Source organism: Apus apus, chromosome 1, assembly GCF_020740795.1.
Source record: "Apus apus isolate bApuApu2 chromosome 1, bApuApu2.pri.cur, whole genome shotgun sequence".
Lineage (NCBI taxonomy): Eukaryota > Metazoa > Chordata > Aves > Apodiformes > Apodidae > Apus > Apus apus.
The window spans coordinates 70,714,655-70,935,902 of record NC_067282.1 but is presented as its reverse complement, the minus strand read 5'-3'; the positions used below and the strand labels follow the sequence as shown (position 1 = coordinate 70,935,902).

Genomic DNA, 221,248 nt, shown 5'->3' with positions numbered 1-221,248 from the left:
GTTTCACCAAGCTGCATTGTTACTTGTGCAAGGGAATGTAACAGGCCAGGAGCGTTACAAGGTCCTCACCTGTGCTGTGACACAGACAATGATGAAGTGGTAAGTTGGGAGGGCAGACGAACCCTTCATCTGGATGATAGTTTCAGTGGGGGCAGGGGTTCACAAGCTGAACCCCAGCAGGTCAGCATGTCAGCCTTCGCATCAGCAAGGGCATGAATGTCTGCTGCTGTGAAAGGGCCTGTATGAAGGGTATGGGATTGTTTTGTTTGGAGGTTGTCCCTGAAAGAGTGTATTTCAGCTTTAGGGCTTTGAAAATTGATAGGAAAATGCCATTGAGGAAGAATAATTTTCCATCATTCCAGGGCATCCTAGCATCCATAGTGAAGGTGAATTTGTACCAAATGTGAGGAATATTGAGTAAATATTGTCCTTTATGCCAGACAACGTTATGTGGTTGATCTCCAATGCCTTGCGTTAAAAACGCTGTTTTATTAACTCTGGGGAGGGCAGCCCTGTTGTTCCTTGGGAACAACAACCACATGGCTGGTGTAGGTGACTTAATGGTTCTGCTTGTGACCAGACTGAATGAGTCTTTCCCAAGCTGGCAGATCATGAGGATGAGAAGAGTGAGGGTGCAGATCTGGATGCTAGAAGTAAGTGATCTGATCTTTCCCTTAACACTAGCCCTCTGCTTCAAACATGCTGGGTACTTTTTTGGAGGTGGGAGAAGTCTGGCCTTTGGAGAACATCCTTTGCATCAGGTAACCAGGTAACTCTCATGCCTCCTTGGCAGAGGATCCCTCTCAGCTGCTCGGGGCAGTGCTCTGTTTCCCCGTGTGTTGTCCTGCTCTCCTGAACTCAGCCCCCTGCTCAGTAAAACCTCCCTGCAGGCAGAGGGGGCTGGTGGAAGCACTGGCTGAACCCGGCGCTTTGTTTCTGCTGTGTAGCGCTGCTGAAAGGGACTTGCTGGGAGATTTTAAAACATCCCTTGCAGTTCTATAACCAAACACCCTTTATAATCTAAATCAGACCGGAGTGGTTTGCAGCAGTGGTTTTTATCTTCAAATAAGCACTTTGGTTTGTTTTCCAAAGTTGGCCTCCCTAGTTAACTCTCTTCAGATATTTGGAGTTAAATTGCATCTTCATGTTTGTTTTTCTTTCTTTCTTTAAAGCACTTGTGAGTCTTCTACTGAGAGATATAATCATAAAAGGCTTTGCAAAAACCCCCATGTGACTGGGCTCGTTGAAACACGTTTTGAAACGGTCCAGGAATGTCTGAAACTTTGTGTTGGTCTTTCACAACTTGCAACCCCATCTGGCTGCCTTGCCCTTTGAAAACCTGTTCGGAGATGACCCTTTGCCATGGTTCATAGGGAAAGCCCACCACAAAAGCCTGGACACCTGCCCACAGCTTGTCCCTGATCCCAAGCACAGCCTTCCAAGCATCCTGCCTGGAAAGAGTTCATGGTCCTTATAGGAAAGCAAAACTTGGTTTGGTGTGTGTGTGGAGGGGAGAAGTATGGCCTTAGGAGGCAAAAACTTTTCTTGATCAAATGCTGCCAGCTGGCATACTCTGGGCTTGTCGTGGAAGCAGGTATTTTCACCCCTGCAGTGGGTATTTTCACCCCTGCACTCTGAGGTCTCTACAACTGCAGGCCACAAGGAAGAAAACTGCTGTGGGGCATGTCCAGAAGCATCTCTTTTGCTTCTGTTGATAAAGGGCTGTGGGCATCTTATCCTATTCATGTGGAATTTAAAAGTATTTGTCTGCCCTGGTTTATTGCTATAAATTTGGTCTGCATTAATAGTGGCTGACAAAGCCCTGGTGGGTGTATTCCTGCTCCTGTGTTCCCCACTTCAAGCAGGGGATTGTGGCTAGTGAATTTCCCCCAAGAAAGAGGGCAAAGGCAGGCAGGGTGTCTCCCAGGGCCAGCATGTTCCCTTGACAAGGAGGAGCCTGAGCTTGTCCTTGTTTACCTGCAGCAGTTGCACATAAATGCCCCTGTGCAATGGCGTTTGCACAGCAGGGGATTAGTGGGGTTTGTCTTCCATCAACAGCATGGAAAAATGCATGTGCAAGGGGAGGAGGGGGATTTGCTGTAATTACTGCTGACGGTGTGGGTGGCTGTCCCAAAAACAAGCTCTCTTGAGAGCTGGCCCAGCTGCTAGTGAGGATGTTTCAAAGCTCACATACCTACGTGGTCCCAGGGAGGCACAGTCCTGGCTGAGCTGTGCACACTGAGACAGCAGAGACACCCATGAGAGGTGCCTCCTGAGCTTGGGAAGCAGCAGGTGCCTTTGCCATTATGCAGTTGAACTTCTGCATCCAAAAGGTCATTTCTCTTGATGAAAGAGATTCCCTGGTGGCTGCATCCTCCTGCTCCCACAGTTGTGGATCTGCCCCTCCAAGGCGACTGCCTACTGCGAATGGGTGGGGAAAGGGTCACTGCTCTATCACACTACCAGTTACCTAAGTGTTGGGGGGTTCCTCTTATGGTTGAAGGATCATAGAACCCAGGATAATTCCTCAAAACCAATACCAGCTTCTGAACCAAGGGTCTCCCAACAGAGAACACCTTCCAACACCCTTCATGGTCTCCTGGCCAAAGCACAGTGTAAGGTGGTGTTCTGTGCCATTTGTCACAGGGTCTGAAGGTGGCTTCTATAACAGGTGAGTGAGGAAGGAACATCCTCTTTGATAAGATTTTCTGAATTCTTGCCTCTCTTCAGACAAGCTGGAACTTTTCACCAAATATACGGAATTTGCCTCCTACACCACCCAATACATCACAAGTGTCTAGTGAGGGTAAGTCTCACCTAGTGCTTTTTTAAAAAACTGTAACAGTGTTGTCCTCCAGAAAGCTGGGGTGAAGCCTTGAGGTTACTTTGACATGACAAAATGAGGCGCATCTGCTCTGACATTGCTTAAATAGCTATAGTTGTGTGATATAGGGCCTACAGATAGAGGCAGAATATACTTCTTTGAGTGAAAAGGTAACAGATGTTGCTTTGTCCACGGCTAAGGATGTAACAAGTTAGAAATATTGAAAAACAGCTCATTTTTTTTATTTCACATTGATCATATTAATGCACTGACAGATTAATCCTTCTGTAATAAATATCTGGGATGATGTGAAAGGTTCATGGTTATCATGACCCAGCAATTCCTTCAGATGATGGCTGGTTTGTCACCAATGGAAAACCTTTTCATCTGTCCAAAGGCTCTCCAGACAACTCTAACAGTTGTAGTCCTGGTGCAGGCAACCACAGAAGGTGGGCAAGGGTCCATGGTAACTTTGTTCGTGCAGCGCCTAAACTCCTGAAGTCCAGAGTACTTGCCTGGCAACAGAAAGGCTGAAATGGCATTTGAAAAGACATCCAGTCACCTTTTGCTGCTTCTCCAGGTGCCAGGATAATGTATTTTCCCAAGCCTACTTCCCAGAAACTTGGTACACCCTTGGTTTTAACTAACCATTGCAGAAGCTGAGTAGATGTTTTACAAGAAGACGTCAAAGCTGGCACTCCTGCTAAAGTGATAAAAACATTCTCCGTCACCCATGTCTTCTCCTCGTTGTAACTTGCCTGAACATCCCAGGTCTGAGAGGTTTCCACCTGACTTGAATTTTATGTGGCAGCCCAACCATTTCAGTAATGACTCTCTCTTCTGCTCTCCCCTTTCCTTTTAAAAAGCAACCTTTTCAAACTTGAAAGTTGTGAATGTTTTTCATAATTCTCCAGGGTGAAAAAAGCTGACAAATGTCTTTGTGCTCTTTATTCAGTAATAAATGTCTTCTCTATGCAAATGTCATTGGTAAACATCTAGTCATAAACTTTTTCAAAGGCAGCCTTTTTTGTTTTGGTTTGGTTTTTTTTCTTAAGAGAAGAAAGGTGTGTTTCTTTCGTTTTTAAAGCAGCCACGATGAATGGCTTTCAAAGCCTTCAGAGAGACTGAGGAGTTCACAACATCAGGGCTGGTGCGTGTCGCTCTATGAAGTCTGTGATTATAATGCTTTTAAATGACAGCAAGCAAGAAGTGGTGTGGGTTGTAAAATATTTTCCCATCTCGGTTTCTAAATGTTGGGGAAAAGCAATCACTGCTTTGAGTTTCTTAGTGGCAACAAAGCATTGAGCTTTTTTATCAAAGTGCTTCAAAGCTCAGTTAAAAATTCTGTGCTAGAGATGTGTGATTTTTGAGGTACATGTCCTTGACTCAAAATAACTTTAAAGGCCCTCAAAAACCTATCATATGACTTGTATTTTAGGTGTAAAATGTGGGCATGTTTAGATTAGTCCCCATGAAGGAAAAGATGTACTTAAGCAGCTGTTAAATCGGGTGCCGTGTATCCACCAAGAGCTGCTGCTGCAAAGACACATTTTAAACAGTAGTTCTGCTTTTGAAATTTGTTTGTGCCAGCTTTTGCAAAGAGTAAGGAACAATTGTTTCCTTGCTTGCCAGGCTTGCTTATGCCTTGCTGTTTCTCAGTCAGCTCTCCTCCTCCTGCTCCCACTCCGCTTTCCCTGCTACCTTCAGCTGACAACCTCCTGGCTTACAGCAGCCTTGTGGCCTATCTGAAAGTACACACCTTAAAACTGGTGGCGTTCAATGTCGTTCAGCCACCGTTGCTCAAGTCCTAAAGCTCAGCCTATTCTTTCTGCAGAGTGGTGTTCTCCTCCCCACCATGTAAGTTTATTGTCCAAAACCTCAGGTTGATGCCATAAATTAATATTATATCCCAGGTGTGGAGGAACTCCACATCAACCCTCCCTTCAGCTGCCTTTTACTCTCCATGCTACACAACTTGCTGCTCTTTGGAGATACTGGTCTTTTCCTGACTTGGCAGATGTCTCAGGGATGTTTGCCGTCCAGGGCATATGTCAGTTCCTTCAGAGATATTGGTTCTCTTTTTTTATCTTCCCAGCTGCCCTGGTTCTTTCTTGAACTCAAGTTCACCAAACTATTGTTGATACTACAGGTAGTGGTTGGTAGTGACTTCCACTTCCTGACCCTGTTCATTACAATCCATTTTGCCTTTGTTTCTTAAGTCAACAGTGGTGTCCTGGTGAAAGTCGAGGCTTTGCCTTGATTTAGGAGACTGATTCAGTTTTTCAGCCTTACTGGCCTATCTTCACTCCCATTTGTCTCCACACAGCACCCCTTCCTTCTCTTGTTGGTCTCCCTTTTGCATAAGGATTTTTCCATGACCCGTCAGACTCCTTTTCCCTTCCATTCCTCATGCTGCAGTCCATTCTCTGGCAGCCAGCACACAGGTCCACTCTGCCAGCAATCTCCACTCACGTGGATGTGCTTTTCCTCAGTGTTTGTGCAAGTGGTCAATGGCCTTTCTTCCTTCTGTCCTCACTTCTTTTTGCCTCCTCTTCTTCTTCCTAGTGAGCCCAGAAACAGCAGCCAGCTGGTCTCTGCTCCGGGATGGCCCTTTCAGGGTGGATGTGGGAACCTTCTCATTCAACATGCTCCCACCAGCCTCAGGAACAAACATTGAGTGATTGACATCTCCCACCAACACCCTCTGCTCCATGTGGTTATTTGCCTCAGGCTCAGACTGAAGTCTTTGTCTCTAAGGTCTGTCAAGGAGCAAGAGGGTCTGGAAATAGGGATGTGTGGTCCTTGCTTGGGCAGCAGAGCCAGGGAGATGAGTCCCAGGCCCCTGCTGTGACAAGGGACAACATTACAAGGAAGATGGTGGCCTGTCTTTCTAAGTCTTGCAAGGAAAAATGCTTCAGTTGTGGCAGCTAGAGCCAGAAATAAGATAATTCTACTGTGCACTGCATGTGTGTTGGATCTGCATTAATAGAAAGGGATTTGTTGTTGTTTTTATCCTCTATTGTTAGAAAGAAACATCTTCACTGTGCCAAGCCAGGTAGAAGAAAGAACATGGTGAATAACTGAGGTGAGATCATTACATGACCTCATGAGTAGTCACGAACTGCTACAATTGAAGGAAACTATCATTTACCACCTGTTATTTAGCAGACGGGCACAGCTGAAACTCGGCTCCACTGCAGATTCACTTTATTGTTTCCCTGTCAAATCCTAAGAGGCTGAGATACCTCCCAGGAGACCTCTAATAACTGGTGGGGTTGGGTGTTACAGGCAACACTAAGTGAACCTTAAAAGGTTTGGTCGTTCAGATTAGCATCAAAGAGGCTGAATGCTTCCCCTGGGTTCCAGGTCGTGCTAAACCTTTAATAAAAATCCTACACAAAGACTCAATATGAAAGGGAAGAGCAGGGAGGCTTATTGACAGCATCTGGCATGACCAGTCCCTTGCCTAAAATTAGCTAAACTCCTGGTATCCTGTGTCAGCATGCACTTGGGCTTGGGCAAAACCCCAGCTGGTCCCTCTAGAGCTCAGTCCTCTGCTGTGTTTTCTGCAGGGTGGCACCCAGGCATGGTCTTTCTCTGAAGCACCATCTGACCTTGGAGGACATTACTCATTCACTCTCCAAAAACAGGGACCAATGAAACCCAACTTTTCAGTGGAAAATACAAGTAGAAAAAAAAACAAAGAGCAGAAAACTGCTTACTGCCTGGTTCTTTGGTTGTTTTGTGTTTTTTTTTCCACCCATTTTCTAAGTTATGGTAAAGAAAATATGTTGGTCTGCAGCTACCTCAGTCAAGGACACCCTGTCTTCCCAGCAGGAAACCCTCTGGCTTGCCACAAAGTGGGATTCTGTCTGGTCTCATCCCCATGAGAGGGACTCACCAGTGTCTAGTAAAAGCTGTGCACGTACTCCTTCCTGTGCTAGAGTGGGACAGGGAACAGTTCACCAGGTTTCTCTCTCCCCATCCAGCCACTGGAGTGTATAGAAACTGAATAGCTAGGAGAGTCCCAGTTCATTGTTACATTTGTTGCCATTCGCCAGGTGGTTTAAAAATTGTTGGTGAAGAGACAATGCTGGACAGACAAACAGGTGCACTGAATAAGCCTCATTCCCTTAGGATATCACTCTGAAAAAGGGTTGGAGTGGATTTCATCAAAGATGAGGCAACCGTTTTTCTCAGAGTCCTGGGAGCAGATCTGTATGAACAACCTTGGTTTACCAAAGCCAGAGAGGTTCCACCAGAAAGTTTGGTCACATCTACCAAGAAGCTTGGTCACAGCCTCCCCCAGTTCCCTTACAAATGGGTTACACATCATCATGTAGGGCTAGTCTGATGCTTTCTCAGGAACCCTGCCAGGGCTCTCTTTTCCTTGACAAGGTACCTAATTAATAACCTTGCGTTTTCCTCTTGATGCCATCCCCTCAAAATAATAATTATTAGAAAAAGTGTGGGAAACCATCTTACAAAAAGTTGGCAACCTTTTTCCCACATCCAGCCGAGGATTTTCTCCATCCAGTTCCCTTGCTCTTGCAGCAGATCCAGCCCCCCTGCCCCATCTACAGGCAGGCTGATCCAGCAGTGCTGCTCTCAGGGTGCAGAAAGGCTTCACAGGGAGTTTTTTAACACCCCATCGTTCTGCTAAACAGGTGGTGGAGAAAGGGAGAGTTGAAGTACAGCAGCTTTTGTACTGGCAGCAAGCACCAGCTCATTTCTCACAGCTATCAAGGCAAACAGTGGCTGGAAGGATGTCACATCTCAGGCCCAAGCCTTCTGTGACTTTCTGACCCCCTGTCAGGTGGATCTTGGATTAGCCTTATTTTTGCATAAAAGACAGGCAGAGTGAGTAGGGTGTTGCTGGCAAACCAGTTTTTGCTGGTGGGAGTGAGCTTCAATTCCAAGCAAGTTGGAAACCACGCTGGAGTTGATGTTCTGCCTTAGACATGTTTTAAGTGCCATAGTTTTTGCTTACAAGGGAATGTGGGTCTTCTGCCATTAGAAAGTGTTTTTTTTCAACCCTTTTCTTAAAGTTTTCCCTTGGATTCCTCTGGTTCTCCCCACTTTTTCCTATTACTGCCCTTACCTGAGTCACTCCTAAGTTCTTGGCTTGTCAAGCACCAAGCAATTGTGGGGTCCACATCAACCATACAAAGATTGTAAGATCACCTTTCCAAGACATTATTTCAAATGCAGCAAGATGCACAGACCTGTGTGTTACAAAGACAGTTGAGTTTTTTGCTCTTTGCCCTGGATGCAGCAGCACCAGCTGGCCTCATCATTTGCTGTGCAGGAGTGAGTTTCAGAGCCATCCTGAAGCAGTTCAGGGAAGCATAGAATATAGGTTTGAAAGGGAGTGTGACAGGGCCCATGCGTCTTTCCTCAGCTGAACCTAACTTCTCCTGGCAGAGATTTGGCCATCTGAATGGACAGCCTTCCAGCATGTGTTGGGAGGAATGGAATAAGCAGTGGGTAACCTTCCCAAGTACAGCTCTTTGGCTCAATTTGCAAGAGTGGCCCACACATGCCCCCAGTTAGTTGCCTTAACAAGGCAAGCTTCTTAACAAAGGGCAGCTTCTGTTAAGGAGAATGAAGAGGAGTTAAAAAGGGATCTTTTAGGAAGGCTGTGGGAATAACAAGAGATGATTTGAAACTTCAGGAACCTCAGAAAAGGGTGAGACAATCCAAGTGGTCACCTCAAAGGTCCTGTTCCTGTGAGCTGTAGGAGAGGCCTGGAGGTCCATCCAGTGGCTGGTGTTTGCTGAGAGGCTGCATTGTGTGGGACACTCAGCCCTGGTCTGTGGGGATGGAATGGTGCTATGGGATGGCCTGTCCAAAGCCCAAAGCCCAGCTCCACAGCCTGGAAACCAGCTGGAAGACGCAGGAGGTTTCCAACAAGCCTTACAAAGAGAGTCTTCAAATGGGCAAAAGCTTTGACAATTTGAACTCAAAGGGACCATGGACTAAGTGGAGATGTGAAATGAAGACAATAACCAGTTATTTGAAGTACAGAATAATAAACTTTGCCACTAAAAGGAAAAAGGGGAAAAAAGTCTTGTAAGTATAAATCGGATAAAACTGTTACTGCCTAAGTGTGGCCAGCTGCTTTCTTCAAAGGAGATGTTAACTGTCAGCTACCACATGCTGGGAAAGGAGATGCTGAGTGAAAGAGATAAGGGTGGTGCATTGTGCTAATGGCAACATTACCTGTTTGAGAGAATGAGAGGTAACTCAAAGCAGACTGTATGTAGATCAACCTGCTAATTAGTAAAGCCCAAGAGGGAGTACTCTGTGCACGTCTGTGTGTATAACTGACTACCTCATCAAACGGGGCTCAGGACAGATGTCTCTCTACAGGCTTATTTGCAATGTGTGAAAAAAACCCAGCATATTTGCATAGAGAATTTAATTCTAGGACACATCTGTGGAGATTGCCTGCAGGCCACAGCCAAGTCTCATGAGAGCTTCTAAGCATGCTGGATGGTGATTTCACAGCAGAGGATCCAGCACGTGCTGCCTCCCTTTCAGATTTCATAGTGATGGGTGAGGAAGAATTTGCTGCTGAGCTGTTAGTTGCATCACTACAATTGATATGAGCAAAGTCAGGACAACTGTAGGTAGTCATGTAGGAATTTGGATTTTCAAAGAGGCCTATTTTTCCCCCAAACTGAATAAAATACAAATGGCAGTTTATCCTGAAGAAAATTTAGACAAATTTAGTGAAAATTGACTGAATAGTGTGTTGTTTAAGAAGAGTTTAGTGACCACCAGAAGCTGTAGTTAAAATAGAAGCCAGTTTTTATGTTGCTCTGTGTAATACTCTGGTTGAATGTGAACTCTTGAGGATGTACAAAGTGTTTATGTGGTGTGAAGCCCTGCTACTTGCCAGACCTCAGAAGAGAGCTGTTACTGCTAATGGTGGGCAAGTACTGGGTCTCATTTCACAAAAATCAGCTTGAGGCCCATGTTTTTTGACAGTAAACTTGAATTAATTATAAAATCATTGCTGTATGCATCTTGGAGCAAATGACATGGGCCATACCTCCCAAAGGACATGCTGTGTCTTGGGTGACCTAACAGCCTGGCTGTAGCTTTGTACAATTCAACAATGTCAAGTGACAACCAGAGGGACAGAGTGACAACCCAAGCCCTCAAAGGGCTGCAGGGCTTGCCAGGATGAGGTCACAGTCCCAATTCTGCTGGGTCAAGTGCACACACTGTAGCAGTTGCCACAGAAATATCAACCCCCCAAGGGCTTTTAAATTTTTGAGGATCAAACCCAAAGCACTGATAAAGGGGTGATTTCTTGTTATCATTGTTTGCATGGAGCTTAGTAATAAGCATGAGTCAGTGGGGCAACTTGAGTGCTTTCTGTTAGCACTGGGAGGAACCAGAAATAAGGCAGCCAGCTCCTGCTTCTGTACGAACAGTCAGATTCCCACCCCTCTCCCCTCCCTCCTGCCTGTGAGACATTTTGTTTTATGATCCTGGTTTTACAGAGTTGGAGACCAGATTGGTAAATTCAGCCTAAAAGAGATCAGATTTCCTGAGACATTGAGATATGGGTGACCTTCATCTCAGCCACTGGGAGCTGCAGGAGTTCTGTGTCTCTACAGATGAAAGTCCTGCTTCCAATGCCAAAATACAGAATTAATCCATGTTAGGGCCTCCAGCTTTCAGAACCCTGGCTACTAGGGCTGGACCTTGGTCCCTTAAAGCTTTCCCAAGGGGCTTTTTCATTCTTCTTTCAACATGGTAGTAAGAAGGCTCCTAGTTCCTTCACTTGCTCCCAACACGACCCTCCACCCCATGAGCAGCTGCAGGTCCAGGACTGACCCTCAACACATCTGCCTTCATTACCCGTCAGTCCCCAGGCTAGAAAATGCATTCCAGAGGGTGGTGTGTTTAGACTTCCCAGAGAAGGGCACATCCCTCCGTTTTCCCTTTGGGTAGAATGGTCCTACTGCATCTTTCCCGCTTTGCCATCTGGGAAGTCAGTCAAAGCTCGTGTAAGGGGGTGGGAGCTGCTGCTAGAACCAGTGGCCACAAACTGTATGATTTTACCAGACTGGGGAACTGGGTTGGTGTATTCACATGTACGTGTTTGGCACAGCATCCCTAACAGGGCTGTGCAAACCTCTCCACGCCCGTTTTGACCAAGGCTGTGTCCAGTCCCATGGCTCTGCAGGTTTGGGAGTGGGCAGGAGTGAAAAATTTGCACTGTTGGTGCCGAGACCTGGCAGAGTCAGATAATAAGGTAAACAGAAGTGTACAAAGAGAGAAAATCTGCGTGGCCATACACCTTTCTGCAAACAACCCTTTCCAGTGGCACCTGGCACTTTGCTGTGGGCTGAGGGAGAAGCTGTGGTGCTGGTGGGACAGCTTTTGGCTCTCTTCTTTGGAGCTGGGGAAGAAAATCCAGTAAAGCTGAGTGGATGTCATGCAGGGAGAGAGCAAGAAGTTAATGAGGGCATCAGGGTTGTGGGAGGCAAGAGAAGGAAATGGGTGGCATGGGGATGCTGAGAGAGGTGGTGGGTCTATCCACATGACAGGAGTGTTGCTCACACAGGCATACCTGTTGCAGTAGTCACGTTGGCTACCACTAGCCATACGGCTGCACAAGCAGGTCACGGAGCACGAGGCTGGCCGCCCTCGTGTTTACTCACCTTCTCTGGCCGGTTTTGCCACAAAAGTGGGGGTTTTGTGCTGCCTCAGCTGCCGGCAGCGCCCGAGCGAGACGGCTCATTATTACCGGCCGGGCCGCGTCCCCACCCACCCGCGGCAGCGCTGCGGGGACAGGAGGTGGGCACCGTCCTGGGGCGGGGGGACCGGCCGCGGTGCTAACGGGGTGCGGCGTCGGGGTCAGGTCAGACGGGCCCGGAGGGGCGGCGGCCGGTGCCGGTGGGGTCCCGGCTCCGGCACGGGGGATGTGTTTTGGGGAGGGGGCGGCACTGCTGTTCTATGAAGCAGGCGCGATGAGAACCCCGCAGGCAGAAGGCCGCCGGCGATGAAGCGGGGTCCAATCCCCGCGTTTTATCCCGTGGCTGACAAGTTGTGTCCTGGGTCAGACGGAGCGGGAGCTGCAAACGGAGCCCCGCCGACCTGGGCGGGAGGAGCGCGGCTGCCCCGGCCCCTCCCCGCCGCCCGCCTCCGCCGTGCCGAGCCGAGCCGAGCCGAGCCGGGGCTCCCTCCGCGTCCCCGGGCGGCGGGGGCTGCTCCGCTCCCCGCCCCGGCCCCCCGAGGCCGCCGCTCGCAGGTTTCTGCACCCCGCAGGTTTGCACCCCGCGGCCGGATGCCGTCCCCGCAGGTGGGTCGGGACCTCCGGGGTTGGTTTGGGAGAGGGGTCGGGGAGAGGGAGGCCGGCAGCGGTGGAGGAGGCTGCCCCGCACCGCCTCTGCCCCGCACCGCCTCTGCCCCGCACCGCCTCTGCCCCGCTGACAGAGCCGGGGAGGCTAAAGACGAGAGGAGCCGGTTACCTCCCGAGTGGCTTTTCTGCCCCGCTGCTTTCGGCTTTGGAGCCTTTTGCTCCCCCCGTGTCCACTTCCCCGCGGTAAGAGGGTGCCGGGGGGGCGGCCCTGCGGGATTCGCCCCCAGCAGGCAGGCCGGGGGGCTGCTGGCGGTGCGTGGCGGTGCGTGGCAGCACCCCTGCTCCCCGCAGGGGGTGGGTGGCGGCGGGCAGGCCGGGGCTGGGGTCACGTTTTGGGGATGGAGCGCTCCTCCTTTGCCCTTGGCTGGTTCGGCGGCGCCCCGAGTGCAGCCCTGAGCCGGGAAGGGGTGGCCGAGTTGTGCCGGGGTTTTGTGGCCCGCTGGAAAACTCCGTCCCAAACGCTCCAAGCGGCGCCGTAGAAGGAGCCCGTGGGAGCGGGAGCCTGCCGGCACTTAGCCATGGAAAAGGGCCGCCTTGCAGGATGCAAAGATGTGAAGTTTCAGAGCCGGTTGACTTGTTCCAAAGAAGCTGCTGCTACCGGGGCAAGCTGTATGCGTTGCAGAGTTTAATTTGGGGGAAAGAAAGGTTGCAACCTGCTCCCTTGGGGCAAAGGGAGAGAGAGACCCGAGTGCCCCAGTGCGGGATTCATGCTCCTGCCCTTCCTTGCTAGGGATGGGAGCCCCCGGGAAGTACTCCCGGACCCAGGACGTTTGCTTCTCACCTGCTGGAGTTGAGCACCTTGTAGCACCCCGGGGTTCGGGCACGTCTTGGGGAGGGCGACTCATGGAGCCCTCCCCAAGACCTGGATTTTCCGCCGCCCCACAGGTGCTCTGCAGCCTGAGAGGGGCAGGGAGGAGGCCAAGGAAACCGGATCCCTGGTAACCAGGAGCTGTCAGTGTTGAGTTGCAGCTGGCCTTTCGTACGCATCCTTGATGCATCTGCCGCAGCACCTCACCCGCCCGGTGCTGGAGCATTGCCTGCCCCTCTCTTGCTGCAGACCCCACAGTTTACAAGTAATGCTTTCCACCCAGGTTGAGTCGTGCCTCCAGTTCTGGAGCTGAGCCTCTCAGCCCCTGAGCGAGCCTCTCTGCTGTCTGCAGGGAGCCCTGCCCGGCCAACCTCCTGGAAACCTTGCTGTGGCCCTGTCCCTTGACAGGGAGGTTGCTTTGCCCAGCAAAGGGAGGAGAAGCCTGAGCAGGGGACCCGCTGGGTGCAGTTTGGCAGCCTGCAGGACCCGGGAGGTGAGTTAGATGAGCCGTGGACACCTCCAGCTTTCAGAGCCTTGAATTAAGTCCATCTTCTAAGGGGAAATATTCCCTGCTGCTGGGTCAGCAAGGTGAAAGAGCTGCAACGCTCGGTTCTGCCTCCTCATTTGGGGACACAATGTGTCACTTGGTTTCCAGAATCTATCCTGATTTAAATAAACAAAAAAGGAAGGGGAAAAAAATTTAAAAAGAGGGAAAATACAAAAGATGCTGGCATTGTTAGGGTTAGCAGCTGTCCCCATGCTTGTGGGTTTGCAGCCTGGCCATCCTAGCCCTGCCTGTGAAAACACAGGTGTGCTGGTGCTGCGAGGGCTGTGAGGGGCTGGTGTCTGATTGCATGAAGGAGCAGCTGTAGTTTTCTGCCAGCTCTGGAAAGAGAGAGCTCTTGAGGGCATAGGCTCCATCTGAAGTGTAACTTTATGAAAATACTCCCTTTGTGGCCTCGTCCTCCTCTGATAGCTCAGCAGCAAACAACTTCAGCAGAGGGGTGGGCCTCTGCTTTTTAATTAAGCCATACACACCTCAACCACAAGGTAGATCTGTCTTGTAAATCAAAATACTAAATCATCAGGCCTTTTAACCTCTTGTTCATGGAGACTCTCTAAAGATGGTACAGTTAAGAGAGGAAAAAACTGTGGGCTACACCTTCCTGTAAAGCTGTTTAGCCTGTTGCAGTTGTCAGGCTGGTGCAAACAGCCTCAAGGCAGAAGGAGCTTGAGGGTACAAGGGATGATGGAGCTGCCAGCAGTGCTTGGGGCTGAGCCATGCCTCAGAGCAGTGCATCAGGGCACACAGATGGAGCAGGAAGCAGTGACATTTGATAGTAATGTCCTGGGAAAAGGCAGTTTTTTGAAGGAGGTTGTGTCTGTTGGCCAGACTGAAACAGAAGAGGGCCATATAGGCACCACGGATGGGCAGGGATCCTGTGCTCCGAGCACTGAGACCTGTCAATGCTGTGCTGAAACACTTGTCATGGTGCCTAGGGTCAGTGTCCCAGGGGACAAGTGTTAGCATCACACAGCCACAGCGCGGTGTCCTGCAGCATCCTGTCCTGTGACAAGGTGCTTGTCCTGTGCCTCTGCAGGGCGGGATACAGGAGTGATCCCTGGTGGGGATCCAGGACTGACCAGCCCTGCAGATGAGGGCTCACCACTCACCCCACAGCAGCTGCCTGGGAGGCAGGGATGACAAAATGCAAAGCAGATGCCAGTCAGTGTGGTGGGCAGGAGTTGTGTTTCTGTGGGCACAGGGTATGATGGCCACACTGTCTCGGCCCTAGTTTCCGATGAAGGTGTCATTCAGCACAGGAATGGCTGTGGTGTTTTGGAGGGATAGCCTGTGCCACCCCACTTTCAGGTCATCCACCACATGCCTGGCACCTGAGAGGGGGATCCTCCTGGCTTGGGGCTTCGGGACAAATGGAGAGGAGGCAGAACAGCACCTACAGCTGCGGTCTCCCAGTAATAAATTAAATATTTTATGACGTTGTTGTGGAATAATAAAACCCCAAGATTTTGCCCGAAGTGGTGAAAAACCTCTGCTCGGCCTCATTTTTAATGCAGTGTGGTTGCTGGGGCATTGGGCATTGCAGACTCCAGCTGAGGGGTGGAAGCTTGGGCATGGAAAGGAGCTGAGCTCAGCATGATGGGTGGTGGGATCCCAAGCCCTGGGCTCCCAGCTGCTTTGAGGAGAGAGAAAACTGGAGGTTTACACTCATTTTGTCAATGTGTGGCTTGGTTGCTGCTACCATCAGGCATGTGAGAAGACTCCGATCTTTGGACAACAAAGGGTGGCTCAGTGGCAGCTCCAGGGATTCAGCTCATCTCCCCATCAGCTCTGGTTATCTCGGTCTCATTTGCATCAAGCTTCTCCCGGGCTCTTGGTATTTCCTCCCAGTTTTCCTTCCTTTGAGCATCTCCAGTCTAGTCTAATTCTCACATGCCTATTATTGAATAGCAATTAACATTAAAGTTTTAAAATCCTTATCAGCTCCTTAGTGGGAGATTGGTGAGTCATTTCCTTGGAGGACATGTAGTAGTCCAAAAAAGACATGACTTTTTTTGCACGGAGGTTTCTTTAAATTCAAAACATAAACCACAGGCCTGAGAAGAGTTAGGTGGGTATTGAACTGGCATTTAAAAAGACTAGACACAGAGCTAAATATGCTCGCCTGGTACTTTCCTCTTGAGTTCAGGAACCTACAGTGGACAGACCAGCAGCCCTGGGGTGGTCTGTGAGACTGGCGTTCAGAAACCATTGCCTTCATGATCTTGGGAAATGCCATCCAAAATGGGTAGGAGGATTCAAAATTGCAGCTAACTTCAGTCAACAGGAAATGTCAGGTTTCAGAGTCACCTGGTGAGCTCCCTGTGTGCTGGGAGACAGAAGCACCTTGTCCTGCATCTCCTGCCTCTCCATGCAGCAAGGGCCTGCAGCTCCTGGTGTTTATCACCCAGACCCTGGGTGTGGGTCACAGCGTGGGAGCACAGCCAGGGACACTGCCTGGGTGGGAAGATGACTCCATTTGGGCCCTGTGATGTGACCCATTGCGTGGCTGTGCAGTGAGCTAGCTGTCTCTCTACCAGGGATAAAGAGGTCTGGAGGTGGCTCTGGAAATGCCAGGGACAGGAGCAGGATGGAGTAAGAGTGCAGCACAGTCCCTAGAAGAAGAGGGACAGCTTTGCAGCTCCCCACTGTTCCCAGGGATCGAGCCTTTGGAAGCCAGGTTTTAAGATGCTGTGATGAGCGGAGTTTCTGGGTTTTCTTTCTTTTTTTCTTTTGCGTTTGCAGGGGAAAGTGAAAACGTAGATGCTGAAGTTTTAAATATAAATTAAAAATAAGCTTCAGATATGCTATGTGTTTTAACTCGTGATTTTTAAGTAGCTCCATTGCGGGGCCGGGGTGGGGGGCGTTGCAGTAAGTCTAGCTTGTGATTTTATTATTTTTTTTTTTATTGCTTTGAGGTTGGCAATATTGCAGGTTTCTCAGGTCAAACGGGAAGGGATCTTGTTGGACAAGATGAGTAGAGGAGAAAAGGAGGAACCTGTCTCGGAAGCACCAGTGTTTTCTGAATTGCAAAACCCCACCTCGTGTCGTTCATCTTGCTGGAACAGTTATCCAACTTGCCGTTTTCAGCGTGCAGCTTGGTGTCCTGTCCTAGCTAGGGCTGGTCCCCACCAGCAGACCTCTGCCTTCCATTGGCAGTGGTGGCAGCAGCACAGACCTGCTACGGATGAGCCAAGGCCTCCTGCTTCACTCCTGAGGTGGCAGCACTGGCTCTGCTCCCTCCACGTCTGTCCTTTCCCCTGCAGAGAGATGCTCTTCTCCATCTCTCTGGCATGCAGCAAAGCTGTGGATTATAGCTGGCCACATAGCCATCTTCTCAAGAGGTTCTTCCAACAGATGTGCTCCTCTAGGTGTGCTCTGCTCTTTCTTTGCAGAGCTGTCCATATGCCATTTTTCGTTGAGGCTGATATGACCAGACATGGTTGCAGGAGTCATGAAAACTGGAATATTTCTGGATGCAATTGTTCTGTTGCTTGTGATTTGATGTGTTCAGTTTTCCACCTTTTGTATTACTGAGCCATGACATGTCCTAGTTCTTTGGGAAGAAGGCTCTCACTCAACACTAGATCAAAAGGAATTGTTAGGGGTGAAATGTTCATTTTGCCTGCTCTGGGCCTATATGTGCTGCATCAGTTTTGCAGCTTCTTTAAGGTTGTTTTGTTGTGGGGTTTTTTTCTCTGCTTTTTCAAAAATCAAAAAGAAAAAAAGGTTTTGAAAGTAAGAAGAAACTTTGAGACAGTCAAGATGTGCAGTTAGATGCCATCAGCTGCATCTTTTTAGCAGGATATTTATGCATTAGTCTACAGTCATTCTGTTTTGGTAGATAAGTAATTGTGGGTCTTGAAGGATCTAAAGAAACAGATTTTCCAGCCCTGAAAATCAGCCATTGAGATGACCACAAATTGCTTTTATCCAACTATAGTTTTCAACAATCAGGGCTTCCTTTTTTACATTAGATGAGGGTGCTAATATTTTTCATGTGGTTCAGTTGCTTGTTTCTTATCATCTTCAGGCTTGTTGGGTCACATCCCTGTGCATGCCCATGCTCAGACCATGGCCAAATGCTAGCCACTGTGACCCCATCAGCTGGCAGATGTAATACTGCAGAGACAGGGTGTCGAGAGGAGAGCAAGGCAAGCTGAGCTGGTGGACTGAGCAAGTGCTGTATTTCACCTGATGCTATGACTGATTACATGGGGCATGCAAGCTGTCAGAAATTGCTCTTATGGTGTTCCTTCATGTCTGTTGTTTGAAAATCAAATGGCAGGAAATTCCACTTGCAGCCAGCATCACTCTCTCTGACTTCATTTTCTCTCTGTGATGTTCAGGTGAATAGGAGTGCAAGGAGGTGTTGATGTCCTCAGCCTTTCCCTTCCTCTTTTCTAGGAGCTGGGTTTTCTTCTGACATTCCTCAAGTGGGAGCCTAATGTTTTTGGAGTGAGAGGCACAGAAAATGAGGAGTCATTCCTCCTGGGTGATGAAGGGATTCAGAGCAGCCCTGTGGAAAAGAACTTGGGGATTCTGGTGGATGAAAAACTGCACGTGAGCCTGCAATGTGCACTTGCAGCCCAGAAAGCCAGTTGTATCCTGGGCTGTATTGAAAAAAGCATGGCCAGTAGGTCAAGGGAGGTGATTCTCCTCCTTAATTCCACTCTGGTGAGACCCTACCTGGAGTAGTGTGTCCCATTCTGGAGCACCCAACACAAGGACATAGAGCTGTTGGAGTGAGTCCAGAGGAGGACCACAAAAATTAACAGAGCTGGAGCACCTCTCCTATGAAAACAGGCTGAGAGAGCTGGGCTTATAAGAAAGATTTGTGTATTTATTTATTATTTTACCAAGTGGCCAATAGTGACAAGACAAGAGGCAATGGTTTTAAACTGAAAGAGCATAGATTTGGATTGGACATCAGGAAGACATTTTTTATTATATGAGGATGGTGAGACGTTGGAACAGATTGCCCAGAGAAATTGTGGATGCCCCATCCCTGAGAGTGTTCAAGGCCAGCTTAGATGGGGCTTTGGGCAACCTGGTCTAGTGAAAGATGTCCCAGTCTATGGCAGGGGGGGATTTGGGCTAGATGGTCTTTGAAGGTCCCTTCAAAATGTTCAGTTATTTTGCTCCTGAAGTAATCCACCAGAATACTTAAAAAAAAACCCCCAAACACCAAAAACGCCACAAGTCTGTGTTCTCAAGAGACTCTCATATTTTAAGGATGTTTTTTCTTATTCATGTTGCTTTCTGCCCCCCCAGCCATCGCCCAACATCACCCTGAAGGGCAGTGACCCCCCGCAGCACAGGTCCCCCTTGAATGCTCTCCAGGCCATGGAGCAGCGCTCCTGCCAGCTCTCTTGAGAGGCAGGAGCCAGGCTGAAAATGCTTGTTGCCTTTCAGCAACAACCACACTAGTGCTTGCTTTGTTGCATACTAATGAGCACTAATTGGCCTCAGCTTGTTATCAATGTTGCGCACGAGCTCTTTGTGGAATAGTGAGGTAAGGGCTGGGGAGGTCCCAAGGGGCTCCTGCCCTGCACTGAGGGGTGGCTTCCCAGGCAGGACGGGGGCTGAACTGATGCTTCCTGTGGAAACATCTCCATTTGTGAGTGAGGGAAGGGTCATGCCTGCTGGCCTCATCCTTGATAGTGATCCACGTAGCAGGTGGGCTCCCCCTCTGACGTGGCAGAAGGTTACAGGGTTACAGGGAGACCCCTTGTCCTTAAACACAGCTGGGAGCTTGGAGAGGAGCTGAGCCCTTTGGGAGGCTGGGCAGCACTTGCCTGCAGGTCTTCTCTGCATCAAAGGTTCAGTGCCTTTCTCCTACCCCCATCCCCAGGCGTTGCATGCAGCCCCTCCACACACTGTCTCATTTACTGGAACCGTATAATGGTTTGGGTTGGAAGGGGCCTTAAAAATCATCTAGTTTTAACTCCCCTGCCACAAGCAGGGACACCTCCCACTAGACCAGGCTGCTCCAAGCCCCAGCCAGCCTGGCCTTGAACACTTCCAGGGAGGGGGCATCCACACTTTCCCTGGGCAACCTGTTCATCATCCCTGAACCATTCACCTGGAGCCTGTCTCCTCCTCTCCACTGTCCTTCTGCTGTTGTTGCAGCACCTGACATTTGATGCAGCAGCTGGATATCTCCTGCAGGCATACCCCTTGTCCAATTGCTCCGCCTGAGTGATGAAGGGCATGGAAACCTCCAGAGGGTGGTCCTGCTGTGGAGGAAATGCCACCATGGTTTGCTACAAGCTAGAGAAAGACTGAGGTTTGATGGAGGTGGCTTGCACCAGTGCACTTGAAAAAAGCCTTGATCCTACATACGCAAATTCCTAAGTCTGGGTAACATGACAATTGTGTGCGTAGGACGCAGTGAGCCGGTCTTGTGCTGGGGTCAGTCCTGCTGTAGACAGGATGGTGCCCAGGCCCATGGTACACTGGGGCTTCCACCAGCAAGAGAGTTGCAGTTTTCACTTCAGAGGTTACTCCACTAGCTTAGGAAGAGTGTCCTGCTGACCCTGATGTTTTTCAAGCTGGTACTTGTAAGCAACTTTGCTAAAGCTGAAAATCAGTTTACATGAGCTGAAAAATACACATGTAGCTTTTCTGGCATTTTAATCCTGATTATCCCCTGTGAAGAACAGCGAGTTTCAGACCAGGTCCTGCTGACTGTGCTTTGTTTTAATTTACTCTTTCTGTGCTCATGTAATGACAGGAGGTTTTGCAAAGAAAGGACCTGTGAGGGCAGGGGACCAAAGTGCTGGGAGAAGTGGCAGGGAAGGACGGAGCACCAGCGTGGCACAGGGTGCGAGCATGGGGGATGCTCAGCTGAGGAGGAGCCTTGAGGAGCACGATACAGGTAGTATTTTTTCCCTCGCACCTGTGATTAGGAGCAAACGGGGTGAGCTGTGGTGCTTCCTCCCCAGCTGCTAACGACGGGAGAGTTGCTTACGGTCGTGCGCTGGAAGCTAATTAAAACCGGTGACAATGGTAATTGAGTAAGGATGCTTGAGGATAACTATGACCTCATGTCTAAAATGGTAATGAGGCCTATTAAAATCCCCACTAAAAAGAGAAAAGAAGGAGGGAACAGAGGCAAAGGTGGTGCAAGGGGAGCCGGTGCAGACAGGCACAATACCTGGCAGCCAGAGCCCTGGGAGGGATGAGGAGCATGGAGGTGCTGGGCTTTGAAATCTCCTTAATAAACAGCCCACTCCTCAGCTCGCCTGGGTGCTACTCTGGCCAAGCCAGCCAGAACATTTTAGTACGTGCGTCACTCAAGTGTGTTCCTTCCTTGCTCACCCAGGATGGGGTGAAGGTCCCATTAAGCGATGGCAACATTTGTTGTTGTTTGTTGTTGTCTTCACTTTGCTGGAAGAAGGGACCATGCCAGGAAACTGGCAGCAGCTGTTGGTATGGGGGGGGGAGGGGTCCTGCGAAGATACGCCCTGAAATTGAACCATTGCAGGAAAAGGTGTTGGCAGAGGGAAGTTGTGGCAAGCTTGGGGAGACCTGGTTTTGTCTCTGCAACTGGGGCGTCGGAGCTGGGGGCCAGCGTCACCTTGGTGTGTGTTGGTCTGCAGGGTGCCGTAGCTGGGCTTGGGATGCCACTGTGCTCTGCTGAGACCTGCACCCCGTGCTGACTTGCCTCACCACAGAAGACACCCTGAGGGACACTGGGAGGTGGGTGCTCCCCTGTTCTGTCCCTGGATGTGCACCACATCGCTTTGGGTAAGCTCAGCCCCAGGCTGCTGGACCCCTCCCCTGTGCTCTGCTGGTGGGGGCAGATATGGGATATGCCAAAGGCTTTTTTCTCGCTGGAGAAAGCCGACCCTTGTCCTTCAGGCAGGGGTGAAGGTACTGCTGGATGACGGCTGAGGATGTGCTATGGAGCTGGGATTCAACTGCTCTGAGCTCTGCGATGGCAGCTCCAGTTTCGGCAGCCAGGCGCAGCAGCAGCGGGCGCTGCAGGAGCTCTGCACCCTCGCTGTGGTACGTACCGAGCTGGGGGGGCACTCTGGGGCGTGAGGTTTGCTCCCCAGAAGTGGAGGGATGGAGAGGGGGGGCACAGGGGTGCAGCTGCCAAGCAATCCCAGTCCAGCAAGAGCCTGGGCACTATCAACTCCTGAAATGGGCTCCAAGACAAGCCCAGCCCAGATGCCACCCAGCAGTCAGGCAGAAGGTGAGGAAGCAGCCACGACAGCCAAGTGGTGTCAAGCAGCCTTCCCGTGTGTCGGCCAGCGTGACAGCCATTAAGGAGTGGCCTGGGATAGCCTCTTCTGCCCTTGACCTTACCCATCCCCTGGAACTTCAGAGTGCTTTTTGAATATGAATAGAGCCAGATTTAATTAAAAGTCACCATCTGTAATAAATGGTACCTCCCCCCCCCGACCACTAAGCCAGTGGAAATGACACCGGGGTGCACTTAGTTGCAGTTAGCTTCACTTGAGGCTGCTGGATGGATCAGCGAGGCTTGGCCTGCTTGGCTCTCCACCATGTCCTGCACGACCACAGGCCTTTAATTAGAAGACCATGAGCTGTTTGGCTCCTCCGACTCTGGCAGCTGTGTCACAATTAATGTTCCCCCTGCTAGGGCCAAGATTTACTCCACTCAGCAGCAAATGGAATGCTCCATCAACTTCAAGTATCATCAATATCCAGGGAAACGGGGGGGGGGGGGGGGGGGGGGGGTGTGTGGTGAGGGAATGTGTGTTTGGAAAGGAAAAGAGGGGCCACAGGGGTATTTCTGATCACTGGATGGTTGCTGGGAAGAGGGTGCAGTAACCCTTTTGGCAGCAGTCAAAGGTGGAAAGATGCTGCTGGTGGGTGCAGCTGGGAGTCAAGTGTGGGAGCCCCAGGATGCTGAATCCACCCTGGTCACTTTACTGGCAAAAGCCAGGTATTACCCTCAGGCTTGACCAGGCAGGATGCAGAAACAGGCTGGCATTGCAGCCTCAGCCCAGCTCCACCAGCCCCTCTGAGCTCCAGATAGGTGGAAAGATAGCCCTGATTTGTGCCAAACGATGGGGTTTTTTTCACAGCAAGTCCTGGTGTAAGGAGAGGGGGGCTGACCTGGCTGGCCATCTCCACTGTCTGCTGCGGTCTTTGTATCTCAGAGAGCCAGAAGACCTCACCTGGGGTTAGGGAGAGGGAAGAGGAGGTGGGAAGCATCTGTAGGAGGAAGATTAATATCTCCCAAGAGTTGCCTCCAGCCTGCTGGAAAGCAGGGCTGAGCTGTGCATGCAGCTGTATCCTGGAATAATGCAGCAGCATCAGCTCTTGGCTGGTTCTCTCTTCCAGCCAGGGGTTTGCCTTACCCAGCAGCCCTGTGGCCAGTGAGGCACCAGCATGGGAGCTGCCAGGAGCCCCCAGATCAGCTGTGCTGGCATGTTGGTGACACATCTTTGTTTTAAGAGTTACATCTTGGCTTTAATTCCCCAAGCTGTGCCTCAGTGTTTTGTTCATCTGGAGGAGTTAGAGCCCACCTGGGGAAGAGGGAGCGGAGCCATCAACTCAAAAGGGCTGCCTTCCTCCTCCCTGCAGATTTATTTCTAGCAAGGCTGGAAGCAAAAAGCAGCTCAGACCTTGAAGGAAGAACTGGGACTCTGGAGCAGTGGCAGCTGTCAGGAAGATAAGTCTTCTGCTGTAGAAATTGTGTGCAGGTGAACTGGAATACCTGAGAAAGGACCTTTTTTCATTAAAAAAGTATTTATCAGTAACATGCACACATGGTATATGTGAATGAAGCTCCACATGTCCACCCCGGTAAAAGCGCTGGGGTATTTTACATCTGCAATGGAAATAGGTTTCTTGTTTCATGTAGGATCATTTCATCCACCCTGTGTTAATGAGGTAGCAGAGAATATTTTTAAATGCTGATTTAAAACCATAAAGTCACTTGTGTGCAAGGAGAGAAGTCCCTCCATGATACTCACTTGGGAGTGTCCCTCAAAAGCCAGTTCTCAGCTGCTGTGTACCCAGGACCAAGTTAGTTTCCAGCTGGCTGGGTGACGGGTGGAGCCCAGCTTGGTGTGTGGCTGTGTAAGGCGTCTGAAAAACGCTGTCCCACTCCCTTTTCTGTGTCTTCTGCACTGACTGGCAGCTCTGCTGCTGGCTCCCAGTCACGTCAAGCAGCTGGTTGGTATCTGCTGCATCTGTGGGTAAGGGTGGGAGGGGATCACCAAGCATGTCCTACCCAACTTGTCAAAGAAGTGTGCTGCAATCTAGGGTACCATCAGGTCTTTCTCCAAAGGCTTTTTTTTCCAGAGGAGGACAGTGAGGAACTGTCACCCATTTTTCCCTCTCCCACAACCAAGGCTGCCTGAGGTTTGTGAGTCACTTGTATGGCTTAATTAAGCATTTGGCTTCTTGGCCATAAGAAGAGGGCTCCTGGACTGCCCTCTCCTCCTGCACGCTCAGCAAGTGGCAGAGTGTGTCCTGTCTACACACACATCTTGCTGGCCCTGCCTGCATGTCTTGGTCTGGTGCCGAGGTGTCTGCTCACGAGGAGTGGTTAGGGATATGTGGTTTCTGGCTGAGCAGGAGCGATCATGCCAGAGCAGGGACCTCATTTGGTGGGAGCTCCTGATACATCTTCTTCCTCCTCACTACTTTTACCTCCCACAGACATCTTCTGACCGCAGTGGTAAGAGCTCCCCATCCTTCTCTGCTGCTCTCCTGGGAGTTGTGTGGACATTTGTGACTGGTGGAGTCCTGCTAGCACTCTTCTTTCTTGTCTTCACTATTCGCTTCAGGAAAAACAGGTAAGGGCTTCCCTTTTCTGTCGTGAGAGCTGCCCTGATCTGGAGCAGTGGGGTTTGCCTCCTTCAGGGCCAGGCTCTGAGCTGATGGCCAGCTAAAGGTGGTCAGGAGGGTACAAGCCTGAAGGGACAGCATGGGAAAGCCATGGCAGTGCTGGGGATATTGCAGCCTTCTCCATTGTACCCAGTGTTGATCCCTGGTGGACACAGTCCTGCTTGGACTGCTTGCTTCCTCCCCAAGTCAAGGAGCTGTGAACAAGACAGAGCATGGATGCCCTCCAGTGTGATAGAACCAGCAGTGCATGGTCTCATTCCAAAGGTGCTACTCAATAAAACTATCAGCAGAGGTGAGCAGAAAGAGAGCTCATCTCCTCCTCCACTCCATAATCTTGAGAGCATCACTTTATGCAGCATAGCTCCAGATCATGGCTTTGAGCAGCATAGCTGCATGAGCAAAGCCACCATGCTCTCCACAACACTCACATCATCCTTCCTGCTGTTAGACCACTCATATTTTGAAGATACTGCTAACTTTTTTTGATCTTGGTGGTTGTCCATATTGGTAGGGAATGTGATCTACATCAACAGGAGAAACTGGTAGTGAAGTGCAGGCTTTCCTTGGTGTCCTCCTCCTCTGAATGCAGCACAAATGAAGCAGAAGGCTCAGGGATTCCTCAGAGGTCAGACTGTCTCAGGCAGCACTGAGCCTGAAAGCTCACTTTCTTAGCCTTTCTCAGCAATCCTGGATGTCTCACCTGCCTCCTTGCCACCTTCTCCTCAGCTTCATTGGTCTCTTGGTCCCTCAGCTGCTTCCTCAGTAGTGACACATCCCTCTTGCAAGCTTTGCCTGGCAAAGCCTTTGTGCTCCATGTGCTGCTGTTTTGCAGAGAGGAGCGTTTGTACACAGCCTGTGCTGCTGCTGTTCCAGTGGTCTGGTTGTGTTAAGGAGCATAAAGCTTCTTATAACCAGCGTGTAGGCAGGAAGACCCTGCTCATGAGGGTTTGTCTTGGGCCCTGCTGAGGTACAGTAGCTGCATGACCTATGTCCTGGTCTCAATCAATTTACTGGAGTGGTAGTGAGTTCAGTGGCCACCTTAATTGATCACCAAATTATTTAGGCCCCTGAAGATATTCTCAGAGCGAAGCTGTAATGAGTGTGAGTTATTGGCACTGCAGCAAATAAATATGGGTCTGCCTCCCAAAGCTGGGAGGGCAAAGGAGACCTTTTTCAGCGTGCACCTGAGAGGGTGAGCTGACTAACACCTTCCCCCATGGGCTGAGGCATGGGGAGGAAGGCAGGCAGGGAGCTGGGTTGAAGCCCAGACTCTGCATTGCTTCAGGGGCAGCAAGAAGGAGGAAGGAGCTCAAGGGTAGGAAATGCAATGACTTAGCAGCAGATCGAAGGGTTGGAGCTACGCAGGCGGATGGTTGGAGCTACGCAGGGGGTTGGTAGGAGCTACAGCTTTCACTTGATGGGCACGCTGGAGAAGGGTGACAGGTCGGAAGCGATCAGTGGGTTGATTCACCCCTCCCTGAATACAGTTACCAGTTTATGAGTGATGGGGTGAAATAACAGAAGGGAAGCTGTAACCTGAACACTGTTGGCAGCTTCCTGCAGTCCAGGCAGTGCTGAGGGTGGAAGTGTCTCCTCAAAGGAAGGAGCAGGGGGAAGAGCCTGTTCCTGGAGGTATTTATAGCTGCCCTACCCAAAGCTTACTGCTGGGGACAATCACCCTGGGCCATGTTGGTGAGGTTTTCCACTTTTGCCCCTTTACAGCAGAGGGCAGTGAAGGAAGATGTTGGCCTTCAACCCAGGGGGCTGAGCTGGGCCCTGTGCTGTGTTACACCTCTGCACTGCTGCGGGGACACACGGCATGGCACCTGCTGGCAGTGCCAGAGCAACTTTATGTGCCTGACACGGGCATTGGTAGTAGCAGAGACAGACAGCTGTGGTGGCCCTTTCTGCCTCGCCACCAAAACCCCACGGCTTGCCACAGTTTTGTCCATAAAGACACTAGTTGAAGCTGCCTCAGGGATGCTTTTCTGTGCCACAGATACCTTGCAAGGGGTAAAGGTGCTGTGATGTAAGCCTGGTACCCATGTGTTTTGGGAAGAAAGGATCTTGAGGGATCTTGCTGTCCTACAGGATTGTCGGGGTAGGGCAAACTTAATACTTTTAAGGATAGAAAAGTAGTTCAGCAATACAGGGAAGTGGGTGGTGTAAGCACCAGGGAGCAATGGCTGAGCTTTTGAAGGAGCTGTGAACAGCAGGAACTGGGGGTGGGGGAGAGGGGTCACAGGGCAGTGTCTCAGCAACCCTTATGTCCACCAACATCCCTGTAAGGGGCCCCAACTTGCCCCTGTGCTGCCAGGTCATGATGGTCAGTAACTGTCACAGTCTTCCCTGCTTTGTTTCCTGGAGGATCGTAAAGATGTCCAGCCCCAATCTGAACATTGTGACCCTGCTGGGCAGTGGCTTGACTTACGCTAGTGCATACCTCTTTGGGATTCAGGAGCAGAGCCTGCCCTCTGGAGACTCGGTGGAAAAGCTTATTCAAGTGAGTGTGGGGTGGGGGGGGGGGCAGTTTCTGGGACAGGTGCCTGCACACGCAGACATGTGCATGTACACACGTGCACAGGTGCTGCGAGGCTGTAGGCGAGTTTTTTAGCTGCAAAGCAAATTTTCATCCAAATGCCAACCTGTGTGATGAAGCCCTGTGTCCTGTTCAGGAGCAACTACCCTGCAAGACCCGGGGGGTGGGAGGTGGACAATGACACAACTGGGCACAGAGGCAGGAGGAGGAGTGGGATGTGGGAGACAGCACACCCTGCTGTCCTGCTCAATTGCTGGACTGAGGGTAATTAACAGAGGTACCAGCAAGTGATTTATTGGTGCTGAGCCCCTCCATGCCCCTGCTGCTCACAAGCTGCATGGATGCCCCTTCCTGCTCCTCCGATGAGAGCCTCTTGAGGAGAGGAGGAAAAGACAGGCAGCAGGCATTCCTGTTAATTTATGTTGCCCTGCAGCCAGCTTTCTAGTATCTGATATAACCCTCCAGAAGACTGTAGGCACATTCCCACGCATCTTTATTGTATCCCTGGCTGGGCATGGGGTGTCCCTGTGAGCCCCATGGCTGCCCCTTCAGCCTCCTTGCTCTGCCCTCTCCCCCAGCAGGTGCGGCTCTGCTTGCTGTGCGTGGGGACCTCCCTGGTGTTTGGCCCCATCCTGGGGAAAAGCTGGAGGCTGTACAAGGTGTTCACCCAGAGAGTGCCAGACAAGCGGGTGGTGAGTACCTAGCAAATTCCCCAAGGGGTACAAACACCAGCAAGTCCCAAACTCTTGCAGGATGGCAGATAAAATGGTCACATGACAGGGAAGGGTGCCATAATCATAGGTCTAGTTTCACACCTAAACAGGCATCTGTTCTTCATTTATTCCTGCACAATGAGACAGGAGCTTTTCTGTTCTGCAGGCAAGCAGATGCCCTGCGAGGCTGCCTGTTCCTGATGGAGTCCCAGCTCCATCACTGAGTGAGGCCTTGTTCTCATTTTACATTGGCCACATACCTTCCTTATACTGCATGCCAGTGTGTATGTCTAGGTCTGGGCTGAGTACTTTTGTGGGGTGAAATAACCTAGGTATTCTTAAGGGCACTCAGATGCATCTGATCTCCTCCTGAAGGGATGGGACTCCTCTGCAGCACTGAAGGAAGGGGATACAGCAGCTGGGAGGAAAATGGGAGCCACCTATAAAAATTAGTGCATGTAATGCTGCAGTTGCAGTTTTCAGCATCTGCTTTCCAACAGCAAAAAAAGTAGATCCCAAAAGAAAAGTGAGAGACAAGAGGGTTTGTAGAGGAACAAGCAAGTACTCCCATTCATGAGGCACTGGGCTCCATGTTAAATTTGCACTGCTGGGGAGATTTTATACCTGGCTCCAAGCCCAAATTAAATCTCCTAAAAGTTTGGAAGATGAAGACAAAGATACTGTGGCCAACTTGGATGCAGGTGAGCTGCTTAACTCTGCTCTGGAGGTATTAAGATGAACACATCTCTTGGAAGAAACTACTGACCTGGTAGAGAGAAAGAGAGACCTGGGCAACAGAGGTTATTGTTGTCCATTTGCTTACCATGTTGTCCATGGTAATCATAGAATCATAGGGGTTGGAAGGGACCTCAAAAGATCATCCAGTCCAACCCCCCCGCCAGAGCAGGGTCACCTAGAGTGCATCACACAGGAAGGCATCCAGGCGGGTTTTGAATGTCTCCAGAGAAGGAGACTCCACATCCTCTCTGGGCAGCCTGTTCCAGTGCTCTGTCACTCTCACAGTAAAAAATTTTTTTCTGATATTCACCTTAAACCTCCTATGCTCCAATTTGTATCCATTACTCCTTGTCCTATCACTGGTCATCACTGAAAAAAGCTTAACTCCATCTTCTTGACACTCACCCTTTACGTATTTGTAAACATTGATGAGATCACCCCTCAGTCTCCTTTTCTCCAAACTAAAGAGACCCAGCTCCCTCAGCCTTTCCTCATAAGGGAGATGTTCCACTCCCTTAATCATCTTTGTGGCTCTGCGCTGGACTCTTTCAAGCACTTCCCTGTCCTTCTTGAACTGAGGGGCCCAGAACTGGACACAATACTCCAGATGCGGCCTCACCAATGCAGAATAGAGGGGGAGGAGAACCTCTCTTGACCTACTAACCACACCCTTTCTAATACACCCCAGGATGCCATTGGCCTTCTTAGCCACAAGGGCACATTGCTGACTCATGGTCATCCTCCTGTCTACCAGGACCCCCAGATCCCTTTCTCCTACACTGCTCTCCAGCAGGTCAGCCCCCAACCTGTACTGGTGCATGACATTTTTCTTCCCCAAATGCAAAACTCTACACTTGCCCTTGTTAAACTTCATCAGGTTTTTCCCCGCCCAAGTCTCCAGCCTGTCTAAGTCTCTCTGAATGGCAGCACAGCCTTCTGGTGTGTTAGCCACTCCTCCCAGCTTTGTGTCATCAGCAAACTTGCTGAGGGTACATTCTGTACCCTCATCCAGGTCGTTGATGAAGATGAACAACACCGGTCCCAGTACCGACCCCTGAGGGACTCCACTAGTCACAGGCCTCCAACTAGATTCTGCCCCATTGACTACAACTCTCTGACTTCTTCCTTTCAACCAGTTCTTGATCCACCTCACTGCCTGATCATCAAACCCATACTTGATCAACTTATCTACAAGGATGCTGTGGGAGACCGTGTCAGATGCTTTACTGAAATCAAGATAGACCACATCCACCGCTCTACCATCATCTATCCACCTAGTAATTTCCTCATAGAAGGCTATGAGGTTAGTCAAACATGACTTACCCTTGGTAAAACCATGTTGACTGCTCTTGATGACCCCCATCTCCTTGATATGTCTAGAGATAGTGCCAAGAACAAGTTGTTCCATTACCTTTCCAGGGACGGAGGTGAGGCTGACCGGTCTATAGTTACCCGGGTCCTCCTTCTTGCCCTTCTTGTAGACTGGAGTGACATTTGCTATCCTCCAGTCCTCAGGCACCTCTCCTGTTACCCACGACTTGCCAAAGATGATGGAGAGTGGCCTAGCAATCACCTCCGCCAGCTCCCTCAGCACCCTTGGATGCATTTCATCTGGACCCATTGATTTATGGATGTCCAGATTACGCAACTGATCCCTAACCCAATCCTCATCTACCTGGGCAAACTCCTCCTTTATCTTGACTTCTACTGGGGCTATATGAAACTGGGGCTCATGGGGAAAGCCTGCAGGAGTAAAGACAGAGGCAAAGAAGGCATTCAGCACCTCTGCCTTCTTTAAATCCTCTGTCACCAGGGCACCCACCTCATTCAGCAGTGGGCGTATATTGCCTCTGGTATTAGTTTTGTTGGCTATGTATTTGAAAAAGCCCTTTCTATTGTCCTTAACCCGACTCGCAAGGTTAAGTTCCAAGGAGGCCTTAGCTTTCCTAGTTGCCTCCCTACATTCTCTGACAACAGACCTATATTCCTCCCAAGTAACCAGCCCCTCCTTCCATGATCTATAGATTTTCCTTTTCCACTTAAGTTTGCCCAGCAGTTCCTTTTTTAACCATGCTGGTCTCCTAGCTCCCTTACTAGATTTTCTACCCATTAGGACACACTGATCCTGTGCTTGCAAGAAGTGGTCCTTGAATGTTGACCAGCTATCTTGAGCCCCTTTACCTTCTAGCACTCTGTCCCATGGGACTTCCCTTAACAATTGATTGAGGAGGCCGAAGTTTGCTCTGTGGAAGTCCAGGGTTCTGGTCCTGCTGGGTATTCTGTTCCTCCCACACAGGATCCTGAACTCCACCATCTCGTGGTCACTGCAGCCAAGGCTGCCATTGACCACCACTGCTTCAACAAGGCCCTCCTTGTTGGTGAGCACAAGATCCAGCAGCGCTCCTCTTCTAGTCGGCTTATCCACCATTTGCATTAAGAAGTTGTCATCAATGCACTGGAGGAACCTCCTAGACTGTGAAAGGCTGGCTGTGTAAGTCTTCCAGCAGATATCGGGGTAGTTAAAATCTCCCATGAGGACCAAGGACTGTAATTGTGAGGCTGCTTTCAGCTGCCTGTAGAAAGCCTCATCAACTTCCTCATCTTGATCAGGAGGTCTGTAGTAGACCCCCACAACTGTATCACCCATACCACCCTGCCCTTTAATTCTTACCCACAGACTTTAATGCTTGCTTCTTATGTGTTTGCAGATTATCAAGGACCTCCAGTTGCTGGCGATGGTGGCAGCACTGGTGCTGGCAGACACTGTGTTACTCTTAACATGGGCATTCTCTGATCCAGTCCAGTGTTTCCGAAGCCTCAGCGTCTCACTGCGGGTAAAGGGATGAGAAGGGGTGGTGAAGGGTTGTGCCATGTCCTGTCTGATCTCTGTGGACAAAGTTGGCGGGTGTTCAGTTGTTCTGAAGTGCTGTTTAAAGAAATAGAAATAAAAACAAACCAGAAAACTTTCTGGTCGCTTTGGATTGGGTTTATGCCTAGCCTATTAAAGACATGAGGTTCCACTGCCAAATTTCCAGGTCTATGCACCCAAACTTGGCAAGGAAGAGCTGGTTGCAGGGTTTTGGTTTGCCAAGCAGTGGAGTCTGGTAGATGACCTTGACCAGCCTGTGCAGGTCACCTGGGTGACACAGGAAGGGCCCGTGGCATCTGCAGGTACTTTAGAGAAAAGTTTAACCGGCCCTGTTGGCAGTGGAGTGCCAAAGTCTTCCTTGCTTTAACCCTCAGCCCCTGGCAGCACCAGTTTTGGCCTTTCCTTTCAGGAATTTGCAGAGGAGACCAGCTCTAATACATAGACCTGTCTGCCCACTGGTCTGTGCCTGCTCCCAGGCAGCAGCCTTCACTTCTGCCTTCCCCTTGCCTCCTAGGCGACAGAGAAAGGCATGACCTGCTCAGTGAACCGCGTGCAGTCCTGTGCATCTCTTTATTCCGATCTTTGGCTCGTTCTCATTTTAGGGTTTAAGGTACGTAACCTCTTTATAGATTCTTGCCTTCGATCTTGCCTTCTCCCAGTCTCCCAGCCTAAACTGTTTAGCAGCATTTCTCTCCCGAGCTACATGCCTGTGGCAGATTCCAGCTACTCCTGTTCATCTTGAAAGCACTCCCATCTCCAGTCCTTCCTATCTTGATATTTTTCTTGCATTCCCATGTAAAAGCCTTCTTAGACACTTTCTGCCTGCCTCAGCATCTCTTTTTACATACACTGTGCACATAAAGTCTCTCTAGTCCTCTCCCTGCAACCTGCTGTGCCTTGTCTACCTCCCTTCTTACAACTTGTGTCTTACTGTTTTCTAAAGCACGTTTTTTCCAGAAAGCCTCAGGTGACCATCCACCACAGTGATGCACTTTGCAACTCAGCCTCTGAGTCCTCTGACTCCAAATCAAGGAGGTGCCGCTGACAAGTGCTTGGTGCCTACATTTACAGGATGTGTATCTGCTTAATTATACCACTGCGTTGCACTTTCACTGGCCTAGCTTCACACGTGGCTGTTCTTATTCCAGCGAAGTTAGTTATACTGATGTAACTATGTATGTATAATTATTGCTGTAATTATCTGTGGTCTCATGTGTCTCTGGGTTGGCGGAGGCTGGACGTATTTCAGAAAGCTGATGTTGATGAAGCTTGTGAGATCACAGCCTTACTTTGGGAATGGCTCCATCTCTGCGTGCAGGACAGGCAGTCCCTTTCTGACTCACTGCAATGTGATACTCATTGACCATCTACCCAAAATCATAGGAAAAATAGCAGGGAGAGACCTCACAACACTGCCAAGTCCTTCTCCCCCTTGCACTTCATTTTAAAGACATTAGTCTAGCCTGTCCTTAAAAGACCTTTGGTGCTAGGGACTGCAGGCATTCCCTGGGCTTTCAGTGGTGTGTTTCCACCTCTGGTTTTGTCTGCAGTTTGTAATCCTTTTGCTTATAGCTCCTGCAAACTGCTTTCTGGAGTAAAACATCCCCATTCCCATTGCCAGGTACTCTTTGTTAGGGTTGCGTTGAACCTGACCCAGATCCTGTCTACCTACTAGAGGGTCGTGGAGTTATTTCTTTAGTGGCTTTTCTGGGGCTAATCTGGATTTACACTAATGTGAGAGCACACTCTCTCTGTGCACGTAGCACTTCTTATCTTCCGCGGCATTAATGTGCTCAGCCCTTTGTGAAGCCGCTCAGTGTATTATCCTGGTTTTACTGGCACAGAGCAATGAGCAGAAATTGCTTGCCAAGGACATGCCTGAAATTAGGAGCAAAGTCCTCCACTGAAGATTAAAACAAAAAAAGAAACCAGCAAACAAAAAACTTAGTCCTGTACTTACCGAAAATTTATCTTTTTAGTAATATAATACTGAAATATTCAGTATTAAAATACTGAAAATAAACTTACTAGTTTACCAGACACTAGTGCTATTGTCTGTGTCCCAGATAGAGTAGATGAATTTTAATAAAGTGAAAGGGACTTTGGTGCTGTTTTTTTTTTCTTGTTCAGGGCTTAGGAGTTGGCTTGCGGGCAATGTATTTGGAGGTGCCCCATTATGATCCAGTACAGAACCTACAAAGCAGGGTTAGGTGTCAGTCTAGTTCCCAGTGAGGCTGCTTTCACTATTACAATACCCTCTTGAGAATTCATGGTGCTCTGAAGTTGGGAGTCTCACCAAAGACCATGGACACGAGCCTGTCTTGCCTGTAAGAATGTCCCTCCAGACCCTAACCCTGGCAGCGGCCATTGCGGTCATCAAGCAGCCACAGCATGGAGGGGTCCAAAAGGGTCTGCAGAACATGTGCATCACAGGTCACAAAACACTTACTGATGCCCTAATAATAATTTAATGTCTCATAGTAAAAGATGAACAGTTGCATTTACTGGGTAGCACAGCAATCATGTAGGAGTTGTGTTCCCAGAATTCTGAGTCCTTGCAGGAGCAGGGATTTTGTTAGATGGTATTTTGAAATAATCCTGAAGGCCCTGTGCTACAGAGCAAAAGTACTCTGTGTTTCCTGCCAGTGTGCCCTAGAGCAGGAGGGACTCAGCCTGCTAGATAGCTTAATCCTGAGTGCACTGGAAAGATGAAGGCATGGGACACTTGAGGGACAGGGCAATGAGGAAGCCTGCTCTGAAACAGCCAGCCTGCTCCGGGGAGAGGGCCTCTGTGTACAGAGCACTTTCTAGCCCCCTTCAGCCTGCTGGTCAGGCAGGAAACAGCAAAGGGAGGGAGAAGAATTGTACCTGGTAGTTTCCTGGATTTCTATTTAAAGAGGCACCCAGTATGTTGTCTTCTGTCCAGTCTAAACCTCCACTTCCTCTGCCTTGTTTGCTCCTGAATGCCCTTTTGAATCTCCTTCCTGCTCGTTTAGAAGACTGTGTTTGCTCCTTGATACCACCCCTCTGCTGCATCCCCACAGGGACCTCTGTCTCTTTATCTGTCCATCTTCTCTGCTCCTGCTCCAGGCTGCCCGAGGGAGGTTTTCACATCTTGCCTCTCCTAGCCATGCCCTGCTCTGTGGCATGCCCTGCTGACCTGACCCTCAGCTCCCTGCAGCCCTTGCCTGGGACCCCCATGGCCCACCAGCACCCTGGCTCCTGCCTGCTCTCCCCAGCCCCACTCCTGACCCATGGCAGCGTGCTGGGCGTTTGCTGCAGCACCACCACCAAGGTCTGCATTATAGATCAAAGAGCATTAATTAGGATTGTGCTGAGTGTATCTGAGCTCATCGGGCTCCGTTCGAGGTGGGGGTTGACACCATCAGGCTGTAATTTTCCACACTCTGGAAACCTCTTTTTTCTGCTTCCAGAGTATCCTCCTGCTGTATGGGACCTACTTGGCCGGTCTGACGGACAATGTCAGCTCCCCGCCAGTCAACCAGTCCTTGACGCTCATTGTTGGGGTCAACCTTGTTTTCCTGGCTGCCAGCACAGTCTGCTTAGTTCATCGTTTCTTCCGCACTTGGCACAACTTGGTGTTTGGTTTTACCTCTGGAGGCATCTTTGTGTGTACAACCACAATCAACTGCTTCATCTTCATCCCACAGGTATGTGGCCACCTCTGTCCCACCACCTGGCTGGAAACGGGCACATTTTCAGAGTTTAACAACAGCAGCTGTGTGGGTCAGACTAGTTACTTTCCTGCTTCTTTTCCCAAATGTTTGGGCTCACCCGCAGAGCTCATCCTCCAAGCCCCCAATGGCTCTGCTTCCCCCAGCAAGTTCCCTGAGTGTCCAAGGAGTGCAGGCATGCTGCAGAGCTGCTGCTCAGAACCTTCCTGGAAGAGCATGCTACGGGTGGCAGCCACACAGAGAGCATGCACATATGGCCACACCGAGGGTTTCTGGCCCTGGCAGGGATGGAGCTGGGCCCTGGCCATCCAAATGGCCTTGCCAGGCTTGGAGGCTTTGTGTCTGCTGGTGGTCCCCAGGGAAAGCTGTCCACTGTGGTGTTGGGGAAGGAAGCTGGGCTTTGCCTCGATTGAGAAGGAGGACGTGGAGATGTTTGAAGGAAGCCTTTTGTGGTGAGGCAAGGCGCTTCTGCTTCCTGTGTCCTCCAGGAGTAGTGTGGTGTGCCTGGCCATGAAGTTAGTGGGAAGAATGCTCCCATTGTTACAAGGAGAGGAAACAGTTGTTTACTCAGCGTAGTGTTTGGAGGGGTGGTTGGGTTCAAGGAAGTGAGGTGAGAAAGGGAGGAAGAGATGAAGCTGAAGAAAGAGCACATCTGTGCAAGGGAGGGCTCGAGGGATCTGACCAATGTGTATAAATACCAATGGGGGTGGAGTAGGGATGAGGGAGCCAGGCTCTTCTCAGTGATGTCCACTGACAGGGGACAATGGGCACAAACTAAAACACAGGAAATTCTATTTAAGCATCAGGTGGGTTCATTTTTTTTCTGTAATTCACTTGAGCAGGTTGCCCAGAGAGGCTGTGGAGTCTCCATCCTTGGAGATATTCAAGACACAGTCCTGGGTAGCCTGCTCCAGCTGACTTTGCAGGGTGGTTGGATTAGATTATTTCCAGAGGTCCCCTCCTACCTCTGTTGATGCAGTCCAGCTACAGAGTCCCAACCCACTAGATAAGCAGCCCTTGGGAGCAGGAGCCAAACCTCCTCTGACAAGCACCAAGTCTGCTAACAGTGCCGTGCCAAGTGCAAGGTCTCGTAGTGAGGGCGGAGGAGCTGATGAGCTGTTCTTGCACTCTGCCTGTACCATTTTTCTGCTGCAGCCTGGGGGCCTTGAACATTTTATTTAACTTACATCTTTTAATTCATCAGCTTGTTTTTCCTAATGGGTTTGCACTTCTATTGCTCATCTGAGATCAATAAGCAGCTGGAGCTTGGCTTCTAGATGAGAAAATGGATACTATGCGTTGCTAGTTTTCAGCTTGTCACCAGTGATTCGGGGATAAGGAGGCGTGCGTGACACTGTCTTTGTCTGTCAGGGAGTCAGGGAGGGGGGAGAAGAGGGAGGGGGCTCTCACAGCACGCTTAGAGGTTGCAGCACAGGCAGGCACCGACCCTCTCTGCATTAAAAGCTGGAGCCAGGGACACAGTAGGGCTCAGATGGGTGGGAGGCTCCCAGTGACACTGCAGCCCCTTGCCCAGCCGTCTCTCGCCACCCGTCTCTGCTCCTCCGTCACACCCTGCCTTTGTTTCCCCTTCTCCATCCATCCCTTTGTCTCCTTTGCGCTGGAGCTGCGCCTGCCGCCTCGGCGGGGGCTGTGCCTGCCGGGCGGGTAACACCCTCTCCTATTCCCCAGCTCAAGCAGTGGAAAGCCTTTGAAGAAGAAAGCCCAACCGTGAGCCACATGGCAAAATATTTCACCAGCCCGAGCAGGAGCTGCCGCTCAGTGTACAGCGAGGAGCAGCTCTACCAGCTGATAGGGGAGAAAAACTCCATGAAGCGGCTGCTCACTGAGGTACGGGGCTCTGCCCGCCCCCTCGGCTCTGCCAGCTTTCCTCCCCCTTTGTGCGCTGAAGGTTTGCCCAGGGCGAGAAGCCTTTCCTTACGTTCCATACTGGTATTCTTCCTCCAGCCTCTTCTCTCTGGAGGGGAAGAGCTGCTTTGTGTTGTCACATCGCTCTGCACCCCAAAGTGCAAAAATCTAGGCACGATCCAGAGGGATTAAAAAAAAAACCCAAAACAACCCTTGGAGGGAAAAAAGCAGGAGACTGTGGTTTCCACAGCTCGGTCAAACAGTTCATTTAGAGAATACAGGCTCTGTCTCAGCAAAGCCCCCAGCCTTCTGCTCTGTCACCCATGCTTAGGGGCTGGGGTGCCCCAGCTTAGAGAGCTGCCTGCCTCAGTTTTCCCCTTTCCACACCCACATCTGAGGGGCTCCAGGAGGCTTCAAGGGAGGAAGAGGTCACACACACACACAGTGCCACTCATGCTCTCACAAGCCTGCCACTGCACTGCCTCAGAGCCCCTCTCCCTGCAGAGAGGGGTAATTCATTTTCTGCCAGCCCCTGCTTCCAGGTTGGTGGCTGTTTGGTACCCTCCACCGGTGCTTGACAAGCATATTTGTTTGACACAGAAAAATGCTGTGATCGAAAGCCTGCAGGAGCAAGTAAGCAGTGCCAAGGAGAAGCTGATGAGGCTGATGTCTGCGGAGAGCGGCTGCGACCCCCACATGCCATCAGCAGCTCCCTGTGCCCGGAGCGTGGGGATGCACGGGGATGTGCCGGGGGACTGCTCCCCTCCAGAGCTGGAGCAGGATGGGTGGCAGTCTCCCCTCTTGCTGAGTGCACCACCTTCCTGCAGCAATGCTCAGGACCTCCGGAAACATGCGAGCCACGAGCCTGTTTGCCCTCAGATGCTGCTTTTTGACACAGAGGGTGGCCTTGAACGTGGCCTGAAAGACACCAGGGAGCACGGGACAACTGCAGGGCACGGGCAGCCTCTGGAACAGCTTCCCAGCCAGGACATATCAGCTGGTGTGGCCTGGGAGTTGTCCCCCAAAGTCAGCTATGTGAGCCGTGAGAAGTTGTGGGAAATCTTGCAAGAGCTGAGCCTGGATGGCAAAACCTACAGCCCAGCCTTACTGGAGGGACCCTCATGTGGCAGCCAGGGCCTCCCAGCTGAGCAGGGAGGAACATGGGGAACCCAAGGGAGCTACCCAGGCATCCACAGGTCCCTAAGCCCCTACCTGGCAAGGCGACGGCGGAGAATCCTGCTGCCCACCACCTCTACCCACTTCTCTGGACACGTGTCCCCTCGTGCCAGCCACGGGGTGAAGGAGGTGGGTGGCTGGGGCCATGGGGAGTTGGCACATATCTCCCTGGGGAGGGAAGGGGAAATGGCTGGTGGGGAGCTGGTTCAACCACCAGCACCATCTCCTCCAACCATCCCCATTTCCAGCGAGGTCTCCTTCCAGCCAGAGGGATGGCCAGGCTGGCCAGAGTCCCAAGTGGCTTCTCCATGCCTCCCACGGGAGCAGCGGCGGTGGCAGGGCACCCTGAGGGGACCCGGTGAACCCTCCCTGCGCTCTCTGTACTATTACCCGGACTCTGACTCCAGCAGCAGCAGCTCTGAGGAAATGTTTCATGGCTGCCACCGGCCCTGCTGTGAGGTTTGCTTCCAGAGCCCGCGAGGCTCCCTGGACAGCAGCAGCACGGACACAGACACAGAGCCCAGTAGCTGTGCAGTCCACCAGACAGAACACCACAGTGGGCCCCAACCCGTGGTGAATTTCAAAGAAGATCTGAAACCCACCTTTGTGTGACTGCAAGCACCTCTGCCCCAAAGGCAAGTGCCCTCCTGCCCCTGAAACACTGTGTGTTTTCAGCTATGCTAAAGCTACATGTCACTCCAAGGGATGCATCTTGTTCTAGCATCTGGGGGTAAACCTTGTCCTGGTCCAGGTTGCAGTGTCAGCCCCAGCCTGGTCAGTGGTGACTGCAGACCATGTTTGGCTGAGAGGTTGTTGGCAGGACTTGGGGGAGGTGAGGGTGGTTTTGTCTGCAGCCGTGCACCCCACAGATACCTGGCACGTCTGTATGTCTGTCCTGGTGCTGGCAGTGGAGAGACTGGAGATGAGTGCTCTGTGTGAGCCCAAACTTCTTAATCTCAGAGGGGCTTTCCCTGTGACAGCTGGGTGATCACGCCAGCAGGGAGTGTCTCAGAAACACATGGCTTCTTGCATAGAGCAGATATACAGGTGGAGGACTCCTTCCCCTGAGGATGCTGATGCTGAGCCTCCCACGAGCACCAGAAGCAGTTGCAGGCTGCATTCGCCTGGGGAGCACTGCTCCCTGGCAAAGCCAGGACCTCAGAGTGGGATGGGTGCTGCAGGCCTTCAGGTTTGGGGGTTTTTTTGGTAGCACCTGAGTGAGAAAATGGAGCCCAAAGGTGACATCCCTGGAGGTGTCTGCATATTATGTAGTTCAGTTGAGTGGTTGTTGGTGAGGCTCGGGTCAGGGCTGCAGGGAAAGAAAACCAGCAACGGCAGAAGAGAATTGGAAAAGGTTTTTCTTTAATTTTTTTTTTTTTTTTTGCCCTGTTTTCCTGGGACTTGTGCCCTTCTTTGTATGGATGATGTAGTCTGGAATGAGGTTTGTTTAAATTTATATGGTCTGTCTTTTTTATCTTAGAAATATCAAGAACAGTAAATCCAGTGTGCCTACTTTGGTTTCAGGTATTTGTAAATGCATTTTAGCCTGTCGTTGCCTCCACAGGAGACGTTCAGGATGCTGAGACCTGATGCCCAGTGCATAAAAAGGCCTCTGCAGAAAAGCTTTGTTAAAAGGGCACGTGACAAGAATCCCAAGCCCAGTTTTGAACCATGTGTGTTAGCACTGCCCTCTCCGTTATCCCTGAGGGTGGTGAAATCCCTCATTGCCACCTCCTAACGATATTCCCATAGCCCCTCTTTGCTCCTAAAATGAAAACACCCCAGAGAGCGATCCCAGTTTGGTTTTTGTCACCTTTAACTAACAGAAACCGGTTTTATTTCTGTCAGAGATGCCTGAGCACTTAGGGCTGGGGGGGAGCTGCCTGGTTGGCTCTGGCCTGGGTGAAATGCATCGACTGGGTGTCTCCTGCTGCTGGGGGGGCAAATCTGCAGCGGTGGCCAGAGATGGAGAAGCCCAGGTAGGGTGGGAGTGTGGAAAGGCTCCTGCAGTCCCAGCGAGGGAAAGGCTGGCATGGAGGGATGCTGAACAAGCCAGAGGCAGGAAGGAGTAGGGCAGGGAGGGGGTTAGAAAGGCAGGGAGGGGGTTAGAAAGGCAGGGAGGGGGTTAGAAAGGCAGGCCACAGCGTGCCCCTCCGGCACCCCCAAAAAGTGATTTTTACCACCCGAGTGCACCCTGCGCCACGCCGAAGCCGCAGGGAGCTCCTGGAGAGCCAGAACGTGCCGTCTGGCCTGGTGCCTCATTTATAATAATTATTTATTCGACAGGCCGGAGCGTGTCTTCCGCGCTGCGGTGGCGGCGGGGAGACCCCCGGGCCGCGCAGCTCCGGGCTCTGGCTGCCCTCTCCAGCCGGGGGGCTCCCGCAGAGCCCTCGTCCCCGGGCTGGGGACGAGCCGCCTGCAGTTTTGCAGCGCCCGCAGCAGGGGCTGCTGCTGTCCCGTCGGGTGCGACAGCCAGGCTCCAGTGCCCCAGGCAGCTCATCTCACGGTGTCCCCCCCCGCCGGGACAAGGAGGTGGGACGGGGAGGTAGCTGGGATGCTCTAGGCTCCTTGTTAGATTTGAGTATGCGCTGGCAAAGCCCCTTTTTCCACACTAGGGGTGGTTTCTCCCACCCCTAAGCACGGTTAGAGTAGCACTTTGCTCTTGGGCTAGGAAATATTGCAGCACAGTCATAGAAAATTATCAACCATGAAGTCACCTGGGAGCAGCTGCTATAAAAATTAACTTAAAATCCACTAGCGAATGCAGAAAAATCCTCCAGAGGACTTTGAACCTAGGGTTTGTTTGGAAACTCATCACTGGAGTTTGGGGCAATCACTTTTCTGTCTGGTGACCAGAAGCCACCAACTGAAAACTGTGTCTCTTGCAAATGCACCTCCTGAGAAGGTCAACAGCATCCTGGCTTGTATCAGAAATAGTGTGGCTAGCAGGAGTAGGGAAGGGATTGTCCCCCTGTACTCAGCACTGGTGAGGCTGCATCCCCCAATTATTGTGTTCAGTTTTGGGCCCCTCACTACAAGAAGGATGTTGAGGAGCTGGAGCATGTCCAAAGAAGGCCAACAAAGCTGCTGAAGGGGCTGGAGAACAAGTCCTGTGAGGAGCAGCGGGGGGAACCGGGGTTGTTTAGTCTGGAGAAAAGGAGGCTGAAGGGAGACCTTATCCCTCTCTACAACTATGTGAAAGGAGGGTGTAGTGAGGTAGGTGTTGATCTCTTCTCCCAGGTAACAAGCAATAGAACAAGAGGAAATGGCCTCAAGTTGTGGCAGGGGAGATTTAGCCTGGATATTAGGAAAAATTTCTTCACTGAAAGGGTTGTCAGGCCCTGGACTAGGCTTCCCAGGGAAGTGATGGAGTGACCATCCTGGAGGTATTTGAAAAAAGTGTTGATGTGATGCTTAGGGACATGGTTTATTGGTGGACTTGGCTGTGTTTGGTTTATGGCTGGACTCGATGATCTTTAGGGTCTTTTCCAACCTAAATGATTTTATGATTCTACTTTTTCTACAAGAACAGAAAGCTTGTGCACACACAGAAACTCACCAGGGTGCTTTTGATGACCTCCGCCTCTGGCCTCCCCCCACATCTAGCAAGGAACACGCATTTGATTCAGGTAGGGAAGAGTCAAAGCACCGTGTGATGGGTTGGGCTGTCTGCAAGTGAGAAGAAAGGACAGAGTGAGACAATGGGCTGCCTTTCATTGCCTTTGCTGTCACAGGATCTTTCCATCACAGGCACACAGAGGAGCCTTCATGCTACTTAAATTTAGGCACCTGGCTTAGGCACTGAACTCTTTCTTCATTTGGTTCCCCCATGGCTCTTTGCTCAGTCTTTGGAGCAGCCTATCTCTCCCCACTAAGCCATTCAAAGCATCTTAATTAGGGCTTTGCCCTGAATCCAAGGTTTCTGGGCAGCTGTAGGGGCAGTGGTGCATGTTCTGTGAAGGTGGAGAGGTATACCAGAAGTGCTAAGAAGGCTTGTGGCAGCATGTCCAGGACTGCTCTGATTTATGACTGGTTTTCTTGCCACTGATGATGGATATAGGCAGAAGAGAGCCATCTCTCACCCAGGGGGCCTGTAGAATTCCCCTCCAACATATCTGCTGTCTAAATCTGTTCCCCTTAGGAAAGGCTGTTCCTCTTTGCAGTTCAAGGCAAAAACTTTCATCTTACAGAAATCAAAAAGAAAGGTAAGTTACTGAAAGGAGGTCCTCCACCTGCTCCCAGGAGAGTGCTAGGTGCTAGACTCACCATCCCTACAGATGTCCTCATAGTACTTCAGAGTGAGAAACTGCTGTTACCCAGAAGCTACAGAGCAGCTTTTGGCATCAATCCTGTACACCTTATGCCAACACCCTGTCGCCATCCAAGCTCTCTCTGCCAGCAGAGAGGTTGCCTCTTCCTGTGATGCACAGAGCAGCCACAGCAGTTAACACTGATGAGGTCCTTGGAATGTTTTTAGCCTCCTGAGACATGTTTCCAAGTCATACTTCCTCTCCTAGCAGTGCACCTCTGCAGGCTCCAGCTCCGTGACTCCTGTTGCTGTCTGCAAACCATATGGAGAGATGACGAGTTCACCTCAGCCAGCATCCCTGAGTCCTGCCATGCACAGTGGGAGAGGAGATGCTCCACAGTGTGGAGCCTTTCCCCACCCACGGGCCTATTTACAGATGCTGCTTCTTGCTTTAAAATCTCTGTGGCCTGTGCCTGCTCCCCCTGACCCCAACCACGCACCTGTACCTCTCTGCCCTTTCCTCACTGACAGCTGTTTTGGAAGAAGGGTCACGTCACAGTTGGTGTGAGATTTCTCTGTACTTCTGCTTATTGAGCCCTGGCAAGAGCCAGGAAGGCAGGAGGCCTGGAGGCTTTTGTTCACAACCGCCTGCCATCGCTCAGCCTGCCTCTGCTACCCTGTCAGCTTGCAGCTCTTTATAGGAAATAACAAAATTGATCTCGATTGTGATTCACCTGCCTGGTTCAAAAAAAAAAAAAAAAAAGGGGAAAAGAAAAGAAAAAAAAGGAAAAATAAAAGCTTTGTTAGTCTGACTGTTGGCATGGAAGTTTCCCACTGCCTTGTGTTGGCGTTAGCAGCTGGGCTCTGTGGGGGACCTCTTGCTCTGAGCTTTGGTACCAGGGGCAGTTACTAGAAATAATGGGTATTTGAAAGTACTTCAAGAAGGAAAACCCACACCTGTCCTTGGCCCAGAATAACCAAACTGTGTGATCCATGAAGATGGTGGCTGTACAGTGGTGCCACATATGTGCAGGGACAGTTCTGTGGCAAGGTGGGGAGCAGCAGTGTGGGGCCTCAGGTCTCCAAGTATCTTGGGATACAAGTTTTGAGGAGGTTAGGGAGCACCCACATCTGTATGTAACCTTCCATAGGTCCAGAAGATGCTCCAGAAAAATCTACCTCAAGTCCAACAGCCACAAGAGCAGTGGAGAAGTGCTCTCCTCCTGGGCAATGTTACTGTCCTGAGTCCAGAAACCAGGCCTGTCTCTTATCTACTTTTTCACAGGTGCCTTCTACTTGGCCTCTACCTCTGTACTACTGAACCTGCAGCTGCTGCTGTTACCCCAAGGTCTACTCTTAGAGCCAGAGCAGCAGAACTGTAGATGTCCAGTTGCAAGGCATCAAACACGTCAGTGTATGCTGCATCCTGACTGCTGGCCTTGTGCTGCAGAAAGTGCTCTTGTCCTTGAATCCCTTCTAGGAGACAGGAAAAAACACTATCAAAAGACGTGTGGATCTTGGAGTGGCAGGAGAATCGTGGGTGTTTTAGCAGTTGATGTTAATTGCAGGAACTTTCTGCTACATTATATGAACATGCCCAGTGGAAATTATCCCTGCTGCCACCTGGCTGAGCAGCTGAATGGGATACCTCCACATGGTTCCAAGCACTGAGTTTCCTTCCTGCATTAAAATTGTGTATCGAAGCTGCCGGAGCGCATTCGCCTCAGAGTATGTACCTCAGTGTTTACAGTGAGGTCTCTTGCTTTTGTGCCCACACCATCACCTTTCCTCTGTGTAAAGGAGCCTGTAGCTCAGCTGGTTTTCTTCTAGCTCAGGCACCCATAGCTTTGTGCTTTGTGCTGCCAGAGCACAATCATTTACATAAGGTTTATTTATTTATTTGTTTGTGTCCAGAGGTTCTTGCAGACAGGATGGGTGCAAGGGACTTTGCCCTGCCAGGCAGCTGTATAAAACACTCAGTGATTCAGCATTTACTGTGCCCTACACAGATTCCTCTGTTATCATATCAACAGGAATGTAGGGCTAGAAGGGATCTCCTAGTCATCATATTGCTCAGTTATGACAAGCACTGAGTCATGAAGTCTCACTTGTTAATTTATCACAGTCCACCTTACGGTCATCGGGAATCTTCTTAGCAGGTTATTCCAGAACCTCAGTCTGACAGAAGGAAACTAATTTCTGATTTGCAGCCCACATTTTTTCATAGCCTATTTTTACCTACTTGTTCTCATGCCAATGCTGTCTTCTAGTTAGTAGCTGTTCTTCTCATTTTCTAGCCTACTATCTTACATGCCGATAAAGAATGTGGCCTTTTCTTCCCAGGATCCCTGCTCTACTCAAAGAAGAGACGGTCTATTTTTAGTTCCCTCTAGCAGCTCATACCTGCCCTTCCTTCAGTCTGCAGGGAGGCATTAAGGGAGAGCCCCGGTTTCATTGCTACAGGTCATACTCTTCCCATGGCAGCAGGGTGAGGATGGCCCCCTGCCTCCAGCTGCAGAGGAGACTGTAAAGAGTCCAGAACAGGATCGCTCTCACCTTTTGAAAAGCGCATGAGAAAAAAGGCTCATTGATAGTTGGGACATCAGAAATTCAGGCCAGAAGCAGGAAAGTTTCCTGTGACTCAGCAGGAACTTGATCTTTTCTCTCCAAGTCTGCAATGGACATGGGGTTCCCAGCACCCATCAGGTGCTAGGTTTACCAGCAGTATTTTAATATACTTGCAGAGTAAGGCCTGTCCATCCACGTTTCCTCCCAACACACCTCCTGCAAGTGCCAAGAGGTGCATCTAGATGCGTCTGGTAGGTGCAGAAACACTGAAGAGCCTTTGTTTCTTGGGGCTTCCCATGGCTTAGGAAATCCGTAAGAACCTGAGCTCCTTATGAAGCCCCTGTTACCTTGCAAGGGGCCCAAGGGAAGGGAAAATGAAGGTACACCCCGAGCAATGTCCTGGTGATATTATCCAACACAGGAATAGCATGGACATTTTATTGGACAATGTGAATATCATTAACAGGGCACCTTCTGGAGTTGTGTGCTGGTTTCCAGGCAATTACATCTTGTATCTAACCCAAATGAGTTGGGCGATATTTCAAACCAAAGAGAACTGCAGGAATACTAGTAGCTGATGCAATCACACCTCGAATTTACAGCAGTGCTGGGCAGATCCATGAACAGTGGGCTGCCCTGGACATGATTACAGCAAATTCAAGCCCTCTGTTTGAAAGCAGCTGGGGTTGGGTTTTTTTTTAACAGTCCCTCAAACACAGGTGCTGGATAAAGACTTGCTTTTACTCTGACAGGTGAATCTTTCATTTGATGGTGGATTACACTCTTGCAAATATCAGCTCATTTTTGTTGCCATTACAGCCTTTTTCAAACCAGTAATAAAAACACATTTAGTGCTCTCCTGCTTCTGTAATCCATTCTTCCCAACTCTCCAATGGCAAGGTCTTTTTTCTAGTTCTCCTAATGCCTGATATCAGCTTGCTGCAGTCAATGGGGGAGGCAGGCTCTCCTGCTTCTGGAAGCCTGGCATTACTGGGTACCTACTGTGCCACAGTGCAACACATTTGGGCTACATTCTACACTCTGATGGAGGAAAGGTCTCAGCCCCCTCTGCCTTCAGCAACAGCTGCTTGAGGGCATCTGAATTTAGCCTTTAAAGCAGACAAAACCACCACCACCAAAGAGTACCTGAGGATGATGTAGGGTCTAATTTACTCAAGGACAAGATTTTGGGGTCAAGAGCATTGTCTCTCCTACTGACCATTGTGTTCATCTGAGAGGGAAACCCCAGAGCCTCTTTTCTGTCCCACTGGTACATGTCATTCAAGTGAACACAAGGCCACCTCCTTGAGATGCAATCAAGGTTTCTCCACTATGCTTCCAAAAAAGGGTTGGGTGCTTCACCAGGAAGGCCTGAGAGACAGGTTGACCCATCAAAAACCGGAAAAGGAGATCTAATGCTCCCAGCTGGGCCCTGCTTAACTTCCTCAGCCAGCAAGTTTTGGACCTCAGTGAGAAGCCCAAACGTCCCCTGGAAAAAGTGAGTGAGAGACTGGAGAAGGTGGGGAGGGAGGTCAAGCAACAAACTGGGGTATTGACCAATGTTTTTGCTGTTCAGTAACCCATAGTTGCTCTATGTGGATGGTTTGTTCACAACAGCTAGTTTTAGTGAATCAAGTAATATTTCTGTGCATGTTCATGCATATATTTGTGTCCTTACACAAAGGGGAAACATACCAATTCCTCAGGATCACCTCACCATCTGGAATAATGGGAATCGACAATCATAGATTAGAAAGAGCCAAGAACTCTGTCCCCAACAGCAATCCACACATCTGCTGAAGCAAGCATGAGATTCCTACCACTAAGTGGAGATTTTTCTAGATAATAACAGCATTAGAAACTAACACAAAAGCATGTGAGATACAGCTGGTAAAGTGCTTTAAAAAAAATATCTTCTTGCAGCTTTCCCCTGGGAAAAATGAGTGCCCTGCTATGCGATCAGACCCCCAGGCTGCAGGGGAGGCACAGTCCTACAAGGAGAGAGGACGCCTCTACACTGCACACAGCAGGGGCCTATTTATTTTGCAGAGTTGGGCTATCTTCCCCCTGATCCATACAGCATCAATCTTGCAGCAGAAGCAGGAGGTAAGGTAGGTTTTGCACTGACCACCTACCTTCCAGTACAGCTGGAAATCTAGGAAGAATATAATTTCAAGCATTATTCATTGGGTTTCAGGATTGGTGCCAGCCTCTGTGCAGCTAACAACTGAGCAACCGAGACTTTGTCTCTCCTTTTACAGGATTATTATAAAATGATTTCCCTTTGTGACCAGTTTAGGCACTTCTAATGCACAGTAATAAATGAGACACCAGCTTAAAAATCTTCCTACCCTGAGGGTGGCAGATGAAAGAATAGGTCACCACTTTGTTCTGCCGCAACATGTCTGGAAGTGTTGAGAGACGTGCTTTCATTACACGGAAATTTCCACTGTCTCATTGGTTTTTGCAATTTGCTACCTACCTGTAGAGTATAAAGGGAATGCTGAGCTGACCAAAACAGATACAAGACATTGATTTGCTCATGCCATTTCAGCAGCAACAGCTGTTCTACTGATTGCTGTATCTGTTGGAAAGAGCACAGTGATTTCCACCTGTAACATAAACCTTGTGGCATTTTCAGCAACTCGGCAAGTATGCCCAACATCACTTCATTTAGTAAACCTGCATATTTGCAAAACAAAGTGATTGGTGTAAAAAAAGTCCATGACACTGTGATGGGAAGGATGTTGCTCTGACTAATTCAGCTGATCAAGCAGATTGTTCCTTTAACACTGCCTATCATAGAATCATAGAATCATAGAATCATAGGGGTTGGAAGGGACCTCGAAAGATCATCTAGTCCAACCCCCCCTGCCAGAGCAGGGTCACCTAGAGTACATCACACAGGAAGGCATCCAGGTGGGTTTTGAATGTCTCCAGTGAAGGAGACTCCACAACCTCCCTGGGCAGCCTGTTCCAGTGCTCTGTCTTAGGTTCACAGTTTAATACCATTATTTTAATGACTCTGCAGTAACCAATGAAATAAATTCAGGGGTAATTCAAGAGTTTGTCTTGCAGCAAAAAGATCTCCAATAAAGAGTAATATGCAGCAATTAGCAGATTTTGATAATTGTTGAGAATGGAAAGGAGAAAAACAAAAGTGAAAGAAAGTGAAATACTTCAATTGCATTATTTAACTATGATTGCATTATCTAACCAATCCATATTTCTATGAAAAAAATCATGCTGAGTGTTCTGGAAAGTGAAAGTGATTCAGGTAATTTCCAAGAACAAGGCTGACAAAAATGCATTTTTCCTCATTTCAAACATGCCTATTATTTTGTCTGAGACACTTCATCTCCCTCGCACCATACAAATTGGATCTCTAGCTTTTATCTGTCTTGACAAAACCTATCCGAACTGGACCACACTTTATGACTTTGAAAAATCACAGGTCACACAGATCTGTGGGGGTTTCTTAGTATACAGTGGACAAAAAGCCATTCCCAAATCAATGCTGGCAACTCCACCCTTGCTGAGCTGTTCCTTGCTAGGGAACCCTGCACCTGGGCTGTCCACAGGTGGTGGCCAAGCCCACCCCACCTGCGAGTCATAACCTGCAGTTACCATTGGGGGATGGTGCACTGAGCTGAGAGCAAAGTCTGGTTTCTCTCATAGAGGTGATGACCACCATGCTGTGAATGAAGCAGCATGGCAAAAGAAGTGCTTGTGAAAGCCCATTGTGGGAGGAAAGTGGTAGAACTGGTTGAAAAACCTGTTGTGTCCTGGGCTGGAATAGCTGGGGGAGGAGGCGGTAGAAGTGGGAAAGATGGTGTGGCTGGGGCAGAGGATGGAAAATGGAGAGCTTCACTTTCTGAATCAACAAAAAGTAGGATTGAGGACACAGAGAAGGATTAAACCACCAAGGATTCAGGGTCTGGGAGCAACTGTTGGGTAAAATATAAGGAAAGGCAGTAGGGGAGGGAGCAGAGGGGAAAAATAGGAATGGAGAGAGCATAGATGGAAATGAGCAAAAGGCTCCTGGTAGGACATACTGCTCTCCAGAGTCTGGGAGGGAACCCAGGTGTCCTGAGGCTCTCATCTCATCTATTGCCAGCATGAGGATTTGAAATGCAAGCCTCTGATGCGGGCTAGCAGCACTGCAATCTTTTTCTACTGCCACCCTTCATTAGTTGGAGAGGGCACAGTCTACTGGGTTGTCTCTGCCAGTCCCTGGAAGAGGTCCCTGTTGGAGATCTCTTACAGGGTTGTTAATCAGCCTCGTGGATGTGAATACCATGGCACACTTGCTAGGTGGAGTTGGCTTTAAAACAAACCAACCAGGACCCTAAAAAGCAGCGCACTGTAATCTGTGCCAAAAAGGCTCTGAAATCAAGCATTCAGAAGTTAGAGGAGACTGGAATTAAAATAACTTGTGGAAACTTAATTTGGCTTAATTCTGGCATGTATGATTTTGTGAAAAACAGGCCTGGAAGGGACCTCAAGGAGCACACCTGGGGACTCCAGTTCATCTCTTTTCCCCAAGGTAGGACCAATTATTCCTAGACCATCCTTGACAAATGTTTCTCTAATCTTCTCTTGTGAGACAGATGTTAATGACATGATTGCAGACTTTTTTCTTAATGGCATCCTGCCACAGTGCATAAAATACACCAGGACCATGCTGTGGAGGAAACTGGGAACACAGCTGAAGACAAAACAGGCTCATGGTTCAGCTTGCAGACGGCTGCCCTGGAGAGCTGCCTCTGCTTCAGAGTTCCTGGGTGGTCTTTTAAATCAGATTTCTCTCAGGCAGTCATTAATTATGTTTGCTCTATTTTCTGGAGGTTCAGCTTGAAAATACTGCCTCTCATTTAATTGTCCATGCTTGGTGTCCTGTTCTGATACAGTGTTAAGGCTTTAGTTTTACCACCACCACACAAAGAGCCCAGCCCATGTTGTATTGGTTGCCATAGGCTGGGAAAGAAAACTGAAATTCTTATGCACTGTGCTCAGCACTGGCTGTCATAAGACACTCATCTCCCACTTCTGACCTGACCCTGCCCTGTCTGCTCTGTCAGCCTCCATCTCCCCACACCTTGCTTATTCTGCTGAAAGCATATGTATGGAACCTCACAGTCACAAATGATGATTCTCAGTTCCTGTATTTTGTTTGTGGACAGTTCCTCTGAGTATTTTAGTTCAGGTTTCTCCACAACCACCTCATCCTCAGAGGTATATGCATTTAGTGCAATTAATTACACCAGTAAAGTCTGTAATTACCTCAGGGAAAAATCAGCTAAATGTGTAAGAACTGACAGCATACAGGACACCAGGAGCTGCTGTCAGGGATCATAGAACTGTCACAGGATTGTAGGGGCTGGAAAGGACCACTGGAGATCATCTAATCCAACCTGCCGTGCTCAAGCAGAGTCAGCTACAGCTGGTTACCCAGGACTGTGTCCAGTCAAGTTTTGTAAATTTCTGGAGATGGAGAGTCCATAACCTCTCTGGCCAACTCACTCTGGTTTTTGACCACAAACACAGTAAAAAGTGTTTTCTTGTGTTCAGGTGGAGTTTCATGTGTTTAAATAGTGTCTACTGCTTCTTGTCCTGTCAGTGGGCACCCATCTCCTCCTGTATCATACCCTCCTGCCAGGTATTTATACACATTGATTAGAGTCCTTCTGAATCCTTTCTTCTCTAGGCTGAACAGTCACAGCTCTCTGTGTCTTCACTCACATGGTTCATGGCCAGCTTGCTGTCAACCAGAACCCCTCAGCTCCTTCTCCGAGGCCCCAGCATGTAATGGTGCATAGGGTTGTTCCTCCTCTGGTACAGGTCTTTGCATTTCCCTTTGTTGAACTTAATGAGATTTCTCTCTGGCCAATTCCCCAGCTTGTCCAAGTTGCTCTGGATGGCAACACACCATCTGGTGTATCAGCTCCTCCCAGCTTTGTATAATCTGTACATTTGCCAAAGGTGTACTCTGCCCCATCATCCAGATCATTAATGAAGATGTTAAACAGTGTAAGACCTAGTAACAGGACCTACTGCTAGCAGCTGGACTTTGTGCCACAGACCACGGCGCTCTGGGTCCAGCCATTCAGACATTTTTTTGATCCACTTCACTGTCCACTTATCTAACACATACTTCTTCAGCTTATCTATGGGCATGTTATGGGAGAAGTGTCAAAAGCCTTATTAAATTCAAGGCAAACAACATCTACTGCTCTCCTTTCATTCACCAGGCCAGTTATCTTATTGTGGAAGGTTGTTCAAGCCTGGTTTCCTCTTTGTAAATCCATGCAGAATGCACTTGGCCACCTCCTTGTTCTTCATGTGTCTGGAAATGCTTTCCATTATTTCTTTGCCTTTTTGGGGACTGAGGTGGGGTTGATGGAATATGGTTTCCCAGATGCTCCTTCTTGCCATTCTTGAATACAGGAGTGACATTTACTTTCTTCCAGGCCTCAGGAACCTCTCCTGATCACTGTGATCTTTCAAAAAGTGGCCTTGCAATTACATTAGCCAGCTCCCTCAGCACTTTTGGGCCCCTCACTCAGAGGCCTGGGATTGCTGAAGGACACTATCACCAGTGAGGCTTCTTCCTGGGTCACCTACCCCTGCTTCCATATTTTGTACATTTCCTTTTTATGTCAGAGTTTAGTCAGGAGTTCCTTGTCTATCCACGCATGACTCCTGCCATCTTTGCTTGATTTTCTTCTCATCAGGATGAACCACTCTTGAGCTTGGAGGATATGATCCTTGAATATCAGGCAGCTCAGCCCCTGGTTTCTAGTCCAGTGTCTTGCTCCTGATAGTGGTCAGGGCAAGATGTCTGAGTGTTTTATAAACCCTTTCATACTTGGCAGGTGGCTGTATATCCATTTCTATAGAGAAAGAGATTTTAATTCAAGCAGCATGCTTCATTTGAAAAAATGAGGGGTTTAATACTATCTATTTCAGTGGTCAGTGTTATCCAAGTATTTGCTCATCAGTGATCTCCTGCACCAGTGACTTCCAGATTCCAGTCAGAAATATAACTATCCTCCTATCACCTAGGGGGAGGCTTCTTATCCCAGGGCCCCCTTACTAGGCAGGTATTTCTAGAGTCCTTCACAGGTATGGAGAAAAGAGGGGCTCTTCTAGCTGAAGTTTAAGAGGAACCCCACTTGAGGACTAGAATAATCTCCTGAAGATGTCTCTCATCTTCCAGTGAAGTACCTGACATGCGCAATAATTGCTTAATTTTAAAACACCTTATTATACTGCTTTTCAAAGTGCCACCCTTCCTGTTAATTGCACTGTCCCCTTGCTCCCATGCTATAAGGCAAAAAGAACGTCCCTTTGAACCCAGAATAAGCTTGATATGGCTTAAATCCAGTCCAATTAAAAATAAATAAATGTAGCACTTCCTGTCAGGCAGATGTCCTGAAATGACTCCTTTATATAAAGGTGTTGTTAATCCTACCAGGCTTTTTCGGCTCGCTGGCTCTTTTCCAAGGGGTCTTCTGGAGTGAGTGCCGCTCCAGTCACACCACCCTTGTTTAAGCTCACCCATTTCCTCTCTGCATCCTTACGTGCCCGCTCGTTGCTGCCTGTTGAGTCCAGCTTTGCTGCAGCCATTCGATGGGTCTGAGAGGAATGCTCATCCAAATCTTGCAGAACAGCATGTGAGCTGATAGCGGCTGGGTGAGATCAGGAGATAAGCTTTGTTGACCATTAGCAAAACAATGGACTGTACGCTCAGTGCTGTTAAATACAAAAAATAAACAGGGAGGGGAAAAAAAATAGGTTGCTTGTAACAATCACGGTCACAAAATGTTCAGGAGGAAATGAGATTCTGGAAAAGATTTATTTTATATATATTTTTTTAAGGACTGCAATTGTTTCAATTGATTTCTAGGGCTTTTTGGTGCTTCATGCTGCTGGTTTCTTATCTCCAGCCAGTGAGATCTTGCTGCCTGATCCTGAATTCTGCCTTGTAGAAAGGCTTTTGAAATATGCCTAACAGGCTGAAGCAAAAGCAATGTGAGTTGTCAGTCTGATCAAATTAGGAGGTGGGCTCTGTTGTGCAGAGTGTAAAAGATTTTTCCATGTCAAGCAGTCAACAGGGAATTAGTGGAAACAGGCATTTTTTAATGGGAAACACCCAGGACTCATGTTTTAAAGGCACAGCAGTGAGTGTTTTCTGTTCTGATTCTACTTTTAAGCTTTGTGTTTGCAGACCCTCTAGCCTGCCTACATATTTGCTTTTGTTTTATATTTGATAACTCAGTTTCGATGCCACATTTTCCCAGATGTTTTAGAGATTTGGAAGAGAGCTTTCCTTTTAAAAACAGCTGTTTCTCCATCTCAGGGCAAGGACAGCTGTCAACACCAGATGTACAATGAAAGATGCAGCAACAATTAGTAACCATGTGCAAGCCAAAGATGAAGGAAATAGTGTGCAGTGGTGATTAGTGAGCAGTCAGAGACAGGATCATTAAATCAATTAGAGCTTGGCAACTCAATTAACAAAATGAAAATACCATTACATTTTTGGCCACTTCAGAATTAACTGTGCATTTCTCCCAGAGTCTGAGAAGAATTGCCACCTTTAATTCCAGGCTGCAAACTAAAGACCCCCAGTTCATGCATAAGACATACAACAACAACTGAAGTTCACTACTGTATGTATGTAGAATGACATTTTCATAGCTCCATTCCACCATTTTCCTATATGTTATACAATGCAGGGCAGTTGTTCCTCTCTGCAGACATGAAGGTATTACACTCCCCTCGTTTGCCTCGTAGATATCAAGAATGGCTGTAACCTACCAAGCACTATCATCCTCTTTCACCCCCAGGGAGCTGGCTGACCTGGGGAGACCCATACCCATGCAGTTATTTTCAATCAAGGTAAAAGCAGCTGCGCCAGCAAGAGCTGGACGTGCATTTCATTGCAGCGAAGGACGATAATTTTGGTCTGCAAGGAGCCCTCGTGTGAGGGCAGCATCCCAGGCAGGCTCCCCCAGGCACATCACTGCTTTCTTCGCTTATTTGACAATGCAGAGGTCTATTCCCAAGGCCCTTTCTCCTTCTGTTGACACCTTGCACTGTATGTAATGCCTTATTTCCAAAAACTATTTCAGTGGGAACTAGTAAATCCTCTTCCTGTGTTCATGAGGTCACAGTAAACCCCATCACCTTGATGCAATTGCCATCCGCCCCACTGTCTGAAGGAGGAAGTGGTTAAAAATCTCCCCTGTTGGCTGCTGGTCTTGGCTCCCTGAACAACTTCTAGGGCAGTGTGACAGTCTGGGAACCCAGCCTGGGTCTTCTTCCCTGCCCATGCCCGTATAATTACCAACCTAAAGAGTGATCCTAATCCCCTGGCTCCAGTTAAGGCTTCCTAGCCCTACATGATTTTCTTGAAAGGACTGAAGGCCTCAGGGATCAAGCTGACTTTAACTCTCTTTGTTTAGAAAGTCTCTTCAACAGCCAGTTTGGAAGTTAAATGGGGAGGCATGGAATTCGTTAGCATGGGACATTTATGGGCCCTTCCACCAATACTCCAGTACAGAGAGCTCCAGTAAACTTTGTGGAATGGGGTAATTTTAACTTCCTGCTGTAAGAATCACCCATCTTCTCCACGGCATCCCCTTTTCAGAAACAGAGAGACCTGCTGACAGCATGGGAAAATACAAGTAGAAAGGAAATGGATATCAGTCTTGAGCTGCTTGACCGCATCTCATGTGAGGAAGATGATACCCACACAAGAGCCCAATAACTTTCTAGATCTGAACCCTTTCAAACTCCTGAGGAAACAGGCATAATTTTTGCTTTCCAGAAAACAAATGTCTGGAAGACTTGTTAAAGGCTCATTAGACTGACAGAGCTTCTCTGTCTCGGGACAATGTGGTTTTTCCAGGGTTATTTATGAAGACAGTGTGAGCAGACATGCTGGAGCAGGGGAAACTGTCCAACTGAACAAGGTGCGCTCCAGGCACAGTGGGAAACCTGATGCCTCTTTCAAGAGCCAGTGGATCAGACCAACCATAAACCTGTGCAGAACATCAGTGCAGATGACTTGCACAGAAGGATGAATGTGCCTGCTTAGTGAGTCACTGATGTTTTCCATGTGTTGCAACGTCACCGTGATCCTGTACTTGGTGTCTGTGCTTGTTCAACTGCTCTGCAATATCGGGAAATGGAAGTTGTCCAGAGCTCCTGTTACATTAAACTGTTTGGACCACTCGGCTCCATTGGTTTTGGCAAACCTACCTGGAGTCTTGCAAGGCCTAGGTGCACCCACGCACATCGAGATCAGCAAAACATCAGCTGTTCTCTGAAGCAATTGTTGGTGATGACATATTTTGTGACAGGAAATCATTGCAAAATGCCAGGTTCTCAGGATTAAAAACTTCTGTCCTGCGCAGAAAAAGAAATGCAACTGCTGTGTTCTAAATATAGAGTCCTTTGGATTTTGTTCTGGGGAAAAAAATCAAAACCACTTGTCAGGATTTATTGTCTAATCATTAACGCCTGGGCAGCCAGTAAGTTTGTTACTGTTACAATCTCTGATTTTCTACTGAGAAGTTAAAGTTCAACCATAACCATTGAGTTTGCCCATGCCAATCAAACAAAAGACCAGCCATTACAGTATCTCACTAAATTGTTCTGTGGATAATTCCCTTGGCAATAATAAGGCATCAGATGTGAGACTGGTAAGTCCATTAATATAATTTTGATTCACCAGCATATCAAAGTTCAAACCAGCCTTGAATGATTTTTACCCTTATCAGGTGAGTGGAGGTATAAAACACTACCTGCTCACTGTGGCTTCTGGTGGAATGACCCTGTAAGAGCTGCAAGGTAAGCAAACAGGCAACAGAAAAGCTTCCTGCTGATCACCTGAAAAGGAAGCAATGGAGAAAGAAAAAGCAGGAGTTCCTCATGGAGCAACATGTCTACTGGCACATTTGGGAGCAGACCTATTCATCACTTGGTAAAGATGATTGGATTTGAAGTTTATTGTGATATGTGAAATGTAAACAGGCAAATTAAAAACCCTAAGCAAACAAAAAAAAACCTCCTCCCACCCCCTTGCCCCAAGCTTCTTTAAGCTTTGTTGTACCTAGAAATAGCACCAGTTTTCCAATTCACCGCCACCTTATGGCATTTCAGAGAGATAACACGTCAGTAATTTCTATGGGATGCTTCATGTTTTCAAGCAGCCTCTCTGGGAACTTGGATGTTACAGAAGCACAGTAGCTGTAAAACTGCACCTTGCATCCAGATTTGGAACAATATTAATGCTTGAGAAGCTGGGTTATGCTTGCTTGTGAAAACCCATCATTAAAACGTCAATTCTATTTCTATTCTCAGACTCTAAAGGAAGGTAACTTCATCAGCCAAGGGGCCAAAAATAAATATGAACTTTGCAATGTTGTCCAAAGAGACTCTTTCAGGCTAAAAAAGCAACTAATTCACTCATGATTCTCCAAAATTATTTTACTTGTCCATCCATTATTTAAATTGAGAATGAAAGCTTCACAGATGCTTTTATCACCTGTTCACGGTTTTTCTGAACAGTCTTAGCTAAGGAAAGAATCTAAAGAATAACAGAAATTTGAGATGCTTTATAGCTTCCTGTTCCTTCAAATACATAACAATCCTCCTTTAAGTCATGCAACTTCCTGGTAGATGAGAAGACGCTACAACTTGAATGGACAGGCTTTGGAAAGTCAGTTGGTTAATTATTACTTGGAAATGTGGGCAGGATTGCCTAGAAGGAAATAGAGCAGCAGGGATTTTTGTAGAGTGCATTCCCTGAGTGGATGGATAGGCTTGGTATTCAGAAAAGCGAGATGAGAAGCAGCTGAGAGTTTGGGGTTGGATACGGATTGTTTTTGTACTGAAGAGGAAACTGGGTGATTTTAGGGAAGGGGCTATATCATATACAGAAGCAGGAAGCATGAAGCTGTTTTCCTGAGGTAGCCTTGCTCTCTGTCAGTGAATGAAGCTTATTTCCCATTTGTATTATCCAATAAAATGTTATAAAGCTTTAGGGGACATTTTTCAAACCAACACCGTCAGTATAAATTATGCATTGGTCTGATTTTTACTCACTACTATTATGAGTAACAACAAATGCTAAAGCAAAGAGATCACCCTCCTCCACCTGATATTTTTCAGACTGCCAACTTTTTCAAGTAACAAAACACGGCTGTCTGTCTTACGTTGGTTCTCCTGCTTAGTCTTTTGAAAGAACATTGTCAGAAAATAAGGGAAATGTGATTTGCGTTGGCAATTTGGGGCTGAAGGCCAAAAAAGAAAAAAATCAGGCTCATGACTGGAATGTCTGGTGGTGCATTTCAGGTAGAGTGGAGCTGGACACCACATAGTTGCGTATTTACCTTGTCTTTTTATGTCAGGTTGCTTTTTAGAGAACTAATCCAATCTGTAACTCTAATTGTTGACAAATAGTCATGACTGGGGTCAAGAATTTTGCCAAAACAGGAGAGAAAATGTCATTTTCATGGTGGGTGGCTTATTGAGACTGTGTCTCAGCCCCCACGTGATACAGTGTCTCAAAGAGGGGCTGGAGTGATGAGAACAGTAGGGTGGTTTGAAGATGCTGCAGTACCACTCTGATCCAGGGATTTTGGACTGTCTCTCTTAGTCCATGTTAGGGCATATCAACTCTCAGCTGCAGGCTTGTAGCTGGACAGAGCTGCACAGGTAACTCATGAAGAATCAAACCTTCAACAATCCCATGTCCTTTGTAGTAGGTAAAACCATTCATCATTTCTCAGGCAGGAAAAAAATGTTTCCAGCAAATCATGCACCCTGGGGAAAGCCAAGTCCTGAACAGAGCCATTTTGAGAGACTGGATTTGTTTTCTGCTTTGGAAAACAGCTCTTGCAAAGGATAAAGTTTAGCTGCCTTTGGCCAGGTCTTTGTTTGCTCACATAGCAATATCATTCAGAATGGGACTGAAAAAAAAGAAAAAAAAAAAAAAAAAGGCAAATCTGGAAAAATACTGATGCCTTGAAAAGAAAGCAGCAGCTCTTAGTTAGACTCTGGCAAAAAATGCTTCTGCTAGTCCAAGTTATTTTGTTTGTGGTATAAACTGTTCTGGCAAGAACATGGTGGTTGTTTTTTTCTTTTTTTTTAATAGCATAAGAAAGCAGTGCTCAATTTTTGCTGAGGTCTGCCGAGTGATTTTACTGAGGTCACAGCAGGGAGCAGCACTCCAGCGCCTGCTTTGCCAGGGCTGGGAACTGATGCCCCCAGGGATGTTTCAGAGCCCTGAAGAAGTACGGGCTCTTCCAGAACAGTTCCTGGGACTCTGGCCAGGGCCAAGCAAAATCCACTTGTGATAGCACCGGGATGTGGAGAGCGGGGCCATTTTAGTGGCTTCAATACAAATTTGTGTCTCTTCTAAGGTCTTGCTGGTAACAGCTGAGTTGGGAGAGTTTTTTCTAAGAGTCTCATGCCCCTTCCCTGGAAATGTTCGAGAACAGACTGGATGTGGCTTTAAGTAAACTGGTCTAGCGGGAGGTGTCCCTGCCCAGGCAGGGGGGCTGGATCTAGGCGCTCTTGAAGGTCCCTTCCGACACCCACCACTCCGTGCGCCTGTTATTCTATCCGCACTGCTTGGCCTAGCACCTGCACGGCGGGCCTGCCACCCCTCCACACGCCACCTCTGTGACTTCCGGCACCTGGCGCTCCTCTTATCTTAACAAGTCGCCCCACGTCGCCACCCCCTTTCCCACGGCAGCCGAGCTTCACCCCCCCAACCCACCCTCCCCACCCCCCTCCCCCCAGAGGCCTGGGGCACGACACCGTAGCCAGTAGCAACGGCTCCTCTGCTCCAGACGCCCCCACGAGGGAGCGAGGACAGGCCCGCAGGAACCGCACTCACAGACTCCCTGACCTCCGGGGCTTCCTCTGTGCCACTCCGCGGCTGCCCCACGGGCCGGGCCGGGCCGGGCCGGGCCAGCCTCCCGGGGGGTCCCGGGGGGGGCCCGGGGGGCGGTGGCCGCCACCCCCCCCCCCCCCCCCCCGGGCCTGACGGGCGGGCCCCGCGCACCGCCCCCCGCGCGCGCTCCCCTCCCCCGCCCGCCCCGTGACGTCGCAGGGCGCGCGGCCCCGCCCCGGCGGCCTCGGGCTCCGTGATTGGAGGAGCTGGGCCGGCGTCCTCGGGCCGCCTCATCGCCGCCAGCCAATGGGAGCGCCCGGCCGCGGCGGCCAATGGCAGCTCGCCCCGCCCCGCGGGTTGCGGCCCGGCAGCGTCCCAGGGGCTGAAGGGAGGGGCGGCCGCGCCCCCTGATTGGCTGTGGCGCTTCGGCTCTCTTCGGGTTGGCCCGGCAGCAGCCGGAAGGGAGGCCCGCTTCCCATTGGCTGCCAGGCCGCGCTGCCAGGGCGGCGGCAGCGGGCTTCCATTGGGCCGCCCCGCCGCTTCGGGCGGACTCGGCGGCGCCGCTGATTGGTTCCGATCCGTCACAGGCATCTCTGAAACGGCCTCGGGATTGGTCCCGAGGAGGCTCGGGTGTTTCCGTCAGGGCCTCGGGGCCGGGGGCTAGAGAGTGCGTCGGGCTCTTCGGCTGAGTATTCACGGAAGGCCCTTACGGCCGTTCCGCAGCGCAGGGCGGCGACGGGCATAGGCGGCTGCGCGGGGTTGGCGCACACACGGAGCGCAGCGGCAGGAGCCCAGCACGCCGCGGAGGCAGCAGCGGGGACAAAGGAACTGATCGGCAGAAACGGGGAGGGGGACCCGGCGGGAGGCGGCCGGCGCCGGGAGGGAGCGGCAGGAGGCGTGAGCCGGGCGGACGAGAGTCCCATGTGCCTTGGGTGCCCGGGGAAGCAGCGGCAACAAGCGCCAGCGTTCTGAAGCCGCCTAAGGACCATCCGCCGAGCCGCCGCCGCCGCCGCCGTCATGGCTTGCGCCGCCGCCGCCGGCCGCCGCCTGCAGTGCAGCCTCCCCGCGCTGAGCCGCCGCCAGCTGCCCCTGCGGGCGCAATGAGGAGCGGGGCCGGAGCCGCCGCCTCAGCCCAGCCCTGAGACGCCGGAGCGAGCGAGCGAGCCAGGCCGCCCGCGCCGCTTCACCCTCCTCCGCCCGCCGCGGATCCCGCCGCCCCTGCCGGATCCCGTTGCGCGCGGTCGCATCACCTCCTGTCGGCGGATCCGGGAGCCCCGAGATCCCTCCGCCGGCGAAAAAAATAGTTTCGTTCCCTGCCGCCTCCCTCAGAGGCAAAGGGGAGAGCGAGGAGCGGGGAGGGGGCAGGAAGAGGAGGAAGAAAAAGAAGAAAAAAGGAGGAGAAGGCGAAAGAGAAGCGAGCCCGCGGCGGGAGCAGAGGAGCCGGGCTGCGAGCCTCCGCCCCATGTGACTGGCGCCCAGGGTGGGGGCAGCGAGGCCTAGCAAACCCCCCTCGCTCGCGGGCGGGAGCGGCGCCGGGGGGGCTGCGCGCCGGGCGGAGGCGGCTCTCGGACCCACCGGCGCTGCTGCCGGGGAGGATGGTGGTGTGAGGCGCGGGCAGCGCCAGGAGGGAGGAGAAGGAGGAGAAGGAGCCGGGCGAAGAGCGCGACAGAGACCGAGAGGGGAGGGGGCTTCCCCGGGGGGGGGAAGGGGGGGTCCCGGCGTTTCATGTGGCGCGTCCCGCCCGTCTCCTCCGGCTGAAGTAGCGAGGGAGCGGCAGGCGGGCCCGCCGAGCCGCTGGGGCGAGGCGGAGGAGGAGGGCGAAGGCAGGAAGAGAGAGGTGATCGGGGCAGAGCAGGCACGGGAGACCATGTCCGGGCGGCCCAGGACCACCTCCTTCGCGGAGAGCTGCAAGCCGGTGCAGCAGCCCTCGGCCTTCGGCAGCATGAAAGTTAGCCGTGAGTATCCCTGCCGCGGCGGGGGGGGGGGGGGGGGGGGCTGTCCGTCGGTCTGTCTGTCGGTCTGTCTGGCCCTGCCGGAGTTCTTCCCCCCCCCGCCCTTCCCCGCCGGGGCCTGATCGAGCGGCCTGAAGCCCCGGCTGAGGCAGCTCCCGTTCTCCCCTTCCTCCCCCACCCTGGTAACCTTGAATCGGCGCACGCCGCCGCCGCTTCGGTTGAGGCCTGTTGGGCACAAACCGCCGCTCGGTTTGTCCTCTTCCTTCGCCTCTGGTCGCTGCCAGCGTTGCAGGCGGCCTCTCTCTGGCTAATTAAAAACCCTTCCCTCTCCCAACCCCCCCCCCCCCGCCTCCCCCCCGGCTTTGTGAAACGGATTGGGAGCTCCATAGCCCTGTCTTTCCTTTTTATTTCTTCCTCGGAAGGAGGAAACGAATTGCGGGCACGCAGGTATGGCCGTGACGTTCACGTTCATTATATGTTGGGGGTTTTTTTTGTTGCTTTTTTTTGTTTTGTTTTGTTTTTTTAAGCACTCCTGGATCTCAAGGAGAGAGCTTGGAAGATTTTTTTCCATGCACCCGTAGATCGGGTGTGAGCACCTTTCAGTCCAGCCCATTAAAAGAAAAAAAAAAAAAAAAAGAAAAAGAAAAAAGAGGGGGAGGGCGGAGGGGAGGAGAGCTTACAAAAGGTGTCTGTCTAATACGCCCCAGGCTCTGGTAAAATGCTTAATAGAGGGGATAAGAAAATGGTTATTTTGACATGTGAGCCTATGGACTAGTTACTTCAAGCTTGTCATGCCTTTTCCAGTTTTCTCATCAGAGGAATTATTCTTGAGAATGAGGCCTGTGCTTTATTCTGCACAGGCATGTTGGAAATTGTGTTTAATGTGTGCCCATCCTTCATATTTTGGCTTGTGGGATTAGCTGGTTTGTGTGAATTAAAAATACGTATTAAATCTGAACAGATGCACAATGTGAATGGAGAAAGACCCTGTTCTGAGCTGCTGAAGACAGGCTAGATGTTTATTATAGGGAATTTCTTAACTCTTGGTTTGAATATGTTTATGCTAACAGCTACATTGTTCCTCCAGATTAACATTAATAACGTATTTTTGAGAGATATTTTCCTTTTTCTTATGGAAATGCAAAGTGGCATCTTTATGGGACCTGGAATGCTAGATTTACCATTCAGCATGATCCACATGCCACACCTGACATGGCTCTGTGTGTGAATGTGTGCCTGTATCATGCTGTTTCATCTGCATCAGGCCGAAGCGCCTGAAGATTGTGAGCTTTTTGACAGATGGGAAATTCTGGCGTTTTTCTGCACTGAAATGTCTTCCACTGCGGTTGAAGCCTTGAAAAGAGCGTTGGGCTCGGGGTCTGTAGTCCACCTTGCATCTGCATGATCAGTATGCCTGCAACACTTCAAAAAAAACATGGATGCAGTTAAGCCATACGAGCAGCGAGAGAGTGTGGGTTTTATGGGGTCCAGCATTAGCATTTAATAAAGCTTCTTGATGTGTATGGAGAAAAACTGTGGGTGACTCCATTTTAATTTATTGATTTACTTTATGCGCGCATGGAAAAAGAAACGGGTCTTGTTGGCCAGGGTTTCTGCAGGTGGCTGTCGAAACCAAGTGAGACCTAAACCTGTCATGCTCAGCAGCTAGATTTGTCTTATACAACCTCTACAGCTTGATTCTTGAAAGGTCATTGATGCTCCTTTCCCATTTATTTAAGGTCAAAGACTAGGCAGATGCTTGCTTGTGAAGAGGGTGCTAACTCATGCCACTAACAAGTTTGCAAACAGGATTCAATCCCAAGTGTATAGCACTGAGGGAGAAACAAAGGCCGTAGCATAAAGCACACGCCACTTGTGATAACCCCCACAGTCGCTGTAGTCATGTGCTCCTGGTCCTTCTGCTGTCTGGAAAAAATGTCAGAACAAAGCAAGAGAACCACATACAAGGACTCTGGGAAATGCAGTTTGTGTTTTCAGTTAGTCCATCCATGTAAGACAGTCCAGGAGGTTAGTTTTGTTTTTTGGTGTTTTTTGTTTGTTTGTTTTGGTTTTTTGTTTTTTTTCTTTGTAAGAGAGAAGAATTCCTGATTATAAAAAATGGCTATTTTTCTGGTTCTGAAGAGTTTTGGTAGCATCTTAATGGCATGATGTAGCAAGTTTCTATTACCACTGTTGAGTGCCTAAAAAAACCCTGAAAATCGCTAGTGTGGTGGAGAGAGAGCTTGCAGGGGTCTTTAATGTTGCTATATCTATTTACATACTGATACTTAGTTACGTGCTGAGCACATTTGAGTGAAAGTTGGAACAAAAGAGTCCTTGTGAGGCAAGTGAAAATTGATGGATAGGTATCTTCTGAGTCTCTTGATATCTTTAGTGCTTCTGTCTTGGTGCAGGTCTTTTCCAAGTCATCAGGGAGCAAAACCTGTCATATTTGGTGGTAACCTTTTTGCTTTTATTTGTAACCCAGAGTAGTGGCAGAATTAAATGATCAAGTCACTCCTGTTCTGATGTCTCTGCAGCTATTGCTGCTTCTGGCTGAGCACTGCAATGGTTATCTAGGAAGGACAGATGAGGAAAGGATTGATAAAGGAGGGCTCACCAATCCTATGTTACCTGGGAGGAGCAGTAGTAGTACTAGGCCTATATGGTGATTGCCCTTCAACCCAAGATATGCTGGGGAGAAAATGAGCTAGGATTTTTCATCTCTTCCCTCTGAAATTTATTAGACTTATGAGACTTTGTTCCCTGAAGTTGGTAAGAAAGCCCAAACCTTGAATGAAAGGATAGTCAATTACCAACAGCTGCTTCTCCTCCGGCTATTGGGAAAGATGACTTCTCAAGCATGATACTGTCATTGCTCTGTAATAGACGTTATCTCTGCAAGAGTAGGAACCTTGTGGACTTGGTATCTCCTTTAAGCAATATGAGCATCAAGAGTACCTTTTGAAATGCTACCTTTTTTCCTGTTTATGTTTTGGGATTTTTGAGGTTGCTTCACCATTCTTTCCACCCCACCCTATGGATTTCTGTATTGAAGTAATTCTCAAGTAGGTTATTCTCCATGCAGTTCTGTATTTATGGGTTTGTAGACTTGCCCTACAAACAAAAAAAGTATGTGTGCTCCTTGTGTTGAGCCTGTCCCTCAACAGAAGGGAGCTGAGCTTCCAGTTTCCCATTTGCCGATATTATCAACCTGCTGATTATGTTATAAGATGTATGAGCTTGAAGCTTTCTTTTGTTCTTCACCTAGTTGTTCTTGCATTGCTCCCAGATGTACATTGTTTCCCAAATGGGACAAAAATAATGCTGAAATATAAAGGGTAGTCATGCAACACATGACCAAAAATATCTGTATAAAAATAGAAGTCTTGAAGTTTGCAGTTTGAGAATTTTCATCTAATGACTGTGTAATTGATTTTTTTTTTTCCTCCTTCCCTGAGCTTCTAGAAAATAAGTGTTTCAAGTAACACCAAGTCCTTGTAGACAGCAGTACTTATTGTAGCTGTAGCCAATTATCTTGTTGGTCTGCAGTAAAGAATGTCATGGCTAAGGCTTGCCTTGAGTTTTTTTTGCTCCATGTGCTGGTGTCATGGCTCTGTAATTGGTTATACAGAATTTGTTAGCTTGGAGGGTAAGGAAGACAATTTTATTTGCTTTAGCTAATTCTAATGTTGTACACATACTCTTGGTTGCAAAATCTAATGGACAATCTTGTAATAATTCACTTTGGACTCTCTGGAAGAATGTTGAGAGTGGTGCCAAACTTGTTTTTTGATGAGGTTTTTATCTTCTTAGATTCACTGGTTTTTGTACTGTTTAATCTCCTAAAAGCACAATAGCTCGATAACCTTATATTGCTGTGTACTGCTGGTGGCATTTGAGTGTGATGCATCTTTTGTTAGTGCAACTTTAAAAAAATGGTTTATGAAGGAATAAAGTCTGGGAGTTTGTTGCTTTGTTAGTAGCCACTTCATAAACCAGGACAGAAAAGTTAGTGCTTTTTAGGTAGCATGTGGCACTAGGTGACAGTTTAATTCTACATGAAGTCCAGGTAGATGTGTATGAAGAGCCGTGGAAAAGAGCACCCTGGGCAACTTCAGCGAGAAGGAATGAGTGGGGCTGTTGAAGCTGATGAAACGATAGAGATAATGCCACCTTCTGTTTCTCAACCCAGTTAGGGTAGGGCTGTCTCTATTGCTTCGATAGCAGTTTCTCCCTAATTGGTGTCTGAAACTGGAAGCCGCCCATCCTGCTCTCCTTGCTGGAGTGAGGAAGAGCACTCCCTTCCAGAAGCCTGCTGAGCGTTATGAGTCTGGCCGTTGCTGATCCTAGCCCTGTCCAGCTTTCTAACTGCTGCTTTCCTCATGCCTGAACTTGAAAAACATTGTGCTAGTGGGGTCAGCTAATCACCACGTGCACTACAGTGAAAGGTGTTTCATGCTATAGTGCCCCGAAGTCATGCCTTGCAGTCTGAGAAGGAATAAACCAGCAATCTTCTATTCTTAGTTCTAACACTGCCAAACTGTTCTCTCTTTGTTCATGTCATTAGAAGTAGTTGAGTAGAAAAATAACTAATAAGAAAGTGAGGCCTGCCAATGGAACCTATGATATGATAATTTGAGTAATTATTCTTCTCTGTCCCCCATGTCTTATTTTTTGTCAGTTGGTTATTTATTTGGGTTTTTTTATTGTAAGACATACAGGGGTTTATCCTGAACCTTTTCTTCTCTTGCTGTCACTGTTACACGTTTCCTCTTCGCTACACTGCTTCCTGGAGGTGATCCTGTATTCCTTTATCACTTGATTCAGCTTTTGAATTTCTTAGGAATATTTTCACCATCTTGGTCACCGTTTTACACAGCTGTGAAAACCTGTGTGACTTACGGAGTATGTTCCTGTATGCATCCTGGCTTTGGGAGTTGCTGTGTCACTTCATTCCTTCACTACGTAGGGCCTTATAGGTATCACAAAGCAGTGATGCTTTATGTACTCTGATCTTTCGCTTGGCATAAGAAAAGTAGTACTTCTCTGGCATATCTTGCTGAAGACCACCCACAGACTGAAGGGTTTGCCTCTACTGACCCAAGATTTCCTTAGTTTTCATAGATTGTCTTCAAGTGCTGTTTTAGATAGAACATAAAGTGGATTTTCCAGTATTTGTGTCCAGTTTACTCACTGCAGGTCTTAATGATAGAAATTAATGGGATGTTACTGTGCCCTCACTCCATGCTTTTTCTTGAATTGTATGAATGAATGGTGTGAAGAAGAGTCTGAAAGCCTACAGGTCTCTGCAAAAGGCCTGCAGTTAAAGCTTTGTTCTGTGACCAGGTCTACCATTTTCTGAAATAAATTAATGCTAAACCCCTTAGTTACTGGAACATACTAGCTAATAATATGCAAGGTGGTTGGAGAGTACTTGCAAACTCTTGATTCTTTTGTTTTGAATGACTTGATGAATCCCATTTAAAATTGGAAGGTCTGTTATCTTTGAGTTTCCAGAAATTTCTATAGACTTAAGATTTGAACATTTTTGTGGAGTTCTTTCCCTTTTGTTTTTGTTAAAATAATAAAATAAAAAAAAATCTTAACTTTACTCTAAGGCCTTTTAGTCACCCATAGCTAGTGTGGGAAGTGCTAAAGTGGCTGTCTTCTGCAGAAGCTCTATGGCTTGTGGAGTTACTTGGCTGCTTTCTGAATTTAATGAGCATCAGCCCAGTGCAGCCTTGAAAGATGAAAAAAAACCTTGAAAATTCAAGCAACTATAAAAAAAGGAGCTTATTGAAAGTTTAAATGCCTGATGAAATGTCTCTCCTCATTTTTCTTTGACCCAAGTCCATAGAAAATCCAAAATTTTGTCTTGTCAGCACTTTCTTCATCAAGCTGCACAAATAGATGCTCCTTTATTTATGTATGTTGAAAATAATTGCTAATTACAATTTTTACAATGTGACAAGAAAATAAACTCCTTCAGACCGAAAGGCTCAAGCCCAGAGTGCTGTACAGGTCAAACCCCCTCTGTTTAGGTGCAAAACAAGGAACCACTTGGCACTTCTCCTCTGATAGTGATTGTTGGTGAAGTGCTGCATACTGCTGTTGGGGAAGATGTAAATTTGGAGGCATGATGGTCTGTCTCTCTTGCATTGATCTAAAGCATAGACATATATTAAGTGCATTGCAGCAGTCTGGTCCTAAGGTGAGAAAGGAGCGAGATCGAGTAGCAAAATACACCTTTGTAAGAAATGTCTACAGCATCACAGTCACACTTAGATGAGGTGTTGCTGGTTAGCACTGCTGTTTCTCGTTGAACAGAAGCCTAAAATGAAGCTCTACCTGAAGCTTTTGCAGATGAGATTTGGGTAACTGCTGTAGGTAGAAGTGCATTCACCAAATCTTCAACATCCTTCCTGTGCCCATTGCTGCTGGCTTCCCATGCCATAGAGAGAGGGTCAGTTGCCTACGGGTAGTCCATGAGACTGTGCATATTCTGCTCCATCCTTTATGCTCTAAAAAGTGCTGCTGTGTGAAGTTCTGGCTGTGCATGCAGTAGAATATGAGATTACTTCAACAAAAATCCATGTTGGACGCCTTACTGAAAGTATTTCTGTATTGCCCTCTAAGAATTATAAAAAACATGGGTGCCCAGAAGTCACAGTCATGTGCCTCCAAAAGAAGTGGACAGTGATTTTTCTTGTATAATCAATGCTATCAAAGAATTTCATTAGGTGCTCTTGCCACAGATGACTTGTGTGTTGTTTGGAAAGTGAAATAAAGCAAAGCAGTTCATTCTGTACATTTATCTCTTGCAGACGGTAAATAGATCTAAGCGTTTAAGGCAATTTGTGTTCTCACCCGTGTCCGTCTTATAATGGAAGAAAGGAAAGTGGTAAGACAGCTTGTCAGTGTCAAGCACTGGGAGCATGTTTTTAAACAAAAGATGTACAGCTCCTTCAGAAGGGATGGCACCTGTCCTTGTCCAAGAGTATTTCCACTTCTCCATAGCAGCAGACTCATTATTTTCTGGCTTAGTCTCATCAGTGGAGGGGCTCTAACCTTAGTTTCAGTACCAGTGCATCCTACACATGCACTTGGCTAGCGAGTTGGCATTAACTGAGCAAGAGTGAGTTGCCAAGTATCTTCCGTGTGATTAATTTCTTGATGATAAGGTTTCTGCGTTGGTGTTCTGGAGTTGATTTAGCTGAAGGAATAGAGCTCTGGGATTGCAGAGGGCATTGGTACCTGCCATAGGACATTCACATTAGGTTGCTTGTAAACAAGAACTTACAGCTAAGAAAAATACAGTTTCTTAACTTTGAAATAGGTCTGAATATGTCTGAATGTCTCTTGCTTTGTAGGTTGTAATGAACAGGTCATGCTGAGAGTAGTGAAGGACTGTTATGTTGATGCTATGGTAAGGTTGAGTTGAATTATTTAGAGATAGTGGCTAGCATTTTTCCTTTGTTTAGGTAGCTTCTGATTTTATTTTTTAGTCTGGAAAGCAGCTCTTAAACATAAAAATATGTAGTGGTATAGTTATACTGCTCAATGTGTCTCTTCTGTCAATTGGGTGGATTTGAAGAAACCTGTTAGTAGTCCAAGTGCCTAACATAGATGATTATAATGATGACCTGCTGATCAAAAGAGAAAGGGAAGATGCTATTGATTGATACCACTGGGTAAGTAATGTCATAGAGGTGGTTTGTGGCTTAGGAACATTGTGCCTCTGTGTGCATAAAGATAAGTGTTTGAGTGTAGCTGCAAAAGTTGCCACAGGCTTTTGGATCAGAGCACTTAAAATGAGAGAATTTGGGTGTTGGCTCTGAACTTAGAAGCAGAAGGGAGGCAGCCGCTGAATTTTCCAACCAAGGCAGTCTTCTTACAGCTGCAACTGTAGAACATAGTCTGTTTTGACTTTTTTAGTAGAAATATAATTCTTGTCAGCTACAAGCTCTGTAGTTCAAAGAAGTATCATTTGCCAGGAATGCAGGCAATTGTTTAGTTTTCAGACAGGCCAAGAATATGTTTTGCAGAAAGATAAACTGAAATGTGACTGTGGCTGCAAAGAAGAATTTTATTTTTCTTGCAGTGTAGAAAGAGGAAAAACTATTTAGTCACAGTTAATAGTGCCAGTCTGTTTGGTTTTCTTGATTCCCACCCTGCTGAAAACAGTTACATAGAACCTACATAATTTGTATCCCATCTCTGGTGCTTCATTTATTTTAAGTATCTAGGTAAAAAAAGTAACACAATGAATTGACCTGTATAATTTGGTTTCCTTGAGAGAGGAAGGGGACACAGTTTCATCATCCTAAATATACAGAATATTTGGTTGTTGGCCAAGTAAACATGAATCACTTGGCACAGATCTGTATCCCTGTGAATGAAGTCCATAGCCATAAATGAATATCCCCACATTTGAGAGAGGTTGAGTGTCAGCATCAGAAAGAATGTTTTGTGCCTTGCTGAGAGAATAAAAGCTTTCTGGCAAGGCATGCTTCTTAGAGGTGAGTAGATGTAAGGCTTTTGGAATGGTTTTTCTTTATATATATATACAATTGCTCAGTTGAAACCTAAAGAAGCAGAAAATAATGTTGTCCTTGAGAAGATCGTATCTGTTGACTGTTTTGCTTCTAATCTTGCAATCTTTTTCATAATTGTATGTACTGGCTTGGGAGCCATGGGTATGTATAGTGTAATGCAGTGTAGCAGTTGAAAGTGGATGTGTTTTGTTTTTGTTTATTTCTGTGTTCCTCAGAGAACAGACAAACCTTACTAATGAAATATCAATTTCAGAGACCCTGAAATACGTTTAGAAAAATTGTTAATCTTGGGTTGCATGTTTTAGTAACGACAGTGGACTGCAGAGTTTATTTGAGTCTTGGGGAAATGCTTTAATGCTCATGGAAGCTAAGTGGTTTTGTTGTTGTGTTTGGTTTTTTTTTCTGTCTGGTTTTGTTTTCTAGTGGGTCAACTAGCGAATGTACTAGAGACAAAAGCATGAGGCTTGTGCAGGTGGGGAAACTTACTCTTCTCAAAACTTTGGATCTGAATTTCCGATGATATTCCTCAGTGGGAGAGCAGAGAGCACTTTGGTTGCAGCTCCCAGAGGGAAGGTACTGCTATTTTTAGATGGAGCTTAACTTTGAGCTTGCTGTCCCTTGATCGGTGCAGTAGTCATGAGTTAGTTGGGGTTATGTATAGATTTTTATTGTGCAAGTAACGTGGGGATGGTGGTTGAGTATGTTTGTTGGACACTTTCTATGGCTCAAGTAATAAATTTCATCAGCAAGTTTGCTGCCATTCAGTTGGAGTGTGTTTTAGAAATGTAGATGGCTTGTTGGAAGATCTTTGTAGGACAATGAATATTACCAAATATGCAAGTCTCTTTTTCATTATGGACTCCACTCTTCAATAGGCTGAAGCTTCTCTTCAGTTAGAGTTGTTGACTTTCAGTGCCCATGGAAGCTGACAAGGGCATTGCTGGCATCTGTGGCAGCAAAGAACGGTGCCTGTTTTCCCAGGTGGCACATTTGAAATACCTGTGGGATTTTGCAGACAGGTATAGATGCTCATGAGGCAACAAACAATATTTTCTGTGTGGTGTCAGTTTTTTGGTGTTATGCAATAGCTTGTAGATTATTATTTTGTTTTAAGTACTACACTAGATTTATTTTTTCATTGGTAATGTCTGAACAGTTGATGATTGACTAAATCTTTATTCTAGTGGTCCAGCTGAAAGGGAGTGGTACACAGGTGTTTGTTTCTACAACTTTTCATAATTACGGTATTTCAGAAAGACTCACATTGAGACAAGGACACTTCCCACATTTCAAAATACGAGGTGAAAACCTTATTTTTATTCTGATGAGGTGGCATAACTACAAAATACATTTTTCTTCTAGTGTTACTTTAGAGTCTGTAGTAGCTACATATGCCTGTTAGTTTATTTGGACATGCTGGGGCTGCTGTTTTGCGTGGGGTTTTAGTTTTTTGTGGTGTTTTTTGAAGAGCATTTGAAATCCAGGAAGGGGTTCCTGGCAGACCAGGTCAAAATCAGTATGTTCCGAATGATAGCAGATGATATATTATCCTCTAGCAACTCTTTCTAATCTATTACTTTTTAAAATTGTCTTTGAGTGGAGAGAGAGAGACAGACATACATGTTGTGAGAAATACAATACGGAGAGGAGATGATCTATGTTTCTGAGATCTGGAATTTAAACCTAGATGATGTGTGAAGGTTTTGTTTTAGAGATTCTGCTTTAAAGCATTTACAGACTGCTTTAAAATGTTCTGCCAAATCTGGGTTGACTGATTACATTTCTGCGGACCAAACTTGGGAGTAGTGTTTTAATACTTGAACAATAATTGTTTTGTCAGAAACAGCAGACCTGTTTCTCATTTGACTTCACATGATACGTTCTGTGACTTGGTAATGTCCTATCCTGCTAGAATTAACATTTAATTTTGGTGCTGCCAAAGGAGCTCTGAAAAAAGCTGCGTTGCAACCTAATGTGCTGTTTTCTATCGCTCTAAGTGCCTTTTTTTCACTATTTAGTGAAGCTATAACAATCTGTAGTGAATGCTGGGATTCAATGCCCCCGGGTTATTATAAAAGCAAAAAAAAAAAAACCACACACCAAAATCCCAGACCAGTTGTAACCATTCACTTTTAGTAGGTGTACATCTGGCTTTTTTAAAAGGAAATTATAGTCTTGCTGTCACTTTTTATGACTAGGTGATTGAAGTATTACACGGAACTGCTCTTGCCATAGCATTGCTGTGACACATGTATGTAAAAGTATGGAGATTTGACCATGCTGTGGATATTTCAAGCTAGGTCTCTGCTAATGTACTATATACTGGCCCATAAATGCTGCAAATCTGTGACTTTTTCTTGTCCTACATTTTGGGTAGGTTGATTTTGCATCTTCATAACATATGAGCACAAAAGTTTGTATTTACTTTCAAAGCTGCTCATGGCATTTTTGCTTGAGTATCTGGGAGGACTGGTAACGTGTAGGTTATAACTTGCTTATTTTGACTACTGGCATTTCCTCTGCAGCCTGGTGTATTCTGTATTGTGGTGCTTTCACCTCTCCCAGCATTCTTGTGTACTGCTGTGCTTCTAGTGAAGTCCCAGACTCAGTGGTGCACCAGGTTATGTTGGTGTATGGATTCACCTGAGTGCATGAGCAGCCCTCACCTGGTCCTTCTCAGGTGTGCCGTGAGTCTCAATGGAGTAAGCAATTCCGACAGGGAAAGAATAAAAAAGGCTACTAGGAGTGGCATCAATGTATAGTATGCCAAATATTTTTTTTTTAAAATATGAGGAAGAAGCATATGAAAAATACATCAGTAGTCCATTAAATTGTAGAACCGATGCACGACACTTAGGCAGTAAGGAAAACAAAATTTCAGTGCTGAGGACTAGAATTTCTAGAGTCTACAGATGCAGTATTTTATTACTGTAGTATACTTGAAAGACCTGTTATTTCTAAGTATAGTAGAGAGCAAAGGCAGTTTTTTCTAAAAATTCTGATAATGTCCCAGATTTTTTCAGGAGAAATACTTAATAAAGGGGTGGGGAACTCGTCTGCAGATAAAGAGGAGTAATGAACTTTCATCTGACACTGAAGAGAGCAGATATAGCTGAATTAATGGAGATTTGTTTGTTGAAATCCCTTGACTTGCTCTGAGCATCTCTTTTGCTGTTTTACTTTGATTTCTAAGTCTGTGTTGGTATGAAAGCCACTCAAAAAAACATGGGGAGAGTCAGGTGGTGATTATTCAACCATTATTGCTTCTTACCACATTCTTCAACTCTACTGTATGGAGTTATTCTGTGTATGAAATCAGCTCTACCATATTTATTACTAGTTTTTGTGCTTGTGTGAAAAATAAATAAATATAATTTACTTATTAAATATTAAAGATACAACTACCTCATAGTACTCTTTCCTGGTTTTTAACTGACAAAGAGTTAAAGCAATCATACTAGTATTCTACAGTATTGTTACATTATATATTAAATACTCTTCTTTGTAAAGTATACCTCCTTGGATGTCTTTAGATAGACTATATAATGTGTAACTTCTCAAATGCTGTGAAAAATGGAGCTGAATTATGGTGACATTGGAAGCTGGATGATCTGACTTGAGAGTTGGTGATGCTCCTGAAAGGTGAAGGTATTTTATGCTGTAGAATGCAAGAAGGTAGACTGGTGCAGTTGTGAATCACTTTTGCTTCATCTTGGCATAATATTTAAAAAAAATATATTTCTTTGTACTACTAAAAGAGAAATAGCTGGAATCCTCTAGAAGTTATTCAGAACTACCCTTTTAAAAAATACGGTACTTTTCGGATTCTTGCAAAGTGACCCACCCTTTGTCTTTTCCTTGAAGAAAAGAATATGTAGACCACATAACTGAGACTTCTTAAAAGGGGGTCAGCCATGGAACATGCTGGTATATGGAGTCAACTCTGTGGCATAAAAGTGCATGTTAAAAAAACACATAGTACACAAAAAACTTCAAATATGTACTTTTATGGAGTACTGTTAATTTTTTCCTCCAGTAATTCAGTTACAGCATCATTTTAATTTTTTTGGCTTTATGCAGCTGGGAACTCTTTGTTCTTATGAACTGATGTTGGACACAGGCTAAAAGATGCCATGCTGGAGAGCAATGTAATTTATTATTAGGTAAAGCTACCAAATGTGCTTAAAATACATGCCGTGTGTGTATATATAGTTTAAGGTGTGAATGCGTACCTCCTGTTAATTGTTGTGGTGTTATTCTTTGGCTATTTGCTTATGCCTGCTCTCGAAGACAGGAAAGTAGATTAGGCAATACCTTGATCTGACCCAGTTTGTCTGTTCTTACAAATGAAATGTCTTTATGTTGTCTGTATTCACTTTCACACTGTTGACTATTTCATATATTCTGTCAAACTCAGGCTTTTGTTTGTCTAAGAAGGGTCTGCAGCCATTGTAAAATAAATGTTCCTTTGAAGTTAGTCAGAACTCATGATCAAACTAGGAGAATGGGTCAGGAGGGTTCTGCAGTTTTCTTAAGTGTTGTAGCAAGTTTTTTGCAGCTGATCTGGATAAACTTTCTAGATCTGTATATTGCATTCCCTTCAGAGGCCCTTCAAGGACTGAAGAGCATGTGTTTGAAATGATCTTGACAAAGCAGTGGTACCTAAGTAGGATGAAATTTAGCAGAAGCAGATGTAGTCTATTAGTCTTTGGTATGACTTGACTTTAGATAACAGGGTGGAGGGTGACTGGGAAGGCAGGAGATCTGCAGAGAAGAACCCAGAGTTAGATGTTTGCATAGTGGCTACGAATCAACTGATGTTGCAAAACCAGCAAAACTTTTACTGGGTGTATGAACAGCAGTGTCAGATAAAAGCCATGAAGTTAGCCTTTTTACTTCCCAACATGTTAGCATGTCAAAGTTGAAGTGAAGCACCTAGTTTTGGTATAGTACTGGAGGAAGGGTAGTCTGCATGCAAAGGGGAGTGGTCAGAGATCTAGACAATTTGCCCTAAGGAAAAGCTGAAGGCACTTTGGAAGATTTATTTTGTAGGAGTCTGAAGGGAGATCTGTTTTTATGATGTTCTCTCAATATGTTAAAGATGGCTGGAAAAAAAAGTCTAATCTGTTTACTTCTTCACTAGAAATGAAACAATTTGTGGGCTTGAACTGCAACAAACATGCTTTAAGCTAGTTGACTCAAGTTTTTAGAGCAACAGGAGCACTGGAAAAGATTAAGAAGGCTGTCAAATTCCCAGCAATGGCTGTTATAAAAATGACGATGTTTGTGAGGTAGTTTATATATAGAATTTTCAGGAGATTTTAATTAAGACAGCCTGTGGTCCCTTACTGTCTTACTTTCTGTCATTCTGGTTATTTCTGCATAGTCTTGGGATGAATTTAAGTTATAGCACACTGATCTGTTCCTTCTCCCCTTGGAATAAGGTAGCCTCATGCAACTGGCAGCTTGCTGGCAGTTACTGGATGTGAAGATGAGTATCTGTGAAACTGGCCACAGCTTTAGCACTTGAAGGCTGTATAGCTTGTCTGTAGATTAGAGGTTAGCTTCAGCTTGGGAATTCAGCTTATACAACAGTTTGTCTTAGTCTTGGCATGTAGCTCTATTTTGAAAGTCGTAGAATGGTTTAGGTTGATGGCACCTTTAAAAGTCATCTAGTCCGAACCCCCTGGAGTGAGCAGGGACATCTTCAACATAGATCAGGTCACTCAGAGCCTAGTTTAGGGTAAATGTACTGTATTTGGAAAAGTTTTTTATGGTTGCAGAGTCTGTATTTTTAGGGAGAGGTTTAAATATGCTCTGAATATTTTTTTTTTTTAGCAGAAGTGCTATGCAAATGAAATATTTATCTAGTTTGGTAGTCCTGTACTGCAACTGAGAAGCACTTTCGTGTGTGGGATCTCTAGAGTTTGCTTCATGTGGGTCTTGAGAAAAACAATTCCTTTCCTTAATTTTTGATCCTGTGGTTCTTACTTCAACACAAAAGAATTTAGCACAAGAAAACCGCTCAGAGCTTCAAGTGTAGACCATGACCATGCTGCAGTAGCTTTGTAAGGACAAAGCTTGTGATGTGGGGGTGTGCCCAAAAAAACTTACAGTGTAGGTAAATTAATTTGGTGTATAATGCCAGTAGATGAAGAATTTTCATCCTTTAATAAACTGTCTATTCACAGTAGTACCTTTAGTTTTTGTTTATAAATGGGCAAATGTCTGTGAAGATTTTGTAGTGATCAGATGTTGCATAGAATATGAGCCAAGGAAGAAAATAAATTCCTGTTCTTGTACATCTAAGGAGTGTAGATAAATACATTATTTTTATTTTAGTATGGCTCTGGTTCGAAGGTCAAAGGTTTGATGTGGACCTTGAAAATTGAAGTGTTGTCCTATGTCAGTTGTTTATTCCCTAAAATTTCTAGGGATTTTGATTAACTTCTATATCAAAAAGCTAGATACGTGGGATTCATGAAGCTTTTAAGTTTAGAGTTCTCACATGAGAAACTGTAGAAATATCCAAAAGCAAAAATGATTGTCCATACTGGTATGTGGTTTCCCATTTGGTGTGGAAAATTTGAGTAGAATTAAACAAATTATTTTTTTCTGTGCCTCTCAAAACTACAGTATTATTAAGCGTACATGTGAGGTTACTGCAGAAGACTGGAATCCTGAACTACTGTTAATATATATTCTTCTAAAATTATAATTTGGTTTTGTGACATTCTATTGATACCTTGCCTCCATATTCCAAATGATTTGAAATATGCAAAACCAGACCAATGTAAAATGAAATGTTTTTTCCTTCCAATCTGTGTAAATGAGAGAGAAGAAATTATAAACCTGAAACCTTAAGTCAGAGTCCTCCTAAGGTAAATAATGTTCCAGAATGCCTTTTATTCTTTTCCTTTTAAATATTTGGCTGATGAAAGGATTAGACTGTTAGCTGCAAGAAAGGCTCTTCCTGAAGACTGTCATACTTCATTTCCAGACAGTGCTTTGCTTAAGGCTGTGCTTAGTGTTTGCTCTGACTTTGACGTACACAAAATAGTCCATCACTTAGATGGCTTAGACTGCCAGGGTGTACGATTCTTTTTTTGTCTGCAGCTGTCATTATCAGAATGATGGAAGAGTTACAACTTGGATATAATGGAAAACTTGTTCCTCTTCCCTGTTGATAGCTCTGAGAGAGTGGGGCACTTCTGTTGGTGTTCTTCAGCTTCAGTGCTGTGATGGTGACAGGAAGTCTGCAGAATAACCTGGCATGAGAAATGGCTGCTAGGAAAGAAGCAAAGTAGAGCCTAACCAATCTTTTGCGTTGGTACACTGACTGAAGTTGTAAGTTAATGCAGATCTTATTATTGAAGCAACATTTTCATGGACAATAAAAATTGGAGAGAAGTACTTGTTTCTTCTTTTCCATGTTTGTAAAAATATTAGTAACTGTCTATAAAGTCTCTTGATTTAAATGGTCACATCTTACTTTCCTCTACTTTTGCTGTAGACAGTATTTGTGCTTGAAGCAACATAGATCCACAGCTCTCCAATGCAGTTACCTCTGTGAAATGTTCTGTTTGTTGTTTGTAGTGCCATACTGTAGCTGATACTACACTCACAGTCTGGGGATATTTTTTTGGTGGGTTTCAGTTTTATGCAAATAAGTTTTACAAATATTTTGTATTTTTTGAGGGTAAAGAGTAAGCGGAATGGGAAACTTGAAAACGAGTCTTGTTCAAAGAATGCAGTGATTAAAAAGGAAAGCAATGATAATTTGAAATTTCAGATTATGGTAATGTCTTGAATATGTTGGGTTTTTTTACTGTTTCAGAGCTCCTTGGATACTGGCTTTCAGAGTTCTTTAGAGGTAAAAGTATATACAAATGGCCTAACTTTCCAGATTTGGACTAAAAGTGATGTGCAGATGAGTGGATCCACCTGGGAAGTTTTTAATTAAGCTGATTATGGCATGTGGTGTACCAAAAAGCACTGCTTCCCATTTTGATGCATCTTACCTTTTCTGTTCTTGAAAACTCTTCAGCATGGAACGAGTTCTTAACCTTCTGTAGTATGAGAGTACAATAATGGTGCAGGAATACTCAGTAGCCAGTAATAATAGGTGTCTTAGAAGCAGCATGCTGTAATGTGAAGAGCTCATAGGTTGGAAGCGAGTTATTTGGAAATGTGCACAAAGTTTTGCACAAATACATTTATATGACTGCGACATCCAAACAATAGGGCTGTAAATGTGGTGATTCTGGGTAACCTGCTCCAGTGGAGACAGGGAAGTGAGTGGAGTTGTAATTGCTGCTGCTGAAAGTCTGATCACTTGGGTTCCACAAAAGGGGAATTCAGTCTGAAGCACAAGCAAGGATTCTCAGGGGGAAAAGGCCAACCTGGAAGTTAAACTGATTATATTTGTCTTAACTTTAGCAAAGTAGTCAGAGAGGATGTTGACTATTTATTTTCCTCTGTAAATACTTTGAGAGCAGAGTGGGCAAACATTAGTTTACTTATTTGTTTTACTTCCTTGAAAGTAAGTTTCTGTAAAAACAATGACACTGCAGTTATAAAAGAGTGTATTTTCTCTCAAAAATCTCTTTTCTGTTCTCCCTGCCTAAAAAAAAAAGTAGTTTTAGAATATCTTAAGAAAAGCTAAGCACTTGAAAGACTTGCCTTGATTGATTTACCCACTCAGGGCTATACAGTATAGTTTCCTTTAGTAGGAAGAAGCTGGACTTCAGACCTACGAAAGCCTTTTAATTTTGCTGCTTATTGTAAGATGTATTTGAGAAGTTAAAGCTGAGCGCCTTTCACAGTTCTAAAACACTACCAACAAAACCCTCAAAAAAGCAGCTTTAGCCATGCTGAGGGGGAAGTTCTGGCATATATAGAGCTGTCCTTTGTTGTGGCTTGAAGAGAAAGCCGTGCTTGTTCTTGTTAAAGAACAGTTGTCTGCCTTCATCCAGACCACTAAAGTGGCTGGAATAAAGCAAAAATGAATAAATAGAAACATACTAGTTGAGTTCTTCATGAACATGTATGGAACATTTCTTTGTGGCTACTGGTAACTAGAACAGCCGTGTAACTTTATCAGATGTTGAGTTGTCTTGACTTGCATCAGGTTTAGGAACTTCCTATAGCAGCAGACTTGTTTTTTCAGTTTCTCTCCTGTTTAACATTTGTAACTGATACAAAAAAGCAATTTATCTAGAAGATAACTTTTTTTCCTGAATATTTTCTGTGAAGAGAAAAATAGTAAATGAAACTCTACTCAGTATTGAATTTGTTTGTTTTGTCCCAGTTTTCTACCATTCTTTAAGATACTTCTTTGTTGCTGTTGCCCTCAGCATATGGGGAATGCTTGTAGACTATTTAGGGGAGTCCCCTTCTCATTTTTAAGTCCATAACTACCAATGATCTGGTTATAATCCAAGCTCAGGGTCTAAATGAGTATTACGCAATTAATTATGGAAGTTTAAATTGTTTTTAACTGTCACCATTCATGCAGCCCAGTTTGAAGCTGAATTATTTGACATTTGCAGGGGAGTTGGATGTAGTATCTGACATGAGAGAATGTACTAGCTAGTGCTACGTATTAAGATGTAGTGGAAAAAAATAATTTGAAAAGACTAGACGTCTTCTGGAACAGTACAGTCAAATTTCTGTGGAGTTCTTGAGAGGCATGGCATTATACTGTTTGAATAGTCTTCTGTAAGTCATCAGCATGGCAGCATGGATATTTAGATTTGGTGCTTTACAGTATTAAGACATAAAAGCTGGTATGTTGGAGAAGAAAGGGTTTACTTTAAGTCATGTTTAGCTTTTTTATATTAGGGAGAAAGTACAGGTGAGGTTCTGTGCAGAAGATCCTTAAGAAAATGATAAGCCTTTTAATGAAAACAGGAAGAGAAACTTACTTGAATTCTATTTTTAGTGTATTTTTTCTTCTCAATATAGTTTTCCATTTGTGTGTTTGGTTTTTTTTAAAATATTTTTTTAACAGCCTCTTTTTGCTTTCAGTGAAACCATTTTATTTTAGGTGTGAACAGAAGAGTTCTTTCCCTGATCTTCTTGACCTCTTTTTTTTCCAAAGGATTTAATTTTTTAAAAAGTTTGAAAACAAAACTGTTGGTTAGAATGGCACACCTATTTTCACTTTTTTCAAATACCTGACCTACTAACAGCAAAACCTTTTCTTGACGGATTTCTGTTTCAATGTGTTAGACAAAAACCTTGAACCACGTCAACACTGTTAGTGTTGAATGTGATTTGATTGTGAAAATTCGATTTCTAATGCTTCTGCAAGTGAGGAGGTTCAGCATTGTGTATGTCCAAACAAGATAAAACCTTCATTTTGGCAAGGGGTTAAATCTAATAAAATAGTAAAACATCAGTACGGTTTGTGCTGTATCCAAGTATAGGTACCCTTAATGAACTTTTACTTGGATCATGACTTTCTGAACTTTATTTCAAGTCCTGTTGAACTTCGATAAAAGTGCAGGCAAGTGTCTCCTTATCATGGTTTATTTCTTTCTAATGTACTGTTGAGGCATGCCAGCTTTTCTCAAAGTATCTCTTCCTCTCCCTGTTGACCCTCCTGCCATGGTTCTTCTGCACTGAATGTTTTGGCTAAACTCTTGGCATTTTTTTAATTTTTTTTTTCCCCTCCAGCCGGCGTCTCTTAAATAGATAAGCACAGCCTTAGAGTAATCATTACAGGGAAGGTTTTTGGGTTGCTGCTATGTTCCTTCAGTAACATGGAGTGTATTATCCTTGGCCAGTTGAGCTTTATGCCTTAAGTAGTCTGGTGACAGTGTGGCTGGTTGCTGCATGCCTCTGATCCTACAGGATGCTACCAGATATACAGCATTGTGAAGACCTACCATCAGATGGTGAACTCTTACTGATGGTGTCTCTCTGTTCCATGAAAATAATACACTTTCTTGTTTCTGTCAAGTAGTCTGGAGTGTGTGTGCACTTTGTAGCAGATAAAAAGAAATTGTGTTACATAAAAATGCAGGTTAATAAGCTCTTCGAGGGCGTTTCTGCTGCTTTTAGTTATTGTGAAGCTTAAACACAAGGGACAGTGAAACTAATTGTATTTAAAATTAACCACTTGGTCATTTGGATTTGCTCCCTCCTTATTTGGTAGCTGGATCTCTTCAGGGTTTAGAAAAAGCATGCTCAAGTCTTGGCACAACGCTGCAACTGGCAAGTACTGTCTCCTGGCTGTGAGGTGTCAGTCTCTTCCAGTGCTGTCACATACATACAGTTTATAGCCGGATGTAAACAGACTTGAACTTCTAAACTCTGGCTTAAAGACTTCTTTGTTTGATGTGGTAGAATATTTTCGTTTTGGTTTTTTGGGTTTTTTTGGTTGTGGGTTGTTTTGGTGTTTTTTTGGGGTTTTTTTTGTGTTTTTTTTTTTGGTGGGGGGTGGGGGTGTTTTTGTGAAACCAAAATGCTTAGCCTTTTTGATGTAGAACCATCTGGTTTTGAACTTGAGAGTGAGTTAGTTCTACAAACCTGCAGGTGGAACCTGAGATACTGAGACATGCAAGTTGCTGCATATATCTAAGGGTGATGTTCCACCTTGTAGTGAGGCCATGAAATAACCACAGTTATAACGAAGGTGTAAAACATTGCATGTGAATTTTGCCAACCATGGTTCTTCTTGGTTTCCTTTAACTGCTAGCATATTTCCTGCTGGTGGGTCCAGAAAGAGGAATTCAGGTAGTTTTAACTATATCTATCTTTAATATATGAATTGAAATTAAATGTTAATTTATGCTACAGGAATGGAAATATTTTTTTTTGGCCTATTTTGTAAATATGCTTTAGTCTTTTTTTGCTGACAAACTGGGCTCTTGATCTGATTCTTATGTAAAAAATTGTAGTTAAAATAATACAAACTCTAATATTATTGATTGATATTTAAAAATATAAAATATGTGAGAAACATTTTGGTTTTTTAGTGATTTGCAGTAGAAGCTAGCTATTTTATCTTGGTTGAAAACAGTACAGAGCACATGGACCATATGTCCTTCTACCTCCAGATCTTGGCTTTCATATTTCTCTGTGCATATTCATTCGTCTATTTTTACTCCATACTTCCCCTAGTACACACCTGAGTTACAGTTGTTAGTTTTGGCTGTGATCCAGTGCTCAGAATTTATTTTTTTGCAAAAATATAACATTTTTCTACGCACAATCTCTTGGAATATAATGTGACTGCCATCCATTGTTCTGAATGTGAGGCTGATACTGTACTTAAATAAAAATGCCTGCTTTGAAAATGTCCCATTTTCCTCTATTGCCAAAGGAAGTGCAGCTAGATTGCCATTGGATGCTACATATTAGTCCTTGGCATTCTTCTTCATGGTAGACTTTCACTTACTGGGAAAAGGCAATTTGAAAGTCAGTAATTACCTGCAGAGTTTCCTGTAAAGAGATGCCTAAAATGATGACCATAATTACCACTCTGAGGGAGTGTGTGAAGGATTTAACATCTTTCAGTGTAACTAGCAAAGAACACAAGTCTATTTGAAATTTATAAACTGTTTTAAACAGCCAAGATATTTGGAACCTCCAGCTGATGTAGGGTGTATAGGCCTTTTGAGGGGTCTCAGAGAACTCTCCTGTTTTTGAACATGTAACTGCTTAGAAGTTCTCAGAATGTGTAGCGTGCTTAGGGAAAGGCACTGTTAATTTGTTGAGGCAACACTAGTTTATTTACACAGCAGAGTGGTCAAATCCTTGCTTTAATAGTAAAAAATTTGCTATATGCTTAACTTAAATGGGTGGAAAAACAAATGTTGCTTCTTTCAACATTAAAAATATCTTCAGTATATTTAGGTTGTTCTTGGGAAGCTTTATTCCAGCAATAAGCATGGTGAGTTTCTGTTATGTTTGGAGTATTGAAATAATGATGCATTTAAATTTTCTACTATGGAAAGAGTTGTGAAAGTATACTTTGCTTTTAAAGAGCTGTTTCTTGCATTGTGGTTACAGCTCTAAAGAAGTTTGTTGTCTTTGGAGCTGTCACAGTATTGCACAATTTTATTTGAGCTGCTGTATAGCAACCTACATACCAACTCTAATGGCTGATACAATTTTGACTTCCATTCAAGTTTCTGCCTTGTTGACTTGCTGTCTTGTGATTTAGTTTTATATTTGTGGAAGGCTGAGGTAAAAAGAGGGTGAAATACGTAATTTTTCTTCAAAGAGTTGTCCTATAGCATATTGAGTCTTTAATGCAAAACTGAATTTTCATTGCTGTACCGTAGCTGCAAGCCTTTGGATTACATTTGAGTGTCGTATGTTGCTCACTGCCATGGAGCTGGTGGGAAATTGCTCCCCTTTGGCATTCACTGTGGTACAATGTACTTTGGGGCTGAAAGTAGATTTTATATGAGTTGGGAGCTGTGTAGACAGCAAACGCCTTATTCATATATAGTGGAAAGTACTCTCTTTTGAAGATGTTCTGGTCACCTGAATCTTTTTTCATATGAATGTGCTTTACTTCAGCAGTTTGTCCCATTTCAGCCAAGCCCTGCCACAGGCAGGGGAAAAGTGGTTGGAATTGGAGATAGTTTAGTCTTAACCAGTTGTTCCTGAATTCAGGTCACTAAATTGATTGATCTGTGGTTGGCAGAGTGCTGTACACTGGGGAGGTTCCAGCTCCAGTAAAGCTCTGCATGGTTAATAATGTTTTGCCTTGTGGTGCTAGGGGGGAACCACTCTCCAGTGTTTTGCCTGAGTTTATGGTGAAATCATCTTGTGGTTTTATGATAGCTTCTTCCTTATTCTAGCTTGGTTTCATTTTATAAATGGGTAACATCAGAGTCTTCAGGTGCCCTGCCTGAGCATGTATGTTTCTGAGGAGTAAAAGACAGGAAAACTTTGACATGCTGTGTTTTGTACTGCATTTTGTCTTTTTATGCCAAATGGGGGGGGTGGGGGGGGTGGGAATCAGTAAAAGGAAAATTTATTTCATCGTGGCTCAAACCAGGACAGGCATACATTTTTATTTTGATTTTATGTAAATGGTACAACAAAGATGTGGGGTGTACATGTCTTATCCCAACTCCAAGACGTACTGCAGTTATTACAGTGGTCATATTTAGATTGAAGATACTAGGTAATGGTATTTTTTTTTCCTGCTTTAATTAAACAGGTCTTATTTGACTTCTGACTGTTGAGTATAACTGCATCTTTATGTAAAAGCAGATACTGGTTCCTTTTTTTGGCTTATACTATATTTTTTTCCTCCATCTGTTCACGTGTGCTTCTATAAAACAGAAGGTTCAATTTTAGCACCTTTTTCGGCTGTTGAGATTGAGGTTTCAAGTCCCTTATTATTACGGTTTGCACTGTGTGACAGGCAGACCTCTACATTGTCTTTAGCTGATGAAAAACCATAGTGGTAGAGAAACCTACATCTATCCTTTTTCTCATACAATTAATGATATGGTGTGCAATGTATTGTAGGTTCTTCTGTAGAAGTCTTGGATATGATATAGCTGAATGATGGACTCTTAAATTAAGAGTTTGATTTGAAGAAGCAATAAGAAGTTCCTTAACAAGGTGTTAATGAAATGAGTAGTTGTTTTGATATGTTTAGCCAATGTTCTGCTCAGCTATTAAGATAAGTTCTGTCTTTTAACTGTGATTATAAAGCCAGCATTTTTAGTATCATAGAATGGTTTGGGTTGGAAGAACCTTAAAGATCATCTAGATCCAACCCCCTCCTATGGACAGGGACACCTCGCACTAGATCAGATTGCTCAAAATGCCATCCAACTTAGCCAAATCTAGTTTTCCTTGTTGTGGAGACAGAGCAGTTTCATTGACCTTGGTTGATCAGATGGTTATGGTGTTAATACAGATCAGGGAGCAAATGGGACATGCTGTCATACCTATTCCATAGGAGCCTCACAAGTGAGGAATCCAGAATGAAAGCATTCAGAGTAAATGATACAATATCTACAGAGGTTTTCAAGTCATCAAGTTGGACAAAATGAGTATGGTAAATTGAATTATTAGACTGAATGAGGTAAGGAATCAGTACTCAGTACATGCTTTTACTAGAATCAAAAACCAGCAAAGGATTGAAGGCATTACCAGGTGGCCTATTAACCTAATTTCCCTAAAACATTGACATATTTTTTCCTTTTTTTCTCTTTTCTTTCCTTCATTCCGTATTCAAATTACCACTAGAGGTGGGGAAAGGGCATTTTCACATTAGCAAACTGACATTGAGCTGTAACCAAGTAGAGCTGTAGCTGCCTGGAATTGACCCTGACCAGTGACGTTAGCATGCCTGAGCTCATAGGCACCACCACGCACTTCTAAGAATGCAGCACTGTGGAGTCATTTGTAGTTCAGAGTCCTCTCTATTGAATTTCACATCCTCCTACAAAATGTTTACAGGCAGGAGGAGCAGGGTAAGCAGACAGAAATAGAAAACCAATTTGTCAGTTCTGTAGATCTTGAACACTTAAAAACATGTTGGTTTAGCTTTTGTGTGCTTAAAGCAGCAGCCTGTTCTAAATGTAAAGGTTAGGAAATTACTTGTTCTGCTTGGTGACCTCTTGATTAGGAGAAACTTAATTTATATTTTTTAGATTTGTTGCTTAGGATTTCCTTCTCTAATTTAGAGCTATTTCCCATTCAGTGGTGTTCAGTTAGATTGTGTGTGAATGATGATTTCCTAAGCTGTGGATAGGTTGGTCCCTGCTTGTCTCTGAAGGACTTCTCCTGGAAAAGCAGGAACATCACCTTCTTCACTGCTGAAGACTGTTAGATGGCACTAGCATTAGGAAAATGAAAGTAGTCAGCCCTTGGCAGCTGAGTTTTGAATTCTCCATGGGCTATATAGATTTGAGGTACACTTATGTTAAGGTAGATTAGCTTACTTTTAAGCTGTTACCAAGTTGTTGCCAATTTTTTTTAAAAAAAACCCAAGTATTACTGTACTATGTTACTAGCTAAGGTTTGGAAATAAACTCTCATGATAGAATTACATTTACTTTGCACCTTTGGTTTCCAGAATCAATATTCTGGCTGTTAATAAGGCTTTTGGCCCTTATTTACAGCTTTAGAAGGCTTTGCTATGTTTTTATCTATTACTGCTTTTGTTAGGACCTTTCATCTGTAGATTCTGTTTGGGTAATAATTGGTGGCAGAGATGCTCACTGGTGTAACAAAAGCACATGTTGGCTTTGGTTATAATTCACTTTTCAATCTGAACACCCATAGTACAAAGAAAGTATCTGCTTCATGCACAAATACATAGGTGTAAACACAGAGTGACCTTACTTTAAAAGATGTAGCTCTTGCTAGTACAAGTTTCCTAAGGGTGTGTTGTCAAGATTTTAAAGCAGGTTGGGTGAGACAGGGTGGGTAAAGAAATGAGGTCAAATGTAGGTGGAAGCAGAGCCCTGGAGCTTTAAAGCAAAGGTTGAGGAGTTTGTGGGCAAGTATGGCACAGACTTCTGAGCAGAGGAGCTAATGGTACCTCTTTTCTTAAAGATTTGTCCAATTTTATTTATATAACTTGGTATAACTTGGTGACCTTGGTTTCCTCCTCTCACAGGCAGAAAAGGCATTAACTTTTGCTCCTCTGAAGCAGACCATGTTTTTGCTAGTGCCTGGTATGTATATGCTGATGAGTTGGCTTCCTGCTGCCAACCAGTGTAAAAGAGCTGGGGGAGTGTTACCTGGTTTGCTGATTTGATAGGGGGAACAAAACTCTGAGATTTCTGCTCTTACAGACTAGGCTGATAATGGCCAATGATGTCCAGGTCTTTTGGTGAAAAGGAAATACAGATGGGCAAAAAAGTGACTATGTAAGCCTGATCAGCTCAGAGAATCAGTTTAAAAGCAGTGGTAGCCAAGCTAGTGAATATACAGAGGGAACAGAGTAGAATACAAAACGGAGAAGTAGAGATTAACTTTGTGTATAATTTGTCCCTTCAGGCAGACATTTAATTTTTTTACCCAACATATAAATCGGCAAATCATACTTTAATCCCTATCATTACACTGACTGCCTTGCAAGCGTTGCCTCATGAAGCTGTCATCGAGCATTACCTTCTAAAGAAACTGTGAGCCCGAAAGACTTGTCCACTATGTGAGGCTTCCAGTTTGTTCCTCAGGTCTATTTCAGTTTCAGTCTGGTGCTACTTTAGTCAAGGGACACTTTCCATTATTAGCAGAAAGACAAGAGCTTGTCACAGTAGTCTGGTGTTACAAGGCCTTGTGTGGAATGAACTCAAAACCAGCATTTGGTTGCAGAGCCTCCTGCAGGCTTCGGTTCTGTCAGTACTGGTAGTAAAGAGGGTAAAGAGAACGAGGTGAAGAGTGTCATCAATATCCTAGAGGTGAAGGCAACGTGGGAGCTGGGAGGTCCGGGTTGACTTGCCGCCTCCTGCTGCTGCTGTCCTGAGACACTGAGCAAGCTGTGTATGTCTGGCTGCCGTAGTGCTGTCTCTGAGCTTTTGAGAAGCACTGCATATTCTGTTGAAAGCTCTGTTGTGGTGGGATTGTGCCACTATAGAGAAACTTCGTATTATCACATGCAATTCTTATTCTGTGTGGAAATACCTATACGAATGTAAAAATGCCTTTATATCCTTGTTATTGTGTCCATGGTAAGGTTTTTACTGTTGACTCAAGGCAGATGCTGCTTTTTTGGTGCCTCAGCTCAAAAATGTCATTAGTAGCCTTTTTGTACCTCATCAGGTATTCTGAGGGCAGTTACAGATCATGAAGCCCTTGTGTATTACAGTAATAGGGACCCAAGGGTATGGACACATGAACAATCATTGCAGGTCAGCTGAGTGAAACTCTACTTTCTGATAGCTGTGTTGTGTGTTTAGTGAGAACCTAAAGAAGGAAAACAAACTACAGTGAAACTACCTCAGGGTGACTGTGCAGATGGAAAGCAGTAGCACGCTAATTATTCCATAGTAAGTTCACTCACGTATTTTCCACACAGTGGCTTATTTGCATTTCTGTGTACTGAGAGAGAGTCACAGTCTACCTGAGATTGTTCCTTTTTACGGCTTTGGAAAGGGAAGCATAGCAGTAGTTGGCAAGTGTTTTATACATAGGGGACCTAGTTTCACTGGTAGCAAGTGTGGGAGAATGAAGCGGTCTCTCGTACCTAGACAGGAACAGGACACTAGCACTGCTGATACCTCCCAGGCTATCCCCCTTTTTGGGACTGTGCTCTGATTCCTCCCTGTGAGTGCAGAGGTATTGGTTGCAGCATGTGCACTTGTATAGGACTTCTCTGCAGAGCCAAGGAGATGCCACATACACTTCTACTTTTCTAAAGGTTAATGTGTAGCTGGCAATTAGTTTATAAGTAATATGAACATGCAGACAAAGTTTTTGGGTTTGGTCTTTTAAATTAAGTTCTAAGGCACTGTAACCCAGCATGCATTGTTTTCTACAAGTTTGAAGTGATTTAAATAGGAAGAGGTGGGGCAGCTTCATTTCAGTATTTCTAGGAGGTACTGACTAAACATCCTTTTCCTCTCCCTACTCCTGAATCCCTGTTGAGGATGATTACTTCATATTCTGTATCAGCTCCCCCCCCTTCTCCCACATTTGATAGTTTTAATCTATTGATGAAAGAGAATAAATCTTTTGAGTGTACTTCTGAGAAGTTTGGTTTATTTCCATTCAAGCCAAAGGTTCTGCCTACTCAGATTTGCCAGTAGAAAGCACCTGAACACAAAGCCTGGCTGCTCAGCCCTTTCATTTGTTGTGTGTTTTGTCTTGCAAAAAATGGTGGGTTTTTTTTTGTTGTTTTTTTTTTTCTTTTTGGGACAGGAGGGTTTTTTGGGGGATTGTTATTGCAAAAAAAACCATGAATAAAGCTCTCCCCAAAATATGAGATTATAGAAATCTTGTCTTCCTATTTTGACGTATGATACCCACTTCCTTGTCTAAATGACCTTTTCTTACCAGTTGATAGGAAGCAATTTCATGTATGTCCTTTAAAACTCAAGTAAAGGATGTGGCATTTTACTTTTTGTCCTTTTCCTTTTGTAACAATTTTTTCATTTTCCTTTTTGGCATATTTACCCTCTCCATTTCTCTTAATTGTTCTTGTTTGTTTGACAAAACACGTTCTTCCTTCCCTCTTGGGTGGATGACACTTTTTCCTTTATTAAGTATGACTCTTTGGGCATCATCTGCTTCTGTGGCTACTCTGCTCTCCCTCATTGACTTGTCATCCTGTTCATCAAGTTATGTTGACACTAATAATGTTTCCTTTCTTGTTTCTATTTGTGAGGTGTGTGGGATGCCAATCTTTCAGGGCAATCTGTTTTGTGATACATTAGCTGTAGTTTCTGTTTTTGTGCTACTTGTTTACTACTGCAAGTAAAGATTATGAGAAATGGTGAGTATCCTGACTTGAGGATGAGTCATACTCAAACTTAACATCAAGACAGTTTTTCATCACCTGATGTAATGAATTTTGGTCATAATATTTATAACAAAACACCTGATGTGAAACTTCTGATGAATTTAGTTTTGATGAACCAGATCTCGCAGGAAGTAGTGAATTATAACAAAATAAGTTATGACAAAAAAAGAACGAGCTACTTCTCTCTGTCAGCACTTTGCTTACAACATGAGAGAGCCAGCAGGTTATTCTTCTCAGCCTTTCTTTTTTTAAAATGTGTTGACCAAGTGAATGTTCTCAAGAGTGCATTAGAATTGGAAGACTGTGTTACTGGCTTCATGTTTTAATACTCATAGAGTTCACACCTCCAGTATTTTGTAGGTCTAGAAATTAATTTTCTAACAGAAACACTCGGGTTAGGGCTTGCTTAAGTTTGCCCCTGAAAGTAAGTCTTCAATTCAGTTAAATTCTGTAACAGGTATTTGGCAAGGCCTTGATTTTTTTATTATTATTATTTTTTTTTTCCCCATGGAAGTCCTAGGTTCTACTCTAATTTGATGCTTCTTTTGAATTGGATTTATTTAACATAACTTGGGGGTTCATTTAGCTGCTAGTTCAGCAAAATGATCTTGTTGCTATTAAAAGGGGTTCCACTACTGGTCCTATTCCTGCTGCTTCCTGTATGTTGTCTCAGTGGAGTTTACTTGACCACACAGTGAGCTGGTTGAACTTGCTTAGTCATCAGAAATTTAACTCAACGTGAGAGTAAACAGTTTTCTATTAGGGGAGTGAGTTGAATTGGCTTATTATTATAGTTATGATGACAAGAGATGGGACACACTGTATATCTGGGAGGAGGGAGAGGGGTGGGCAGAAAGGAGTGTCCCTTCTGATGACAGCAAAGTATTAAGTATTAGGTCACCTTAGCAGCCTTGTCTAACCACACATGTAACAACATCCTTAAAGACTAAAGGCACTTGCATGTTTGTCCTGGGCAGCTGGTAGACATCCTTGAGTAGCAGTTTCCTTCCTTAGATGGAAACCTGCAGTCAGATTTTCAGACGCAGGTCTGTGGGCAGATGAGTGGCCTCAAAGTGGAGAGGGTAGGTTGAAACTTCCTGTGCTTAGAACTGAGGTTTATTGTGACAGAGGCTGGAAACACTACTGAAATACTTTCTCTGTATTGCATTCCTATGGGTAGGAAAAACACTGAGACAGCAGAGACTGTTTTTTGCAAGTGAAAGTGTATAGTTATGACTTGAAAACAGAAAAGTTACAGCCTCATTCAGTTAAGGACAATTATTATTTTTTTTAAATATGCTCTTACCTTCTCTCCTTCCTCCTTAAACAGGCAAAAACATGTAAAGGGTGGGATGCTTGTCTCAGGTACCTATGAAGCCTGCACTTGGATTGCACTTGGTCTTTGGCTGCACCGCTGCTTTTTAAGATAATGGAATAGGTAAACAAGCTTCAAACAAGTCTTGGTATTCTGGGAGCTGTACTTGGCAGCTGGTTACTTGTACATAGAGTGTTCTTGAAAGAAGAGCTATTCTGGTATACCAATTCAGTTGTTGAGTGTATAGACTTCTGCTCAGGTTTTGTATTTAGGGATTGACTTAAATACAGACATGATGTCTAGTCAGATGCTGCTGTCTATATATATTACATGAGAAAAATGTGTGGTTCATATTTAATATATACTTATGTCTAGTTTAAAGGTGAAATCAACAGTATTTAAAGGTTTGATAGACTTTCTTTTGGTGCAGCAATATTGAGCTAATTCTCTTTGTAACAGTGCAAATAACACCTGGGAGTTGGGGGGGGGGTTTGGTGTTGTTTTGTTTTTGTTTGCTTGTTGCTGATTGTTTTTTTTGTTGTTTCGGGTTTTTTTTAATGGAGGAAGTGGGTTTCGTGTTTATAGGCATTTTGGATTTCCAGCTTTTATTTTGCAAGTTGGACACCTAGCCTAGTGGGGGTCAGTTGTAAGCATTTAGGGTAACTGTGTACACATTAGGGGTTCACCTCATCAGCTGAAACTTGTAATTAAAGGGAGTGTCGCAAGCCGGTACCGGGGGGGCTACCGGCTGTCAGGATACTTTTGCGACAGGGAGGAATTAGGAAGCCTGCCTTTCTTAAAGCTCATTCTTCAGCTTGTTCTAGTAGCGTTCTAATATTTCTTGTAAGTATACTCAGCTTCGAAAAAATCTGTCCAAAAAAGCTGATTTCTGGAATTAAACAAGCATTTCTAAAAATCATGCACTATCAGTTCTGCTGTTTTCCATCGTCAAAGTAAACAGTTTCTCTGTTCCAAATTGGCATCTGGAGATGTTGGAATCCAATTAAAAGTGTGAAATTGTCTTAGTTTAGAGGGAAGCATGAAAGTAAAGTGTTTTTCTGTAAGTAGTAATGTTTTTTCTGTACAAGTAGCTAGAGAGTGGACAGCTTGTCAGTGCAGGGTAGTACTGTTCCATAGCAGTTTCTTGTTGCTACCTACATAGATCTTCCAGCATGAAGTCAGTTGTCCAAGCTCTCCCTTCACACTGCTAGTTTCTATTTCCACCCAAATGCTTTAAAAAAGCCGTTTAAATACATTCTCCTGATATTCTGAGATGTATAAAATGCACATTTGACTATTTACCATAATATTGAACGTTGTGATGAACGGAAAGGAGATTTGCAGTTGTGGTGGGACATTGTGATGTTTGAGCCTGTCTTTTTTTTTTTTTTAACACCTTGTCTATATTATAAGGACATTTTAAACAGCTATGTGAGTTACAGGGCAATGTGGAAAATGTATATTAATACAGGGTGCTTTAAGTAGTTCTAGAATTTAGTATCCCTTTTGGGAGAAGATAACATGTTTGGCTATACAAGAATAAGAAATGTTTTGAGTTGCTTTTAGTCTGCTTCTTATGTAGAGAAATACAGTTTACTCAATGCTTCCTCATCCATCCTTTCAGAAAGCATATATGCTGAAGGCAATCAAAACCAGGTTCAAAAGCTGCCATAATTGCTTCAATAGACTTGGGATTAGGAACTTTTAAGTGTCCTTTGGGTTCTGGAAACTTGTACCAACACTTGCTCAACCTCTGAAGGCAGGATGCATTAAAAAAAAAATAAATTAAAAAATGTTCTCTTGAGCAGTAAACGTGCAAATACCAGTGTGACACAGTGGATGATGTGTCTGGAGCTGCCACCATTTGGAGAGGACACCAGTCTCAGCAGTATGAATGGGTTGTTGGCTGTCATGTTGCTTGCCTTCAGGAGTTAGAAGCATCTTTTAAAAGGTAGTCAGTGGCTAAAATTGAGTCCAGCTCTTTGTGTTGACTTGGATTTGAATGTAATGGCAGGCTAATAATCAGCTTTATGAAAGCAGTTTCTGACTAGCTAGCTGGTGGCCCTCTGACTGGTTGTGGCATCAAGCAGGTTACTGCAGCTATGGTGTTTTCTCTGGCTCTTGAGTTTCAGGAGTACCAGATCACATGAGGGTGCTTGTCTCTGTGTGTGTGTGTTAAAGGCTTAGCTGTTTTCACGGTAGGGTGCAAGGCAGTTCTTACCAGGGATTGCACAGCCACCCATACATGTTTGCTCTGTAGTTCTCTGCAGTTTGGGAGTTAATTTGCCATACCCCAGCCTTTAGATGGGGTGAATTGAAATTCTGGGAGAATTTAAAACCTAAAATGAGAAATTAATGTCCCAACACCACAGGCTAATGAATTTTCAGTAAAGCAGAGTAGGTTTTCAGTAACTCTGCCAGTAAAGCGTTCATGCTGTTTGCACACCTACGTGCAGAAGTGCAGGAGTGTCCTTGGCTTTCCCAGCTGGTGGATAAAACACTACGTAGACCAGCATTTCTTTGCACATATATCTGGATGGTGGTGATTTGTACACAAATTCAGTTTTGCTTTTAATCATAGAGAGGCTGAGTTGCTGCAAGGGTGGCTGAGGTAACGCTGATGACTTTGTCACTCACTTTTTGAGACAGGTTTGAATAGAAGATTTGGCTGGTATAAGGAGAGAGATTTCTCCCATTGGAGGGAGCTAGAGGTTGCTAATGCAATTCTGAGTCATGGACAAGGAAGAAGCAAGATAGGAGAAAAGCTGAAAAGAGCAAAATAAATCTGAAGGGACAATGGGAGTAAACAGCAGAAGGATATGAGAATATTAATGAGGGGAGAGATACAGTGAAGCTAGGTAAAAACAGGATTCTTGCAGATGGAAGTAACTGGTCTGGGACATTGTGTAAGCATGTTTGAAACATTAGTTTAAGTTCAGTAACTCTGCCACACTTGTGAAGCGAATGTAGTGCAGTTTTATAGGAATTTGAACTTGTGCTTGCCCTCTGAGTACACTGAAATGTGCTGAGCTCTAGTTGGCTATGTTTTGCATTAAAACAAACAAAAACTGCCTGCTGTACCTAATTTTGTAATTGTCAAATGTTCACAAACAGTGCTGCCCAGAATTACAACACTGTCCTAGCTTGAGATGGGAGAAAGAAGTTTCTGTCTTTAGGGTTGTGCCTCTTCGTATTCCCTAGGGTTCCTTCTTAACTAGGAGTTGAGAAATGTGGGTTGCTTTTAAGGAGGGCCAAGTTTATTGTATGCCTAGTGACTCCAGACTCTATAAAAAGAATACTATCCATTCAAGGTAATAGTCATAAAGATTTGACTTGTAGCCATTTTAACTTTGAGGGATTCAATGTTTGTGTTACTTCCTGGACCTCTCTGCACTTCTCTTCTGTCTGCCCAATACAATGATAAATAATTCTTAGTGCTTTCCTTTCTATTTTTATTGCTTTGATTTCTATTTGTAAAAGGCCCCAAATTCCCTGTTACAAAAGTTTCCCAAACAATGTGGTAAACTTTACTAAATTGAGGACTCTGTAGACGGTTACACAACTAAACAACTGTGAAAATCCATCCTTCCCAGTTCCTCAAGTTCAATATGTGAAGATAAAAATAGTGCAGAAATAGGTTATTTTATTGTTTTCTGTTTGGTGGCAAGTAACTGAAGAAGACTGTTGGTGCCTCATGTCATGGAACATTGTCATATCCCATAACATCCTCACAGGTGAGTTTAGGAAGTGAGGGCTGGATGAATGGAGAGTGAGGTGGATTGAGAACTGGCTGAATGGCAGAGCTCAGGGGGTTGTGATCAGCAGTGCAGAATGCATTTAGAGGCTTATAGCTAGTGCTGTTTCTCAGGAGTCAATACTGTGTCCGGTCTTGTTCAACATACTCATCAGTGACCCAGATGATCACCAGGTTAGGGGTTAACCTGCTGGAAAGCAGCTCTATAGAAAAGAACCTGAGAGTCCTGGTGAATGACAAGTTAACCATGAGCCAGCAATGTGTCCTTGTGGCCAGGAAAGCCAATAGTATCCTGGGGTGCATTAAGAAGAGTGTAGCCTGTAGGTTGAGGGAGGTCATCTTCCCCCTCTACTCTGCCCTAGTGAGGCCACATCTTGGATACTGTGTCCAGTTTTGGGCTCCCCAGTTTAAGAAAGACAGGGAACTACTGGAGAGAGTCCACCAGAGGACTAGGAAGATGGTTAGGAGACTGGAGCATTTCTTGTAGGAGGAAGGGCTGAGACACCTGGGTCAGTTAAGCCTGTAGAAGAGAAGATTGAGAGGGGATCTTATAAATGCTTATAAATATCTCAAAGGCAAGTGTCAAGAGGATGGGGCCAGACTGTTTTCAGTGGTGCCCAGTGACAGGGCACGGAGCAACAGGCACAAACTAGAACACAGGAAATTCCAGCTGAACATGTGGAAGAACTACTTTGAAGGTGACACAACACTGGATCAGGCTGCCCAGAGAGGATGTGCAGTTGTCTTCTCTGGAGATACTCGGAATCTGCCAGGACGTGATCGTGTGCAACCTGCTCTAGGTAAACCTGCTTTAGCAGGGGAGTCAGACTACATGATCTCCAGAGGTCCCTTCCAATTCCTACCATTCTGTGAACAAACTACTGCTTCATTTGGAGTTAAAAGATTTTTGGTACTCCATCTCAATTTATTAGAAAAAGTACTTGATTTAAGTGTTAGAGGTAATCAGGAAAGTTACGCTGTTAAACTGTTAAAAGAGTATGTGGACAGGCATAAGTGAAACAAGACAAAATAAAACGAGCTTAATTCATGCAAGCGTAAGGTGTAGGTGGCCTCTGGGAAACAGTTCAGTGACTTTAGTGTTGTGATATTTTAAACATTTTCAGGAAACTTCATACTTTAAGGACAGAAGTGTGCAGCAGGTGTAGTAAAGCATTAACAAGTCAGCATTTAGGGTCAGTACATGGAAAATTCTATGCTAATGTAATATTGAGTTACAGACTTAGAATTACTAGGATATGCTGCAAAACCCATGGTCTTAACATTGTCCTCAACACTCACAGAATCACAGAATCTTAGGGATTGGAAGGGACCTCGAAATATCATCTAGTCCAACCCCCATGCCAGAGCAGGATCACCTAGAGCACATCACACAGGAACATGTCCAGGCAGGTTTTGAATGTCTCCAGCGAAGGAGACTCCACAACTTCTCTGGGCAGCCTGTTCCAGTGCTCTGTCGTCCATCAACACAAAGATTTTTAACAGCCTGTGAATCTCAAGAGCTGACTAATAGTTTTAAAAAATACTCTTCATAAATTCACGGTATTTAAATTAGTAAAAAAAAAAAAAAAGCTTGTTGCTCTTATTCCTACTTGTTGCAGGCTATGTTGATGTGTTCATAACTGCTTAAAATGACAATTGAAATGTTTTAAGTGAGGATGAAGCCGTTAGTCTTTTTAGTGCTTTTGTAGCGCTTAGGGTGTTGACACTGCTGTATACATGATTGATCAAGTGCTGTTGTGCCTAAGTATGCTTCAGGTGGTTCCTTGCAGTTATAGTGCTTCAGGCTGGATTCTTATCTTTGTTGTCACTTAAATGGGTCATTTGCTTTCACCAGGATCTGAAGACATGGAAAAGCCCCAAATAATTTTTCTTAGGGTTCTTCTATTGTTGCCTTGGATGCTTGTTCCTCACAGCTTGCAAATGGAGGGAGAGAGGGCAAGGTCTTCTAGAAGGTTCTGCTGGTGGCCAGTTTGGTTTCCCCACAACCTCACAGGGCCCTGGAAGGTGTTTCTAAGCCCCATCTGCAGCAGGGCTCAGGGTGCTGGCCCAAGGCAAGAATTGTACTGGATTCCTTGGTCCTGCCTTGTGCTGCTGTTTTCCCATCCAGTGTGGCTGATGGGAGCAGATACCAGTTGAAGCTCTGTGTTGCCAAGTCTCAGCTGAGTGTAGTGCTCCTGAACCATTTTGCTTCAACTGTGATTCAGATTCTGAGCACTGGATAAGAGTTTTAATTTATGGAGCTCCTGTCTTGAGGTAAGACAAGGCTGTGTGTCCTAGGCCTGTCTTACAAGTTGTCCATCACAATCTCATATAGTATCAAAAGCTGTTTCTGGGCCATCTTGTAAGGAACAAGAGACCAAAGCAATATTAAGGTGTATTCCCCAGGAGTACTGGTCTGTATTGAGACACATACCTCATCCACCCCCATGCTCAGCCCATGGAGGAAGAAGCATGTCTGTCATCACCTTAAGGTATTTCTCCAGGGATTGTGTCAGTCCCAGTGCTTTCAGAGCCTGTGTTTCTCTTCTGCCACCCCTTGTGGTAGGAGCAGGAAGCAGTGAAATGGAGCAGGTGTGAGGGAAACAGGAAGGAAATAAGCCACCTCCATCTTAGGTACTCAAGAGGTCTGAGTCAGAAGAGCAGGCTGAAGATCTGTTCATCAGCACAAGTTAAAATGAGAACCTCACTACCTCCCTGATTCCATGGTGTTTCCAAGGCGGAGTACAGTACTAGTATATTGAACCAGCCATGTACAAATGCTTGATGTGGCCTTGTCTCTTTTGAAGAATCTTCTGTGGCCAAGATACTGGGCAGTGACTTAGTTGTTTTAAGCTGGTTTTCTATCCCTCCTATTTTAAGATTTGCCTGGAGACAACTGGCCTGCATGGGAGAAATAGATGCTGGCCTTCAAAGGTGCCCTTCCATTCTTCATGGAATTCCCTTGAGGTGACATCAAGGAACTGTAACTATGGTTGGTCATGCAGCCAGGAGCAGGCAGCCCACTTTTAACTTGTGCTGCTTTTGCTGACATTGAAGCTTTCAGAGTTGGAGCCTGTGGCACAGAGATGTGTAGCTGTTAGGGAAGCAAGCTTTTCTTGGCTCTGACTGTGCAGAGTAATGTATAATTGAGATAACTAAGCTTTTCTTCTTCCTCCTGTTCATTCTCCTCCATTCTGGAAGCCAAGTTCCTTGCCACATCTCACTTAGCATCTGTACTTTTTCTTCTCCAAAGTGGGTCTCTTGGTAAGAGTATAATGGAAATTAGATCATTAAATTGTATTTTAAGAAGTCTTCTATGAAGACAGGCCGAGAGAGTTGGGGCTGCTCAGCCTGGAGAAGGGAAGGCTCCAGGGAGACTTTATAGTGGCCTTTCAGTACTTGAAGGGGCTACAGAAAAGCTGGGGAGGGGCTTTTAACAAGGGCAGGTAGTGAAAGGACAAGGAGGAATGGTTTTAACCTGAAGGAAGGTAGATTTAGTTTATACATTAGGAAGAAATTATTTCGTGTGAAGGTGGTGAGACACTAGCACAGGTTGCCCAGGGAAGTTGTGGCTGCCCTCTCCCTGCAAGTGTTCAAGGGCAGGTTGGATGGGGCTTGGAGCAGCCTTATCTAGTGCGAAGTGTCCCTGCCCATAGCAGGGGATTGTAACTAGATGGTCTTTAAGGTCCGTTCCAACCCAAACCATTCTGTGGTTTTTTTGGTATTAAGTCAGTTTGGAGTATTTCACATTAATGTTTTCCTCTGCAGTTTTGATTTAGAAGGTAAGAAATGCTGTACTTGATCAGGTCAGTGCTTTGTGTAGCCAAATTAAGTGGTCTTCAACAGTGGCAGTGACATTGCTATTTAGGGAGAACATGTGAGCATGGCCACTTTGTGACTCACTGTCCTACTATTCTAGCATCCAGTCATCAGACTGTAAGCATTACAGGCTACATCCTTATCTGTTCCCTTTAGTATCTGCTCATGATCCTCAGGTAAGAGATTCCCAAAGTTCCTTGCCGGCAATGTTGATCTTATCTACTGCAGTCAGGTTTTTTTAACCTTTGAATGTATTGCACGCTCCAACCCCTCATTGTCTTGCATCCAAATTGAAGGACATCAGCCTGTTCAGTCTTTTATCCCAAGACAGCTGCTCTCTCTCTTTAATCCTTTAGTTGTCCTTTTCTATACCTTTTAGATTTCTGTTCTGCCCTCCTTATGTGCCATTCTTGTCTCCACATCTTGGTGCTTAAGATTGCAGTGCACAGTCTCTACATCAGCAAAATCACTTTATGCCTTCTTCTCAGTTCCTTCCTGTTGATGTCCAGTATCTGTCTATACTGCATACTGAGCCAGTATTTTCAGAGGATATCAAGAATTACTCCAAGATCACTTTTGTGAGTTTTAAACTCCAGCTATAAATTCAGCATGAAAGCACAACTTATTTTTTTCTGAAAAACCCTTTCTTTTTTCTCTTCGATCTGTCTGCATTGAAACTCATCTACCACAGTTTGCATATTGAGTTTAGTGAGGTCCTTCCAGAGTTCATAGTCATTGCCATTGCAGCTGGCTGACCTGAAAAAGCTTAGCTTCATCTGCAGACTTGAAGAATTTAACTGTGCACTTCTATCCAGGTCACTGAAGATGTTGAATAGAATGAGTCCTAGCAGTGCTGCCAGGTCAACTGCAACTGTTAACTCTTCTCTGTAATGGAAACTTTACTATTAAGCCTTAGCCTTGCTTCCTAGTCTTTAGCCAGATTTCTGCCCATAAATGGACCTTTCCTCTATAACCAGGTTACTTGACTTCTTGCCATAGACTGTTAAAAGAAGCAGTCTGGGCTTTTGAATGTCCAAGTATGTGTTTTCCTTGGATCTCTTTTACCTGTTTGCTTGGAGTGCCAGCAGAGTGTCCCTTTGCCAAAGCCATATTCAGTTTATCCTAGCAGATTGTTTGCTGTGCTCTTGTATCTGCAATCTTGCCATGGGTGGAGATCACACTTACCAGTTTGTAGTTTTTAAGATTCCCACTGGAATCTTCTTTTGGAGAGGCCAATTATGGAAGAACTTGAAAGAACCTACAAGTAATGAGAAATTTCCTCTCCTGACCCAGTATGCCCTAAAAACACGTTTGGATAAAGTGAAAACTCTGAACTAGAGCAGTCCTGCAGGTTTTAACTGCACTATTGTTTTACATCATGTTAGACGTAAGTTAGGCATGTGATTTCATGTAAATGTGTAATGACTTGCACTTCTAATAAGTTAATAGTGCATGTGTTTTGTTTTGTTTGGGTTTTTTTGGGGGGTTGGGGCTGGGTGGTGGTGGTGAGTAAGCTTCCATCTGTTCCTAGCATCTGGCTTAAAGGTAAATCTGTTCTGAGAGTAACAGTTCCCTCAGTTAAGGCTGACAAACTTCTTACCCCTTGCTGCTTTTTGGGTTTTTTTTAATACAGATTTATGAAACCAAGGCTGGTTTCATTTTCCTGTCTGACCCTGAGCTGTTTGGTCCCCCAACTAGTTTCTTCCATGGCTGTGCTGTGAACCCAGTCAGTGAGATGGTCCAGACTTGCAAGTGTATGTTTTAATAAAGAACATAGCTTGGTTTCTTTCCCAGATTACTTCATTGATGTTTATAGCATAGCCACACAGTTTTGTCAGCATGGTGTAGTGTGTGGTGAATTATGCTAGCAGGAAGAGGACTAAGCTGCTGTGGTGTGTGGGGGACTTCTTAATCTGACTTAGCTACTAGAGAAAAGCAACATGGAACTACACATTCAACTGTATGTAAGATCAGTAAGATAGGAGTCCTACCCCGTATTTTTCATACAAAAATACTTCTCAGTTGTGGCTACTGTGATGATTGTGGTATTACTTGCATAATGCTAACTACTACTTTTTTTGGTACAGTGTCATTGTTTAAGTGCAAATATGTAATACACAGTAAATGTTGACTCGTGGCCGTAGGGTATAGTAACAATATTGAACTCCTGTAGCATTGTTTCAGTCTAGAAGGGCTTGTGTTGGTGACAATAAGTCCTAATTAAACCCTGACAGGAAATATGGAAGATAGCAAATTGCTTTTCTGTTTTAAATGACCTTTTATGTTACATTTAAATTGTTCCTCTTGATACTAAAACTGAAATAATGGAAAGCAAAAGAGCGTGTGCTTGTAAAACTGAAATATATTGAACCAGCTTCTGACTATGTACTTGCAAGGGATGTTCTAGTACTGAAGCAGAGCCATCATGTTGGAGATGGTGGGAGAAGTCGCTGTAAAATCCTGGAGCTCAACTTGGCTGTTGAAAGCTTACAAGCATCAGTATATTAAACAATTCTTATTGTAAGGCAAAAATAATGTTAAATGTTTTGTTTGTCATCATCAGACATGCTTAGGGTGGGTTTGCTTGGTTTTTTAAAAGATTAATTGAGTTAATATTTTGTGTTGAACATGGCTACAGACTGTTCTCTTAATTTGAGTATTTTTTGCAGACATGATTGCATTGGTCTGTCCTGTGGCTTCTGTGGGGATTACTATATACAATGGGACAAATAAGAGGAGGATAGATTTTTGAAAAAGGAGTAACTGAACAGCTATTAAAAAACAGTACATGCACAATTTACTAGTTAAGTTTAAAACCACTGAAGTGTTATTCTCAGGATGCCTTTCTTTAATTGTGTGAAAACCTGTTAATACTGAACCTGCTACTTGATATTTCTTAGATCAGTGCAAAGAGCTAGCTGCTTTGTTTTTGCTCACAGTCACTTTGCAAAGCTTACATTCAGGGACCGTGTTCATATTTTAGCCATAGGTTGTTGCCTTGTAGCGTATATAAAGGAAGTAATGAACTTCTTGGTTTTAAGAAAGGATAGGATTGTTAATTTGACAGTGTTTTGTGTGGTGGGGTGGTGGTTTTGTGGTTTTGTTTTTTAAATTGGTGTGTGTTGTTTTTTTGTTTGTTGGTTTCTTTTGGGGTTTGTGTGTGTGTGTTTGGTTTTTTTTGTTGTTGCATAAGCAGCTCTCTACTTCCAGGTATTAAAGGCCACAGGTTCCTGTGATGACCAAAGCATTTTCTCCACAGGATACTATTTGTAATGCTGTATTAAAATGCCTTGGCCTTCCACTCTTCAAGGCATAATTTTCTGTCAAGATTCTTTAGTGATGAAGAGACCTTCTGAAGTACTAGGATAATTGTGGGGAAAACCAATCTGTATTAATACTGTACAACTATTATGCTTCCCATCTGTTTTTTAATTGGATTCTTAACTTTCTGGGGAATAATTTTGCTGCCTTCCCAAATGAACTAAAGGTAAAGGTAGATGAAGATGTATTATTGGGATAGGTGGTCATTAACCACTAAGCTAAAAGACTTGTCTTTGAGTACTTTCAATATTGCTGCAATCTTTGGTGTTGGAAAGGGGTTGAATTTGAGTGTATTTCCCAACCATCTAATTTGGATGAACCCACACATTAGCCCCTCTGATGACAACATATATCTAAATGTCTGAAGGTTTTCCTTTTTTCCTTCATTTGTGGTACAGGCAGCATGCTTTACTTTCAGTAGTTCCTACCTGCTGTGTTAGCTGTTGGACTCTTTAGATGTGACAAACAGTAAGGAGCAATTAGATTAAGAAGTCGATGGTAATTTCAGGTCACTTAACAGAGAAAGTAAGTTTTGTGAAAACATTATCATTACTTCTGAACTTGTATACCAGCTCAATTGCATTTCACTGTTTCAAAGAAAATCTGGGAAGAGAGCTATTTCTCCCTAGCTGTGTGTTGAATTGTAGCGTTGTGTGATTTATCAAGGTTCTAAAGTGAAATATTAGTTGTTTTGTTATATGCAAGTGTAAAGAAAAATAAAATCCTGGGTTCATTTCTTGTCAGATAAAGAACAATTACCAATTTGACTGTTAGACAAACGTTTATTCAGAAGAATGTTTTTACTAAAGGGAGAAAAGAGTATATTTTGTAAAAATTTTCTCTAAATAGAAACAGCAAATTTTTCTGCTTTTATGTTCGTTTTTGCCATAGCCTTTTAACGTAATGTCTTACCTTGTCTTTGCTGAAATCACTCTTTTATAAGTTTGATTTATACATTCAATACTTGTGCTACAGTGCCAGGCTATAATGTCTTAATATAATTACACTGTGAGTTTGTGGATGAGTGGCTGCTACTGTGGAAAATAACTTCTCTTCAAGACTTCCTGTCTCAGGAATGCAAGCATTCAAGTGATTCTATATGCTCCTTACCAACTTTGCTTTAGTGAGGATGACTCCCTTCTCAGCTCTTTAAATTAACACTACTTGTTCTTTATTTTACGTTATGTGGTTCCCAAACTCACACTAAGTGTTTCTGATCTTATTTTGTGAGGCAGGCACACTGAGATGAAGTGGATGAAGTGTTCTGCTACAGTCTTTTTAAAGATGTCAGTCAATTTTACATTATGTTGCTCCTGTCCAACCCCAAGAGGAGCAGCAAGTTTCTGAACAAGGTGAAGATGAATTTAGTGTAGTAAAAAGTACCTGGATGCCACCTAGTTTGCTCATGCCTTACCTGTCCTGGACTTCAAACAGAATCATCCCTACTTGCTACTGTAGATGTTTAAATAAAATTTCAGATTTCTACCAGGTAGTCCTCACACTGATATGATTTAGAGATGTTACTTCACCTTCTGGCTGTTCAGAAATGGTTGGTTGGCTTATTGCATGTAGTATCTTCAGGTTTTGTGTTGAGTTTGCAGTCAGAAAGAAAAATTCAGAGATACTGCCTCTGGCTTGGGGCTAGGAGAATGTGCTGCGATAGCTGTCCCTGCAAGCTTGTCCTGTTTTGTACTCTTCCCGAAGCACTTACTGTCTGCTGCTGTAAGAGACTGGAAAATGGGGCAGATGAACCTGCGCTTTGTTTCTTATGTGCTACTTGTACCTTGCTACATACCATATTTGAGTATCTTTTCTCTTTCTGGACCTTTATAGTAAAGTAATTGTATTCCTCAAAGTGCTTTATTTGTTTACTTTTAATTACTGTCTTCTGAACTAGGTAAATCACTGTCTACAGAAGAACATTAGAGTGATCTGAGGTCTTTGCTCTGAAATGGGTGTCTGTGTTACTTTGTTGAAAATAGCCTCCTTACCTGGACCAAGATGAAGCATTGCCATTATTCTCCTGCTGTAGCAGCAGTAAAGAGGTAACGGGCTTCACTATCTCCTAGAAATGAAAATCTTTTGCACATACCCACAGTCTTGGCTTCATAATGCCTGGTTTATCTTGCTTGAGATTCCTAGGATGGGGGTAGATGTCAGGAGAAAAGGAAGAGCTCATAGTGTTGAGACCTCACAATCTTTTTCTATTCCCTTAGATGACCAAGCTTATAATTAAAAAAACTTGCTGCACTGCTGGTAGGAAGGCCTCAGGTGCTTTCAAAACCTATACAGGTTTGGAACAGAAGGCCTTGAAAAACCTCCAGTTCTGGATAGGTATACAACTTTTGCAGGCATAGATAATATGTATAATTTCTCAAAATTTCCTCTTAGGAATTTTTAGAGTTATTTTCTACTTAGTGTCAATTATTTTCGGCTTTGTCATCTCTTCAAAAGTGATACTCTTTTTGTCTGATGTGGAAACTGTCTGAACTGGAGAAAGGTCTGATTTTGCTAGTTACTTTTCTTGCTTTCATAATTGAGAGGAAATTTTGCTGAAACAGTCCTGCTCTCCTCTCCCTCTTTCCAGATACCTGTCTCTATTTTAGGATTTCAAGCTCCAGCAGTCTTCCTTAACAAACAGTTTCAGGAACAGTTTTGAGAGTTTCAGCTCTATTTGTAGAGATGGTTTCTGAAAGCCTTAGTCTGCTCATGTGCTGGCAGAGGAGAACTGAGCTTCTTATAAGGAGAAATGTTTTTTTTGTTCATGTGTTTTGTGAAGAAAACTAATTCCCGTTGTGTAGGATTTTGTTTTAGTAAAATCTGTATATTACAATAAAATATTTGGAGATGTCTTCTGTATTTTGAGTTACATTATTTCCTTTCACTGGGGAAAAAAGTCTTACTGAAGTAGATGTATTGTTTCTGAGAGAGAAAAACTAAACAAACTTTATTAATAGGGCTGAGAAGTTTTAGGAGAAAATAATACTTTTTATTAGCTAAGGAATGCATTTTAAGGCAGGATAGTTACTGTCCAAAAGAAATGTGTGTACTGGTGTAATATAACACGTGTTTCTTTCTTTTTTTTTTTTTTTTTTTTTTTTTTTAAATCATAGTTGAAGTATTATTCAGTTGTTTTGACAGTCTGAGCTGAACTTGTATTGCTGTGGAGTGAATCAGAACAGGGAGTTTAGTCCCTCCAGAAGCAGTTCTGATCCTGCTCCCTTGCTGAGAGCAGCTGTTTGATACCTGATGCCAGAGCAAAGCCATGTCAGGGCACAAGGAAGGATGGGTGAGACAGCACTGTCCTTCTGAAGGCAGCCTCCTTCACAGGCTGCAGGTCTGACATGGCATTGAGTCAAAGGGTGTGGTTTTGTTACACTTAGCATGGCTTATCTGGGAATACAGGCAGTAAGGAACACATTGGTTTCCCGTTCTTTGCCTTGTCAGGTCTAACAGCTGCCTGTCCTTAAGATGAGTTGGTTCAGCTTGCTGATTAGAGGCTTCTTTTATTTTGGAGATGGTTTACTTTGTCAGATCAGTAGGCTAAACTGACTCATCCTCAGGCTAAAAGGTTGCCAAATTTGCTATGACAGGAGCATGAAGGTGGGAAATAAGACTATCCTTTTTGGCAGCAGCCCCCACTTTGAGATTATGTATAATGTGAATATGAGCTGTACTTTCTCTGGCTACCTCAAATAGTTGTAGAGATGTCCAACACTTAATTCTCTTGCTCTTCATGTCCTACTATTTTTATCGCTTAAAAAAATAATCTTCAAGACTTGCCAATGATGAGAAGCTTATGCATCTAGCTTCTAAAATGCTGCCTCATCTGTAATAAGAGCTCCTCTAGCAAGATAGTTATTCCTGCCATGGAGAATATCTGTGTTGCATCGATGGCATGCCTAGAGTTTCTTAATTGATCTAATGCTCTCTTTGATTTCAAAACCATCTTTAACTTAAACTGACTTGTTCCATTTCTGTAGATCAGTAACATGGGATGGACATGGAAGCCATGTAGTCTCTTAGAGCTGGTTCTGCAGCATAAACTGGACAATGCAGCACAACTTGATTATTTTTATTACTTTTTTCCCCCTCTTTAGAATTGGCTGAAATGCCCCTTTCACTCTTAGGGTAGCATTCAACCTCAGTTCACAGTTCAACATAAGGATTCAGGTTAGTTACTACTAATTTCAATTTTTGACTACTTTTCCCCTCACTGTATTTCTTACTGAGGTGGATGTTGGTTCTAAACAGCTGGCAACTTTCTTACTCCTCCTCCAGCGTTAAAAGACCGATACCAAATGGACATCTTTTCATAACTAGCTTCATCTGGCCTTCTCTTTGGATTTTGGCTGCTGTATCAGATTCCAGACAGTCTGTTTCTCACTGCGATTTCACTCTCAGTCTTAATTTACTCTCTAGGTTGAACACTGGGTCTGTGATAGTGTTTCCCGGTCTCAAAGAGAAAGGAATGACAAGCATGTACTGTATTCCTGTTCTGTGTTCAGCGAAGTTGGAGGCTAAAAATAAAATTTTGAAGCAAAAAGTAGAGTGCACTGACATCTTGGAAAGTAGAAAAAAATATCAAAACTAAAGGCTCTGGCCAGGAAGAGAGCTTGGTCCTCTGCCCTCTCAGGAAAACTGCAGGTTCAGGTGGAAGTTACTGTGCGGTGCACCTTGGTTTTCAAGGCCGCCTGTGTTATTGATAAATATAGAAATTTCTGAGAGGGTTTTGTTTTGTTTTTAAACAAAAAGCTTGATGTTTGAGTGTGCAGCATTGTGACTAGGATCAGATGCTGTGGCAGATAACTTCAGTGATATAATAAAAGGGACTCTGTCAAGAAGACTCCGGCAGATACGGAACTACAGGCTTCTTGCTCTGCTTCTTCCTCCACAGCTCCACAGTCTGGCAGGGGCTACAGAGGCCACAGAGAACTGACCAGAGGCTCAGGTGGCCCTGGCTGCCTGTGGTGGTGGTGACAGCAAGTACTCTGTGCACTTGGAGAACTTGTTGGGATGCTCTCTGTGTCCAGTGTTAATCTGATAATAGACCTGCTCCAAATTATTGAATCTCTGCTCTTGCTTCTGCTTCTCTCCGCTTGTTCTTTTTGCTGTGTTTCTGATGTTCTTACAGTGTGGGGTTTGGGTGTTTTTTTTGTTGTTTGTTGTTTTGTTGGTTTTGTGTGGGTTTTTTTTGGGGGGGGGATATTATTTTAGGCTTTCTCGCCCCCTCTCTCCCTGCTGTTCCTTACCTTTGCTTTATTTTCTTTTATTTTTTACCTGTTTCGTTTTAGGTCTTTCTTCATTCCTTCTCAAATACTGTGGCACTTGCCCAAAACAACTGGCTATTATTCAATTTCCTCTGTGGACTGTACTGTCTCAGCCTCGGTCTGTCTGCTCTTCAGGCTAGGCTGCAGGCCTGGTAGGGCGGGAGCTTTCTCTTATTCCTGGTGCTGTGCCTAGCACAGGGTGAGTCCTACTCACACTTGATACTTAAGAACTGCTGTAACAAACACGACTGAAAGATTTCTTACTTAAACCCCAGTAGAAGAGTGGAGACTCCCTCAAAGATGTTTTAAGATGTTCTTCATTTTTTGCAAGTATGTATGTTGTGGTTTAATCCTCCTTTGATGGAGAAAAGAGAGGGAATAAGGGAAAGAGACTCTTAAGGGTTGGAAACTAAACTACACAGTTTTAATGAGACAGTAGTGATAAAAAAAGAAGTAATTAAATACATACGAACATACACAAAAGCACTATTGCACTCTCTCCCCACCCCCAATAATGCCGACATCACCACTGAAGCTTCGAGGCAGGCCCTGGAAAAAAGTCCCATTCTCAGCTCCTGGAGTCAGCAGCAGATGGGAGCTGGGATGCAGGAATTGCTGGCATGAAGGAATACAGGGATTGGGAACAAAGGCAGATAAATGGACAGAGTCCTCCCAGGATGCTGATCATGGTTGAAGAGAAAGGTGGCCAAGACTCTATCTACACTGACTCATGAATGGCAGCAAATGCCTTGTGGGGGTGGTTAAAGCAGTGGAGGCAAAACAACTGGCAACGTAAAGGTAAACCCATCTGAATTGCTGAACTGTGGAAAGACATTGCTACTTGGTCAGAGAAACTGGATGTAAAGGTGCATCATGTAGATGCCCATGTATCTCTTAAGTCGTTTGACTTTATATTTATATCCAGTATGATGCATATGGGATGGGATACTTTGGTTAACTTTGGCCACCTGTCTGGTCCACTCCTCCCCAAAGGAGGGTCTCAGGTATGACACCTTACTTCCTTCTGGTTCTGGAGCATAGGATGTTTTCTTCAGAACCAAGCAGTGGCCTTGGTTCTACCTATCATTCTCTAGCTGTACCTATAAAGATGGGAGTGTTACCAGTCCTAGAGGCAGACACCGACTGAAAAACATGCAGTTAATTTCAGCAACTGCAGCTATTTAGAAGGGACTTAAATGAAAAGTAAAATCACAAATAGAAGATTAATTCTATCCCGGCTCAAACCAGGACAGTCTAGTAGAGAGGGTCTTGGCAGCTTGATGCTACTGCAGGTGGCTGCCCTGTGGCTTTGCTTAATGGTGCAGTCTTGTGCATTACAAACTCATTAGTGGATGGAGAGAGAATGAAAAGGAAAGAACACTGATGTACTCTGTTCTTAGGGGACTAGGAATGCCTATGTTTAACTGGATGCAAAAACTGTAACAAGTTAAAACTGAGACAGGGAAGCCTCCAGCAAATATACAGACTCCTACTTAAGTAGGGAAAGCTTTACAGGTCATACCAGATATTTTGATGGGAAGATTGTAGGCCTTCTAGGGAATCCCAAAATATGCTGTTTATCGTTTGTTAGTCTTTGGTGAGGGGGTAAGGGGAAGGAGGGGAAGGCACTGAGAAGGTAGGGGAGGAGATCTGGAGTCTCTGAAAGTGCTCTAGAAGTGGGCATGTCAGTAGGATTCCAATGATGGATTCAGTATATTAGCCTTGCTAGAAGATGCTGGTAGTCTTGTTGAGGGTCATCTGTTGAATGGCATGAACAAGTGGGTAAATCCGATCTGTTTGTAACTTGGGGTTCTCCAGTGCCCTGTCAGGGCTCAGTTACAGGGGTTTTATAAGTTATTACATGTCAGCTGAACTGCTATAGTTGTCTTTGGCAATTGTTTGCTAAATCATGTTCCCTGATGATGTAAGAGGGAGAAACAACTAAAGGAAACTTCAAATAAGAAATCTATACTGTATAGGCTGAATTTCTCACCTAGCATTTAACTTGGGGCTATACAGCAAAATGGGATGCTGTTCAGGCCATAGTCTCATGCTAGAATGACATTGTCATATTGCTTCTTCTCACTCCTTATCTCTATCCTTGTCTCTTGTGCTGCGTTTAATCTGTAAGATCTTTGGGACATTAATGACCTGACCTGTGATTATAAAAACAAAGGCTGTTACAATCACTTCAGTACTCACTTCCTAATCTGTGGAATCACCTTATCTAAACTGAAAGTTTATTTATGTAGCTAGATAACTTTCATGCAATGGGTTTGTCTGCATGTATGTGAGGTGGGTGGGGAGAGAGAACAGAAAGAGTGCCTACTAAAAATAACCTGTTAATGAGTATGATTGCCTACTAAAAATAACCTGTTAATGAGTATGAGACTGCTTATGAAACCTCACTGGCAGCCAGTGTTTAGATTACCTTAATTGTATGTTTCTCTATTTTTTTTCTAAAGCAGGAATGTAAGTATAAGCATTCTGGTGGATATTTAGTCAGGGGAAAAAAAAAAAATCATTTAATGCTGCTCCCTAAGGCAATAGGGCAGAGTTTTTACCCCCACCTTGGTGTTACCTACTGCTTGAGAAAAGCTCTCTTGCTTAGAAATTTACTGTGTTGATCTGTTTTCAGTGACAGATGGAGTACTAGAAGCAAGCCAGGTGTTATTGAGGGAGATGACCAACACAAGTCTTGGATATGCCTCAGAAAGGTGTAAGGCCCACCTTACACAATGGTAGGAAGGAGGGCTGTAGTAAAGTGTATATTTTCTTCAGATGCTGGAAGTAAACATCCCTTTTGGATTCTGCTGCTTGATTTTGTAAGTCAATGAGATGGTAACCTGCTGGGATTTGGTGGTGGTTGATTTAAGCAGCTAGCTGTTGGAATCCCATCTGTCACAGCTGGATCCAGAGGAGGTCATCTGATGGCCAACATGATAGGCATCCGGGCTGGATCAACAGGGCTCTTCCCATCCATTTTCCTCTTGTGGTTTTTTTGTTTTTGTTTTTATTTTATTATTTTTTTTAATTGGAGTCAAGCTTGTGCTGCAGTAGACCAGCACAACTGCATGGTCAATGTTGTGCTGTGCTTGCTTTGGCTTCCTTAGTTAAGATCTAAAAGCCTGTAGAAGTCAGTGCTTTAGAGCTTCATGTGACCTTGTGACTGTTTTAATAAGCCTATCATGTGAATGTTCTGGGACTTGCTAAGTATCCTGTTCATTTTTTAAAGGTTTGTTTACCATCTTTAGCATTAAGCTTTGAAATAGAGTGAATTGAATACCCCCATCCCAAAAAACCCAAGACTATGATTGCCTCTGAAGGGAGGCTTAAAGCTCCAATGGCATTTGGAATTACTGAATTGAGATGCAGTAAATCCATATGTTGTTCCTTTAATTAAATTTTAGGGGTTTTCCCACAGATAAATAATAGGAAAAAAAGTACCTGCATCTTGCTGTAATCTTGTGTCTGTTATATCAAATATAGGCACAGGGGGCATGTCCTTACCTGTCACGCTTATCTGGGAATATACTTAGTTTCTCTTTCCTTGTGACATACTGACCTCAAAGACATGAGTATATTGAGTTACATGCTATTTTATTTTTATAATAAGCTACATTACCTTTCCAAGCTGTTGCTGCTTATTTTATAGTGATAGTATAGTTTGTTTCACGTGTTGCAAAAACTGCAGTGCCTGACATCTGTCTAATGTTTACTACTTACACCATTTTCCAGTTGTCTCCTGCATAAATTTGGCACTTAGTACTTTGGATTTGTATTGCCATTTTAGAAGCTGTTGAACAAAATTTAGAGGTACCAACAATTCTTTTGGGGTTCCAGGTTTTGCCTTCTGGAAGGTTTTGAAATAGATTGACATCTAAAAAGCATTAGTATCATTTGGTTCAAGTGGAATGAATATTTTGTTCTTCCTTTGTGTCCAACTAAAGGCAAGGACAACTTTGATTTCAAGGGGGAGTGTTTTAAAAGCCTTTTCTACCTTAGTGGTCTTTAGCTTGACAGTTGTTGCTGACATTTGTCCTGATAATTTTCTCTTTATTGAAGCAAAGCGATGCATAATTAACCATTAATATAATTCAATCATTAACAATAAAGCCAGAGAATGACTGCCTCACCTTTCCATCATTTATCACTTTACTATGTTTTTATTTAAATTGAATGTGTATCTTGACTGTTGTGGAAAGCAACGTATTTTGTGTTGAGCTATGACACCACTGCATTAGTGCTGGGTAGGAAAAAAAAAGAAAAGGTTTATGTAGTTATTGAACCTTTCTAACCTTCTTAAGACCCAGAGAGTCATTACATTCATCCTGTGCAGGCTTTCCTGTTTCAAGCCTAGCAGTTGTGTTTCAGCAATATTGTATGCTTTAGAAAAGATTCCAATCTAAAATAAAAATCTGTGTTGCAAGAATAACCTTAACTTTCACAGTTTTTAGAAAAAATAATTTCCTTATTAATTTTGTCCACCCACAGTTCTGTCCCAAACTTCTGCATTTTCTAATTTTAGTGATTACATGCAGTATATTCTCCCATCTGTGGATCAGAGCTAGTCTGTTCCTTAAACAAGTAGCTTTCAGATATAATCCTCCAGCTTTCTCTTTGACTTAAATGGTTTGAGTTCTCAAAGTCTCACTCAAAGTAATGTATTTTTCTGACCTTATAATGTCTGCAGCTTCTTTCTGAATCTCTCGTGTTTTGAATCATCACTCCTGAATTTTAGTTATCATGAGTGAGCATTCTATTCCAGTAACTACTGTGTGGATGCCAAATAGAAAAGTGAACTCTGTTTGTTTATTGGCTGATGTTCCCCTGCTTGTACGTCTAAGGATTGTTTTAGGTCTCAGTAGCCATGTTGTGCTTAGGCACTTCTGTCTGTGCCAGGGTGGCTTATAAGTCAGAGTTGATGACTCTGATCTTTTGAGGTGGGTTTACCTGGTTTGGCTGTATGACCTATCACCTTGGGTCCTGGATTCCTCCACTTAATTTGTGCCAGGTTTACAAAGAGAGGCCACCTGCTTTTTCATTGATCTCTATGCTGAGCATAACTCTCTACATCTTATGTCTGAGAACTTCATAGCTTTTCTTTCAGGTTGTTGACAAAAGCAGTAAATGTGAGGCCAAAAATCAATGCTGATGGAACCTCCTATATTTTATTAGATCCTAGTTATATTGAAACTTACGGGCTAGTATATAACATTTGATGAATAATAATGTGTCTTTCTGTATACATGTTTATTAATTAGTTTTGGATGTGATAGCAAGTCAGAAACCCTACAGCAGTCAGTGCATTGTTTTCATCAATGCTTTTTCTTCCCTCTTTCCTAAATCAACCTGTAATCTCCTTAACAAAATGGAGTCAAACAATTCAGTCTCTATAAACCACCTTACTGCTTCTTTATTCATTATCAAAGTATATGATATGGTGCTTAATCTGGGATTACAATAAAACTTAAAGGATCATCTGGATCATCCCATCCACCTCTGAATATCTCTGAGTGTTCTAATTTCTTTCAAAAATTAACATCACTTCTTGGACTTCTTAGCTAGGTCTTCCAAAATCCTTGGATACAAATCATGAGATTCTTCTGATCTTAAGTAACGTCTGGTGGCTGCTCTTTTATTGCAGTGTTTAGTTACAGTCAAGAAGTCAGATGACACTTCCTGTGCTAAAATAAGTGTGTGTCTTTGTGTGTGTGTGTGTATTTTTTTTTGTTTTTTTTTTTTTTTTAAATCTGTCTTTTCTGAGTGATGATTGGCACACTTACAGTTTTTTGCTCGGTATTCAACCTGAGCTGTTTTTGAAATTTCAAGGACTCCTGTTTTTTAGAGCAAATTAAAAACCAAAACATGTTGTATTTTGTTACACTCCTTTCTTCGATTCCCTGAGTTTTTCTTATTAGGCCCTTGAATGTTTCTTTCTTTCTTCTGCTGTCTCCTACTAGGTAACATTCATGCAGTTCACTCACGAAGTAAGGAAGCTTTTTAGTAAAACAGCTCATAAATGCAATTTTTATACCTTGTCTCCATATTGGCTCATAATTATTAGCTTTATGTGAAATTAACCTTTTAAAATGTAGTAGGGAAATTAGAAAAACAGCATCTAGCACTGTGATTTCTACTGCTGACAGTGTATTGCCTCAAGTGTATGTTGCTCACACTGAAGGTTCTCAGAGCAGCTGATGACTTCCTTCTTACTTCACATGCCATGAACAGATATCTAAGAAGCCAGGTGATTTATTTCATAGCCTAACGTAATGGTCAGCATCTGATCCCAGCAGTTAACTTTTCTATTAAGACATTTGTTTCATAAAATATTTGGATGTTTTGACCATCTCAATTATGAATGACTGAAAAAAGCTAATGCAGTTCTAATAGGCTTTTAACCCTTCTGGTCATTTGTTTCTCTGTAGATATTTGTGTCAGCTGCTGGTTGTAACCTATTCAGATTGGCAGGGTCTAGATCCAGCAGTGCAGGGTTTCTACCAAAGTGACTTGTTAGCTGTATTCAACATCAAGCAAATTAAGATGAAAGAGTATGGCGAGGCCTTACACTTGAGAATGGGAGAAGTGGTTGATATTGACTTAATATTGAGCTGTATCTTAATAGGGAGGTGGCACTGAGAATTAAAACAGATCAATGAAGATATAGAATAAACTGGAGACAGACAGCTACAGGAGAAACCTGATCTTGTTGAAGATGTCCCTGCTTATTGCAGGGGGGGGTTGGAGTAAGTGACCTTTAAAGGTCACTGTCAATCCAAACCATTCTATTTTTCTATGACATCAGATGTTGTAGAGAGTGTGTTGTAGGTGTGTCAGGTTTTTTTAGGACTTAAAAAACAAGCTAAAGAACAGCTAATGGGAGAAGGACCTGTGCCACATGGCTGCAAGGAGGAGTGTAGCAACTAGAGAAGATGAGGAAGAGGAAATGGGTAAAGTCAAAAGGAAGAGTTTGTAGGCAGCTCAAAGGATTGAGGTTGCATTTGAAGTAGAAGGCAGCTGTAAACATCCAACTAATTGTTTCTTCAACTTCAAAAAGTATAAAAGAGGAGGAAGAGGGTTTATATGTAGTTGAAAAAGTATCATAGATCTCTGACTACAGGAGCATTAATGTGCGTTTGTACGGCTCAGTCAGAAACTAAACAGCTAAAGAGATGTAGGGCAGACGTAATTTTGGACTTTCTCAAGGCCTATTCTTTAGAAGGCATGCGGGGAGTTCTAACCAATTGTGAAGGATGTCTTTCATGATCTCTGAGGGCTAAAGCAAATTTTATTGACTGATAGGTACTTCTAGGTACTGGCAAAAAGTGTATGTGCAGTATGCTTGTAGAATGGTCAGCTTTGTGCTAGCAGTAGGACAGTAGGAATCCGCAGCTGATGGGCTATTCATGTGGTGTCATGTTCATCCAGTAGCAGAATCCCTTGTCCCACCTGGGTAAACATCTACCACCATATATATATATATTTTTTTTTTTTTTTTTGAGATGTGTGCCTTTCGTTCCCAAACCATACAAATATTTCATTAACATAATACTGTTCCATATTAATTTTGGTTAAATTGGTGAGTTGTATAAACAAAAGAGAGAATTTAATATATTCAGGTATTTTTTGAGTGCGAAAAACTTGAATTAATACTTGGCTTGAAACGGTAAATTGCCATTTGTGTTAATTAAAATGATGACATGAGCCATTCTAAAGTTATACCAAGATACTGGAAAATACAGTTAGAGCTGATGCTATAATAAACTGTAATCTTAAAAGTGGTGTCTGTTATTTTCTTCCCACAAACTGATGAGTATTCTCTGCTTTCAAACCACTGACTTTACCTAGTGGTCATGATTTATCTGAAATGGTCATCATGTGGTAAAGGTGGAAAGTGAGCTAGAAAGATCAGAGGATTTGGGAATTAAAATGCCTAGATGTTGTTTTCAGTTGCACGTTGGGCTTCTGGAATAATGTCTTCATCAAAAGATACCCCCTAAATACCACATCATGAATGTAAAACATCAAAACTTTAAGGGTTTGCTTGAAATGTACCAAGTGCAAATTCAAGAATATCTCAGAGTTACAGCTATTTAGTTGTGCTTCTGTCCTGCATGTTTAAAAGGTGGTTTGTGTAGACGATGGCTCTACAGTCACATTAATCTGCTTATTTGTTACAGTAAAGCTAGGTAATACTGCTGTTGACACCAGAAAATGGCTTATTTTGGACAAATACTAGTGACTCTTCTGATGTGAGCTGTGCTGTGAGAGCTGTTTAGTATTTCAGTGTTTGGTCTTTCCTTCCTTCCTTAGTTTTTCCAGTTAATGTTTGCTGTTGTAGGCCTACAGTTGAAGGTGTTGAGAGTATTGTGTGTTTGACGATGCCTGTTTATCCACTGGGGCTGTTAAGTCTGACAGTCCAAAACAAGCGGTGAAAGGCATGAGATGAGAACTGTCTACGCTTCTTGTTAAGAATTGCTGTGGTATAATGCTTCTTGGTGTTTTTCTGTTAGGAGTCTCAATCTGGAGGTGGTGAAGGTTGCTGGGGAAGTGTGTTCATTCTCTGCTGTCTTGTCAAGCTGAGGCTAAAACCAGTGTTTTCCAGAGCTGTTTAGTGAACTCCTTTAATATGCTGTTTGGCTGGCCAGTCAACTCTAGCTGTCCAGACAGTAGGAACTGGGATAACTGTTCGGAACAGTATGTACATGTGCGTAGTGCAGCGAGTGGCAAAACACACTTCAGACCCCTGGATGCTGCTGTGGTACAAATACATATTACTTGTATGTTTTGAAAAGCAGTGAGATGTTTTACTTGTAGAGATCAAAGCTGTCAAAGATGTAAGGTGAATTTCTCCTCTGCAGTCCCTCAGATTTAGCTGTTCTGTAATGGAATATAACTAAAAATTTAACAGGTTTCTTTTTTGAAAGCTTAGATGGTGTCTTTTGTGGATGGATTTGCAAGAGCCGTTTATTGAAAGGAGGAAACTGGGAGAAACATCTAGGAACCTTAATGCTCTGTAAAGTTCTGATAAAGAAACAGTAATTCGCAGTGTAGGTAATGGAAGCGTCAATGCTTACACTTTTAAACACTGAAGATTTTAACAGGAGATGTTTTGCCATGGACTTAAAGGAGAACTACGGAAAGCTGACTGGCTTCTCATTTGAGATTTGGAGAGAAGTTGGCTGGGTCACTGAGGCACCACATTGGGGTAAATCACCCAACATGGCCTGAAATGCGGTGTTTGCTTTTGTGTCTCAAGGACAGCCCTAAGCAAATTGCAGCTCAGAAGAGTTTCCTTAGAGCATATCTCTTGATATCAAATACTTCAAATTTCAGCCAGTGTTGCCAGGGACAAGTTATTTTACCTCTAAGACTTCAGTAGGCTTTTAGTGGGGAATGAACCTCATTAGCAGTAATCTCGTTGCTCTGTCTGTGTGGCCAAGGGCAAGGGAAAAAAAAAAGTCCCCCCAAAAATGCAGAGAAGTAGGGGGTTACATTTTAAATAATGAGGATTGTTGCAGTAAAGCAGGCGTCACCTATTTACATGTGCTGAGGCAGAATGCTAATGATAGAGCATTTGGGCAAGTAAAATTTAGGGCCTCTACCAGAATTACACTTTCAGCTTGTTTATTATAAAAGAGGTTTAATGTTCTTTCTTTTCCTGGCTTGCTTCCATTTATTTCTTACGGTAATCAAAGAGAAGGGTGAATTTTCCATGTACCTCTAGTCTGCTTCCATGTGTGTTCCACTTCCTCCCTCTGAGCAGACATTAATCTCTTTCCATTTTTTTTTTTGCTGTTGTTTCTCCTTTTTGTCTTCAAATGTTTAAATCTACATTTCACCTTCTTTGGAATATTTAGGGGAAGTGTGTTATACATGTTGTGTATTGCTTGGCAAGTAATTGGCTCCCTTTTCAGTAATGTGCTTTATTTTTAATTTGTTAATTTGTTTCATGGAGCAGTTGGCTACACAAAAGCAGACAATTGGTAAGGACCTAAAAGGTAACATAGGAGACAAGTAACAGGTAATCATGCCAAGCCAATCTACTTTTCTTCTGGATCTTACAGAAGTATTAGTAGATGTGACTACCTGACTGAAAATTTCAAATTGATTTTTCTCTTGAAGCCCAGGAAAACAATGGGCTACTGGAAGTCCCCTGAAAAGCATACAAAATGGTTTGGTTATTTTGCTTGAGCATAACAAGAAGTTCAAGATAAAATTAGGATGAGATGTTTGGGTTTTTGCAGAGTCTTTAAGCAGTCTTCAAAGGATTCACTGGTTTACACAAATTTGTTAGATAAACTTAACATAGCATTGTGAAATGGATCTCTTTCTGGTGGTGACTGTGCTTGAAGGATGTGACAAGTTGGCAAAAGAGGGTTAAGTAACCTTGGATGTGGTTCAGTCAGGACATGTAGAATATTAGGCTTTGATAAGAGTAATCAGGTGTATAAGTGGAAAGTGGATGAAGACAGGCAGCAGCTCTGCAGAAGAGTGTTTGATACACAAACTTACCATGAGTCAACCAGGTTGCAGCATTGCACAAGCTGCAAACATTGTGCTGGCCTGTACAAATAAGAGTGTTGTAAGTTGGATATGAGAAGTCACCAGCATACTGGGTAGGGCTGAGGTAAGCTTCCTCTGAAGGGTCTAGTTTTGGGTACTGTACCTGAGAGATTTTTAGGAGTGAGGGGACAGGCTGACCAAAGAGAAATAACAGCTTCTTGATGGTAACTTTCTTTGCAGTAGCCCCTGTCTTATTTGTGGGGAGTGGGGAGCCGCACTATTTTCTGTCTTTTTGGAGTGGAACAAGGAGCAATTAGCTTAAACTACACTAAATGTGATCTGAGCTACTATTAGGAAAGTCTAAATGCATGAGTAGTGAAGGACTGGAAGAGGGTCTCTGGGGAAGCTGAAGAAGGAAACTTTCTTTAATATGTAGATGTGATGAGTATTTCTTGAGTGAAGTTCCTGTAGATTTTCATAGTGATTGCTGTGAAACAGTGGATTTCTTCTGTTTTTTTCTTGCAACTTTATTCAGTTCTGAAACCTGAGCCATCATAATTGAAGGGGCAATAAATGCCCAGTGTGGGCTTGTAATATACCTATAATTATGATCCTGTTACAAACAAAATCAGACTTCGAACAAGAAGCACAGTTGGTTATAACTGTGGTGCTAAGAGTAGGTAATAGTGGCTTGGTCTTTTGATGGACTTTACTGAGTGCTCATGTGGTTGGCTGTGGACTGCTGAAATCCACAGCCACTGCATCTACACCAAAGGGCTTTGGCCTGTGCAGCATCCACCATGATCTTGCATCCTGAGTGCACATCTCTGTGTTCTGGTTCATGTCAAGATGTGAGCTAACTGTGCGCTGTTGTCATCCTTCTTTCTTTTGCTCCTGCTGCCCCACTGAGTGCTTTCTTTCTTTGCAAGGAAGTCCATGGAAGAAGGAAGGAGCAGGACTTTTGTGACCAGATGTTTACCTGCAAATGACAGAGTGCTGCTCTGCAGGATATATTGACAGTTTGGTTACTTCAGTTATAGGAAAATATGGGGAGGTGCTTCATTTTGATAATATGAACAACACTGTTTAATACCACTTAGGTTAATCAGATATAGAAATAAGTACTTGTCTTGGTCATGCATTGCATTTTTATTGCTGAGCTATTTGCTTCTGGAAATGGAATATTTATTTTACCAATAATCTAAACAAAAAATTGTCACCACTTAATGTATTTCAGTAAAAAATACGCTGTTTTCTTTGCAGTTTGTGAGGGTTTTTTATTTTACTCTATAATACTGAAGTACACATACTGATTTAAATATTTGCTTTACCCTCTGCTATTTAATTTTTGTTGGTCATCATGTTTATTCAGGTATTTTGATTATTTGTGTGTTTCTTGCTTTCTAGGAGACAAAGATGGCAGCAAAGTGACTACAGTAGTAGCAACTCCTGGACAAGGTCCAGACCGACCGCAAGAAGTTAGCTACACAGACACCAAGGTGATTGGAAATGGATCTTTTGGTGTTGTGTATCAAGCCAAACTCTGTGATTCAGGAGAGCTTGTGGCCATTAAGAAGGTCCTGCAGGATAAAAGATTTAAGGTGAGCCTATGCATAAGTTCAGAATATTTTTCATTAATGTTTTCATTTTTCCATGTCTTTAATGGCAATGTTTTTTATTTTTAAAAAATTTATTTTCATTGGAGCAGACAGATGCATATGAAAGTTTCCAAGGCTAAAGATTAAACAGATGGTTTATGATAAAGGGATATAGTTTAACTTGAAAATCTGTGAGTCACTGTTATGATTCTTTGGATTAGTGCAAAACAGGAAGCTAAAAATCCTGATTTGATGTTGTGATGACTTTACTCTTGGTTGTTGCATCTATAAAGTAGAAGGCTGTGTTTGAGTACTTCAGCAAGGCCCCAGAACGAGCAGGAAGATGAAAAAATACTGAGCCCAGGGCAGTTTGGACTGAAGGTGAATTACTTCCCTTCTATATCTTATTTATAATACTAGACTAGTTATTCTTCATTCTAAACAAGAAGCTATGTTTTTATCTGGTGATACTAAAACCAAACAAAAATTAAGGACCACCAGCAACATCAGCACTGTTGTTAGTACTCTGCTTGGTACTTGGTGTGCTTGACTACTTTCCCGTATAGCCAAGTGGCCTGCAGCTAAACTTACACAAACATTTAACAATAGCAAAAGCATTTGTTTTAGTGTCTAGAATCAGTGGTGTGGTCTTTAGTATCTGAAGGCCACAGCTTTCGTAACTATAAAAGCAGAAGGACAGTACATAGAGAAGGTGCCACAGATAATGCTATTGGTGTGGTCTAGATAAAAAAACCCTGAGCTTAAAAAATAGGAAGTTGAATCATATTTACAGAAAATCAGCAATTTGAAACTTTAACTACTTTATACTCAGTTTTAAAAATACTTCTAAAGGTGATAGGGTGATGTTTTTATAATCTCCTAAGTTTTCTCATTTTTCTAAGAAGAATTCACGCACAGCTAGCTTAACTGGTCACGTTTGTAATTTGTGTCCTGAATTGGTAGCAAAATCATTCTTTTGAAGTGTTCTGAAGCAACTGGTGTATCCCTTTTCCATGAGTCTTGAAATTGATGCTGTCATCACCATAGGCATCAGCGTGTCACAGGTGCATTAGATGAAGAATGGAGAAGGACAGATATATTTAAATTAGTGTAATCAGGCAGCATTGTTGAACTTCTACTTGAGAAAGGCATTTAAAGTACTTACATTGTCCTTACATCTGAGTTATTTCTGGACTGCATTATGTGTTGAAGGTAATTAGTATGAGGGAAGTGTGCCTGTGATGCAAGAGTGGATTTTTTTAGAGGAATGGAAGAGATAGAGTAATAACAAATGCTTAAAAGAGCTTTTTGATCTCTTCCTATTGTATAGTTTTAGGGGTAAGGCCAAGACATTTCCCTTACCGTGTCATGCGTTGCAGGTGTCGACCAGTGCTTTGAACCAAAAAAATTGATTTATTTGGTCTCATGACTTAAGGGTTGTGTAGGGTGCCAAAATGAAATTTTGGCTGAGTATTTTATTTCCTGCCTATCGGATACTAGTAGTTACTGACATCTTAATTTTCTTTCAATAAGTCTGTTTTGGTAATCTAGAATAAAATTTAGGTCTCTGATTGTTTTTCTTGCAGTAGTTGACTAAGTGGCGTTTTATTATCTGACCATTTATCTTTTTGGTTTTGATTGTTTCTTTAAGCGATTAGAAAAAAACCTATCATCTTTTCAGTAAGGGCTCTATTTTTGTTTAAGGAAAAAAACCACAACACAACAAAAAGCTAAAACGCTAAGTAGGATATTTTCAGTTTGGTCTGTGAACTAATGTTCTCTACAGCTACCTGAAAGAAGGTTGTAGTGAGGTGGGTGCTGGTCTCTTGCCTCCAGTTGTGCCAGAGTAGGTTTAGATTGGATACAAAGAAATTTCTTCACTGAAAAGGTTGTCAGGCACTGAAACAGGCTACCCAGGGAAGTGGTTGTGTCACCATCCCTAGAGGTATTTAAAAGATGCTTCGGTATGGTGCTTAGGGGCATGGCTTGCCAGTGGACTTGGCAGTGTTAGCTTTATGGTTGGACTTGATGGCCTTAAGGGTCTTTTCCAACCTAAATGATTCTATGATTGTCCACATATGAAGAGATGTAAATTGAAAACATCCAGTACTTGGAGGCTTTAATAACCCTAGCATACGTAGAATTAATGATAAGTGCATGTGTACATTTACAGAGAGATAGTATTGATTTTAAAATACTTTTTTAAACTTCATAATTTGCATGAGTCACATCAGTGGTAGTACCCATTTAAAGATTTTTTTTTTATTTTTTTATTCCAAACTTGTGTCCCAACTGTACAGTATCATCTACCTTGGGTCTTGGCTCCCTAGTTTTTCCCATCATCCATCAGTTTAGTCCTCCCTTTCTTTTCACATTCTGATCTGGAAGCGTATGTTCCGTTGGCAGGACGTGTAAATTCCTGCAGGCGGGATGAAAGCCTTTGCCTGGATGGATTTGGAAGGTAGAGGCATGTATCTTATATCAAGAACAGCATACAATTACTTCAGGGTATGCTACTCTTTGGGAATGTCTGATCTAGGTTGTAAATGCCGGAGCAGATACTTTGCCAGTTACACAGGGAACTTTGGAATGCCTGTTGGCTGTAGAGGTTGAGTGCTGCGTAAGAATGGATGAGCTCCTCTGTTCAGAGTGCTGAGCTGTTGCCATGCCTGCCCAGCTGCCTGGGTCCAGATCCAAGCACTGGTGAGTGGAGTTCCTTAAGAAATCTGCTACTTCTTTCCTCTCATTCATGTATACCCCTACTTCAAGAGTGATAAGGAAAACCCTATCATAGACAGCCAAAGGTGTCTGTAGCTGCTTTGATTTAGATCAACTGTATCAACTTCTGAGGGCAGAAAGGGAACACTTCAGAAACACCTGTCTGCACTAGTCCCCTTGGTGGAGAAGCAGCAAGAGGAAGTAAGGGATGGAAGTTGCTTCCTTAAGTGTAGATCATCATCAAGATTTTCAGCTGTTTGCTTCACGCTGGTGCCTGCTTATTTCTATATCCTGATTTATCTTGGTAGACACAGTCCTATTCCTTTGTTGTGATTTAGCTCTTAAAAGCTTTTTTTTTTTTTTTTTTTTGTTTAGAAAAGCTAGCAGGAAGTCTCCAAGCTTAAAGGGCATGATTCAGAAATTTCAGGAAGTCCCAAGAGAGTGTAACTTCTAGGCTCCTTTTGCGTTTTGTGAATGTGGAGGGAGTTTATTGTGAAGATGTGGAAAATGCACCACAGTTGCCAATTCTTAGATCTTTGTCAGGAAGTTGAGTTACTTTCATCCAGGTCTGAAGGTAGCTTGAAAGCTGGAATTAACAGTGGGGGGTTGTCTTTCTTCTTTTTTCTTTTTCCATTACTATGACAAGTTTCTCAGCAGCCACCACTGAAGTCCAAACAGCATTAGTCTATGCCAGAATGAAGTGAGTGTAAAATCTTTGTTGAAGAGTTGAATATTACAGTTCCTTTGGTAGCAATAGTTCACAATGCTCCTACTTCTTTCTACTCCTTTATTGCAGTTCAGTGGTTCTTCTGCTTGGCAGTGCACTTCCTGCATGGCTGTGTTTTAAACAGGGTCTCTGAAGTCCTCTGGGTTTTAAAGTGAAGTATGTCTATAGTTCAGTGTAACATAGAGCAATGCTATTGGTACACTAGAGAAGAGAGACAAATGGCTGAGGGGAATAAATAAAATACACTTATGCTTAATTTTGGCTTAGAGTTGTTCTGCCTTCATTAAGCTAGACCTCAGTATTAAACATGAGGAATTTAGGTAATGTAATTTTGGGTTTTTTTAATGTTTAAAATCTCAGTGTTAATCTGAGCCTTAAAACTCAATGAAAAAATAAGAGTGTGTTGAGGTTCTAGTGTACTTCTGTGAGCTGTTTGAAATGCTTCTGAAAGAGCAACAGCTTTCCTTGAGTTCCTTGCCTCAAATATATCAAGCTGCTAAGTATAAAACCATCTTTTTTCCAAGTAGCCTGTATCCACTGTTTGTGTTACCTTCATTACAGCAACTTGGATTGTAGCAGCTCGTGTGAAAAATATAAAACCACAAGGAAGAATTCCTGTTGAAAAATCACTAGGTGTTTACAACCCTGAGTTCTGTTAACTTCTCAAGAGACTATTCTATTGAAAGCATTCAACAATCTAAAGTTGACACGATTTTTTGATGGGTTGTGTCTCTCTGCTTGTGGTTGAAGGTGCCATTCTGTAAATAGGCATGTGCAGAAAGCGTAAACATGTTGACTAATGAGATGTGTTTTGCTCTCAGAATCTGAGTGGTTAAGACACCACTGTGAGAGTTCAACTTCAAATGGGGTTGAATTAGTTCCACTCTTGGCCAACCTAACCTGGCTTATTTCTTGGCTCTTGGTTAGCCTTCACCATTTGAGCTACAGCAGATAATAGAATTATATGGAAAAAGGCTGCTTTTTCAGGGGGCTTCAGTCTACTAAGGTCACTGTTACTGTAGCTGAATTGTTTTGAGGAGAGATGTACCTGGTAATCTGATAGCACATCTCTTGATCTGTGTTGGGGATCCCAGCCAGAAAGCTTTAAAGGAAAAGGTCTCTTCAGTGCAGGTTTGGTCTCACTTTGTCAGGTTCAGACAGGATGCAAGAAGTTATATTGCTTTTTAATGTTTTAGTGAAGCCATCTTCCAGATTCCTATTCCTATGTACTGTAGCTTTGCCACAAGAATCTTACTAGTTGAAGAGAAGCCATAGTTACTGCTGAAACTTGAGATACCATATAGAACTCTGGCTTCGTCTGTGTGCCTGAGCCGTGGACCCTTTAAAGCACAGTCTCTGAGTGAAGTACTCTTTACCCCTTTCTAAGAAGGAATTGGAAGTTATTGCAGAGCTTTAGGAAGAACACTGTCTTCATCTTAAGTCAGTGTTTTAAGTCTTTAATACAGTGTAGAGGTTGGACCTGCTCTGCTGTATTCATTATCATCTTTCTCTGTGACCTCTTATAATCTGCACAGGTTTCTACAGAACTAGACTGCACTCATTAATTTAATCTCTGTGTCAGCTAGCTGAGCACCTTGTATCTCTATCTAAGAATTGTTGAATATTCAAACATTAATCTTTCAGGCTTTCTTTCAGAATAATTTATTTTTTATTTACCCTAGCTTATCTTCAAGGACTTAACAGTTGAGCTGGAAGGACCCATAGGATTAAAAAGTCACAAAGGAAGGGCTTGGCAGTGAGAAATAATAACATTTAAGCACCTTTATTATGAAAGTCTTTGAGGACTTGCACATCTTAGCTACTTTGAAGATCTGAGGAATAGTGAATCACTATTCATAAGACCATTATGGAGGTGGTGCTTTTAAAAGGGTGCCTTAATTTTATCATTAAATAGCTACAAAGTACACCCAGAACAACAGATCTGTCTTCTGACTACTTCAATGTGTTGGCTTGTGCTTGTATCACAAGCGGGGAAGGAAGGCTGAAAATATTTTCCACGGGCATTAGCAATCATTATAAACTTTTATAGAACTGTCAGAAGGAAGATAATTGAGCTTGACTCAAAGCCTTTTCAAAACTATCCCTCTGGTCCTACCTATCCCCATCTGAGGCAGTGCAGTCCCTCTGAAAGGCTGGGGCTATCAGATATGATTTGCAGAATGGGAGATGCCTAGGCAATTGTTCAGGATATTTTTACATCTTCTAAAGAGCTGGAGGGCTGTGTTCAGTTCCAGAGTTTGTTCAAGTCTATGCTTTAACTCTTGTAAACTCAGGCCAGATTTGTAGCTCTGGTCCATCTTAGTTTGTCCAGATTATCAGAGATGTTTACCAAGATCGTAGCATTTCTTATAGCCCTTTTGGTCTGTCTGCCACCTGAAAGCTATCTTACCTGAGTCAGTTCTGTTATTTGGCTGTAATTGCAGTTGTAGTGCCTCTCTGTTTACAGCACATCAAAGAGACTGGGTAGGTATCTGAATTCTCACTCACAACCTTGTATTTCATGCCATTTTTCCATTTTTTTTCAAACATTGAGTTTTGCTAGCAAACCAAAGATCTGTTTGTACTCTTGCTTTTGGCAGCCTTTGAATTAAGGAGTGTACTGTTGATTCTGTCATCTTGAAACCACCCTGACCATACTTATGTGGCCTAGAAGGGATTGAGGAGGGCTAAGAAGCATCTTCTTCACTTTGTATTATGCTAGAGTCTATATAATAAAATTATCTATGATTGTGTTATGACTTTTCTACAGATGCTTTCTACTCCGACAAATCAATTGGATGCATAATAGGTGTTAATGCAAAATCAATCTTCAGTTTGGCACGTGAAGGTGAATTGGAGTTTCAATGCAGGGTATTGATTTAAGTTTTCTTCCTAAGCTGGGGAGTTGGACAGAAAATTGCTGCCCAGAAAGTGCAGCATCATCTAGCTGTAGGAAGATGATGGGGAAGAGGAGGAAGTGTTCATCATCTGCAGATGTGGCTGCCTGTGCATGTAGAACTGTTTCCACATGTTGCCATGTGGAAACCCACATGACTGTGGGGAAATCTCTGTCATATACGTGTGTTCTCTGAAAAGGGAGGTGTCGAAAGAGCCCTTGATTTCCCCTTTACCCCATGGATGCTAGCATGAGCTGTTTGTGTAGGTAAATGCTGCAGCTCCAAGTGGTTTATGTGTTTTGGATTTTGAGCTTTCCTATTTCCCTGAGTTTTCCTGTGATACTCTTTAGACTAGGACCAAAGATAGTATTTTAAAACAAAATAGCCGTTTGTAGTCAACTTTCTTTCTTCTCATCCACTTCTACAGCATAACTTGAGACTAAAGTGAAACCTGTCGGTCCTGTATGTACCTACTGACTGACAAAAAGAGCCTTGAGATACATTAAATTTATAAAAAGTGTTTTGCCCCACTGATCCATATAATTTGTATAGCTGTTGTAATAATTATTTGGTTTATTTCCTGTTGTCTCTCACACCTACTAAAGGAAGTGAGTACATATATTTGATGTTTGTGAAATACATATTTTATATGTGTATATATATGTATTCAATGAAAAATATGTATATATTCGTAAATTAAGCTGAAGACTGCTTTGAGACATAGAGGTTAAAAGATAATATTGTAGGGATGCTATTCTGAAGTCATGGCATTCAGAGTGAAAACTACAGTTTAAAAGAATTCCATACATATCAATGCATGGAAATGTGTAGTTTAAAACACATAGATAGCTATAACTCTGCCATGTACTGACCGCATACACTAACTGTGTGAGTATAGTTGAAGATGCTGCAGGATTCCTGATCCTGGCACATTAAATCCCATTTTTCAAAGCCTATTTACTTTGAGTTTCCAGTGTTGCTGTTTAAGTGCCTGAGAAGGACTGGCACAGAAAGTCTGCAACTCTGCATGCATTAGGGAAAACCTCTTTTTCGCATTTGTAAATTGAAGCTTTACTTCAGCATCACACGTTCTGCTTAGAGGGAGCTTTGTTCATGGCATGTATTTGTACGTCTGTGTAACCAAGGTCAAAGCTGACTTTTCACATTCTTGGTGTTCAAAAGCAGTTGTGAAAAGTGAAGATGTGGTGTTTTATGGAAAGATCTGTGATAGCCTTTCTGGAGCATTACCATGAATGTTGTTTATCTTTGCCTAAGAATATATCCATCACGTTGGATATATATCTCTGAGACTGGATTATAGGCTGGTGGAGCATATTTTGCTTTTCTCCTTATTTAAAAACAAAGTATTTAATGGCTGCCACTGGTACCCCCTTAGTGTGGCAATAGAGTAACCTTTCTAAGTGCACAGTCTGTCAGAAGTGAAAAATCCAGCGCTGCTCTTTTATGTTGTGAATGCAGCCTGAACTTAGTAATTTGAAAAGGGAAAAGTCACAGTAAAATTCCTGAAGTCCTTCTAAAGCTCGGTGATACACTGCTGTGTGAGGTAGTAGGTAAATTCTAAGATAGATAGATAGATAGATAGATAGATAGATAAAAAATTATTATTATTGTTGTTATTGTTATTATTATTATTATATTTTTTTATTTATTTATTTTTAATCTGGCACTTCTGTGTAAGAAGAATGGGCAGAGAGCAGGCACGTTTCATGCTCCTGAACTAGGTAACACAGCTGCTGTATAGAGCTTGGATATTAAAGCAGATGTTGAATGGAAATTATGGCCCAGTGGGAACCTTCTACACCAGTCTCCCAGTTAGAGAGGAAAGTATTGTGTAGGGTATAAACAGAAGATTAGCTGATGCTGGTTGAGATAAAAAACAGGGCTTTTGAGACTACTTGGATGTTTGGTGCATGCAGTTACTTTAAGGCTTTTCCTTGTACTGTTGTGTGTATTCTCTTTTAGAAGTCCCACAGCATGAAATTACGTGGCTACAGAAGATTTAGCATAAACACTTTTTACATCTAGCAAAATTACATACCTGTGGCTCTCACTTGCTTACTTCATTCTTACTTGGTTAAATTATCTTTGGTGCAACATGCCCTTCTTAAAGGATGATTGGAATATGTCATCAAATAAATTGGCCTCAGTTTTTGCCAGTGAACACAGATTTTTATCTTCAAAATATTTGGCTGCTGTGTCAGGTGGTGTCAAAATGTTTGTCCTTTTTGAACTCAGTATTTGTTGTTTATACAAATATTCTGCTGTGGTAACTGTACAGCTGAAGGAAAAGAAGGAATAACTGATAAAATGCAGACATGGGAAAGACAGAAGAGATTCACTTGCTGCTCAACAGAGGCTTCCTAGAGGAAAGAGTGAGGGACAGATAATTTTTTTTGTTCTTGTGTCACCAAGGTAGTGCTTTGTCCTCCAGCACTGCCTTGTAGTTCAGCCTTTTTGGCTTCATTTAAAACTTTGCAAACTAGCTGCTTTTTTTTATTCCCAGCTCTTCCTTAAAGAAGGGTAACTCAAATTCAGCAAATAAAATGAGGAAGGTTTAAGGAAATGGGAATAATTTTTTATTGCCACTTTGTTTTCTCAAGTAGACCTGACATTTTAGAACCAACTCTATGTTCCTTCTGGGAATTTTTCAAAGCTTCAAGAGCCATATAAATGATAATTTATTCATGTACACGCTGTCCACTGCTGCTCTGAAAAGTGGTACCAAGACATGTGAAAATCATGAAAGGAAGCTACTTTAAAGGTTTTGTCCAGCATCTGTAGTGCAGAGACAGAGGCACTTCAGATTGTCAGACATACTCTAGAATTAGCAACACTGCTGGTTTTTCCTGTGACTTGGATACTTCCTGGTCCCTGGGATGACTGAGGAGGTGAGACATGAGTGGCGAACAGGCTTATTTTTAGCCTACACAATACGAGGAATGACTTTCTGATATTTTACATTGCAGTTCTTTGAATAAAGTTTGTTTTCTGTTTAGGTCCCACTTGGGTCATTCCCTCATATTTTTTATCTGCGTTATGCAGTGAAATTCAGGACACCATATGGTGTCCAAGACTAAGGATGATGGAGACAGTGGGGTTTTGTTGAATAACCTTGACTCTTGTAAGATCTACTGTGGGAAGTAAAAACTGCATATGAGTTTATTTGAGGCCAAAGTTTTGCTTCTTTAGGGTGAGATGTGGGGTGTGGTATTTATCATATTTTTAAATATATGCTATGAAACTTTAAAATAGGATGCAGTCAGCTTTCTTCAGGATGGATTTTTGTTGGTGTAGTGCCTGATACAGTGAACTGGGATGAGTAATCAGGGCTCCTGTATGTGTCATGATGCAAATACCCAGACTATATACATCTATAATCGGTAGTTATTTTAGAATTTGAAGCCTGCTCTAATTGTTACAGGCCCAACAAATGTGCTCATTTCACCTCTTCATTTGTGATGTTCCTTTGAAAGCCCAGCCATGGTGATTAGCCTGTTTATTCCTGAGCTAACTAGTCAAAATACAAACATCCAGTCTGAATCACTGAAAGCATAACAATGCATATGTAAAAGAACAGCTGGATCTAATTTTGATTATTTACTTTCTTAAATTGAAAAAGCACTCTTGCTCAGTGAGCTATAGTGTATTTCCCATCTTGTTCCCCCCTCTAAATTTTATCAAATGAGGGTGAAGGCAGAATATCTGACTTGGTGTCTTTTAAAGATGCATCTGCTTCTGTTTCTTCGTTTAAAGATTTGTCTGAGGATCAGCTTATTGGACTGAGTTTGCCAGCCTTTGTGCATTCACCTTAATTTAATGTCACCAGACACAGGAGTTATAAAGGTTGTACCAATTTTTTTGGCCTTGAAAGCAGGCATCTCATTTATTCCAGTTGAGTATAACAGTGCAAACATGTTGATTGATTATATATGAAATAATTTATTACATGCAACTTAGACCATGAAGCGGAGAGTGCAACTTACCTGTGTATTGTTACAGGGCATGCAGAATTCTGCTTGAGCTTCCAGCTGAGGTGTTCACCAGTCACATTACTGTCACTGCCTCCTCAGTGTACAGAGAAGGAATTTTTTCCTTTTTTTTCTTTTTTATTTTCTTTAAGTTCCTAGTGAGTGTTGCCTGTGTAAATCCAGTAAGATGCCTTAGTGGAAAAGCTTGGTTTTACTGATAAATAAGAGAGGAAACTTCAAAAAGATGTGTTGCTGACTAACATGGGAATTAGTATTAAGTGCACAAGCGTGGAATTGAGCACTTCAAGTTTGCTTCTCCAAAATTTAGTGCATAGGCTTAAGGAATGGTAGGAAAAATCACTTCTTATGTGCTTGTTTTGCTTTCTGACCTTAAGCAGCTGTGTGAGCACATTTCAGGTAAAGTCTGACTGGGAGCAACAGGATGTAGAGGCAGAGTTCTGAGGTGAGAATATATTTCTGCAGATTTCCTAAAAATAAGGATAAATACTTACAGGTTTTGTTTGGGAGGGACCTCAAAGGTCATCTAGTTCTACCCCCATTGCCATGGGCAGGGAGGGGCATCTCCCACTAAATCAGGTTGCTCCAAGCCCCCTCCAACCTGGCCATGAACACTTCCAGGGAAGGGGCAGCCACAGCTTCCCTGGGCAACCTGTTCTGGTGTCTTAACGCTTAAGAAAAAATAACTTATTCCTAATAGCTATTCTAAATCTATCCTCGTTCAGTTTAAAACCACTTCCCTGTGTCCTATCACTACATGCCCTTATAAGTAGTCCATCCCCAGCTTTCATCTAGGCCCCCTTCAGGCACCGAAAGGCAGCTATAAGGTCTCCCCAGAGCCTTCAGGCTGAATAACCCCAACTACATCAGCCTGTCCTCATAGGTGAGGTGCTCCAGCACGCTGATCACCTTCGTGGCTATCCGCTGGACTCACTCCAACATCTCCACGTCCTTCTAATGTTGGGGACGTCAGAACTGGACACAGTACTCCAGGTGAGGTCTCACAAAAGCAGAGTAGAAGGGGAAAATCACCTCCCTTGACCTGCTGGCCACGCTTCTTTACACATAGCCCAGGACACAGTTGGCTTTCTTGCCTGCAAGCACACGTTGCTGGCTGATGGTGAGCTCCTCATCAACCAACACTCACTCCCAAGTCTTTCTCAGGGCTGCACTCAATCCATTCTTTGCCAAGCCTGCATTTGTGCTTGGGACTGCCCTGATCAAAGTGTAGGACCTTGCACTTGGCCTTGTTGAACTTCATGTGCTTTCACAGGCCTACCTCTCAAGCCTGTCAAGGTCCCTCTGTATGGCATCTCTTCCCTCCATTGTGTTGACCGCACCACACAGCTTGGTGGTGTTGGCCAGCTTGCTGAGGGTGCGCTCAGTCCCACCATCCTTGTGGCTGACAAAGATGTTAAACAGTGTCAGTCCCCATACCCACCACTTAGGAACATCACTCATCACTGAACTCCACTTGAACTTTGAGCCATTGGCACCAGCTCTTTCAGTGTGACCATTCAGCCAATTCCTTATCCACCAAATGGTCCATCCAACAAGTCCATGATTTATAGACAGGGATGTCATGCAGGGCAGTGTCATATGCTTTGCACAAGTCCAGGTGGATGCCATCAGTTGTTTTTCCCTTATTCACCTGTGCTGTAACCCCATCATAGAAGGCCACCAAGTTAATCAGCCATTTTGGCATACTTTATAAATAGTGAGCAATTCTGAATTACAAAATTTGAAGGTGGTAAGAGCTGCTGATTTTTAGTTGAGGCAATGATATTAGCAGCTTTTTATAAGTAGGGCTTTATTATTTCTAGGTTAGATTCTTCTGTTAGTGCAACATCCGATAAACTGTACTAAAATTGTCTGTCTGAGACCTGGGACTTCCTTGGGTACACTAAGGTTATTAACACTATCCACTTGTCATTTAGATAACTGAAAAAAGCAGCAGCATGAGAGCATGTGAAGTAGAAATGCTCTTTCCCTCGTGTGCTGGAAACCACAGTAGGTGATTTGAGTCAGCATTTGAAGAGCCAGAGCAAATAGTCAAGAACTTAGTACAAGGCATACTTCTGTGTTTTGTTTTTTTTTTTCTTCTGAAAAATCAACAGAAAGGGCGAAAAAGGACGTGGACTGCTGATAATAGATTTCCTGATAGGCTCTGCTTCTGTAACTGTGTGTAACAGGCATAAAGGTTATCTACTTTCACATAGGACTAACAGGTCTAGTAGGACAAGAAAGTAGTATGAGACACAGGAAAACTAGAGCAAGTTGAGGGTTGCCTGGAGCTTTGGAGGCCTAACAGTCGGTGTACTCATTGAGCAATTCCTGTGGCAGCGCAAAGGCCATCAATTAACAGGAAGGATAAACAGTGCAAGGACTCTTGGAGCTCACCTGATGGGTATCTCTTGGAAAGGGTCTGCCTTGCTAGTGAGAACAGTCTGTACTTTGCGCAAATGCAAAGTGCTGTGTGCAGGTGGTAGCAGAAGGTCCCTTCCTGGTGGAGCACTGAGCTTATGGCAACTTGTCCTACTGGCTTGTCTGCATGGATTTGCTTGTGGGTAATGAATCTCGGGTTTCTTGAGTGGATCATACGCTTTCAAAGGGAATTCAGTTCAACTGAGATCCTTCTGAATTCAGCTGTCCAACTAAATTCTGTTGGAAGTTTTAACTGATTCACCTTTAAAGTTTATTTTAATTAAATTTTCCTGAATGTAAATACAATGGTGGTTCTGTCTTAATCTAACTTTATGTGCAGTAAACACTGGAATGTGTAGGGAGTGATATTGTCTTGCCTACATAAGCAAGCAGCACCATGTCCTCGGTGGGATGTAACTCTTCATTATTTCATGCTTTTGGGATTTTGAATGCAAAAGGGTGTTAGTACCCTTTGCATAGAGCTTGATTTCAACAAAACGTGGAAGAGCATTGTTCACCATTCAGGGGTGGGGCAAGGAAACAAATTCAACTCGGAAGGCTCAATCTTGTGGAAATATGAGGCTGCTGATGATATTTCTTTGCATTTTGAGGGAGTATGTTGCTGCTAATTCTCCTGTCAGCAGGGGCTGTCCTCAGAACATCTTGCGAAAATCTGTATCTGCTCTGGCTTCAAAGACCAATATTTCAAACCTTTCTTCTGTGACTCTTGATGTTTATCTGCAGAGGCTAATTGTGGGTAGTTAAGAGAGATGAAGCTGCTAGTATTCGATTGCTGGTCTCTTTACTTGAGGCCCTATTTTTACACTACTGTTTCTTGAGCACGCCAGTTTTTGGCAACTACACTTTCTGTGACATAAGGTACTGTGAAGTACAAGATCCCTTCAGTTGCTTAAAACTGGATATTGAGACCAGTGTGGAAATGGGTAGTAGAGAACTTGTATTTAACTTGTCTTTAAAGCTTTATTTTTTAATTCAGGAAGAGTTTCAGCTTATCAGAAACAGCCTAGAACCCATCTTGATTCACATGTGTCACTGGGTTTGCCAACTTGTGCAGCAACCCTGCACGATTATCTCTGACTGTGGAATAAAGCTGTAATGCTCCTGAGGAGGAGAATATACTAAGAGGTGCAAGTTCTATCACTTTACCTGAATAGGTGTTTTAGGCTGCTTTTGAAGACAGCTGGTTTTTAGGAAAAAGTTGAAAGATGTGTGCATCCTCTTTGTTGCTGTACTGCATAGGAGAGCTGCACAGTGTTTTCTTAAAGACCTGCCATAGACAGGTAACTCATGGGAGGTGCTAATTTAAATTAAATTTAGTGGTTTTGCTGTGATTTCTCTTGGAAGTTATTTAATAACATCTAATCCCTAGTTTTAAGAGGTACTGCAGAACAAGTTAGGCCCTAACTTCTAGTCCACTGAAGGGTACTGTGTTTGAAGGTGAGAGGTAGGTCTTGTTTTCTTCAAGGGAGCAACTAAATTTTGCTGTTACTAATCCAGATGTTAATACTTTGGTTGTTCTAACATGTTTTTCAAAAACCAAGGAAATTATGGGAAGAGTTAGGGATTGCTATTTTTTATACCCTTCAATATCAGGGCAGGAAAGAGGATGTATCAAGCAGAGAATTAAAGTCTTGAGGCAAAAAGCTTTAGATAGAGATATACTATTATATTTGGGTCTGAAAACCATTGTTTGTGACTATCTTGACTGTGTTTGGTATCAGTAGGTTGGTGGTTTAAAAACTGTCTTTCAAGTTCCCCTCTTTGTGAATAGATTTTTGTCAATTGTATACCTTATCATTGCTACAACAGCAAGGGCTTTTTTGTGGAGGAATTCACTGTTCCTCCCTTGTGGAGCTTTGATCTCGAAGGTGGTGTAACAGTTCTTAATTTCAGCTTTTGCTTTCACTGGAAGCTACCAGGTGTTCAGGAGGTACTTAGTAACTTTTTGGGGGCTTAGGGTCCTTCAGAAACTTAACCTGGGGATATCAATGGGCCTAGCTTGCTTGCTAGCTAGGTACCAGCAATTTCCATGTTCCCTGTACCTCTGAATATATCTAGCTTTTTGAACACAGAACAGAAATACTTGTCAACTAATTCCATCTAATAAAAAATGCTTGTTTTCTGCCTGGCTGTGCATAGTTTTGATTTAGTGCAAATAAAATTTCATGCTTGTGGAGGACAAGCAGGGCAACTGGACAGATACAGGCTGACATACAGGGAACTCTTGGCTTGTCTGGACAAGACAATCTCGTTTCACTGCTGGTGGTGTTTGCTAGACACCTTAAGCCAGGACAGGTGCCTTGTCTCTCTTGATTGTCTCACATTCTATCTCCTAATGTGACTTCTAAAGTGCAGACATTCAAAAATTTTTTTTCAATCTGGTTATGGAGTGGATACAGGACAGAAGAGACCAATTTTGGCTTTTTGATAGGTGTGAAGTGAACATCAGTGGTCCTATTGATCTCTCTGATGTGTATTTGAATGCTCATTACTTCAGAGTACTGAGCTCGGCAGAGTAAAGCAGATGTAACAGCTTCCTGCATAAATGTATGAATGTAGACTATTCTTAAATGTATTAATGTAGACTGTTCTACATAGATTCATGTCCGCTTTTCACTATACAGCATTATAAAGTATTATGACTGATAGAAGACCATTCTTGCCATTTCTGCAGTTCCTCACCTTATCCATTGAAGAGATTTCCCCTTTTGTAACAAATGATGTAAGGGACCTAAAACCAGATCTCCTTTTATTACTCAGCTCCTGTTCATCACTACAACATGTCTGCTCTGCATGGCATATGCAGTGGGAGACTTCCTTAATCTATGGAAAATAGGATTTTGTAGTGGAAAATATATGACAAGGTCAGTGAAAGGTTTTGCAACTTGCATTACTGGTAACAGTGGCTGCTTTAATGCAGCCTTTGAGAATCTCTTCTAGCACTGTAGGTTAAACACAAAAGAATGTGTAGTCCATTGAAAAGGTGGCAGGTGGCATGGCAGGTTTCTGACATAATTTGTGATTGGCTTGCACACAATGTCACAAAGTCATTGAGAGTTTTACAAACACATTTTTGAAAATTGTTTACAGGCTTCATAGGAGAGGTTAACTCTTACATCTTCAGGTTTTAGGGTCCCAGATGACTAGGAACTAAGCTTTTTTTAGCCTTCCTTGCAAGCATCTGGTGATGGCTGCTGTTGAACTATTGGGTGAGGAGCTGCCGAGGTGATTGGTATACCCAAGTCATCTTTGTTCCCCCAGTTCCTTGGTTTCACCAGGTCTCCCTCTGTTTGCTTGCTATACAGCATTACGTGCAACTTCCCATGTTCTTCTGGAAGCAAGGTGAAAGCCAGGATGCTCCTGAAGCTCCCCCCTCACTGGCAGTGTCACTACTGCCCAAGTTCCCAGCTGTAACTTCAGCTTTTGTTTCTCCTTTTCTGAATACCTGCTGGTCTAGCGTCAGCTCTGCAGTTGTGGCCAGCTATCTGACAGGGAGTGGATGTTTGAAAGCTGAAGAGGGAGGACTTGCAGTTGAGGCAGATGAAATGGCTATTGCACTTGCTGCCCCTATAGTGAAAACGCCGAAGTGGCTGTGGAGCAGCTCTTGAATCAACACAGTGTGCAAACTCGTTTATGTGTTGAACTCTGTTCCTGATAAGCTCTGTATTTCTGCTGGCAAGCTGGTGAATCAGGGTGGTGTCTGATTAGCCACTCAGGTGTACTGGATACAGGGTCAGCAGCACCTGGGAGGATGGTGAAGTGGGCAGCTGGTTGTGGAGGGCTACCTCTGCTGTGCAAGTTTACACTGCTGCAGTCCGTGAGTCAGAGCCTGGAGGCTAACTCACTGGAGCATATTCCTAAGACATTAATTGTGACACTTACCCTGGGGTAGGCTTAAATTAAGAGCTATCTCATCCCAGGCAGAAAAGTGAGCAACTGAGTCAGTAGCAGTCCTAGATCTCTGCAAATTTTTGTTGGAGAAGAGCTGAGCTTCACAGGGGTTAGCTTGCCCCCTCCCTGTGTTGGTCCAGCTGGACCTAGCCTGTTGGAAATTCTTGAGCTTGGAACTCATGAGGTGAGAGTGCAGCCTTTTGACATGTGGTTAATGTGTGCCACCTTAGAATCATGGTGCTCAGATATGACATGAGAAATAATTTTTTTCTGCTCCTTTCTTTTGGGAATCCCTATTTTTAGTGTGACTAAGTGGTGAAGCTAAGGATAGTGGTGTCTCTGTTTTTAAAGTTTGCCGTTAAAAAGGTGCTTTGCTATGCAGACTGTTACTAAAAGTTACTCTGATTCTCTGTACTCTTTCTTTTTGGGTAATTTAGGCTAGAAGTGCATGTGAGGATTTCTTAATCTTTTCATTTCAGTGCTATGACACCCATTAGCCTAAGGAAATGATTTCTTGAAAAATGGGACAGTGTTTAAAAAGTGCTAGTACTGACTAAGGAAAAAATACCTCAAGCAACAAGTTTGATAACCTGTCTTTTTAAACTTGAACATTGACTCTTCTGGTACCTTACAGTGAATTTGTACTTTGACATAGCTGGCTTTCCCTTTCAAGTGTAAGATAGATTTCTTGTATCTAGCAAAGGTCAACTGGTTAAATGGTTTTGTAGCTGTCAGAAGAATGTGCTGTTGCCTGTTAATATGAAGAGATGTATTTGGGGAAGCTTGGGTTGTTTTTATCTACAAAATAATGAAGAACAAGTGCTGAAATGTTCTTACACATGTGTGGCGTCATGTGGAAATTTGTAGGGTTTTTATTATTTTAGGTTTATCTCAGATATTCACATGTGGTGGTTTAAACTCAAAGTGGCAACTAGAAAGTGCTGATATTTTATCATGACAAACTAACAACCAAGGGGTGGGGAATCCACCAGGAATTTGAGAAGGTCTTATTATATACATGTATAAGGTAAGGAGTTGAAGTCCCTATTTTAATTTCACTGCTGGAGTTGAGCCAATTTCCTCTCCCATTCCCCCTCCCCCAAAGGAGGAGCTGCCCACTCTTCCTCTGAATTCAGTGGGGAATGCTTAACCTTTTAAAAGGTTGGTCATCTGGGAGCTCATTATTAAGGCTTGTACTTGTAGAAGATTTAATTCTGCTTGGCAAATATTAATTTGCAGGCAGCTAATTCCACTTGCCAGTTCCACTCCCCCTTTCTCCCTGCTCAGTCTTCACCTGTCGTTTCCCTTTCTTGTGTAGTTTTAATTTGGATATTTCCTCCCAGATTTTAGGGAGTCAGAAATCTCAATTTGGAATGAATTTAAACTTCCTAATGACTTCTAGCATCAGACATTTTGTGTCATGTAGAAATAGTCCTGAGACAAATGAAAAATAAACACTGGAAGCAGCACTTACCTATTGCCTAATAAATAAAGATATTTTTTGGAGGGTGAGGAGAAATTATTTTTGTGTTGCAGGTTGCTTGAAATCTGTCTGCACGAAACATCTGCTGCATCATATGTAAGAAGAGAAGGCCAAGAGTAATAAAGCATTTCATTAATGTTTAATAACATAGTGATTAGCAAGGCAGCAAGTGTCTTATGCCCATGGGAGATTGGAAGTTATTTGATTACTAGATTAATTGCAACCTGTTCCGGTTGTGATTGCAGGTGTAAGTTTCTATGGATGTTGCAGACTCCCTAAGGACTAATGTCATAAGCATTCTTGTATTTTCTTCTTAATAGTTGAAGAGAATCAAAACGTGAGGAAAAATCTGTCTGCTGTTTCTATGAAAGGAAAATTATTTTTACTGTTAGTTTTCCAACAGAGATCCTCTGTGCTGTCTCTGAAAAAGAATGACTGTTAACTTGTGAAAGCATAAAGCTGCCTTTTAGAAAATACTTTTCCTTTCAATTATTTTCCTTTCAGCACTTTATTCCAATGTTATAATGGACTTGAACCATCTCTGAGTTTCAGACCTAGTTCTGTTTTTCTAACTGTTGTCTTGGGTGCACTGTAATTCCTGCTGCATCTGGACTCGCTGCTGGCAGAGCACAGTAGTTGGTACAGAACTGTAAAGTAGAACTGCACCATTCATCAAGTCACAATATTTGAAACAACCACTTGAAAATTATTAAGTAGATCTCAGGTTGTGGTCTAGAAGTGACGTGATTCTGGAAATCAATTTGCGTTCCGAGTTTAGTCTCAAACTTCCTGAGCTGGCAGGAATTTACAGATGGTTTTAAATCCCTGAATGGCTCTCCAGCTCCACTTCCATTCAAAGAGGCAGCAACGAGCTAACGAAGAATTTGCCTTCCACCCTTCAATTAACTGCTGAGATACAGGGAGGAAATGAAAGAGTCAGATTTTCTTCTTCTGTTCTCCCCAGAGATTAAGGCTTGCTGTACATTCTCTTAATAACACAAACAAGTAATTTCTGTCTCGAATTATAGGAAACTATGTGTAATAGCTGTATAAAGCTCAAGGTTTCTGCCTAGGGACTGTGTCCTGCATTGGCAAGAGCAGGCTGGAGGTGACATAACGTGGCATTTGCCATTGCTGACTGCACTGGGGAGGAGTTGGGAAGTTCAAACCATGTATATGGTGTCTTTGTGAAAAGGGATGTAATGCCTGAGTTTTCTGGGAGCAGTAATACAATAAAAATAAGAATTAACAGAATGGAAGTAAGGTATGTGCTGGTATCTCAGATTTTCATCCAACATACCTTTCTATCAGCTTGCTCATTACCACGTGGTTTATTTAGTTTATCTAGTTCTTCAGGGGTTAAGTCTAGCCCACATTTGTGGTTGGCTATGTGACTTTCTGCTTCACTAACTGTTCTAAAGCTTTAGTTTAAAACATTTTTTCCTCTTGCTGCCCCTCTCTGCTCTTTCATTTCAGTCAAACTATAATAAGTCATGGGTTTGCAGACTGGGAGTGCACTGGTGGCCCCACCTATACTTTACCTGAACCCTGTGCCTTCAACTTGCCCTGGCCTGGCTCTGGCTCCAGCTCCAGCCCAGCATGCTCTGCCCACTGGCCTTTTCAGGCAGGTCCTGTCTGCTGCCATTTTCAGAGCCAGTGCTTTTTGCCCTGATCTGTACCCATGCCAGGATTGAAGGTCGCTGTGCTCAGTAGTAAATTTTGGCTAGAATACAGCTGACGCACGCATTTTGTGCCTCTGACTCTTTCTGGGTGTTCTCAGGCCAGCGTTTCAGAAACATTCTGCAGTGCAGCCCTGCTGTGTCTCTCCATCGTTTGTTGCTTCAGGATCTTAATGAGCAGATTTTTACATTAAGACAAAGAGTGGAAAGTTTGGCAGCACTGTGGAACTTAGTACTGAAATGAAGTTGAGTTTGGAGCCTTTGCATTCCTTTTAGTTTTGTAGTAAAATAGATCATGATGCAACTGCAATTCACTGGGTTGCACAGAAACACATGCACAAGCATTCTCTATCTTGGACCCCCTGTCAGCTTTCTCCACTCATCCTGCTTGCATGACAGCAGTGCATGTGAACTCATTATGCTCGTTTTGTATAGGCACTTAGCTTTTGGTTTTCCCTTGTTATGAGGGTTGGAATTCCTGTGAAGCAGGAAGAGGTGTATGAAAGAGGTGAGGGGCTGGAGTATTGAAAAAAACTGCTGATGACTATCACAGTTTTCTTCTTATTTTTTTCTTCTTCTTTCTTTTGTTTTGTTTTTTTGTCTGCCTTATTAAGGAAGTCCTGAACACTAATATATTAATTAGGATTGTATCTGTCTCTAGGGGGTGTCCTAGAGACTTTGTGGATTACAGAAGTCAAAATGCTTTTACAAACGCTATCCCTCAAAGCTGCTTCATTGCATAAGTGTGTGTTACAGATTGGTAGAGGTTGGAACAGGAAGACAATATATGTACTTTCTGACCTTTGTTAGACCTGCTGGTCTGAAAGTATTTGTTTAGTTGATGGACCAGCGCTAACTGAGTGGTGGTTGTTGTGGCGTTTACAGCTCCTGATATGTCATAGATACAGATATTTAATAAATAGCATTTGTTTGTTAGAATTGTTTTGTATTTCTGGATTAAAGGTTGTGATTGTGTGATTTTGAGACTAACAGGTGTGCAAAAAATGGAGACCATCCCAACTTAGATCTGCTGGTGTTAGAAACCTGCAGTGACTGGTGGGAGAAGAAGACTGGGGCTTTGTCTTAATCTGTGTCTCAGGTGTAAATAAGGAAAACTGTGATTCCTGTTGACATTAATCTCTAGTTGAAATTGCTTGCCTATGAAATGGATATTTCGTGAGTGCCTAGCTATTGATGACTGGCATGGGCAGATTCCCAGCCCAGGCCTCTGTAGTTAAGTCCCTTTTGTACTTCTTTTTCCTCAAAGCACTGATTTATATCAGTGATAGCTTGGGGTGAATACAAATAAATTTAGAAATTAATTTTTATTCTGTAAAATGACTCAATTATCATATATCTGTGAAAGACAGTTAATTATGTAAACCACAGAATAACTTCTGTAATACTTTTGCTGTTGGTAAGACACTATTAAAAGTAACCTTGTGACTGATAGGTTTTGAAATCTAGCTTTGGAGGAATGAGTCAGGCAACTTCAGGAATTTTTAGGAAAGATGTGGCACAGCTTTTATTTTGCAGTTGGTCCCATTAAGCTTAGAATAAACTAGATACGCTAGGATCGGAGCTTTAGTAATTATATTAGTGAAAGTATGCTGATCTTAGTGATCCCACTACCCCTTGGTGACCTGTCAGATGCTAGTTCTGTACCACAGTCAGCTTGTGTTGAGTGTGGTGGCTTTCTCTGTGGTCTGGATTGTTTTGTCTTGGTGTATTTTACAAACTGAGCCTAGAAGGTATGGCTCAAAGCATCTGTCTCTGCAAGGCATCGAGCTTATCCTGTTGGGATCACCAATCAAAGACCTTTGTTAGAATGTGCCTGCTGCCCTGTGCTTGGGAGACTAGCCTTTTTCTTGTGGTGGGGGATGGTCAGCTTAGAGTCTCCTTTCTGCTGTGTGAAAATGCTTTCAGTCTCTCAAGGTCTCCACCTGAGCCTGTTTTCTGGGCGGGCTCAGCAGTGCAGTGAGTGAAGGTGAGTGGAGGTGACTAGTCATTCAGGTTGTTCAAGTGGAAGGAAGCAGGGGAAAAAAAATAAACCAAACAATCCCTGCTGCTTCATCACTGCCTTCATGCTTCCTGCTGAAAAACAGTTTCTTCCCTAGCTCTGCCCATAGCTCCCTACTCTGACTTTGCACTGCAGGAAAACCTTTATTGAAGAATGAGAAATGTGGTAAAATGGAGAAAATTCTGATGGAAGCAGAAGAAAGGAGGAAATTGTATACATGGCAGGATTGCCAAAGAGGAGGATTGTATAAAATACAACTGATACTGATAAATTTGGATCTAACTAATCCATCCATCTATCGTGCCAAAGTTCATGTGACAGTTATCCTTAATTTTCTGGTGTCCTGACCTGATAGAAGAATGAGATAATAACCATCAACATTTGAAGGTGTTACCCCAAGAAGAATAAAAGTCAGTTTAAAAAGTGTAAAAATGGGAATTAACTTCAGTTGTTGGCGTTACTTGTTTTAAGCAAGAAACTTGTTGCTGAAGTTGCTTGTTGAAGGAGACTGGTATCCTCTCTTTAAAGGACAAGACGTACACAATCTTGCTTTTTCACAAGAAGCAGTGTCCTTGGTGTGACACAAGGCAAAAAAACCAATTTTCTAATTTCTACCATTTTATCTGCTTTGAACATAATCCTCAGAGAACCTTGTTGAGGCTTTAAACAGGAATTGTGGTGGGGGGGTGGGGGGAGGAAAGAGCAAAAGCCAGCACACCCCTTAGCTAAGGAAGCTCTGAGGAATTATCTTCTGAACTGGATCCAGGTGATACTTATACGCTTCACTGGGTATATATTTGCAATGTCATACTGACATGAACTGTACAAGACCTTCCACCTTCATTTGCTCTGGTCCAGTTCAGGAAGGTGCAAGTCCATAGGGCATCATCTCTGATGATCCAGTCATTTTATCCCCTGTTATTAAAAGGGGGAGGGAAAGAATGAGAGAAAAAGAGAAGGGGGGGGGAGGAGGGGGGTGGAGGGGGGAAGGAAAAAAAGGCAAAGATCCAGGTTAGGGGTGATGAATGCAAACTGGCAAAGCTCTAGAAATCTCTGCATGGGGGAGGGAAGGAGGAGGTGGGGGGTGATGGTTATCCCAGTCTGTAATAGCAGATTACAGGAGTGAGGCAAACATGATCTTGCTTTGGTTTTATATCAAGTGTAGCATTAGCACAGTTATGAGGAATTGGGATTGTGACTTTGGAATGAAGGCATGAGTCTTCATGTATGAGCTTTATTTGCTATGTTTTGAAGTTATAAGTCTTAAGGTTTCTTGGCAGTCTTTAACCAAATCTTTAGCCTTGATGAACAACCAGATGGCTTCAGTGTAATGAAGAGATATAGGCAGGCTGGGCTAGGAAAGTTGTCCTCAGAAGTGATGAACAGGGCTTTGTCACATGGGGTTTGCTTCAATAGTTGAAGGGCTCAAATGCACTGGTTGTAAAGCAGTGTTCTGGAGTTGTAAGTCAACCCCTTTCCTTCTGGATAAAGAGATGTATCTTTAGATACAGAAATGAAACTGCAACAGAAATTTGCTAAGCAATCTGTTTGTAGTCCCGTTGGTTCGCTGCTTCTCAAAGGAACGTGTGCTCTATCTTTCAATGTGAACAACAGAAGTCTTCTGGGTCCTTTTAAACGGCAAGGCTGGCACTGAAGGTTGTTGTATTCTTTGGTGCTTACCAGGCCTGGTATTCTCAGTAAGAAAACTAAACCTTTCTCTTCATGTGCATGGGTGGGAGAATGGGAAAGAAGACTTAACTTCCTCTTTGAGTCTTTGACTTTCCATCCGTGTCTCTTGGAAGACAAAAATAGTGAGTTAAGGATAAGCACAATCATTCACCCATTATTTTGATCATGCACTGTAAACCTTTCTCACCAGCATGTTTTGAAATGGTTTTAGTTTGCATTATATTTAGACAGGCATTTTCTTGTACTCAGTGTAGAACATTCTGTCATTGTTTGCTTCACTAAAGGTTCCCTGCTTAAAATCTGATTTATTTCCACTCCCCTTGTGCATTTCTGAACTGGTAATTAATTAATAGCCCATGTTACAATGTTAAAAGGCTGTTATTTATTTAAGATGTATACAGGGAAATACCTGGTAAAGTGAGACTGCTTGAACTATTAATCTGGGAAGAAAGAAATTCTTTAAAGCATCAAGCTGTTACATGAACATCAGGAGCTGTTCCCTCACCACATCCCTTTTGAGCTTTGCAACTGTTCGGGTATTTCCAGTTTTAACTCCACCAGGGAGTGGTGATTAGAAGTCAGCTTGGGTTTAAGGTAGCTGAGGTGAGTATTTGACTAAGATGACAGTATAAATTTGTTTCCTTCTGTCTAGTCATAGAATATGAGATATAGGTTACTGTGTAACTGGTTTATGAGTTATCCCTGATATTAGCACATCTTGAAGCACTGTGCAGCTGCAGCAGATGGTCAGGACAAGAGCCGAAGGCGATGGGTCAGGATGGAAGGCATCAAAGTGGGCACAGACTGTGCTTGTGCTAGGATGAGATACCAGACTATAAATATAACTTCAGCTGATTTATTTTTTCCCCAGTGTATCCAGTCAGCATATACATACTAACTAAAGAAGATGAAGCAGTAAGCTGACTTAAAGTATGTATGTGTATTTTAAGGAGCTAGTAGAGATACTGCCAAAACAATATCTGCATGTTTGCCCTCAGCGCATTCTTGTTTCTTCCAGTCATGTAATGAGATAAAAGGTATTATTCCCATCTCCCAGCCAACAGGAGAAAGGGAGGAAGAACTTACTTACCTTATGTTGTTTTATGAATTGCTGGTGGAATTTGGTGAAGGTTCTGGAACTTGCAGTGTTAGGTTTACTCCTGTAGGAGTAGCACTGTTAAGTGCTGGAAAAGCCAGTTGAAGAAATTAATCTCTTGTCATAATTGGTGCTTTAGTGACTGATGAGATCTTAAGCCAGCCCTGCTTTGTCTTGCTAGCTGAAATCTGCCCCAGGTTGTAAGGTCCAGCCAGTGGCATGAAGTTTGGACAAGACACGAGGTCTTTCTGGTCGGAAATCTTAACTGTGTTGTGCATCACAGGAACCCTAGCCATAACTCTCAAAATTGACTTTTTTGGTAGTATTAAATAAAGAATGAATAAGTCAAGAGTATTTGAGCTCCTCCTCTTCCTACCAGGAGAACTCTTTTTTTCTCTGAGATGTGAGGTGTGTTGACAAGATTATGTGATGAAGCCTTTATTTCTCTTTCACAAATTCACTCCATGGGATTTCAGGAGATAGGTGAAAAACTCAAAGGTCCCTCTGTGCTTTCTCTCTTTTCATCCTTTAGGACATAATAGGCCTGTCTTGGTGTGCACCTAACAGACTTAGGCTTCAATCTGTTCAGAAGCCAGGCAGGCACAAGAAAACTTGCTTTCTCCTCAGCTACTGCCTGGATACTTGCCAACTGATAATTGTGTGAGATGTCACTCATGTTTGTAAAGAGCTGGCTAATACTGAAGTATTTTTTCAGTCAGTGGGTGGCAGGGATGATAGGATTAATTATACTGCATCCTATCTAACACCTTTTTTTTTTTTTAAGGCTACATGGCTTAAAGCAATTAAAAGAGGGGTTTGTAGTCATGTTCATGTTAGAAGCTTACACTGGTTCTTGAGTTCCTTAAGCTTTAATCATAGTGCTAGGCACTGTGTGTGACCCTCTGATCCATAGAAAATCAAATCCTTATTTCAGTACCAGCACTGCACAAAGTACATGTTAGCTTTGTGCATTTAAGTATGAAAATGTGTGGTGGCTAAAGTTTTATTCCCAGATATATTCCTGAAGTTGGCCAGACTTAATCGTTCTAGTAGAACCAGTGTATTATTCTAGTGTATTGGCCCTAGCTAGTTAAGTTGCATAATGATCAACCCCGTGATTAAAGAAAAAATTGGAATACTTTCTATTTTTGAAGCTGCAGATTGTGTAGTACTTGAGGAAGGAAAAACAGGGATGTGTAAATGTGACCATAGGAGAAAGGAGTATTGTAGTGACAGTTATGGAATGAAGTATAACAAACATAGCTGTGCTAATTTTACTTGCTTATTTTTATTCATACCTGCAATTCAACATTTTGCTCTTTTTTTATCTGTTAGGCTGTAAGATTCCTCATTATTTAGGGTACAGTTACAGTGGATGCTGCAGTAAAGTCCTCAGTTTATCTTGCACATAATGAACTGATTTTATTTTAACAGCTTTTTCAGGTTGATATAAAATGAGAGAATAACACTGTAATTCTGTTTGTCTAAATGTGGTTAAATCTTGGTTGAACAAAAGTGGGAACTGAGTTGCCTACTCTATTCAGGTGCTTTTTGTGTCTGTATTGCAAGGATAATGGTAAGAGAAATTATCTTCTAGCACAAACCTATTTTGCAGTGTGGAGTAGGGCAGGCATGCAGGCGGAAATGTTTGCTTTTATATTGTTTGTTATTTTTACGGTATATTCAGGGAGGATGGGCTTCCTACCATCATGGCTGACATACCATATTATTGTAAGATCAGAAAATACACAAGAAAAGTTAGTCTTCTTGCCTTTTACCACTGAAACTTTGGTAATGTAAGTAGTAATTCTTGGATTTCATTACTGGTTTGTGGACCTTTATTTCGGAGGGAAAATGTACTGTAAGATGTCGGTATTTTCAGTGATAAAGTAATTGGAATAAACTCATGAAAGCTGTTGCCTCTTCCAACTTGAGTTGCTCTTGGGTTCCTTAGTTTCATCAGCTCCTGTATCTGTATATTACAGTGTTCACTACTGTACTCTAACTTTGTAAGAAAAGAGTTTTTCTAATTGCTTGCTTTTTCTCTTGTTTCAGAACCGAGAGCTCCAGATTATGAGAAAGTTGGATCATTGTAACATTGTTCGATTGCGTTATTTCTTCTACTCTAGTGGAGAGAAGGTAAGAATGAAAAACAAGACAGTGCTTCCTGGTAAACTGGGTATGACTGAACTGTTGGAATGTCTAGAAACAGGAGTGTGAAGATAGCAGACATGATAGCATTGAGAAATGCTGTAGTGGTGTCCAATGGATCATGTTGGAGCAGATCATCTGCAGTGTGGAAGTGTGTGGTTCATGAGAGTGGTGCTTATTAATATAGCACAACAGTGCGTAACAGACTTGAGTACACACTGCCTCTTTTTTCATTTAGTGGAGCATAGTCAGGATTCATTTGCATATTCTAGCACTACCTTTCCATATGTGCAGATATGTTTTCTAGGATTCAGTGTTAAGCACTCTAGGTTTAAAGCATTTAGGTACCTGAATGACTTTCCCCAGACAGAGTCTCTGTATGCTTCTGTCCCCCTTCCTTCTTGTACACCTATAGAGGATGTTCCATATAGAGGATGGGTTTTAAAGCCCAGAGGAAAGGATAACATACGATTGCATGATTGTAGCATTTGTCAGAATGCTTATACTCCAGGAGAAGGAGCAAATAGGTGGCTTTAATAAATGTCAAGATGTAGACACTGCCAGTAGACACTGCCATTTGTTTTCTTTTAGTCTAGGTATAAATGTTCCTCGAGTTTAAGAGGTGTTACAAAGTTGGGTTTTATTGTGAAGTTTCCTTATCTGTATATGTATCAGCATGTTATGAATCTCAAGAGAATTCAGGATGAAATGGACCTTAAGATGCATGTGGTCCAACCTCATGCTTAAAGCAGGGTCATTAATGAAATTTAAAAAAAAAAAAAAAAAAAAAAAGTAAAAATCGTTCTGGCCCATGTGGGGAGTTAATGTAAGCTGTGAGGTAGGGAAACAGGCTAGGTCACCTTCAGAAGTGCCTCTGATTTTTTTTATATAGTTATCAATACTTATATAAATTACATAAGAGTTCATATAAATGTTACAGATTTTCATTTTCTAAAGCAGATTACATCCTTAGTTGTCTTCGAGTATATATACACCTGTGTCCACATGCTGGAAAGGACTGTACACAAGAGCTGATAGCTACTGGAAGGCTGTTCACAGCTGCTTACGTTAAGTGAGTCAACAGAACTAGAGAGCAACCCCCACCCCACTTCATGATCTTTGGAGCTGGAGAAGGAGCTCACCATCTCCAGGGCAAGCTGGTGGTGACAGGTTGCTGCAGACTTGTGCAATGCACAGGGAGATAATTGGAGGAGCTCTGTTGTTACCTCTCTGGAGAGGTGCTTGGTGGGGGAAGGGCAGGAGAACCTGGCCTTGTGCCTTGCCTGTGCAAGAAAACTTGCAAAACCACTTTGCAGCAATCAAGGAGAATTGTGTTTTATTTTTTAACAGCCTTTCCCCTTGCCTGATGACTGCAAGCATTGCCAGTCTTTTATGGCCATTGCTGTTTAATTGTAGTGCAGTGTAGTTTTTTAAACTATACTGTGCTCATTTAGCATATAACCAGAAGTTCCTCAAGCAGCATAAGAACTAGAAAGGAAATACTGTGAAGGAGGGCTTGGTTTGGGTTGGTTTTTTTTATTTGCTTTTTTTTAACCAACCTGTAACTTGAGGAATCTTAAACTTTATGAAAGTTTCATGAGACAAGCAGAAGACCACTGCCCTATCTAATGACTTTCAGAAACCTCCTGCAAATGGTGGCAGTGTTAAAACTTCTCAGAACACTGTTCCAGGAGCCTTTGTGTAACAGTAACTTGAATAAAACTCCTTTGGAAATCTTTAACTTGATGTTGAGCTCGAGAATGGATTTTCCACTTTACTGTTTCAACTCTGTGTGGCTGATTCTTGGCAAGTCTAGTTTTGTTTTTAAAAATGCAGTCCCTATTCATGGCCAGCAAATGTTCATGCTTCAGCGAGAAGTTTTCTTCCACATTTCTTTCTGCTTTTCTCTCTTTATGCCTCTGTTTTGTGCCTTTGAGATTTCCACTGCTACTCTATTGAAAATAGGACAAATGTGAACCAGTTCCTAGGTCAAAGGTGCACCCAGCAGAATATCAACAGCAGTGGTGTTGATTATCAGCTTGCAGGTCTCTTTGCAGTTCAGTACAAAATGATACATAATTGGCTTGCAACTATTTCCATGTAGATGGCAGCATGTGAAGATAACTGTGCATGAGTTTGTTGGCTGCTATTTGGGAAAAAGCTCTAGAGAGCAGCAAGTTGGTGTTCTGAAGCTCATCTGTGAAGAAAGAATGTTTCTTTTCATGTTTTTGTCAGTTTGTGAAGCAATTACATCTTTTCCTTCATATTTCCCCCATAATGAAACTGATTATTTGGTGAGTGGAGGAAAAAGAAAAGTGTAACATCCTGTCTGGTAAGCACTAAGGACATGTAGTGAAGCAGCTGCAGATTTAGATGCTAGGTAACCAGAGCTTTATATAAAGTGGTTCTTGAAGCCAAGTTTGATGGGAAGGGTCATGTAAAAATCCAAGGAACATATTATAGCAGAAAATGCAGTAGCTTAGTAATGTGTGGGGCATGCAATTGTTGTCTGTCTTCATGAAGAATTTAGCATAAACACAGATTAATGGCAGTGGACTGTTAGTTAACTCAAGCCTAACAGTGATGAGAAAATTTCAAGGCTAACTATTATACTGCTGATCCCTTTAATGAAATAGTTCACTGATTAACTTAGTTTTGATACCTATATATCAAGCCTTCTCTTGCATAAAGGTTTTCATGCTGCTATTATCACTCACCTGTTTGTTCCCCCAGGAGTATTCCTTGATCCTTGGACTTCTCCGTTCTTTCCAGGTGCTTAACACCAGTGTCTCTAGGCCCAGAGAATTTTCTTTCTTTTCCCCCCACCCCCCTGCCCCAAAAATCTAAGAAACTTAAAGGATTTCTCCAAATCCAGGCAGGTTGGCACTGTTTGAAATCCATGTGCCTGGTATTTGTTTTAGTTCATTTTAATCACTAGGCATTTTTAGGCAACTGGGCAACCTTAAAACTGCCTTTAGCATAACGGGGGAGGGAATTATTGGTTAGAAAACTGGAAAATAGCATCAAATTGAAAAGCAATTCTAAATAACACTTGGTAGGAAGACTATTCCTTAGCTGCATTGAAGTTGTACGTAGTTTGTAGAGATTGAAGCTTTCAATTTGCTTTTTCTAAAGGGGCTGTATATGGAACTGGTTAAAGTTTCCATGGTGTGAGGTCCCTGTCTTTTCATTTATCCTTGTGATGAGCCCTCCTTGTTATGTCTCCCATTCGCTTAAACTTCCTTCCTGTATTTGCCAAAAGCAATCCAGCATTAGCAGCATGGAAATCTTGTATCAAATGTGACTTTGACTGATTTCTTCTTCCTTGTTGTCTGTGATGGGGTGACTCCCTCTTGTCTGAGGGATTTTGAATTTGTCCTGCTTTTATAGAGGTATACCCTATATAGGAGTGTGTGTTTATATATGCACATATGAGCATGTGCACGTGTATATTTCTACCTTTAAATATACATAAAAGTTGTTTTGAGTACTGACTACCTATTCATTATGTTTGGCTAATGATTTCTAGTTTAAGAGAGCTCAAAGAGAGCACCTAATATATATTAATATATATAGTTGGCAGGCTTGGCATTCAGGTTGCTTCTATAAACTATTTCCTCCTCGGTTCTTTGTTATTGTAAGCTAACAGACATTTGTCAGACCTGCTTGTCAGACCAGTTCTGTCAAAAGGCTCTTCCTTAATGAATTTGCTGGAGTGGATTCTGATTTCTCTCTTCTCTGAGGCTGTATGAGATATCTGATAGCAGGGCACTGACTTTGCAGCTGTAATGTGCTTTTTGGTAGTCAAAAATGTGTAATTTTGACTGATGGAATGAATGAGAGGGGAAGGAAGGACAACCGAATAATGGCTGTGTCGTGTATGGAAGACTCCTGGTGGAAATAGTTACAAGTCTTTCCTGTGCCATATTGCTGTGATTTTGTGGTTTTCTAGGTAATTCTTGGAGAAACTGGGCAGGATTATAGGGCTAGCCTACTCCACTGTGTTTGCAATTTTAGGTTTTTTGCCTTAGGATAAGGTCTTGAACAAGATGCCTGGTTGACCTGTTGGCTCAGACCATATTAGAAAGACGTACATTTCTGGTTTGATTTTTGCTGCTTTTCCTTGGTTTCAGGGATTGCCTTGCATTTAGCATATGTAAATGTTGTTTTACTGAAGTAGGGGGAAAAATGGTCTTGCTATGTGTCCTTTTTAGCCTAATCCTGCTGAGAACTTTTTGAGCCATGCCCTAAGGGGAAGGCAGACAGAAGAATCCCTCTGGCTCCATGGCTAACAGTATTCCCTGGCCTAACTTCTTAAATCAGTGGCTGCTGTGTAAAATTATTCAGCTGTGTAAAACCTGAAATGAGTTCCTATTCCCTGGGTTTTTTTCCTCTTTGTATTTCTGGTTTAGCTCTTTATTTTAGGTATATCATAACTGTGATTTTTGGGTTTTCTTGTGTGGATGTTTTTGAGTGTTTAATAGTCTGGTCGATCCATATCTGTGCCCAAAAGAGGAAGAGAAGTCACTGGAGAGATTTGTTCCTGCATCAAAACATATAAAAGTAACGTAAATACAGTTTTTGTTGAGTAATTGCATCTCTGGTTATGTAACTTTCCTTTTTAGGGTGGCTTGGTATTCAGAGGAGTCAAAGCATATATGACAGCACAGAGAGATTACAAATAGGCAATATGCTCACTTTTTTGGAGGCTGAGCTGGCCCTTTGCATGCTCTAATTGATTTCTGGTCTTACTTAGCCTTAGCTGTAAGGGCATGCAGCCAGAAGTCCATGCAGACTCAGGATGGAAATTTAATCCCATAGATTTATGCAGAGGTTTAAAATAAACATGCAGCAGATTCATGCTGAGCTGCATCTGTAAGTTGCTGTGCACTCTCACATGCGCTTTGGCAGCAGTGTATTAAACTGCAATGAAGAAATTTGGAAGAAGGGAGCAACTGGCTGATTTGCAAGTTTGGGCTTTGCTGAACAGTTGTTGTTTCTCCAGGTTCATATCCCTGTTAGGAAGATAGATATTCTCCACCTTCATTCAAAGAGGTATGAACATCACCATCTTTTCTTGCAGGAGTGTTCAGATGAGTCCTCATGTAAGGACAATCCCTGTTAAAATGGAATACTCGTAGTTGAATGGTTTGGTTTCTTAATTGAACTTGTTTAAAAACAAACAAACAACAAAAACTTGCACAAAGCATTCAGGTGATAGAGCCTTGAGCCCAGTTTTGAATTGACAGAGCCTGTGTGAATGTTTTGCAGCAGCCTAGTGATGTGCTGAAGGGCCATCACTAGGGATGAATTTAGTCACTGTGATCCATTTAATCCTTGGCAGATCTGCTGTGCTGTCAACAAAGGAGCAATTAATGCCAATTATGAGGAGTTTTGTTATGTTGGTTTCTCTGTAGTCCTTGCCTGAGGCCTGCCAAGCTCATTTCAAAAAGGGCACCAGTCATCAGATAATGATTATCAGTTAACTGCTGTTAGGGCTTACAACATGCTGGGAATTTCCTTAGTTGTAGTTATGAGCAGTCTCTGGTTTTGAGTAGGTTGTGTTGGTAGAAATAGCAGTTTTGTCTGCTTGCAGTAGAGCTTTGCAAGAGCAGAGTAGGCAGCAGTGGCTAGATGTGTGCAGTGGAAATGGGAAGCTCCATGATTTCTTTCTAGACCAGTGAACAGTCCAGTACAACTGGTTAATCACTCTTCTGTTCTCAAGTAATTCCTCTACCAGCTCTAACCACTGTTCTCACCTTTCTGTGTTGGATAGTTATTGGGAAAGCAGCTTGTATTGTTTGCCCTGAGGGTGCATAAAGTTTGAACATTATTGTGTCATATCTTGCTTAGTTTGCTTTCACAGATCTATCCCAGTTCAGAAATTCTCACTGTCTCTAGAAGGCAGTGGTACAGGCAAAAAAACAATGTATCTCCTAAGACTCTACTCTTTGTTTTCATGGAAAGGTATGCAAGACAGCCCAGTGATCCAGACACGATCTCTTAATTTTCATCTTGCAATAGAATAATAGCTTATGGCACAGGACCTGCTTAGGAGTTATGGTTCAAATATTCACAGATACTAGTGTCGAAGATCACAAATCAGTCCCACCTTTTAGGTGTTGTGCATCTACTTCCATCTTTGTAGAATATTTCTCACTGGAAGTACAGCTAAAAGCTTAAGGATTTTCCAGGGCATAAACAAACAAGAATCAGCAGGGATTCCCACACTTTCTTAATGAGTGACTTTTTCTTTACTATTATTCTCTTTAGAAGGGAAAACTGTAACAGAAAATTTACTTATTTTTTTAATGAAGGAGAAAGGCTTAGAAAGGCATTACCTGAAAACCTAGACTCTTTCAGTGATCAAAGGTAAACAGTGCAAACCAACTGTCTTAGGACAAGACCCAGGAAAGTTCTTAAAGCTCAATTATATTGGGATACTTGACTTCTGCCCTTATGCTACCATCACAGCTGACTCAGTTGGCACTTCCTTCCTACATCAGACTCTTTTGTTGGAGTAATGAGCATTAGAGAACAATTTGACAAGTAAGTGTAGGAACAGAAGTCTTGGGACAAGTTCTCAAACTCAGTCATGAACAGTGAGAGAATAGGAAAGGAGGTATTTTGTCCAGCATTTGTATTGGTATCTTTCCCAAAGATTGGTATTGGTATCTTTCCCAAACACTGAAATTGAGTCTGATTGCTCATATCCTCCTGAAGTTATCTTTGTGAAACTGCACCTATACATTTAGGATTATGGTTCCTTTACTTTGATGGCAGCTGCAGCTCTGTTTTGAAATAGATGTGGTTGCAAATTGTAAGTAAAAACAGGCACATATGGCCACTGGATGTCACCATTCCTTCATAGAAATAAGCTCAGCTATGACATTTTTTGCATTTTCAAATTTTTCCAGTGTATCATGGCTACTCAGTAGTTAAGAGTAGGAAGGCTACAAATTCTTTCTTTGTCTTTGAAAGCAGTTCCAAAGTCTTTGTATCTTTAAGGTACTATGACAGTCTTCGAGATAGGAGAAGACTGGTGGGTCTCTTGTGGTGCTTGATAAGGGTGTGTGAAGTACATGCTGGTTGTAGCTTTAAGAAAAAGTAAAATAGGCTTTTTTATTAATCTAGGGCAAAAATTGTGTGACTTTGAACCTGTGTGTTGTCTAAATCTAGATGGCTAAGCCAGGGTGAAGCGCGTATATTACCTAATGCTGACAATTTCCAGTGTTTAAATAACACACTCTGAAAAAAGGCATAATCCATGTGAAATGCTTAAATCAGTTTGCTTATTCTCCAGCTCCAAGTTAAATTCTTCAGTGCGCTTTAGACAGGAGGCTTGCATAGCTGCCAGCCTGTCAATAAGAGCTCTGGATGTAGCACCTACCTCTGAAACAGCGTTAGTGGGGTGCTGTCATACGGTAAAGAAAATGTCATTCTCTTGAGTAATTTGACTGGCTTATTTACTTTGTATAGCCCCAGTACTGATGCCTTGGGATAATTTCAATACGGACAAATGCATTCTGGAGGCATTTTCCTTAATTTTAGGTTTATTTTTTTTATGTGTGCTTTTTGTTTGAATAGGCAGGTAAAGCAAGTTTCTTCGGTGTAGTTCCACATTTATTTCTCCAAATGCAAAGTTAAAGAAACTTGTGTGTTCTTCAGTTGTGCTCATATAGATGATCAGCTGGAATTCATCTGAACACTAGCTCAATTAAATGATCTGGAATTAAAAAAAAACCAAACAACCAACCAAACAAAAAGTAAATAAAAAAATATTAAAGCAAAAAGCACCTGCAAACCATGCTGGAACCACTGCCACACTGTTACTGAAAAACCAAAATAAGCGTGGTCATAATTCTTGCCAAATGTTGACCAGTGAATTTAGTTACCCTAGAAGAAAAAGCACCCAGGATACATTCTTAACCTTTTTATTCTGCTAATTGATGCTCAGATAAATTTTCCTTAGATGCAAGTTCTAGGAGCTTTTGCCCTCAGTTTGGTGTTTGGCATACATGGCCTCTCTGGCTTTTGTCATCATGGTGGTAAATAGGGGACATGTTGGACTGTGACTAACTTTCACTGCAGTGTTATACATGCACACTGTAAATGTAGTATATGTTAATTATGAAGAAATAATACAAGCTGGTAGAAACCACCTAAGATTAATTTAGGTTTGCTAAGGTGGGAGGATCACAGAAAAGGAATATTTTTACTTTCCCTGTAAAGAACAATTCAGAAGAGTGAATCTTTGAATTCAATAGCTGTTGCTTTATATCGGCATTAGTGAAGCTCTACTGGATGGTGCTTATAACAGATTCCTTATGTGGATTGAAGGGCAGAAGAGTTTTAAAAGTGGAATTTGAGACCTCCATGCAGCCTTCCCTGTGTCAGTAATGTTTTCAGTTTCACTCAGTCTTCAACTATGTAATGTGTAATGCTTGTGTGCTAAAGTAGTTATATTTGCAGCTTGTTTTATCTCCAGTTTCTGATACCAAGAAAAAAAATGAAGTTGCTGCAATGTTTTGCTCTTTGTGTCCTAGCCTTTCTCACACCTTTTATTATGGCATAGTATTATTATGTATTAGCAGTATTATTAAATGTTAGTAGTCATGTGTATGAAGTGTTTCCAACCAAAGTGAAATGGTGCCCACATTGTTGGTTCTTGAGAGGTGTAGAGTGGTTCAATGGCAAGGCCATGGTTATCTTGCTGTGGCTCATTTTGGAGCAGTGTTTGTCAACTGAGAATTTACCTGCCAACTGACAAAAAGCAGTTTTCAACATTTGACAAAATTGCAGGTACATGAGCTTCATTGCTGGAGTCAGAATTTAAATTACATGCATTGATCCTGTATTTCAGAATTTAGCTTCCTGCCCTTCCCATTTTTAATTTTAAAGAGTACACTGTCATCACCTCAGAAGCAGGAAGCATGGGAGAACATGGATGCACACAAACATTTGAGTTGCTGAGGGAAGCTAATAATCTATTAAATCTCAAGGTCTATAAGGACGAATGAGTTATTTAATCACATCTTACGTTTGCTTTCTGTCATTTGTATGATGCAGTCTTCTCTGAACCTTTCTTTTTTCTGCAGAGGTGTTTCAGAGGTGCTCCTGATAGTTAGGTTACATTGATTGGTTCCTGACCCAGCAATTTTGAAACAGCAGTGTGGAAACAAGTCACATGTGGAATACATCATGAAGTTCAAAAAAGGTTTCCTGTAATGGAAAGATAACCCTTTGTCCTCCTGCTTGATCCTTAAGCAGTTGCTCTCACTTGGCAAGTTCTTCGAGCTAACCCTGTTTCCTATTGCAATACATCTGGGTCACTGGAAAAATATGTGTTTGGCAGGAATGCGTGAGGTAGGCAAAACAGGTTACATCATCCTTAGAGCTTGTCAGGCCATGACTGCTTTCTAGCTTGTGCTGAATCTTGTTCAGGGAATCCAGGTGATTTGGATGTTATTTTCATCCAGTTCGCAGAGATGGGTGAGGGTGCTTGAAAACCATATTCTGAGCATTTATCAGATTTGTGCCAGGTTACATCAGGAGGAGATAGGTCAGAACACTTGAGTCATCTTTAATTCATGAAAGTAGTGATTTAGAGCACTTCTGAAGTGTCTGTTTCTTGCTGTAAGACTGAAGTATGCTGCTACTTACATGGCCAACACCTAAGCCTGGCCTTATAGTTGCATATTAAAGTTCTGGGTACATCAAAACTTGTTTGTTGGTTGGGAGAAAGGTGTTTGTGCACCTTCATATCTTCTAGATGATAAGGTACAATACACATTTACACAGGAGCAATTGTATGAGGTTCAACAAGACCAAGCAACAGATCCTGCATTTGAGTTACAACAACCCCATGCAATGCTACAGACTTGGAGAAGAGTGGCTGGAAAGCTGCCCAGAGGAAAAGGACCTGGGGGTATTGGTCAACAGCTGGCTGAATATGAGCCAGCAGTGTGCCCAGGTGGCCAAGGCAGCCAATGGCATCCTGGCTTGTATCAGGAATAGTGTGGCCAGCAGGACAAAGGAAGGGATTGTCCCCCTGTACTCAGCACTGGTGAGGCCACACCATGAATACTGTGGTTAGTTCTGGGCCCCATGCTGCAAGAAGGACATTGAGGTGCTGGAGCGAGTCCAGAGAAGGGCAGTGAAGCTGGTGAAGGGTCTGGAGAACAAGTCTTACGAGGAGCATCTGAGGAAACTGGGTTTGTTTAGCCAGGAGAGAAAGAGGCTGAGGGGAGACCTCACTGCTCTCTACAACTACCTGAAAGGAGGGTGTAGTGAGGTGCATGTTGGCCTCTTCTCCCAAGTGGCAGTTGATCAGATGAAAGGAAATGGGGTCAAGTTGTGCTAGGGAGGGTCTAGACCAGATATCAGGAGAAATTTATTCGCTGAAAGGGTTGTCAGGCACAGAAACAGGCTTCCCAGGAGAGTGCTGGAGTCACCATCCCTGAAAGTATTTATAAGATGTGTAGATGTGCTGCTTAGGGACATGGTTTAGTGGTGGACTTGGCAGTCAGGTTTATGGTTGGACTCAATGTTCTTTAGGGTCTTTTCAAACCTAAATGGTTCTATGAATACCATGCAAAACCCATGTAATTTGTTGAAGTTCTGGATAGAAAAAAACTCATAAGGTTGGTGGGTAGGTGGAAAACCTCCCTCTCTACAATTCAGATGCCTTGATCTTTCTGTGTTTGTGTCATGCCATGCCATTGAATTTGTTCTGTTTCCAACAGAACATAACATAAAAATGAAAATGGACGACAGGAAAGTAAACCAGAGGTAGTCTGAACTAAATAGAGTTTTGTAATTCTCAAAGCTCAGTGTTAAGTAGTGTAGACAGGGTTTAATGATCATGTATTACTGGTTTACATATCTTCTTTTACGTGTACTATGAGAGGAGAATAAAATCACTGTAATTCAATTTCTACTCTTTTATTCCATCACTCGGATCTCTCATGCATATCTTTTTGATACATGGAGCATGAATCCTCTGAATGAGAGTATTCAACCTTAGTAATGGAGTACTCCTTGCACTGACTTGTTACCAATAAGACTTTCCCATACTCCAAGAGACAAGTTGTGCTGGTTTGGTTTGGCAGGATTTTTTGGTAGCGGGGAAAGGGTGCCAGGAGTGGCTCCTGTGAGAAGCTCCCCCTGCTCCAAAACCCAGCCAAGGAGCCACTAGAGAGACAATAGATGCAGCTCAGCAATTAACATAGAAAATAACTGATGTAAGACCTGAGCAGAGCAAGCAGTGGAAGACCACCTGAGCTGGGGAAGGAGAGTGGTGCTGGTGATTGGTGAGGAAGAAGGGGAAGAAGGTGCCCAAGCAGAAGTTCCCCTGCAACCCATGGCGAGATGGCAGCTGTCCCCCTGCACTCATGGAGGAACGTGGTGGAACATTCCCTGAAGGCGCCAGGAGGGGAGAACTTGGCCAGTGGACTTGGATTTTGCTGCATTGGATTATCCAGCTGTGGAAGACCTCGGCACCAGGGAAGATGCCTGTTCCCAAAGGAGTCCGTGACTCTGTGGGAAGCCCAGGCTGGAGCAGCTCCAGACCTCGTGGGAAGGACTCATGAAGGAGAGGTTCGTGGAGGCCTCTCTCCCATGGGAGGGACCCCATGGGGAAGCAGGGGAGGACTGTAAGGAATCCTTCTTCCTGAGGAGGAAGGAGCAGCAAGAACCACCAGCCTGTGAGCTGACTCTAAACCCCATCCGCTGTCCCCCTGTGCTGCTGGGGGGAAGGAGGGAGAGAAACTGGGAACAAAGTGATTTGGACCCGGGAAGAAGGGAGGGGAGGGGTAACACATGCAAGCCGTGCTCTGCATGTTGTCTGTGTCCTGTGTGTTTTTGATGAGTGTGAAATTAAATTATTATTTTTCCCTGAGTCTGTTTTGCCTGTGACCTTAATCGGTGAAGAACACTTCTTGCCCCTTGTATCGACCCATGAGCTTCTAGTTGGTCTTTGTCCTTCCCATCCCACAGTGTATGTGTGTGTGTGTGTGTGTGTGGGACAGGGGGGATGGAGTTGAGTGGGCGGCCAGGTGGCTGTTTCGTTGTTGTTGTGTTAGGCCCAAACCATGACACAAGCATTCAACATGTTAATCAGGTTTTATCTACACCAAATCAAACAGAATTAATATTGATGAGACTTTTTTCTCATGGAGTACAGGTTGCTTTACAGGCATAAGCTAACTTTGATTTTTCAGGGCATTTATTTTCTGTATTTTACATTTTGTTACTTAAAAGCTCTGACATAAGAAGTGGTGGTGGATTTTTATTGGCTTTAAGTGAGAGTCAGGGAAAGAACTTACCTCGTTGCGAAAACAAAAGTGCTAAAATAGAAGTACATTGTTTTCTTGCATACATCTGCACATCCATGGAGCTCCAGAGCCATCTCCTCTTTCTTCTGCACTGCTTATAGCTGCCCCTTCATCCAGAAGTTCATTCTACAGCCTGGTCTCCAGGTTTCCTCATGTTGTTACCCAGTTACTTGGATGGAAGTGGAAGAAGCACCAGTGTAGGCAGGGTTTTGAAGTCTGCTGCAACTTGATTATGTTGGAGAGTTACCATAAGAACAGATAGAAGTTAGTGGGCCACTGGCATTTGCATAGCGCTGGTGCTATTACCCCCATAATTTAAGCAATGATATTTAAAAATAGTGTCTTTATGTAGGGAAAAGTAATGTAGGCAGGGTCTTGCAATGTGACTTGTCCTATTAGGAGGTATTGGTGAGCTATTAAAATGTCCTGAAAATACAAGTTTGTCAAGTAATGGTGAACAGTGATCTTGAATTGAGTCTTCAACAACACACAGAAACACCAGTGCTTTGCATATGATGTACTCTAAATTGTGTATTTCTGTGTGCTACCATGTACTGTGTATTTAGTCACTGGAGTCTGCTGCTCTTTGCTGAGGCAGGAGACAGGTGAGGAAAACCGAGTCCTGTGAGAGCAACGCACCACACTCCATGCTTGACGTGATGTTATTAAACTGCTGTAGCTAAATGAGGTTTGGTTTCAGGTATTAAGATTCATAGCCAGTGAATCGGCTATGAACCAGCTGACAGGGGTCTCAAGTTGAAGACCTGAGAGTTCTGTACTGTTTCCATCCACTGAAAGTCTTAGTGTATTGTCTTTCTCTATAGAAAGATGTAGCTGTTAATAAAGCAAGCACAAGGGGAGGTTACTTCTGGTTAATTCATCTAACTTTCAAAAATAATTTCTCAGGTTGATGCAGCTAATTATATCCAGCCCCCAAAACTAAATGTATTCACAGTTCTGGCAGAATTTGCATAGAAGACTGCATTAAAATATCAGAACTCTTTTTAAGACCTGTTTTACTTCTGAATTCTCATTTCCACAATTAGGCACTATCTGATTATAGTACTTTGACACTTAATTCCTCCTTGTTACTTCTTTCCTTTGTTAATGTATTCTGTAACAAAATACCTTATTATAAATCTACTTTTTGTTGTTTCTCTGTACTATGTTTACACAGACCTGATCCTAGACATCAAAAGTGTTACTCTAGTACTAGTTTCTGTCTTGTTCTGTTTTGCCATGAGTAGGTTAGCAGGGTTTAAGTTGGAGGTAACTGAAACATGGAAATGCATGTAAACAAAATTATTAGAAATGTTAATGCTGGCTTACTGTTCATGAATTGTTAGTATGTATTATTAATCCCTTAGTAGCTAAGAATTCAGTAAAATCAAAGTAACATTTCTAAAAGGTGTAGCATTTTTAAACTTTTTGTGTGTGTATAGTTGTGAGTTTGGGACTTTTCAATTTGCACTTCTTGGGCTTTGGCAGGTAAAGTACTAATGGGTTAATAGACTGCTTTAGATAATGATGAGGGGTATTACCTTGAAATATCTCCCAATGAAAATATTGAATAGATAGAACAATTATATCCTTGTCAGCATTTATAACCAAAAAATGCTTTACGTTGGAGACCATGTTAATTAATGTGACCTTAATCATAAGTTTGACTTAAATATTAGTGCACAAGTGCAAAGCTTAACAGAAAAACAGTTTCGTGGCAGCTCACATGCTCACAGAATACATGTTCTTAACATTTCCATGGCTTTCTCATCCTCTTGGCTCCTCTGAATGCAGTAATTGTACTTCAAATCTGTTGCTGATTTTTTTAAAAACTATTTTTTCTCTATTCTCTTTCAGAAAGATGAGGTGTACCTCAACTTGGTGCTGGACTACGTTCCTGAAACAGTATACAGAGTTGCCAGACATTATAGTCGGGCCAAACAGACACTCCCTATGATTTATGTCAAGGTAGGTAACTGGTAGATGTGGTTAGATGAAGAAGGATATTACTGGAACTAGAGACTCTGTGGATACATCTTTTCTGACATAATTCATTTTCTGCAATTTTTAGGGCTTCATACATCTTGAGGCAAGGAAAAAAAAAATAAACTTCTTAGTTTTTATAGCAAAGGAATGATAGAGGCCAGAGGCTTAAAGCAAACACTCTTGATTTCTTGCTTTACAAAAATCTTAGAATGCATGGGGGAGACTGAGTGTGGGGGAAGTGTTTTGCTTTTTAAGCAGCTTAGAGACTGACACCAGCCAGATTAGCAGCTTCAGTTTCCTGAGATGTTGAAAACACAATAGTGCAAAGGTCAGAAACTCAAGAGAGGATGTTAGGATGAATTGTGTTCTCTTATCTGTTATCTTCCCCTTTTCCTGACATATGAGTGAAAGTTCATGTGTTTCTGTTGTGGGCTTGAAAGGCCTATTTTTATTCCCACTTGGAGCTCATTGACTCGTTTCAAAGAACTGCGTGGTGTAGGACGTTTGTATGCACATTGTAGCCTCAAAACCTCACTTAAGTTGTCTGCATCTTTTGTCATCTCTTACAAAGGGGTTAAAATAAATAGAACTTTTTTTGTTGTTTTTTTGTCAAACAAGGGACTCACCTGGGTCTTGTAGTTCCATTTCATATATTGATGGTGACTTCAATCCACACACTAGTCTATGATCATGTTTTCACATGGCATTAACTTGTTAACATGTCATCCAGGTAACATTAAATGGAAATCAGCAACAAATATTATTGGTTCATATTGCTTTATCCAGACTCCTCTCTAAGAGTCAAATGCTGAACATGAGGGTGGGCTTAAGAAAAAGCTTGGTTTTGATTGAAAGAAGATGAAAGTTATAAAGATGAAAGCTACAAACAGTAATTATTTTAATAAAAAAAGTGTTGTACCATAACTGCATACACGTAAATTGTAAATGGCATGTCTCTGCAATAGCCAGAACTGGAATCTCATCATCCAGCAGTAGAATTCCTACTGCGAGGTCTTTCTGTTTGGTCTCTTGGTGGAAAAGCTTGTCTTTGGGTTATACTGTCCTCAAAATTTGTTAGCTTAGCTTTTGATACATTTTTTTATGTCTTTTGTCAGTACTCTTGGCCTAATTGTTTTGCATTATGGGGACTTGGGAAAAATGGTGCATACTTAAACTTTGAGAGAAAATTTTGCTTAAGCTCTTTTCATCTTGCTGGATAATTGGGACTTCCCATTCCAGGTAGCCTGAAAGGCTGTTGGTGTTTTTCTGGCAAGGCAGGTTTTCTCATAATCCTGTATTTTAAAAGATCACATTACCTTGATGTCAATAAAGCTTTTACAGTTTTTCTTGGCTACAAAAGGTCAGATCATACATATTTGTTTACTTCTGGTTGATACCTAGGCAGGCAGAGAGCTGCTCTCCTCCAGGTGACAAAGAAACTGTTAAAAAAAATGCAAGGAAGCTTTTCTAGTAATCTTTTTGTTAACTTTTGTTTGTAACTTCTAACATGCTGTAAGAAATTCTTAGAAATTTTGGGTTTGCTGTGTGGAGATGAAAGGCATACTTCCTAAATCCCATGTGTTGACTCCTCAAGTTAGAGCAATCTTTTGGATTATTTTGCAATACCCTTACACAATACTTACTCAACATGTCTAGAACAGGCAATTCAGAAAACATGTTTGTTTGCTTTTCTTTGTGCAGAGTTATGGTTTTCAGAAACAAATACAAAAACTTAAGACCTACAGCCAAAATTCAGGCAATTCTCCTCCTACTTCTACCTTGCCCACCAAACAAACCAGAAAAAACAAGGGGGAGAGAAAGTGTAAGGACGAAGATAGTGGTGAAAGTGAGACAAACGTGACCCAATATCTATATCTAGTGATTGCACCTGGCTTTATAGACCGTTAAAGGTGGAGAATGTGCTTAGAAATGGAAACTGTGGAGGTACACTTCCAGGACAATATCCTGCCTGTAGCAAGTGGAACTGTGCAGGGGACACAATAAAGATGACAAATAACCCAGCAGCCTGTTGTCAACCTTGAAACAGGGCTTGCCATGCCTTTTTGACTTTATTTGCTATACAGCCCTGTGTCCATCAGCTCTTTATCTTCACTATCCGAAAGTGTGTGGCTCCAGCAGCTGGACATCCTCCCTGTGCCATTTAGTCTTGCCCCCTGAAGCTCTTGGTTTCATAATGTCTCCCCTTGCTTTATTCCTCCTTGCTAAGGGGTTAGCCAGCCTTGGAAAGAGGACAGAGAGAAGTTTTCCTCAGTGTAGTTGTTTGCTGTGTCGTTTATAAAATTATTCTGAACAGTTGATTTTGTTTTCCTCTCTGCCTGGAGATTTGAAATGAAGTTAGTCTGTCACCTCACCAAGAGAAACTGGGAGATTGACTCAGATGACAGGCCAGGACATTACCATGGTCCTTGGACAATATTTAATATGTTGTTAATAACTTCATCAGCTAAAGAGCTTTCGTCAGGGCTTTGGGGGGCATATTTTTTACAGGTTTGTTTTTTGGTTTGGTTTGATTTTTTTAGTTGTGTGTTTTAATACCCTGGAATGCTTCATTTCTCTGAAGAGGCTGATTTATAAAGCAAACAGAAACATCTTCAGTTTGTGTGTGTTTTTTATTACTGCTACTATTCATAAATGTTGAGAAGCTGAAACACTTATTTTTTAAATTTTTGGATTGTGCATGTTTTTAAAAGAACAAATGAACAATTTTAAACACTACTTGTGGATATGTGGCAAAGGATGGGTCAGGAAGGCCTGTGAATGCCTTACCCATCTTACCTTACCCATCTTCATAGTGCTAGTATGCATTTGGTAGGATTTTTTTTGGGTGATTTTCTTCTAATAAGAAGTTTTGCTAAATTAATTGTTTGTCCTGTTCTGACTATGAAAGTGTCTTAGGCAATGTTTCTGTTTTCCAGTTGTACATGTATCAGCTGTTCCGGAGTTTAGCCTATATCCATTCCTTTGGGATCTGCCACCGGGATATAAAACCACAGAACCTCTTGCTGGACCCTGATACAGCTGTTCTAAAACTCTGCGACTTTGGAAGGTAAGTGCATCTGTAGCCTAAATCCTGGTGTAAATAACTTCCTTCACAGTGAATCTGGGTGCAACTGAATTTGTTGTTTTGAGAGAGAAGTTATCAGTACTCTGTTTTCCTCTCAAAATGAATTAATAGAGGGGGCAGGGAGAGGCTTGAAAAGGATATCAAGAGGGAATGAGTTGAGTCAAAGCCTGTTATTTATGCAGGTATTAGAAACATAAAATTAGCATGCCATCACATAAAGTACTGTGCCATGGAAAAATACAACCAAATATTAGGTTGAAATGTGTTTGGGGAAGAACAGACAGGCATAGTGGCATAGTAACCTACAAAGGCTTGTTACACTTTATTAGTCTACTTGTGTGTATGCCAATTCAAGTACTGTAGCAACTCAAGATCAGAAGCTGCACTTCTCATTGAAGCTCTTAGTGGATGTCTGTATCCTACTTTCCAACGGCACATTAATTTCCAGTATCTGTTCAAGTAAATCACCTCTGGAAGTCCAGCCCCATTTTAGAAGCGATACAGATATTTTAGTAATCCCCACTGAGACAGAAGACAGATTTCTCTCCAGGAGAGTTCAGTCTTTAGATTGTATTGTAACTTTGCAGACAAAAATAGTTAGGGCATACATGCGAGAGGTCATGGAAGCTGCTGTTGTTAAATTCACTTGCCTGTAGTGAGGGGGAGGGAATGTCAGATGATGGTTATTCAAGCAGTGTATCATCATGCCTGGTGGGTTTGGGAATCTCTTCCTCAGGTCTACCTGAAAGGTGTTGGAGCAAAATAGGAATTGCACTGAAACTCAAAAGTAACAGTGCATAAAAAGGTGGAACTTTCTCTGTGTTAACAGGAGGAATTTGTTGATTGTATTTTCTATATAGAACACAAAACTGACACTTTCTAAAGCAGGCTAAATGGGTGGTGGGAGTCCTTCTTCCCCAAAGACTTTCTGGAAGGCGAGACATTGGGTCTGGCTTCTTTGCCATGCTGTTGAGTTTAGGTCTGCTTAGTGAACCTTGTATTTCTGAAAGGGCAGTTTTGTCTTCCACCTCATTCCCATCTAATGCTTAGTGTTAAGAAAGAAGTACAGTATGTCCATAGACTCCAAATGTAGTGTGCTCTCATGATCCTTTATTTTCTTATGTTCTTCCAAAGGTAGTGGTTATGGCAATATTGTAGATAAAATTTTGTGGCCGATCTCTTGCAGTATAAATGAAGCCTTTCATATTAATTGTGGACATGAACATGTGACTACAATGGCAAAATTTTTTCCCTTTGTTGCCTCATAACACACCCCCTTAAACGGCAAAGAGCCAGAATATTCTGATAGAAATTAAAACAAAAACAACAAATCACAAGAAAACCCCGACCAACAAAACATTCAGTTCTGGTGCATGTCCAGAACTTTTGAACTTTTAAAGATAACTACGTTTGACTGAACCATCTTCTGTTCTCTTTTTCTTTCTAAACAAACCTTTGTACCTGACGAAAGACAGCTTCCAGCCAAAAATCCCACTCTTTTAACACCTAGATTGTAGTCGGACTTTCCTTTGCTATGTCCAGTATGAGGTAGCTGCTTAATGGATTTGGCTGATTTCATGGAGTCTATGGCTTGCATCAGCTTAGAAGAACGCGGTACTTGAGCATTTAAGAATTGAGGGTGGGTGAAGAGTGCCAAAGCTTAATGTTGGTCTGCACTGCAATATTGTAAAACTATCCAGTACTGAAATATTATTATTTTGTTTCTTTTTCAGTGCAAAACAGCTGGTTCGTGGAGAACCTAATGTCTCATACATCTGCTCTCGGTACTACAGGGCACCAGAGTTGATCTTTGGAGCCACCGATTATACCTCCAGTATAGGTAGGTATCTGTATTTGTTTAAATCTGTAGATAAATGTAAAGATTTCCAAAGATCTTGGATATAATCTCCAGAGGCAGAATTTTACTGCAAAAGGTTAGGTACAATTTCTTAATTAAATGCACGCATTTTGTAGATGGCTGCTCTGATTTCTGTGCCTTTGGAGATTTCAGAGTCAATGATATTAGGGAAGGGGCTTTTTTAGTGTATGGGGGAAATACCATTTCAAACAAAACATTTCCCAGGTTTCCAAGTAATTTTGCTATTTATTTTAAACACAGGTATGAGATTTGAAGCTGAAAAAGCATTGTGAGGACTTAAAATAACTGTAAAGAATTACTATGGAAATATCAACTACTGCTTCTGATATGCTATGATTTAGACATAAATAATTGTAACTTTTTTACTTGGCTTTTTAGTAAAGTGTTTTTAGTGGGAGGGAAAATGTGGCCTAATGATTGGCTTTAAACTCTCTTGACAATATGTTGTGTAAGACAATCTTTTTGACTCACCTTATTCTGTTAACTTTTACTGTCCTTCAGTCACTAATTTTGAACACAAAGAAGACTTGTGTCTATTACCTGGCACATAACTGTATGATGAAAACATGAAAATGTTAGGGAAGCTGGGGTTTTTGTAAAGGACAGAAACTCCAGGTTTTCTTACCATGGAGTCCTGTAAGTGAATAACAAGAAGAGAAGTAAAAAAATGAACCGCTATCTGTCAGCTGCTTGTGAGTAACTTCTTCAGATTTTTAGTCAAGATATTCCCAGGGCTGCTTTTGAGTACTAGTGCTAAAGAGATGGGATTTGGCTCTGGAGTTCCCCACTATTGTGCTAAGCATTTTCCTTGCTTATAGGCTTGAGTTGCTTAGGCAAGGCTTAATATGTCCAAAAAGATTTGGAGATCACTATCAAGTCTTGGCAGAATATATTTATAACCAGTTAAAGTATGTTTAAAGTTAGCATGTTCCAACTCAGTGGCTGGTGGGTTCCTTTCAACTCTGCAGTTCTTCGAAACTGGAAACATTCCTGAAGATTTACCTGCTCTCACTAATTTTTTTCCTGTTAGTTATTCTTCCGTATGTATTGTAGCAACACTTGTGTATCTCCCTAGTAGAAAAAAAAGAGGCAGAACTATAAGAAGTCTATGGAAACTAATGGCACAATAAAGATAAAAGAGCAGAACTTATTTAATGGTTGGATGCTGCCAAAAGTGGCAGCCCCAGCCCTACTCCTTCTTGTCCCTGCATACTCTAGCTCTCATGGTTGGCTGCTTAATATGCCAGATCAGTCTCAACTGATAAGAGACTTTCAGTTAGGTTAACTTTCTACTGCATTAGTGAGTTGAATCTGCATTACTGTGTAGTCTGATAAGCAGCAGAGCCCAGGTGAAAGCCAAGTGGTGGGAGCTTGTGAGTGAGATTACGGCAGCTGCTCCTGGTTGACATCTTGTCAGCTGAGAGCTAACAGATTGGCTCAGCTGTGTTATCAGAGTGTGCTGAGACAACTTGTTTCAGAGGATAGCTGCATAAAACAAGTATTTTAGGCATCACCAGAAGAGACTGCTTTATAGATAAGCCTGTAAAATGTCTCTTGCTCTAACTGCATAGTGACTTTAATGTCATTTCTTGCAGAACCTTTTTGAAGTTGCTTTTCCCATTTTTGTTTTCTTATCATAGAATCATCCTGGTTGGAAGGGACCTTGAAGATCATCAAGTCCAACCATAACCTAAATCCCCCTACCATAACCTGATTTACCCATTCAGTGCTTAAATCACGTCACTAAGCACTATATCTACATTTATTTGTATCTACATTTCTTTTAAATGCTTCCAGGGATGGTGACTCCACCGCCTCCCTGGGCAGCCTTTTCCACTCCTGATCTCTAAAATAGTTCTAATAAAAATATAATTCTAAAGTGAGGAGTCCATTTGCCACTTGCCAAAAACATAATGAATTTCAGTCATGGTTCAGACTTTCTCATGTTCCCTCAAAAAACCCATGTCCCCCCAAGGCCCTTTTCTGAAACTTGCACAGAATAGCTTAAAAATTAAGTTCAGCAGATACTCTTTCCTTCCTATTATTTTCTCCCTCCACTTCTTTCTCAAGAGAATCTGCATTTGAGAGCTGAGAAGTGATAAATGCTTTTTACAACTTACTTTGCAGCTTCTGTGTTCTGTTAATATATAAGAAAATCCAGGGGTTTGTAATGCTGCTGTTACCAGTGGTACTAAATACCACAGAATTCCTTAGTTCTTGCTAGATAGGCAGCTACAGCACTTAGTGAAAATTCTTCCCTATTTCACATAGGATTGCTCATGCAAACTCAACCAGCATTATTTGTGCACCAACAAACAAGCACAGGTAGGTTTCTTAAAAGGATAGAAGAAGGAAGATTTAATTGTCAGTACTTTATCCAGACCTCCCAAGTACAGGGAACTGTGAAATGGTTCAGTATTGTAATACTGCATTTTAAACTCTTTGCTTTTAATATAGACATGCTTGTGTTTTTTAGTTCTTGTTTTCTTCTGAATTGTTAGCACAGTAGCCTTTCCCTCTATAAAGTCTTTTTCTCTATATAAGAATCCACTTGCGTGTGTTGTAAGAAAAACTGAGCTTAAATGTAAGGTAGGGATCTTCCCGCTTCTGTTTAGATACACCATCTTAAAACTACATTAAAAATAAAAGAAATGAAGAATAAAAAGTGGTTTAAGTAGAACTTTTTTGTATGTTATCTGTGAGGCATTCAGGTGTTTTCTAAGGTTTTTCTTGTTGGGTAACGTTAACACAGAGCTTACAATGCTGCAATAAAATTGTAATTATTGGAAGTAATAAAATAAAACTAATTATTGGAAGTATTTCTGAACAAGTAGTGCTTTTTAAACATAAGCAGTGACACTGTGGTGGCCCAAGACTGACAACCTCCATCATGACCATTTCAGTAGCTAGTTGTCTTGTTTAGCACTGTAACCAGGAGTTGCATTAGGCTGTCTGGCTTCGTCTAGACTCTTTTAATATACAAGTTTGTCCTTGCAAAGTTACTTGCTTTTCAGTGTAGCAGAAATGAAGTTGTTTCCAGGATGTCTTTTCATCCTGGGTGTCACAACAGAACTGTAAACTGACTTTTAACTTCCAGGGTTTTGATTATTTCAAAGTGCATGACTGAAATTCTAACCCAAAAGATCCCTTTAAAAACAACTCAAGGGTTACAAGTGTTTGCTGCACTTTTGTAAAGTGCTGTATTAGTGCTGTATATAAATATGTATGATAGTAAAATTAGAATTGAAACACATTTACTGTACTTAAAGCCTCTGTGTGTGTCATCCAGGAGACATGGGTCTATTGTTAAAATAATAAGCTGGGAAGTTACCTGTTCAAGTTTTAAAATAATCCCTGTTGCCAAATAGCTACAAATTCAAGCCTACAATAGCTGCATCATCCACCTGCGTTACAAATGTAAAGGATTTTTCAGTGGTCACACACAAGCATTCACATCTCTTGGGTGCCTTCATACTTGTACAATTTAAGCCTTTGTGCACCTTTGACTGTGAATTCTACAAGTGTGTGCATGTCCCTAAGGCTTGCTGGGGATGGCATGTAGTTTTGTTCCTGCAGCCAATTTGCAGGAGTTTCTGGTGCTTCTTTTTTGTTTGTTGGGGTTTTTTTGTTGTTGTTTTCTTGTTTTTGTGTTTTTGGGGTTTTTTTCCCCAAAACCAAGCCCTTCAGCTGTCCTTTGACAGCATTTTGGCTGTATCTTCTTCCTTGAAGGTCTGTGTGTGCTGTGCCATCCCAGAGAATGTTGCTGCCATGCAGCTGGCTGCACTGGTCATATGAGTGCTGCTGCCCACTGAAAAAATGTGGGATGGCTGCCCACATTCCCCTGCCACATCCAGGGACAAACATAGGCACTGGAGCTGGGATGGGTGCAGATGTTTCTGTTGCCAAATGATCCTTTCATATAAAAAGAAGCTGTGCAGTTAAGGTCTACCCCCACAACATATATCTTTTTACTAGGTTAGCTGATGGGGCCCACCAGAAGGTGCGGGTACGTCTGATAACAGGGGTCTGCTGGTCTCTGCACCTTTTCTGTATCGCTGGACTGGCAGGAGTTGAGAGTGTTCCAGAGGGAACATTTATAGCTACTTCCAGGGAAAGACTGATCTATGTGGCTGTATTACTGGCTTCTCCTGGGGTGTCCAAAAATAAATATCATGAAGTTATTCATTCACTTTCCTAGCAAGCACTAAAATGGAGGGAGAGAATATTTTACCTCAGCAATCTGGAGCAGAAGCTCCTCTGGAGGCATGTATATTTAGGCTGTCTCAGGGCTTCTTGCGGAAGAACCATCACAAGGTGTGTCCCAAGCCTGTTACCAAACAGTGAAATGTATTTGCCTCTGATCTCAGATGGAACTTCCAATGTTGAAAATAAGCACAGGAATTAATTTTCTGAACTATTCTGTCATTGCAATTGCAGTTTCATCTCCTCATTGCAGAAATACAGGTGCTTAACTTTTGTTCCAAGTGCTGTGACAAGCATGGCTTTCCAGATGTTTTCAGGTTTCAGCCTTATTCTGTCTCCGTAATCTGTGCACCTGTGGTGGCTTGATCCGTAAACCTGCACTGACATAGCATGTGTATCCATAATCCAAAATTTTGCTCTAGTTTTGACACCCCCAAAAGTGTTCCAAACAGGCAGCAATGAAGAGCACTTTGTGCTCTGGCATTTGGCAACTAGAAGCTGCTGATTTTACGACTTCCTAAGGCTGCCTTTCTGGCTTCTGGTTTCTTCACTGCTAGTTTGTTTCCAGAGGAAATCAATCAAGAGCAAGGGATAGTGATGCAGAGATAGATAGCTGGGCTGGGGGGGCAGGGCAAGAAACTGTAGAAAGCAAACATGCCCCATAAAGTGTCAGATAAAGGGAAGGTCTTAATTTGAAATAGAGGGATGAGAGCAGGCTGAACTTTTTTTTTACTTCCCCCCCCCCCTCCACTTCCTTCAAATAAGTAGTTAGAGGAGCTGGAGCATAATACAATGAATGGTGCTCATGCTGAGAAGAGGGCCAGCTGCTCAGATTGGAAAGGCAGAGCTTGTGATCACAAAAATTAAATCAGTGTATAGGTAATTCTGTCACAAGTAACTGGAAATGGCCATTGCCACTAGTAGACCTAAAGCTAAGGAGTGTATTTTACAGGTTGTCCTGCTGGATACCTCTTCTTGAAGTAGAGATATTTTCCTTTTCTTACCTTTAATGCTGGAATGGCATTCAAAAGCAAGTGAATTATACAGATTATATTATTAGACAAGTTAATGTTCAGCTAACAATTGTGAAGATCAGTAAAATAATAGAAACTCAATTTAAGAAAAGTTCACCGTATAAGAGGCTATATGAATTTTTATGGGCTTTGCTTAGTGCAGGTAAAGTGATAATGGTATTTAAGTGTTCTTAAGTTTAGGAAAGATGCAGCATTTGCTACCATTATAATCTGTGAAAGCAAACTGAAGTAATCTTATTTGAAGGTTGCTTTTGGCTGGCTGTTTTATTTATTGTCCATATTGTTTAGGTTACATTTCACCAAACATTTGAAGCAAGTGGCTTTTTGCATACTTTTTTCTATATAAAATATGTAGCTTTCAGTATTTTCTTGTAAAATTTCACTTTGTCCCAAGTAGCTTGGCATAAAGATAATGTGTTGCCACCTTTGTTTTTCCGGTTAAGGCTCTTTGTTTATTAACTAGTTTAAAGCATGTGAATATTTTGTCTTAATTAAATTTCACATATTAAAAATAGTTCAGAAAATGCTCCTCCCATGGGAGCAGGTAGTTACACCACAAACTTGTTCTGAAGGATTATTAAACTATAGTAGTTAGTTGTGACTGTGCTGAGGCAGAAAATAGCCTTGGAAAGAGCTATCCAAAACTAGTACTAACTGCCTTATCTCTTCTCTCAAGTGGCATGTCGTTGAACATAGAATTCACTACATTGTTTACTTCAGGCTTGGGAAAAATGTTACCATCCAAATTTGGAAGATAAAATTTAAAACTCCAGGTTCAAAGGGAAAAATACCAAAACAAAACCAACACAGAACAAGCCATCATTGAGCCAAATTTTAGTCCTGTTAAAAGTTGATGGCATAAATTCCATCAAATTTCAGCAGAGCTGAAATTTCTGGGTTTCTTACATATTGTACATAGCTCACCAGAGTTGTATAAACACCTATGTAAATGGTGTTTTCTTTCCATCCCTGCTTGGAGAAGCTGAAGTTAGCCTCTGCCCTCTGGCTTTTGTTGAGGGTGCTTCAAGGGTTTGTTCACTTCCTTGCCCAGGGAACACTGCCCAAGTCCTAATTTGAAAGTCAGTGAAATTACACTCCTGGAAAAAAGTTGGGATTAAAAGTGCATGTTAAAAGTGCTAGCAAATAAAATAAAGAAGAACTATACAGACTTTTAATAAGGCCTTAAATCACCTGTTTTGGAAGATTTCACTGCATGAGGAAACAACTACGTAGGTTTCTGATGTATTTGTTATGTTTTATGGATTAAACCCATCACAAATACCACAAGTATTCCTTAGACTTACCCAGCTATTTCATCATGTCCCTGCAGCCTTTTTTGTCCTCTGTCCCCCTGCAATGCCTCAACTCTTTCACATACTCTCTACTAGTTTTGTTTGACCTTCTTCCTTGAGCAAGGACCTGCACATCCCCTGGCTTGTTTGCAGCCACAGTTTGGCAAGGTTGGGGCTAGGCCTGTGTGTCCTGCAGGGACTGAGCCATCCTGTCCTCAACACCAACACTGATGCATGCTCTCCCCACTGTTTTTACAAAACTTCTGCAATGGATTTGAGACTTAGGCCTTTCAGGCTTGTCCAAAATTGGCTAATGGAATGCAAAGGCATTTAGGGAGACTGGAAAAGGATAAAACAATACCAACAGTGCCAACTGCATTGGGTAGCCAGACCATAAGGTTATTTAAAACAGTTTTTAAAAGCCACAGTCAAATTTGAAAAAAATCATGCTAACGTAGTTTCAAAATTTTAAAAGGAAGTGAGTTGTGAATGCTGACTTACTGTCATGTGTGCTTTGGGTTTGTGTATGTTCTGTCAAATACTTTTCCTTCCAATAAATGTTTCTTTTTCAGTCTAAAATAAGCATTGCAGTTGTAAATAATTATTACAGCTTTGGAGTACCACTTGTTTTGTACGCTTGGTGTAAAGGACTTGGCTTTTTCAAAACTCTTCAATGTTTATGTACACTTTTTACAGTTACAGTTCTCTGCTTAGGACATTTCATCTTTCTTCAATACTTCTGAAGAAGTCTGTGCTATCTGTTGAACTGTTGTGTAATTTCCTATAAACCTAGTGTGTATGAGATGACATTAAAAGTGATTGTTTACGTAATTTTTTGGTATGTGTTGGTCCAACAGCAGAAGCTATCAGAGAGATGTTGATTAGCAGTCTGATGCAATTAATGTTCTTCATGTAATGCCACCTTCATTTGCTGCCCAAAAGAGATCTTAGCACTTAGGTGGCCATATCAGCTTTTGTTCAATAGGACTAAAAGATCAAAAAGTGTAACCTGGTTTATTTGCTTGTTGGAATTCAAGACTCAAACTTCAGATTACTTCAGGTTGCTGTTGATATTTTAAGTAGTTACTTTTTAGGATAAACCCTGATGTGATGTTTGTGGTAAAGCATTACATAAAAATGCATCCATTTGACTTTCAAAATCATTCAGCTGATTTTGAAAGCTGCAGTAATGAGCAGTGCTTTTTGTCTGCTGTGTGTTAGTTTGAATGGAACCATGTCTGTCTTGAGAAGAGGGGGAAGTATCTTTGCAGAGCCCCTCTCATTTAGAAATGGGGGAAGGAAAAGCCTATTCTAACTTGCAGGTTATTTTGTTATCAATCTTGAAATCATGAAAGGCTTTTTGGAATTATTCTTTGCATCAGTCTCTAGTGGTTGTGACCAAGTGATAACAGACTGCTTAGAGGTTTGTCAGAGAGGTTCTCCTTACACAAACCTTTAACCATCACTGGCTGCAGCATTTTGTGTATCCTGCTTCCCAATGGTATAGTTTAAGTACATCAAGGCATTAAAGGATCTCTGTTGTAGTGTAGATAACTTTGCGTTGGAACATTCTTCAGACGAGAAATTATCTGCATTTTCAGTTGTGGTGGTGCTACTGTTATTTTGCAGGTGAAGGTTGTCCCATAAAAGTAGGCAAGAGTTCGAAGAAAGATGGGTGGAGGGGGCTGTTTTTGTTCTTTTCCCTTTTGCAGCATTATAGAGTTTCAGGCGTTAACAAATCTTTACTGATTGCTTGTTTGAGGTTAGACTTCAGTGTAAGGTTTCAGATACACATGGAACAAATGATGCCTTTCTAGAAATCTTACAGTCAATCCATTTTTTTTTGAGAAAGTTGTCTCTGCACTTAGGTGCAAAACTTGTGTGTTGAGCAGCTTAGGCTTCAGTATTTGGTGTGCAGTTACAGCAGATTCTCACAAACATCTGCTGTGGAGTGTTTACTTCATTTGCTTTGTTAGATTCAAATTAACTACATTTCAAAAATAAAATGCTATATTCTGTAGTACACTCAGATACATTCTTAAGTTGCTGTTGTAGTATTGAATTGTCTTATTTACATGTAAGAAGATACACCTGTAATAGATTATGAAAATTTTCTTTATAGGATTGTAGAGGAGTAGCTACAAGCTACAACTTGGGACTTTTGGTGTATGTGTGAAAATTAGTTGATGGCTTCTTTGCTGGATGCTGTTGACCTGACCTATGACTTGGAGTTCTGTTGTCTAGCCAAGCTTGCAGATGGAATTGGAGTAAGGATTAGGTCTTGATGTGAGTTGAGAGTCTGTCTCCAGAATCCTTTAATCATCATCTACTGTGAGATACAAATAATACTTGCTGTACTGGTTCATCTGCTCGTGTATATATGCTTTCAATATATGGATGAAAAATTGAGTCAATTAAACATTCAGAAACGGTAAAAACATCAGCTGTTGTGGTAGATGATAACTATGAATCAGTGCATTATCAGTGTGATTTTAAAACAACACAGGATTTGGGGAAATTATTAATTTTCAGATGACAAGTGTTCTCTGGTCTTTTACCTACATGTCTATGTAATATGGCATTTAACATTATTTTACAGTTATTGTCTCATGGTTTGATTTCCTAAGGCTGTCTGCCCTCCATTGCGTTATGCCAGATATGTGTTTTCTTTAGTTGTGTTATATACAGTATTAAACATAGCAAAGAACAAAGTAGATAGCTTAAAACAGCTAGTTTTATATAAATGGCCTAATGCATGCTTTTTACTAATGCCTTTCCCTGTCTTCCACTTTCTGCTTTTCAGATGTGTGGTCAGCAGGCTGTGTATTGGCTGAACTGTTACTAGGACAACCAATCTTTCCAGGTGACAGTGGTGTGGATCAGTTGGTGGAAATAATCAAGGTATGGAATTTAAAGTTATTTTTTGACTACACTGTTCTTTGGGAATTAAAACATGCCTTGTTATAACCTTATTAACATATATATTCTGTCACCATTGTACAGGGTGTTGCTTGTAAACTGTGTTTGAAAACACTTACTGAGCTTTTTTGAGACCTTTATTATCTTTATGCCCCTCTTGCAGCCATGCATAGTGATATATAATATTTTAATTATATAGAGGTTTTTTCCCCCCCTCTTGAAGGATTGCACTTCCAGTGTGCTCAGAATACTGAGCCAATGTTTATTAATGTATGATTCTCATTCTTGAAGAATCTGGCACCTTTTCCTTTGTTGCATGCAATTAGTACTTGGCTTTGAAAACAGTGTTATTAAATTTCCTTGAACCAGATTCTTCACATATGTAGAATTCTTCTATTCTTCCTTCCCTCTAGCAATTTGAGGTGAAGGGTGAGAAAGGGCACTCCTTTTTGCAGATGAAGAATCAGGAAATGTAGGGCAAAGATACCTTTCACCTGAAGAGTCTTGTTTTTCAATTGAAAAAGACCTAATATTTCAGAATACATAACATTTATGTATAATTTATTTTCAAATACATCTTGATTGATTTCGTTTGGTAAGCTATGTATACTCTGTGATTCTCAAATTAGGGACATGAAGCTCAGCATGTTCAAGTTGGGTCAGTTTATATAAGAAACACCAGTGGAAAAGGAGAGTTGCTGATGATGGCACAAGTTTTATTCTTTTAAGAAGTGTCTTGGAGCGGTGTGCTGTTCCCTGCTGCGCTCGTTTTGTGAGTTGTGAAGTGGTCCTTGTGACCACTGTAGATGGCCAGAGTTCGGCAGAAGTTTGTGCATTTGCCTTTGGATGTTTTCAAGAAGTCTTGTTCTGTTTCCTGATTAATATCTGCAACCCTGAGAAACTACATCTGATGAGTTTTTATAAATACAACTGTTTATACCACCATGACAATCGTCCTTCTGTGGCTCAGTCAGAAATCTGAGAGTAGAAATGCCTTATCAGCAAAACCAAAGTGCTCTGCCGTACCATTGCTTTGACTTTAACAATGTGGAAGAAAAATAAGCAGGAAATAGATGTCCTCTCATTATTGACATGCTTTCCAAGCAGGGAATCTGGTTTGGTTCAAAGTTTGCAAGAAGCTGTTATCAGTTGGACCTTTTCATTTCTGTGGCATAGGAAGTAAATGTGCAAACTAGCAATTTTATAGCATGTATGTGCTCTTATTGTGATGATTTTGCATTGTATACGCTTGAGTTAACTTGTATTGAAGCAGAGGAGTACTTAAATAAAATTGCTGATTGCCTGTGTACCACCTGTGGTTTCTTTAAATGCCATTGCCTTAAGTGGTGGTGATAACTTTTTATTGACCAATTCATAGCTAAATACATAGTACTGGCAAACTAGTGTCATTTCTCATTTCAACTGAAGGAGTACCCAGTGTCGAGGCTTGGATTTCAATAAATTACAACTTGAGATCATGATTTTCACCTCCACAGATGCAAGTTTCTGAATAACTTCTTTACATGTAGAAAGCGGGATACTGAATGATCATCTGGAGTTTTTTCACCTTCTGCTAGATATGTAGCCTCTCATGCGTATTTACTTAAATGCAAAGATGACTCAATTTTATAGTAAGCGTGGTCGATTCAATTAAAAGGTTACAGTACCAAGGCAGTATGTTTAAGGAAAGTGTAAGAGAACAAATGCTGTAAATCTTGCAGTAGTAAAGGATGTTCACTGAATTGTTAAGGAAGTATAATGGAAGATGTGAGCCCAAATGGATTGGTGGCATGAATACTTTTCTGCCTGTATATTTGTTACTCAGACAGCATGTATTCTTAAGGCAACATAAGAAGAGAAAATGCTCTGCAACAGTGGGCTGTTCTTCAATGGCCTTGTCTACCAAATCTTGTATCGTGAAATTTTATATAAACTATTCAGAAAAACCCTAGCAGAAGGCTAACGTGAACATACAGAGAGGGTTATAATTGAGAATATTGCATTTAGAAATCAAGAGCTATGAGAAATTGTCCAGGAAAATGCATGAACTGGGAAATTAGGTGCTTCTCTTGTGATGCCATACCCACCAAGTAATTCTTATAGTTGGAGTGGAGGGAGAACAGCATGTTCACCTCAGATTTCAAGTATTTTTTCCTTTTGAGAATGAGTAAAAAGGAGAAAGTGAGAGCCTCAATTTTCTGTTCTGACAGCTCTTGGCAGGGATCTGTCTCATCTACTACATATTCCTTAAAAGTAACTAATAGTCAAATTGAGCAGACTTGTTTTTCAAATCTGCAAAGAAGCTGTGAAGCATTCTGCTCTTCTCCGCTGCTAGAATGATGCTTAAATTCGACTTGGATTTGAAAGGTTTATTGAGCGAGCTTTGGTTTTGCAGCCTCAATACAGCTGAAGACACTGGCAATTCTGCAGCATAAAAATTACCAGAAATGTTAAGTCTTGGGCACAACATCTAAAACATTAGATTGTGTAAGATTTCATTTAGAATACAGTTAATTTTTAAATTATTCCTACATATGGTATCCAACTCTTCCATTTGTTGCCATGGAATATTACTATTTCAAGCTTTTATTGTAACACAGATTGGCTGTAGGAGAAGCAGAGCCGTGGGGCCTGCCACTTGTAGAATGGCAGTGAGCTTTGTAGACAGTTGCAGGTTGGGACCTGTGAGCTGCTGTTTGATTGTCTTGGAGTTCCTGCTTTTCAGATAGCTTCCTTGGAACTATATGTCTGAAACTCAGGGGCTGGAGAAAATTTTGTATTTTAAATTCCCAAAAAGGGCTATAGTTAAAAAAATAATTTATCCACACATTTGGAAATGCATCTAACTTTCATACCTTAAATTTAACTTGATTCTGTTGCAAGAGAGGTCGACTTAGAAACTCTTCTGCTCGTTCTATCAATTCCAGGTGACTGAGTCACAATGACTCTTGTAGCATTTTTTGACCCAAGTCAATTTTTTTAGTTTGCTCTTCAGTTGCTTACTCAGCTTTGATTATTCAGAGTTCATTTCACAACACAGCAATTGAATGCTACACTTGGCTGTGAAGTTTTTGCATTAGGCTGGATAATGACATTAAACTTGTCCTCCTTTCTTTCACAGCTTTTTATTACATCCCCTCAGTAGCTGCATGCCTGACATCCTTAGTCCCTTGCTGCATCAGAAGCAATTTTTTACTTTTGTTAGATTTTTATTTACTTTCAGCAGTCTTCACTTAGTTTCATTTCAAAGCAGTCTTGCAAGATGTTCTCTATCTGGTTGCACTTGGAGTTTCTCCAGGCCTGTTGCATATTGGCAAAACTGCTGTAAAAAACTGTGCCCCTCCAGACCCACAGCATCATGTTTGTGTAAATCAAAACAGCCCTTTTTAGCTTCTTTTTCCCTTCTTCCTGTTTCTTTAAAGACAGCCTTTCCAGATGTTCTCAGTCTGGCTGAAGGAGGGAGATCTTTGTCACTTAGCCCTGACAAAAATGATATTCAATACAGAGAAATGCTGTCTTGGAGCTCCATCTGAAGAAATAATTTAACCCAAATAACATTCCTCTTGAATACTTACACTACTACAGAAGACAAATCACGTGCTGTGCTTTTCCAAAGTTTGATCTTGAATGGTGACTATTCGTCCTTATTTTTAGCTCTTTGCTAGCTATTTCAAACATTAGGTTATCCCATCGCTGGGAATATCTCGACTGAGTAAGCTGATATATTCATTAAAATTCATGCCCCTACTGGCTTTCAAGTGACATCTCCTTCAGAAGTGTGCTCAGTTTCTGAAGCAGGCACAGTGGCAGTGCAGGTTTCATCAGTGGTCACATAAAGGAATTGCATATGAGCAAGTATTACAGTTCAGAGAGCAGTCATATAGTCCTGTCCTTGGTGGAAGGGTGAAACCTCCACTCCTTCCTGGAACCCAAGAGAGTTGCAGTTGCCACTTCCCTATTTAAAATCCACTGTGCAAGTGGGATACAGCTAGATACAGCTCAAAAGAAGGAGCTTTCAGACCACGAGGGATTTTTTTTTTGAAGTTCAGTGAGGGCGGACTCCTCCATAAATCCTTGTGTGATGGCCTGAGGTGCAGCAGCATTGTCTGTGGGACTGCTGTGCCCCTGCGACAGCATGGGTGGTGGAGGATCCCTGCTTCTCCACCAGCTCTGCAGCACCCCAAAACCATCAAGGGAAAACTGGCTGGGTTTTCTCCCCCTCCCCCAAAACTAAAACATCTTCAACCACAGTTCCCAAAGACAGCAGTTACTCTTTATTCCACTTGCAAAAGGAGAATCTCAGAAGCGTAATGGGTTTGTTTTTAAGGTAATAATTATCTTGTGATTAGTACCTTCCCCCTACTCCCCTCAAAAATGGAGGAAAAAAAATAATTTTATCAGAAGAATGCAGCAGCAATAATTGTCAGAGCAGCCCTGGGACACGGGGAAGGCAGCATCTGTCCATCTGTGTTGTATTTACCAGAATTTTTTTTTTTCCATATGCTGCAATCTAGAGTATGAAATGCATCAACCAACTTGTGAAAACTACAGGAAAGGGTTGGGTTTGTTTGTTCAGGGTTTTTGGATTCCTGCTGGACTGCGCTGCTGTTCCTTGCAGTAAAACTGGCATTTTGTTGTAATTTAGGAGAAATAATAAAATTATCTTCCTGTAGCCCTCTGAGTTAGCAGGAGCAAGGGGACAAAATACATTAAAAGACAAACTCAATAGTATCAGGAATCCTATCCATGTGTAACTTTTAGGTCTCTGACAGTTTTATTGAGCTGAATGCTAAGTATAGACTGCAATTATAATATATGGCTCATGCTCAAATGTCAAGGTACTATTTTGGGCTCAGTTTTTGAAATAAAATAAATTCAATTGCAGTAGTAAATGCGAAGAGAGGAGCCATCTCTTCCGGTAGAATAAGCAGTAGGAGAGCGTGTTTTATTTTATTGGATATGGTCCTGCTCTGAGGACCTGCCTGCGTCTGACACGTGCTTTCACATGGGTCCTCTCTCCTTACCCCTAAGGGAAGTCTCCTGGCATTTTTTTCCCCTGATGTCCCTCCACATCACAACATGGCTGTTTCTGTGCCTCACGTAATTCATCACTTCCAGTGCTTGCAGGCAGGCACTGTAAAAACCTTGATGAGCAATTATATTTATGACAGTGGTGACAATGGGTTTCTCCCTCTTCCTGGCATGTAGCTGCTCTCATGTTTGTGAATAGAAGAGATCTCTATATTTAGTTGGCTTTCATTTTGTTTGACAAGGGAGTATTTTTGAAAGAAACTGTATATTGAATGGGTAAATTTATTTTATTTTCCACCACAGACCTCTTGAAGTACTATTCCAAAGCTGCCCCATGTTTACTGCTTGAGATGCCCACACTGTGAATTTTTTTAAATAACTATTTGGCACAACTTTCTGAAGAGATGCAGGCATGTTTGCAGAAATATTAATTATGCCATCTGGTAAGCTATACACACCAGACTTTCTGGAGCACATTTTCATTTAAACTTGCATCGTTTTCCCAGACAAGGTCACTATGCCACTGCAACCATGGCTTTCTAGAGACTTCTGTTTTAAATAACTACCTTTTCCTGTCTCTAGTTCAGTGGTTACCAGCCAGAACTTCTGAACCATAAGTGTCCCCTAAGTTTTTTAACTTATTTTTATATTTTGGCAAACATTTGGCAGTATCAATGGTTGTCAGAAAGGACCTTTATTCCCCTGGGGGTTATTGAGAGGCTTCCTCTTGCTCTGATGTTGCAGCAGTGTGAGTTTGTTCATAAATAACTCAGCATAATTTTGCTCAGTGAAGCCAGGTGTGGGCAGCAGCTGTCCTTAGTACTGGGCTGTTACTAAGGTGTCTTTTGGAGCTGAATATCAGTCCTCTTTCTCCTATGAAAATTTGATTGCAACAACATAAAATGAAAAACTATGAAATTTGTAATAAAATTCAGGGCTTATTCCAGGTTCATGTAGCTCCTCTTGTTTGGTAAGAATTACGCTATTGGGAGCCTGTAGCTTTTATTTGATTGACTGAAATATATACTGTTACCCTACCTTCATGAACTGTGTTCCTCGAATAGAAATTATTTGGGGAGCTTAGTGTATTACAGATTAATGTCAAGGAAAAATTTTCCAGAAAATACTAGTGAAACCGGTTCAGGTTTTTTTCTTAAGAGAATCAAAGCAGTGTCTATCTTCTCAGCAAGTGTATCCTTTAGTTAATCTTTGTAGATAATGTTTGTTTATTTGTATCTAAGAGATGATGATGACAATCAGGAATAAAAAGCAAGACTGGTTGACCTGTTGTCTTCAATTGCAGAGAGATCCCTTGTAGATCCATGTAGACCCTTTTAATTCATTCAGAAATTTAGTCTTCATTCCAGATGCAGTTGATTCCATCAGACAAGTACATTTTTATTATTATAGTACTTAACTCTGGTTTGGTTCTTATTGGTTTTGTTGTTTCGGTTTTTTTAAACGTGCACAATAAAAAAAACCCAACTTATTCCTTGACAATATCAGCTTCATAAGACTGTCCCCAAGAAGTAGAATAGTTTGTGTTCATCTGCATGGACCTGAATAATTCAGTATTGGACACTGTATTTCTTAAAATCTCTCTGACCTTTGCAAGATCTGGTGGGATCTCACCGGTGTACAGAAATACCTGAAGGGAAGGTGTAAGAGGGAGACAGGCTCATTTCTTTGGCGTGGCGTGACAGGACAAGAGGCAGTGGGCACAAATTAAAACACAAAATTCAGTCTGAACACAAGCAAATGATTTTTATTGTGATGATGGTCAAACACTGGAATGGGTTGCCCAGAGAGGTTGTGGAGTCTTATCCTTGGAGATACTCAGGAGCCATCTGAACATGGTCTTGGGCAACCAACTCTGGCTGGCTATGCTTGTGCAGGGGAGCAGATTACTTCCAAAGGCCCTTCTAACCTCAACCATTATGTGATTCTTTGAAACCTCTTTCCAAGGAACGTCTGCTTCATAGTATTTTCAGACTTGATATAGCAAGAGCTGCTTGTTTTATGGAGTAATTCTGCCAAAAATGCACAAAATAATTATGCTTTTCTGTTGCATTTCAAACAGAAGGAGCTGTCACATTCATGATTTTGTTTCAAAGGAGAGGTTTGCCCAATTTTTGCAATCACTTAAATGATTTCTGTTACTCACCAAGGTTACTTGAATGTATTCCTAATCTACTGAAAGCTCAGTGTGAGTCACTGAGGTACAATTTCAAAATCATGTAGCAAACAGTGTTGGTGCATGGTGGTAGGGAGAGAGGTCCACTACAGGAGCTCTTCAGATGTGACAGGTGCTGGCACAATTTTGTAGCTTATCACTTTATTCGTTCCACACTTTTCTTCTGGATTGTAATTTGAGTTTGACATAGTCTTCAAAGCTTCCATTCTTCTTCCTATATAATTTTCTTTCCTCTTTTTTCCTTTGATCTGCCTTAAGGACAAATTAAAAGCACAATTTGGCTTTACAATCCAGAGAGAACGAAGTAAATACACTGAGCAGCTAATATAAGTCACTTTTACTTTTGTACAGTTATTTTGTGTGTCAAAGGCTGCTATGTAACTGAAAGGTCAGGCCCATCCCTTCTTTCAGCTAGTACTGTGCCTCTTCAGTACCTTCTTTTATAAGCATTCATGAGACCTTAGGAGCTGTTGCTTAGATGCCTGTGCTTGAGCTTTGGAGTTGCTCCCTTCCATCATATGGAGTAACAGCTGTGTCTTCAGTGAAATGTATGGATAGATATTGTCCATGGGTCCTTCCATGAAATTGCCCTTGCTTGTCTTATCTGAATTCTCTCTAATGCTATAGGCAGTCCATGAATAAAGTTTTTTGCACTGTGTAGTCTCCTGTTCTGAGTAGCCTTTGGAACTGAGCCAGTTTGCTGAATTTTGGCTGAATATATTAAAAATAAATATATATTTTTTGCCTCTTCTTAGGTGGAGTATTAAAAGAATTTTTAGAGGAAGAGGATGATAAAGAAAGTAAACATGCTTTTGAAAAATTCCTGTTTCTACTAGGGAGGCCTGAAAAATTAGCCTTTAGAAATGACGGGAGAGCAATACAAGTTACCCATAATTTTTCAGGAAGTTCAATTAACTAATCAAAATAAATTCCAAGGTTTTGAAAATTGCTTTTATCGGGATGAAATTAATACTCGCAGGTGTGAGATCCCCTCATGTCTTAGAACTGGAAAGCTTTAAGATCAATGGTCATCAAAGCTTTGCAGTATGGCAGCTGGGTGGCCAGTGCTCTGGGGGGAGCCAGCTGGAAGACCAGAAGGGAAAGGGCACATTTTCCTTTTGACTTTTCTTTTACTTTGAAATTTGAGCAAAATGTAAGACACCCTCTTCTCTACCACCTGAAAGCCCAGAGTTTTCAGGCAGGCACCAAGAAGGCTTTTGTCAGCTCTGAAGGTAACCCTTGGCTTTTGGGTAGCAGGGATTTAAATCCTAGTTAGTGATAGGAAGGTAGGAGTGATGTGATCATTCTTGCACAACTTGTCAGTTAAATCTGTTATGCAAGAAACAACTGTCTGAACAAGATGTGGGGTTTTATTTCCTCTGCTGCTGCTGTTAACCTAAAAGCCTGCTTTGTCCATAAATATTTTAGTTTGTTGTACAGGTAGTATTTTGAAGAGTAAAGAGAAACCAAGTTCCTTTCATAATACCTCATAGTTTCTCTGTTGCACAAATTAATTAAACAGTGATACTTGCTCATCTACCCCCTTACCTGTCTCTTTAGAACACACTAGTGTAATTTCCTGATGGTGACGGTAAATTCACTGATGGTTACAGTGCAGTCTCATGAGATGAGGCAATAACATTAGGTTAATCTGTATAGAGGAGATTTGTGACAGGGCGAGAGTAGCATGACTACAAAACTACAGAAGGAACCTGAGCTCAGCATAAGGGAGAAAAAATGGATACCCAGTAACTGGATGCAAGCAGGAAACAATGGGATTCCTTGAACATGCTTTGCAGTTTTTCATATATAGGTAGAAGACAGTGGTTCTCTTAAGCTTAATGCTAACTGAACAGAAAACACTAATGCCATATTGTCTGGCTTATGCCCTAAAGGGATTTCCAGAATCCCTTAAAAAAATCTATCCACTCCTTCAAATACATCTATGATTGTGTTTTATTTCTTATGCATCTACTAATTTGCATGTATAAACAACATCATGCAAATTCTATGAAAGAGGAATATAAATTAATTCAGGTAAACCAGGGGTGGTGTGCATTTTGGGTGCTTCCAGGTTAGGTTTTAAAGTAAATCTATCTTCTACATGGAAATACTGGGGGAGGGACACCAGAAACCACTACCAAGATCCACATGTTTCTAATCATGGGGGGAACTCTGTGTGGCTCCCATCAGCAATAACTGCCTGACCTTTTAAGCTTGTCAGAGGGCTAGAGGGCTGTTGTTCACGACTCATAAAATGCAGTCTGTGCTACTGGTCTGATCCTTAATCAGCCATATGCAGGGAGCTGCAATCCCTGAATATGTTCAGCAGTGCTCTTTTATAGCAGTCTTAATTAGAGCAAACTCTCTTCCCCATTGAAGTATCACTAAGTTTGAGAAAGATGCTTGAATTTTGTGAAAAACTGTAGAAGATAATTAAATTTTTGACACTGGACTTCACTTATGAACTGAATTGCTAGCAAGAGACTTCTGAAGTTGGAGCAAGGACCAGAAAGATGATTAAGGGTCTGGACCATCTGTCACAGGAGGAGAGGTTGCAAGAGCTGGGACTGTTCAGCCTGGAGGAGAGAAGGCTTGGAGGGCGGGGTGGGGAGGGGCAGGAGTGGTGGGTCTCATAAATGTGTATGAGTGCCTGCTGGGAATGAAAAGCAACAGCATCCAGGCACTTTGATGGGACAAGAGGCTACAGCACAAAGTAAAACACAAGAAACTTTATTTGAATGTAAGAAAACACATTTTTGCTGTGAGGATGGTCACAGACTTGAGCAGGTTGCCCAGAGAAGTTGTGAAGTCTCCTTCTGTGAACATGCTAAAAACCTAGCTGGACATGATCTTGGGCAACCTGCTCGAGCAGATCCTGCCAGATCAGGAGATCAGAAACTCCCAGGAGGTGGCCCCTTCCAACATAAATGGTTCTGCAAAAGTTTTGGGTTTTTGTTTTCAACAGTATATTAACCTACTAGTAACACAGATTGACTTTAGTTGTCTCAATAGGTTATACTGCACTTTTTATTACCATATGAAACATATCTAAAAAAAATTGCCTTTTTTCTCTCTCCTTTCTAGGTTCTGGGAACGCCTACAAGGGAGCAAATTAGAGAAATGAATCCAAACTATACTGAATTCAAATTCCCCCAGATTAAGGCACATCCATGGACTAAGGTGAGTCTATGAACTGAATAATCAAGACATATGGGCTGAAAGTAATCAAGGAATTTGGTTTGTTCAATGGCTTGGTAGTTTTCAGTGTAAAATGTGTGCCTATAACTAAGCCGGGACCTGGTCACTTTTGATTTAGAGAAGGAGAAGAAGGTAGTGGAGCAGTGCACTGTAATATCTATTGGTTTGGTTTTTTTGAGGTTTGACTATAGGTGTTTTGTCTTTTTTTTGTTGTTGTCTTTTTTTTTTTAATGGTGTGTGTTCAATAGCAGATTACAATTTATCTAAAACCTATATGCTATAAATTGATGTGCACAGAAGTCACTTAATACTGAAAAAGTGTTCCAGTGAAGTGTGTGACACTTTTGTAATGCTATTGCATAACGTGACAATGAGGGCTGACAGTCACTTTCTTAACTAGTTCTCTCATAGATATTACCATGTTTGCACTCCTGTAGGTGTGTTGTTGAGGTGTTGTTTTTGGTTTTTTTCTTCAAGTTACTTCTTAAGACATCTTGTTAGCTAGCTTGCACAAGGAGACACTATTGCAGTGCATGCAGACAATATTATAACCTCCATGATCAAACAGGAAACTGCTAGCGTTGAAACAAATATATTGCCACACAAGCTGTCTTCCATATGTCAAGGAATGATGAATATTTGACTTGGGATAGGGCAACAGTAATTTAATTAGCCTCTTGGATGTGGAATAAGTTAAATGTTGAGTATTAAGGAATTGAAGCCTGGGTAGTTAACATTTTGCTGCTTGAGAAATCTCTGATATAGCTGCAGTATATTCTAATCATAACTTAAGGTCTCAGGTTTCCTTTTGCTAAGAAAATAATGTAAATGCATGGAAGAGTTGCATTCTTAGCTGAGCGAATGTCCAGGTCAGATTCTTTGGACCAAATGGTCTTTCTTTGTAGTGGCAGCAACTTCGGATAAACTAATTAGAGCTAATTGATAGCAGGCCACATACCTGATAGGTATATGCCAGACTAGGCATTGCAAGTCACTATCTTTGTGACGAGTTCTCCAATGGGTTATGCACCACTTTAATTCTTCTTTTTCTGCACTAATCCCTGGTGTGTGTTTCCATATCGGAGTTTCTTTTTGTGTGTTGGCTAAGTGATTTATAGTAGTGAGAGTATATATAGTATATATAGTATATATATTTATAGTATGAGAGGTGAGTAAATCCAGTGAGGCTTTTTAATACTTTGTTACCAGGAGAAAAAGTTAAGGTAAATTAAATCCCTGGGAGTTGCTCTCTTGAGTTTTGAATTGCATCATGGTAAAAGTCACAAGAAATAACTTTTAGTAAGTCACTAATAAGTGACTGAATAAGTTTCTAAATCAATCCAAAAGCCTTATAGCACTGATTATTAGGGTTGCATTTGAATTCCTGCAGTGAAGATGTTTGGATTAGAGAGGGTTAAATTAGCATGCCATGGAGTAGGAGCACAGAGATGTCCTGTAGGACATGGAGTTAAGTGTCTAAGCTAGCTATACAATTTGTCTTCTGCTTGAATAGCCTGAAGGATCATCTGTATGTACTTGATGGTCTCTTAGACCACAAGAGACATCTTTGGCAAAGAGAGAAAACTTCAAGGAAAAACTGAGACTTCCTTTTATTTATATGAATGTTTTTTTGGTCATTCTAAAGGATCACAAATTAAATCTAGTCAATTATAAAGAATTGAGAGGAGCTTCTTGGAAGATCGAATCTGCATTTTCCATTAGGGTACAATTAGTTTTGGAGAGTTGTGATTGCAGCATAGCCTCTCATTCTCCAGTCATTCTACACACAACTCTACCTGACATTAGCTGGGTGTCAAATAGCATTTAAGCCAGTTTATTACAATTGGGTTATATGATTCTTCATCCAAATACAGTGTTGATATTAATTCATTATGTGAAGGAAGACAATGTTAAATTATCAAGGGTCTTTCTTATATTGGGAGAGAATTCAAGCTAACACTAAAAGTATTTTTCTGTGATGCGGTAATAATGTGAGTTTTCAATGCAAACTGTGTTCTCAGACTGGTGTTTCAATCTTTTGACAATTTGACATTAAAATTCTTTTGTCACTTAAGAGCCAGAATTTCTCTTTATAAAATACACAGAGGCCCCTCTCCCTCCCATACAGGTCTCTGTTGCCCAAGCATGTGTTTTTCTACCAGTTATGTGTGTGATGCAGATGATGATGGGAGTTCAGTGTGTCCCTGGCTAGCAAAAGAGAACCTGAACTTCCCAGGAATCTTAAACTTTTCTTCCAAAACAAGACTTACGCCTTCTGCCCCTCTGTCTCCTTCTTGCCCAAAGAGGGATCTGGGACATTCTCACTCCTGGGGGATTCCTCTTCAGAATACAGGAGTGTTTAGTTTGGTAATGTAGCTGTTGTTTTCATCCAGACCTCCATTTATTTTCACTTAACAGTTTGTGTTCAAGGACATGCATTCTACTCCCTTGGTCTGTGACTAAGTAGCATTAAGTTGTAAGAGAAACAAGGTTCTCCAGGGCTGGGAGTATCTTTTGCCTGATTCATACAGTGAGAAAAAAAGAGGGCAGACTTTTAGATGCACAGTCATGTATTCTGGTTTATCTTGGGTCAGAAAACCTGTGCATTTTTTCTAGCTTATCAGCTCGTTTAATGGAAGTTACAGACCTTTCTGGGGTCTTGGCTGCTGCTACTTTTACTAGGTCAGAACTTTCCTTCTGTCTCTCAGCCACCTCAAATGCTTGAGCCATCTTACTCCTTGGAAGTGCAGTCTGATCTCTGCTACTAATCTTTATACTTGTTTCTCTTCCCTTAGTAAGCTTCATCTATACTTAAACAGTGTGACTGGAAAACCAAAAGGAAAATCTGATGCCAGGTGCAAGATAGTACATCACAGGGCTGTTGAAGCTCAGCTTTGATTGTTAGCTTTCTCTAATGCTTTCAGCCCTTTTGGAGGGTGCCAGGGAAGTGGGGTGGCTGATGAAGGGTCTAAGCACATGCTTCATAAGCTTGTGTTAGATAGACATTGCTTATCATGGCCCCATTACAGCTGGCCTTCATTCAAGCATTACTCAGATGCTACCTTCAGATCTCAAATCCTTTGGGTTATGAAAAACAAAGACTGTGCTGTAATTATTTCTGAAATATGAAAAATGTCCAACTCTGATGGCCTGCCTTGCCCCTTGCATCCAGCTAATAAATGATCTCATTTGAGTAAGGTTGTGGTAAATGTAACATGTATATGTAGTTTAGGCCTCTTCTGCATGAGTGAGAGACTTGCTTGATTTTTTTTCCCTATCCAAGGTTACTTCAGATGCTTGCTGGTAATGATATTGTAGTGAGCTGACTTATCTGCAAGCATGCCCATGGTTTGTGATGGGAGAACAACACAGCAGGTTATATCAGTAGAGGCTGTTTTTTTCAGTCAAATCATAACCTCTGCCTTGTCTCCATTGTATAGACGTGGAAGCAGTTTCCACTGTAGGCAGCTCTTTTAAAATGGACAGTGCATCTCTTCAGTGTGCTGTAGTTTAGTTGCCTTTGTTTATCCTGTTCTGAAGATACTTGCAAGATTGTTTCCACATGCAAGCACTTCTTAAATACACAGTTGGTGAGATAAATTTGAGTGTGCTCAGATAATTACTTCATCCATCATAGGCAAATCTATAGCTAGCTGGTGTCTGAATCATAATTTCCGAGTCAGTGTTGAGATCGACAAAGACAGGAGTCATTTGTTTAATAGTGGAAGGGAGAGAGAGAAAAGCTGTCATGTCTAGATCAGTTTTTAACATCTCTGCCCTTCCGCAGTGCACTCTTGTGGATGAATACATGAGAACTTCTCTCTGCAGCACTTGGCCATCACAGTGGAGCTGCAGCAGATTAGGGAAGGGTCCCTCCTGACTTTGTAAATGCCTTTTTTTTTTCTTCATGTCTTACACTGTTCATGCACTCTTCTGTGCACGTCTTCAAGCCAAATTATTACAGCACAGGAAAGCGGTGTCTAAGACAAAAGTTCAGGCTTCTGTTCATCCCTTCTGGCACTCTTCCAAAGCAATTGGCCACTCCTGGCTGTAGCTGAACACGCAACTGTAGCTGAGCACGTAGAGACATAGTTGGTTGTATTATAGAGTAGCTTTGGATATTGACTTTAGGATCCGTATTTATGCCTATATTATGAAATAACTTCTGCTAATATTATAAATTACTTAGCGAGTATTTTAGTCTGAGTATCCTCTCTGTGTGTATATTCTTTGTTTACATTTTGCCATACTAGTCACTTTACCTCAAATGTTAAATTTCTCTGTGGTTGTAACAGGCGGTCCTGTCATCTTCCCCACACTCTGGGAATGGGATGTAAAGAGTGTAGTCTCTCTCATGAGCATGTTTTTCCACCCTTCAGAATCAGTTTCATGTCTTCATCATGTCCTTCTCCTGCTCTCCTGGTTTTTAAGCAGACTGTTTTGCTTGTAATGCTTCCAAAGTGACTGCTCATACTGTAGGTTTGAGGAAGAATACCAAACAGTAAAATGGATAAATAGACAGGATGTTTTGTCACTTCTAATTATAACTGATGACAAAAGAAAGCAAAAACTCTTTTGTCAGGAATCATGAGTAAGTGGACTTGCATTTTTAATTAAAGCTGAAAATGCAAAGTCTTCTTTCTGAGATACGGGTCTGATCTTTTGTAGAGCTACAAAGGTACAGTGGAGAAGAGATGTTTCTTAGGGTGTAGTTTCAAAATGGGCATAAGTTCAGTAGGAAGCCATCAGTTCTCCACCTCCCAACTGCATATTCCCTTCAGCATTGTTGTTTGTATAGTAGCAAATGCCTTTTGAATAACAGGAACGTTCAGGATTTGGATCACCATACTTAGCCTGGCTGATCATTCAGCCCCAACTGCAAGTGTTGGGATAAGGCAACAAGAGAGATCTGTGTAGCCAGGAGAAGGGAAGAACTGTCTTTTTCCAGCATGAACTGGAGGTGATTTGTGTCCTGACCTATTTCTGAAGAGTACTGTTAGTTTTTCACTTGCTGTGTAATGACTTTCCAAGGAAAGAGTGAAAACAGCTTTGCTGGAGACCAACTTAAAAGAAAAAAACCCAAGATTTTCTGGCAAGTTCATGTTTCCCAGCTCCTTCTGCAGGATTAATGATTTTTGACAGTGTAAATCTCTTATCTCCATTTAAAGCCTGAGAAAAGAAGCCAGGTTTGTTGGGTGGTAAATTACCCTGCACTGCCCAATTTGTATGCAGTAAAGAAAGTACTGCTTAACAATGAATAAGCGAGCACTAATGTTACATTCAGAGATTATTTGCATCAGTGCAAATACGGAAATCAAATACTAAGTTTAACATGTCTTTTGCAACGTACCATCTGTTTAGCCATCCCATTGCAACACATCTGTCTAGGCTGTTCATCGAGGCTGAGAGAGAGCTTCCAGTGGTAGATAACTGGGGGTTCTTTCTGAGCAGAAAGGGAGCTGTTTTATTCTACTTAGCTTTGTTGTTTTCCTTCAGAGCTTGATAGAAGTAGAGCATATATGCTGGGTAATAAACGCAAGCTCCGTTCTGTCTCTGCTGGGTCCTCAAGGGAAGGAGCCTGGTAACAAGTGTGTGGTCTCAAAAAGAAGTAGCTTTGGAGACAGGTTCCTGGTCCTGTTCCCGGTACTGTGTTGGCTCATTTGTAAGCCACTTAACCCTTCTGTCTTTATTTCATTTTTCCCTATCTAAGTGCCACCTGACAGGGATTCTTGACTTATAAAGTATTTACTGTTGCTGTGCTGCTTTTTAGACAAAAGGTAGGGTGATTTAATATGATATTAAAAGTTGAGGGGAGGGAGGGTGGGTGGCTTACATATATTTAAAAGAACTCCTAGCACCAGTGCCTCTCTGGTGAACTTTTAAACTTAATTGGTATCACATGAGTTTTATGCACTTCAAAATAGCCAAATGGCGTATTCCAGAAATCCTGTTCTGAAATTCTCAGACCCTTGGAACAAGACTTGTCCCAAGGGCAGAGCTTCAGCTGCAATTTTAGGTTTCCTTGTGTCAGGTGGAGCTCAGTACATACATTGCTGTCTTGCATGCGTGTCTTCCCTCTCCATTTGTGTTCATGGACATGTCATGTCTATCATAAGGCCTATTATGTTAAACTTGCCTGACTAAAATACTGCTTCATGTTGTAATGTCATGGCAATAGTATTTTTTAGAAGTTGATTTGAGGGTCGTGTCCTACAGCTGACGATTTTGCTTGTAAACTGTACAAGCTTTTGGTTGAAGGGAGGAGCTTTCTGTCTTAACTAATGTTCATATGCCATCAAAAATGCGCTTACAAACTGAAAGGAGATGTGCACAGACTGTCAGGCTGAATTGGTGGTGTGGGTGGTTCTTGGCAAAACGTATGAGCCTCTGAAGCTGGCAAAGAAATTTTTAACCGTGGTGTCACAAACTTGATGCGTTAGCAACAGATGTCGTTTTCATAAGCCTCTGCTCTCTTAGGGAGCACAGCATGCGAGGGGTGTTCACAATCTGCATGCAAAACGCACAGTGGTTGATGGCATGAAGTCATGTCTTTTAATACACGCTGGCTAGAGGAGCACCTTGGTGTAACATTGTGAAGCTTTGGCTTTGGGGCTTAATTAGACCAAGACGACAGAGCTGCGTGTTGTGCATGGAAAGTCTGTTTGAAGAATGTCAATGAACTGAAAGTCAGAGCAGCCATTATTTTAAAACAATACTTAGCTCTTACCCCATGTGGTTTTATTTGAGAGCTGAATGCTGATGTGAGTGAAGTGAAATAGGAGAATCCTGTGCTTTCCATCCTTTTTCTTTCTTCTTTTCCATATGCATTAAAAAAATTAAAATTCAGGAGGGACGTGAACTCCACTGCATTGGTAGAAACTATTTCAGATTAGTAAGGTAAAATGTGACTGCTCTGCTAGTGCACAAATACTTCATCTAAATTTAAGTCACTTGGGGATGAGAGCCCTATAGTGCACCAGGGGCAATTAAGTCTGGCAACTGTTTTTAAAATGTTGAAGATGGTGGTAGTTCCTGAAAAATTAATGGGGAGTAAAATTTTAAAATAATAATAATATTGATAATAATAATAATGATTATGAAAAAAACAAACAAACAAACAAAAACAATTTAGCATTGTAACTTAAAAAGAGAGAGGAGTGTGTCTGGCCTTGCTGAATAGCTGTTACAGTCTTGTCAGCATTTCAGCATCACCAGAATGCCTGAACAAAGAAAGAACTTGCACTGGTCCCTCAGCGTTTTGGTGAGGTATAGATTTATTGGGATCTGAGGGAGGTGGGGGACCAAAAGCTGTGGCTTTGCATGAGTTGGCATTTCCATTTGACATAATCATTCAGAGATTTTTGTGACTCATCCAAAAAAACCCAACCAAATGAAAACACAGCAATCTGGGTCTCAGCCTGAAATTAATTTGCTTCACAGAAACAAAAGGTTTTGAGTTATACAAGTACAAATTTTCCTTGAAGAATATTGTATGTAAAGCCTTTTTTTTTTCTTTTTTTTTTTCATTTGTTTATCTCCAAAACAGGTTCATTTTTTAAAATGAAAACTTGAGCCTTCGGTCCCTCCTGTGGACAAATAGCCTTACACAAGGTCTTGTTTCATTTTAGAAAAATGAATTGCTGCGCCGGTGGGGTAGTATTTGATTGCTTTAAAAGTTCCTGTCAGTGTTTTATTTTTGTTTTTCATTTGTGGACTTGCTGTGCCTTTTGCCCGGCCATATTTAGTCTGCATACTAAATGTTAGTCTGCCCAAACATTTTACTTTGTGCACTTAGCTTTTTTTTTCCTTTTTTTTTTTATTTTCCTTTCTCCTTTTTTTCTTTCTTTTTAAATTTATTTTTCTTTTGCTTTCACCCAGATGTATTTTAGACCGAGACAGACTTTACTCCGATGGGCCGGATTTTAGTCCGTGCACTAAATTTTAGTCCGCAGACTAAAAATAACCCGCGGATTATTTACTAAATTGATTCCCTCACTGAGAACTACAGAGACCTTAAAACTCCCGGTGAGCTGTACACGCGAGGGGCTTCACGGCTCACGAGTCCCACTGTCTGTCCGTCCTCCCAACCCTTCCCACCACGGAGCGCCGGCCCGGCCTTTCCTTGGCATTGGCACCCTGCGGCGTGGAAGCGCTGGCATCCCCGTTGCCGTGGGCGGCAGCCGCTCGTGTAGTTCTCGGTGGGCGAATTGGGCAGCTTTCCCGGTGGAACTGTGTTGAATGGGAAGAGCTGGAAGACCGCAAGGGGGTTACGCTTTTATTTCTTAGGGCATTATTCCAAAGGGAGGTGGGAGGGGACAAATTGAGAGGAAAAAAAATTTCTTAAGTAATGGGTGTGACGGGTATGAGGGGGAATAAACCCGCAATAGAGAGAAATTCAGTCCATACCCGCACTCCTGAGGTGGTACATCCAGTTCCTGAAGAATCCTAAAGAGATAACGCCAGCAAACAAAATCCAGTGGCGGGGGAAGTCAATCCAAAATGGAGAATAATCCGCGGCGGCCTGAGGCACTCGTAGCTCATGCAAATTAAAAACATCCAAATTCAAAGTACAGATCTCGGGTTTTTTACCTTCTCTTCGCACCAATTAAAAATTGCTAGGGGTTTGGTTTTGTTTTTTTAAAAAAACAAAACAAACAAACAAGAAAAACAAAACAAAGCAAAAAAGAAAAAAAACCAAACACAAAACTGACCCAAAAAATTTGCATTGTATCTCTGGGAGAGATTTACAAATGGGATGCACCTTTGGGGACAAACTAATCTGGCCCCATTGTCTGTGTGTGGACATTTATATCCAGGACTGAGGACTGAAAATTCTTTATGATGGGAATTCCAATTACCTTTTTAGTTCAAGTTAGAGTTTTGATTTCAATTTTTTTTATTTTTTTAGTAAATGCACTGGCATTGGAACATAAATTTAATACAGAAATGTTTCTATACTATGCCTCACCATTGCACAATCAATTTTTTGGCATACACTGTGGTGAAGTTGGACTTGCTGCTATGGAGACTGATGTTTAAAGTTTCTAATTGTATAAACATTTTCTATGTCCCCCACACCATGGATTTCTTATAATATTGGCTATATTTTTCCTTGCTGGACTATTCTCTTTTGGATTGACTCCCCCTGTTTGGATTATTTCACTGCATTATCATCTTTAGGACTCGTCAGGAACAGGACATTTCACCTCAGGAGTACGGGTATGTACTTAAAACATTTTTTCAAATTACTAGGCCTAGCTTTGAAAAAGAAGAAAAAAAAAAAAAAGAGAGAGAAATGCCAGAAGTGGAATATTTGAGTTCAAACTGCATCCTTGAGGCAGCAGCCAGGCAAATACTGTAACACAAGGTCACAGAGATGAGGTGGGCACAGACCTGTAACTTGCTTCATGCATTAGTCACTGTTTGTTGCAGGGAGAGGCTGTGTGGGGCCTTCCAAATTACTTTTTACTTTTTCCCTCCCTGGTTTGAAGCAGTTAGGGCAGACTTAGGGAGCCATCTACCCGAAGATCCAAAGGCAGGCTGAGCAGTTCTCAACAGGGTTTAGGAAGCAGATGTTAGGGTTTTGCTGACTTGAAAATAAGTTTAAGAGTGGATAGTAAGAGTACTCCTTTTACAGATGGCAGATTTGTGACTTTCTGCCTATTAATTTGCTCAAGATAAGGGCTTGTCATCTTTGCCGTAAGGAAAAAAAAATAATTTTTTTCTTTTTTAAATCTGTATAGTAGCTAATACGTGAGCTGTCCTGAGGGAAAAACACAGCCAAGAGTCAAGTACTTTAAGTTTTAAGCTGTTGTAAATCAAGCCTGTTAAAACATCAGTTAGAAGGTACATGAAGGAGACCTCAGTATTTTATCTTCATGTTAAATACCAAGCAACTTCGCTCCTGTGGTTTTACCTAGAGACATACTCATTTGTGCTCCTTACCATAGGGTAAAACCCAAGCTGCTTTCTTCTCTTTTTTGCCTTTTTTTTTTTTTTCCCCCCTTTATAATTGGAGGCAGTCTTGCGTTTTGTTCTGGTCAGGCTGTGACTTGAGAGTCATGCTTGCATCCACTTTGTGCTGCAGTCAGCAATCCGAGCTCTGCAGGCAGCAGGTCTTGGCACTGAGCAATTTCTGCTGCCCCTCTCTGTGATGGTACATTCATGGCACAGTGGTTAGCAGAAGTTCTTTGCCAGCAGCTGTCGCAGCAGCTTTGGCCATAGCATTAAGCGAAAGCCTTCCCTTTTGTCATTATAGGCCTCCTGTGAAAACTTTTGTTTGTTTGTTTTCAGACACCTGGTAATAGAAATATATTCTGCACATTTGGTACCTCACCCTTTGAATCCCCAAGTCAGGATTCCCTGCCACACTAGTTAGTAAGGCACACACTGCAGCAAACCCTGAGCTCCTGACCCAGCTGGGCACCAACAGGATAAAATTTCAGTCCCTAGAGAACCTAGCATTTGTGTTTGATTCTCATTCACAAGAGCATATGTCTTTGGTTTAAAACCTACTTAAAGGGGTGCCTGTGCAAGTTCCTCATCTGCAATTAATTAGCATGTCATGCACTGATTTTTTGTTGTTGTTGTTCCTTGGTGCTGTGTGGCTTAGGTTCACCTGCACTGGTGTAGAAGCATTTTGGATTAGCTCAGTTTTCATTAAAAATGCTGGCATCGGAATTTTAACACTCGCACCCACTCCCACTGCCTTTTCCCCAGCCTGCAAATCACCTGCAACATAGTGAGAAGTGCTTGAGGGGACCATCCAGGTCACGTACATGATTAACTCATATTTTGGTTTTGACGTAATGAGAAAGGAGGATGGGGGTGTGATTAGCAGTGGGTAGAACCATTCTTAGAGGTTTAAAACAAAGCTGCAATGAAATACTCCTTTTTTGTAATTGTTCAAGGTAAAAATCTGTTAGAGTACAACAGTCGGTTCTCTTGACACAACTTTCAGCTGTTCTTACAAAACAAACACCAAATGTGCAGGAATTATCCCAATAAATTTATGGGAATGAGTTGCCAGAATAAGGTCACAGAAGGACTAACTTGCAAATTAGAGCTAGACGTTTCCTGCACCCCACCCGCACTTTCCTTGTTGTTCTCCAAAGTTGAACAGCGGCCTCCATAGCAACAATCTGACCTGCCTGCCTGCAGAAGTCCATGTTAGTAAGACTTCGTTCACTAGCCAAAAAAAAAAAACAAAACACAAAACAAAATAAAACAAAACAAAAAAAACCACAAAACTGTAGTGGGGTCTTAATCAATTTTTACATTCAGTGAATCCTGCTCATTTGAACCCTCCTCCCCACCTTCACTCCACCCCATATGCATGGCTGATAGCACCCGTGTGTGTTTGTCATGATTTTTAAGTGAGTTTCCCCTCCATTCTTGAAGTTGTTTTTCGGAGTGCGCTCTCATGAAGTCTCTTGCTGGCATTGCACCTTCACTCTTACCGCAAGACCTTGCAATTAACCCTTTCTCAACCCCAGGAACTGGATTTCCCCATCCTTACTGGAGGACTTTGATTAGGACAGACCACAAGTTTGTTCCATCTTGTTGGGCAATGAGAGGTTTAATTGCTCTGACTTGCTTCTGGTCAGCAAATAAAAGAAACATACCCAGAAAACCTGTTTCTCCTTGCTTGTTTCTCTTGTTCTTTCTAGGTCTTCCGGCCCCGCACTCCACCAGAAGCGATTGCGCTATGTAGCCGCCTGTTGGAGTACACCCCCACTGCCCGCCTGACTCCCCTGGAGGCCTGTGCACACTCTTTCTTCGATGAACTACGGGACCCAAATGTCAAGTTACCAAATGGGCGAGATAAACCTGCACTCTTCAACTTCACCACTCAAGGTAGCCTGTGAGCGTTGAAGGATCCCTTCTTTAGGAAGCAGCACTGGGATAAGCGTTTGCTGTAATGCAGGTGTCGCTCCCTCAGAAGTAAAAAGTCTCCAAGCAGGACTAAAGTTATTAAATTATTAACCAGCTGTCCACCTTAGAAAGGGAGGAAAGGGACTATAAAAAATGGTTTACCGGATTTTTCAGGTGCCTGGTGCCTTTGATTCAAATTTAGTGCAGGGGACCAAGGGTTGTTACTGTTGGATTGTCTCAAGAAGACTTACGTTGGCAGTTCAGTGTCTGCAGCCTTGCTTGATAGTTTTGTCTGAAATATCACAGTCACTGGACTGTGGAGATCAGATTATCATTGTGGAGATGATCCTGCTCCTTTCATACCTGAAATGCCATAGCAAAGAGTAATGCGTATTAGGTCTGACAGGGAGGTTTGTAGTCTTGCTGCCCATTTTGGTTCTGGATCTGAGATTAAATACAGAGGCTTTAATGTCCCGATTTTACATGCTGTACAGGTCATCTGGCATTACAATGATTCAGTCATTTAGAAACTGTAAAAATTATGGATAACTAACTTACTTGAAGCCAGACTGGTATAAAATATTAAAACCATTCATGTATTTTTTTCTATAGAAGTCAGAAATGTAAAATTGATACCCCCCTAGAACAGTTTTGCCTGCCAAGACAGAGAATGTGAGAAGTTTATTTACGCTAGTAAATAATTTTGCCATGATACTTTTTAAGTGATTAGTTGTCAGTTCTCTCTTTGAGCAATAATGCATTTTCTGTTGTCTAAAGACAACAGTCTAAAACACCTTTTGGCTCAGTTAGCCTCAATGTAGTTTTTCTAACTCTTTAGTACATACAATACCCATCTGCCAAAATGTGAAACAGAGCCCTCTGCTTGAACATATGGAACCCTTTTATTAAAAAAAGGGCAGAAGGGAGAGGGACAAAATGCCTTGTATCTGTACAGATCAATATTTTAAGCTGCCTGGAAGTAAATTTTTAATTTGTTTTGAGTGACTCCCTTGCATAAACTGAATATATTGAATATACTAAAACATTTCTGAAGGATGAGCACCTTAAAGCATTCAAGAAAGTATCTTGAGCTTCCAGGTCACTGTCCTCTGTGCTGATTCCTGCATTTGTTGTTACAAGTCTAGTAGTTATGCTACAGGTCCTTCTTTGTTACAGTATTCATTGTCTTTTCTTCACACACTAAGGTCATCTTCAGTAGCTAAGATAGTTTTGATCCCAACATCTTAATACTTCACTCCTGTACTGTTTTCATTTCTTTATTAATTGTTTCTTAATAATTGGGCCTATCTATTACATTAAAACAACGATTTTAAAACCAGTTGGAAAGCTCTATAGGGAGTCTTTTTAAAAATCCTCAGGGGAAAAATAAATGTATGTATTGGGAATGTGTCCCTGGTTTCCCTCCACACAGTGTAGGAGCTGCTATCCTAATGCTCAAAGAAATTTCAGTCTCATCCTAGGGAGCTGATGTCCCCTCCCCTTGCACAGTGACTTGTGGGAATGGCAAGATAAATCAGTTCTAGTGGAGCAATTTCCTTAAGATTCAAAAAAGCAGGTTTCTGTCATCATCAGGTGCCAGTTTGACCATCTAAAAAGGGCAGGCAAAACAGAGGCTGGTCAGTAACACATTTCCAAATAAGCACTGTTGCACATGGCCAGCCAAACTCAAAAAAACCCCAACAAAACCAGAGTTGTTTCTAAGAAATAAAGAAATTGGTGCCATGATTTTAAGACCTTTGAAATTAATAAATGTGCAGTAATGAGGCTCATGTAACAGCATTCATTATTTCAACCTGAAGGTACACAAGATGTGGCCACTGTGCAGTCCTTGCTCTTTAGCCAGACTGTGCCAGGTCCTGTCAAATTTGCTAGTCCAGAAATCCCAACTGGGAAATACATCAGGTCATTGGAAATCAGATGATGACTCATGTTAAGTAATCTGGTAATTTAAAAAGTAATGAAAGACATCCTTTTGTTTTCAATGTCATTTGTTTTCAACAGGCAATATTAAGTTTTAGAAGGAGTGTTTTATTTGGCTGTATCCAGTTGCCTGAAGCTCATAAAACAGGAGGTAGCTGAAGGCAAAACTGTTAGAAATAACAAGATAAATCCGACCATTTCATATATTGGCTTGATTTTCAGAAAAAACCTAAGCCTCACACCAGGTCTGCTGATCTGTGTGCTGCTGTTCAAATAGAGTCTAGAAAGAAAGCAGTGAGAGTAAACGACAGATAGAAATCATGGTCTTTGTCTGCCAGCCTTAGTTGCGGGGCATGTAGGTATTCATTTTAGGGATGAGAAGAAGAGAGCCTTATCTGGTCATTCTTGATGTCTTACCTGGAAGTGTCTCTTAGTATTACAAAAAAAAAAAAAAAGTTTTACACTAATTGTTTTTTGCAAAACTTATTTTGGCCAAGGAGGTGTCTCCACTGCCAAAGAGCTGCAGTTCAGTGACTGTTAGATCTGCAACACAGAAAGCACAGAAAACAATCTTTCTCTTAGAAGCCGAAGTTTCAAACAATCTGTGAAATTACTGCTATTTCCTGAACTTCTCGTAAAGTGTCAGTGATTATGCTGGGTCGAAAATGTTACTATCACCCCACGTTAGCCATTAAAGGCTGCAAAATTCTTCTGGAATTCAGCACTTAGGAATGGTTATAATGCTTCTTTGTGACAAAGGACTTTTTTTCTCAAGTGTGAAGGTTTTGTGGTTTGTTTTTATTTTTTATTGAGCCTGGCTCGTGACCGTCAAAAAAAGATTATATGCATATATAAAAGCCCTCCATTTCTGACTAAACTGTGTCAATGTGACCAGAAATCCTTAGTGTGACCATTTGAATACTGTCTTTTTTTTAGGCAGAGGATTTCTGCTCAGGGCACGTGGAGGAGAGATAAAAGGAAAACAGTGAAACTTGTGCTGCTCCTAGCACTCTTCTAGATTGAGGAATTGCTGGAATAACTTCAGTTACATGGAAAGTTTGTTATTGTGGCAAAGCAAACATGGTACAAAACTAATTTTTTAGGGGATTCTGGGAGCATTGATAACAAACCCAATGATACAAGTCTTCTAGCCTTTATGCAAGTTCTTTAAGGTTGCTTCAGAGAAACGGTTGCACTTGTCTTAAAACAAAACCAAAACATTATACTTGCCATAACTGGGGCTGCAAAAGAAGGTGTTCTGACAACATTAGATGACTGCCTGGGAGAAATGAGAGTGGAGTCTAAGTGCCACTGCAAGGGTATTGTTCTTTTGGATCAGCTGCTTCTTTGGCTCTGAAGACGCAGGCAGTTTATAGCTGCGTAGTCAAGGCACCACTTAGCATCAAAAAGTAGCAAATGTCATTTGGTTTCATTGACATTTTAGCTCTGCTTTTGTTTGGATCACAGCCCTGTATTGCTGTCAGTGATGTGCAGAAAATTACACGGGGATGATAAAAACTTTCAAAAGAGTGAGGTAAACAGCAGATTTCCAGTAATAATAGATTTGAGAAATAGCTTTGGAAAAAATATTAAGGCAACATTTTCTAGCACAAAGCAGCTAATGCCCAAGTATAGTATTTAGTATACGTTTATCACTGGTGTTCAGCTTTGACACTTGAGGATTCATATTTCTTCAGTTTCTTTCTCCATTTAAAATGGAGATTTACGAATTCTGAATTATATTATAAATATATAAATTCTGAATTATTTCCACATTAATTTGAGGATTACTATGTGTACAAAAGCTGTGAGTGTTGAGGCTTTCTAGAAGAACTAGCTAGGTCTGCTTAGACCTGAATGGAGTATTACAGGATAGATTGGAGGCGTTGCAGGTAATGTGGCAGCTTCAGTTTGTTCTAAACTAGAGCTTGTGTTTCTAAGTGCTGAAAGGCAGTTTCAAAATGTGTGGTAATAAGAGGCTTGTAAGCAGGTGAGAGTTTGCTCTGCCAGCAGTAAAGAAATTTAATGTAACTTAGTGGAGAAAAAAGAAATCTCTAAGTAGACAACTGATCCCTTTAGGCCCTAAGGTTAAACCTTGTGTTAAAGTAAAGCAGTAGGCTCTAAAATACAAGCCCAGATACTAAAAACTGTGTACCAAACCACCTTATTGAAACCATGGTGTGATTTGGACTGGCTATTTGGAGGTCTTACGTAAAAAGCTGTCGATTCTCATCCTCCAGATGACCTCCTGGAGCTCCAAGAGTGATCAGTCTCTTTCTATTGAGGTGATTGTTCACATCCGTTTTACCAGGTGTTGCTTTCTCAAGAGGCAGTCACTCCAGTTTCTGAAACAAACAGGACCTGTCTTGTCTCGTCTCAGTCCCACCTTCTGTGAGGTGCTAGATTCTCTTGAGAGGGTGCCAAAAGAGTGTCATTTGTTGGCAACGTGTTGCCCTTAATCCTCCCACAGTTGTGGCTGTAAGATGCCTATTTCTCATTCTGATGTACATTGAAGCTATATTAGTTTTGGAGCCTAAATTACTATTTTTTCTTTGGTTCATGTCTTCAGAAATAATGGTTTCATCATTTTGTTGTCCATTTAAATTGCCCAGGAAATCATCTCCCTTTGCCTTTCCCTCTGCTTTTAAAAGAGATGTCATCTCTTCTTGGCCTCACGCAAGGAGACTGCTATGAGAGATCAGTCTTGGGTTCCTGGGTCCTTGAGAAAGTGATGCTTGAATGAACCAAAGGATGGAATCCCTGAAGCTCTTGGAGCAACTGTGGCAGCTGCTTCCTTGCTGAACCAGTGCCCAAAGCAGCACCACTGTTATCAGCCTTCTCCTTGAGACTGATTCCAAGTGGATTTGTGAAGGGAATCCTTCCAGAGCTCAGAAGGAAACAGTGCTATCAGGCCACTGATAAGGAACAGGCTTAGCTGGTTCTTTGCAAATTCCCAAGCCCCTGTCTTACTCTAGGAAGTAATTCCTTTGTGCCACTACTTGTAGTTTTGACAGTCTTGCTCTGGAGACTGCCTTGCCAAGTATCACTGTGGTTTCCCTTGCTGGTTGGCAGAGGAGAAAAGCATAATGTGACCTTTGGCTGTAAGGGCATATGTTTTGCCCCAGGTTGCTGTTACAGGGTGGGGGGAAACCTGAGGAGCTGAGCCTGCATGCAGGGCTCTTTGTGGATGATGAGCTAACTGTGTTTGTTCCACCTCCCCTCCAGAACTGTCAAGTAACCCATCTCTGGCTTCGATCCTCATCCCTGCTCATGCCCGGAACCAAGCAGCTGCTTCAACCCCTACAAACGCTACAGCAGCCTCAGGTGAGAATGCTCAACTGCCTGCCTCCCTCTCCACCCGTGCTCCCCCTGCCCAGGCACCTTCCCTCTGCTGAGGCCGATGAGCTGCCTCAGCCCTAAGGGTGAACAGGGAGGAGGGATTTGCTCCAGCTGTCACCTGAAACTCAGGCTTGGTAGGTGGTCATTTGGGTGCTAGCTGTGGTCACCTACCCAAATCCTAACCAAGAGCGCTTAAACTTCGTGTTCAAATGTTTAGTTTGTTTGTCCTTCTCGCTCAGACTTCCACTATTGAAAAATCATTCTCTCACGTGTGTTTTCGCAAACCTTGTGGATTGGTCTGCACCTAATTTCAGACCTCTCAGCTAGTCTGAAATTAGTACTGACCTGGAGCATGACCCTGTAATGCTTAGAAGAGCAAAAATGGCTAGCTCAGAACACGTGGCATCCATAGAGCTTGGATGGAGAGGGTTTTTTCCCCAAAGGCATTAGCACTTAAAAGTCTGATTAGGGAGTTCAGTCAGCATGCTCACTGCCTCATCTAAGGAGTTGTAGTTGCTTGTTACTGAGTTTGCTTGTGTCATCTTCAAGTACAAGGCAGATGCTTTTGAGCTTTGGCCAGCACTGAGTGAATTTCTTTTTTGCCTCTCACTTGCTCTCAGAAACCTTTTAAAAGCTCACTATTGGCCTGTAGCTACTCCATATTGTTTTCTGTTTTCAGTGAAAGCTGAAAAGCTGGGTCACATCAGTTAGGAAACTCCCAAAGAAAATCCCAGGTGCTGCAGGATGTGGCAGAGGTGATTCAGTACCTGGCACTCTTCCTCTGAGTCAGCCCTGAATCAGCATTCCAGCCGGCTGTCTCAGAGCTTGGGCAACCAAAGGCAGGCTGCAAAATGGGTGTGCTTCCACATGTATCCTGTCTGCACATCAGTCCTAGTTGACAAGGGCTGTGACCCCCTTTTGAGGTGCAGGGCCTTTACAAAGTGGAAGATAGCAGATAAGGAGAAGCTCTAATTAGAAAGATACTCTTGAAACACACAGGAAAGCATTTGCAGGTTGATGTGCTGGACAGTTACCTGATATCTGATGCATTTGGTCCAACCAATGCTGTGTAGAAAGCACTTTCAATACTCTAGGACAGACACGTGCACCCAGGTTTGAAAGATGAGGCTTCTCTCTGAAAATGTATTAGCAGTAGATACAGATGCAGCCTGTACAATTTATGTGCTCTGAATTTAGGAGAAAGCAAATATGCTATTTTCAAATTTAGTATGTTTGTTTCATACACTTGGCAGTATTTTGCAAACAGTCATGTTCTCTGTTTCCCTTTTATGTGCATCTGTTGCTCAGCAATGAGTGAGGAAGAAAAAAGCTGATAAAGTAGTAAAAGTGATTGAAATACTACAAAATACAAACATGGAAAATTATTTTAAGCCCTTCTGTAAAAACACAGTTTCACTTAATGTCCTTTTCATGCCTTTAAGGAGTTTTCTTTGTACAAGTATTGAGGAATTAATGGGGTTAAGAAGTCTGTTTTCACCCAGCACTTTCCAAGAGTTCATGTGAGGGAAAAATGCTTTAGGCAGAGTCCTAAGTGTAACCTAAATGTGAAGTGTACAAAAAAAAAAAAAATAATCCAAAACCAGCCCCACCTTGTTCGTTTCAACAGTTTTTAACCTCCTGTTTGCAAGCACTGCACTGAGTTGGGATAGGAGCCCTTATTCGTAGTTCAAAACCCAAAAAATATCCTTACAGCTTTAAAAGAAATGGTGACATTAAATTCAAGATTGGGCAACATGCACCTTTGGTTGCTACAGCACAGCTGCTTGGTAATTTCTTAGTCACATGGGATTCTCACAGCAGACGGTAGGAATTTCATCAGAGTTGTGATTTTTAGGATTAGGTCCTGTGTGAGGTTAAGTTGATCTGTTGTGCTTTGCATGCTGATGCTACGATTAGCAAGAGACTGTTGTAGAAGGGATCCCTTATTTCCCTGCACGTCCCAGAGCAAGAAATCTTAGTTCAGTAACTGCTAAAGCAGCATGGGAGCAACTTGCCCACCTAACCCAGGGCATCCAAATAGACAGGAGGCTTTTCTGCAAGATAGTTGCTCATGTGAGGAAGCAGTACAAGTCCAGAATCTACTTTTCTGAGTGGTGATGATGCTACATAATGTACCTCTCATGGCAATTGAAAGGGTAAAGCAGGTTATGGTGTGTAACTCTTGTCTGCCTCTGGCAAGCAGAACTGATACTGAGGTTCAAGTGTCTGCTGTTATGTCTAGTGTAGCTGTCTGCTCTGTAAGCTCAGGGCATAGGTGCATGTACATGGAAATGCAGTGTACTGGTTCATTGCTCTCCTGTTGGTAACGCAGCCATGTCAAAACTTCAGCTCATAAAGTGTAAAGCTCTGCTTTTTATCATGCACCCTTTTTTCTTTTGTAAGCAAGGCAGCATCGTAATCAGAAAATAATTTGAAAAATGAGATCTGTTTGTCCCAGGTCTAGCAAAGTAGTGTTTGTCGGGAGGCTAAGCAGTGGCGTGGTGTTAAGAGATGGAAAGATTGGCTTTTCAGCATGCCAGGTTTCATCAAGCCAGCAATACTAGCCCTTTTGCTAACCAGCATGGCACACATCTGCATTTTAAAAAGTTATCCAAAACAAGTAATTTTTGTTAACAGATAGATTCACAGATTTCAACAGGCCAATGCACCAGTAATCCTGAGATCATGATCTTAGATGCAGGGGAATTGTAGGTAATTTTTGTGCATTAAAAACAACATATTTGTTGTAAATTTCCTCTTCTCTGGATGCATAAAGCTGGACTCGCTGTACTAATGGAGCCTGGCTTTGCAGCAGAAGCATGAAGTATTAGTAAATTCACCTAAAAGTGTGTGGGAAATTCTCTGTGACGTTAGTGGCATGTCTAAAGCAAAGTGGAGCAAAAGGAAGGTGGGACTTATTTGTCCCGACTGGAAATGCTGTGCTAGCTTTCTTTGAATTATACTGGCCACTGATTTTGAAACGCCAGTGCAACTTTATTTGGGTGGATGCTAGCTTGATACAGCTGGAGGAGGATGGTTTCAAAGCCACACAGCCACAGCATGTGAGAGGGGGGCGTACACACCATGCCAAATGCATATCTGCATGTGTGACCACATGTTTTTCTTCCTGGATCAGCCAGCAGCAGTAGATACCTCTCTGTTAGCATGAAGATGGGAAGAGCATAATTGCCATCTGCAGGGGGGCTGTGCCAGCAGGGATGCTGGGGTCATGGTCTTAGGCACCCTGCTGTGTTGATCCCATGTAATCCCAAGTGCAACGGTCTGCCTGAGCTTTCAGCAGCAAAACAGATTAGAGCTGGTGTTACCTGCCGATGTGTGGCAGTTGAAAAAGACCACGGTGCTCCATAAAATTACATTTAGAGCATTCATGGTATTCCTATTGAAGGCATTTTGGAAGACTTTAATTCTGTAGCCAGGAGGTGCAAGCCATTTGCTCAGGTTTCTGCAAGCTCAACTTTAAGATGAATCCATGAAACTTGCAGGAGTAAAACTTGCAGGTTTCAGAGGTGTCACATGGATAGTTCAGGGCAAAACATCTGCCCTCACCTTAAGCCATAGTCTGCTGTAATCATCTGTCCTGTACCAGAAAACTGTGTCAGCTCCTACCTTTGGTCCCCAGTAGGGTATCCACGGTGGCATGGGCAGCAAATGTTTTAGCAGCATTGTTGACAGCCTACAATGTCTTCTCTTATGCCCAAGTACCAATTTATCATGGTGAGGAGAAGTAAGCAAATGTCCAGATGCTCTCACACCTCAGTTGTGTTCTTTTTTCTGGCGCTTCAGCAAAGAGACGCTGGAATAGGCTCCTCTCTGTTCCCAAATGTCCTATCGATCCAGAGTGAAAGAACTAGCTGGAATGTGAAAATACTGCATTTTCTTGAAGGTTTGGAGCCAGTACAGCCTTGAGCAAGATATGTGCTCTACCTCAGCCTGAGTGGACTTACATAATTGTGAAAAGCCCCACTTAAATGGTCTTGGGCTGAGACACCTGGTTTATTTCCTTTTTAACATGTGGCACATACAATTCTCAGGAACTCCCCCATGAGAGTGATGGTAGAAAAGGAGCATATGTTACATATGTTACATGAAGTAGCTCTATAATCCTCTTTTTTTTTTTTTTAGCTCTGCTCGGTAACAATATAATTATAAAGATTTCAGCCTCTGCTGTCTTCATGAATAGGAGATCAAAAGGCATGTTTCATTTCAGCAAATGAAATGCAAGCGCTTTTTGTACACATACAAAGAAATCTGCCAACAGCACAGACTCCAGCTGGACTCCTTGCATCAGGCATGGCAGATGTTGCATTAACTGGAGTTTATCCACACCTGAAAATGAATCTAGAACAGGCAGAGTTTAAAGTGTGGAAACTATTAGTTGTCTGGCTGGGTTACTTTTGATTTCCTTAGTCATCATTGATCTGCATGCATGTGGGATTTGGGAATTGCTCCTTCAGGGTAATTCCCCATGTAGGAGGGCATCTCTTATGTGCAAGGCTAGTTTTCCAAATAACATTGGTACTGTTGTCATACTGCCTTGGTGCTTTAGCTGCATGAGCTTTCTTTCATCATGACGGTCATTCCTTTGGGAGGGAGGGGTTGCAGTTAATTTGGAGTGGGGGCAAACAGAATGGAAAACTCCCAGGGCAGTCATCTGGCATCCTCTTCCCACATGAGGATTTCCCTTTCTTCCCACCCACTCCTCACAGCATTTCCTTTTCAAATAGGTGTCATCCTCTCTTCCCACTTACCCCTTGTATTCCTGGATGCTGTTGTGTGTTTGATTTCCCTTTTTTTCTTGCCAGTATGTTGCTTAATTTGTTACTCACCCAGTGCTGCCCATCTCTAGACTCTCATTCATTGCATTGCATTTGCTTATGGCTGTGCTTCCAACTGTGGCCGGGTCACCATGGCAGGAGAGGAAAGAGGTTTTGTTAACAGGTGACAAGTACTGTCCAGCCTCATGGTCCTGCCAGCTCTTCTCTGCTGAAGAAGTATCACTGCACCCCCACTGCCTACCAGTTGTATTTTTTCATGTCTATTATTTATGCTAGTCGTACTGTCTTTCAATCTGAGGTCATTAAATCTTTCTTTGTATGAGCTCTTTTCCCTGTGTCCTTTCAGATGCATTGTTTGCCCAGTCTGCCCTCTTCTGTACTGAGATAATAAGTCTTTTTTTTCTTCTCATGTTGCAGTATTGATAGCTTAACAGCTAACCTTACTGAAATTAAGTGGGAGAAATGCACAATGGTCTCTTGTAGACAACCTCACTTAATACTTTTTTCCCCATCCTGTATTTATTATGTTGAGTGTTCGATGTGTTTAACCATTCATCCGCTTTCCTTTTTGTGACTCTGCTGATGAGATACCATGTGGGATGGTTCCACGTGAAGTTGGTGTGCTGGGTTTTTTCCCTACCAACTCTTCTAATACTAATAACAGGGTTTTTTTAGAGAAAACACCTGATAAATGTTGCCTGTGGAAACAAAGTAACAATTAATTTCCTTCTGGTATTTCTGTGTTTCCTGGGATGGGATTTGACATGTGCCTGTGATCCTGTGACTTGTCTCTCTGCGGAGCACTGTCCTTCCTAGAGAAGAGGTGTTGGAGACCATTTACTGCCAAGACTCTATCCTATTACAGTGTTGTGTGCTTGTGTAAACTTCACAACTGGCTTCAGGCCTTGATGTTAATCTGCTTCAGCAGTTCAGAGGTGGAAGACCTGACTTGGGTTGAGCAACACAGAATAAAACAGTAGACTTGGAAGATGTTTTCTGAGACGAGTGCCTGAATTACACATCAACACTCAAGCTGTTTCTGCCAGAGAAGCAGACTCGTTGCTCTCATTGTCTGCTCTCATTCACAAAATGAACAGATGCCTTTGTTACAAAAAGGCCTTCAGCACCAACGTGAAACTCCATAGCGGCCGTGGATAGCTCAGCTTTAGCTAAGCTTTGGTGGTGTGCACGTGCCTTGTCTTGCAATTAAGAGTTACTGGGATGTAACGTGGGCGACTTACCACTTTGCAGGCAATGTTACATTCTGCAAAACCTTAGAGCCCAGCTGGATGTTTGCCTGCTGGCCTGCAACCCTCAGCCCTTGAGGCTGGCTTGGTCCTGCTTAAAGTCCTTCCCTCTCCCCAGACCAAAGTGTTCCAGTGGCACCCCCTGACGTCAGGAGACCATCCTAACCAGACGGTCTCCTGGTGGTAGTTGTAGGTTTCTCTGTGTGGAGAATGTAAGAGCTGTTGTTCCACATGTGTCTGCATTTTGGAGGTAATACTGGTTGTTTTTTCTCTCTTCCCTTCCTCTTGCCTTCGTTTGCAGATGTTAACGCAGGAGGAGAACGAGTTCAGACCAATAGTGTAGCTACAGCATCAGCCTCCAACTCCACCTGAACCGGTACCAAGCAGCCAGCTGCACAGGAAAAATCACCAGTAATTTGAGTCTTGCTCAGCAACACTGGTCACATTTGGAAAGAAAATTAAAAAGAGGAAAAAAAAAAAAAAGCAACCAACCAACCTGTTCATTTTAGTGTTCAATTTTTTATTATTATTATTGTTGTTCTTATTTAACCTTGTAAAATAGCTATAAATACAAACCAGTTTCATTGTATTCTCACTCTGCAGGGTGTCCGGGGCAGGGGACTAGGTGGGGGGAGGAGGGAAAGCGGAGCAATACAACACACCGATGTCTCTCCCCTCGACAATCTCTTCATGTTGGAAGTTTGCTGTTGTGTACTTCAGAACCAGGACTCTTGCCTCATGCCCCCTCCCACAACAGAAAGAAGGAAAAAAAAAACTAAACTTAAAAAAAAAGAAACAAAAACAACCAAACCCAAACCTCATTCTCTGCTGAAGTTCCTTTTTTTTTTTTTTTTTAACCTCTTTTTTTATTTTCTTTTTAAGTGAAGTTTTGGACTTCGATGTAGTGCACAGCTTGAATTTGGTCGGGAGCTTAGCAGGGGTCATTCAACAGAGCTCAGCGTTTCTTGTCAGTGAATCCATATCCCAGGTGGTCTGAAGAACTGCCCCAGCTCGGGATGGGGGAGCCAGCAACGTGGTAGGAAAATAGGTTGCCATGGGGTGGGGGGAGGGTTTGCCTTGTGTCGAAAGCTTGAACCGCTAGTGGAAGCCTTGCATTGTAAAAATCAGTGCTAGCAACGAAGCAACCTGCAGCTTCACTATGGGAGAAGTGTCACCCGAGTGGGTTCTATATAATATAATACACACACATGCACGAACACGAGCGGTTAGCTTTACTGAAGCAGCTCCTTGGCCCCCCCTCTCGTGGGCCAGGGCAGGTCAGCTCCCATCTTCAGCAGAGAAGAGCGGACGAACAAAATCCTCGGAGGGGTGGGGGCCCCAGTGGGGATGATAAGGGACTTTCTGGGAAGTGGCCACTGTGAAAGCTTGTTGGTTTTTTTTTTTTAATTCCTTCCCTTCCCCCCCCCCTCCCCGGCCCAGCACAGGCCCTCAATTGGAACAGGCTTCCCTTTTCCAAGGTGCGTAAAGGAAAAGGACACCAGGGTTTATAATGTGAACTGTAACAGTCTACTGGTTTATTTTGTAATATTTTTTCTAACTGCAGTTTTAACTTGCAGGAAGCCACATTCTGCAATAGTTCTGATTTTAAATCCACAGCTAGAATCTGTATTTAATTTCATCTTTTTTAACCTCTTGCTTTTTTTGATCTCTATTTATTGATGCGTGTTGCCACGTCGCCATTATGTTTTTACATTGGTAGAATATTAATAAAATACACATCCAAGTGCTTTCAACAGTAATTTGTACCTGCTGACTTGTAGGAAAGCTGGCTATATATGAGTGTGTGTGTGTATATATATTATATAAATATATACATGTATACATAGATACAATACTGCTTTTTTATTTTGTCTACGATCTTGGAAGAGTCTGACTGGCGCGTGAGGCGAATGCTTGTTCTTAGTCCATCTGTTCAGGGTCCAGGTTTCCTCCTCATGATGACGTGTGGTGTGAGCATCCAAATCTCTCTTCCTGAAGTCAAAGCAATATTCCTCGGGAAAGGGTCAGGTGAGCGGCCGGGCACAGCCGCGGCGTAGAACTTTTTGGAGACCTGATCTTGTCGTAGGCTTGTGGTTAGTTCCCACTTCCAGCCTTATCCTCCTTCAGAGAAACTGTAGTTGCCTTTGGTGCTTTTTGAGCTGCTATCCCACCTGTGGATCGATCTCTAAGGCAAGCGGTTGCTTTTCGGGAACGCGCGGTCCGGGGGTGGCCGGCGGTAACGGCTTCAGCAAGCCTGGCCACCGCGTGTGTTGCTCACGAGCTCAGTGTGCTGCTTCTTGTACCTTTTATCCTGTTGACATGGAGTTTTTTTGGAAGCTCTCGTAGCAGCCCTGTAACTGTTAAAAGCCCTGCCCCCTCTCTCTCTCCTGATGCACAGGGGGGTTCGGGAAGGCAGGAGCTATTTCAAGAGGTGAGCGACCACCTGCCGTGAAACTGATAAACCCTCATGTTAGACCCCTCAGCAATTTGCTGTCGGGCACACACTAAAAAGTAAATAAAGGCTTTAAAGCTTTTAGCTGTCGTTAAATGCTGGCTGGCTGCAAAGGAAAGGTCACCCACGTTCAGAAACAGAAGGCTTTCCAAATCCTTACATGTGACTTCATAGAAAGGGCTGAAGAGCATCTTAATGCAAGAGCTCAGCTAGTCAGTGTCCCAGAAGGTAAGTGAAGGGGCTTGGTTGACCCAGTGATCCACATAGATGCAGGAGACTCAAAAAGTAGGGCAGCAGCAGGGAATGGATCTGCTGTACAGGCAAGACTGCTGAAGCATTGGCCACAGTCGCTGTTATTTGGAGGCAGTAAATTACCCAGTCTTGAAAAAGAAACAACAGACAGACAAAGTAAGTAATAATAATTAAGAAAAATTGCTGCTTGTGCCAGGAAATGTGGCTTTTCTTCTTTTCTTCTTTTTATCTTCTTGTTGGAGACTGGTGGAGGGGAGTTAAGAGCTTTTCTGTGTGTGTCTCGTGTGTCTGTGTGTGTGTATGTGTGTTAGGCTGGGGGGAGGGTCGGGGGCACCCCTCTGATTTTATTTCTTTTTTTTCAAGGATCATGGCAAGACCACACACTCTTTTATACAAGTTAGATCCAGGTCTTTGAATAACCTTTTTTTGTAAATAAGGAAAAAAAAAAAATTAAAAAAAAACAACCACCAACAACAAAGAAACAAAGCTCCTCACCAAATTCAAGCTTGTACATTATTATTTTGGGTTGTTTTTGAGTTTTTGAGTTTTATTGTTTTGTATGTAAATATGTGGACCCAGGAACTGTTATTAATGAGCAAAAAGTTACCGTTCAGGGCAGTGATTCTGTTTAATAATCAGACAAAATGTAGACGAGCTTTTTAAAGCCATATAGTTTTAACTCTGTACAGTAGGTACCGGCCTGTATTATTGTAACAATAACTCTAGCGATGTATAGTGTATCTATATAGTTTGGAGTGCCTTCGCTTCCATGATTTTTTGAATTTTATTTCCCTTTTTTTCCCCCCTCCCCCCCCCTCCTCTTTTATTAACAATGTCTCCCACCCAAACCCTCATCTTTGCTTCCCCTGCCCCCTCCCCTTTCCTCCCCTCCCACCCTGCTTTCTAACTCTCTGAGTGCTGTAAGGTTTTGGTGATACCCTGATCAGGAGCGGAACAAAAGGAAACCGTCTCCACCGTCATCCATTTCGTTGGAGCTGTGGCTTTGTTCTGGATGTCTCCAAGTTGCCCACCCTGCCCTCTTCTCCTCCCACTCGCAGCGACCGGTTTCATTCGGACACTTGCCCTAGCAGCTCATTTAGACTTTGCTCGTCTCTCCCCTCTGATCCTGTGCCCACAAGTTGTCTGGGCAGCAGCAGCTTCCAGGAGGCTCAGCCTTTCCACTCTCCCTGCGGCTGTGCCGGGGGCAGTGGCTGGGCCTGGCGAGTGGAAAGGACCCCCAGGGAGGGAAACCCCCCGTGCCCTGCAGGGATGCTGCTCTCGGAGCCCTCTGGCCACGGTGGAAGCGGGGGCAGCGCTGTAGGAGACTGCGGTGTTTTTTTTCTGCCAGGAGAACTTTCCGTTCCCTTTCTTCTCTCTATTTTTTCCCCCCACGTCCCTCCCCAAAGTCAGTTTTGTTTTCTTGAGATAATAAGTTTAACATGACTCTTGATTTCTTGTGCCCAGCACGAAGGCCTTGTTTCTAAAACTAGTTTGCTTGTGTTTTACTACCTTGTTAGTATTCCACATAAGATTGTCTTGAATGGGAAAACACTTAACTCTTTACCAAACCAAAGGTTGCTGTTTTATTTCGAAGCATCTCGTGTTCATTCCGGTGAAGCAGAGGCTGCACTTTCTTTCTGGTGACACAAAGGTCAGTGATGCCAAGCTGGCGGCAGCAGTCCGCTCAGAGCTGCCCTTCTCTTCTTTTACTCTTTCGGGCTTGTTTTTAACCCAGTCTGGTCTTGATCTGTCCTTTTACATCAGCCCTGCCGTGGGTCTCTGAGCCGGACTTGATCGCAGCCTGTCTCCCTGACGGACACCCAGTCAAGTCGCTGGTGTTCTTTCATATGAAATGTATCTACCTTGCTAGGGAAAACAAAACAAAATGATCACATGCTCAAGAAAATTGGCTGGTAGAAGATCCCCGAACACTTTGTCCCCTTATTTTGAAGCCAAGCTTTACCTTCAATAACGGCAGGTGCCTGCGACTTGCAGCTTAAAATTTCCCCCAGTTTTCAATACTTGGAAAAGTAGAAGTCAAAGCAGCCTGTCAGACTCATCCTCCTGTACAAGGAACCTCAGCCACCGCAGAGAAAAAGGAAAAAAGCCGATGAGGAAAAAGCACAGTAGGGCATTTGGTCCAGGCTCTGCCTTTGGGAGAAGTGCCAGTGGGTGCCCCTGAGGTGGCAGCTGATTTCCATGGGGCTCTCAACCGGTTCTGGTCGTAGTTGGCTTCGTTTTGCAACACTGCAATAACAGCAAAACGACAGGAAAGGAAAACAGTACCTAAGGGGTTAGCTCGAGAAAAGTAGCTTCCTTGTGTTGGTCTTTCTCAGTTTATTTTTAATATATATATATAAAATATATTTATATATATATAATTTGCTTGCCTGTAAAATTTGCGTTCATTAATGTGTTGCTGATGGATCACTTGGGCCTGTACACACCAATTAGCGTGACCACTTCCATCTTAAAACCAGAAATCTAAAAATATATATATATATTAAGGACTGTGGGTTATATACAAACTATTGCATACACTTGTGCAATTCTGTCTTGATTTAAAGGAAAAAGCAAAACCTGTATAACGTTATTACTACTTGAATGCCTCTGTGACTGATTTTTTTTTTTTTTCATTTTAAATATAAACTTTTTTTGTGGAAAGTATGCTTAATGTTTTATTATTTCCCTCGCCCCGTTCCCCTTGTAAATACGTTTTGTTCTGTGTGACTCGGTTCGGAAATAGTTAACTGGTACTGTAATTTGCATTAAATAAAAAGTAGGTTAGCCTGGAAATGAAATTTAAAAAAAAAAAAATACCAAGTGTGTGGTCTTTATTTCAAAAACTTGCCCCTTTCTTCTCTCCTCCTCTCCCTTCTCCTCCCCATGTACCTCACCCTCACGCCTCTTTCCACTCTGCAAGAATAGGTGGACGTGAATCTTCGTCATAATAATGAAAAAAGAAAAAAAAAAAGACAAGAAATAAGCATGTTTTCTTAAATGAGCTGTGTAATTCCATGCTGTTTTTTCAAGAGATGCCGGCTTGTCTGTGATACCGTTTGATTTGATGGAGAGAGGAATCCTGGGACATCAATATTTCAAATTTAAACCAACCGATCTTCCTTTACCGTCCACCTATAGACATTAACTTAAAAGAACCTGTGTAAACTGCTGGCTGTTGAATCCTGCACTCATGGTTGTTTGGGGGTTTTTTGGGTTGTTTTTTAGGTTTTGTTTTTTTTTAAATCATCGTTTGATCCCATTAGTAATGTTATTTGGTGGTGATCTGTAAAGTTTGTCAAGACCACGTCCAGTGGACCGTTCCTCCAGCAAATCAGCACGTAGCTATCTCTGAGTTGGGTTTCCAGTACTGGATAATGTATGTATTAAACATGACATGTCTTATTAGCGCAACAGAAAAATGAAAAAAAAAAAATTAAAAAAAAAAAAGCAACAAAAACGAATAAAATCCTTTTTTTGGGCTGGCTGACCTGGCCAAATCCATTCTGTCGCTATCCTAAAGGCTAGATGCGAGGTCATGTGACTGCTGCTTCAATAAAAACAAATTTATATTGCACAGAGGCTCCTGGTGGTTTGTTCCTGGGCCGTGAGCTGTGGTTGGCCCCGTGAAGCCTCCTGCTCCAGGAGAGGTGGGGAAGGGTGTCCCAGCCATGCCCAGGACTGGCACACAGGGCACAGCCCTGTGGAGAGATGGCTGCTCAGGGACAGACCTTGGTTCAGTGGGAAGGCCACCCTTGGCCAAAGTTGGGCTGCAGGCACCAAACAGGTTGATGTGTTCAAGGACTGAGGAGGTGACGCCTGGCACTTCCCCTGAGTGAAGCCTCCCCTGCTCCCTGGGCCAGGCAGCCAGCAGCAACAGGGAGGCGGATGCCCATGATGGGTCCACATGGTAAGTGTTGCATTATAAGGTCCCTCCAAGCCCCCCTGTGCTGGCTGCTACGGGCTGGCTTCCCCAAACTGAGCTGTTCTGGGGCTGTTCTCAGCTTTCTGGGGTGCTAAATCTGTGCCCCTAAAAGCAGGTGCCAGCTCACCCCAGCTCACTGCTGGAGCACGGGTCTTGTCTTGTTCAGCATCTGAGGATCTGGAAGGCACTGGGATACCAGGGTGACAGGGCCAGGTAGCTGGTTATGGCTTGGCTACCCCTGGAGCAACACAGGTGACCAGCTGCTGTCCCTTCACCTGCTTCACCAGGGCTTGGACTGCGTGTAGCTCATGCTGAGACCAAGGCTGCTCTGCTCAACCAATCCAGTCCCTGGCGTTAAGGGTGCACAAGCTACATGTGCAAAGACGTCGCTGCCTGAACTGCAGCACCTCACTAGGTGAGTTCATTGGCTTAAAGTTTGCCACTGATGGGAGTTGGTCACAATTCTCAGTAATTTGGGGTGGAGGTTCTTTATCCTTGGGTACTTCTCTAGATGCACACACACTGGGGCCTCCTGTCTCTTCAGGGCTCTTGTTTCTGCACTGTATTTGCACAGGAACCCTTTGCTCTAGTCTCGGTTCCCTCTTCTGAATATCAGAGCCTCTTGACCCAGCCACCTCATGACTTCTTGCTAAGCTGACTGGAAGGGGATCTTTAGCTCCTTCGCCTCTCTAATCTTTCTCATTGTATCTCCTCTACCATTGTTTTTAACAGCCTCCTTAAGCAGTGGGTAACAAAACCAGCCAGATACTTCCTTACAGCAGTCTCCCAAATGTCAAGTAAAGGTAGCAGAGAGCATCTCATAGCTGGTGCCTCTCTGTCTCCTTACCCAAGGACTCTGCCCTTCTGAGTGGATGCTGCAGTTGTCCAGTTCATCTGTTCCACCCTCCCATTGTACTCGCTGCAAAATTTATCCATGGGACACTTATAGTTTCATCCCAATCACCATTTAAAGAGAAATAATGAAACACCTCAGCATCAAAGGCCAGTTCCCGCCCAACCTTCCAGGGAACGGTTGTTCTGTCACCAATCCCCATGCAAAAATACCATTTGAGAGCTGTCTGTAAACCAGGTTTCAAATCCACTTAGTTGTCAGTCATGACTCCTTTGAATGGTTTAAAATGCTCATCCAAAGGCAAAGGGGCACCGAGCTGAATGTGGTATGAAGTCTGCTTCACTGGTGTGCTTGGTCTTTGTGAGCCAGACTTCCAGCCATCTGAGCTGGAATTAAGCCCCCATCAAAGCTCCTGGCACTGTCTATTATATGCAAGGTGGCAGCTTTTGGGCTGCTGGTGGTAAGGTCCAAGTGGCTTTCTCTTTCTGTGGGATAAGAGCCACAAAGGAGGAGGGAAGCAAGGTGCAGACTGTGGAGGGAAGAGCAGGAGTGCTGTGATTTGTGTCTGAAGCACTGAGCCCAGTTGCTTGGAGACAGTGAGCCCAGCTGGTGGTGCACGAACTCATCAGCCAGCCTTGAACCTCGCTTCCCCCCACACCTTGGCTCTGGGGTGGGCTTGGCTGGGTCATTGTCCTGTCTTTCCTCACTTGCCTTGGAAATGGTGTTCCTGGCCAGGGCACGGTGGCTCCATCTTCGCAGACTTGGCTAAACCAGTTGTGTCACACCCAACTTGCTGCCAAATCCGAGCTCTGGTAGTACAGGAAGGTGTGTAGGTAGCAACACCACATGGGACACAGCAGGAAACCCCAGGCTCACAGCTTGGTGTGAATATCACACAGCTGCTGAGGCTCTGGAGCAGAGACTGGTCCTCAGACAGACTCCTGCTGGTGCTTATTGCTGGAGACAGTGCAGGTGACAGTGGTCAGGGCTACAAGGGAGAGTTGGGCTTCCACAGGGAACACCTGCCTTTGGTTGATGCAGGAATACAGTCCTGCATCCTTCTGCATTCCCAGCTGACTCCTGATGTCCTGGCAAAGATGTTCTCTTCTTGGTGTATCCTACTGCATCCCAAGAGTCTGCAGGGAGTGGAATGCCTCTCCCATGCAGTCACTGGAGTTAAAGCTTTCCTCTTCAGGGATTCCATGCTCTCTGAATCCACTGGTCTCTGCTCACACCCTCCAGAGGCAAGGCTGGGTCCTCCAGGACAAGGGAGGTAGGGAACAACAAGCCTCTTCCCTTGTGGAAGCTTGCAAGTGGCTGCAGTAGAGCATTTGTGGTCAGGGTGCTCTGTGAGGAGAGCTGCAGCAGGGCAGCTTGCAGATCCCCCTCACTTGCCACAGGGTGAGGAAATGTGACCATGGGCAAACAAGACCTCTTCCCCGGGCAGAGCTGCCTGGTGGAGCCCAGCCCCTTCCTAGTGGAAGAGCCACAGGCCCTGTGTGTGGTGGCAGGAGTCTCAGATCTGAGTATCTGATGTGTTGCTAAACAGAGAGTTGGTGGGAGGGGGGGTGGGTGGGTTTTGGCTTTTTTTTTTTTTTTTTCCCCCTAGCCTAAGCAAAGTTTTAAACATCTGGTGGAATCTAGGAGTTGGAACAGGACTGTTGATCTTAGCTTGGTGTTTTAACAGCTCGTGCTTTACACCATCTCCACGTGGTGAGTGTCTGCAAGGTCCAGGCACCTGCAGCTGACACAGGAACATGTGGCAGGTCGTGTCAGAGGGGAGCCAGGGCTGCAGGGAGCAGGACTGGGTCACATGTGTGGTGGGAACAGCATGTGAGCTAGAGAGGAATCAAGAGCTATTTATTCTTCCCTTACGGGCCCATTGTCTGCCCTGTATTTCTGCAGCATGAGGGCAGATGTGTCCTCCTCCTCCCTTCTGCAGCTCATTCCTGTAACCAAATCCTTTGCCAGGCAAGAGTGCTCAGTGGGCAGACGGTGGCTGCTGGCAAAACCTGAGTTGCTTGAGGGCATTTTTGCTCAAGGAGATCACTGATGTTGTTTGGGATGATGTCGTAGGAAATTAGGGTGCTCCCCAGCTGAGGAGTCTTTCAACCATCTCGGTTACCTCATTCCTCTTTCAAGTTCTTTGTTTCATGGTGCCAGGCCTAGGAATGGGTTGGTCAACGGAAGCTGGTTCTCCTGGAGACGACAAACTGGGGGCCTGCACAGCAATGAAAAAGGGTTTGCATGTGGCTGCAGGCCGAAAAATGATGTGGGCAGGTGGGGAAAAGCTTCAACAGGTAAGGAACCGACATGATGTTCACAAGAGGATTTAAAAGGAAGGGCAGGCTGTTACTGGCTCAGCAATAAATACATGGGAGACTTGTTCTTAGGATCCATCCTGCAGCAACTTGAGGAGAGGGAAGCAAATGCAGCTTTTCAGTCTTCATAGCACTGGTGGGAGCTGCTGTTTTGCAAACGCTAGTGATGCAAAACACGGAGTGAGAAGGTGCTGCCGAGAGAGGGGTATTCCGAAGGGCAGGTTTTAGTGCTCTCTCAGTTCAGGGGCTGCGTGAAAGCACTGCCTAAATATTCCAGGCTCCTTGGCTGCGCCTGTATTCAGAGCACTGGGGCCGCCCAGGCTCGGCGCTGACGCTGTCACCCCGAGCGACAGCAGCGAGCAGCTGCGCGCAGCTCCGGGCAGGACCGCGCCGGCAGCACCGCCCGCTCCCCGCCGCCGCCCCAGGGACGAGGAGGAGCATCCCGGCCCCTCCAGGAAGGGCAAGGAGTGCAGGTCACTGTGCGAGCTCCTGATTGGGAGAACGAGATGAGCTGAATCTCACGTGTCTGGGCGTGGGCTGGGCTGTGCGAGAGGTCCGGTGAGTGGCAGCTGCCGCGGTGGGTGCTCGCAGGGGCGCTCAGCTCTCGGGGCTGCTGGGGATGCTGTGCTGAGCCAGCCCTGGCTGGGGAGGGGTTTGGGCGTGGGCTCTGAGTGGAGACAGAGGAGCCCAGGAAGGAAGCAGGGAGAGGACTTCAGGGTGCTACAGGAAGGATTTGGGCTTTTGCATGCGGGAACAGAGCAGGAGAGGTGGCCTGGGCTCCAGCCACAGAAGGTGGAGGGGAGAGGTGTGTGGGGTTGATGCAGCATCAGGGAGAAAAGGAAGAACAAGAGAGGAATGATAGGTCAGCCAGAGCTGACTCTCCTTCCCAGGCTTCAGCACGTGCCCTTCCCTTGGGCCCACTGGGGTTTTCTCTCCATGCAAACAGTGTCTGCTGAGCTGCCATCCCTGCTAGTTCTCCTCCCAGCAGTGGCCAGGAGGAGAGGTGGGGCAAAGCTGTCCGAAGCAGTCCGGGGCAAACAGAATGAACTAGTCCAGGTGTAGGTGCAAATGTCTCAGGGAGTCAGCAGTTTTGGTGGGTATCAGAACAATTCCTGCCTCTCCGGTGGGGTGAAGGGCATGGGTGTGAAACAACAGCTCCTCTTCTAAGCCTGGGCCTGGCTCTGGAGGGCACTGAGGTGAGGAGGAAGCTGGTGGATGCTGAGAAGATACTGACTCACCAATCGGACAAGTGCAGGAAGGGCTGCATGAAGGGGCTTTTTTTGGAAGCTGGGAGAGAGGACTGGGAGAAGGTGAAGTTAATATTGGTGGAATTTGACCTTGCTAAAAGAGAGTCTTTGGCATATTAGGTCCATACTTTTAAGGTTATCCCCCCTCCCAAAGTTGTGCAAGGGCTGAATTGAGGCCCACAAAGTATCAGGCAGACCCTGTGTGCTCATGAGACCAGGAGTAGAGAGAGCAGCAGTGTTCAGAGAGTGGCAGGAACTCTTCTAACAGCATCACAGCCAGGCCTACAGCAGCCACTTTGGTTATGGTGATCTGGCTTTTGAGGGAGGCAGGAGAGATGGGAGAGCATGGGTTTGTTGTAGTGACAAACTGCTGACAAAAATTGAGATGCAGCAACTTTCTGCCAAAAAAAAAAAAAAAGGTGCTTTGGCTTCTAGTTGCCCTACCAAAGGTCCTTTTTTCTTGTCTGAACTGTAGTTACTGCCATAGGATTTCCTCCTGGCACACTGCAAGAAGCCTGTTGGCAGGGGAGACATGAGAGAATGTTCATTCATTCCTTCCTTTACTGCAAAGAGCCCCATTTTTCAGCATTCACAGTGTGGTGACCCCAGAGGCTGGCTTGGTTCAGCCCGTCTCCTACACCTGTCAGGATGCAGAGGCTGGCAGAGCAGCTCAGCCAGGCTCCCTCCCAAGCAGGCAGCTGGTGAAAGAAAAGCAGGACCAGCAGAATTTCCCCAGTGTATTGGAGCAGCCCTGGAGGCATCTGCTGTGTTTGGTTTGGGTAGGGGCTCCTCCCCAGGGTTGTTCTGGCTCCTGCTAGAGGAGGGGATGGTGCTGTTGCACCATCATTCTTGTGCTGTTGATTTATGAATCCAATTCCCTCTCGCTGTGCTCATTTTCTTTCTCAAAGCACATTCTGCAAAGCTTGAAAAAAAGTAATTAAAAAAAAACCAAAAACTCCCTGCACATGACAACTGAAGGCAGTTTCTAGAGCAGAGTTTCCTGCAGGAATCCTGCTGTGGCCTTCAGTTTACATGCTAGGCAATGTCACGTGGAAAAGATGGCTTTACCCTGACAGCGTCCCTTAAATCATAACAGAAGCCAAGACATTTATAGCTCAGCCTGTGCAGAGCATCTGGAGTCCCCTGCCCCCTCGTTGCCGTGCAGAGAGCTGGATCCCTGCAGAAGGCCAGAGCCCTGCAGCCCACGTCCATTCCCACACCTGTTGGAAGACTGCTTATCTGTTTAAACCCACAGCAACTTGTACAACCAGCCACATGGAGACCATTTATTTCAACATCCCATCTCAGAAGCACAGCAAATGCAGCCCCATGTCAGCCTTCCTCTTCTACTGTTCTGCTGCATCAAGTTTTCCATGTCTCTCTTATTACATCGGATCTTGTGATTCATGCTGTCCCCCCCCTCTTTCAACCAGGCTAAATTTGTCCAAGGTGGCCTGAGGCAAAAGAGCCGATCCCTGCTCAGCTTCTCCTCCCACACTGGGCAGAGTGTTTCTGTGTGTTTGCATTTGCTGCTTTCCCTCTTACTGACGAGCTATGCACACCACGAGAATTTTCCCAAGTCCCCAAAGCCTCACAGATCATGCTCCCAGAGTCCTAACCCATCTCTGACTCCTGCCAGATTTAACAGGACTTACAGAGGCTGCCTGACCCCACCAGTCACCAGGTGCCCCTGGATCACTGACCTGGACAACAGCAGCAGTTTCTTGGTCCAGCTTTCTCGTCTTCCTCTCTCCAGTTCTTATTACAGCTCATTAGAATATAGGGGTATTTAGAATTTTCTCCTCTCTCTCTTTCTCTCTCTCTCTCTCTCTCTCTCTCTTCTCCCTGCCACCCATCCTCCTCCCCAGCTCAATCCACAAAACAGAAACCTGGTGCAATTTATTTTTTTTTCCCAAAAAAAATGCAATAATGAACTTGAATTTTTTACTAGCTGCTGTGTTTTGAAGGAACAGCACCATGTTCAGGATAGCACAGGCTGCCCAGGGAAGCTGTGGATGCCTCATCTGTGGAAGTGTTTAAGGCCAGGTTGGATGGGGCTCTGAGCAACCTGATCTAGTGGGAGGTGTCCCTGTCCATGAAGGAGGGTTGGATCTAGAGGATCTTTGAGGTCCCTTCCAACCTAAACCACTCTATGATTTTATGATTCTGTGATTAGTCAGCTGGACCATACCTGGGTCTTTACAGACCCAGCACAAAGAACAGGCTACAGGTTCCAGAGAAATGGTGGAAATACACAGAGATCAGCCCCCTGTCACGTTAGCACTGAAAGCTAATACTGCTGTTTGTTGCCCAAGCTGTAGTCAGAGCTTCAGTGAGCAAGCATTTTTGGGTGTGGTGATGTGGCTGTGCCTGCTTCTCTGAAAGCTGGTGCGTTTGATGTTGGTGTTGGTGTAAATGTTCTTTTCAAATGCTAAACCCACAGCCCTCGGGAATTTTGACAGGTGAGTGCTGGAGAGCTGAAGCAGGTCCCTGACAGCTCTCTGATCAGCAGCACTGTGCCTGTCTGCAGCCTGCTGATTTCTGACATCCTGAGCTGGAGCACCCCCGTGCTTGCAAACAAGGCAAAGCCGGCATCCTTTCTGCATAGCCCTCTGGAGCTGGAAAGCCAGAATGACTAACACTGTTCTAAGAAAAGGAAGATTTTTTCCAGATTTGTTGTCATTTGGGATGATAAAAAAGCATTAAGAGGTCAGCCCGGAGAGTAACATTTCTGGAAAAGCCACAAGCACTGG

General features: G+C 43.1%; 2 protein-coding genes and 1 long non-coding RNA gene across 5 annotated transcripts; 2 read left to right on the top strand and 1 right to left on the bottom strand.

Annotated features, from left to right (window-relative positions):
* The first annotated feature begins 20,327 nt into the window (after positions 1–20,327).
* Positions 20,328–39,520, top strand: GPR156 (G protein-coupled receptor 156). The gene is made up of 11 exons (XM_051611826.1): positions 20,328–20,456; positions 21,181–21,328; positions 21,443–21,589; positions 24,224–24,360; positions 26,780–26,915; positions 27,533–27,643; positions 31,111–31,236; positions 31,786–31,881; positions 34,706–34,942; positions 36,656–36,814; positions 37,433–39,520. Exons 3-11 carry the CDS (start codon positions 21,485–21,487, stop codon positions 38,618–38,620), a joined length of 2,295 nt encoding a protein of 764 aa, XP_051467786.1. The 5' UTR covers positions 20,328–20,456; positions 21,181–21,328; positions 21,443–21,484; the 3' UTR covers positions 38,621–39,520.
* Positions 39,521–47,819: 8,299 nt separating this feature from the next.
* Positions 47,820–58,901, bottom strand: LOC127392297 (uncharacterized). Of its 2 annotated transcripts, none has more exons than XR_007891229.1 (4): positions 58,741–58,901; positions 55,640–55,724; positions 55,095–55,301; positions 47,820–52,580 (listed from the first exon to the last, which is right to left on the bottom strand). It is a non-coding gene; the product is annotated as an uncharacterized LOC127392297 (long non-coding RNA). The 2 variants fall into 2 exon arrangements; XR_007891228.1 differs by having other exon boundaries at positions 58,753–58,901.
* Positions 58,902–60,009: 1,108 nt separating this feature from the next.
* On the top strand, positions 60,010–213,726 carry GSK3B (glycogen synthase kinase 3 beta). Of its 2 annotated transcripts, XM_051615257.1 has the most exons (12): positions 60,010–60,692; positions 118,096–118,289; positions 144,994–145,077; positions 159,282–159,392; positions 162,347–162,477; positions 164,229–164,335; positions 173,707–173,804; positions 184,135–184,230; positions 193,429–193,467; positions 195,918–196,104; positions 201,289–201,387; positions 207,747–213,726. In XM_051615257.1, the coding sequence occupies exons 1-12, from the start codon at positions 60,605–60,607 to the stop codon at positions 207,815–207,817; spliced, it is 1,305 nt and encodes a 434-aa protein (XP_051471217.1). In that variant the 5' UTR covers positions 60,010–60,604; the 3' UTR covers positions 207,818–213,726. The 2 variants fall into 2 exon arrangements, with proteins under 2 accessions (XP_051471217.1, XP_051471228.1); XM_051615268.1 differs by lacking the exon at positions 193,429–193,467.
* The last annotated feature ends 7,522 nt before the right edge of the window (positions 213,727–221,248 follow it).

Bases quoted from the DNA above. Each gene is read 5' to 3' on its own strand.
- GPR156 (XM_051611826.1), top strand. From the start codon at position 21,485: ATGGAGCTGGGATTCAACTGCTCTGAGCTCTGCGATGGCAGCTCCAGT. The intron at 21,590-24,223 runs GTACGTACCGAG...TACCTCCCACAG, and splicing joins AGCTCTGCACCCTCGCTGTG to ACATCTTCTGACCGCAGTGG. The intron at 31,882-34,705 runs GTACGTAACCTC...TTCTGCTTCCAG, and splicing joins TTCTCATTTTAGGGTTTAAG to AGTATCCTCCTGCTGTATGG.
- GSK3B (XM_051615257.1), top strand. From the start codon at position 60,605: ATGTCCGGGCGGCCCAGGACCACCTCCTTCGCGGAGAGCTGCAAGCCG. The intron at 164,336-173,706 runs GTAGGTATCTGT...TCTGCTTTTCAG, and splicing joins CGATTATACCTCCAGTATAG to ATGTGTGGTCAGCAGGCTGT. The intron at 193,468-195,917 runs GTATGTACTTAA...TGTTCTTTCTAG, and splicing joins ATTTCACCTCAGGAGTACGG to GTCTTCCGGCCCCGCACTCC.